Source organism: Diceros bicornis, chromosome 14 (genome assembly GCF_020826845.1).
Source record: "Diceros bicornis minor isolate mBicDic1 chromosome 14, mDicBic1.mat.cur, whole genome shotgun sequence".
NCBI classification, from domain to species: domain Eukaryota; kingdom Metazoa; phylum Chordata; class Mammalia; order Perissodactyla; family Rhinocerotidae; genus Diceros; species Diceros bicornis.
Window position 1 is genome coordinate 59949366 of NC_080753.1, and position 288358 is coordinate 60237723.

The 288358-nt window shown below is 40.5% G+C and overlaps 1 protein-coding gene across 1 annotated transcript; it reads left to right on the forward strand.

The window, feature by feature from the left end:
• Positions 1-39438: 39438 nt before the first annotated feature.
• On the forward strand, positions 39439-198898 carry F13A1 (coagulation factor XIII A chain). The gene is made up of 15 exons (XM_058554041.1): positions 39439-39496; positions 41475-41623; positions 52976-53164; positions 90636-90887; positions 110694-110812; positions 113256-113363; positions 132715-132889; positions 135443-135581; positions 154620-154723; positions 156089-156177; positions 165012-165165; positions 171973-172260; positions 178317-178477; positions 191586-191722; positions 197113-198898. Exons 2-15 carry the CDS (start codon positions 41494-41496, stop codon positions 197264-197266), a joined length of 2199 nt encoding a protein of 732 aa, XP_058410024.1. The 5' UTR covers positions 39439-39496; positions 41475-41493; the 3' UTR covers positions 197267-198898.
• Positions 198899-288358: the final 89460 nt, after the last annotated feature.

The following is a 288358-nucleotide window of genomic DNA, read 5'->3' on the forward strand; positions in this document are numbered from 1 at the left end:
TGATCTCCATTTTGGCATTTTTTTTCCAAGTGAAAAGTAATCTGAATTATCTTCCAGTTTGCAGCCTGTCTAAATTACCATATGAGAGATCACAATCATTTCTCACCCTGACTATTCTTCCAGGAGAACCTCACTGTCCCCCTATCTGAGAGTCCAGGAGAACATGTGGCATTGCTTCTTCTCTCCTGAGCTGCGTATAATTAGACCAGGGGTGGACAATTGTCCTAAAGCTCGTCTATGCATATCCTGGTCAACTGGTCAACTTTAGTCCTTTCACGAAAGTATGAGTGGGGCCAATCAGATGTGAATTGAGTTATAAGGAGCACTGAAGCTGATAGTAAAAGCAGAACCTGCCATATGATACAGGCTTGGAAATTGGGGATGTCATTTGGATTCATATGTGGGGCAGATAGGAGAGGAAACTGGTGAAAGCCAGACAAAGGAAAGAGTGGAGGAGATCGTGTGGCCCCTGAGAGAACACCATAGTGAGGAGGCCCAGTAAAGGGAATGTTTCCATTCCAGTCAGTACGAGACCAGAGTGTAGTTTCATTTCCATCCATGAGATCACTCGTTATAGCCTTAAAATGAGTCTTCCTCTTATGTGACCTTGTCTTTTTACAATCAACTTTCCCAAGGACACGTTCTTCATGACTAAGACCACTAGTTTTATTGTAGTATCTAATCCCTCCCTCTTCTTGTATAGTAGAAGCTTGATTCTTAATCAGCCCACTGATACTTGACATATAGACTGAATTTTCCATTTTCCCTTGTAGCTAGGAGTGGTCAGGTAATACTGCACTGGTAAAACAAAGACATTCTTTTATAAAACCACAATACAAATACTAAAATCAGGAAATTAACATTGATACAATTTTGTCATCTAATCTATAGACCTTATTCTGATTTTGCCAATTGTCCTGATAATATGCTTTACAACAAAAGAAAATCCTGAATCTTGTGTTGCATTCAGCTGTCTGTCTTTTTAATTTCCTTTAATCTGGAACAGTTGTTTCTCAGTCTTTGCTTGACTTTTACGACCTTGACATTTTTGAAGAATGGGCCTGATATTTTGTAGAACGTCCTTCAATTTGAGTTCATTTGATGTTTCCTCACAATGAGATTCAGGTTGTACATTTTTGACAGCAATTCCTCAAAACCGATGTTGTGTTCTCAGTGCTTCATATCAGGAGGCATAGAATGTTGATTTGTTCCATTACTTTGATCCCTTGATTAAGGAGGTGTCTGCCAGATTTCTCCACTATAAAGTTACTATTTTTCCACTTTTATCATTTAGAACTGCTGCTGTTGGGGGCTTGTCTGTGCAGCTGTTTCTTGTCTGATGACCAATAGATAATAAAAAAAGGAACATGCAAGGATGCTTTGCTCTGTGAGGCTCTGTTAGATCATTTTGATGAGCTGGTTGAGCAATCATTTAAAGACCTTGACTACTATATTAAAAAGCCCTTTTTAATGCTGTGCTGAAGGTAATAAAACAAGCAAGGGGCCAACAGACCCTCACTAAATAGCTCTTTATTTTTTACAAAAACCACTCTGAACTAACTGTATACTAAGTGAATGCAACATAAATGTGTAGAAATAGAAGAGAAGCAATTAGGAGAGCATGCTCCAATAATCCAAAGAATCAAAATTACTAATATGGACTGCACCCACTTCTTTAGCTTACTAGGTGTTTTAACTATCAAGGAGGTTCTTGATGGGAGTTTTCCTGGAGTTCAAGCGAGTATAGAAACACCTGAGGTCAGTACTATGTCCAGGAATGATTTATTGCTTTTAAAATTCTGTGTCTGTCAGCTCTGAATTTTTTAAGACACAAACCCCATGAGGGTGAAAGAACCCACATTAATCCAGCTCTTGATTCCTAAAAAAATGAGTAACTTTTGTGATTAAAGTGGGCAGAGCCCATACGGAAAGCGGTTCCCAGAAGGTATTTTTGTTTTTAAAGTCTTCCTCTAAGTCAGGGTAGACATAAAAGCATATGAGAACTATTACTCCATTTATAACCCAGCAGGTCTGACTCCTGCGGTAGAGCATGAGGTGAAAAGATGAAATATATCCAAAAGTCTATTTAGCAGACCTCCTCCAGCATTGCACTGCACAGAGCCTTTAGCAGTCTGAAGCGATTTTTAGCCTAGCCAGTTATTTGAAGATGATGAGAAGTGTAAAATTTCAGTAAATACAAAATTGACAAATTTCACAATCCTAACTGATGCAAATGCAAAGAATGCGTTGTCAGAAACTACACGTGGTGTAATCCATGTGCAGCAATAACTGGACGAGAATAGTGATTGTTAAAGCACACTCTGTGTTAGAAAGAGATCAGTTTTAAGCCATTTGGGGGACATATGACCTACCACAACAAGAAAATGTATTTCCCTGCAATGATCTTGCAAAATCAATATAGACTCTTGATCAGTATCTTTGAAAAGATGTGCTAAGTTGCCCAATGTGTACTTTATATCTTTATAGTCTTTTTAACATCAGAAACATTTTTTAAATGATCAGATGCATTTCTTACAATTACTAGAAGCAAAATGTAGCCTAAGGATTAATTAGACAGATACTCTTGTACAATGCTGATCAAAGACTTGCTACAAGTGTTTTTAGATGACAATTTAGTAACATGAAAAAACAGTCTTTAAAATTTTCATGTCTATTGATGCTGTATTTCTGCTTTTTGAACTCTATTCTAATAAGAAAAGGATTCTCACCATTATTGTTACTATTCAACATTGTTCTGGAAGTTCTGGACAATGCAATAAAATAAGAAAAATATGAGTTTTAAATATTGGAAAAAAGATGTACAATTTTGGTGTTTTTTTTTTTTTGCAATTGGTAAGCCAGTGTATTTTGAAAATCTAAAAATATAACAAAACCAACTGAAAAATGATTTTAACTAATGAGAGAATTAGCAAAGTGGTCCTTACAAGAGCAATATAAAAAATCAGCATATTTTTACATCTAATAACCAACTGACCATATAAGGAGAAAGGGTAATTTATTGTAAGAATAAAAACTATGAAATCCTAAGAAATAAACCTAATAAGAAATCTTTATCAAAAATGTATAAAGCTTAGTGAAGTAAATAAAAAGAAAATCTGAACAAATGGAAGCATAGATCATGTTTGTTTAGGGAAGACTCAATATTTCAAAGACAGTCATTCCAAAATCAATATACAATAATACAGTTTCAATTAACATAACAAAAGAATATTTCATGCAAAGTGGTGAGATGATTTATTTTTTTGATATAGAAAATTTATTGACAATATTCAATTTTACAGCCTCTATTTGATGAAAGACTGCATACCTGTGTGCATTCAAGTCACATTATAATAATAAAACTTATTTTTTTAAATTGAAGCATAATTTACATACAATATTATGTTAGTTTCAAGTGTACAACATAATGATTCGACATTTATATACATTACAAAGTTATCACCATGATAAGTCTAGTAACCCTCTGTCACCATACGAAGTTATTACAATATTATTGACTGTATTTCCTAGGCTGTACATTACATCTTTGTGACTTATTTATTTTATAACTGAAAGTTTGTACCACTTAATCCCCTTCACCTATTTCACCCAACCCCCTAAGTTCCTCCCCTCTGGCAACCATCAGTTTGTTCTTTGTAGCTATGAGTCTGTTTCTGTTTTGTTTCATTAGTTCGTTTGTTTTGTGTTTTAGATTCCACATATAAGTGAAATCATATGGTATTCGTCTTTCTCAGTCAGACTTATTTCATTTAACATATTACCCTCTAGGTCCATCCATGTTGTTGCAAATGGCAAGATTTCATTCTTTTTTATGGCTAAGTAGTATTCCATTGTATATATATACTACATCTTCTTTATCCATTCATCTATCAATGGACACTTAGGTTGCTTCCATGTCTTGACTATTGTAAATAATGCTGCAATGAACATAGGAGTGCATATATCTTTTCAAATTGGTGTTTTTGTTTTCTTTGGGTAAATTCCCAGACGTGGATTTGCTGGATCATGTGGTAATTCTACATTTAATTTTTTGAGGAAACTCTATACTGTTTTCCATAGCAGCTGCACCAATTTACATTTTCACCCAACAGTGCATGAGGGTTTCCTTTTCTTGACATCCTTACCAACATTTGTTATTTGTTGTCTTTTTGATAATAGCCATTCTGACAGATATGAGGTGATCTCTCATTGTGGTTTTGATTTGCATTTCCCTGATGATTAGTGATGTTGATCATCTTTTCATGTGCCTGTTGGTCATCTGTATGTCTTCTCTGGAAAAATGTCTATTCAAGTCCTCTGCCCATTTTTTTAATTGAATTGTTTGTTCTTTTTTGATATTGAGTTCTATGAATTATTTATATATTTTTAATACTAACCCCTTATCAGATATATCATTTGCAAATATCTTGTCCCATTTGGTAGATTGCCTTTTCATTTTGTTGATGGTTTCCTTCACTGTGCAAAAGCTTTTCAATTTGATGTAGTCCTGTTTGTTTATTTTTGCTTTTGTTGCCCTTGCCTGAGGAGACAGATCCAAAGAAATCTTGCTAAGACCAATGTCAAAGAGTTTACTGCCTACGATTTCCTCTAGAATTTTTATGGTTTCAGGTCTCACATTTAAGCCTTTAATCCATTTTGAGTTTATTTTTGTATATAGTATAAGAAAGTGGCCCGGTTTCATTCTTTTGCACATAGCTGTCCAGTTTTCTCAACACCATTTATTGAAGAGACTGTCTTTTCCCCATTGTATATTCTTGCCTCCTTTGTTGTAGATTAATTGAACATATAAGTGTGAGTGTATTTCTGGGCTGTCTATTTTGTTCCTGGGCAATTTTGTGCCAGTACCATACAGTTTTGATTACTATAGCTCTATAGTATAGTTTGAAATCAGGGAACGTGATACCTCCAGCTTTATTCTTCTTTCTTGAGATTTCTTTGAGTATTCGGGGTCTTTTGTGGCTCCATACAAATTTTAGGATTATTTGTTCTAAGTCTGTGAAAAACGTCATTGGTGTTTTCATAGGGATTACATTGAATCTGTAGATTGCCCTGGGTAGTATGGACATTTTAACAATATTAATTATTCCAATTCATGAACACGGTATATCTTTCCATTTATTTGTGTCATCTTCAATTTCTTTTGTCAGTGTCTTATAGTTTTCAGAGTACAGGTCTTTTACCTCCTTGGTTAAATTTATTCCTAGGTATTTTATTCTTTTTGATGCAACTGTAACTGGGATTATTTTCTTAATTTCTCTTTCTGATAGATTGTTATTAGTGTAAAGAAACACAACAGATTTCTGTATATTGATTTCATATCCTATAACTTTATTGAATTCATTTATTAGTTCTAATAGTGTTTCGTGGAGTCTTCAGAGTTTTCTGTATATAGTATTATGTAACTTGCAAACAGTGACAGTTTTACTTCATTGTTTCTAATTTGGATGGCTTTTATTTCTTTTTCTTGTCTGATTGCTGGGGCTAGGACTTCCAATACTATATTGAATAAAAGTGGTGACAGTGAGCATTCTTGTCTTGTTCCTGATCTTAGAGGAAATGTTTTCAGCTTTTCACCATTGAGTATGATGTTAGCCTTGGTTATGTAGTATATGACCTTTACTGTGTTGAGGCATATTCCCTCTATACCCACTTTGCTGAGAGTTTTTATCATAAATGGATGTTGAATTTTGTCAAAAGCTTTTTCTGAGGGCTGGCCTGGTGGTGTAGTGGTGAAGTTTGCATGCTCTGCTTCAGCGGCCTGGAGTTCACAAGTTCAGATCCCAGGCATGGACCAACACATTGCTTATCAAGCCATGCTGTGGCAGCATCCCACATAAAGTAGAGGAAGATGGGCACTGATGTTAGTCCAGGGCCAGTCTTCCTCAACAAAAAAGAGGAGGATTGACAACAGATGTTAGCTCAGGGCTAGTCTTCCTCAAAAAAAAAGCTTTTTCTGCATTTATTAAGTTGACCATATAATTATTATTCTTCATTTTGTTAATATGGTGTATCACATTGATTGATCTGCAGGTATTGAACCATCTTTGCATCCCTGGGACAAATCCCATTTGATCATGGTCATGATCCTTTTAATGTATTGTTGAATTTGGTTTACTAATGTTTTGCTGAGGGTTTTTCCATCTATGTTATTCAGCAATATTGGCCTGTAATTTTCTTTTTTTGTAGTGTCTTTGTCTGGTTTTGGTATGAGAGTAATGCTGGCTTCATAGAATGAGTTTGGCAGCATTCCTTCTTCAATTTTTTTGGAATAGTTTGAGAAGGATAGTATTAACTCTTCTTTAAATGTTTGGTAGAATTCACCTGTGAAGCCATCTGGCCCCAAACTTTCGTTTGTTGGGAATTTTTTTGATTACTGATTCAATTTTATTATTAGTAATCAGTCTGTTCAGATTTTATATTTCTTTCTGATTCAGTCCTGGAAGATTGTATTTTTCTAGAAATTTATCCATTTCTTTTGGTTTTCCAATTTGTTGGCATATAATTGTTCATAGTAATCTCTTATGATCCTTTGTATTTCTGTGGTGTCAGTTATAACTTCTCCTCTTTCATTTCTGATTTTATTTATGTGGGCTCTCTCTCTTTTTTTCTGGATGAATCTGGCTAAAAGTTGATCAATTTTGCTTATCTTTTCAAAGAACTAGCTCTTAATTTCATTAATCCTTTTTATTGTTTTTTTAGTGTCTATTTTATTTATTTCTGCTCTGATTTTTATTATTTCCTTCTTCTACTAACTTTGGGTTTTGCTTGTTCTCCTTTTTGTGATTCCTTTAGGTGTAAAGTTAGATTATTTATTTGAGATTTTTCTTGTTTCCTGAGGTAGGCCTGTAATACTATAAACTTCCCTCTTAGAACTGTTTTTACTGCATCCCACAGATTTTGAAATGTGTTTCCCTTTTCATTTGTTCCAAGGTATTTTTTGATTTCTTCGATGACCCATTGGTTGTTTAGTATCATGTTGTTTAGACTGCATGTGTTTGTGTTTTTTCCAGTTGTCTGGAAGTAGTTGATTTCTAGTCTCATAACATTGTGATCAGAAATGATGCTTGATATGATTCTTCTTAAATTTATTGAGACTTTTGGGGACCTAATATGTGATCTATCCTGGAGAATGTTTCGAAAGCTCTTGAAAAGAATGTGTATTCTGCTGTTTTGGCATGGAATGTTCTGTATATATCTATTAGTCCACATGGTCTAATGTGTCATTTAAGGGCAATGTTTTTTTAATCAATGTTCTGTCTGGATGACCTATCCGTTGATGTAAGTGGAGTGTTAAAGTCCCTAGTATTATTGTATTACTGTCAATTTCTCCCTTTATGTTTGTTAATATTTGCTTTTGTATTTAGGTGCTCCTATGTTGGGTGCATATATATTTAGAAGTGTTATATATCCTCTTGTTGGATTGATCTCTTTATCATTATGTAATGTCCTTCTTTGTCTCTTGTTACAGTCTTTGTTTTAAAGTCTATTTTGTCTGATATAAGTATTGCTACCCCACCTTTCTTTTTGTTTCCATTTATATGGAATATTTTTTTCCCATCCCCTCACTTTCAGTCTGTGTGTGTCTTTAGATCTGAAATGAGTCTCTTGTAGGCAGCATATATAGGGGTCTTGTTTTTATCCATTCAACCACCGTATGTCATTTGATTGGAGCATTTAGTCCATTTACTTTTAAAGTAATTATTGATAGGTATATACTAGTTGCCATTTTGTTAATTGTTTTCTGGTTTTTGTAGTTTTTCTCTCTTTTTTTTTTTTTCTCATTTTCTTCCCTGTGACTTGGTGACTTTCTTTAGTGTTATGTTTGTATTCCTTTCTCTTTATTTTTTGTGTAACTATTATTGGTTTTTGGTTTGTGGTTACCATGAGGTTCTTATATAAAAACTTATGTGTACAGCAGTCTATTTTAAGTTGATGGTTGCTTAAGTTTGAGCATGTTCTAAAAGCACTACGTTTTTACTCCCCCTCCCCACATTTTATGTTTTTGATGTCATATTTTTATTTTGTATACCCTTAACTACTGATTGCAGATATAGATGATTTTACTACTTTTGTCTTTTAACATTTTACTAGATATATAGGTAGTTGATCCACTACTTTACTATGTTTGGCTTTACCAGTACTATTTTTTCTTTCATAATTTTTGTGTTTCCAGTTATGCTTTTTCTTTTCTGTTTAAAGAAGTCCCTTTAACGTTTATTGTGAGGTCAGTTTGGTGGTGATGAACTCCTTTAGCTTTTGCTTATCTAGGAAATTCTTTCTCTCTCCTTCAATTCTGAGTAATAACTTACTGTGTAGAGTATTCTTGGTTGTAAGTTTTTTCCTTTCAACATTTTGAATATGTCATGCCACTCCCTTCTGGCCTGTAAAGTGTCTGCTGAAAAGACAGCTCATAGTCTTATGGGAGCTCCTTTGTACATAGCTAGTTGTTTTTCTCTTGCTGCTTTTAAGATTCTCTTATCTTTAACTTTTGACATTTTTATTATACTGTGTCTTATTGTGGGTCTCTTTGAGTTCATCTTACTTAGGACTCCCTGTGCTTCCTGAACTTGGATGTCTGTTTCCTTTGCCAAGTTACAGAAGTTTTCAGTCATTATTTCTTCAAATAGATTTTCTGCCCCTTTCTCTCTCTTCTCCTTCTTGTACCTCTGTAATACAAATGTTGGTACAGTTGATGCTGTCCCAGAGGTGCCTTAAACTATCCTCATTTTTATTTATTCTTTTTTCTTTTTGCTGTTCTTATTGGGTGATTTCCACTACTCTGTCTTGCAGATTGCTTGTCCACTCTTCTGCATCTAATCTGCTATTGATTCTCTCTAGTGTATTTTTCATTTCAGTTATTGTATTCTTCAGCTCTGAGTGGTTCTTTTTTATATTTTCTATCTCTTTGTTGAAGTTCTCACTGTGTTCCTCCATTCTTCTCCCAAGTTCAGTGAGTATCTTCATGATCAGTACTTCAAACTCTTTGTTTGGTAGATTGATTATGTCTATTTCATTTAGTTCTTTTTCTAAGGTTTTGCCTTGTTTTTTCATTTGGAACATATTCCTTTGTCTCCTCATTTTGCCTAATGCTCTGTGTTTGTTTCTATGTATTAGGTGGATCAGGTACATCTCCTGGTCTTGAAGGAGTGGTCTTATGTAGAATGTGTCCTCTGGGGCCCAGTAGCCCAGGCCCCTTGGTTGGCAGATCCAGGTGCCCCAGGGATGTCCCCTATGTGGGCTGCATGAACTCTCCTATTGTGACTGGGTTGTGATAGCTGAGGGATCACAGGTGTGTAGGGCTTGCCCCTGGTGCAGCTGGCTGCAAGGCCCAGCCATGACAGTTGTGGGCACCCTGGTGGGTAGGGCAAGCCTCTGGTGCTGTTGGCTGTGAAACGTGGCTGTGACTGTTGCAGGTGCTTTATTGTGTAAAGCTGGCCTCCCAGGGCAGGAGCTGATTTGGAGGGACACAGTCCCACCTGAGGCTGCCCACTGGCTGTGGTGTGGCAGGAGTCACTTTGGAGGGGCTCTCAAGCCAGCCAATGCCACCAGCCAGGGTGATGAGCTAATTTTAAAAAGTCATCTGGGAAAGTAAATGGGTAAGAATAGCTATGATAATTTTAAAAGAGAACAAGATGAACTAAATATATAGTTGCACATATATATTTTTTAAAAATATGTATATATATTTTATGCTTGGGGCTGGCCTGGTGGTGTGGCAGTTAAGTTTGCACACTCCATTTTGGCAGCCCGGAGTTTGTGGGTTTGGATCCTGAGCGTGGACCTACACATCGCTCATCAAGTCATACTGTGGCAGCATCCCACATACAAAGTAGAGGAAGATTGGCACAGATGTTAGCTCAGGGACCATTTTCCTCAAGTAAAAAGAGGAAGATTGGCAACAAATGTTAGCTCAGGGCCAATCTTCCTCACCAAAAAAAGAAAAAATATATACATATATATTTTACTCTAGTGATTGAACATAGATGGCCTCATGAAACTATGTTAATAGATCGATGGAAAAGAACATCAGATAGGGGCACAGCCACATGTCTATATGGAAATTTGGTATATGAGGACAGTGGCACTTCAAATCAGCAGATAAAGAAGAAATATTCAACAAATTATGTTGGGACATTTGGCTATAAATTTGAGGAAAAAAAGACGAAATTTACCATACTTAGGTAAATTTCAGATGTAAAGTCCTAAGTGTAAAACACAAAATTATAAATCATTAACGGATTTTTTTGGAATTGAGGTGGGGAAGGTCTTTAAAACAAAAAACAAAAGATTTATAGATATAAACTCATAAAAACTAATATCTCTTCTGTTAAAAAAGAGCTTTAAAAAGTTAAATGACAAATTATAATTAGAAGAAAATATTTTCAACACATGTGACAGTTAAGGAATTAATAACTATAATAAACAAAGAGTTACACTAATTAATAAGTCAAATACAAGCAACCAATAATACAGGGACAAAAAATATGAATGTATAATTCACAGAAGAAATCCAATTGTTTAATTAAACACATTAAAATTTGCTCAGCTTCAATAGTGTTAAGAGAAATTAAAACAATGAGATTTAATTTTTATAAAAATTGAATATGATTAAAAATCAATTTAAGCTTGATAATATATCCTGATAAACTATGGGGAAACGTGTATTCTCATACAACGCTGGTTGGAACATAAGTCAGTGTGGCTATTTTCATGGGCTTTTTGGTAATATCTATTAAAATGAGAAATATGCATTCTCCATGACCTGCACTTTTTCTTTTCAGTATCTATTCCAGAAAAGTTTGTTTTATGAGGTAATTTTAAACACATAGCAGAGCACCCAGCAGGGAATGGGCACTCAACAAGTATTGATTATGTAAGAGGATTCATTTTACTTTTAGAAACATGAGTGTTCAAAAATGAAAGATCTTTTTCTCTGTTATTGAGCTCATAAGCCCTAAATTTCTATGAATGGAGGAAAACAACGCTGTCAATTCAAATTGAGCTGGAGGGCTCCAGATTAAACTCAGTCTGTCTTGGGTGAACACTTGGTGGATTTACAGTTTTGCCCTCTCCCTTCATCTTCCTTTCTCCCCATGGATGAGGCTTATTCACCATCTGGGCATCAGAGAATTACCTGATCCATAATCATGAGCATATGGCACAGGCCTCCCTGAGATGTATGATCCCTACAGGTCTTTGGTCATTGGTCATTTGGTCACATAGGACACTATTTCTGGACAATAATGATGGTATCTCTTCATGGCTCTTCTCTTCTTCCTTTCCCCCTGTGATTGATATGATCCCACCATCCTGAGTGGGTCTTTATCTTAAGAAATGCCTTTACACTTGGAAACCAAATTGAAGTGGGACCTGGGTAAAGGGAAAATGGTGTGGGAGGTTAGGCCAGCTGATCTCTACCCTTGGGAGGAAGGGTGTGTTTTCCATCACTGGTTTGTCTTTTTGCACCCTGCTTTTTCTCACAGCAGGAAAGATAAGATCCAGAGGCCAAGCCCAGGGTGTAGTTTCAAGGAGAGAGGACAAGGAGCAGGCTGTGGGATTGGCTTTGAGTCTGTGCGTCGGATGATGGGGTAAACGCAGGTTTTGAGGCTTACCTATTATTTGACTTGGTTCCCTAGGATAGAAAATAGGGATTTGGGACCCAAGTCTCAGCTATGCAGTGTGCGTGTGTGTGTGTTTTCATGGATTAAAAGCAATCTATGAATGATGACTAAGTATGACTAAGTATGATGACTAAGACCCTGGAAATTTTCATCCTATCTCCGTACAGGGATATGAAAGACAACAAGACAACAGGCTCCATGCTATGGTTTGAGGACTCCTTGTTAGTTAGATGTTGAAGCATTTATCTGCTTTGGACCTCAGTTTCCAGGTCTAGAAATAACAAGGACTTGACTCCAGGATCTATAAAGTCTTCTTCAGTTCTAAATACTGCACATCCAGCTTTTATGTGAAATGGTGTAATGGTTAAATGAGAACACTATATGTAATCTGACAAGTTCAGTGGTTTAAATCTTGTCAATTTCTGGAGTAGTGATTCCTAGAGGTATAAATTCCTTTCCATTGCGATTCTGCATTCTTCCTTGCATTGATGAGTAGAAACTTCTTTATAAAGAAGCTAAAATTACTTAATGTCCAGCAAAATTGAGCGTAGGTTAATGACAATTCTTGAAGACTCTTTGCCAGCCAAAATAGATTTTATAAAGTGACTTGTGAGCAGCTATTGTCTAATGTAACATTATTGCTTGTTGAAAACTGCAAGTGAAACCAGGAGATAACCTGGTCATACCTTCTAGTTGTGGTCACCTATTTCTGAGGACAGCTGTATTCCTCTGTCTTGAGCATCTTACTCTGACTCTTAAAATATGTTACTCCAGACTTTTCAGTATTATGAATAATAAAAACTTCAAAACCCTGTCTCAAGATGGTCCTTTCTCTTGCAAAATCACTTTATCCTGAAATCTTTTAGCAGAGTACCAGTGAAATCACCTGAAGCACGGGCAGAAGCTGATCATGTCAAAACTGGTCTGCAGCTAACCCAGAACATGTATTTCTTTTTTTCTGCTAAACTGTCTCATGATAGCCTTCTACCCTGGGTTATGGAGACCAATTTTATTAAAAGCTTTCTGAGATGTGTAATAATAATAAATAATGTAGTTTCATTAACTGGAGACTTTTCTTGAAACTCAAATTTGATTCAGCCAAGAAGTGCAAGTCACCTAAGTGCAATGTCATCTAGGAAATCCACCAAATGTTGATCTGATTTATAGGACTCAAATATCTACCCAATGACTGACAGAATTGTGGAGACATATGCTTTCATGATCTAATGAATTTATCAACTCTCTCAGATTTGGAAAACAGAAAAGCTATGAAAGATATTTATTATTATTATTATTGTTATCATTATTATTATTATTATTATTTTGGCAGAGAGAGGTCTCTACAAACTGAGGATCCTTGTAAACTTCTATTCAGGACCTCTATTTAGTTTGCTTTAGAACGTAATAATATCCTTTCAGCATACGAATTCCAAAGAAGTGACTGATTAATATCAGGTTCTTCACATGCTTCAAAGAAGCAACTTAAAATAAGAGATTTTGTTATTTCGCTTCTTGTAATGGAGGAGGAGCTTATGTAGATCAATTCATCCTCAGAGAACAATAACAAACTATAAAATAGGAACAATCTGAAGTCCCTGGAGAGTGACTAAAAGCAGAAACTGGAAGAGAGTCCATGCTGGGAAAAAGTAAACTGCAGGAGGTGAGTTTCCTGTTTTTCTCAGCTAAGGTCAGGCCCCAGTCAGTGACCCGCAAGGTTGCTGGAACTCAGATAGGAACTAGCCATCTTATCACTGAAGAATCAGAACACAGAGTTTGGTTTTACCAAAGCAACTGGAAAGTGAGGGGAGAAATCTTGGAAAGGAGAGAGCCATAGAGGAAAGCTCCAAATTCTGCAAATAAAATCTGCCCAAATCTGTGGCTGACTCTTGAAGCATGCATGTGTGGAGTAGACTCCAAGCAGCTTATTTAAAACTAAAATAATGGAATAGAGATTTCAGCCACTGCTTACCACAGAGAAGACAGAATTTTGGCTTTGAGTTCAGTCGAGTTAACTGACTACTAAGACAAAAAACAAACAAATCAACACTATTTGGAGGAACATAATACAATTCATGGTCTCTACAATATATTATTCATAGGGTCCAGGATGCAGTCCAGGATTACTACACATAGAAAGAAACAGGCAAACATGATCCATATTCAAAAGAACAGAAATTAATGGATACTAACTTTGAAATGACTCAGATACTGAAAATACCAGACAAGTATTTTAAAGTAGTTATTAAAACCATGCTCAAAAATATAAAAGAAAGTATAGTCATAATGAATGAACATACAGGAAATTTTATTGGGAACGTACAGAAAATCTCAATTGAGAAAAGAAACTATAAAGAAGAACCTAATGGAAATTTTTAAAAAATAAATAAGTGAAGTTTCTGAAATAATAAATTCACTGATGGGTTAGCAGTGGATTGGAGATGATATAAGAAAGAGATCAACAGAAACAGATTAATAGAGATTATCCAATTTGAAGAGCAAAGAGAAAAAAGATTGAGGGGTAAAACGAACAAAGTATTAATGGAATAATTTCCAAAGTCCTAACATGAATGTAATTAAAATCCTCAAAGGAAAGAGAAAATGAGGTAGAAATAAATCTTTGAAGAAAAAGAGACCACAAATTTCCTAAATTTGGTAAAAACCATAAAGTGTTTAATTTTGCTCCATACCGGAGACTATATTCAGTTGCTTCCTAAGATAACTAAAAAGTGGATTGAAACTCTGATTTGTCAGTCTAGACTTCTTTGAAAAAAGGTGTTATTCTTATTGCCAGATGATGTTTTATTTGAGTATCAGAAAAAGAGACAAGACACGCGTAGTCTTTCAAAATACATGATTTAGGGCCGGCCCCGTGGCTTGGTGGTTGGGTGCGCACGCTCCGCTGCTGGTGGCCCGGGTTCGGATCCCGGGCGAGCGCTGACGCGCCGCTTCTTCGGCCATGCTGGGGCCGCGTCCCACATGCAGCAGCTGGAAGGATGTGCAACTGTGACGTACAACTATCTGCTGGGGCTTTGGGGGGAAAATAAATAAATAAATAAAAATTACAAAATACATGATTTGGTACAATAAATAAAATTTAAAGCAAGTATCAAAAACAGAGAAACCTAAAACCAAAAAGAATAACAATAACAATAACAATGACAGCAACAACAAACTAATACAGTAAAACCATAGTGGTCTTTAGGATATATCACAATTTGCTAGCTTATATTTTAAATTATCCTCAGAGACCCACATCACAGGAGAATGAGGTCAACTGGGAGAGTTTGGTTTGTTACCGAACTTCTATAATATCTAGACTTGACTCAGAATTTGAGATACAGAAGGGACTTTTAAAGGTCTTGCAGTCGGTGAAGTCAGTGAGAATGTTGAGGCCAGTGAGGGTTCTGGAACCAAATATCCCAATTCTATAGTTATGTAACCTTGGGAAAGTTTCCAGATGTCATCTACAGAACCACTTTACATGCACTATTTCCTTTGTCTTTCCCGAATCTTTCCAGATTCCAGATTCGGGAAACAGGTTTTTAAGAGCAGTGTATGATGAATTTTGGCACTTACTAGTATTTGGCCTAATTGTCCCTCCCTAGTGATTTGAGCCCAAGGCCACATGGCTAGTTAGGTGTGGATCCACTCCTATCTGGTCTTGGACTCTACCATTCAGTGCTCTTACTCTCCACATTCCCCACTCTTAAAAGTTTCCTTCATTTGTTTGTCCTTGGGATCTAGGAACATACTGTATCCAGAGAATTCAAATCAGACACCACTTCTTTTTCTTTGGAATCCAGAAGTGGCTCCCTCAACAAACTACTACCCAACCTGCAACTACATCATAATTATAATGTTGATCTAATTATGATACTCATCATAGTATCTCCCCTAATTATCTGAAAAGATGATTGTCAGATCATCAGGAGGTGTTAAATGAGAGTTACATCAAGGTTTGGTGAAAAGAGCAATACAGAATTTCTAATGTTATCCCTTACTAGCTACGTGACCCAGTCAGGTCCTTTCACCTTTTTGAGCTTAGGTTTTCTCATCTGAAAAATGTGGATATGAGTCCCCGGTCTACAGAATTCCTATAGAATTCTTGTGAAAGACAAAGGAAATAGTGCATGTAAAGTGGTTCTGTAGATGACAAAATTCTATTTAAATGTGATTTCATATCATCCATCTAGGTAAGTTCTTTGAAAAGTTAGCACAAATCAAACAGTGATTATTATTGAAACCAAATTTGTTTGCAATGTGCTTCTTTCATGTGGGCACTCTCAGCATCTTTGGTTTTTGTAATGATAAATCATAAATGTGGTGCCAGATGTTCCTTGGTCCCTGTGTTCTGAGAAGCACGCCAGAAAATGTCAGGGGTGACCACTGAGAGGCATTCAGAGTGACCTAGTAAATCTCTTGCTATCTAAGACTCACAGCAAAGAAGCCAGATGATTTTAACTCTTTAGTGCTTAATATATAAGTTGTTTGACGTTTAATCCAATGTATTTATTTGCAAAGTCTCTATTAAGATACAAGACTTTCTAAATGAATATAAAAATCCTTAAATGATAATTATCTAAACTCACATCTACAAAAATAACACGCAATTTTTTCATTCAATTAAGATTTGTTATATACTGTCCCCTTTCTCTCTTGAAAAGTATGGTTGAATGTAGAACAAGCTAATTTTTTTGTTTGCAAAATATGGATGAGGATCTGGTCTACTATATTTTCACAAGTGATTTAATTTCCAAAGGACAAGAAAATAAAGATTGAAGTCTAACAACAGAAGTGACATTGTGTCCATCGTTACTGAAACGTTGAAAGAGATTCTTTTGGTTTGTAAAAACAACTTATCTTGTGCAGAACTCCAAGTTGTCTTATGGCAGAAAGAGCTAAATTCCAAACTGACATTTATTACCTCCCAAGATTTATTTTGTTTTAAGTTATATTCCCTCTTCATTTAGCCATCTTCAAATGAAATTTAAATCTGCCACCTTCTTTTACTGACCCACATAAAATAAGACATGTATTACTTTTTCCTCCCATTGGGGGTGAAAGGTTTGCTATGAGGTCCCGTAGCTCATGCTCAGCACTCTCTGTCTTTGTGAGATGGTTGGAAAAGGCAAGAGCACAGTCTGAAGCCATGGCATAGAATTTCACGGTTACACTAACCAGTTTGTTTATTAACTTGTCTTATTTTCATGAAAATGGCATTAAATATATATGCCTTCATATCCCCATAAGTGGAAGGAGAACAAAGTGCTGACCACATCGTTGACCACTCTCTCTGCACTGGGCAAACAGGTCAGGAAAGTGTCATCACCCTGTGTGGAGTCACAGACTCTCTCTCCAGAATTGCACAAATAAACAAAATGTTTCATTCCATTTATGGATCTACAATTAACAATTGTAGACAACAATTGACCTCCAAGTAAGAAACCCTAAAGAGTGAGGAAGGCAACATCTTCTCTTAATTTTTTTAAAAGGTGCCTTTATGCTCTCCTGGTACCCTGTCCGTGCAGTGCATGCAAGATCAATTTTGCATTAGTGTCTGACAGATGGGTGCTTGTCCAAGACCAGTGGGTCCCAAAAGCCATTCAAGAAGAACATCATTTTCCATGGTCCTCAACATGTTAAGGAAAAATGAGCACAATCGGAGGGTGTATGTATGCTAGGGTAGGGTTTTTATTCCCTCATATCCCTTTCCTTTTCTTCCTTTGGAGAAGAATAGTGCTTTATTAACCGAATAATACTGGAGGCTACTCCATAAGAAGTAGCAAATATTAGCAAAAAGGGATGGTTTTAATGTGTTTTGTTTGTTTGTTTGTTCTGTGATGCTCCACTCTGAGAAAACTAAAGGACCTCAGGCCTCCTCCCTCAAAGCACAGTAAGGACCTGCCTGTACAAGTCTTGGCTGGAGCCAGAAGCAACATTCTAAACCTTGGGGACCTGGCGAGGCTGACCTAGGATGGAGCTGGGACCCTGGGAATGAACAGGGGAGGGGTGTGTGGGGAGGTGGAAAGAGGACTGAAGACAAAGCAACACCACAGAGAGGAGGACACGCTAAGTGAGTTCTTTACAGGCTGAATAGTAACTTGACAGGAATAGCAATAAAAAAAGTTTTGCATCATTATATGAACTGTCTATATATGTGAGCATCGTAGAGTAAGCGAGTTTCCTTTCAGGGAATGAGTGAACTAGCATACCACTAGTTTAAACATTGCACTGTTGGTGAAAGGTTGGGAACCCATTTCTTGAGGAACAATGGCCTTTTTTCAGATGGAATGTATGCTTCCTTCATTGGGAAAGTCTTGCTATGAAAAAAATGTCAGCTGAACAAAATGGTGCAAACTGTTGACAAACCTGTAGCTGGTCCCTGGACCACATTTTGAGTAGCCCTGAGCTAGAAAATGTCTATGGTAGTTGAAATTAAAAATAGAGAACTTTGGCTCTGAAATCAGGCAAGTCTAGGCTGGAATCCTGTGAGAGCTCCTAGGCCAGTTACCTAATTTCTCACTTTATTTGATCAGTGGGAATAACCATGGTGGTATCTGATGGGGTAGAGAACATTTAAAAGGAATAATTCCTATAGTGTGTTTTGGCAAGTAGTAAGCATTCAATAAATGTTAGCTGCCAATATTATTTTTTCTTATTTACTCATTACACATTTATTAAGTGCCTACTCCCTACCAGGGCTTTCCTAAGTACTAGGGATACAAAGATGAATGAAATGCAGTTTCTCTACATACAAACCTCATAGCTTAGGTTCTTTCCACTACTGAGATTCTAGACCAAGTGGACACATTGTGGGTGAATCACTCTTATTACTTCCTCCATAGCAAGCTGAGTGAGTACAGAGCAAAGATTAGCATGAATGACTATTTCAAATACAATGAGATGAAAATTTCAAATTCTTCTGCAAGAAGCTGAAAACTCCACCTGGCTGAAGCAATAGGAAATGTGTTGGCTCATGTAACTGGAAGTCCAGAGTAGGGTCAGCTTCAGTGCTGACTTAACCTTGTGGTGCTGGATCCAGTTTTCCTGGCAGTCTTTTGGCTCAGCCTTTCTCAAAACATTGGTTTCACCTCTGAAGTGGTAGAGAGATAGTGATAACATTTCAGATTTTACATTATGCACCCAATCAGGCCCAGAGAAAGGGAGCAGAAGTTTTCTCAGGAAAAAAAAAAGAACTTTCCCAGAACCCTTGATTTCAGTGTTCCCAACTTGAGTCATATGCCCATTTCCAAACTAATCACCAGCAAAGGAAACTGATGACTCCTGTACCTCAGGCTCTCATAGATCCTGAAGGAGAAAGCAATAGTGTTCCCAATAGGTGTTATGACAAGAAAACCTTCCAAGAAATCCCAGAGGAAAAGAATAGCTGCACATAACAGTACTAAAAGTCAGATCCTGAAAAGCATTTGGAGATAGTCTATTCAAATTCCTTAGTCTATAGAAAAAGTCTATAGATTAAGTGACTTGCCCTAGGTTGGTTGCACAGCCAAGGCGGCCCCGCTCTGACTCTCACTTAGGCATTATTATTTCAAATCTCTCGTGCTTTCAACATGAGCCTATTCTTTTTTTTCATTGTAAGTAATAAAAACAAAGCACATAATTCTGATTGTTTTTCCATTGCTTGGGGATTCCAGCACTGGTGGGTACCATAATGTGTACTGAGGAGAAAGATAAGTGCAGTTTACGTGATATAACTTGCTCACAATACCCTGTAGTTTCTTTTGGGGGATATAGATTACCTTTCAACATCCTGGTCTTGTGTGGTTATTTTGTCCCTTATCAATAAAATTTTAAAAGGGCATCCAGTGTTCTGAAAAAGAACTGTAGTACTTGGGGAGCAAGCTGTCTTAATTTGTGATGACCGTTGTTTTGTATCATAACCTTCTGTATCTTATTGAACCAAGTTTTATTGTAGATGGATTCTTTGGGTTTCGTTGTCTAGTTGTGAAGAATTTTAAAATTATTATGAAGAAGTTCTTTATTTGGAGGTTTTTCTTACTGCATTATGTCATTGTATTTGGAGTGAATCCTAGGATAACTCTTTTTCTAGTGATCAGTTTCACAGATTGTAGGCCTTATATTTAATTATTCTAAAAATAACCACATACAGTCTAGAGGACTTTTTTTTGTCCATGTCTCTGCAGCAATTTTTGGGGAGGAAGAGATTTGTCTGAGAAGCCTCACTAGTTTTCTGTTTCAGGCCAGCAACTGAATCTTTAATGTAAATCTTTAATGTCAAATCCTTAATGTAAAAAATCAGTCACTGGGCCAGCAGACCAAGCATTTTCATCTGGCCTGTGACACTCAGGCTCTTCCGTTATGTAACATGTTTAAGTAGGATTTTAGTGTGACCGTATAAAGACATATGTAAAACTGGTAATACTTTTGGATACACAGTCCCATTGACTCTATTTCTCAAACCCCACTATGAGGTTCTTGTTTTCAGGAAAAAATCATTCTGATGTTTTAATAAAGTGTCTAGCTTGTACATATTTAAATCATAGAACCGAAATATTCCCTACTTATCCTCTCAGTTTTATCCAATGAATACTGTACCATTTCTAAATATTTGGTGAAGGCAATAAAGTGGATTAGCCCTCCACTCCTCAGTGACTTGTGGATTTACTCCCAGCTGGAAGCATTTCTGTCCTAGAAATATCAAAATCAGTGACCTTTTGGTTGTCAATTTGTTTCTCCATCTGTCCCACAATGTAGATGTGAGAAATTGGGTTGATACTCTAACCTCCTTTTAGGAGTCGATATGTTGATTCCTATATATTGAGTTTCTTTGGCAATTCTTCACAAATGCCATCTCCCTTCACTTGAGTGAAGACAGCTCACAGTGAAGAGTGTAGGGATAAAGCCTAAGACTTGTAATTCATTCCCAGCTCCTCTTTTTAGGATATGGTTTTCATAGTATCTCCTAGTATTCTAGTCCCTTCACTATCCCAAAGGAAACTATCTATTGTTTTTTTCTAGCAAGGTAATGGTAATTCAGATACAATGCTATGAATGGAAAAAAGAGTAGTGTTATAAGAAAATGTGTTTTAATTTTCTGAATTGTTAATTTTGTCATATGGGGAGTTGGACCCGTGTAGACTGTCTTAACAACAGTCTATGAAATAATGTTTTACACTTGTCAGTAATCAAATCAGAGATTGAAGGCAACAGAAGTATTCCTAATAATTTCCAAGATCATATCACCTATTTAAATTAAAGAGTATTTAAAACAAGTAGGTCGTTAACTCAAGACTTTGTTATAAATCCTGATTTTATGTAATTATTTTTGAGTGTTGTATTTCTGAGTGAGGAGATGGGAAGAATGATTATCAGCCTATCAGTCCATATTGTCTGCATTTTATCCTTCCTGAACTTAACCCTGATTTTGATATATAACACACAAGGCATTAGCTTTATTTTGTTTCATTTCTAAAAAATTTAAATTCTACTAAAATTTTAAAGACGGATGGCTTATCCCTATACACCATAAGCTTACACAATGTTATATGTCAATTATATCTCAATAAAGCTGGAAAGGAAAAATAAAGAGACTTACGGCTTACTGTTTGGATTTGAGAGACCAGTTCTGCACATTAGGCATCTCTTGGCTCCAGCCCTGGCTGTGCATTTCTTTCCTCTGTCTGTCTAGTACTTGGGTTTTGGTTTCTGATCCGGGTCACTCCCTTAGCCTCCACACCTCATGCTGAGCTCAAAGATAACCTTCCCAGATTATAACTTCTGTCCCAGTGAGGCATTTCAGGCTCTAGAAGTCATCCTACAGACAGAAATTGTGTTGACCCATCTTGCCTTCTTCCCCTTGACTATAAACTCCTTGAAGCCTGAGATCACGTCTTGCCCCAAGAATGGAATCTACTGTCACCCAACGCAAGTGTTAATCAAAATTTTCCAGGGGCGCACACTGGTGGCCCAGGTCACAGATGTGTTTTGTTTGACCAGAAGCATGTTTTAGAAAAACCTGAGTGCATTCAGGCGGGGTGTGGACTCTCAGGCTTTGAGTATGAGTTCTTGCCACTCCAGGATATAAATCACACCACATTTACATTATCTGCTTTCTCTGAAGGTACTTGAGATCGAGGTTGTGAAGCCTGCCTTTTACCATCCAATTATTTTATGTTAACCCTGGTTTTTTGGTTGTTTGTTTTTTTTTTCTTTAAAGAAAACTCATCCTTTCATCATTTCTAACCCAAAGCTTTCCTGGTTCTATGATATCATCACTACTTACATACTTGACATGACATTATTTTATTCTTGGTGATAACACAAAGGCAAACATCTGTATCATCTTGTGTGTATGAGCAGCCTTAATACACTAAAGCCTGTGATCATGATGAGTTACTATTTGCTTCTCCAATGAATATGCTTCTGGGTTGATTTAGAGTGACAAAGGCGAGAGCAGTCCTATGTGATATAAATACTCTTCCCATCCTTCTAAGAACAGTGCAAAATTTATTCCTTAACCTTTGGTTATTTTGGTGTATGCATTAGTTAGAATTAGGTTTGGTTGTCAGTGATTAACAAAACAAAAATAACAGTGCCTTCAACTGGACACCTGTTTATTTCACTCTCACTTAATGCTCTGAGCGGGTGGTCCAGGGCTGGAATAGGCCCACGTCCATAGCCATCAGGAGCTCAGATTCTTCCTAATCTGTGGCTCCACTCATCTCCCTTAAGGCTTCCTCCTTTTGATCCACATGGCTGCTTTAGTTCCAGCCATCATATTCACATTCCAGTCAGCAGGAAGGAAACTAGAGCAAGAAAGGTCATGCCTCATCTTTAAGGACTCATACCGGAAATTTTACACACATTGCCATTTAAGTCTCATTGTCCAGAGTTCAGTCAGCTGGCCATAACCAGCTACAAGAGAAGTTGGGACATAGAATTTAGCTGAGACAAGTGCTCAGCTAGAAATTGGAGGTTCAATTACTATAGAAGAAAGAGAAAATGGATATTAAGGGATAGCTAGGAATCTCTATTTCAATATATACAACAGAATCATTATTTTGATAACTTAATTTTTCATCTCTTGTGCAACAAACACAAAGATATTTGTTTTTTTCCCTAGAAAAAATACACAGACCCAGACATACTCAACATGTCTGAAGCCAAAGCTGAAAAAGTCCTAGTTTCCAGATGTATTATTTACTTTAATAATACCTATGTTTATTGTAAATGATAAATCTTTGCTATGGATTTTTTAAATGCTAAAATATTTTACATTGAGCGCCTATGGCCATTTTACTTTACTGGATTAATCTAATATGTGATGGATGTACCTGTTGAATTTTTCCATGAGAAATGAATTTAAGTGCAGCAAATAAGCAATTCAGAGAAAAAGAGAAAGAATGGCCCAACACATGAGCTTCACTTAGAGAATTTAATTAGGAGCTCCATGCTCACTAGACATCCTGAGAGCCACATCAAGAGGAGTTTCAGAGAGCAAAAGATAATGAGATAAATAAACAGGGTTGAGCCACCTGCAGAAGGAGGGATGTGGCTAAAAGGTTATATACCATCAGAAAAGGGCTAGCCAAGAAACCTGAAGGAAGGACATCTCTGCTGGAAGATCGGCAGCCCAGCTCCACTGCCACAGCAGCTGCAGCCAGATGGTGAAAGCAGAGGGTATTCCTGCAAAGCCTCAGTGTGGTGTCCAGGGAGTGCTGCTATAGAGCCTTTTTAAGTGTGTGTCAGGAAAAGAGGTGACCTCGCTCGGTTGTTTGGAGCCTGTGGGCCTGTAGGCTGTTAGCTTTGGCAACAGAGGACGCCTCTGTGGAGTTTCTGTTTCCCTCCATCAGCAGAAGTATCAGGGCTTGCAGCCACATCCACCCAACAGGAATCTACAGGACTCCCCTCTACTTGGAGACTTGGGAGCTTCTGCAGGAGCATTCAGTTGTTGTTTCACATGAGGTCAAGGGGAGAATCGTGCCCCTTAGTCCTTGCCATCTCCCAAGCAGCCCTGGCATCTCTGCAGGGATACAAGCCATAGCTTTCACCCTGTGAGTAGTAATGCAGACAAAAATTGGCTTTACTCAGGGGCACCCAGCCAAGATCTTCCGGAAGTTTACTCGTCATCAATCTGAGAGATTATAGAATAAACCAAAATGTAGAAGGGGCTCCTGAATGCTCAGAAAAAAAGGAAAGGGGCACCCAAAAGGCACCAGGTAAGTGGACTTAGGCTACAAGCCCACAATTCCCAAAAAATGAATAGAAAAAAATATGAAGAGATAGATGACATCAGGACAAACCTACAAAACCCTGCAGTATCCAGCTCTCTCTAAAACAAATGAGAGTCTGAATATACAGACAGACAAGGGCCAGGCCATACATAAAAATAGAGCTCTGACCCACAGCCTGCAGCAACCAGCCCAGGAAACTAAGCCCTTATCTACAGTAACCAGCCTAGGAAGCCAGCCTGCTCTATATCAGACTTGCAGGAAGCCAGCTTGCTATCTCGAGTAACAATCCAGAAGGCCAAACCATGACTTCTGTAACAACCGACCCCAAATGGTCAGGACTTAATTAATGACAGCTTCTCTAATTTTTATCCTGACTTCCAGCTTAGGACCAAGCAGAGAATGCAACATATGCACCCCTACCCAATCACACGGGATGCTCCGCTTCTAGTTAGCCCACCTCCAGCTTCCTCATGCCAACAGCCTCCAATCAGGACACACCTGAAGTCTTCCCTTTACTCCACTGTGAAGCTTTCCTGCTCCTCTGCCTGCCTATGAGTCTCTGCCAAACACAAGAGATGGTGTCTAACTCCTTTGCTATAGCAAGGTCAGAATAAATGGCCTTTCCTGTTCTCGTTTGGTTGGTCTTCATTTATTTCCACAGAAACTACGTACCCTGCAAAACTGATCTCGTTAACTCTCAGGGAAAATTCCTCATTAAATAATCACCTTTACTATCATTAAATATCACATTTATTCTCCTCTCCCGGAAAGCCTTCCCCTCTCTTTTCCACCCACCCATATCATGCCCTTTCTTTGAAACCCTGCCAAACCCACAACCCCACCCCAGGCTAGTCTGATGCTTTTGCTCCACATTATTCTCATCACCTCCTGAAGACCCTTGGCATTTGCTACCTCTCGTGTGCATTTGGGGACTGGGATTATTTGGTCCTGTATTATTGGTTGTGTTATTCTCTAGTTCAAAGGTGTTTGAATGTCTTCCCATGAAACTGTGCACATTCATTAAAGGGTCTCTCACAGCAGTGCTACTCAGAGTAGGGTCCACAGACAGCTTCAGCATCCACTTGGAACTTTGTAGAAATGCAAATGAATTGGACCCTGCCCCAGGCCTATCTAATCAGCAGCTCTCCAGGTGATTCTCACACTAGTTAGACAGGCACTGCCCTACAGCCTCTGGCACTGTTCTTAGGTCACAGAAAGTGTTCAATGAATACTTGCAGATTGAATTGATTGCTTCCCTTTGAATGAACCAAAGCTTCAAGTAGAAGCACTGTCTTCCACCTTCAAGGACTGAACCAATGCATCTGAAAAATGCCTTTTTGCCCTGAGAACTCAGGATAAAACACACATTAAAAGGCAGCTCCTCCCCACACATCCAGCCTTCACTCACTTGAAAGACTTCAAGGAGCAGAGATTTTTATGGTCTGTGATGAGAGTAAAATGCTAGCAAATTCGGACTTCACAATAGTGCTGAAGCTGCCTGCTAGACGGAAAGTCTTTCAGAAGAAAGGAGGCTAATGACTGCAAGAGAGGGGCTATTGCCCACACAAATCCAAGGTCACTCGCCACAAGAAGCAGTCAGGAAACCAGGAATAGTCCCATCAGGGCAAAATTACCAAAAATGAAGTCTTCTTTCTCCCCAAACATAGCTACTTATGCAAAATCTGGACTCTGTAAACAGTTGAAACCAATTGGAGAAGTCAAGGATATGAAATTATACTTAGGGTAATCTTGCATGCAGTCTGCACAGAGTGCGTAGCTACCATCACAATTGGAAGAAAATCAGCTGTAGTAGGCAGATCCTGGATACCTCTGTTAGCTTCGCTTTGAGGAAGGAAGGCCAGATGACCAGCTGTTTCTTTTTTTTTTTTTTTTAGGAAGCATATGAAGTTGGCAAGAAAAAGACAAGTGAAATTAGAGAAAACGATCGTAGCACTGGCCTTGCGTGTAGACCCCTGGCAACCAGCAACCCTCCAGAGCCTCTCTTCTTTATATCACAGTGTTTTCTAAATAGGACATGGGTTCCTTGGTAATGGGGCTGCAAGGGGAGTCCAGGGACAGGCTGTGAGAGCCACTAGCTGGCTGCACCAAAGGACCCAGAGACAGTCTGACAAAATCAGGGCTGCTCCTGCTAAGGGGTGGGGAATGCCCCTTGGACCCAACAGGCCTCATTTCACACCTAACCACACAAGCATGTTTCATATGAAGAGCTGGCTTCATTTTAAACAGGCCTTGCCTCTGCTGCACAGATTTCATACTTTTCTGAGGAATCAAACTGAAATTAGAAAACAGAGTCTGAGGTTTGTTGTTGGCAATGCTCCATGTGCTATGCCACTGATGTGAAAAACTGATAATAAGAAGCAAGTATATAAATAGCCCAATAATTCTTCCATCTCCCCTCCAAAGGGAAAACTTGATTAAAATTCCACGCAAAGATGTGAGCCATCCTGCAGACGGGAAGGCTGGTAAATACATTAAAGCCGCCTTAAAAAGTGAGCCTTATCATGGAACCATCTCAGCAATTAGACAAGACAGTGCAGAATAAAGAACTAAAAGCCAATTACGGGTCCCCTGGGCCCTAGAGAGAGTTCATAAAAAATTAATGCGGGGTAGAATAGAAACCATCTGAACTGCAGCTGGCGAACACGTGCAATGCACTTTGATCGCCAAGGCCCAGCAACAAAGAGCATTTTCCATTATCGTTTGTTAGACTGGAAAGTTCTTCTGTCATACTTCCTGCCTGTGCTGAAAGGCATTTTTAGATTAAAGAAGAAGTGGTGGGAAGTGAGGGTTGGAGTGAGGATGGTAGTTAGCTGGTGTATTCAGAATAACTGGGTGGTTCTAATCTCTTCTGGGTAACCAAGGTGGTCCAGAATACAATGAGCAAAATTCTGTAAGGCCAGGGCGTCGGAAAGAGAGACGGCAGTATCAGAGCTGCAGGTCCAGGGTGGATGACAAATTTACTCTTTCCCTTCACTGTAAGCCCTTGATGGAAAAGACAATCTCTCTCTTGTCCCCGCTGAATCCCCTGCAGCACCCAGTAGAATCCCTGGTCCATACAGAGGTCCCATAAAAACTACTCTATAGACTGGCAAGGCTGGGTAGAGGCAGGCCACCCACAGGGATGGCCTCCACTAGGTATGGAATAGCCACCTCCCTTTATCGTCTTCCACTTACTACACTTAAAAAGCCCTGGGCAGGTGCCTATTTGCCTATGCCTTCACTCAGAGGGTTTGGGTAGATGCAATCAGTGTCTTCCGGGAGCAGTATGAGTCCAACTCTACAGGCACCTTGGAACATGTAGGTTTGAAGGGAAAATTTGAACAAGAGAGAGATGGTGGCTTGGTGAAAGTGTATTTTATCTGATACACTGGATTTGATTTTTTAAAAATTTTAGATCAAGTCCCAAGTGTGTAACTTACCAGCTGATTATGAGCAAGCTCCTTTGCCTCTTCCAGACTCAATTTCCTTATTTGTGTACAGAGATATTGCGGAGGGTGGTTTAGGGAATTAAATAGCAGGCATGAAATTGCTCTGTATGGTATAAGTTACCAGGCAACTACAGGGTATTAATATCGCACAATAAATCCCAAATGTGTTTTCTATAATCTATCCCAATTTAAGGAGTGATAGAAGATACTATTGCCTTTTTAGATGAAAGAATTTTGAAGGCAAATGTTAAAAATTAAAATAAAATATTTCTGATTTCTGTCTCTTTCTCTAGGCTGTTCAACTCTATGACACTCATCATACATATATTTAAATACATATATACACTTTGTGTATATCATCTATTCGATAAGGGATTAGTATGCAAAATATATAAAGAACTCATAGAACTCAACAATGAAAAAACAAACAACCCAATCAAATTGGGTGGAGGATCTGAACAGACATTTCTCTAAAGGAAATATACAGATGGCCAACATGCACATGAAAAGATGCTCAACATCACTAATTATTAGGGAAATGCAAATCAAAACTACATTGACATATCACCTCACAACCGTCAGAATGGCTATAATTAAAAAGACAAGAAGTAACAATTGTTGAAGAGGATGTGGAGAAAAGGGAACACTCATACACTGCCGGTGGAAATGCAAATTGGTGCAGCCACTATGGAAAACAATATGCAGATTCCTCAAAAAATTAAAAATAGAAATACCATACGATCCAGCTATACCACTTCTGGGTATTTATCCAAAGAACACAAAAACACTAATTCAAAAAGATACATGCACCTCTATGTTCATTGCAGCATTATTCACAATAGCCAGGACCTTGAAGCAACATAAGTGCCCATTAATGGATGAATGGATAAAGATGATGTGGTATATGTATATAATGGAATACTAATCAGCCATAAAAAAGACAAAATATTGCCATTTGCAACAACATGGATGGCCCTTGAGGGCATTATGCTAAGGAAAATAAGTCAGAGAAGGACAATTACGATATGATTTCACTCATATGTGGAAGATAAACAAAAAAACACCTGGATACAGAGAACAGATTGGTGGTTACCAGAGGGGAAGGGGGTGGGGGCAGGCTGAAAGAGGTAAAAGGGCACATGTGTATGGTGATGGATGACAACTAGATTTTTGGTGGTGACACGATGCAGTCTATACAGAAGTCAAAATATAATAATGTACACAAGAAATTTATAAATGTTATAAACCAATGTTACTTTAATAAAAAAATTAAAAATAAATAAATAAAATGTATACTTTATATGTATATAAGTATCCATACATATATATCATAGAATTCCTACATAATAAAAAGATTATATCCATATGAAAATTAAAATATATGCTCTAATAATAAATTACATAAATATATATAGAGAGAGAGAGAACTTAGTACTATTAGGAAAATTATGGAAATTAGCACTCTCATGGGGCTAGAGACAGAAAGAAATCATGCCATATTAGTCTTGAGTTGATTTAATCGACATGATTGTGTTCCTCTATGACATACTTTGTTTTTCTTTTCCTGTAGCACTAACTCCCCCTCAAAATGAGATCTTGCCTGAAGTTTCCAAGTTTATATGGCTGAAAGCAATGCAAGTGGGGAGAGAAGAGGAGGTGGAAGTGGCTCAGGGTCTTCAGTAGATTTACCACCATTCTTGGATACCGAGTTTCTGTGCCAATATTTCCAAGCTCAGCCTCTAGACGATATGTGCTACTCTCTATATAAGACCTCAGATCAGGGAAGGGCAGTTGCTAGCAAGGTTTGCTTAATGGTTCCCAGGTCTCATGGCATAGGACTCCCCTGTGCTTCCCTCTGTACTCTCTCTGTGATTAAAACAAGTTTGATTTGATGGGCGTAAAAGTCATGGGATACGTGGCCAAAGAAAGTGTGGAGGAAGGAGAAACCCCGTGAATTACAATGTAAATGGGTAACTGCTTACTGCTTGTGGGGGCGGAGACTGGGCACATATGACTTAAATAAGGATTACTATGTATGAATAAAGCATTTTAGAAAGCATGAATCACTACTTACCTTTGTCACTATTTGATGCTCCCCTTTTTATGGCTTTCAGATTTGGAAACCAAAGTGTAAAGTGAGTGGCTGACTGTTTAAGGCAAGAAACAAAACAAAACCGGCTCTCCATACGTAATTCACCAAAAGCCTTTACTTCCTATTTTTTGTCAACAACTCATATTGCTTTCATTGATCAGAGATATTCTACTGACTTTAATTCATTAATTAATCAAGACATATTTTGAACATATATTACATGCCAGATTAGGTCCATATGAAAGATATTTGTCATGGGGGAAAAAAGAAAACATATTGAAGTCTATGAAATCATTGAAACAGATTAGTCAATTAAATTACAAAAACTAGCTTTTAATATAGTTTCCCCCTCTGGACTGTATGCCTTAAAGATAGGTACCATTTTTTATTCATTGCACAGTCCACTAGTAGTATTAGATAAAATTTGTTGGTTAATGTGTCTCAGTTATTTATTGCTGTGTAACAAACTATCTAAAAGCTTAGTAGACTAAAATAACAGCCACTTTATTTAATTTCTCAAAATTTTATGATTTTGGCAGGGCTCAGCAGAGCCTCTGCTCCATGTGGCATCAGATGGAATGTCTTGATGGGGGCCAGAGGATCCATTTCCAAAATGGCTCATTCACATTTGTGAAGTTAGCAGGGACAGGTGAAGGCTGGGCTCAGTTAGGACAATGGGGCAGCTGGGCTCCTCTTTCTGTCCTTGTAGTCTCAGGGCCTCTACCTCTCCACATGTCCTCTCCACGTGGTCCGTCCTCATGGTAGCTGGACTCCATGAACATAGCTAGATTTTTTATTGCTGGTTTAGGGTCCTAAAACCATGCAGTGGAAGCCCTTAGGACCTCCTACGGCTTAGGCTGAGAACAGCCACAGTGTCATTTCCACTGCACTCCATTGGTTAAGGCCCAGATTCACTGTGGAAGGGCACTACACAGGGCGTGAAGGCTGGCAGGCATGGATAATTGAGGCTACCTTTGGAACTAGCTAATTCAGAATGAATGAATGAATGAATGAGCACAACCAGTAAAGAACCCTTCAGGTTTGAGAGAGGATGTTTTAGGATAAGTGGAAGAAAGTAGAACATAAAGCCATATATATATAAAACCAGCTATATACGTATAATGGTACCTTAGAAGGTTGCATACAAAATGAAAATATAGTAGAGAAATGCATGGACACACTTTAGATCGAGTCAAATTCTGTAAAGCATAGTGCTTCATAATATCACACAATTAAGCTCATAAAAACGTATTGGTTCTGTTCCCCTCCCAAAAAAAGTTTTAATGAGATTTATGATCAAGAAGGAATTTGAATAATCAAGGATAATGAACTATAATAAGTTATGGCCGTTAGAGGACTTCTTTTTGGAGTTGATGCTAGAATATTACCACACATAGAATACGGAGGAAGGGTAGACCAATCAAGATCCCTAATATTCTACATAAGTTACAATATCTAAATTTATTGAAAATGAATATATACTGTTTTTATATAGGTTAAAAATGAGTTGTGAGAAATATTTTTGGTGGATCGTGATGCATCCTTAAGGTACAGCTAATATTTCAAATGCTGCTCTAACAACTTATTGTTATCATCATGACAGGAGAAATGCATTAACAAGAAACACGTTCACAGGCAGGACTCTGGCACAGTTATCTGCAAACCACACTGCAGAAATTGCTGAGTGAGCATGAAAGAAAAGAGAACTTGCCCCTTTCTTTAGTTGTGTCTTAGCGCCCACACATATGATTATGCAATGGCCTTAGCTTTGGAAATTCATAGATCGTTATCCAGAAGTTCTGCTGCTGGGAAAACCCTGCAGAACATCACGTCCTTTGCATTTCCGGCCTGGCCTCCCTAGAAGGTCCTCTTCCAGTTTCCCAGTTTCAGTGTTTGTCTCTGCTTTTGCTCCCTTCAGAATAGTCCTACAGGCCTGGTTCTAGTGCTTCACCTTATCAGCAAGAAGGTGTCGTCGAGCAACTACCTCGGGCAAACGACTGCCATAAACTGGGGCCCCCCTGACAGCTGGCGTCCATGGGCCTCTCTAGAAGAGATGCCCAGGCAGGTCTGCTCTTCGACTGACCTGGATGGGGGCTTCCAAAGAGAGCTGGGGACCATGCAGAAACTGGTCCATTCACTTGGCATGCCTCTTCTAAAATCCTTCTTTGACTCACTCCCTGGACAGCTTCCTTGAGTTGGAAGGTTTTTCATTCACTTCAGTTAGAAACAGACCCATATATATCCTCACATACTCAATTGCAACCAGCCATTATAAATCTAATTCCCCATCGACAAGTGTGAATTGCAGATGAAACTCCTGAAGAGCTTCGGGACTGAAGACTACTACGGTAAATGCTGATTATGACACCTCCCCCAAATATCTGAAATTATTAGCAAGTTAAATATTCACTTCCCTGATAATGAGAAAGTACAGATAATATCAATTATTAGAAAAAGTTAAATATTCACCATGGATGAGTTGAGGTTGCTCAGTTCACACCTGCCACTATTGGTAACATTTAGTGATGTTCAGTTCACACCTGCCACTATTGGTAATGTTTAGTGATGCTCAGTTCACACCTGCCACTATTGGTAATGTTTAGTGGTAGCTTCGTGCCAGGGGCTGCACACAGTGTTTTATACGTATCCTCTTTTGATCTTCATAACCCATGAGTTTATAACCTTCATAACTATTATGATCACCACACTACAGGTGAGGGAACTGAGGTGCGGAGACATTAAGTAATTTTCCCCAAGTCACAGCTAGCAAGTGAGGAGGCCTAGATTCTAACTCCAGCTGCCATATTACCCTTACGCTGCAAAGCTCCTACTGAACTTGAGCCCGCACATGCACACATATGTGTGCACACAAAAGTACACACACACACACACACAGGCAGTTGGCATTCTGGCAATTTTAATTAAACAAATATTTTTTGTAGTACATCCCCATTATCTGGTGTTGGTTGTGGTTTTCAATGGCTACCATTCTTTCAATTAATACATTTGTAATACATTTGTGGAATTATTGTTAAGTTTCACTTCTGTTGATCATTTTGTCCGTATGCATTGCTATGTTACCATCACAATTGCTTTTTATTCATAATTCTTTGTTATCACTTGTAAAGTATCACTTTGTAATGCTTTTTCTCCTGAAAAGTGAGATGGGGGGGTAGGTAGATGGGAGGTCTCTTGCTTTGCTTCAGTGGTCAATAGAGTCTGGGCACCACCAGAGTCAGGGATGGAATCAGATGAACCAAGCAGGCCTTGCCATGTGTCCGTGCCATATGCTGGCGAGGCTGGTTATGGCTTCATAAGGGCCTCTCTCCTCACTCTGAATGTTTTTAATTAATCAACATTTTACAAGAAGATCTCCTCTCTTCAAACTTGAAAGCCTTCATCTGTAAGAGATCCAGTTCTAGTTGACTTTTGTCTTATTTCATAAAGTCTTTTAAACTTTAAAAAACTCTTGGAGTCTCTTTAAACAAGCCCAGCCAGAACGCTGGAGGTGCTAGGAAGCCAGTGGAGAGTGTTTTCTGGAGCTCAACCTGCCTGCAAGAGAGTCTGCATGGTTGAAACATCTTCTTGGTAGTTCTTCAGTCTTCCCCTTACCCCTGCACAAACACTCCCTCACTTCACACGTTCTCACACAGACACACACAGACAGGTACACACTCACCAATGCAGTCAGACATACACACTCACATAGACAATGCACTCTCATACAGGCACACACACTCAGAAATACCCTCACACACACACTCAGACACACACACACTCACACAGACATACACACTCATATACAGTTGTTTAATGAGTAGAGAGTTTCCGTTTTGCAAGAGAAAGAAATTCTGAATATTGGTTGCACAACATTGTGATGATACTTAACACTACTGAACTGTACACTTTAAAATGGTTAAGATGGTAAATTTTATGTTGTGTGCATTTTACCAGAATTAAAAATAACAATAATAATAAAGACAGAGATATTCACTGTAAGCACACAAGTGCATGAGTTAAATCTTTCATTCCTAAGAAGAAAACAGGTTTCCTCCATTTGTCCTCCTGGAGTGCCCTGCCATTAGGAGAGACAGCCCAGCAATCCACGGCTCCTCTGGAAGGAAGATTAGGGGTGATGTCAGAGAACTGCAAGAGAGGGCCATGCTTAGGGAAGTTGAAGCAACCAGAAGCATCTGCCATCTGGAGCTGTTGGGTGTGGATGTACATCTCTCCCAAAAGAAGAAGAGGGAAAAAAGCTGTTTGAGGAACAGTCCTCCCTTGGAACCCAAGCCCTGTGCAGTGGTGGCTGTGATGGCACTTTATAAATCCCTTCTTGGGGCTTTAAATGTCACTGTCAGACTTTGCAAAGACAACCTTGAGGCTTCTATAAAGATATGAGTGGATGCAGAGGACCACTCTCCTTCCCCAACTGCTCACTACTGCAGCTGGAATGTGATGATAAACTTTTCGCCCAGCCTCCCTCCCATCCTCTCACCAACCACACCTCCTTCTGCAGTGGAAAGTTTACCCCAACTCCTAAAGCTATAAGGTACTGGAGGAGAAAGGCTCCCCCAAGAGATGGGCTTTGATCACGCATGTCAGAGGGCTGGCCTCTTTGTAGGAGGCCATTGTTATTTATATCCACTCACCTCCATCTGTAACTACATCTAAAATCAGCAAAATTCAGATCCTTGTTCAGCTGGAAAAAACCAGCAGAGTCCAGACATTACTCAGTTTTTGTTTGTTTGTTTTTTTATTTGGGATGGGAAGTTTTGCATGTAAATCAAATAGAGTTTGCTGGAAAACTCACCCCCTGAGCAAATACAGTCTGCTTCCTGGGAATTGCAAGTAGGAGAAAGATGGTACTTTATCTGGAGAGAATAGTGTCCATACCATAGAAGTGAAAACTCAGAATTGAAGAGTCAAAGTAAGCAAAATTGGAATCCTCCCCCCGCGTATCTTCTGTTTACCTACAGCTCCCAAAGGTTGCTACATAATCTGACAGGAGCCAGGATCCCTAACTGATGGCTTCAGGCATTCTTGCCCTGTCCCTTGAGTAGGCAATGAGGCATAAATTGCAGCTTTATTCGAGTTTCATTCAACAGGACGTTGGGATCATGGCCCCTTCAGTTGCAGAAAAGCCAGCAGATGTCTCGGGGCTTATGCACTCAGAGAGAATGCACGTCTCCTCAGAGGTCCCATCCTGGCCAGAGAAAGTAGGGGGGACAATGGCATTACCCTGGTCAGCAACCTTCCCCCTGGAGTGTCCTCTTGCTCCAGGCCGTTGTTGTGGCCCCAGTAGCAACATCTGGAAGGGAGAGTGAGGGACCAGCTGTCCTGAAAGGTCCACTGCTTGATGTGCTAGTCCTGGAACCGTTTGCCCTGAGATCCACTCCTCACCTTTTCTCCGCTTTTCTCTGTCTTGGGTGGGGGTGGGAGATGGTGTGCAGAAAGGAGCCAACACAGCAGACATGAGACTGTGCTCCTTAGAAAAGCCTCCTTGCACGACTGGCCCTGGCTGGCGTCTGGGAACTTGGATTTCAGGAGCGGTCCCACCGTTCCCTAACTGACACGCATGGCTCGCTGTGCCTACACTGTTTGTGCAGAGGGTGCGCTTTACACCGAGCACCTGCTTTCCTTCTGAGAGTCTGGAACTTGGTATGTGCCAGGTAGAGGGTGCCTGCGTGACCAGCCTCCAATAAAAACCCTGGCCGCTGAGTCTCTAATGAGCTCCCTGGTAGACAACATTTCACACGTGTTGTCACAGCTCATTGCTGGGGGGTTAAGCATGTCCTGTGGGACTCCCCTGGGAGGGGGCTCTTGGAAGCTTGTGCCTGATTTCCTTTGGCCTTGGCCCCGTGCACTTTTTCCCTTTGCTGATTTTGATTAGTATGTTTTTTGTGAAATTCAAGTATAATTGACATGTAATATATTAGTTTCAGGTGCACAGCATAGTGATTTGATATTTTTATACATTACAAAATGATCATCATGATAAGTCTAGTAACCATCTGTCAGCATACAAAGTTATTACAATATTACTGACTACATTTCCTATGCTGTATATAATATCCCCGTGATTTATTTATTTTATAATTGGACGTTTGTACTTCTTAATCCCCATCGCCTATGCCCCCACCTCCCACCCCTCTGGTGACCACCAGTTTGTTCTCTGTATCCATGAGTCTGTTTCTGTTTTGTTTTGTTAGTTCATCTGTTTTGTTTTTTAGATTCCACATATAAGAGAAATCATGTGGTATTTGTCTTTCTCTGTCTGACTTATTTCACTTAGCATAATACCTTCTAGGTTCATCCATGCTGTTGCATATGGCAAGATTTCATTATTTTTTTATGACTGAGTGGTATTCCATTGCATGTATATACCACATTTTATTTATCCATTCCTTCATCAATAGACACTTAGGTTGCTTCCATACCTTGGCTATTGTAAATAATGACTTGCATCTTTTCAGTGTAAAAATCATAGCTGTGAGGATGACAGTCTGGTGGGTCCACCTTGTGAATCATTGAACCCAGGGGTGTTTTTGGGACCACCCCCCCAACACAGGTGTGGTGGTGCCAAATTTATTGGCTGTGTTTCCTTTGTCCACTGATTTTAGCTGAGTTCAGCAAATGTGAGACAATGGAGGGAGAGTGGAAAAGGAAGAAAGAGATAAGCTGGGTAGTTCTTCCCTCCCTCTTGACCTCAGACTGTTGCTGGTGATGACGAATCTCAGATGGTTCCAGTCCCCGTCACGTAAGCCCAGCCCTTGTGCTGTGATGACACCACTCCTCCTTGCTGTTCTTCATTGCTGAGTTGACTTGCCTTCCCCTCTTTGGCTTCTTGTCTCTTCTGTCACCTGCATAACCAATCCCTTGTGTTAAATTCTCTCTTTTAAAAATACCTACAGTGGTTTTTGTTTTCCCAGCAGGACCCCACCTGCAACATTCCTTAAATACCTACGCTGTGCCACCTCCATACCAAGCAAGGGACATTCAGAGATAAAAGACGTCGTAGACCTCGGAGTCTGGGCACCCAGTTGTTTCTGCAGAAGTCACATTTTCTGGCATAGCTCAAGGTTCATCGTATGGCCAGAAAATTTTGTTCTGACTTCTAAACCACAAGACTGTGAGGAAAGGCTCAGTGACTTGGATGGGCTTCAACCACATGCTAGGGCTTGGTGCCCTCAGACAATTTCTTATTGGCACTATTTGTTAGGCACAAGGAAAGCCATTGCATTTGTAATGCTCCTGGGTTGGTCGTTTGGGAGAGTTAGAAAGCTGACCTACATGTACATGTTCACACAATAATCAGTGAATCTCAGGACAAAAGTGGCACTGGGGTGGTGGTTGTGAGGGTGACAAGCCTGTTCTGAATACACAACACAGCCAAGAATCTCAGGGGGACCTGGCAGCTGTGTAAACCTAATCTGGAGGGTGCAAGCCTGACCATTCTTTCCCGGATCCCACATGGGCAAAAGTATATAGGAATCTTGGACACCCACGCTTGACGTTTGCCAGGAGACCTACCAGAGTATGATGACACATTCTCTGAGGTCTTTCTCCAGCACTCAGCAAAGACTTTTGAAAGGATGGGCTTTGGGTAATTGAATGGTCAGCAGCCTCTCTTTGGGGAACTCTGGTTGGATTCTCTACCCCCCTGTAGTCTAGTAGAGGTACAACCAAGGAAACAGAAAACAGCCATACAGTGCCAGGAGCACCACAATAAGGCAAGCTCCTTGCAGGGCACCTGTGCAATTTAGGCTGAGATCTGGAGGGTGAATAAGAAATAGTCTCGTGGCAAGAAGATGAGAAAGGAGAGGAGTGTATTTCTGGCAGAGGGTACAAAATAAGAAGATCATATGGCCGGAGCACAGAATGCGGTGAGCAGGGTGCAGGTGGGATGAGGGAGTAGCACAGTGTGCCAGAGAGAGAGAAAGAGATGGGCTGGAGAGTGAAACAGGACCTGGATTGTATAGGGCCTGTCAGCTGATGTTTGGAATTTATCCTAAGAGCAAGGGGAAGTAGTGATAGAAGAGCTTTGTGCAAAGAATTCAATTTTAGATTTAGCCCCACAAAGCTCCATCTGACTGCAGTGTGGAGAATGGATTGGAGGGGCCAAGGTCAGAAGTGGTAGGTAGTTCTGGTGATTTTGACAAGAGATGATGAAACAGTAGTCTGAACCTCCACAGTGGGAGTGGGAGTAAATGGGTAGATTCAAGAGATGTTTAAGAGGTAGTATAGAAAGTATTTGTTGAAGATTGGATTTAGGGGTTGATGAGGGAAAAGAAAGAAGTGTAAAGAACAATGCTACATGTCTGACTTGGCAACTGAATGCAGGGTAATGGCATTCATTGAGATAGAGAAGTCCTGAGATGGACCAGGTTTTCAGGGAAAATTACATATCTCATTGTAGACATGATGAGGGTCAGTTATACTGGGACATGCCAAGTGAAGATGGCTGATAGGCAGTTAGATAGGGGAGTCTGAAGTTCTGGGAAAGATCATCGCTAAAGACCTAGATTTGGGACAGTATCCTATATTGTCAGGATATAGATGGAAATTGAAAACGATGGGAGTGCTGAGATTATCAAGGGACCTTGATATCAAGGGAGCACTGGAGGAAACCCCGGAGATTGCCATGTCTCAGAAGCCAGGGAAAAGACTTTCAAAGCAAGAGTGGGCAAGAGAGCTCAATGTTTCCAAAGGTTAAATAAATGAGCACTGAATCTTGTCCTTTGGGTCTAGCACAGGCCATTGGTGACCTGGAACTACAGTTTCAGTAGAAAGATGGAGGCAGAAGCCAGACGGCGGAAGCTTGCAATGAAGAGAGGGAGAGAGAGGAGCAATAGCTGGGGGATGTGGGTTGAGGGAGGGTTTTAAAAAATATTGAAGAGACTTGACTTGAAGTTGTGTAAATGCTGATGGGAAGCAGCTGCTAGAGAGCGAGAGCTTGAAGATACAGAAGGAGAAATGGATAAGCACCACAGCAAAGCCCTGGAGAGGAAGGTGACACGGAACACAGGCAAAGTAGGGGACACAGCACAGTTGGCCATGGACAAGGGTGTGGGTGGGAACCGGTCCCACTTTAGTAACAGGAAGAAAGAGGGAAAAGATGGGTAAGTTTGCAGGTAAATTCATAGATTTGGTAGCAGAAAATTGAGAGAATTCCTAACCAATGACATCTTTTTTTTTCCCCTCTATGACATTAGATCAAGTGGCAGGGTCAGAAATTTGAAGACAGTAAAGAAGGGAGAAATAACCATGACTGAAAATAAGAGGATTTAGAGATACAAAGACTCAGAAAAAAAATATGGAAAATTTTAGAAGGAAAATTTTCTTTTCTTTTTCTCCAATTATTTGAAGATAAACCAAAATGGTTTTCAGAAAAAAACAAAGTGTTATTTTCTAATTTTTGTGGCACTCAAAGATATTTACTCATCTTTCCTGGGGCTGGGCATCGCCTCCTGCAGGAAGTCTTGTGGTTAGGTGGTGGCTGAGGCTCCCATGTATGGTTCAAGAGTATAGACCATGCCCCTCAGCCTTATTTACACAAGAAGACTCAATGCTCTTGCTTTATGCATGGTCACAACTGTCTGTGACCTGTCTGTGGGAGGGCAGACCCTCCTTTTGGCCTAGTGGCACCAGCCAACCTTGGAATCCTGGATGGCCAAAACGTTCCTTTGTGAAGGAAGACCCTTCCAGCCCTCCTGACCAAAGGGAAGGGGGTGGGGTCTTCCTGGCACTGCAGAGCCATTGGCCGGTACTTCCAGCCACCAAGTGAGGAGGGGGCAGCAGAACTGGAGGTGGGGATGGTGAGAAGAAGCAGGTCTGGGAAATTGGGAGTAAGGGGGTCTTGTGGGGGAGGGGGTGCAGGCCAGAATAACAGAGCAGGGTGGCAGAAGTAAATAGAAAGTCCTCCAAGCTGCTCACTTGCTCCAGCTGTCAAGAAGAGGGAGGAGAAAACTCTGTGGGATGGGCTGTTTGGAAGTTATTTAAGAGCCAACTTGCTGGCTGTTTTTCCTGCATCTTTCTGAGGAAGTACCAGAGACGCACAGAGCCAGCCTGCCCTAGGGCACCTCAGGAGGGAACCTGCAGGTAAGCAGCCGTCCGCCTTGCCCAGCCTTGCCATAGCCCTGTACCCAGAAGCTGAGGGGCCCGCTGCATCCACCCCCCCGCATCTGGGTTTCCCCCGCGATCCCTCAGGTACCTGCTCTGGTTGCGGGGGGCAGGGGTCAGAGGCAGCCCCACTTGTCCAATTCTCATTCTTTGCCCCTAACTCTGCACCCACCCAGCCCCTCTTCTGAGCAGGAACTTCTCTCAGGCACTCCATGAAGCTTTGCTGAAGTGCTGTTTGCTAAGAAGGCTGCAAAATGGGAATGAGGGACTTGGGGGTGCTCCCCCAAGGGACAGGCCTCCTTTCCTCTGGGGAGCAGACTCAGGGAGATAGAGAGAGGTAGGGCCAGGTAAGAACAACTGCTTGGCTTGAACCACGATCCTCTGGGCTTGGCCCTCCATCTCTGTGCATCCCCTTCCCCATCCCAATGCAGGAGCTGAACTTGAGCACTCCCTCAAAAGACCTGGCGAGAAGAGGGTGCTTCTGCCCACCTGCACCCACCCAGCCAGGCCTGCACAGGCTCCTCCTGATCTGACAAGCACCGGGGTCTCCTTGTTCTCACTTTGCAGCTTCTCTCTCCCAGCAGGCTACAGGGCTGCTCTGCACTGCTCTCCCCAAATCCTCCCCTCTCCTAGTGAGCCTACAGCCACTGTCGCTATTTCCCACAAGAGGACTGCCTTTTCTGGCCTTCTCTCCATCGTTAACCCTTTCTCTTTCCTCCCTCCTTCCTTTCCCCCCTCAGTTCACTAGAGACTGTCTGTAAATATGTCTGTAGATATTTATGGATGCCTATTCAGACTTTGTACTTCCAAACACTCCTCCCTCCTCCCAAGACCAAATACCTTAGGAAGTGGTTCTCCTGTCTCCAGCTGTGTTGCCTTTGCTCAACATATTTCTGGAACAGTCTACTTTAGTTGCCTCTATAATGGTGGCTCTTCATCTTTTGAGGGTGTGCCTGGTTTTTGAAAAGAGCCAAATAACCAGGAGTCATGACTGGGGAATTCAGGTGATCGAGGGGAAAAAGCTTCATTTGGGCCAGAAACAAGGTTGCCCTTCATTTGGTCAGTTTGTCAACAAGTCCTGATTGGGCCCTGACAGTAAGGTGTGCGGCGTTTACACTGGCTCTTTGCCTGCACAAACTCCAAAGGGGGGAGAAGCAGACTTGGAGCAAAGTCGGTGTTAACACCACTGACCAAGTAAGTTTCAAGAACTGGCTATTTATAGCCCTATCTAAAATTGCAACGCACCTCACTCTCACTTACCTGAACTCTCCATCTCCCTTACCCTGCTCCCTGCGGTCCTGGCTCCAAAGCAGTTGCCACCTATTCGCACTCAACTGAGTTTACTTCTGACTCTTGGGGCTCCACCCTAACCCCCACTAGACTGGAAGCTCTCGAGGGCAAGAGTCCTTCAGGTTTGATCTCCGATGTATCCAAAGTGTCCAGATCTCAGCCTGGCACATAGTAGACCCTCAGTAACTACTGGTTGAATTAAATTGCAAACGAGAATGCTCTGGAGGACACCACTTATCCTAACATGGTGGTATGAGATTAGTCTTAGAAGTGACTTAGGCCTCACGAACCCGTATGAAACGGACATACGTGCATGCATACGACAGGAAACATCTTACAAAGATATTGCCTTTACGGGTAATGAGAAAAAAGCAAAACCCTGCTCTCCAAAATCTTTTATATTTTTTATTTCTTCAAATAAGCCCCCTTTCTTCTGCTTTCCATATGTTTTGACAAACACAAAATCTCCCTGAGATCATTGGGGAAACCGGACTCCATCGTTAGACTAATCATTACTGCCACTTCTCAGCTTTTATTTACGTGAAACTCAAAATGTGTTGCTCCAGTGCTATCACACACAGATATGTCTGTTTCTTTATTTTTGAATCCTTGTCTCGTGTAACTCGCTTTACATTCCTTTTGCGTGTCTCCTTTTTCTCCCTCCAAGGAGCTTTGTGACACTGAGAATGTCGGAGACCTCCAGGACCACCTTTGGAGGCAGGAGAGCCGTCCCCCCCAACAACTCCAATGCGGCAGAGAACGACCCCCCCACTGTGGAGCTGCAGGGCCCAGTGCCCCGGGGCGTCAACCTGCAAGGTACAGGCCCCACTGCCCAGGCATGGCCGGCCCTGGCCGCTCCTCCTTGCGGCACTAGGTCAGCACTAGCTGCCTCCACTGACCTCCCACCAAAGGGGGCCCCCCTGCCCGTCTCTGGTTTTAAAAAATCCCTCTTCTGTGTGATAAAGCACCGACGACCAGGATTCTTGCCCTGATTCTGCCACTCAAAGTCTTTGTAATCTCAGGGAAGTCACCTTCTCGAAACAAGGGCATTGGCTTAATTGACGCCTCTTCCAGCCCTACTGTTCTGTTTTTAAGACTGTTCTCTAGCTGGAAGTTTCCACTTCCAAAATATTGTGGCTGTTTTGATTGTCTGGCTTGCACCTCTTTTCTCCTCCCTCCTCCATCCATTGCTGTGAATTTCAGAGCTGGTGAGCGATGCCAGACTCTGACAGTAATGGAGATGGAAGCCCTCTATTTCTCTCCAGAGCAGCCTGGGGAGCAGGAGCGGCAAGCTGCTTCCCCTGCTCTTGCCTCCACGGATCCCGGGTGACCTGCTCTGGGAGCAGCAGCCAGCCGCTGACCTCCACTCAGCCCTGTCAGCTGTGACAGGGCCCAGGTGCCCAGTGGTGGCTTGGTGACACAGACACTGTTCCCTTGAGCCACAGCAGGGATGTCCAGACTCATGTCCCTGCATGGCATCTTGCAGGGAGCACTTTTTGTCAGTGGCACACGTGCACCAAACCCGACTTGGGCTCCTGAGGATGCTCTGTGCCAGGTTTCACCGGGGGGGGGGAAACACCCCCTTGCTAGGGTAGGTGTCGGTGATGGCCCTGTGGTTGTGTGGTTAATCCCGCATCAGAGAGAGACCAGAGGTTGAAAGGAAAGAGAAAGGACAATGCTGATTACTAACAAATCCAGCAAGTCAGAGAACTGCCCAGATGTTGTGGGCAGGTTTGAGTGTACTACTACCGTGTCTAGACAATTTGATACCCAATTGCGAAAACAGAGAGATATCCAGTACCATCCATGCCATCCGAATTTGGAGGAGGGGGCTCACAGAACGGAAGGGCATCTTCAGCTGAGTAAAGGAGCCGAGACAAATTTGTAAACTTGTCGTTCTGAGTTCTCTCTCCCAGCTAGGTGCTGCCCTCTCTAAAACTCCACCGTTAGAGCCACAAAACCGAGGTTAAAGGGACTTGCCAATCAACTCATCTAAGTCCCCACGTTGCAGGTTAGGAAACCGAAGCCAAAGCAAGCAGGTGACGTTCACGCCTTCACTGCCCAGTCTAGGAGTCTTTCTTTCTTTTAAAGAATGCAAATAAAATTAGAAAGTGCACAGATGTTAAATTATCAAACAGGTTACCTTAGTGTATTCAGTTTTCTAGCAAAATTCCCTTCTGGCAGAGAAGACCCCAGGAAAGGGGGCCAGGGTGCTGGAAGAAGTGGGCAGGATGAACAGGAAGAAAAGGGCACAGGATGGGTGAGGAGAAATGTGAACCTTCCCAAAGGCAGTGAGGTGTAGCAAAGAGCCCCCCGGTCCAGGGCTCAGAAGAGCCGGGTTCCTGTACCACATCTGCCACGTGCTCACCCTGGGACCCGGGGCAAGTCATGTAAGCGCCCAAGCCTCAGTTTCCCCATCAGAAAAATGCAGTCAATACCTACTTCACAGTTATCATAAGGATCAAACGACTAGATCCCCTGAGAGGACCTGACCCACAGTACATGACAATAGGTGCTTATTGATTCCGAATGTGCAGATGATCATGCCCCGTGAGCTCAGGCACCCACTCCAGTGAACGCTTGTTTATAGGGGGCACGTGGACAGCCTGCAGCCCCTGTGTATCTGAAATCGGAACACAGTGTTGCCAATGAGAAATCAAAACTGCCAGAGAACTTGAGCAGGTAGGTCAATTAAAAAACACCTGGGATTACTGGTTTTTGTTTATTTATTTTTGGAGGCAGGGGTGGGGAATTTTATTTGGAAGAATCAGTCATTATTTGCTTAGCAGTCGCATGCGCCCACAACCCAGGTGACAGTCTGGGATGCTTATTTCAGGCCCTGGCACAGGAGCGTGAGTGCCCAGAGACTATTCGTAGAATGAATGCACAGTCAGTCACTTGAGAATCGAATGACTCATCAGCCCCAGAGTCGTTAGAATCCTATTATTAATAACAGGTTCCAGATCTCATAAGCAGGCGTCCATGTACTGTTTCTCACACAGATGAGCCAAGTGCCACGTGCTGTGAGGACAGGGTCCCGGACGAGTGGGACAGAAAAATATACCAGCACACAAACTGTCTGATCAAGGAGGCCTGTCTCCTAGTTATTCTTCACATTTCAAATGCCTGTTTATTGTGCTAAAGGCACTAAGTATATCAAGCTCTCTGCAAGTTATCCCTGCTAAGGCATAGTCACGCGTGTTTAAATGCCATCTTCTTGCAGTTTTCTCAGTGGCCACTAGTCGCCTCCAAGAGGACTTGTATCCCTCTGATCTCTGTGTGACGAGGACTTTGGCTCTGGGAACATGAAGCCCTAAATCAACCTCTCCCCTCATTTGTTTCAACGGAAGCTTTTTCACAAGCATCCCTTTAGCAAACTGTTCTTGTGAGAAGGGAGGAGAGGCGAGAGGAGGAAAAGGGGGGAAATGCCAGGTTTTTCATTTTGAATAGTCCTGTGGCAGTCAGTGTACGTAATGTGTACCGAGTGCGTATAATGCCCTTAATTCACAGCTTTAGTGAATATTTGATTAAAAATTATTTTAGTCTATATTTCAAAATGTATAAACTTACATAAGATTCCTCCCATACAGCAACATGATATTCAAGAAAAATTGAAATATTTGAGGTGACAATGGAACCCCAGAGATGGGACAGCCAGTCAGTGGTGCTGGTTGATATCCTCGTGTGTTTTTAGAGACCCTTAATGTCTTGCTTTGAAAATCTCCTCAGACTGTTCAGATTTCCATCATTTCTAAGAGATTTTCTGCATGCTCAGCTGGTGTTTCCGAAAATCTCTCTACAGTCTTCCTGGTCTCAAAGGTTATTGTAGCAGGAGATGTAATGTTCTGGAAGATAACCTTATATTCTTGGCCTGATTTGTCTCTGCGTTATTAGTGATCATTTGCAACAGTAATTATGATACTTATTTGACAGGTCTAACACAATGAATTCAAACTGGAAAGCAAGTCTGGATCTGTAAAAACTCAAATGCAGGCGAGATCTAGTATTTTTCAGGCTAATGGAGTCTTGTGCCTTTCTGAGCATCTCCTCCCCTCCCACCATTCCATGTCAGAACTAAATCAACTAATTAACTGGTTAATTATTAATCCCCCCTTTGTGCAAAGTAAACCTCTCTGGATTCAAGGTTGTTGAAAGAATAAGAAAGGTATTCAATATATGATTAAGAAATAATGTTGTATAGAACCAGTTCATCCTTTTATTCAATTTGTGGGAAAACATTTAATGATTGCTTCCTATGTGTCAGGAACTATGCCAAGCTCTCTCTGGGGATACAATGATAAGTAAGTCAACTCTTGGCCTCAAGCAACTCTCCATCTAATAGATGAAACAAACAAATAAAAGATAATTGCTATTCAGTGAGACAAATACCGTTACAGAGATTTATGCGAACTGCAGTGAAATTATAGAGGAAAGAATGACTAGTGGTGTGGGTGAAGTAGAAAAGACGGCTACATGAGAAAGGCTTCATGACGAAAGGACATTTGAGCTGGGTCTCAGAGAGTGAATAGGGGTGTTTTCCAGGCAGACAAGTGCATGGAAGGGCATTTCTAGCAGAGGGAACAGTATATATATCAAGTAGTGAGGAAAAGAGAGGAGAGATGAGCCTGGGAAAAGTAGGCAGGTCTTGAAGAACTTACCTTTCCTCTTGCAGATAATGGGGGACTTGTAAAGGATCCTGAATAGCAGAATGATATACTCAGAATTATGTTTTATAAAGGTAATTCTATGAGGGGAAAATGGACAGAAGGAAATACGTTTAGAGGCTCTTGAGATATTTCAGGTTACGGGAAAAGTAGTCCAGAAGGATTTTAGTCCCTGGAGGAGGTGCTAGCCTCGTTTCTCTTGTTCTAGCTTCTTCTGAGAAGCTGAGCATTTCTAGCTTCTTCTGAGAAGCTGAGCATTTCTTATACATTTTAGGATACAGGACATTTTAATAGCAACCTTTAAAAACCAATAAGCTGTTTAAGAAAATATTTTTAGTCATTCTAATTAATGATACTTTAAAATTGGGGTAGCCAAAAGAAATATGAGAAAAGACCCTTTATCCTGTTGTTTTCACAATAAAGAGACCTACTTCCTCACGGACAGTATTTATGCCTATAGTTTGGTAATAATATTACCAAAGATTGCATGGAGAATTCAGTTCACTAGGGAATTCCTAGGATATGAACCTAAATATTTAACTTATTTCAAGATTCCATCTGTGACAGGTATAATCATTCTCTGAAGAATATTTTTACAACCTAAGGAGAAAATAATCCACTTTTTCATGTGAGGGAAATGGGTAGGAGGACAGGGAGGCAGCTGGCTCAGGAGGAGAGAGTTTTTTTTAACAGTCCATTTTCTTATATGTTTGGAATCAGCCTAAATTGTGTTAGGTAGATTTTTTGAAAGCTGTCACTTTAAAAGAGTGAGCTGCCAAGTTTCCAGCTACAATATCTTTCTAAAAAAGTAGTTTAGCAAAGAGCTGCTCCATTTTGCCAGGATCTGGGCCTGGACAGGGAGAAGCATTCACTTCCTGGTCATGGCAAATGGAGCCTGGTGATGAGAAGGCTCTCTCCATCTAAACTATATCTCGTTAAGCCAATAAACAAAGCAAAAATCAATATGCCAGCTTAGTAAATGTTTACTGAGTACTTACTACACGAGAAGGGGCAATGCTAAGCAAAATGGACAACAGAAAGAACTATGATATTTTTATATCTATGCTCACATTATATGAGTCCTTGTTACTATCAGGTGTAATGAGAACCAAATACTTGATTTGATCTGTGGGTGACTTTCCATGGGCAATGAAAGAAATGTTGTTTAATCAGTGATACTGGGGACCCCACCTCATTCTCAAATACCTGGGGCAGCCCCTGGTAAATCCACAGACCTGTTAGGAGATTACACTGGAGAGAGGGCAGTCTGGCTGTCATTTTCTTCTCCATCTAAAGGATAAACCACCCTGCCTGTAACTCTTCCACGTGTCTTATACATTTGACTACAGTCTAGAACATTCTTTCTTTAAACTCTCAACCTCTCAGTGAAGTTTTAATCTTCTATGTCTTAGTCAAGTTTTATTTTTTTAATGAAATGTTTTTCTTAGTTTAAATGATTTGGATATGGACTTCCATTTTAAGAGATTATACAGGGAAATTTTACCTCTCATTGCCTTAGTTGTTCCCCACTTAATACCACTGTGATTTCCTATGTTTGTTTTTCTTTCTTCCTGAAGGCATTGACTTGTTAGAGTCATATTGCAACAGAGAATGAAAAGATCACTTAGAAAAAACGAACATTTAAAAAAATTCCATGTTTTGAATTAAATGTCAATATAGACTACATTATTTTAAAACTCTTCATATATATTAATACATATATATTTATTATATACACTTTATTTTCACTATGAAAAAACTGCAAACCATGAGATTTATTTTTTGACTTAAGTTTCATATAGTCCAAGACATTTATTAGCACTCTTGCTTGCCCTTTGTTCTAAGCAGTATAAGGCAGCTACAAAGACATGGCATTTTTGTTCCAATCTGAGACAAAATGACTGGTCTAGAGGCCTCATGTTATAAATCTCCACACTACCATCTTCAATAGTATATATACCCAGTCCTGAAACTAGCATGTTTTAAGAATGAAATTGTCTGATAAATGACATTTAAAGGACTCCTAAGATTAATCCTATGATGAATGGAATAATCCATTTTAAAATGAATAACCAAATCCAACCTCCAAGTTTTCAGGTATTAGATTTGTTTGAAGTGAAAAGTGGCGTATTTGCTATGGCATTTTTGCACATTGCCCTAGGCACAGTGACAAGGTGATTAAGACATGATCTGGTCCTCAAGGGGCTTGCAGTGCCATAGATAAAATCACCTATATTAAGATGATATAAAGTGGTTAATGATAATAGGTTAAAAAAAGAAGACAAATATATTTTGGGAATCAAAAGGAGAAAATTATTCCACCCACCTGTAGAAATTCAGGAAAAGAAAAGCAAGTCCATCTGCTCAGAAGACAGAGAATGTAACATTTTCTCATTGAATCCCCACGTCACCACCACTTTGCAGATGAGGAAACTGAGGCACAGGAAGTTTATGTAACTTATCTAAAGTCACAAAGAAAGTGCCAGGGGTGGGTCCAGGCAGTCTGGCTTCAATATCCATGCTTTTATCCACTATACTGTTCTCTCTTTCTTAATAACAAAAATAATAATATAGTAATAATAATTTTCAAGAATTTACTAGGTGCTAGACACTATGCTAAAGCATTTTACATATATTTTTTCATTTAATCCTTACACTAACCCTAGGAGGTAAGAATTTCATTGCCTTTTTAAAGATAAGAAAACTGAGACTGAGAGAGATTAAATAACTTTTCTGAGGTTGCACAATTAGTAAATAGTGAAGTGTCTCCCCAAACATATTCTGCAAAACACTGATCTCCACACAGAATAGCTTCCATTGTTATTTAAGTTTGGAAAACATGGCACCTGTAGATGTGCAACGCACATCAGCATATTCAAGTCTCCCATAAATCCTGCAAGAGTCCTGATTACTTTGGGTTAAGCCAGCATTTCCCAAACTGCTTTAACCATGAAACTCTTATTTTTTCCAATACCTATCAATATCCCACAGAACTAGCACTGCACCACCTTACTTCAGGGAGAGACTGACTTGAACCAGACTCACTAGACATTACCCAGGTTCTCTAGACAGGGTTATAGACCTGGAAAGACAGAGCTTTCATTTGCAATGAGAACTGGAACCAATGAGAACAGATACTAAAGAAATACTTGAATTTCTCTCTCGAGCTTTATTTCTCCCTGTAGGCAGAGCTGCTTGGGAGGCCAAGGCATAAAACTAATATACTCATTTCCAGGGGCACATCATCATGGGAGCGGGGTGGGACGGGGTGAGGCAATCCCGGCGGTGCTCCAGGACCAGTGCGTTCCTTCCCCACAGGCCAACTAGACTCACCCCATCCCTCACCTGGAGCGCGGCGACAGCCTCCTAGCTGACCTTCCTGCCTCCTGCGCTGCCGCCATCCATTCCTTTTTCCGCTCCCTCACCAGAACCAGTTTAAATTTATACATATAAATCTAATCATGTCACTTTGCCATTTCAGATTCTTCACTGGATCCCCAGTTCAGTTCAAGTCCAAACTCTTTAACACGATCTACAAGGCTGGAATGAGCAGCTCCCGCCTACTCTTCCGTGGTGGTCTCATTACTGTACTCCAGCCAACCAATCATCTTGCAGTTTCTTAAACAAACCATGCACTCTCTTGCCGCAGTCTTCACGCATCCACATCTCCCCCTGAGACATTCTTCCTCACCCCACTTTCTACCTGGATAACTTGCTCATCTTTCTGAACACTGCTTATACCTCACTTTCTCCAGAAAGTTTCCTTTATCCCCCCTAATCTGGGTTAGCCAGTCCCTATACCTCCCAGATACCCTCCCCCACCCAGGACCCTATACTTCTTTATCGGAGTATTTATCACACTATATCCTAATCATCTGTTCACTTGTTAGTATCTATCACGGTGTGTTTACCTAGCTTGTATTTATTAGGCAGTGACCTAATCAACATTTATATTCATGTATTGAATGGCGACATAAAATAGCACACTTGCAAAATTCCTAGAGGACAGGAAGTTAGAGAGGATATTAAATATATTGAATATATGCTTAGAGTCTAAAATAATCTTAAGAGCTTGAAACAATTAACCAAATTCAATAAGATGAAATTTAATATGAATACATGTAAGGCCTTAAAATTGAGCTAAAAAGAAGAAAACAATTGCGTAAATAGATATGGCTAAATAGCAACACGAGTGAGTGACTTGAGGGAGGTGGATTGAATTTTAACCCACCACTGGTAGAAACGACATCAGCACGTATTTTTAAGGATTTTACTTCACTAGATGCTTAATATAAATCAACAATAAGATAAGAGTATTCAAAACACTAATGATATCTTGGGCTGAAATAATAGAAATATACCATTTATTTTGAAATATGCAGTGGTTTCATTGTTTTTCATTGGAAAAACCATAACCAGAGTAATGTACTTAATTCTAGGAAAAACACTACGAGAGAAATTTACAAAATGGACTATATTCCAGAACAGAGTAATGGGTAACAGTTCTGGAAATAATGTCTTAAAGAACAGTTGAAGAAATGGAGGCTGTTATACTCAGAGGAACTCTAACAGCAGTCTTTATATACCTAAAGAGTGCCAGGTGAAATGAATAGAACATATTCTATATTTATCCAGAAGGCAGAACCAGGATCTGTGGTTAGAAAAATTATAAGGAAGCTGATTTCAGTTCATCTTAAGAGGATTTTTCAAATAATTAGAGTTGTGTAAAAATGGACTTTTTGCCTTGTGAGATGGTGTTTTCCCTCTTCAGATGGAGGCTAGAAGCTTAAGTATTTGGGCTTTTTTCGAGACATTTCATGTAGCAGGTGTACCAGACGGTCTAGAAACGTCCTCTGCCCTCTGAGAGTCTATGAGGCTGTAATACCAGTATATTACTTCCATGGGTGCTGATGAATGGAGAGCTGATTAATCCCATTTCTGAGGATTAGGTTTTTTAGACATTTAAAGAAAACATTAAAAGGCACAGTGCTAAGAAAGTGGGCCAGGTGAGTTGATTACTAAGGTCCTTTTCAACTGGAACATTTATGATTCCCCAGCTCTTTCTGAAGCTGGTTTAACACTGGGGATTGTGATCTTAATAAGGCAAGAGAACTTAGGGGAAAGGCTGCTTGGAAGAGAGAGGTCTGGAGAATTAAACATCTTCAGCCCACAGCATAATGGAAGGAAAGTGTCCTTCGGGGGACCATGTACTACAGCAGGGTTCCGAGATGTGGTAAAAATAAAACTGCATCCTGCCCTCCCTTTCTGTTTGCTGTAATGGTGCAGTCAGAATAGCCCACTGAGCACCAGGTCCTGTAAAATATAAAATGGCTCCATCAGAGTACATAGTCAGGAAGTCAATAGTGCCAGATCCCTTGCATCGTTACATCATTGAATCTTTGTAGCAATGCTCAAAGTATTAGTATCTTCATTTTTTTTTTTTTTTTTTTGTGAGGAGGACAGCCCTGAGCTAACATCTGCCAATCCTCCTCTTTTTTTTTGCTGAGGAAGACGGCCCTGGGCTAACATCGGTGCCCATCTTCCTCCACTTTATATGGGACGCCACCACAGCATGGCTTACCAAGCAGTGCGTCGGTGCACGCCCGGGATCCGAACCAGCGAACCCCGGGCCGCCGCAGCGGAGCGCGCGCACCTAACCGCTTACGCCACCGGGCCGGCCCCCTTAGTATCTTCATTTTAAAGGTGAGAAAACTCAGCTTCTGAGAGGCAATGTCCCTTACCTAAGTAATTATGAGACCTGAGATTCAAACTCAGGATTACCTGGACTTTGAATCAATCAAGAGTATTTCAGGGACCCCTAGACTGTGGAACTGGAGATTATCTTAATGAGCCCAACTTCTTGGTTTTGCCTTTGAGAAAAAAATGAGGCCAGAGGGGACCAGGCATCCTCCACAAGATTGCTGTGTAAAAGCAATAAAAGTCATTGGAGTCTTGCAGGGTGATGCTTCACACAAGAACAATATCAGTGGCTGTGCTCTCCGTGCACACTGTGTTCACAGCCTGAGGGCAATCCACGCAGCAGGCAGGGTCAGGGAAAGAGAGGGAAGGCAAGAGGCCAGTGCACCCCCCACCCAGCTTTCTCTCCCCAGTGCCCCTTTAGAACTCCAAATGCACACACAGAAGTCAGTCTCTAGACTAGATCTTCTAAACTATGGTGTAGATGGGTAGTTAGAGTTACCTTCACATTCAGTGATCATATTCAGAGGGAATAGGAAAAAGGCAGGAGGTGATCTAATCTTTACCCAGTGCTATCATGTCTCAAATAAATGCATAACTGACATTTACACACCCGATCGCAAAAATCAGAGGAAACATCTGTAGATTTTGGTGTTTGACTACCAGATTTGTCATTTCGTAGCTAGGGGAATGTGAGGCTTGTTTCTGCATGTGCAGAGTGGAAACAATCATACCTGTCTCAATGAAGTGTTAGTATCCTTTCTCCACACCTCTTCCCTCCCTTTCCTGACTTTGAGGGACCAGATCTACATTTAGAGTTACAGAAGGAGGGGTCTTTGACTCTTCCTGGAGTAAGAGGAGAATTTGAGATTAATGGTCAACTTTGTTCTTAGAACATTCCTTTGAGGCTTTGTCAGATTTGATTCCCCCTTGTTTAAAGATAAGAAAACCGAAGTGTTTATTCCCTGCTTATCCTTATAGTTAGTGACACAGAGAGGCAGTAGTCATGATGGGAAGCACCTGACATAATGAAAACCAGCATGAGACTGGGAACTTGAAGACTTGAATTCCAGTCCCAGTCTCTCTGTACCTAGACCTACGTGGTAGGTGTCCATCCCAACTGAGTGCCAAGTGGTCTGAAATGAGACCAGAGGGGGAAAAGGCTTTTTAAAAATTCTCTTTGGGGGCCGGCCCGGTGGTGTAGTGGTTAAGTTCACGTGTTCCATTTTGGCGGCCTGGAGTTCCCGGGTTCGGATCCCAGCTGTGGATCTATGCACTGTTCATCAAGCCATGCTGTGGCAGTGTCCCACATACAAAATAGAGGAAGATTAGCACAGATGTTAGCTCACGGCCAATCTTCCTCACCAAAAAATCTTCTCTTTGAAAACAAGGATGTGACAAGGGACTGATTCTCCAATCTACCAGCCCCCTGTATAGGGTTTATCCAATAGACCTTGCTACCTTGCTTCTTCAAGAAAAACAATCTTGGGGCCGGCCCAATGATGTAGCGGTTAAGCGTGTGCGCTCTGCTGCTGGCAGCCTGGGTTCGGATGCCGGGCGTGCACTGAGGCACCACTTATCAGGCCATGCTGTGGTGGCGTTCCACATAAAGTGGAGGAAGATGGGCACAGATGTTAGCCCAGGGCCGGTCTTCCTCAGCAAAAAGAGGAGGATTAGCATGGCTGTTAGCTCAGGGCTGATCTTCCTCACACACACAAACAAAAAGAAAGAAAAATAATCTTGTTTGAGTTTGTGGTCAAACCAAAGTTACTCAATCATTTCCCTCAATTGTTTTCTTTGTGTATAGACTACCTTAATGTCACAAATGTTCACCTGTTCAAGGAGAGATGGGACACCAACAAAGTGGATCACCACACTGACAAGTATGCCAGCAACAAGTTGATTGTACGTAGAGGACAGTCTTTCTACATCCAGATTGACTTCAATCGTCCATACGACCCCACAAGGGATCTCTTCAGAGTGGAATATGTCATTGGTGAGTGCCATATGCAAACCATGTCATGATAGCCCATCCACATCATCATGCCATGATAGTCATAATACTATGAGTTGCAGAGTAGAGGCGAGTAGGTACAGGTGCTGTTGTGTTATTTCCTGGATTTATACTTTAACAATTGGCTGGAACTGGGACTACGTACAGCCCCTGGACCACCCTGTGCTCTAACATGGGTCTGTATAAAAGCAAACATCAATAATTTGGGCCTACCCAGGCAAAAATCTGGTATAAATAAAAGTGAGTACAATTGGCACAAAATGTTAGTTAATTAAGTTATTTTTCCCCAAATGGTTTTGGCATCCTAGAGTTGTGACTTTTAGTTTATCACCTCTACTCTCATGATTTAATTGGTCTCATGTGCTGAAAGTATTTGCAAATCTTAGTATGATCTCCATATATGCATTTCCCAAAGATTGTTCTGCTCCAATCTAGTCCCATGGGATGGTCAATGAAATGGAAGGTCAAATAAAGTTCACTAAACACTTTGTACTCTAATCTCCTTTTGTAGGTTGACAATGCACATTAGCTTTAAAGGTAATGGGAAGTACCATTTAACTTTGTTTGGTTCAGTGCTTCTCAAATGAATTTGGTCATGGAACCCTTTATTAAGTTATAGCTATTAACATTGGTCACATTTTGGTAAATATTTCTCTAGGAATTTACAAGAGTAGCAACTAAACGCATGCACACAAAAGCTAGGACGGCTCAATATCAGCAGATATGTCTATATAATCCTATACATAACTAAAGTAAAGGAAAAAAATCAGGCAATCAAATCAATAGTCACTAAAAGAAACGATTAAATTCGGCAGCTGTTTAGAAAAAGACTTTAAATAAAACAGAAGTAGAAGAAATCTCATCAATTATGCTAAACATTATTTACCCCAAACCAACAACTTTTGATATCTTAAGTGGTAGAAAGTTAGTAAGTTTCCTTATAATCAGAAATTAGACCGAGATGCCTTCTATCATCATTCTTTTTTTTTAAGCATTGTTTTAGCAAATGAACAGTATAAGTGAAATGTCTACTGTAAACGTTGGAAAATAAGACACAAAAATTATGTATTTTGCTAATGCTATGATTGTATATGTAGAAAACCCAATAGATTCAAGGAAAAAAGCAGAGTATTAATAAAACTTTGTAAAAGGGCTAGATAAAAGATAAAATACATAAAAGTCAATAGTTTTTCTCTTCTCTAGCACTAAGAACCTAGAAATAGAAATTAAAAAAAAAGATATTCCACATATAAAAGTAACTAAAACTATGAAATGTAGGGATAAATTTTGTAAAGCAAGATGCACAACCTATATAAAGTAGGCATTAAATCTTAATAAAAGACATAAGAAACGATGAAAAGGCAAATATGTTCTTGGATGTGGTCTCAATATATTAAAAAAAAAGTCCCCCAAAATTAGTAAGTAAATTTAATCCATTTCCAATTAGAATCCCAATGGAGGTTTTTGTTTTCTTTTTTTTGGACTGTATAAAATAACAGAATTCATTTGAGAGAATAATTACCTGACGATAACAAAGAAAACTATACAAAGAAATAATAAGTAATAGAGCATTTTCTTTTAGAAGCAGCTATCAGAACATGCAATAAAAATTATTTAGTACCGCAGAATAGAGAATCCAGTAATAGATCTTAGTATATAAAATTACTTAATGTAGTTGTTCATTTCATGGAGTAAGAAAAGTATGTGGGTTTTTGGTTTTTCGTCTGTTTGTTGTTTTTGTTGTTTTAATGAATTAAATGATACTGAAACAACTAGTATTTTGTATTTTGGTATTGAAGTATATGTGTGTATATATATATTTGGTATATATATTATGTATGTTACATATAATATATATGTATATATAGTTGGCATATACTTACATATTTGATATATATATTTATGTAAATATATATATAATTACATATATGTCTATATATTTGGTATATACATACCATAATATCACAAATGACCATATATATGACCAAGTGAATAAAATATAAATATATGACAAAAAATACCACAAATAAAGTCAATGGACAAAAGATAGATCTGGAAAAATATTCAAAACATAGAGATAAAAGGTTAACATAGAAAGCAAAAACGCTCTTAAAATTGGCAATATAAAGACAAGCAATGGAAAAATATGTAAAGTATATGAAGAGACAGTTCACAAAAAAGAAAATCCAAATGGCCTGCAATCATATGACATTCCCAAATTCACTAGTAGATGGGGAAAGCAAATCAAAGTAACACCTATCAGACCGGCAAGAATTTAGAAAAGACTGTAATATGTGGGGTATATCTGCTGGCATGTATGTAGAGAAAGCATATATTGCTGATATAAATGTGCAATTTTATAACCTTTTTAGAAAGCAGTTTGGCATATCTATTAATATTAAAAAGACGTATTCCATTTGACCCAGCAATCTCATTCTTAGGCATCTATACCAAAGATATTTAAAATCCAGTTTACAAAGGTGGGCGTTATTTACTGTAGCATTGTTTATAGTGACAAAAAAAACTAAAAATAAACATCTGTTAGTAGTGGAATCGTTGAAAATATTGTGATATATTCACATGATGGATTATTATTTTAAAAAAGAATGAATTAGACCTATGCCAGAAGACCTCATGAGAGGTAGCGAGGGAGAAAACAAAATATAGAAGCATGCACGTAAGACCTTCTCTGTATGTGTGCACAGGTCTGCGTAGTAGTATGAGTGCAGAGAAGAATATGAGGCACACCCAGCAGTGTTGACATGGGTTCTTGGTGGGAGGGTAGCCAAAATAAAGGAAGGAGAAGCAAAAGGAAGGGGAACCAAGCAAGAAAGGGGGAGAAAAAGCAGCATGATATGATTTGGTGGAGGTATCCATATAAAATTATCCGTTTATGTGGGAATACATATAAAGAAGTTAAAAGCAATAAAATTAAAACTGAAAATAAACACTTCCCGGAAAAACATCTGTGACCCCTGACTACTTGAGAAATATAATCTTTGCGTTTATAGGGCAAATTCCTACATAAATGTGGGAAAATTGCTTGACATCAGAGTGGAAGTAGTGGAGGAGAAGAGGCCCCTGAGTCAGACTAAGCAACCTCAGTGCGATGCTTATGTTCCACGTAGAATTGTTTGTTATCCCAGTCGTGGGGTAAAACTAAATTCCGTGTGTGCTGGGCAAAATGAAACAACCACCATTAAATTACATTTAGTACACATAGCAGACTATTATTGTCAATATTTCTTAATAATGGGTACTTCAGATGAGAAAGAAATCCACAGCTAATATTTTTAATAATATTTAAAAATACTATGAAAATTCATTTTTATTTTTTTCCTCAAGTTCATTTCTCTCTCTCTCTCTCTCTCTCTCTCTCTCTCTCTCATGTGTGTGTGTGTGTGTGTGTGTGTGTGTGTGTGTGTGTGTGCTGGTTTGGACTAGATTTGGTTAAAATGCCCTTGACACATTTACAATGGAATGATCACTCCACGCGTGTCAACAAATACCCATTTGAAACCCTGTCCACAGTTTTCTTCCAACTTCACGGGAATTTTTATTTCCACCTTTACAGCCAAATGTTTAGGGCAGTGGAAAGATGATAGGGAAGCTTTGTCCTTGAATTAGACTTGTCTGAGGTCTGACGTCTTCTCCCACAGACCATTCAGAGAATAATTATAATAACGGAAGTCTTGGGGAGAATGGTGAGATGAGTGTCTTAGATTGGTTTCCCAGGAAACAAACTCTGAGAAGGTGATTTGTGTGGGAAAGTTTACAGGGGAGTGCTCTCAGGATCAACATCCGTGAGAGAGGGACAGAATCAGCCTGGGGCAGAGGGAGGAGCTGAACTATGATCAACAAAGGCCTCAGTGGATCCCACCATGAGCTCTGGAGCTGGATTGGATCTTTTGAGTTGTCCAGCCTTGAGGCAAAGCCGTGGGCCTTTTATACCCTAGCATTGACTGGTCATTGGCTACAAGCAACCCCCAGGGAGAGGGTCATTAGTGTAGTTGGCTCTCTATAGCTGAGGGCAAACCCGTGAGAGTAACTCAGTGAGAGCCGTCAGTCACCATCACTCTCAGCATCAGGGCAATGGTGCCTCCATCCCTTCCTGAGCAGAAGGGCCTGGGCCGAATACCACAGCATCCACTACAGCTAGTAAAGTCCTCTTCTCTTTTTCACAAAAGACACAGTATTACGTTTGTTCCTTCAATAAAAAGATGGGAGAGGGGAGCATAGCAAATTTGCCTTTGCGATAAAAACCTATATATTTTAAAAACCAATGTGTATTTTATACCCTTGTTAGAGCCCATAAGGTGTGCTTTTAGAGTTAGGCTGTTTTCCAATACGTATGGCCTATCATAGACATTATTACACTTGAGGATTTCCTATTTCCAAATTTATTGTAGAAACAAGAAAAAGAAAATGACAAAATTTCACATTCTACTGTGTAGTGTATGAGAAATCAAGCACATTTCTAAAGGGCCTTACAGGACCAATTATAGAGGATTTACCCCAATCAGTGTCCTTTCCGTGTCTCATGTCATTCAGGGGTGCCACGACAACCTCGGGCTTCCCCACCTCTCTAGTGCTCAGACTGAAAAAAAGAACATTGTTGGACACTCACTGGGGCTCAGAAATAATTCTCTTAAAATTCAGTACTTGTTTCAATAGGATTGAATAAAGCCATGGAAATTAGATTTTAAAAGTAATTGCTGTAATGGGAAGAGACAAATATCAAATGTGAACTGGAAATGAAATTAAGTGCAAAGGTTTGTATATGCAGATGTCCCTCAATTTCAGGAAACCAAAACGTGAAAATAGTAATTTAAAAACAGGAAAGAGAATACTTTGTAAAAAATAAGGGACATCTCTTCAAATATTTCTTTTAGAGTCTTTATAACATGATTAGAGTTATCAACAAAGATCAATTTAGGCACTACTTTGAGGAATGTAACTATTTCATAGAGCAATCTATTATTATATTAAAAATACAGAAAAAATAACTTTACACTTAATTGCTTCCAGTTTGCATTCAGTTCTTTGTTATTGCTCCTTTCTCTTTCCTTGTGACTTTGTATAAGACGACCTGGGATGTGTTCATGCACTGGAGTTTCCTTCTGTGGCTGTCCTCAGAACACAGGTCATGGGATTTATTTATAAGTGATTTTGCCTTCAAATCAAGTTTCTTTCTTTCTTTCTTTCTTTTTAAATATTTAAGTAAATAGCTTCTCTCAGATGGTCCCAGATTAACCCACTGTGTGGTGGGTTCTCCCAGTAGAGCAGGTGGACGGGGGAGCTAGTGCATTTCCTCGGCCGGGGCTTTCTGAGCATGTGCCACGGATGGTCTCAGTGCTCTGATCACTGCACTCAGTAGTTGCTGGCAGAGCACAGCTGTCTCTGCGAGTTAGGTGGAAGGTGTTCATGAATTTGAGGAGGTGAGTATGGCTGAAAAATGTGCCTGGTGGTCTGTGGGGCCTTTTCTCTCTTTCCACCTCTGAGTTGCAGCCACGGCAAATCATGAAAGGCAAGGAGCAGAGCATTAATTATAGATTTTGCTAACCTGCACCTGGAGCTGTGAAAACTTAGGAACGGCTTGTGGTGTTAATTTGCTGTTGCTTTGACATGGGCCTCCTACTTCTTTGATACTCCAGTTGAGGGAGAATCATTCTAAGGAAAGAATCCTCAGCTGTACTCCTTTCCAGCTCTCTCCTCTCAAAACAATAGACATTACCCTACCTGGTGAGCCCTCCAAAGTAACGACAGAGTCCCTGAGCAAGTTTGTCTCTCCCTGGAGTCCAATCACAGGAGTCCAAGGGTGTCAAGGCCAGCGCCTGGCAGATTCTCTTGACTCACAGCTCTAGGCTTCGTATTTCTGGTTACTGCAGAAAGAAGAAGGGAAGGATGGCACCTGCAAACCTGCTCCTCTTATCAGGAGAACAAAAGCTTTCCCAGAAGCTCCTAGCAAGCTATTCATGTCTGTTGGCTACTCTTATCTGTAAGGGAAGCTGTGAAACCATTTTACTTTTACAGTGTCTTCAGAGGAGAGGGACAGGGAGAGCTAAGCACGGATGCTGGTAGACACCCAGTGGTGTGTGCTGGATGTCCCTTCCAGCTTGGCCATCCGGTGAGTCTAAAAGGGCAGCCTTTACTGATGGCACATTGAGGTAGGTCGTTCATGGATGCAGTCATCATTTGCCAGAGCATTTACAGGACTGTATCAACTGCACATGTTCTGCATTGTTAGCCCCATAAAACATGGAAATATCCTCAAAACTTCAATATTTTTATTTCACTCATTTCTTGAGTAGTGTTTACCGAAAGTTGGCTAGGGAGTCAGACTTGATGTGTTTTAAGGATGCAAGTGACATGAATCATTCTCAGTCATGAAGTTCAAGCCTGGAGAGGAAGTGCTCAAAGGAGATAGGGTGAGAGCCTGGCTTAGGGCAGTGGTGGTAGAGGTGGAGAGGAGAGGTGAAATTTGAGAAATATTTAGGAGGCAAAATCTATAGGACCTGTATTGGTAGTCTGCGTGGAATGAGAGCAAGGAAAGAGTCAGGTACAGCTCCCAGGTTGCTGGCTTGTGTGACTGTGATGATAGATGTCAGCACTTCCAAATGAGATAAGAGTGTTGGGAATTTGGTAGAAAAATACTGAGTGTGGGAAATGATGATGGTAGTGGCTTCCATTGATGACTCACTCACTGGTACTGTGCAGAGGTGCTGCGCACTCGTTTAATTCTTCAAGCATCCCCTTGGGCATTGGACTATGGTCATCTCCATTTTTCAGATGAGATGAGGGTTGAAGAGATTAAGTAACATACCCAAGGTCAACGCCTAGAAATTTCTGGGTCTGCAAATCAAACCCAGGCATTCTCTCCTAATCACAATGCATACTCCCTCTGCTAATGAAATGGTAGGGCTATAAACATGATTCTATTTGAGCCTGCTGAATATAAAGTACTTGAGGGACTTCCAGATAAGCATGTCCAATAGGTGGTTGCGTATATGAGTCTGAAGCTTAGGAAAGAGGTTTGGGTTGGATATATAGAAATGTGGATATCATATACGCATAGATAGGTGAGATCATTCAAAAAAAGTAGATCAAGTAAGAAGCAGACTGAGGCTCAAATCGAGGGGGGAAACCACTTTTAAGGGGTCAGTCTAGGAGCTGGAGCCCCGGGAGGAGACAAAGACCATGTGATCAGATAAATAAGAGGGAAATCAGGGGAGCGCAGCATCACTAAATCCATCAGAGTTGGGTGTTTAAAGAGGAAAGTGTGACCAGCTTTATCAAATGCAAGGAGGCACAGTGAGGTAAGAAGTTTCCACCGAACTCGACAGTTAGGGGGACACTGGCTACTTGGGGAGAAACCACATTTCAATGTTCTGAAAGTAAATGAGATGTGAGGAAGTGGACGTAGCAAGTGTCGATTAATCTTTTTGGAGGAGCAGAAAAGAAAATTTGGATAGTAACTTGAGAAGAATGTGAGTTAGAGGAGGGGTGTTTTGGTTTGAGCATTTGTTTTAGGATTGGAGATACCTGAATGGGGACAAAGGCAGAGGAAGGAGCCAGTAAAGGAAGAGTCCTGAAGCTTCAGGAAGAACACTGGGTGACTGAAGGAGAATGCTGGAGGGAGCAGAAGCACAAAGGGAAGTGCCACGGATGAGGGGTTGACTAGGAAGAAGAAGCCTTTGTCCTTGGCCGGTGTTGGGAAAGAGGCAAGGGAGAGGGTGCATGTATTGGGTAGAGAAGAAACTGATCTCCATGCCTGATGACCTCCAGTTTCTCAAATACGTGGAAGGTGAGCAGGTGCTGCAGGAGCTTAGGAGGGCAAAGGACCATTTCTTATATCTGAGAGCATCACCCAAAGTCTTTAAGTCTATGTGTCCCCATGGAATTTTGGTTCAGAAAGCCAGATATAATCACCATCTGTGTTTTTCACAGACATAGCACAGTGTCTCTGCTGAAAATTTTCTTGCGCAAAATCATGCAGCTGGTAAGATGTGGAGAAATATTTCTTAGCTTACACTCTTTCCACTATTTTCTACTGCGTTTTGATGAAGATAGGCTGCCTATTTCATCATTTGAAGCAATATCTATATAGGATGTCATTTCAGATTTTTGATTCTGTGTATTTCTGCATCGATGATCAGTGTGTTCATTTTTAAGCGCCTCTGTGAAGTGACTAATAATGGCATCTGAGAAACTAGGACAGTGTTTCCCAGAGCGTGTTCTCTATGAACACCTGTCATGTGAAATGCTCCTTAAAAAAAAAGTTCCATGGTCAAAAACATTTGGGTCATGCTATATTTCCTGCCTCTTCTCGGACAGTCCCAACACACATTAGCGTATTAAAGGCTCTGAGGAGGCACAAAGTAAAAAAAAAAAACAAAGAATCTTCTTTAGCTTAATGTTTCCCAAAATTGTTTTCCTACAAACAGTACTCTACCATATTTTTATAATACCCTTTAGTAAAACGCAGAACCCACTCTAGGAGATGCCTAACTACAGTTGCAAATTACCTTTATCCTGTAGAATACCAAGGAGGGTGGATGACAGAAGGTGAGTGGATGTGTAATCTATGTTTGATGGTAATTTAATATAATATCCATTTTTTTGACACTTAAGATTTTGTGCCAACATTAAAATAACTGTCCGTTTGGCATTCAGATCCAGTAACTTTTCTTTTCAGAAATGATTAGTTTCCTTTTTTATATTTATATATTTATTTGCCAGATTTTTATTTGGCTTCTTTAATCATAGAGCCAATTTGCTTTCCTTTTGAATGTGTTTGTTAGACTCTTATTGAGCACCTTTCATGTGCAAAGCACTGTATTGGGATTAGAGTAGTAGTATATGTTCATCCTCTGCCCTCAGAGAGTCTGGAGGGGACAGCCTGAACAGCAGGGTTGAGTTCAATGCCAGCTTTGTGGGCAAAATGCTTGGAAAGCACCTTGGAGAGAGAGACTGACTGTGTGGCTAGCTGGAGGAGCCCCCGGGAAGTGTTATTTGAGCTGGGTCTCAAAGGATGAGTAGGACTTGACCTAGTAGAATGGAAAAAGTATATATTCTAGGGAGAAAAAAAAGGGAAGTTCAGCAGAGAAAGAAAACTTGGAAACATATTGATGGTCTTGTACACCTAGATAAGAAGTTTAGATGTTATTCTACAAACAGCTAGAAGCCTCTAGGGAAGAGTTTTCAGCAGAGTATGAAATAGATCTAAGTTTTTACTTTTTAGATTACTGTGACAGAGGATGGAAGATAAATTGGAGGGCTGAGATTGTTGTCAGGGACAACAGTAAAAGACTTGGAGAAAAATCTTACCAATAGATGACACGGTAAATGTGTAATACATCACTCTATATGATTTTTCCTCTTCTTAAAAAATTTACTTTTTTACAAGAGGTAGTAAAGTTGTTTTTTTTTTTCTTTGCATAGTCACATAAGACTCACCTGTAGTCAAGTACTGCACTGTGCTCTGAGGAATAGCAGTGTGCCACAGTGACTGGCCCTTGCCATTGGTGAAGGCATTTCAGGGGTGACGGCTCATTTGAGAAAAGGCCCAGGAAGCAGGCACAGTGGAGGAGGAGGGTTTGGAGTCAAGCAGACCCCAGTCAGCATCCTAGTTCCACCACTTCCAGCAACAATAGAATCACCTGACCCCTGGAGTTAACTGTTTCCTCACCTGAAAATAGGGATTATAATACTTACTTCAAACAGCTATTTATGGATTAAAGGATATCATGTATATGAAGGCTCCTTTTTCTTCTCACAATAAAACTGGGAAGCAGGGAGGATAGGAATAAACCTCATTAAAAATCTGGACACCAAAGCTTACAGTGATGGAGTGATTTACCCAGGACTGTGCAGTGGAGGGGAGGTCCCCTGTCCCCAATTTCCCCTCGGACCATCAGAATCTTAGCCCAGTCCACTTTGGCCCTCTAAAAGAGGACAGACATTTTGTCAACTGCCAAGCTTACAATAAAAGAGTAAAATTAGTCCTAGTTAGTGGTGTTTGGTGGAATAATTCCTTCGTTCTGCTCTATTCTCCCTGACTGTCTACATGTAAATGGAGACTTTTGCTGAGGCACCAGCCTAGCCCGACTCTAGATACTGGTGGCTCTGCCAGCAGGGTTCTGTGGGACTGGCTTCTCCACTATTCAGTATCCCCTCTGTAGCGCCCCACCCCACCCTGGGTCTGACCAGACGGCGGGAGAGAGAAGGCGCCCAAGAGGCCCAGAGGAGGCCATCGCTCTCTGTGTTCTCTCCTGATAGCAAAGCAGAGATAAACATCACTGAACCTCCAAACAAAAGTATCCAGCATCTACCACACCCATGCTGACAGCTTAATTAGTCATACAGGAACCCTGACAACCACAGGCCTGGTTCTGCCCAGAATTACTTGCCCACAGTTCTAGCTGAGGTGACAGAGGCTGTTCAGGCTCAAAGTCTGAGGGGTTGCCATCCATCTTCTAGCGCCAGGACCCACAGGGATCCCCGTGGCCCTGCCTTGTGGCCCACATCCCATCCTGCAGAGCTCGAGCTTCTGAGCAAAGCTTAGGGTCCTTAGGGTAACAGAGCAGCCTGCGTGTTTCACGACATGGAGTGTGCGGCGCTCAGCGATACTGCAGGGAGGATTGTCACATGGATGCCCGACTGCCCCCTCTCCTCCCCCTCTCATTTATTCCCCTAATTTGCTTTCACCCTCACTCCTCCCTCTGATTCTCTCTGTCTTCATACCTGTGTCTTACATTGACCTCTTTCACTTAGGAGAATTCATAACTTTGGCTAATTATCACCCAGCTAATCGAAACTGTACTCTACAGAAACACGTGATCTGAGCTCTGGGATTCTACAGCGAAGGCATTCACTGCCTTTTCCACATAAATTCTAAGAAATCTTACAGTATGTGAACTTAGGGGTGAAAAAGGCGAGGGAAAAACATTTAATGAAAACTGATGTGCCCACGGTTATACCTTGCTCTCAGTCTCCAATCTCTGAAAAGAGAGACAGTGTTCAAGTGGAATTAAAACTCACCGAAGAAAGGAGAAAAGTGGACTAATTGTTCATAATCTGTCCCCTCTCAAACTCCATGAGTATGCTGTAAGGATTGATGAGGGACTGACTGGAAAGCTCTTAGAACTCCTTACTGAACGCTGCTTGCTTATAAGACGACCCAATTACCAGCCTTATTTTGAATATTGCAACTGCATAGGAAAGCTAGATCCTTATAGTGTTCCTTAAGGAAGTGTAACCTCCATGAAGCACTGCTATAACAGCTGCCAGGGCCGGACAGGTATTAGAGGACCACGAGATAAGCTAGGAACAGCTGCACTTCTCTTTTGCTATCCTTCTCACTTGTTCTTTCTTCTCAGTGTCTGAGCCCTTCTGATCTTTTCTACCCTTTCTTGTAATTTCTCTTACTCTCCATCTCTGTCTCTCTGTCTATCTCCAGCTCTCACTCTCTCTCTTGTTCTCTCTCATACACACATGTACACTGTCCTGTGGAGGAATGTTTTGGTAATTACCCATTATTTAGGGAAATAACAGGAGTCACCCTCAGGAGGTAGGTATAGCCAGGTTTGTGTCTGTTCACAAGTGTTTCTTCAGCCTTCAGAAAGCCAGGGGTGGATGCTCTAAGCGCACTGTCCTGTCTTGTGCTGAAGCCCAGCTTAGCCGTTTGGAGGTTCCTTTGCTGCACTGTTGGAGGTTCTTCAGGGAGTCTTGATGTGTCTTCTTCGGTTTCCCTGTCTACTTCCTTTCCATTTCTAAGTGTCTTTATCATATCACATCTCATGTCGGGTTCAGTGAATTTCTGATGCAGGAACCTCAGCTGTGTCTGACACTGTGAGATGCTGTAAGGGATTTAAGACACCATCCCTGTCTTTTAAGAGCTTACTCTTAAGAGCTTAGGGTGAGAAAGATTCCACAAACAATTAATGAACACAACCATCTAGCATATAATCAGGTGCTAAAATGATAAAATCCTCTACAAGAAATGTGTGACAGAGGGAGGCAGGCATCACTCTGGGTGGCCAGGAGGGACCTAGGCCACAGTTGAAGGGTAAGTTCTCGGGACAAGGCAAGCAGATCTTGAGATGGATCTTGAGGAATTGGGAGTATTACAAGAGAGATAGGAAATATATATCCTCCATGCTGGGAGGAAGATATTCTTGGAGGTCCAAGGGCTTATTGTTCTGCTGATGTACGTATGTTTCTAATGAGAAAGTTATCAAGTTTCACAGCTGCATTTGGGATTTGGGCTCTTGCTCTCGAGGCTCCTGGAGTTGTGTGGAGCTTGCAGGGACACGGGAGAACCATTCTGGCAAGCCCATAAGAGACGTGCTCACCTTATGGAATCCGACTCCAATTACCGTTTGCTTAGTGAATCTTTGCACTTTGGGGTAGTAGAGTTCTGAGCTCAGGTTTTCTGTTTGTGTAGCGGAGGACTGTGGCACCTGGATTCTACACACAGCGGAATCATTATCCTTCCTAAGCAATCCATTTCATAACATCAGATTAAAACAAGAGCCCTGAAAACTATCTTTTATCAAATATCAGAATCTCATTAACATGATCAAATGCAATTAAGTCACCATTAGTTTTCAAGAACAGTTTAAAAGGGGCTCAAGAAATGGTGGCGGTCTCTGTGCACGTGGGAGCTCTAGAAAGATTTGAATGATATCCACCGCCCTTTACTGATTCACCAAATACGCCTGCGAGGAGAGGAGAGAGAGGAGATATCTGTAATCCATGCTTTCCTGCTAATCTAGATGATCAGATTCTCATATTTTGAACTGCAAAACCAAATATCTTGAAAAATAAAGGCTTCTGGGGAGGAATGTGTAGAATGATCATAAGATAGGTTATAATAAAAATTGATTTTGAATCTCATTCATTCTTTCACTCATTCACACATTATGTTCACCAATCTTATGTTGATGAACATATGATTGACACCTGTCAAATCTATAGCCAGGTAGAGAGGCAGCTATCTGTATGATGAGACATGAAAGGTGTTCCAGCAACAGCATGTTGAATTCTTCCATTGTAGTTACTCCTTTGAAGTAACACATAACATCTGAAGCTTCCCTAACAAAATGAAAATGCTCCATGAGGATAGATAATACTATTCATGACTCCTCTTCATAAATTTGCACAAATTGGCTTTGTGGAATAACTAGCTGATATTCTGCAGATAGCAGTGTCCTAAGGAAACAAGACATTCCAAGAGCAAGTTTTAAGAGAAAAGAAGAAGAGCATGGGGAGTCAGGCATGGACACATGTAGAAGGGTACGGTACCATGAGTTGAAAGTGGGTGGAATGAAGATACTGAGGGTTGAGCTTGTATCCACAGCAGGAACAGGGAACTGAAGGAGGAGGAGACGTGCCCAGGAGTAACTGCCCACTGAGCAGTTAGGACTGGCGGCTCCAAAAAGCATGCCTCGCTAAACGTTTTACTGTATGCGTTTACTCATTGTTAAAGGTGAAGCAATCCAAAGCATGGTGAGTTTCATAGAATCACAGAATCATAAATGTTAGAGCTGGAAGGAATCATAACCATCACTTTGCCCAACCCACTTGGTTTACAGGTCTGGAAACTGTCCACACCCAGTAAAGTGTTCAAATAAATTCCTGTACAAGGTCAGCCTGGGGTCTGATGGAGTGCACAGCTAGGGTGACCCCATAATTCATCCTCCAAACCAGGACACTTTTGAGAGGGAAGGAAAGGAAGGGCTAAATAGATGGGATGCTGGAAAAACAGGCATAAGCTGGGGCTGTCCTTAGCAAATCTTGGATATGTGATTGCCAAATCAAAGCTGAAGCAACAGAAACCTACTATAAAGCTAGAGGAATGTAGAGGAGGAAAGGGAGAAATCTCCTGGTGTTAACAATGGGAATGAGTGTCCAAACAGGCACAGAAAATTCCCTCCAGCAAGGGAAGACATTAGAAGCCAAGAGCATTGGATTCGGTGGGATGTAGTGTTGATCTGGCTTTGGAAGTGCAAACTGGGGATGGTGAGTTCATCCAGCCTAGGTGAGGTCAAGCAGTGACATCCATTGAAGATGAGGCAAGGCAAGAGGTAGAAGACCCAGCCACAGGAAATGAGCAAACAGACAGAGAGCTGGAAGCTGGCCCCAGTGCACCTTCTCAGGCACAGTTGGGGTCCTCTGCATCTCCTCACTGCAGGAGCAAAGAAACCTGAGGGGCTGAGCGAGAAGGCAGCCTCCTTTGCCTTCCAGCAGACAAGAGCTAAGCCTCTCTCCCGATCTCTCTTTTGGGGCTGTGCGGGGTATTGCTATAGTACTCTGTAACCCTCAGGGTTCTGGGTGAGGTGGCAGCCTTGAATTAGCTGGATGTTCAATCAGATCACCTGGGAGAGGACTAGGACTCAACAGGGCAGGCACTGACAGAAACTTGGAACAAATTGGGGGAACAAATGGGCCAAAGTCACATGAGTGTGACCCAGCCAGTGTGGAAACCCAGGTCCACGATCATTCTCTGTGTGTGCAGTCTAGCTATAGGAGGTATTTACAATTATAATCTACCTTTTGCATATGAGGAAACTGAGGCAGTGGTCTTCCAAATGTATCAAGAATATTGCACTGCCCACTTGCCTGCTCGGAAATCCCTATGCTGAGACTTCCTCTGAACTGCCTTCCCAGACAGCACCTGGTCACCAAATATCCCCACACCACACCCCACAAAAATGGCCTTTGGCAACTCATTCTAACGGAACTGGTCTCAGCTAACAGCTAATGGCAAGATTCTAGTAAATCCATTAGTGCTAAAATTTTAATATCCGATAAGAGTAATTATACTTCCATTCACCTCTATATTTACTCTTCAAGTAAACAATTCCCTAACATTTTAAATGAATAAACTGCCTTAGGTGAATTCCATTCATCACGTAAAATTTGAAGAGGTAGATGGGTTCCTGTCATCAGTTCTTCTAAGACCTTGCCAGATCCCAGGTCCAGCATCACGTCAGGAATAATAGGACCAGCCAGTAGTCAGGATCTGAATTCCACTGATTCCTCCTTGAGGGAAGAGGCTAGATGTGAGGAGCTTGGTTAAGGTATAGTCTGGGCATGACAACCCGAAGGCTTTGAGTAAGGGGAAGGGGATGGGGAGGAGGGATGAGACATTGTTCAATGTGATGGTATTTGGAGGTGGGTCCTTTGGGAGGTAATTAGGTTTAGATGTAGTCACGAGGGTAGGGCCTCATGGTGGGATATGTATCCTTCTAAGAAGAGGAAGAGAGACTAGAGCTCTCTCTCTCCACCATGTGAGAACACAGCAAGAAGGTGGCCGCCTGCAAGCCAGGAAGACGGCTCTCATCAGGAACCAAATGTGCCAACCCCTTGATCTTGGACTTCCCAGCCTCCAGAAATGTGCGGAATTAATTGTTGTTTAAGCCACCGAATCTATGGTATTTTGTTATAGCAGCCCCAGAAAACTAAGACAGACGTTATGGAATGAGAATCTTTGGGGCCTAATACTTCCTGTAGTCCAGTAGCTAAATGAAGTGTGTAACACTTCACACTGTACGCATGTGCAGGATTTTGTTTGGAAAGCAGTTGTCAGCACAATGCTATCAACTCTTCCAATACAGACATCATGCTTTCCATTTGGACTGCTATCATAAGAACTGATACTATTTCAAGTCCTGTTTCCTTGACTAGGAAAATACAAAGACAAAATATCATTCCCTCTCAAACCCATAATGGGCTCCCAAAGAAGCCACATTTGATGTCCAACATCTCAAAATTAAGTTGACATATATGCTACCAGTTCCCCAGAAAATTGGTGTACAGGGTAGACAAGAGCCTTTAGTATTCTGAAGCAATTAATTTCACAAAAAGAGACAAAAACAATGTTTCTCTGACTAAAATGATGGAAATGAAGTGGTGGAGACAGCAGGGTGGCATTTTCCATCAAACAACTTTTTTATTTGTGCAACATATTTCTAAGTGATAGAAAATGGCACACTCTCTCCACCACTTCATTTCCATCATTTCAATCTTTTCTAGCTTTCATATTTGTGAAACAAATTGCTTTAAACATGTCAAAGACACTTGAGTGGAGTGTTAGCCAAATTTTAAAAATAAAGATGATTCACAAAGACGACACTTGTGTTTATAACCATCAAGATAAGATCGCAAGAAAAAAATCACAGCCCTGATTATTTAGGGCACAAGTATAAGGGAATCATCTTCAGAAGTTAGAAAGAAATCTCTTCTTGCTCTCTGCCTCCTTTCCCCTAGATTCATATGGCACAGTAAACCTGGTCTCGTGGGTGCTCCATCAGCCCCGTTTCAGTGAGTTACCAAGTAACCGCCGCACATTGATTTCTTCAGCCTTGGGTTCCGTTTGCATTATTATGCAACGGGTTGAGCCCCTCATTGTTCATGTTGAAAAGTTTAAATTTTGAAACAAACTCCACTTTACAGGAAATTTACAAGAACAGTACAAAGAACTTCTGCTTTTTTTCCAGAACCATTAGAGAGTTGTCAACCTGATGTCCCATCATCCCTGAATACTTCAATCCACGTTTCCTGCAAGCAAAGACATTCTTCTATATAACCATCAAAATCAGGAAATTAACATTGATACGTTATGGTCATCTAATCTTCTGACCCCATTTAAGTTTTGCCAATTGTTCCAATAATGTCCTTGATAATAAGAGGATACAGTCCAGAATCACATGTTGCATTTTCTTGTTGTGTCTCGTCTCTTTAGTTTACTTCAATTTGGAACAGTTTTGTGGTCTTTCTTTGGCTTTCATTACTTGACACTTTTGAAGATTATAAGGCAGTAATTTCATAGGATGCCCCTGTTTGGGTTTGTCTGACGTTTCCTCATGATTAAAATCTGGTTATGTATCTTTGGCAATAATATCATAGAAGTGATGCTGTGATCTTCTCAGTGAACTCTAGCTGATTGCACATAATTTTTGGCAGGTTCCATTACTGATGATGTTACCTTTGATCACTTGGTTAAGGCAGTTTTATAGGTTGATGTCTTAGTCTGTTTGGGTTGTTATAACAGAATACCGTAGATAAGGCAGCTGATAAAGAAAAAACATTTATTTCTCACAGTTCTGGAGGCTGAGAAGTCCAAAATCAAGGTGCTGACAGATTTGGTGTGTGGTGAGAGCCTACTTACTGGTTGATAGATGGCTGTCCTCTTGCTGTGTACTCACATGGCAGAAGAGGTAAGGGATCTTTCTTGAGTCCCTTTTATAAGGGCACTAATCTCATTTCTGAGGGCTCCACCCTTATGGCTTACTCACCTCCCAAAGGCCCCACCTCCAAATACCATCACATTGCAGGTTAGGTTTCAGCTTATGAATTTGGGGGGACACAAACATTCAATCTACAGCTGTTGGGTTCCCCAGGAAGTAGACTTTGAAATTAGCATGCAAGAAATTGATTAGAGAGTGCTCTTGGGATCAACCTCTGTGGACGAAAACAGAGTTGGCAGAGGGAGAAGTTGACCTGCAAAGACCCAACAAAGACCACAGCTGACCCCACGAGGAGCTATGAGCTGGGACAACTCTTGAGAGTTCTCTTGATAAGGGGGAAAGGGGGCTGGGCTTTTGTACCTTCATGTTGATCATCCATTGGATGTGAGCTGCCCCTGAAATGAGATGTGACCTTGGATGAGGCAGTTTCTTCAACTAAGGCAGTTCCCAACGAGGGTTGACCCACTGAGGACCATTTTCTGGCATCAATCCCAGCAGCTGCAGATAAGTTTGTCATTCTTGAAGGGGGCTCTGGGCAGCACATCACAGAATCCAACACAGTGGTGTCTGTCAGGATTCTCCACTGCAGAACTACTCTTTGTTCCCTTTATAGTTGATAAATGCTTTATAAGAACGTACCTTGAGACTATAAAATTAACCTATTCATCATCACAATTTTTATTGATAGAATGATTGATTGGTATCAGTATGAATTCATGATTTCCTCTTTTAATTAAATGTTACTTAAATCTGTTACTATCATCAATTAATTTGATGTTCAAATTGCCCTAGATTTTGCCAGTTGGAAACTCTTCCAGCTGGATTCAGTATCCTTACTTTCTTATTTCTGGCACAACAAGACGTTTCAGGCTCATCTTATATTTTCCCTCCCTCAGCCCTGGAAATGATTTCTCTAAGGAGCTCTGCTTCCCTTTAGTAGAAAGTGCTATTTAGAAATCAAGATCTGGGCCCGATGTGTGTTCATTGCTATTTTACCTCCTTTCAGTGTTTCCCAATCTAACCTAGGTTTATCTCACTTACCATTACCATTTTTGCCTCCATGTTATGCCTATGGTGACCCCTGACTCATGACCCGTGAACTTTATAACATTTCTGATCCTTGAAGTTTCTTCTAATTCATCCTGAGGAGACTCAAGTGAGTATGAGTGCAGGGCCAATAATAGCTTCACTCATAAAATGACATTTAGTGAATCTTCACAACATGCCAACAGTATGTTTTGTGTTTGTGTTTGTTTTCTATTGCTTATGTAAGAAATTATCACAATCTTAGTAGCTTAAAGCAACAAAAATTTATTATTTTGACATTAGGCATAATGATAATAACTTATAAAGCTATAATGATACCTTAACCCAGCTCTTCATACTTAATCTCTTCCCTCAAAGAAGAATCAGTGGAATTCAGATTCTGATTATTGGATGGTTCCAGTATTCCTGGCCTGATGCCAGGCCTGAGATCTGGAAAGGTCTTAGAAGGATACAGGGTCCACTGAACGGGAGGTGAAGAGACAGGAACCCATTCTCCTTTCCAAATTGTATGCAATGAATGGAATTCAACTATGGCAATTATTCATTTAAGATGTTAAGGAATTATTTCCTATAAAGGGTAAATATGGAGGTGAGAGGAAGTACAGTTAGTCTTATCAGAGAATAAAATTTTAGCAAGAATGGATTTATCAGACTCTTGACATTAGCTCTTAGCTGAGACCAGTTCCCTTAGAATGAGTTGCCAAATGGCTGTTTTATGGGGTGTAGTGTGGAGACCTTTGGTGGCCAGGAGCTGCCAGAGAACGCAGCCCAGAGGAGGTCTCAAAGTGAGGACTCTTTGGCCATTCAGCAGACAATGTGAAACTTCAGGGTACGTGCTCTAAGTCTGGAGTTAAACTCTGGAGTTTAAGAGTAGTGACAGATATTTTAGACAAAATTCCCTCATTGTGCCATCTTCCAAAGGATTGGACTTGGGTGTCATTCCTGGAAAGCCAAATTGTGCCCTTTCAGTCCACAAATAAAAAGGTACTTAGCAATGACCTCTATTTTAAAAGATTTTAGGCAAATCAGTGGATAACAAGTTACTGGAGGAAATGAGGGAAGATTGGAATATATCTCAAGGCCTTGCAAAGATGTCAAGAATAATTGACTTCTCCCACAAGGTGTCCCTGGGCAGGGCTCCAGTGGTCCAATTTAGGACATAATCCCTTTACATCCTTGTGTTTAAACAAGGTCTTCATGGTCACTTGTGAAGTTGATTTATGTCACTTGTGAAAAACAGGCTTGAGTACAGTTCTTTTTATGATGATTTTAAATGTAAGCAACGACCAGCTCATGAAGCAACTATGAATGTCTATAGTAAGCAAATAAACATCCAATCACAAACATACGCATAAACTAATAAAATGCAATGTGCATGGCATTCTTTCTGCCCATCCTTGAAGTTCTGTTTTTGTTATGTATTTGATAAAGTCATTCTTGACTTCACCAGCAATCCACTGCTCCTGGTCTGTTACTCTCATGTGGCCTTAGTCTTCTGACTTGAATTACAGTCTAAACTTGGATGTTTGATTATAAACTCACTGAGCACAGGAAGTATAATGCATATATCTCATATACCCACCCTGTTGCCTCCAGGTTAAGTGATGTTACTTTGCTCATAGTAAGAACTAGTAAATATCTGTTTAAATAAATGTTTATTGAGCATATATTGTCAATACCCACCTAAGGACTAATACTAGATGGACTACATCTTACAGCCTAGAATATTTTCATGTTGGTTTGTGCTCTACCAACAACTGGTTTAATCTCTGGCAATGCAAACTCATTCAACACTTGCTGTTATATATTGCATTTGTGTATATTTATTTCCAAAGACAGACAAATATTTTGTTAGAATTATCAATGATTTGTCCTTATTACCCTTAGTGTTGCCATTAAATTATTAACGAGAATTGACTGTTACACTGAAAATTTCATCAGAGGTCTGTTTTGTTTGAAAGACATTCAACTAAACTTTTGATCTTATACTTGTGGCTAATGACACCGTTTTTTAAGTCAATTGCCATGATTTTAACTAAATGAGTCTTTCTTATAAAACCCACAAGCCTCAGTCTGCTTACATGATAAATAAAATACAAACAAATGGGGCTTTGGCTCCATCGTATTGCCATTTGCTGGGGAAATTCAGCTCTTGTGAGAGAGAATTCCTGTTGCTTGCTTTCTGAAGCTGATTGAGAACATGAAAGAGGTAGGCACCAAAGCTGCTAGCTGTCATGCATCTGGTCAGTGCTCGCTACTTTCAGTCCAAAGTGTGTTTCCCACGCCCTCCAACCCAGCCTTGGGTTTCCAGAGCCCAGCTTGAGGGTGGCAGAACCCCAAGAAATGTGGAAACATCCTTTGTCAGTTGAAGGTGTTGCATAACAGTTGGAGTGAGGGAGGACAAAAAGCTGGTGTGCAGTTTGGTTTGTAATTATGAAATCCATCAAAGTACAATACACTAGATATTGTGACACCAACATCCTATCGCTCTCCCCCACGTCTCTAGATCCTAGTGGATTTCAGCCTCAATGGATTTATAGAAGAACCGAGCCTCATTTAAACTTATGCCAGGGAAGGGCCAGAGATTGCCCTAAAAACAATTGTGAGGTAGATGAACTTTATACTTCAAGTGGCCACATTTTTATACCATCTCCCATGAGCAAGTTTCTCTATTTCCAATGTCCAGTTCTGACCAGCTTTTAGGAAAGTATGGTAACCAGGTTTCATGTCATAGAGTAACAAATTTAAGCAAGTGTTTTACTTTAAGCAAAGGCAAAAGCCTTTCCCAGGGATAAAAGCATTTCAGCAGTATCTCTAATTTTTCCTCTATTGGAAGGATTTTCATGATCAACAAGAAAAACGGGAATATTATGGGAAGTCAAGAGACCTTCTTAGCAATCTTCATTGCTATCCTAAAGTCTTCACACAGCAACCAAAGTGATTTTTTAAAATAACTTGAGGCAGACCATGTCTCTTTACTAGTGACTTCTTTTCTCAATCAGAATAAATGCCAAAGTCCTGACAACAACCTACAAGGCCCTACTTGCACTCCTGGCTTTCTCTGACCCCATCTCCTACGGCTCTCCCTACTGTTCCCTCTGTTTCAGGTATGTTGACCTCCTTGAGCATGCAAAGTATCGCCTTTGCACTTACTGCAATGCTCTTCTTCTGATGTTTGCACGGTTCATTTCCTCACTTCTCATAGTCAAATGTCGCCTTACCAGAGTGTCCTGCTCTGGCCACTCTTTCCAAATTAGCACACTCACCCCTATTACTCTGTTCTTTTAAGCTACTTTATTTATTTTTCTATAGCACTTATCTCCATTTGACGTAGTATATATTTATTTGTTTATTGTTTGTTTATCCCGACTAGACTGTACACTCCATGAACCTATACAGTGTTGATATCACTGTATTCTCAGCACCCAGAGAGTGCCTAGAAGTTATATGGTGCTCAGTAATTGCTTGTTGAATAAATCCCTGAACCATGCCACATCAGCAGCTACCTTCTTCACCACCCATGTGGTCATGCTCAGAAATAAAAATAAAATAGGTTTAGTGAGTTTTCTTTGCTGTTGTGACCATCAGACACCAGATTATAATGAAAATAATGATAATTTGTTCAGCTCATGACATGCCCTTCACATATATTATTGTTTAATCCTCACCTTCTCGTACGTTATTATTTAATCCTCACCTTTTATAATTGCCATCTTACAGATGGAAAATAGACTCACAGAGGTCCACTAGCTTCCCCAATCATGAGCACTGGACCAAACAGACTTGGGTTCAAATCGTTGTTCTGAAACTTGATAGCTTTGTAACCTAGAGCTAGTTATTTAAGTCCTCTGAACCTCAGTTTCCCCAGATATAAAATGGATGTAACTCTTAAAGCCAATATAGAGTATTAGCACAATATGACACATTGCAGGGTCAAGGTCCAGAGCACAGAATAAAAATGTCTCTAGTTTTATAATAAACAGAAGTTTAATCAAAGGAATTGGCTACACTGGTGAGAGAACAACTAAGAAGCCAAACAGTTGACACAATGAGGCAACCCAGGAATTAGTAACAGAAGAAAACTGCCACCACACCGGGAGCTGGAGGCGCAGGGAGGAGAAGGTCTCACCGGAACCCAGAAGCCATCCCTGAGAGCTGGAGCCTTGGCAGGGGCTGCCCAGCTGCCGGTGAGGGCTGGAGCCACAGAGGACACATCCTTTCAAGAAGCAGCAAGAGAAGGGGAGAAACACCCCAGCATCTCTCCCATCTGCCTCCAAAGCCTCTCATTAGCCAAACCGACCTAGAAGCCAGGGGGCAAAGGACTCTGGGAATGGGGTTTTCTGTGGAACCAAGAAGAGGGTTCTGGAGGTGCAGGCGTTAGGTCTGAGAGCAACCAGGCAGCCGACTGGCACGGTAGATAAGCGCAAACAGTAGTTATCATCCCCAAGTGGACAGCCTGGAACTCAAACGCAAATTGTCTGACTCCTGTTCCTCCTGCTCCTTAAGAATTGGATCAGCATTATGAACAAATCTACAGTGTAGTGTTATGTTCTATAACCAACTCTGTCTAAATAGTAGAGATTTTACGTTGATTTTTCCCTTAAACACTAAAAATATTCTGTCCTCTCTCAAATGAGGCAACACACACGTGGTTAAGGGAATTTCTAGAAAATCAGCTTCATTGAGTAATTCTGCATGGCGGTTAACCACACTAGGTCCTAATTTTTGGAGCATGCTCTTCACAAAGCAGCATGCTCATCAAGGCTTGCAGCTTAGTCAGGACTCTTGGGGTTACAGGGGACGACTTTTTCTTGTGGCTGTGTGCCCAACACTGTAGGCACTCAGAAACTCTTTGGTGAAGGATGAACAAAACCTGGGGTCACCTTTGAAAGCTCTGCCCCTCTCACTCAGAACCAGCATCTCATACTTGACCAGGCCTCTCTCGTTTCTCAGTCCTGCTTCCACCCTTCGTTCCTCCACTTATCTTCCCTCCAGAGCCAGTCATCACTCTGGGGACACCATCATGTTTCACCCAAGTTCTTCTGACTGGTTTCCCTGGCTCCACTCTGGTCCCCTCCAAGCCCTTTTCCATCCCGCAGCCAGAGTGATCTTCCTGAAGTGTAAATCTCATCAGCCCACTTAAAGCTTCTCAATGGCTCCTGCCCCATTTCCTGCCCCTCCTGGGATTCAGCCTAAATGCCTTTGGACAGCATCAAAGGTCCCTTTGATTCTTACCCTGCTCAGTTCAGCTGCTTCTCCTGCCACAGGCATCCTGAATGTCTAGTTGCTGCCCTTATGCCCCATGCTTTCATTATTCCCTCCCCTGGGAAGACTCCTCCCCACCTGTCCACCTTTAAGATTATATCCCAAAGCCACCTTCTCTGAGGAGTCCTCTCTGACTCCATAGCACCAGTAGCCGCTTCCTTCTCTGGGTTTCTGCTGCACCCAACAGTTGTGATGATTTATGTTTCAGAAGCCCCTGCCACACCTGTTGCTCATGGCTAGTAATCCCTGCCAAGGCCCAGCATACTGTAGACACATCTAAAATATGTGTCACATTTGTTAAAGGAGCTGTACAGTCTTATGTCACAGATGAAGAAATTCTCCTATCTCAGTGCTGTCGATGTTTCCTTTGAATTTTATCTCATGCCATTTTCTTGCTCTCTATGCCATTGGAAGCACCCTGGGTCAGGCCTTCATCAGATTATTCCCTTGGTCAGCCATCGAAGGCATGTACTTTTTTTTTTCCCAATTATTTTATTGAGGTCATAATGGTTTATAACATTGTGTAATTTCAGGTGTACATTATTATTTATCAGTTTCTGTATAGGCTGCATTGTGCTCACCACAAATAGTCTAATTTTTATCCTTCACCATACTAATGTGCCCCTCTACCCCTTTTGTACACCCACTAACCCCCTTCCACTAATCTGTTCTCTTTATCCACGTGTTTGTTTATCTTCCACATACGAGTGAAATCATGCAGTGTTTGTCTTTCTCAGGTTATTTCACTTAACATCATACCCTCAAGGTCCATCCACATTGTTGCAAATGGGACAATTTTGTCTTTTTTATTGTTGAGTAGTATTCCATTGTATATATATATACATCACATATTTTTTATCCATTCATCAGTTGATGGGCACTTGGGTTGCTTCCACATCTTGGCTATTGTGAATAATGCTGCAATGAACATAGGGGTGCATAAATCTCTTTGAATTGTTGATTTCATGTTCTTTGGATAAATACCCAGTAGTAGGATAGCTGCATGATATGCATCATATGGTATTTCCATTTTTAATTTTTTGAGAAATCTCCATACTGTTTTCAATAGTGGCTGCACCAGTTTGCATTCCCACCAGCAGTGTATGAGGGTTCACTTTTCTCCACATCCTCTCCAACATTTGTTATTTTTTGTCTTGTTACTTATAGCCATTCTGACAGGTGTAAGGTGATATCTCATTGTAGTTTTGATTTTCATTTCCCTGATAATTAGTGTTGTTGAACATCTTTTCCTATGCCTGTTGGCCATCTGTATACCTTCTTTGGGAAAATGTCTGTTCATATCCTCTTCTTATTTTTTGATTGAGTTGTTTGGTTTTTTGTTGTTGAGTTGTATGAGTTCTTTATATATTTTGGAGATTAACTCCCTGTTGGATATATGATTTGCAAATATTTTCTCCCAGTTGATGGGTTGTCTTTTCATTTTGTTCATGGCTTCCTTTCCTTTGCAGAAGCTTTTTAGTCCGACGTAGTCCCATTTGTTTATTTTTTCTTTTGTTTCCCGTGCCTGAGAAGACATGGCATTCAAAAAGATGCTACTAAGACCAACATCAAAGAGTGTACTGCCTATATTTTCTTCTAGGAGTTTTATAGTTTCAGGTCTTATATTCAAGTCGTTAATCCATTTTGAGTTAACTTTTGTGTATGGTGTAAGATAATGGTCTACTTTCATTCTTTCACATATAGCTGTCCAGTTTTCCCAACATCATTTATTGAAGAGATTTTCCTTTCTCCTTTGTATGTTCTTGGCTCCTTTGTCGAAGATTAGCAGTCAAAAGATGTGTGGTTTTATTTCTGAGCTTTGAGTTCCAGTCCATTGATCTGTGTGTTTGTTTTTGTGCCAGTACCATGCTGTTTTGATTACTATAGCTTTGTAGTATGTTTTGAAGTCAAGGACTGTGATTTCTCCAGCTTTGTTCTTTTTTCTCGGGATTGCTTTGGCTATTTGGGGTCTTTTGTTGCTCCATATAAATTTTAGGATTCTTTGCTCTGTTTTGGTGAAAAATATCATTGGGATTATGACTGAGATTGCGTTGAATCTGTAGATTGCTTTAGGTAATATGGGCATTTTAACTATGTTTATTCTTCCAAACCATGAGCATGGAATATCTTTCCATTTCTTTATGTCTTCTTCAATTTCTTTCAATGTCTTATAGTTTTCCATGTATAGGTCTTTCACCTCCTTGGTTAAATTTATTCCTAGATATTTTATTCTTTTTGTTGCAATTTTAAATGTGACTGTATTCTTGACTACTCTTTCTGCTAGTTCATTATTAGTGTATAGAAATGCAACCGATTTTTGTAAGTTGATCTTGTACCCTGCAATTTTGCTGTAGTTGATTATTTCTAATAGTTTTCTGGTGGATTCTTTAGGGTTTTCTATGTATAGAATCATGTCATCTACAAACAGCAAGAGTTTCACTTCTTCCTTTCCAATTTGGACACCTTTTATTTCATTTTCTTGCCTTATTGCTCTGGCCAAAACTTTCAGTACTATACTGAATAGCAGTGGTGAGAGTGGGCACCCTTGTCTTATTCCTGTTCTCAGAAGGATGGCTTTCAGTTTTTCACCATTGAATAGATGTTGCCTGAGGGTTTGTCATATATGGCCTTTATTATGTTCAGGTATTTTCCTTCTATACTTATTTTATTGAGAGTTTTTATCATAAATGGATGTTGGATCTTGCCGAATGCTTTCTCTGCATCTACTGAGATGATCATGTGATTTTTATTCCTCATTTTGTTAATGTGGTGTATCACATTGATTTGCGGATGTTGAACCATCCCTGTGTCCCTGGTATAAATCCCACTTGATCATGGTGTATGATCCTTTTAATGTATTGCTGTACTCAGTTTGCCAATATTTTGTTGAGGATTTTTGCATCTATGTTCATCAGCAATATTGGCCTATAATTTTCCTTCTTTGTGTTGTCTGTGTTTGGTTTTCATATCAGGGCAATATTGGCTTCATAGAATGAGTTAGGAAGCGTTCCATCTTCTTCAATTTTTTGGAATAGTTTGAGAAGGGTAGGTATTAAATATTCTTTGAATGTTTGGTAGAATTCTCCAGAGAAACCATCTGGTCCTGAACTTTTGTTTTTTGGGAGGTTTTTTGTTACTGTTTCAACCTCTTTGCTTCTGATTGGTCTATTCAGATTCTCTATTTCTTCTTGATTCAGTTTTGGGAGGTTGTATGAGTCTAAGAATTAGTCCATTTCTTCTAGGTTATCCAATTTGTTGGCATATAGATTTTAATAGTATTCTCTTATAATCCTTTGTATTTCTGTGGTATCCATTGTAATTTCTCCTCTTTCATTTCTAATTTTATTTATTTGAGCCTTCTCTCTTTTTTTCTTAGTGAGTCTGGCTAAGAGTTTGTCAATTTTGTGTATCTTCTCAAAGAATCAGCTCTTAGTTTCATTGATCCTTTCTACTGTTTTTTTTAGTCTCGATTTCATTTATTTATGCTCTAATTTTTATTATTTCCCTCCTTCTGCTGACTTTGAGCTTTGTTTTTTCTTCTTTTTCTAATTCTGTTAGGTGTATTTTAAGATTACCTATTTGAGATTTTTCTAGTTTGTTGAGGTGGGCCTGTATTGCTATAAATTTCCCCCTTAGACTGCTTTTGCTGCATCCCATAAGAGTTGGTGTGATGTATTTTCATTTTCATTTGTCTCCAGGTATTTTTTGATTTCTCCTTTGATTTCTTCATTGATAAAATGGTTGTTCAGTAGCATGTTGTTTAGTCTCCACATATTTGTGACTTTCCCAGCCTTTTTCTTGTGGTTGATTTCTAGTTTCATAGCATTGTGGTTGGAAAAGATGCTAGAGATGATTTCAATTTTCTTAAATTTATTGAGACTTATTTGTGTCCCAACATATGGTCAATTTTTGAGAATGTTCCATGTGCACTTGAGAAGAATGTGTATTCTGCTGTTTTTGGATGGAGTGTTCTATATATATCTATTATGTCCGTCTGGTCTAGGTTTTTGTTTAATTCCACTATTTCCTTGTTGACTCTGTCTAGATGATCTATCCATTGATGTAAGTGGGTTGTTAAGGTCCTCTACTATTATTGTGTTGCTGTTAATTTCTCCTTTTAGGTCTGTTCGTAGCTACTTTATGTACTTTGGTGCGTCTGTGTTAGGTGCATATATATTTATAAGTGTTATGTCCTCTTGGTGAAGTGTCCCTTTTATCATTATATACTGCCCCACTTTGTCTCTCATTGCCTTTTTTTATTGAAGTCTACTTTGTCTGATATAAGTATGGCACCACCTGCTTTCTTTTGTTTGCTGTTAGCTTGGAGTATCATCTTCCATCCATTCACTCTGAACCTATGTTTGTCTTTAGAGCTGAGATGTGTTTCCTGGAGGCAGCATATTGTTGGGTCTCATTCGTTAATCCATCCAGCCACTCTGTGTCTTTTGATTGGAGAATTCAATCTATTTACACTTAGAGTGATTATTGATACATGAGGGCTTAATACAGCCATTTTATCACTTGTTTTCCACTTGTTCTATATTTCCCTTGTTTCTCGTCCTGTGTATTTCTGCCAATTCAGTTTGGTGATTCTCTATGATGGTTTTCTCAGCTTTCTCTTTATTTATCATTTGTATCTTTCTTCTGATTTTTTGTTTAGTGGTTACTGTGAGGTTTATATAAAAGATCTCATAGACAAGATAGTCCATTTTCTGACAGCCTCTTATTTTGTTAGTCTAAGCAGGTTCCATCCCTTTCCTCTTCCCTGTCTAAGTAATTGTTGTCACAACTTATTCCATATTGTGTTGTGAGTTTGTGATTAAAATGAAGTGATTATAGTCATTTTTGGTGCCTTTCTTCCCTTTATCTTTAACGTTATAATTAAGTGTTTGCTAACCTGTTCTGATAGAGAGCTACAATTTTCTGATTTTGTATACCTATTTCTCTCCTTGCTCAAGCCTTTGTAACTGCTTTTTTTTTCAGGTATGAGGGCTTTCTTGAGCATTTCTTGTAGGGGGCGTCTTTTGGCAATGAATTCCCTTAGCTTTTGTTTATCTGGGAAAGTTTTTATTTCTCCATCATATCTGAAGGATATTTTCACTGGCTAGAGCATTCTTGGCTGAAAGTTTTTGTCTTTCAGAATTTTGAATATAGCATTCCACTCTCTCCTAACCTGTAAGATTTCTGCTGAGAAATCCACTGAAAGCCTAATATGGGTTCCTTTGTAGATTATTTCCTTCTACCTTGCTGCCCTTACTATTTTTTTTTTCATCATTGACTTTTGCCAGTTTTACTATTATATGCTTTGGAGAATGTCTTTTTGCATTGATGTAATTAGGAATTCTATTGGCTTCATGTACTTGTGAGTACAATTTCTTCCCCAGGTTTGGAATGTCCTCAGCTATTATTTATTTGAACCAGCTCTCTGCTCCTTTCTCTCTCTCTTCTCCTTTTGGAATATCTATAATCTTTATGTTGCTTTTCCTAATTGAGTTGGATATTTCTCAAAGAATTCCTTCATTTTTTAAAAATCTTAGTTCTCTCTCCTCCTCCACCTGAAGCATTTCCATATTTCTATCCTCTAAATCACTAATTCTGCCCTCCATAACATCAGCTCTATTTTTTAAAGATTCTAGATAATTTTTTATCTCATTAATTGTGTTCTTCATATCCAGAATTTCTGTTTGTTTTTTTTTTTTTTTTTTGTAGTTTCAATCTTTTTGGTGAAGTATTTTTTCTTCTCATTAATTTTATTCCTGACCTCGTTGAACTGTCTTTCTGAGTTTTCTTGTAACTCACTGAGTTTCTTTATGACAGCTATTTTGAATTTTTTTTGTTGTTATTTACACTGTAAATTTCTGTGACTTTAGGTTTGGTTTCTGGAGACTTGTCATTTTCCTTCTGCTCTGAAGTGTTACTGTAGTTTTTCATGGTGGTTGATGAACCAATCCTTTGCTGGCACATTTATGGTAGTATCAGGTCAAAGATTCCACCTCTACTGCTTGGGGAAGCAGGAGCTGTGTTTCTGATCCCACCCCATATTCTGGAAGCTGTGCGGGTACGGTGGGCATTCCTGCAGGCTGGGATGGCATTTGCACACATGCTGGGATGCCACTGCCTCTGCTTACAGTCACCTGGCCACTGTGCTTTGTAGGCGGGTCTTCTTTGTGGGGTCCAAGCTGAGGCTACTCGTTGGGGCCTTGGCAGCACGGTGGGTACTCTCACAGGCTGGGATAGTGTTCACGTGCATGCACAGGTCTGCTGCCACCTCCTCTTACAGTTGCACCAGGGCGCATTCCTGCTAGCGGGGCCGTGGTGGCATGGTGGGTGCTCCCACAGGCTGGGATGACATTCACGTGCAGTCTTGGCTGTCCCCCCTTCCTCTTAGAGTAGCACCAGCCACTTTGTGAGGATCCACAACCTGGCTCGCTGCTGCCAGGGAGGGGTAGGGGAGTGCTCACCTATCTTCACTGCTTCCTGGGGATCCAGCCCATCCACCTTCAGATGTATAGCTGCGTGGGTCTCTCAGGCATCCTGTTGTGCTGTGTGGGAATCCTCCATTGGTCAATGAATGTCCAATTTAGTTGTAATTCAGAGGGGGAGAGACAAAGGGAATAGCTCACTCCATCATGTTGCTGACATCACTCAGTCATGCACTTCTTAATGCTGATGATCAGCATTAGGCAGTAGCCTTATTATTTTTTCTGAATCATTCAAAGAGCCTAGCACAGTGCTGGTTTCATACATATTTCACAAAATTACACCTTACTCCAAAAAAGTGAAATAAAATTAAAGTAGACAAGACACCTTCAAGAGAATCTATCTTTAATTTACCAAATATTTATGGGCACCTACCATGTTTCAAGCATCATATGAGCCACTGGATATACAGAGTTAAACAAAACTCAGTCCCTGTCCTCCAGACGCTTTCCTTTCGCTCCCCAGTTTGCTGGAGCCACAGAATAAACAGTGCCAGGAAGCTTTCTTCCTTTGGGAAACATCCAAACATATACATATATGTAATGAGTCTCCACTGGTAAGGTGTGAAATAGGAAGGGCTGGTTCCTGAAGTCCATAATGAAATGATTTGCTTTTGAACGTCAGTGTTTCTCTCCTCTGAGTTGCTATTGTCCAAGATTTCTGTGCCTTTCTTGATTGTTTCTTTTTTGGTGGTGTTGTTTTGTTTTTGTAGTTGGTAACCTGATGTTTCTAAAAGTTATTCAGGAATTTAGTCCCTGTGTACCCCCATTCCATCCTAAGACTGTTTGTTAAAACAAGGTTTGCATCCCTTTGCAAGGCAACAGTATTCATACTTCAGCTCTGTGGCATGCATCATGTTGTCACAGTAATACTTCCACGGCCCATTTGGCAATAGATTGATTACTTTGAACACGAAAGGTGCGTCTTGGGAAAAACAAATGAATCAAATGGAAAAACGAATTAACGTCGTGAAATTTACCTTCCCAGCTGGAGATGTGATATATTCATGAGTTCCTTAGAGATGATCTTCTTACAAGAATTCACGATTAAAGAAAGTCTGCAGTCAGGTGGAGTCAGAGCTCAGCTTAAAACATATCTATATGTGAATGGAAAACACCCTCTGAGGGAAAAAGTTTAGAACTAGAAATCTGTATTTCATGTGAAGGACACTTGGAATTGACAACTGGCTTGCTGCAGGCATCTCTTTCAAGGGCTTCTAAGTCTCTGTGATATTCTTAATGGGATGCGACATCTGCTAAAACTCAATTCAGTCCCCTTGGCATTTATTGGGCACACACTCGGTGCAAGGCATTGTGACATTCTATGGGGCTAGAAAGACAAATAAGACAATATCTTTAGTTCAATTTAATAAGAAAAATAGATTTCTAAGTGAATAAGGAGGAAAAGTTTTGTTTGGGGTTTTCTAGCAGTTAATTAAGTCTCTCACGACCAGAAGTGTTATTATTGCTAAGTATAGCACAGGTGGAGCACAGACCATGGCCACTGGACTTACAGATGACATGCCCAAGATATAAGAGAAATGGGGGTGTCCTGCTGTACAAGCTTCTTGGTTTCAGAGCACCATGGGAAACAGTGACAGATGACCTGTCTTCTTCAGTTACAGACACCCACTTCTCCTCCATGCTGGGAATGTTCTTCCAGGTTCTGGGTACAAGCAGGGAGAAGTCAGAATAATTCTATTAGCAGCAATATTCAACCATATTGATCATACTGTATGCTAATTAGAGGCCTTCCTAGACTACCTGGGAACCTAATCACCACATATGACGTTGTGTTTTTTATGTAAAAATATTCCAAAGCCATCAACTGACTAAAAAGTTAATTTTTAAAATGCAACACATTCCTTTGTGGGGTAATACCTATGTAGGACTTTGCATGCAGTGGGTTCTCAGGTCTGTGAAATGAGTGGTTGAGAGTAAATTTTCCCCAAGGTCACGTAGGGCTGAGTCTGAGCTGGAAGCAGATTTCTCTTGCCTACCTTGTAAATGACACTAATATGAAGAGGCCATGCAAAAACTCAGGCCCATTGAGCCAAGGTTGGAAAAGAACAAAATCTTAAAGGAGTTAAATATTTTCGCCCTCTTCCTCCTGGTTCTAGGCTGGCGGGGTTACAAGAGGTGCATCTCTCTGTATTAACACATGTTATGTGTAAGGAGACAGGGAGGTTAAAGAAGGCACAGGGCTTACAATATAGACGTATGGTCCAAGCAAATTTTGCCTTAGAAATAGTATTTCTGTGTCCTCAAAAATAATTTTCAGATAAAGCAAGCGTTTAAACTAAGAGCACGTGTTAATTTCTAGATCACTTGGGAAGATGGAACCAATTTTAGACGTGTGAAAGAATGCAATTGGTAATTATATTTTTTTAATGTTTAGTAGTCCAATTTCAAAGACTACATTATTAAAAACAAAATGAGATATTACATTTCCTGCTTCTATTTTTCTTGGTCAGATTTTTTTAACACAAAAGTCACACAATTTGGGGTGAAAAAAACCATCTACCCCGGCATTACACACCTTCAGCAAATATATGCATGGTGATCACCCGTGCTGGGCTGTGTTTCACATCCAGATTTGGCCAAGGATGGCTGATGGGCAGTCACAGATGTTGATGGATAGGTGTTCCAGAGTGTAGCCTGATTGTGGTCTCTTACATGCTACCTCCTGGGGGAGAGAAGGGCTATTTAGCGAAATGAAATACTACTCTGTCACAACTTCCTCACTCACAATTCGATCATGGAAAATTCTTCCTCAGCGCTGTCAGTGGAATGTAACTGTCGTTACATTCAGGATTAACCACAGTGTAATAGCGCAGCCGACAATACCCCGAAGTCCTATTGACATGTCAGGTCTCACATTAATAATCAGCTTTTCCATACAGCAAATATGAAAAAGACTGCAAATCTGGGTTCATTTTCTCCCTTTGGAATGAATGTAATCACTCTCTATGCTTGATTTGCTTCCATAAGCTGGTCTGGCACCACATGGCCTGACCATGTCAGCAGTGTGGCTCTCCCTTCTCCCTTTTTCCTTCAGTCACTCAGCCACTTTAAAAACTTTCCTAACTCAAATCCATTGTAGCCGTGTAGCCCTGAGACCCTCTTTGCAGGTTCCTCTCCGCCAGGTCTTCTTTCTCACCACCAGTTACTAAGCCCTTGGATTCGTACTTTTCTGCCTTACACATCCACTCCCACCACGTCGTGTCCGCTGGCTGTCCTCTTCCCTCATATCCCTTCTGATTTTCCAGCTTTAGTCTTCTCTTGGCTTCCTTCATCTTTGTAATCTCTCCATCACCCTCATAATGCAGAGGAAGGAGAACTTTCTTCACAGTGCAAAGACCTTGGTCCAAGCCCTGTCTCTACCTCTGCCTAGTTATATGATGCCCTGCCTGTGACAACCTCATGGAGCTTCAGTTTCCCATCTGTAAAAATTCCCTCACAGAGTTGTTGTAAGGACGCCAGGAAACATTCCTGCCACTTTATTTCCATCTCTATCTCTGTGAATTGCCTTGGCAGCTCTAAACAATGTTCACAGTAATAAAATTGAACATTCTAGCCATGTATAATGAAACAACAAAAAGTTACAGCCACCTTCCTGTGTCTTCACCAGCCTCTGAGACTGTGAGGAATTTAACTAGGAGGCTTTAAGGAAACTAAATGTAGACTAATAGTAGTGCAGATGTTGTTATTGGTTTAATAACATATTTCTCTTCAGAAGGAAAAACTAGGTGATGGTATTTTTTTCTCAGGCCCAAATCTTAAATGCTGAGTGTCTATAATAAATCACTCCTTAAATAAATAAAATATAAAATTTTCTAAGGCAGAGGTTGGCAAACCTTTACTGTAAGGTCCAGATAGTAAATATTTTAGGCATTGCAGACCATATGGTCTCTGTCACTGCTATTTAACTCTGCTGGTGTAGCACAATAACATACAAATGAATGAGTTGGACTGTGTTCCAATAAAACTTTATTTACACAAATAGATGGGAAACTACATTTGGTCCACGGACCCTGGTTTGCTGACTCCTGCTCTAAGGCTTGAGTGGAGATTACAGTGACCATAAATGACTCAGAAATTATGAGTAGGGGACAGGTTTCAGGTGATTCTTCATGATGATTCTGGAATTATTAAGGCTTTTGGTTAATGAATGCCATTACTTTTGTGTATGTGTGTGTGTGTGTGTGTGTGTGTGTGTGGTGAGGGGTGGTCTTCCTGTTCTCCTGACAGAAAAATCAGGCAGCTCAAGATTTCTGAATCTGGAATAAACCAGACTTTGAAAGTAGATTTGGGTGCGGTAGGTTTGGCTATCAGTGAACCCATCTTGGCTTCCCACTCCTGGAGCAGAGAAAGGACCACTTAGAGGAATCAGAAAGCTGAGAAAGTGGGGAAATAACAATAACAATAATTCCCATTTATTGAGCAGCCCTCCCTATCACAAACCATGACCACTATTTTCCCCATTGTGCAGAATAAATGAAGTTTTAGTTGAGAGAGGATACGGACTTTGCCACAATCACACAGTAAGTGTCAGAGCCAGCCAAATTGCTTTCCCCTGGGCCACAATAGCTCCCTCAACAAAATTAACTGGCCTCCCTGGGACACCCTCTTTTCTTCAGGTTAGAACCAGAGGGGGAAATCAGCAATTCTTCCTTCAATCTTTACTTTCTGGTTGCTGTTTAAAACACACACAATAAATGCTGTGTGCCAGACATAAAGCTTTCATTATATTATAAAATCTATTTTCTTTCCGTTTCCAGAACAAAACTACAAAGAGAAAAGCAAATGGAAGTTCAGACAATTAAGGAATTTGCCCAAAGTTGAACCAATAGCTAATCATGGAGTCAGAATTTGAACACAGTTCTCACCAACATCAAAGCATTTTCTACATATACACCTGCCGTAGAACTTAGTGGTTAAACTCCCAGGCTGACTGTGTTCAAATCCCAACCCCACTACTTACTAGTTGCATCACCCTGGCATCAAACTGATTGATGAATTTGTGTCTTAGATTCTTGATTGTCAAATTAGGATGATGATAATGGTTTCACTCTCACGGTTTTTTATAACGCCTAGCACATAGTAGGCGATATTGCTGGGTGAATGAAAAATGTTTAAACAAATTAGTCTTTAGATTAAGTTGTGACTGGGTTCAAAGCCAGCATGAATGAACATGGCTCTCTTTTTTCTTTACTTTTTTTTGTAACATGAATTTGATAGGTAAAAATTAATATGAGTCTGAAATCAGAGTTTGAAGTGTCATAATGGGAACTAGTGATTGTCGTAGTTACTTCAGTGTTCCTAACAGAAGTGGGCGTTAGTGCAAAGGGAAGTTGAGGCTCGTAGCACACAGCGCACGGCTTCTCATGCACTCTCCTAGTTCTTTGCTCTTCCTAAAGGCGCATGCTTATGTAATTCATTTTAAAATCCCTTTCATCCCTTTTTCTCCAATCTAAGCCTGTCATTATTGCATAGATTTAATCTCTAAAAGTTTATTTTTACTAAACTGGTGTCATATTTGATACAGTGTATTCTAAATCCAAGCCAGTATTTAGTGGTAACAGTTGCCAGGAGCCATTGTAATAAATGAATTATGGTCCCATTTAGCTAGCAAGAGTGCTTTTGATGTCTACACTTCAACAGTGATGGGGGCTCCGGAGAGCAACAATGCCTCCAGAGAAAAGGGCCACCTCATCCCTCAGTTTGAACTTGCACAAGGAGGAGCATACACAGGAAATATGGGGACAGAGGTGCCTCTGGAACAATCAGCTCTTGCAGGTGGATTTGTGTGCAGGCTTTTTGGAGGTTGAACCCCATGTGTTCCCAAGAACACCACATCCACACTGTTGCACCTTGGCAGAAAACCATTTGTAAGGCTTTGTTGGATTTATAATGATATTCATTCTGAGTGATGATTAACTGATACCCGCAACACATAGCAAAGCACTGGGGTTCTAATCTTTCTCCTTGTCCTGCACTGTGTAAATTATTATTGTTATTAAGATTAAGCATCTCACAGAATTACACAGAAGTAACTTATGCACTCACCTCCTTAGAATGCTTTATCTTCAGCAATATGCCTACCAAAGAATCCTTTAAAGACTTCAGTAATTGGAGAGGCCAAAATGAAGCATCGCTTTTGTTTGTTTTAATGTAGAATCCTCTACTTGTTTTATATAAAACAATTGAAGTGAATAAGTTTTGCTCTTAAAGTTTCTTCTGCTTACAATCAAAATAATTTGCAGACTTATTAGTCTGATTTGTATTTTTCTTCAAGTCAAGAAGAATCAAATGTCTACTACATTTTAGAAAAGTATGTAAATGAAAGATTTGCTCCAGATTAAAATATCTGTGCACTTGATTATCTTGTAAACTAAACTGTAAACTAAAGAGTTAAAGAATGCTGGGAGATTGACTGTCTGTATACAGTGAAGACTTTGATTTTTCAGGAACTCATTGGTAACATTTAGTTTTGAGGTTAACACCATGAAATAAGAATTTGGTCCCAACTGGCAGCACTAAAGAGAAGACTTGCCCTGAGGTGGCTTGTACATAAGTATTATGAACCTGGAAATGTGGTAAAATGCCCTGATGTTTAATCTTCTATTGAAATAGCAGCTAAAACTTTGTTATGCATGAGAAATTATGTGCAAAACATCTTACATGTTTTATTTTATTTCATCCTTAACTACTATTATTATCTTCATTTACTGATGAAGAAAAAGAGAAGGATATAGGGATTTATAAAGGTCAAGTAGTTTGTCAGAAGTTGCAAGGATAAGGAAGTAGCAGAGCAAAGATTCAAACCTAGATTATTTGCCTCTGGGGCCTGAATTCTTGCCCATGACATAAGCCTGAATCACTAATGAGATTGTCAATAAACACGTTTCAATTGAATATGAAAATGGTTACATTGGACAACCTATAGATATAATCCTACTAGAAGTTCTATAACAAATAATAAAATTGTATTCAGAATAAACAAAAAACATTTGCTTTTTGTCCCTAAAAAAGCAATTCTAACTTTTTAGTGGTCAGAATTTCAGGGAATGATAACTTCACAGTATACTCTAAGCTCTGTTTCTGTTTTTGCATCCCAGATTAGTATTTCTACATCTTATTTGAATTCACTGATTAATCAACCAATAAAAATTCCTGTAAGTATTGTTATTTTTTTAATCTAGACATTACAAATCTGAGCTTCAAAGAAGTTAAGAATATTGACTACCATCATGCCACTACTGGGTAGCAGAAATAAAATTCAAACCCAAGTCTTATGATTTCAAGTTTAATGAATCACTTTCCACCTTCAGGCGTAAGAGGACAGAGTAAGAACAAAAATGGTTTGTGAGATCTACTCAATACTGTATTTCTTCTTTCTTCTTATAGGTCTCTACCCTCAGGAGAACAAGGGAACGTACATCCCGGTTCCTGTCGTATCGGAGCTTCAAAGTGGCAAGTGGGGGGCCAAAGTTGTCATGAGAGAGGACAGGTCTGTCCGACTGTCCATCCAGTCCTCTCCGGAGTGCATTGTGGGGAAATTCCGCATGTACGTTGCTGTCTGGACCCCCTATGGAATAATCCGCACCAGCCGAAACCCAGAAACAGACACGTACATTCTCTTCAATCCTTGGTGTGAAGGTAAGGGGCAGGCACTTATTTTTCTCAAAAAACAAAATAGTTCATACATTTCCAATGCATCTCATTTTGGAGGGATAGCAGACTTGTTCTAGAAGACATGTCTCTTTCCTACATACGTGGTTTTCTACGATTAAAAGAGAGAAAGATATGAAATTCGTCCTAAATGTGTATGAGGACAAAACTTGTATTATGAAGGTAATGCTGCTATCCATTTGTTTCAGGAAATAACTGGAGATTGCCTACGGTTGCACAGTTAGTTAATTGTGGAGATATATGTTGATAGTATTGCCTCTGTGTGTACTATTGCTCTGTAAACAAACAGGCTTACTAAACTTGACTTCAAAACTATTAGGAGCCATAATCTGGCTTCAGAAAAATAGAATAAAGTTGAACCTGTGCAGAGTGGAGCTGTCTCTCTAATTCAAGAACAGAAAGCCTCCATGTCTAAAGGATCCTATACATTTGTTTATGTGTATAGCGGGTGCAAACTTCATAAACCATAACTCTGCATGTGAAAATATGTAAATAATACAACTCAATCTCTACTGCTGTTTTGAGTCTTCCTTTTTGTCTGCTGCAGAAGCTTAATCTAGTTATATCCAAATAAACCCAGTGAAGTCCAAAGATTTCTCCAACAATTCAATTTAAAAATTCAGGCACACACAGTGTTTTCTCCCCATCCCCATCTCTTGCCCTTCCGTATCTGCCCCCTGCTTCCATACTTGGTGTGGGACTCATTTTAAGTTTCAGAGGCAAATGCAAATGTTGCAGCAGCATTGATGGGAGAGGGTCTATTTTTAGATCTTAAGAAGGTAATGAAACATAAAAGCTGACATGGCACAGGAGACGTCTCACATCATCTTACTCCCTATACATTGCTCTCCAATGTTTTCCCAAGTGAGTCTATAGTATTGCTGATTTTGAATGACTCTTGTTTGTGAGAGTTGTGATTGAATCAGTGTTGATCTGAACTTACATATAGATAATAAGTGAACAACAATGTTTTCTACTCATATATAACATAAACCTGGATCCTACTAACCTTTTCTTTGAATTATCTGTCCAATGGTGTTGGCAGATGGTACTGAGCTAATCCTATACTCCCCACCTACCACCCCCATCATCTTGTACTCAGTAATCCTATGGATGAAACAGAAGTTCAAGGTAGATGGTAGCAGGAGGTGTTAACTGGGCCATGTGCAGTTCAAAGGTGCAGTCCTGTTTATAGAAATCCTGTCAACCAGATAGAAGGCACTCTGCAACTGAGTGGATGGGGTGCTATTTACAGAGATGGAAAAGACTGAGGGGAGCAAAGATGTAGAGACAAACTAAGATTTTGAAAATGTTAAATTGGAGATAACTGTAGACACCCATGCAGAAATGACAAGTAGGTATCCTGATATGTGAATCTAGAGATAAGAATCAGAGTTGTAAACTTGGGAGTTATCTGCATGTAGGGAGAAAATACAGACAAAGAAGGAAAGAAGATGTAGTATCAAGCCCTGAAGAACACCACCATTTAGGGGTCTGGTAGAGAAGAACTCAGCAAAGGAGACTGAGATGGAGGAGTATGTAAGAGGTGGCCTATTGTAAGAAAATTGTATTTTAAAAATTCATACGTATAAATAAACCGTGAGTTTGTTATTGACTCTTTGCATTACAAAAAGAAAATCACACAACTTCATATAACTATCCAGCATCCCAAGGTATTTAAAGAATGATATAATTTACTCAAACTTTGATTTGTTTGCAGCTTTTCTGGATTACATCATCTGTGTAAAATGATGTACGTCTACATGCATTTCAACCTATGTGGCTACTCTTGTAGAGGTGAAGAGGGTTAGTCATGTTGCCTGACACACTGACTTAACAGGAAGGCCATTCAGGACTGACAACGCTTAACTAGCTGATCAGTGCCTTGGTCTGCAGTTGCATCCATGATGAACAGCTTCCAGGCACCTCTGTTCAGAAAGAGTCATAGATCTAGAGATAATATGGCCCCGGGGCTAGATGCTGCATTACAGAAAAGGCACAGACGGACCTACCCTACGTGTCACTGATTGCAGGAAGGTGAGAATAAAACCAGAGAGATCAGTTTGGAAGCTATGGCCAGGGACAAAGATGATGATGGACTGGACTATGGTGATAGCAGTGGAGATGAGGAGGTAGGGATGGGTTGGAGATCTACTTTGGATTTAGAACAGAAATCGCAAGGAGATTGAACATGGGAAGTGAAGAAGAGGGACGAGCCAAGAATAACTCGAAGTGTCTGGTTTGACCAACGGGGTTCATGGTGATGCCATTTTCAGAGCTGGGAAGCCTGGGGGAAGTGGAGGGGAAGATCTAGGGGTGAAATTAAGAGTTAGATTTAGAACTGTTAATTTGATGATATCTGTGAAATATCCAAGTGAAAATGTCAAGTAGGCACTTGAATAAGTGAATATAGAGCCCAAAGGAGATGGCTGAGCTAGAGATGTAAATATGGGCACCATCAGTTACTCAAGGAGAAATTTAAAGAAAGAACAAAACTGGATTCAGTATCATCAACAATTAGAGTCTAGACAAGGGAGAAGGAGACCGAGAAGGAGGAGCCAGTGGGGTAAAAGGAAATCAGAAGAACATGGTGTTACAGAGCCAGATAATGAATTGATTCAAGAGGACAGCAATTAGCTCTTCTGGAATGCAGCTGATGAGTTGAATAGGCTAAGGAAAGAAAGTGGTCACACGTTGTGGAAATATGGAAATCACTGGGGAACTTGGAAAGATTGTTTACTACAGTGATGCTGACAGAAGCCAGAGAGATGGGCACACGCTACAGTGTAACAGGAGGTGAGAAAGTGGAAATAGCAGGTATCGCCATCTCCTTCAAGAAGACTTTCTGCAAAACTGAGATGGTGATATGAAGCTCAAAGGAGAATTTTTTAAAAACAGGATAGAGTGGGACAGGATAGAGTGGGCACAATTTTATGGTGATGGAGATGCACCAGGAAAAAGGGAGTTGACTCCCCAGAGAAAGGGTGGTTGTTCACAATCATGGCTGTGCAGTGGAATCACCTGGGGAGCTTAACTGCTGAGCCATCGTCTTCCCACCCAGACATTCTGACTGGTCTGCAGTGCAGCCTGGGCTTCAGGGTTTTTTATTTTTATTATTTTTTGTGTGTGTGTGAGGAAGATCAGCCCTGAGCTAACATCCATGCTAATCCTCCTCTTTTTGCTGAGGAAGACCGGCCCTGAGCTAACATCTATTGCCAATCCTCCTCCTTTTCTTTTATTTCCCCCAAAGCCCCAGTAGATAGTTGTACGTCATAGTTGCACATCCTTCTAGTTGCTGTATGTGGGACGCGGCCTCAGCATGGCCGGACAAGCGGTGCGTCGGTGTGCGCCCGGGATCCGAACCCAGGCCGCCAGTAGTGGAGCGCGCGCACTTAACCGCTAAGCCACGGGGCCGGCCCGGCTTTAGGGTTTTTAAAAAGCTCTGCAGGTGATTCTTTAAGCCAAGGTTGAGAAGCACCAACGTAGGGAGTGAAATCCTTGAGAGGGTGGGATCCAGGGAAGAGGCGAAGGGCCCTTGATAGGTGGGGTTATCCATCCTCCACTGTGACAGGAGCGAAGCAGAACATGGGTGAAAGTGCAGGTTTTCTAGATTCAGTGGAGGGAGGATAAGGTTGTTCCCATTTTGTGATTCTCTTTTACTAAGTGAAGTATGAAGCAAAGTCATCTGTTGAGAACAAGAAGCAAGGAGGGAGTATTGGAGGGTTGATGGAGAAGGCACGAGAGGTGGGAAGCAGGAAGCGGGCTTATTACAGGAACGTGGCAGATGGGTCCACCCCACTCCCCAGAACACAGGGGAAACTGCCACGATCCCCCTAATTCCGTGGGCTGTGGAAGACCAAACATTTCTGCAAATTTCTTGGGGATATCCTTACAGTCACCTCTGCCTCTAGGAATCCTATTTCTCCCAGTGCTGACACCTGTGCTGCCTTGGAAACATTAGAAACAGTCACACAAAACATTTGTGAGTGTCCAGCCATTAATTGCAATTTGGTGTGGAGGGTGAGGGGGGAAAGAGTTACTCTGGTTCTCAAACTTGGAACACATCAGAATCACTTGGAGGGCTTGTTAAAACAGATTTCTGTGTAGCACCCTGAGGTCAAGTAGGTCTGCGTGGGGCCTGAGAATTTGCATTTCCAACCAGTTCCCAGGGGCTGCTGGTGTTGCTGGTCCGGGACCACACTTAGGGCACCACTGGTTTGTATAATAATTACAAAACATAGGAGAGTATATTTACTCTTCTTAAAATTTCACCTCCTCCTCTCTAAACCGAATCCCAGCCTCTCTCCACCACACTGCCTCTTCTCTTCCTTTTGTTCTTCCTTGTTTTCCAAACTCTTCTCTCCCATCCTCTCTTAAGGAACAAATTCTCTTTATTCTCTCATGCAGAGCAGTTCAGTAAGCTTTTTTATTTTATTTGAAAGGCTCCTCCAGGGGCTGACCCCATGGCTTAGCGGTTAAGTGCGCGCGCTCCGCTACTGGTGGCCCGGGTTCGGATCCCGGGCGCGCACTGACGCACCGCTTCTCTGGCCACACTGAGGCCGCGTCCCACATACAGCAACTAGAAGGATGTGCAACTATGAAGTACAGCTATCTGCTGGGGCTTTGGGGGGGGTGGGGAAGGAGGAGGATTGGCAATAGATGTTAGCTCAGAGCTGGTCTTCCTCAGCAAACAGGAGGATTGGCATGGATGTTAGCTCAGGGCTGATCTTCCTCAGGAAAAAAAAAAAAAGCCTCCTCCAACAATCAGACTTTTGGGAACTACACACTTTTCCAAGACCATTCCCTCCAGAAAAATTCTAGTGTGAGCTTTTAAGATAATACCTTTTCACATTCTTGTAGTAATACTCACTGAGATCTTCCAGGGGATGTTTATAAAATGGGAGAAAGAGGTCATCTCTTCATTTCATTCATTGTGTGATTTTCCCAGCCTAGAAGCCCAGGATTTAACCCCAAAAGGGGATCTGTATCGTGAACCCCACATGCAGCCAAATACACGGTAGCCTGACAATCACCCAGCTTTGTGCTTGCATGTGCTGATTCACAACAAGGAACTCAGAGAGACGGTCTGACAGTTGGAAAGTAGATAAAAAGAGAGGAATGGAGCCATTGGAAAAGAACCAGAAGTGGAAATCAGAAATTGTCAAAAGAGAGTAAGTGTGCAAGATGCTGAATCACTGCACACTGGATGTGGAAGTGATGTCCAAGGTGGCTTAGGACCCTGGGTTGAAATAACACAGCACGTACAGCATTTATTGATAAAGAATGTTCAGCTGTGTTCCCGGGGGCCCTTCAGCTTGCTTTGCATTCATACGCAATTTATCCTCCTTAATCACTAAGTCATTAACGAGGATCAGTAACAATACCACATCGGTAAGGGCAGAAGTGGACACAGGGAGAATTATTGGTTAGTTTTTTACTTTAAGAGCATTAACTGGGCTTCAGATCCATTCGGGGGTGGACCCTTCTCCAGGGGGTTGGAGAAAGAACTGTACCCACAAAGGTAGCAGGAGTGAATTGGACATTTATTGTGAATTCATTGTGTTTTTCTGACCACTCAGGCACTCTGGATTCTTGAATGCATTTCAGTATTTAAATTCAGAATGTTCCAGATTGGTAGTTTAGCCTCAGAGCCAGATAGTATGTTCTGAAAGATTTAGATGTCCCATTCCTGTGCTTCGTACCCCATCCAGGGCAATATATGCTTGTTATGTTTGGTTGAGTGTCAGTCATTCCCAAGGGGTCTCTCTTCTCTTGATAACTTGTTTCCCCCTCATCCCCATCACTGATTTTCCCTGACCTTCTACCCTAGCACCTAGTATAGTGCCTGGTACACACTTAATGTTTAATAGATGTTTGCTGCATTGATTTAATAATTCAAGTAGGGCCTGCCCCGTGGCTTAGCAGTTAAGTGCGTGCGCTCCGCTGCTGGTGGCCCGGGTTCGGATCCCGGGCGCGCACCAACGCACCGCTTGTCCGGCCAAGCTGAGGTGGCGTCCCACATACAGCAACTAGAAGGATGTGCAACTGTGCCATACAACTATCTACTGGGGCTTTGGGGGAGAAAAAAAAAGGAGGAGGATTGGCAATAGATGTTAGCTCAGGGCCGGTCTTCCTCAGCAAAAAGAGGAGGATCGGCATGGATGTAGGCTCAGGGCTGATCTTTCTCACAAAAAAAAAAAAAAAATCAAGTAAATGCGTTTTAGGCTCAGTGCACCTATCATCATAGATCAGTTGTAAATGTAATCTCACACCTTACCATCTTGAAAAAAGTTAAAAAACATACATGCTGTGTGTGGGAATGTGTTTGTGGGTACGTGTGTGTGTAGATATTTCTCGCTTTCTTAGCATCTGACACCAAATTAGCATCTGGTATTTCTAACATTTTATTCAATGTGATTTTCACATTTTCCTTTAAACAAAAAAAAATCAATTAAATTTAATGTAAAGAAATCAATACATTTCCTATATCTGAAAGCTTTTAACAGACAGTAAATAAATATGACTAGCTTATATTTTCTTATGAAACTCATCCTTATACTATTTGCTTTGTAATTATACACGGTCTTTTACACCCTCCAGTACAGAATGGAGTAATGCACCAGGCCTGGTGTTGCCAGGGTAACAATGACCAACACCCCTTTCTCCTGGAGATCCTTGCACTCAGAGCAGAATTTACACTCTCAGGCTAGAGCCATTCATCCATCAATCCACAAATATTGATAGTATGTCTCCCCCCATGCCCATGACAACATAATTACCCCTGGTAGTAAAACAATATTATTTATTCATTCACAAATATTGAGTCATTGCTGAATTAGGCACTGGGAATATGGCAGTGGAAAAGACAGATAATCTTTCCCCTTATAGAGCTTCTAGCAAAGGTTTCACAAATGAGCCACTAATAAACACAAATTACAACTGTAAAAAGTACTAAAATAAGTCCTGGCACAACAAGAACATATACTAGGGACACCTGGCCTAGTTGGGGAGTGGGGAGAGACAGGAGTGGCTTATCTTTGTACCTTCTCCAGCCCCTAGAATAGTGCTTGCATACAACAGCAATCACATAGTTGGTTAATTGAATTTTTATGGATTTTTAATAAGGCTTGTGTGAAAATTTTAAGCCCTTATTTATTCAAACTTTGAATACATCACTCTCGAAACTGTCTGAATCATTAGAGGCTCATTCATCCTTTTTCTACCAAGTGAGTATTACTCGGTGTAGCATTGTGATCAGAAGGGAGCCCAGAGAGCTCACAGTCAATATTCTTGTCAATGGCGTAAATTACCCCAGAATCAAGGTCCAAAGCTCTTTTATGAGATGTTTCTAGAAGGAGCAGTGTTGGAAGAGTCTAATCCAGAATCACATTCATCTGCCAATTCGCATGGTTTATAGCTTCTTATGTATGCAAGTGTTTTATATTCTTCAAAGAACGCCCAACACCGGTACCTCCCCGCATGGTGTGTTTTGGAAAGCAGGATCCTTCTCCCATTCAGCCTAGTATGGGGCCAGGCACAGAGTAAATGCCTGATGAACATTTGCTGAATTGAATTGGTAACCACCACTCGGAGAGGCAGGGGGAGCATTAGTAGCCTCATATTTCAAGAGAGAAAACAGATTCTGTGGTGTTACATAAATTTCTTAAGGTCATATAGAAAATTAGGAAACAAGCTGGGGCTAAAACTCGGATATCCTTATTCGGTCAGGGTAAGCTCTTTTACTTTTAAAACCAGAGCCGTTGGTATCCTGTCTTGTATAATAAGAGAAACAAGAAGTAGATGCCAGCCAGGAAGCTTCTCTGATGTTCTAATAAACAGTGGAAAGTCCTGCCGTTAAAAATAAATAAGTAAATAAAAATAAAACCAGGTTGATAGCTATAAGATCAAACGAAAGTATTCTTTGCAAAACAAGAAAAAAAAAAATTAAGCATGCCAACAAGGGCACAGCCTCCCTTTGAGGATACGTGCTAAGTAAAGAATCTCTGACATTTTCTTTGTGGAATTGCTTTATGAATAATAGTCTGTCTTCTGAAGCTATTTGAGCACACTAAAAAGTCCTTAACCAGCAAAACTGGCAAATAGCACAAATCAAATAAACTTCCCAAGCTGGTCTGAGCTAAAATGCATTGCAACATGTTTGCAAGGAACATAAATGGACCCAATTGTTGAGGGACCACTTGCCTGTGTTTCCTGGATTCATTCTATTCCAGAGCTAATAGGTACAAAGTCAGGCCTCTGGAGTGGCTGTATTAAACCCTTTTAGGAACATAGTGGCTTTGGATCCTTCCAGAAAAAAAAGCACAGACTCTAGAAATGCCATTACTTAATATGCTCCAATGTTTCCCAACTCCCATAGATGGGACGTTATTCCCGATATGCCTATAGCACACACAGCCTGCTGGAGTTCACTGTCCCTTGTGATTTACTTTGAGATGGAAAAACATATCATGATGACACCCATCTGGAGTCACACTCGCTCTGCAGATGAAGCCACTCCCTGGAAGAGTGATTGCACTCACCCAGCATACGTCTTCCCTTCGTCTTTAGTGATGCTCAGCTATTATATAAAGGGGACGCAAGGAAAAGTTATTCCGAATACCGTCACTCACATTCCTCCCTTCACTAAAAAGGTGACACATTTTGCCTTTTTGAAGGGTCAGAACAAGACCAAACCCTGATAATCTGTTAGGCAGTCTCTTTGAAGTTAACTTGTATGATGGCATTCCTGGTACTGTGGTGTTCTTTGATCCCTGAGTTCACTTCGCTGGGTTTGACTTTAATGACTTTGGACAGGGGACTTGCTTAAACTTTAAAATAGCATGTAAATAAGCAAAAGGAAATTTTCAGCCCAGGTGGTGATGAATCGCCTTCCTTCTCCCAAAGAGGTTATACAGATACTAAAATCAATAGGCTTAGCATTCATTTTTACATGCTTGTTATAAATTCTTACTTTCTTTGGGTGGGGAGGCAAGTGGTAATTTCCGAGGCCTGAAATCAGCCCTATCAGTGAGTCCCAAAATTTCTCAGTCCACAGTTTTCTTTTTTACCTACCCCGCTGTTCCCACCAGAGGAATAGTAAAATAAATGAGATCATTCTTCTTTACTACTTGCCTCATGTTAGTCGCCCTTGGAAGGGTGGCACGCTGAAGGTCTATTCTGGTGGCAGAGCTGCTGGGTAAAGGGGATGGAAGTATCCTGCCACATTCACCAATGATGCCAAGTGAAATCTGTTTTCCTCCTGAGTTTTATTTTTTAATTAATTAATTAATTTTTTGAGGAAGATTGGCCCTGAGCTAACATCTGTTGCCAATCTTCCTCTTTTTTCCTTTTTCCCAGTACATAGTTGTGTATCCTAGTCGTAGGTCATCCTCCTGAGTTTCATTGTGGTGGTGGTTGTTTGCCAGAGGTCACTTAGGATCTAGGAGTTGTCAATAGGTCCTCGGTGCTGCCACTCCCACTCTGAGCAATCTAGACCTTGCTTCTCCCATCAGCTCTCACATATCTGAGAAGCACAGCTCCCAGTCTCCACACTTATACACAAGCACACACACACGCACACACAACCTCCTTCTAACAGTTCAGATTGCTGGGTTTCTAGAGCAGTAAGTTATTTGTCAGTTTGCTTTTCCTTTCAGTAGTATCTTCCATTTTACTAAGTGGAGAACCAATTTTTTCCCCTTAGATCTAGTAAAACCTCATTATGACTCTGAAACTAACCAAAAATTTAAAAACAAACAGAACAACACCAAAAAACCAACAACAAAAATCTCCAGAGGCAAATGATTAAGTTTTCCTATTTTTGTTAGCCTATCAAACATAGGGAGTTTTTTGGAGTTTCCATGGTGATGTAAATTTTTTTTTTTCTATCCTGGCTTTGGACAACTATATTTTAAAGTGACAGATCTGAATAAAAACGGGAAAGAAAGCACTGCTTTCCACACTCAATCTTCCTTTAAAATCATAAATAAATTTAAAATTAAAATCACGGTTTTCCATTTGACTTCTTTGCCTTGTTGTGGATTCATGGTTATTCCCCCTCCACCCCCCCATTCTGAGGTAAGATTTAATTCAGCTGCTGGAAGGAAAAGGGTGGCCTAGTCCTGAGCTATAGAACTCTTCTCTGTTCATAGTTTGCCATCTAAATTTATAACTTCCCATCAATAATAACCCAAAGCCCAAAAGTAAATCCTTCCTTTTCCAGGACTTCTCTCTGGCTCTCCAAGCCCCAGACGTGCATCCCCATCTCTCCTTCTTGCAGTGGGCATTTACGGTGCCATGGCCCCAGGCACGCTGTGTGGCTCCTGGGACACAGTGACCGGGTCCCTTGGACTCAAGAGTCACCGTCTACCTGGGACACAGCTTGGTATTCAAATCTTGGCTTCACCTCTTACTAGCACTACAGCCTTTGGAAAGTTACTTCTCTCTTTCTCAGTTTCTTCATCTATAAAATGGGGATTATATAACATCTTCCTCTTAGGGAAGTTATGAGTTTTAATGAGTTCATTTGCTTTTGTACCGCACTTAGAAAGCTCCTGGCACATAGTAATACTAATCACATGCTTGTTTGATATATAATTAAATCACAGCAAAATCTTCATATAGCGGGACGAATGTTACTGCAGCATCCATAGGACACTATGGGAACAAGGCTTAGTCCAGCCTGTGCTGGGAAGAAAAGGGTACAGGGAGCCTTAAAGAAGGAGAAAAAGTTATGATTACATTTAAAAAGGACATTGATAGTTTTAAAAAGCACAACCATATTGCTCTTGAAGAAAAATTAAAACATAAAAGGTGAACTTGTTAACCTCTTACTTAAATAAGCAGTTTCACTTAAATGCAACTGTATTTTAAAAATAACTTTTTTCTGATGATGAAAGTCTCATTATAGAAATAAAAATAATGAAAGCATACAAAGAACTCAGATCTACAAATCAAAGAATTAACACTTTGCTGTATTTCCATCATTTAATGTATTTTTGAATAGTTTTAATTTTTAATTGACAATTAATTGAATACATTGTCCTTTTCAAATACACACGGATGTACTCATTAAAAAAAGGTCATGCTGTGTGCTTCCCAGGGCATTCATCCCATCAGGAGATACACAATGTCTGGTTGTCCCTCTTTTTGATGTTTAGATTTATTAATAGGATCAGGTTATATCAGTTTCATCCGTCCATTATGAAATCCCCCGTTAGCCTTTTAACAAATGATTTTAGCCTAGATCCATTATTTCATTAGGGATTACAAAATGGTGATATTCTAACCTACCATTCATTCTGCATTTATTAGCATCAATTATTTTGTTGCCTTGAGGAAGTATTCATATAAGAAAGTCTACACACAAGTCTCTTTCCTTATTTCTAAATTTTCAGAATAATGAGTTGGTTCCTAGCACCCTGCAAAGGTGACTAATGAATTTTTTAAATCACTATGAATTTATGATTATTGAAATATTTCATGTGTTCTAATCCCTGGCAGTGACTATTATTTTTGATATTTGAATTGTCCCATTCTTGGCCAGTGAGAGCCCATTCAAATTGGTTTCTGATTCCTTTATCATGATTCCTAGAATCTTTAAGAGACTCTTTATTTTCCAGTAGGAAGAAGTATTTCAGGCTGGTCTTATACATTTCCTGACCCAGATCTGTAATGAGTCATTTCTCTTAAGGCGCCCAGGTACCTTTTAGTGGGGAGGGGACGGGGAAGGAATGGTATTTAAGGACCGTAATCCAGGCCCAAAAGTACTCTTCGCTACTACATTGGTTGTTTTTTCTAGTTCTTTTCTAGTTCTCTTTTTTAAAGAGAAGATGCATCATGAATTATTACTGATATTTTCTATTTAAATTTATTTTTTTCTAAAATTCTTTTGTTTTATATTTTTATTATAATTGAATTGAGTTTATGAGTATTACAGTATACTCTGATTGAAACATTTAACAGCATTGCAAGGTCTGGTAGAAATAGGAAAATCTCTTAAGCAAACCTCCAAAAATCCATTTGTAGGTTATAAAAGCGTAAGCACAACTAGATGAGAGGAGATAGCCAGTCTCTCCCTTCATATATATTCTTTTTTTTTCTTGTTATACCTTCCCAAAACAGAGACATTCAACAGTAGTTAGAATGGCCATCTCCCAACACTTAAGATAATCATACCCCCAGTGGTGGACAAAGTAGAGAAGTAACCTAGCATTCAGCTGAGTAAGCCACTTTGGAGCCTTACATGGGGAGTAAGTTTCAGAATGATGTGTCTTCAACACGTATCATTTTAGTGGAAAAACATAATTTAATTTTGGTGAAATCAGATGCATGTCCCAACAGAATTAGTAACTGCATTCGCTGAAGTTCACGTTCTTCTTTTGTGAACTGTGAAGGAAATGAACGGTAGCTAGAAGATCAACGGGATTCCAGCTCCAGCTACAGATGGAATGATAGACAAAAACAAAGCTATATTTCAATTTACAAAGTTAGCAGCAGTTTTAAATCTTCAACTTAATTACAGATCACAACTTAATTACACCACAAGCTTTTCAAATGGCAAAAATACAAAAAAGTTAAGTTTTACAAAGATAATTCAGAAAAAGTTCATTGTCTAATAATATAAAAGCAGTGAAAAATACCTTGCTAGAGGGAGATCAGCTTGCAAAAGTTATTACCAAAGCTAAACATTTTTATTTTACATAAACTATCTCAAAAATAGCTTTATGAGACTGATTTCTGCCTAAAAATCAAAGATTTTATTAGTCCAGAAACAAATACCTTAACTGACATGAGTGGATAGAAAAGAAAGAAGCTGCCTACCCCAAAAGTCTGTACTCATTAAGATTTCTGCAGTATACCTGTGCTAATATAGATCCCTTAATGGCAGAATGTGGTAATCCTGGAATTAATTATTGTAGTTGTTTTCAAATGAAAAAAAAGAAAACAAAACAAATCAAACCTGACACAATCCGACCAAACACATGTCAACTTACAGTTTCAAGATTATTTTACAAAATACCTACATTTGCACAATAGGCTCCAGGCAGCATTTTCAGACAAAAGTTGTTTTAATTTATCCTGACATGCTATAAGTGAATAAATTACAGTATTTAAAGAATTACTTAATAGGTTTTATTTATTAAACTTATTTATTTATTCAATAATTTTTCCTTTGAGTCAGAAAGAAAAAGAGCGCCCTCATAGGATTGAGAGGAAGCGCATGCGCATAGAAAACTTACAGACACCGGTGGGGCTTGGGAGGGTGGGTAATCAGCTGAACCTCACAGAGTGATGCTCTCCAAGGATAAGAGTCAATCTTCTTATAGCCATTTAACAAAGATTTTAAAGAAAAACTTCATTTTGCAGTCAAACCCTTTATCGCTTTCATTCTTATTGAAAATCAGACCAGCTGTCCGTCTGTGGCAGCAGGAGTTCCAATACCAAGTTCTGGCAGCTGCAGGGTTAAGTATCATATCATGCCTGAAAGTCATTAAAAGATGAAGGAGGGCCGGCCGTGGCTTAGCGGTTAAGTGCGCGCGCTCCGCTGCTGGCGGTCTGGGCCCGGATCCCAGGCGCGCACCAACGCACTGCTTCTCCGCCATGCTGAGGCTGCGTCTCACGTGCAGCAACTAGAAGGATGTGCAGCTATGACATACAACTACCTACTGGGGCTTTGGGGGAAAAATAAGTAAATAAAAATTTAAAATTAAAAAAAAATAAGATGAAGGAATACCCTTTCAGATAAAAATAAAGTTTTAATAAAAAATTTAGGAAAAAGAACACTAAATCTAAAATGATTTGCAAAGGAATATTATGTAAGAAATGGCTTCAAGTTAGAATACAAGGTGTAAATTTTTATTTTTTTAATTTTGTTTATGCATTTTTTCTGTTATCTGCAAATCTTGGTTTCTAATGTCATTAATATGATTGCTTATGCTATATTAGTTTCAAAAGAGCAATATCAATATTATTACTAACAATTTGGTTACTAAAATAGTTTACTTTTTTTGTTTATTTTGTAGTTTTCTTGTCCTTATGTTATATTCTACTGGGGATGTACAGTGAAATTACTCTGTTTTAAAGTAACTTGAAACGATTCTCTGTGGTTAAGCCACTAACCTATTATGCAGTCATGTTCATTTGTTTTATGTTGGTTTTATTTATTTAGAAATTGCTTTTCTTTCATTTTTATTTAGTTTTATTTTATAATTTTACATGATTCCAAAGTCAAATTTACCAAAGAAAGACACCACAGAGAGAAAGTCTAACTTCCAACCCTGCCTACACCTCAGATAATAACTTTGGTAATTTTTGGCTTATCTCTACATTTTGAAATAGAAGCAAATATGTGTATATTTATAAATGTGTACCTACTTCTTTACTTTCCTTTTTTCTAAGATAAAAGGTAGTGAACTATACACATTTTTGTGCACCTTGCTCTTTTCATCTAATAGTGGATCCTGGATAGCCTTCCACAGCAGCATGTAGGGATCTTCCAGTGCTTTTGTACAGCTGCGTGCTGCTCCATTGTATGCTGACCGTCCTTCGTTCAGCCAGCTGCCTGTAGACAGATGTTTGAGCTGTTGCCAGTGTTTTGCTGTCACACATACTGCTACAGAGAATAGCCTTGTGTGTATGGCATTTTAGGATTTTAGGTGCTTGGGACAGATCCCTGGAAGTGATTTTTCTAAGCCTAAGTATAAATGTAAATGCAATTTTGCTAGATATTGCCAATTTCCCCTCTGCTGCTGTATAACATTTTGCATTACTACAAGCCATATATAAAGGTATCTTTTTTATCCCACAGTGTTCCATTAGAGTATGCGGTCAAACTTTTGCATTTCTGCCAATCTAAAAAATGAGAAATAGTACTTCAGTTGTAGCTTTATTTTTTTCTCCTTTTATTTCAGCAAATTTAAGAATATCTTCATGTGTTAAGAAAAACTTTAAATTTTAAATCACATATTTAATCTTATTTTTTTCTGTCAATGCATAAAGATAATTAATATATGTGATCTCCTTCAAGATATGACCAGAACATTCACTTAACTTTTTCCACCCAAACCCTACCACTTCCTGTGTTGAAATCATCTGGAATTTTGTTTGTATGTTGTTAATAATGTTTTACATCATTCCTCAATACTTTTTTATAGATAATTTTAATGCTTTTGCATTTGCATCTTTCTCATTTAGCACACCTCTGAATAACTTTTATAGAGAAGATGTGCAAGTAATCACATTTCTGAGTCCTTTCAGGTCCAAAAAGTACCTTTTTGTTGGCTTTCATTTGAATGACAATTTCAATAGGATTCCAGGATCAAAACCCCTTATCCCTTTGGATGTCTGTGATATTACTTCTTTGCCTTTTAGCATCCAATAATACCTATTAAAATCTACTATCAAAAAAGAAAGTTTTATCTATGAAAATATGATTCCAATCTATTTTCATTCTTTTACACATAATATTTTTTAACAACTTTTAAAGTATTTACTTTTTCTTTGAAGTTTTGACATTTAGACAGCTCACATTGGGTGTGGGCTGTTTTTTCATTTATCATGTTTGATATACTATGATCCTTTTCAGTTTGACAATATAAGTCTTTCTTTATCTCTGGGTTTTTCTCATATCTTTGACTATTTTCTTCCTTTTATTTTTCTGTGTTATCTTACAATAAAATGCCTTTTAGGCAGATGTTGGACTTTCTGGATGTCTTCCATGCCTGTTGTCATACTTCTTGTCTTATATATATATATTTTTATTTGAGGAATTCCTCAATTCTTCTGGAGATGCTGGTGGCATTCTTCCTTGCTCCCCATCCCTAATATTATGAATTTAATATAATTCATAATATAATTTAATATAGTTTTCAGTCATTGCAAGGAATCTACAGTAATAATGGAAGTAGATGAATGCATCAGTTATTTTTATCAAATTATCTCCAGATTTTTTAATTAATTTTTGTATAACTATACATATTTTATACATGATTTTGTGTTCCACATTTCAATTTTCACTTGCTACCTGTGCAGTTCCAGTATCATTAAATATTTTTTCCAAAGTATATTTTAATGGCTATATACTGTTCCATTTTGTGGACAAATAATTTATTTGGGCATTTCAGATTTTTTTTCCCAGTTTTTTCCTATGGGATAATGAACTCTGCTATGATGAACAAACTCTATACATACATTTTTGATGCATCTCTGCATTATTTCCATGAGATAGATTGATGCATTACTTTGGATCAAAGACCATGAATATTTTCAAGGCTAATGATACAGTTGCCAAGTTGCTTTTTAAAATATTGTAGCAATTACAATCCCATCAGTAGATTGGCAATTCATCACATATTAGCTGATAATGAGTATTATAAATTTAAGTACATAAATAAATGAATATATATAATATATATTATATATACATATATTTTCCCTCTTTTAAACTTTTGCAGTTCTTGCACTACTTAGTAAAAATTGCTTCTATATATTTATTTTCTGTTCACATTTCCTCTTCTGTGAACTAGCTTTCCTTTGGCTGACTTTCTTGTATATGCTTTATGATTTTCTTATCAATTTATTGGAATTCTTTACATATAAAAAAATTACTAACATTTTCCATTGTTGCAAATATTTTTCTAGTTTGTTGTATACTTTAAAATGTATTATATCTTAAATTCAAGCTTTATATTTATATCAAGTATAATATATTGATCATTTCCTTTTTGATTTTTTTTTGTTATTTTTGTTTAGGTAGAACTTTCTCATCTAGTGACCAAATATTCACTTTTATTTTATTCTAGATCTCCTATGCTTTCTGTTTTTAAATTCAGATTTTAAATTAATTTTCAGTTTATTTTGGCATACAGAAAATTTATTTTTCCCAAACAGCCAATATTCTCAGCTAAATTTAATGAACACTCCCCTTGATTTACGATATTTCTTTTATTGCATATTAATTTCATAGATATATGCATATAGTAACGTCTATTTCTAAGCTATCTATTTTGACCCATTAATCTATTTTTACACCAATTGTTTAAATTATAGTAGCTTTATAATACAATCTAATATCTTATAGGACAAGTCCATAAACATCTCATACTATTTTAAAAAACATGTAAAAACATTTCTAGGGGCCAACCCCGTGGCGTAGCGGTTAAGTCCGCATACTCGGCTGCAGCGGCCCGGGGGTTCGCAGGTTCAGATCCCAGGCGTGGACAAATGCACCGCTTGTCAAGCCATGCTGTGGCAGCCTCCCATATAAAGTAGAGGAAGATGGGCACGGATGTTAGCCCAGGGCTAATGTTCCTCAGCAAAAAGAGGAGGATTGGCAACAGATGTTAGCTCAGGGCTGATCTTCGGAAGGAAGGAAGGAAGGAAGGAAGGAAGGAAGGAAGGAAGGAAGGAAGGAAGGAAGGAAGGAAGGAAGGAAGGAAGGAAAACATTTCTAAATGGCACTTGTAGACTTCTGTGGCCTGAAGAGATTTCTATCTCAACAACAGGCACTTAAAACCCACTTGGCTAAGATGTTTATTATTACAATAGTCACAACAGTTAAACCACTGTTATAAAAGAATAAAAACGAAAGCAGCCTTTCACTCCCAGGATGTTTTGAGGAGATTCTGGTGGAGGGCTGTCTGCATGTAAATGATCAGTGTCCTTTCATACTTACTCTCACATTATTTTCTTTTAAAATAAAAGTATTCTTTCATGCTTTTACTCAGAAATATGGACCTCAGACTCAGTTGTCACTTCTTTATGTGTTATCTCTGGTTTGTCCCATTTGGAAATGCAGCTGTCATTTCAGTTGAGAGGGCATAGGCCTGTGTAGAGACTGCTGGTAAAACCATGGCATTTTGCCTCCAGAACCCAGCAAGGGCAGCAGTTTCAAGGCTCACACTTGCAAGGGCTGAGGGAAGACTGCATGCGGCACACTTGTCATGTAGCTCTGGATTCTTCAGTAAGATAAAATGGCTTTGGGATGAATAGCTATTGATACACACAATAACATGGATGAATCTCAAAATAATTGCCTGAGTGAAAGAAGCTAGACCTCCCAAAAAGTACATACTGTATGATTCTTTTTATATAAAATTCTAGAAAATGCAAACAAATTTATAGTGACAGAAAACAGATTAATGGTTCCTGGCAGGGGTGGGAGGTCGGAGAGAGGATCGGGAAAGAGGAATTACAAAGGGGCACAGGGAAACTTTTTGGGGTGATGGATATGTTATTTTCATTGTGAAATTGTACACTTTAAATGTGTGCAGTTTATCGGACATTAGCATGTATGTAAATATATGTGTGTGGGTCGGTGCATATGTGTTTACAGTGTCATGAAACCAGGCAAATGGTAGACAAGAGCCAGAGAACAGAAAGAGAAATAAGGTATTGGAGAGCCAACAAGACCAAGGGATCTCCAAAGGACTCAATCAAAGCTCTAATACAGCCCAGTCTGGGGATCTAAGCCGGTTGAACTGAGCAGTACTTGGCACACCTTAATGTGTACATAAATCCTCTGGGATCTTGTTAACAGATTCTGAGTTAGTAGGTCTGAGATGGAGCCTGAGATTCTGCATTTCTCACAGCCTCCCAAGTGGTGCTAACGCTGCTGCTCTTTCAACCGCTCTTTGAGCAGCAAGGGGCTAGAGCATTTGTTCTCAACTTTGGTTGCATATTAGAATTGCTGGAGACCTTAAAATAAAGAAATAAAATTAATTAATTAAAAAAAAAAAACCCTGATGCCTGGATCTCACCTCCACCCCAGAGATTCTGATTCAATCGATCTAGAGTTCAGCCCAGGAATCAGGAATTTTTAAACCTACCCAGATGATTCTAATGTGCAGCCAAGATTGACAACTACTACTCCAGGGAGAGTGATGAAAGCCTTATCAGGGAATGAGGAGGAAAGAACTCCAAAAAGGTGATAGGGATGGCAGGTATGACCTGGGCCAGAGACAGGTGATGAACCATGTCCCCAATCAGAACCAAAATTGACTCTGTTCCAAACATGCAAATTTACCTGAGTGTAATTTATACCTGAATGGTCCTCCCTGTGTTAAAGATGCTTTTGCGGCTTTCACACCAGGCCTGGGAATAAGCACCAGATTGATTACTAAGTAGACAGATGGGGAGTGTGGCCTTCCTGAGATTATAGCCACAGGGAAGTAAAGTCCTTGCAATGGCTGAGGCTGAGCAGGGACGTTGGTTGGGCACACACTCACCAACACATCCACAAGGATTGTCCATTGAAAGGAGCCAACCCCAGCCCCCCTCCTCCTGTCTGTGATGGTCCACAAACCTGGCATGACAGACGATGCCGTGGTCTTCTAATATGCCCCAGACTTGTTCTAAAAATCATTTTAAATTTGGCTAGTTTTCTGTTAACGTTAATAGGGTGGAAATTATTTTTTGATCTGTGTTACAGATTTGTATCTGCATCATAGAATTCTGATTCTGAAACTACCAGTGCACCAGAATCCTGAAATGTGTAATGAGACATGTCAATTTAATTGTGCTGTTTGGAACTTAAAGAACCAGAGTTTGTCAGCATTTTGCTGACAAATGTCATCATTACAGACCGATCTTGGCTACTGATTAGTTTCACCATTGCAAAAATTACATATTGGGAAATGAGCTATCTTTAGTGAAACAAAGGACTTTTTTTCTTACATTTATTTGATTAAATTGCAGTTTAGACCAAAACAAACTTGCAAGTGTGTGAAACTAGTCTGGTTTGGTAATGGTGATTATGCTTAAATTCTGATGCAGAGGATGCTGTGTACCTGGATAATGCTAAAGAAAGAGAAGAGTATGTCCTGAATGACATCGGAGTTATTTTTTATGGAGACTTCAGTGACATCAAGAGTAGAAGCTGGAGCTATGGTCAGGTGAGCCATTTAAAATCTGTCATTGTCAAGGACATTCTTACTTAATATCTTTGTCACATGTATCACTGCAGGGTGCCATACGTCGATATTAGACAAGCACAATTTCCTGCTTTTCAGGATCTGAGACTCCAAGACAGAGATCCTAGGAGTAGAGACTTAGAAAGGCAACTGCATAATTTATCAGCTGAGATCACATATCTCAGGTTCTTACAATATTACAGAGATCAGAGATTCTGTGGATAACATGGCATTCTATGAGAAATGCTTTGGCATCTTAGCACAGTGAAATCTCGTTAGCTCAGACATTGCTCTTCAACCCAGAATGGACTGAAGTTTTCTTTTTTATAAGGAAATGTGTTTTGTTAATGACGCAAAGGATACTGCAAGGTATGCGCCCAAGTCAAAGAAATAACTCTTTTGTGTGTCTTAGCATAAAATACTGATAATTAAAGAAGAATATTATCATTTTGTCAAAGGAGGGTCCACTGGGCTTTTACCTTGAGACATTCTATCAGCTGCAACCTCAAGTTGCTGTCTGGATACAAAGTAGCAAATGGTATTTCATTTAAGATATTCAATAATTCTAACTATTCAGTCTGGTATTGTAACCAATGAAGCAAATGAATGATATTTTACCCTATTTTTATAAATGAATGTCCTGTGATTCAGAAATGACTTTTCATTAGCAACAGGAGAGGAGGTGAATGTGTCATTTCTCAGAGTTTTGGCTGAGATGATTGAGATTGTGCACCATTGTTCTGGGTATCCAGTGGGGCGACTTCACGGAACCTGGCCTCACCAGGTCCCATAAATCTTTCTTGGCTTCTGATGCCTCATTTTGACTTCCATACGGGCTGTCTCGGTATCCCTCCCCTCTGCTCCAGCCTGACACCTGGGACCTGTGTCATCACTAGCACTTACGTTGTCCACCTGGCTTTGTGACCCGCTCCTTCACCCGGACTCCTAAGAATCACATGCCCAGTGCTCAGGCTTGCTCACCTGCGTTTCTGACGTCCTGCCAAGCTAACGATCTATGTGCTCTTCCCCTGTTTCTGGATCCCTGCCTGGCTCCCTGGGTACAAGCCCTCCCCTTCCTGAGTGACATGCCACCTTTGACTATTGCCTATTGTCTGGTGCCCTTGCCTTGGGGCCCTAATTCCTAGCCTGTAGGTGTGATTCTATTTATGTCCCCAGTATAATTAATAAGGAAAAAAGTCACCCAGGCGGGTAGCAAGAAGGACTGGGAAAGGGTCCCAAGCACAATGAGGGTACTCCTCAGCCAGCATGCCTTCGGTAGACACCCTTGAGCACAGCCACTGTCTGTCTCTACTGCATTCAGAGTCCATTAATTTGGGTCCTTCAGTCCAAATAACCAGCCAAGCCGCTAGTCTGCGGTGATGCAGGGAAACAACTGGTTCTGTGACTGTTTTTACCTCTCCAGTTCACTGCCGTCACGTCCCACAGACACAGCTGAGAGATGCTGCTTAATAAGAACCAGCATAATGAGTTCTTTCTACACCTGAAGAACTAGTGCAATTACCCATTGCTGCATCCATCACATCAGGGTACATTCAGAGTTGTTTTAGGGTACATTCAGAGTTGGTATTTTAATTGTATTTAATAAAGAATTACCTGGTAATTAGCCATTAACATTGTGGTTTCGGTCACAAGTACTTGGCTGGATACTATGCAAGGTTTCTGTATTTGGGAAAATCTCCTGCACAGTGAGGTCCAGTATAGGTGAAATCTTTCCATTTTGCTATTTTATTACTCTTTTGTCGTTATCCCTTTTTTAGAAAATGCCGGTGTTGCGGGTGGCTAGCAGTTCTTTCTCAAGAAATTGAACTGACTACCAGGCTGGTTTTTGATAATATAGTCTGCTTTCTCCTGCCCTCTCTCTGACCCTGGAGTCCACCTTGTCTCAGAAGAGGGAAAACCTTAGACAGACATTCACTACACGAGGTCTCTTACTATTTCTCGTGCAAGCTCTATATGAAGTGACTTCTATAATATACCTGAGAGCTATTTTCGAAACACATAAGGACTCATGTTACTTTTGAGGTCTCAAGACTCTGGCCTGACTTTGGTAAATCGTTCATCCCTTTTCCTTGGGCACTGGAGCCGATATGTTGGAGAGATTCTTTAAATTAACTTCTACAATTTTCTGAAGCACTTCAAGTCAGTTCATGATCCTTGAATACATCTGTTCTCTAGTAGTTCTGTTTATATTTCTAGGTTGCTTTTAAGTTCTTATTCATTTTACTGAAAAATAAAAGAGATGTCTCCTTTCCACTTTAATATTTCATACTAAAGATGGGAGATTACTATATATGCAATACACATTTTCTAAACATTAGGTTGTGGTTTCATTTTATTTTTCAGCAGAGAATATCTTGCTTGCAGAGTGGACGTTAAGTAGTTTCTCATTTTTTTTCCCAAATAGTTTGAGGATGGCATCCTTGACGCTTGCCTGTATGTGATGGACAGAGCAAAAATGGACCTCTCTGGCAGAGGGAATCCCATCAAAGTCAGCCGCGTTGGGTCTGCAATGGTGAGCAATAACTACTGATTACTAAAATCAATTACACATGTCATTTGTCTCAGTATAGATGCCAGTTCATTAAGAGCTGTTGAAATGGTGACTTACACTTAGCAAACTTTTATTTGTAAGATTCTGAAATTCCCTGAATGTGCTATAAAACAAAATTCTTATCTCACTACTGCATGTTTCTTTGCCTTCAAATGGTAATAGATAACATGATACTATAGACACTTATTCTTAAGAATCTCTTACCTAGGGACTGAGGAGTGACCACAACAAAATGTCAGTGACTATAATCGATCCATCAATCAATCTGTCAATCAAATGTCAAGGAGCACACAAAAAATGTGCAAGATACAGCATTTCTCCATTTTCACACCCATAGTGAGAATTAAGAAAGAAGTGACTCTATCTAATCCTAGCTTCTATAAGTACAACGATGCCTCACTATAGGGCTTTATAGTTTATGAAGTAGGTATTGATTCTTCACAGTAATCACATGAGATAAGTAAGGTGGGCATTATGCATGCCATTTTACAAGTTAGGAAACAGTGTGATGACAGTTTGTCAGTGACAAAACCTCAGCTAGAATCCGGGTCTGCTGACTCCAGATCTCAACATTTTCTACCTTCTGTGCTGCTCTCTGTTGGAGATCCTGAAACATCTTCGAGAATGCAGAGATCCTGCAATGGAACACTTCCTGAGAGACGAGATAGAATTCCTATGAGTGGGAAGGCTGGGGGTCAGGTGTGGGAGGTGGATTAAATGCGGTACCCAGGTCCTCTGCAGTCCTGTACTGATACACACAGCACATAGATAGACCCAGCTCTTGGTGCATAAAAATCTATCAAATCTGCTTCATGAGCAGAATGTTCCTGAAGAAACATTAAGCTAGATGCTATTTCACTCAATCAAAGACTGAGCAAAAAAAAATCCTTATCTTAGCAATTTCCGTAAGTTTTCTAAAAAATTATCTCTTTGGAAGAATTTTGTCTTTGAGTTTGGTTTGAGTTAAATAAAATCAATATTGTTCATCTAAAAACATTAGACTGGGAATGATAAGAAATGTAATTTCTGGTTAACTCTTAAGAAGAAGAGTTATTTTTATTTTACTAAGCTACACATAAATTTAAGAAATAGTGGAACTTAAAAACAGAAGGTAAAAACTAACATCTAAAGGCAATTTTGTTTTCTGTTGTTAATGTTGCATAATGAAAAGACAATGAATTCTAAAGAATTTAGGAATTTCTTTATAATAACTATTTATAACAACATACATTAGACCTGCAGTCGATCAGTATTTTTCCTGTTTCAGAGAAAAGATTTCCCTTTTTCTTCTCCTTTGAAGTTACCATGACAGGTTTGTGGTGAAGAAGGAAAGCAACAGCTTGCAGTGGTTGAATATAATTAATTCCTTCTTAAGCATCCTAAGATGGCATGCTCATCAGCCTAAACTTACACATTGTGTGTATTTTTACTAATCTAGAAATCACTGCTTAACACAAGCCAATGCCAGAGGGAAGCAAACATGAGGCGGCTCACCCAATACTTTCTGTAGGGGCATCTGGCCAAGTGGAAGCTGTTAAGTCTTGAATTGAGTGCGTAATCCTAATGCAAATTGCCTTGAAATTTTATTAATTATAAAAAGCCTATGAAGTTCTAATTTCGAAAATCTATAATCCAATTATGAAATTTAGAACTAGACAGATCTATTTGGGGAGTGGTTTGGTTGGTTTGGTTTTATTTTTGGAAGGGGAGGCCTCAGGTGTTAGGGGCAGAGGCCCCATCCTAGCCCATTTGGGGCATTATCTGTATTTCCACCACCATCATTGTTTACATACACAAAATACATGTTTGATAGTTTTCAAAACCCTTTCACATCTATCATCTCCTTTAATCCTTAGAAGAGCTCTGTGAATGTTTCCAAAATCTATTCATTTTATAATGATTTTATAAACTAAAATATTGAGCCTCCAGACATGAATAAAAAAGATGGCAGTTTCAAAAAACAAAAATCAGCTGTGTTCTGGTCATTCAGGCGGTTCTCCTGTTCACAAATCCTGTAAATCTATCATGAAATTGCTGAGTGAAGGTAAGCAAAGGCTGAAAGAAAAAAACAAACCGAACAAAAAACACTCAAAATTCTCAATTAAGAATTTACCTTAAAATATAAGAAGATATATTTAGGGAGCCCAGAAAGAAAGTGCTCGAAAGTTGGGCGAGTCTAGCCAGAATGCTGATTCCAAGGCAGATGCTCCTGTGCGCGTTTTCTCAGGGTCTAGCCCAGTCCATTGGAAGAATAGAGGCTGCTGCCTGCTGTCTTAGGAATTCCTCTCAAACATCTCCCCAGCCTGGTCACTGGGCTGGAAATTCCTTTCACAAGATACAAGTAGTAGAACAGAGACACACCATGATATGCAAATTCTCTGGGAGGGGTAATGCATTGACTTCAATTCATGCCCAGATGAAAGTGATGGCAGGCAGAAATTTCCTGAGATCAGTGCTGCCAGGAAGGAGTGGAGAAGAGCAGCCTGGCCCTGGATGGGTACCTGGAGGGGGTAGGACAGGGACAAGAGGCTAGAGCAGATGACTGGGGCCCCAGAGACAAATGTGCTGACTGTGTTCACGGCAAAGTCTAGCACTGACGATTGGCAAGCAATTTGCAGGGAGTGGGTGGATGCATGATGCCAACTGAGCACAGATAATAACTCAGATTGTGCCAACTTTCTAATAATAATAATAATAAAAATCTGGAGTTTAAGTGCACAATTCCCAGATGAAATTCTTTATTGTCCAGTGTCTATGCCCTTGGATAGTTCTTTGTTGTGGGGGCTGTCCTGTGCACAGGAGGATCTTTAGCAGCATCCCTGGCTTCTATCTGGGAGATGCCAGTAGCACCTTTCCCTCACCAGTTGTGACAACCGACAATGTCTTCAGATATTGCCAAATATCCCCTAAGGATCAAAAGCACCCCCAGTGAGGACCACAGCACTAAACCCCTCTGTGGCTCAGTTTCTCTGCTTATGCAATGGACGTAACCATCTCTTATTGCCTGCATAGAGGATCCATCTTAACTCATTCAAAAGCTGCTGGGTTTTATCCCTCTACTGAAGAGAAAGTGGAGGCAGCAATTATGGGAAGGACCTTGGCTCATGTCAGGCCAGATCTCTGGTGACCTAGAGGACAGCACAGAGGACAACTTACTATGTAACCCAGGGCAAATCACTCAGCTTCTCCAGGCCTCACTTCATCTTTAAAATGAAATTTTGTCTCTGTACTCAAATCACATTTTTTATTCTAGGTGGCAGTAAAAATGTCCTTTTGTTCTTCAAAATGATTCTCTCCTTTCTTCTATTTTTTTCTTTATAAATTCAGTATCTTATTTAGTTCTTATCTTGAGTCACTGTTACTTCACTTTGATGTGAAAATTGGAAAAGTTTATGACAATCTGGACAGCCTTGGGCTATTGGATTTTCCCAGGAGAAAGAAAGTCTAAAAATCCTGTAATCTCATTGTCTGGGGATTGGACCTGTGATATTAGAAATTTACATAAGCTAACTTTTATTTAGGTTCTTCTAAATACTGGGTGGTTCATTTTACCAAAGCTACACTGCGGATTGATTTAATAGAGAACATTTTTTAAAATAGGAAACTAGAAAAAAAGAAGAAACTTCCCCAAACTTATACCTCCTCCTTTAAATTACATTGCTTGATTGCTGTTTTCTTTCCACTTCATATCTAATGTGACAGTCGCCACCAGGAAAATTGCCAGGAAATGTGCCAGGAAAATTTTAGAAGACGCTTTGTGCCATCTGAAAACTTACTTTGCTCTCAGGGCATTAATAAAGCATTACATCGCTGGCCCTAAATTACTGTGAAGAGCCCCGGTCAGACTATCAAAACAGTTGTGCTATGCCATGTTGTGACAAGAACAGCATGGTCCTAGGGAAAGGGGAAGATGGTGACAATAGCCTGGCATTACTGCTGGGTGGTCACCTGTCCAAGCCTGTTTCTGCCCCGTGACTGATTGGATCTGGCAGCAACTATGGGCAGAGGACTTCCCCAGGAAGGCGCACGGCTGCTCCAACGGCCACGGTTACCGCAGATACTGCCTGCTCGTTCACTGCGAAATTCCTGACGGTCTCATCTCAGTGCAGGGTCGCTTCTTTGGGTTAAGACTTTATCAATAGAAGCTCTGTGTTGAAATGCACACAGAACCAGTACATGAGATCTGGAAGACTCTCCAGGGGTCTTCTAGAAAAAGAAGCAGAGGCTCTTGGAAGTGATGTCGCTCAAGGTCACACAGTAAATAAGTGGCTGAGCTGGAACTAGATATTGTCCTTGCTCTCAGATCATATTACCCTAGAGGGCCACTACCAACACATTATTACCAATAACACAATCACTATGGCAAATCAAGCAGCTGTCTCTTAGAAAACAAGGCCCCAAGGGAATGGGATTCAGAACAGGTGAATTTTTAAATTGGGCAATAAGTGAAAAAAGGTATAAATCAGAGGATTCTAAATAGCCAGAGGCACTGGGTCCCTGGGGAAAGAGTTCCCAAAAGAGGATTAGGTACCAAACGTAGTTTGATGGTGGTATTGGTGGTTGTGGACGTGGTGGCGGTGATGGTGGTGATGATGGTGATGGTGATGGAGGTACTGATGGCAGTAGTGGTGGTGATAGTGGTAGCGATGATGATAATGGTGATGATGGTGGTGGGGGTGGGGGTGGTGATGGTGGTGGTGATGCTGTAATGATGCTGATGGTAGTAAAATACTCAGTATTAATTCATTCATTTAACAAGTATTTATTGAAAATCTACTAGTCTAGGTACTGGGGTACAATTGTAAACAAAACAGTTTCTGCTGTCACAGAGCTTAAAGTCTAATAGAGAAGGCAGACCAGTAAGTAGAAAATTTCAACACAGTATGGCAAATTCTCTGATGAAGTAAGCGTAGGGTTGTATGGGAAAGCAGATCCCTCAAGCTTTGCCCAGAGTTTTCCCAGGATTAAACACTGGCCTAAAATGTGTTGGACTATTGGATCAAGGGGTAGAAGAAGAATGGCTGACAAGGGCCCATAGCAATAATAAACCATGCTGCTATTCATATAAACCCTTTTTCCATGGTGGAAACTATACCCAAATAGCCAGTCCCCAAAAGCACTGCAGGAAAATGTAGTCAGGGATAATTTACTCCTCTAGGGGCTTATTTGATTCAATTGTAATTAAAAAAAAAAATCAAGGTAACATTATCAGGAAATTTTGGAAGGAAGGAGAGGACAAAAATGTCAATATAGTTACATATTTTTAAATTCCAGTCTTTATACTGTTGCCAGCCTGGACTTTCCTGCTTCCCTTGAGGTGTGCACACATTTATTTTTAACCCTGATCTTTGCTAATATCGAACCTCTGATGCCATCATTAATCCCCATTAATACCCTGTTCTGACTGTGCCTTTTGGGAACTAACTCAAGATTGAACTTTTTTTAACCAGTCGATGTTCGACGTACTCTTTAGTGTTATGAAAAAAATGTTTGAACTTCAGCTAGTAAATCAAACTGACCACAACTGGAGGTAAGCCTGCAGTTTCCTAGAGCCCAACACAAGATGAATGACTGTAGACCTTTGAGACAAAATGGACTTGGGGGCTTCTGATCCCCAAGCATATGTGATCTCTGACACACTGAAAATCAAGCTGTTTTTCACCTTATCCACCTTCCTTCTCCTCTCCTTGTCCCAGTATTTAGAAAGGTTTTTTTCTCTCCATACGTATAAAAGTCAGTAATAACATCACTCCGATATTTTGCCAACCAGCTCCACGGGGGGCTCACTACAAAGCCACGGTTTTTACTTTCCTCCAGGTGTTTACTCGGGCATCTTGTGGGAATCTTCACATTCAGCACATCTCTTCATGCGACAAACTACTACGACTATTCAGATTACATTTAAAAATTCACTTGGGTTAAAAATTCCACCCCTCAGTCATCCCAAATGAACTTGAAAGACAGAAATAAATACATGACGCCTATTCCCAGATTATACAGACCAACCATAGCACAGCTCCCTAACAGTTTTATCTAAAAAAATAAAATAAAATTTTAAGAAGCATTCTCCACCTGCTCCTTTGGTTTACAAGCAGCTAAAACCCCTTTTTTGGAGTGAACTGTCCTGGAGAAACATGAGGAACCAAGTGCTCAATGGCCATTGTCCCCATGTCACCACTGAGGAGCTTTTCACATTTCCCTGTATGGATATTATTTTTGGAAAAATTTCATCCATCAAAAAGGGATGATTATGTAATAATTTGTTTCCTCATTCTTATGTCAAAGACTTATGTAACTGCCAATCAGAACTTCTAATGGTGATCGCCACCACCAGATAATGAGTGAGAGCACACTGAATATGATTCAGCGCCACCTTTGTAAAGATAAAGATACAACTTACATTTGGCATTTTGAAAGAGTGGCAATGATTCACACACTTGCACTATTAACTTTGCAGATGCCTAGGAGTTAAAATTCCCAGGCTGGTGACCATTACCAGAGGTAGGCTCCGTGATGGATTTAAGTGCTCATCCAGAGTTTCTGGGTCTCCAACCCTATCGGCTTTCTTATTTTAAATTGTTTTTTTCTCTCCATGATTCATGCCCAGGAATGTCAGAAATGACATTCCTCACTTTGGGATAGCAGAAAAAACTAGAGGTCTCTGATGCTCTTTATAACCTTTCCATTGGTGACACATCTCAGTCAGTAGGAGTCCCAGTGGTGGCAACTTCCGGGAATCTACTGGCTAGGATTAATGAAAAACGTTATTATAGTCCAACAGGGTAAAATACTAAAATACCAATTCTAGAAAGATTTTTTAAAAACTCTTAAAGTTGGAGCCAATATATCCATAAGCACAGGAGGCATTTCTACGGTTCAGGAATGACAAAGGGAATCCAATGATGAATGGGAGGTACAGAGTCAGGACAATCTCTAGTATGTTTCAAACTAAATACCATAAGGTCACCTTATTCACCAGGGATTTTCATTTCTGTTTGTTGAAGAATTTTGACAATTGACAAATATATTGGAAGCCAGTGGGAAAATAGAATTTACTTAACAGAAATTGTTTTCATAGCCAATTTTGACAAATTGTATCCATTCCATAAATAACCAATGTGCAACTGAAGAGACTGAGGTATCAGGAAGTCAAATGACTTATCCAAGGTCGCTGGTAGACCTGGAAATGGATCTCAGGTTGCCTGACCTCACTGTTCCATACACGACGCTGTATTTCCCTGGATTTGCCCTCTGCCTGTCCTCTCTCCATATCACATGAGCTCCTGGGTATAAATATAATGCCTTCTACAAGCCCTGTCTGATTCATCCTCCTCTTTCAGGTGGGGGTGGGGGGTGAATGAATTGTTCACACATCATTTTTTTCTCTTATGGTAAAAGCCAGCAGTGTAATGAAGTTTCCATTTGTGGTCAAACAGCTTCGTTTCTCAATTATTAAGGTTACATTTCTTATGCCTGTTCTCATATTTTTGGAGAAAAACAGACATTTATTATGAGCCATCTCTTGAATGTGATAATCATAGTCAATCTAAATGTCTGCTTTCCCTGAATTGCTTCCTGGAATGAGGTTTCAATGCTGCATCTATTTTGTAATCACATAGGCTATTTCTGAAACATGAGGATGCTCTTCAGCACTCCCTCCAAACTGTGCAGTCAGGGCTGCTCTGGTCTCCTGGGGGCAGACATCCCCAGGATACAGGGATAGAAATGCAGCAAAGCCAGCACAGCCCTTTCAGATATGCCCTCTCAGCTTCAAGCACTTTGGGTTCCCTTCTCGCCCTCTTTCCTTCCCCTCTCTTCTCCCTTGACATCCTTCTCCTTTCCTCTTCTTGCTCTGCTTTTTTTTTTCCCCTTTATCTATCCATCCATTCCTTTCATTCAAATATTTTTGAATGCAGCATGCAGCACTGGTAAAGCAATGAAAAAAGCAGACATTTGAAGAGCTTAAAATCTCACTCTCTCTCTCTCTCTCTCAGCCCACGTTTGGTTATTTCTTTCATGATTGTCAATTAGTAAAATATGTTTTGGCCGAATCAGAATCCTCAGTTACTAAGGGAGACAAGGTTAATAATCTCTAGTAGTAATGATCTGCATGAAAAATGAATCTAATTATCCACCCCCGTCAGAGCCTGTGTCAAGTATATACACAAAAGGACATTTGCGTAACTGTGGTTATATGCTTCATAATATAGATTAGGGTTAGTTCATGTTTTTTTTAATTGAAATAAAATTTACATACAATGAAATGAATGGATATTAAATGCAAATTCAATGAGTTTTGATTGGGGTAATCACCACCCCAACTAAAATATAGACATTACCAGCAGCCCAGAAATTTCCTTTGTGTTCCCTTCTAGTCAATCCACACCCCCATCAGCAACTACTACTCTGATTTTTTTTTAAAGAGTATTTCTTACCTTTTTTAAACTTATTTATTTATTTATTTATTTATTTTGAGAAAGATTGGCCCTGAGCTAACATCTGTTGCCAATCTTCCTCCTTTTTTCCTTTTTTCTCCCCAAAGCCCCGGTAGATAGTTGTATGTCATAGTTGTACATCCTTCTAGTTGCTCTATGTGGGACACTGCCTCAGCATGGCTTAATGAGCAGTGGGTAGGTCTACGCCCAGGATCCGAACTGGCGAACCCCAGGCCGCCAAAGCAGAGAGCACGAACTTAGCTGCTAGGCCACCAGGCCGGACCCCTGATTTCTTGCAATAGATTTCTCTGTTCTTAAATTTCACAAACTGTATTCGTACAGTCTGTACTATTTGGGGCTGGCTTCTTTTACTCAATCAGTTTTCTCACCTCTTTAATTTGTTCCTCTTTACTGCTGAGCAGTTTTCATTATATTCTATATCACAATTTGTCTATCCATTCACCTGTTGATGGACATTTGAGATGTTTCCAATTCGAGGCTGTTATGAACAAAGCTACTATGAATATTCTTGTACAGGTCTTTTTTGTGTACATATGTTTTCATATCCGGGGTAAGTAGCTAAAGGGGGCATATCTGAATCATAGCGTATGTATATGTTTAACTTTATAAGACTTACCAGTTTTCCAAAGTAATTGCACCATTTTACATTCCTGACAGCAATACATGAGTGTTCCAGTTTTACCACAGCTTCACCTGTTCTTGGTGTTTTCAGCCCTCTTAATTTTAACCATTCTAGTGGGTGTATAGTGATATCTCACTGGGGTTTTAATTTTCGTTTCTCTGATGACCAATGATATTGAGGACCTTTTTATACATTTATTGGCCATTCATATACTTTTTGTGTGTGGTATCTTTCAAGTATTTGCCCATTTTCTTATTGGATTATTTGTCTTTTTATTATTGAGTTGTAGTTGCTCTCCGTGTATTCTGAATACATGTTCTTTGTCAGATATGTATAGAAGATATCTTTCCCCAGAATATGGCTTGCGATTACACTTTCTTAATGGTATATTTTAAGGAACAATGGGTTTTAAATTTTATGAAATTCTATTTTTAAATTTTTTAAGAATCCTTCCTAGGAAATATGTTATTTCCATAAGGTCATGAAGATATTCTCCTACATTTTTTTGAAGTTTCATAATTTTAGCTTTTACATTTAGGTGTTTGATCCATCTTGAGTTATCATTCTGTGTGGTCTGAGGTAGGGGTCAAGATTTGTTGCAAAGCCTTTCATCTGTTGAAAAGACTGTCATTTCCCCCATTGAACTGCTTTGGTGACTTTGTTGAAAATCAAATGTCTATAAGTGTGGATCTATTTCTAAACTCTCTACTCTGTTCCATTGGTCTATTTGTCTATCCTTATATACCATACTGTCTCAATTAATGTAATGTTACAGTAAATCTTCAAATCAGGTAGTCCTCCAACTTTGTTCTTCTGTTTCAATATTGTTTTGGTTATTCTAGATCCTTTGTATTTCTATATAAATTTTAGAAACAACTTGTCAATATCAATGAAATGTCTGTTGGCATTCTGATTAACCCATTTGTCTTGATCTAGGAAAGAAATATCATAAGGTTACCTATACCCACCTTCCACTGATACCATATCCATTCATTCAGCAGAACTTATTGAGTGCCCACTCTATGCTAACACTGTGAATAAAAAGTCAAAACAGCATGGTGCCTTCCTCCCTTCTGGGAATGTATAGTCTGGAAATGAGAAAAAAGACAATCAACCAATGAAACAATGCAACGTGATAAATAAGACACAGAGAAAGGACATCCAAATTAAAGTGAGAGATGAAGATTTCCAGAACAAAACCAGCTGAGTTTTAAAGAATCTATAGGCATGCACCAGGTAAAGAAAGAGTTTGAGTATGGAAGGGCATTCCAGGAAGAGAGAATAACATTTCCAATAGCACTGAGGCAGAAAACACCTTGTTGTTAAGCCCACCACTATGAAAAATCAAGGAGATGATCGGTGACTTTCTTTTTCTTTGGATCAAGCCCCTAGCTATTATAAGTGTTATGAAGGCCCAAAAGCAATCAAAGAGGAAGAGCCAGGCAAGGGAGGAAATAGAATTCTTACTATCCTATTTCTTTCTCTAGTGTGTATTTGCTGGAAGGTCCACCCATGCAATAACTTGCCTAAGGGTACTTCTTCAGCTCATCTCTCTTTTCTACCCTCATCATATAACTTAACAAACAGCAGAGCCAGATAAAAGAAACAGATCTCTATATTCCCAGACCAATGGGTTTTCAAGTTTTACTTTTTGGAACTATTTTCTTTTTCCTTTGGTGAGGAAGACTGGCCCTGAGCTAGCATCTGTGCCAATCTTCCTCTATTTTGTATGTGGGATGCTGCCACAGCATAGCTTGATGAGCAGTGTGTAGGTCCATGCCCAGGATCCAAACCCACAAACCCCAGGCCGCTGAAGCAGAGCGTGCAAACTTTACTATGCCGCAGGGCCGGCCCCAGGAACTATTTTATTCAAGCAAATATCAACTGAACCCAAATACATAAAAGACAAAAGCAAAGCTGTTGTTATTGAAGAGGGATGGTGATGAAGCCCCCACCACTCAGTCATCTCCTTCCCTACCCCCAAACACAGTGACTACTGAGGTTCTTTTGCAGAACCCTAGACTGTCATGAGCACAATTTGACACCCACTACACGACTTCCACTTACAATTAGGATTGATCATCACCAGAATGCAGCTGGAGGCTTGTGGTTCACAAAAACTGGGAAGAATCTTATTCAAGGAATAATTCTTCTCCTTCCCAAATTTAACTCTCCATTTTTGAAGCTAGTTCATGTTACCCAAAATTTATATCCAAAGGTCTTTGAGAAACTATTATAGACAGGATTGGGTATAAAACTGTTCTACAAGAGTTATAGAAACTCTAGCCTTTATGAGAACATAACTTTTAACAATGAAATTTAACAGAATATAATAGGTTTATAACAGAGAAAAGTCATTTCGTCATAGCCTTATAAAATGTGCACATAGGATAAGAAAAGTACCTTTACATATTTAAAAAGAAGCAGAAAAAATAGTAATTATACAAAGTGTAAAGGTTTGTGCTACAGGAAATTGGAGAATCAAGAAATGTCACATTTATTTATTTTTCAGTATCAGTTAAAATCTGCTCAATGCCCCGTGACCAGAATTGGAGGGAAGTCTAGTATTGGTCACGCTGCAAGGCTCTCCCTGTGCTTTGAACTGTGTGGGAACCCAGGGCTTGTTCTGACCCTGGGGTGGAGGTCTACCCAGTGTGACTCCAATGCCAGGCCCTAATGGCAGAGTAGCCGCTCTGCTGGCCGCTTCACTTCAGAACCAAGCCCAATCCAGTCCTCCTGCAGCCATCCCACTTAAAGGGCCTCCCACCCTGAAACCACTGCACTTCCTGACCGGATTTCCCATGGTTCCCCAGTTCCTGGTGGTTCACCTCCTGAACGGTCGGCCTCCCTTTCAGCCCTCAAAGAGATTTGCCTCTGCCCATTTTCGTATTTGAACACACCCGGTTTAATCCCACCCCACTCAAGGCTTGAGTTCAGAGATGCAGCCAACCCCACTGGGCACAAAAAAAATTTTAACTAATCTCTCCCCTGTAGTAAATATTTGGGGAAACTTTAAATATTTTAAAAAGCATAAGGAAGAAAATAATAATTATATATATTCTCACAGCAAGAATTGAACACAGCATCTTGGCAGATCTGCTTCCAGCTTTTTTTATGAAAAATCTTTTATATTTTTTGGTAAAAAAAAAAAATGATAATGGTCTCTAAAAAGAATTTGGGCAATCCAGAAAAATTTAAAGATGAAAGTTAAAAAAGCTTCCCTCAAAAAATCACCCCAAATTTCACCACCAAGAAATAACCACTACTAATATTTGATATATAGCATTCCAACTAGATATATAGATATTTAAATAGATAGATATAATGTTAAAATCATAAATAGTATTATACTATAGATGCTAGTTTAATTGAAAAGGATTACACTTTTTATACCTTTATTGAGATATAGTTGACATACAAAATGTACATATTTAAAGTGCATAATTTGATAATTTTGATGCACCCATTAAACCATCACCAAAATGAAAATAATGAATATATCCATCACTGTCTAGAAGTTTCCTTTGTAATTTCTCCCTTTGATGCCTCCCTGCTTTGTCTACTATCCCCAGGCAATCACTGCTCTGCTTTCTGTCATTACACATTGATTTACATTTTCTATAATTTTATATAAATGGAATCACGCAGTATGTACTCTTTTTTGTATGATTTCTTTCATGCTTTTTTATCTCATTTTGAGACTCATCCATGCTACTGCATCAGTAGTTCAGTCCTTTTCATTGCTGAGTAGTGTTCCATTGTATAGATGAACTGCAATTTGTTTATCCGTTTACCTATTGATGGACATTTGGACTGTTTCCAGTTTTTGCCTCTTACAAATAAAGCTAGGAATATTCATATAAAAGTCTTTGTATAGACATAGCTTTTATTTCTCTTAGATAAATACCTAGAAATGGGATGGCTGTGTCATATAGTAGGTGTATGTTTAATTTTTAATAAACATGCCAAAGTGGTTGTACCATTTTACATTCCCACCAGCAGTGAATAAGAGTCCCAGGTGTTCACATCTTCCACAACACCTGATATGATCAGTCTTTTTAATTTAAGACTTTCTAATAGTTGTATAGTGTTATCTCATTGTGGCTTTAACTTGCATTCCCATATGGCTAATGATGCTGAGCATCTTTTGTTGTGCTTATTTGCCACCTGTGTATCTTCTTTCTTGTAGGATCTGTTCAAATATTTTGCCCCTGTTTTTAAATTTTGTTCATTTTCTTATTATTGAGTTTCAAGCATGCCTTACATATTCAAGTCCTTTATCACATATGTGATTTACAAATATTTTCTCCCACTCTAGATTTACCTTTTCGTTCTCTCAATGATGTCTTTCAAAGAGCAAAAGTTCTTAATTTGATGAACTCCAATTTGGAAATATATTCTCTATGGATCTTTCTTTTGGTATTATATCTAAGGAATCTTTGCCTAACTGAAGGGTGCAAAAACTTTTTCCTGTGTTTTCTTCTAGAAGTTTTATAGCTTTAGGTTTTAAATTTAGGTCTAGGAACCATTTTGAGAGAATTTTTGTGTATGGTGTAGGGTATGAATCAAAGTTCATTTTTGCATGTGAATATCCAATTATTCCAGCACCATTTGTTGAAAAAATTATCCTTTATCCATGGACTTGCCTTTGCAACTTTGTCAAAAATTAGTTAACTATATGTGTTCTCTGTTGTGTTCCACTGGTCTGTTTGTTTGTATTTATGCCAAATGGTGTCATGCTATCTAATTTAAAAGTATTACATTTAATTGCACTCAAATTCTGTTTAATTTTAAGTTTTATTTAATTGTATTAAATTTTACTTACACAGAAGATAAAACTGAATCACCACAGAAGAAATTATTAAACTTCAAATAAATGTTTCTTCACTACAATAAGTGTTATTTCCTAACAGATCCCTCTAAGGGGATTAAAAATTTATGAAAACCATTTAAAAAATGAAGAAATTATATATTTTTAAATGAAGTTTTAATTTTAGATGGTGTCAATTAACTAAGAGAGATCAACATGTTAAAACATTAGCACTTCCATTTTTCCTCTCTTTCCTCCCTCAAGTCTAATTTTTTCTTAGGACTACTATCGTTTTTCTGTTACCAAGTTTTAAAATTCATATTCATTCTGTTACTATAATTCCCAAAGACTTTCAATCTTATATGGATTTTTCTCACCACTAAATCTGTGTTACCACAGTGTATCTGTTCCTGGGTTCTTTGTTTGATCCAGCCCTTAATTATCTTGATATCACTTTTCAAGTACTTTGCTTATGATGGGTACTATGTTCCCTGAGATCCTTCATGTTTGAAAATGTGTGCTGGTTGCCTTTATAATTGCAGAACATCTTAGCTGTGCATAATGTTCTTGGGTCAACCTTTCTTTCTTTCAGGACTATGTAAATATTGATTGACTATGTTTTGCCATTGAAAGGTGCTGTAGAGAAGTCTGAAGGCAGCCTAATCTCCTCCCTTGTTGCTAATTTGCGTTTTCTGTCTATATGACTGAACATTTATCCTTAAGTTCAAATAGCTTAATTAATTAAAATTCCTAGGCATTGAGCATTCTGCATCAAATTACCCTGAAGCACAGATTGTTCTCTCAATGTATAGATTCAATTTTCCTCAATTAAGTAAAATTTTCTTATATTATGCCATGAATATATCTTCTGTTTCATTTGTTGGGTTCTGTATTTTAGGAATACTAATTATCCTTATGTTGTATCATCTTTGTCTTCCATAACCATTAGCTTCTCTCTAAATAACTTCGTTTCTTTATCTTTTTCATTAGTATTTTCTTTATCTCAAGCTTTTCTTCTACGTCATCAATTTTATTTTTAGCAGTATCAATTCTGTTTCTTACAGGTTAGAATTTATTTTTAGTTCCATGATGTGATTTGTTCCTCAATTTGTTCCTTTAGGTCTGTGATCTCCTAAGAGATTTAGGGAAAATTCTTTATGTCCCTTAATTTTGTTTTATTCTTTGTATTATTTTTCATATTCTCTCTCTCTTTCCTCACTTCTTCTTTCCTTTTAGTTCATGCTTATACTTGCATACCTCTTCTCCAAGTGTTCTATTTGCCCTAATATACTGTAGATGAAATCTTGACTCTTCTCAATCTAAGACTAGTTTGATTTCTCCTCCAAACTACAGTTTGAGGCCAATGTGTTTCATTCTATCTACTCTTTAGTACCCTAAGAAAGATTGAAGTGGGGAAGGGAGTTTAGCTGAAGAGATGGCAATTTCTGTTAAAACACCTGGGCTTTGCTCTTTCTTTTAAGATTCTGTTAAATTTCTCATTCCAGGATCCCCTCCACCTGGTTGGAAGTATATCTCATTCTTATGAGGGGATAATTCTCAGGCTTTGTATCATTTCTCCATTGCAGTCCCAGAGTCTCTACCTTTTTGAGTTGTAGACCCTTTTTCACCTATTTTGCCACATCAGTTGTTTCTACTATTCTGGTCAGAACAAGAACAAGAAAACATTGTTTGTTTCTTTCCAGATTTTGAAATACAAATGAGAAATCTCAGGATTTTGTTGACTTGACAGTAGTGCTTCTGAAGAACTGATGGTTAGAGTTAGGAGCTGAGCCGTGTTGCCCCCCTACTCTACTCCATAGTTCTCATCTTTTCTTGGAACCAGGTTTTGAAGTTTACTGAATTATGCTATGCCACTGAGGTTGCCGATAGTGACTTTTGTGGGATTGGTTTTCATTTTTCCAATATTGTAGGTATTATAGGAACCAAGTTTTGAAGTTTACTGAATTATGCTATGCCACTGAGGTTGCTGATAGTGACTTTTGTGGGACTGGTTTTCATTTTTCCAATATTGTAGGTATTATAGGAACCAAGTTTTGAAGTTTACTGAATTATGCTATGCCACTGAAGTTGCTGATAGTGACTTTTGTGGGACTGGTTTTCATTTTTCCAATATTGTAGGTAGTATAGGAGGACAATTTAGTGCAGCCTTAATGAAGTTGAATAATGCTCCCTGTCCAAAGTCTTGGGCTCATATTGTCTCCTTGACCACCAGTGATGCAAGACCAAGACATTTCATTCTGTCACTGGTCAAACTCTGAGTTCACAGTAAGGGGTTAAAACAGTCAATTGTGGCATTAAAAAGGACCAGCATGCCCTTGAAGTGTCCTCCAAACATATCTTGTCTAGGGAGGGAGTTATTACCTAAACTCTTACGTCTGTCACTAAAGACTTATCTCTTTCACTGTCTGGACTCCCCAGAAATCAATGTTCTAATTAGAAAACAGTAGCTAATCTGGCCAAATGCTAATAAATGAGGGTTGTGATCTATCTAGCAACAGGGGAACAGCTCAGCATTAACAATTAAAAGGTCTGTAGGGGAGAGAACATTTTTTTCCTTACTCTTCCCTTTAGCTGATTGGGTTCAGCTATATGCTATAAATAGCCCTTCTAATTAATGGCTGTCTGTTTGAAAATCAGTCACCAGAACCATGGTTTAGGAACTTTTACCTCTGAGAGTCATAGGCCCTATTCTATTTCTCAATAATAAGGATAAGGAAATGGTAATGTGAGTTAAAGCTGAATCTACCTATCCACAAAGACCAAACTCCACTATAGCCCACCAAGGCACTCTACTCTGCAGGCTTCATTATAATAGGATGCAGATTTTTAAATAATCAATTCAACTGCAAGGAAAAGTATTGACTATGAATAGAGCCAAAATGGTTGGCTAATCTTTGCTGCACCCCAGTCATTTCATGGAGTTACAGGATAAAGTCAAAGTTTACATCAAAGTCATGAGTTTGCAATTAGCTGAACAAGGTCCTTCAGAAATCTCCAAAGAATTACTTTTTTTCTACATTAAACAACTTAACTTGGTAGTCACCTTCACTTTAAGCTGACTGGACAGAGTCAAAGGGGAAAAATAGTATGTGTAAATCAAATTGATTGGTGATCTTCTAGTGAACACTCCCCAGAAGGACCTTCTTTGGAAAATGCCACTCAGTGTTGGAGTAAATCGAATATTTTAGTGGAGGGTTAGTCATTCACAGTAGAAGGTACCTGCACATCTTAAGTGTTTTCTTCTAGTATTTTCTATTTCATCCAATATTGCCTACTTACATGATAGCCGTGCAGAGCTCCTAGCAGATCCCTGAAACTGCCATATTGTTTCATGACACCAAGCATTTATTCAAACTGTTTCCACTATGCAGATGGCCTTTTCTGGCCCTCAGCCCCTCAAGACCTAGTTTTCATGTCATTTCCTCTACTCAGCCTACCACCATTACCACCACCCCCACCCTCTAACCTGATAAAACTGATTTCTCCCTCCTTTGGGCCTCCACTCTACCCATACATCTTTCTGTTTTAATACCAGTAATCTTTGCTTCCACTTGATTGGTTTCTTGTTACTCTCTCCCCAGGGAGAAGGTCTTACTTTTATTCAAATATACAATGCCTATATGTTTGTGATTATTCAACAACTGTCAAGCACCCGCTCTTTGCTAATACTTGCTAAAAGTCAAAAAGTCATAGATTCTTATTTCTGTTCTCAATGAACTCATGACCCAATGGGGAAGATAGACTCCTATACAACTAAATTCAGCAAGCCTAAGAGAGGGATCTAGGCAAGTGCTGAGACTGAGCTGTTATTTGGCAAGGCAGTGAACACATAAAAAGTCACCAATTTTAATATCTCTTCTAGGGTTTTTATAATCCAAACACAACTGCTTCAATCATGTTTCGCATTGCTTACTGATGTCTTCTCAGCACACTCTAAACCTATGCTTCTCAAACTAAAATGCACATAAATCACCTGGGGATTTTGTTAAAATGCAAACTCTGATTCAGTAGGTCTGAGGAGGAGCCTGAGATTCTGCATTTCTAATAAGGTCTTAGGGGATGCCATTGCCTCTAGTCCACAGACCACACTTTGAGGAGCAAGGCTGTGAACCATTGTCATGTCAACATATAAACATTGTTGAAACAGCACCAGTTTTTGGAAAAACTCCCACTGCTCCCCACCTAGACATTCTTCTGACTATAATTAAACATGTGAAAATTACACCAAGACAGATAAGATTCAGCAGTGTCCCCCAAAAAGCTGACAGGATGCCTTGAAACTGTTACTTCCCAGCCTTTGTTTTATTGTCTAAACACAAAAGGTCTTAGTTCCTCCTTAGACCCAGACAACTGGGGTCCAAATGTGTAGCAAGGTTTTCCCAAATATTTAAGATTGTCATTCTTTGCTTAAGTCTCCCCCATATTTAAACTATAATACCACAGACCCTTTATGTAAACAGAAATATCTTTTAACAAAACTATAAAACTTTAATTACCTTAAACAATCAGAAATAATTTTTTTTTTGAGGAAGATTAGCCCTGTGCTAACATATGTTGCCAATCTTCCTCTTTTCCTTTCTTTTCCCCAAAGCCCCAGCACATAGTTGTGTATCACAGTTGTAGAGTTGTAGCTCTTCTATATGGGACGCCGCCTCAGCATGGCTTGATGAACGGTGATCAGGTCCGCGCCCAGGATCTGAACCGGTGAATCCTGGCTGCTGAAGCAGAATGCACAAATTTAACTGCTATGCCACCAGGCCAGCCCCAAGAAAATATTTCTTTAATGCAACTTTTTTTTTCAACAAACTCTGTAAGGTACTCACGGGAATCTAATTCCTTATCAATTCTTAATGGATCCTATGACAACATCTGTTTACTTTTTCAGTTCATTAGAGTCTGCTACTCATCATCAAAGTCAAAAGTTATTAGACCATGAGATTTTGGGCCCCAACTCTAACTATCCATCTTTTGTTATTTGTCAATTTTGAATTCTCCTTCCACCAAGACAAGATCCCTACTTGAGCTGTCTTCTTTTGTAGGTCTTCCTCTCTTCTTCACGTCATTTTCCAGCACTATTCTAATCAGACCAAGTGCCCTATGTGTGTCTTCTCCTAAGCATGTAGAGAAGACATTACAACTCTTCCTCTCTGCTATTCAACACCACCTTAGTGCAATAATACACTGTTCAAGAGACAGTCTTGGTTATTTGGTTTCCCCTGGCACGCTTAGTCATTGCATCACTTTCCCTGACAACATAACAGAGAATTGAACAGTAGTGGAACTGTTTTCATTGTGCAGGACATGTGGAAGGCACTGGAAGCCTTAGCTTGCCTAATGTTAGAATCTGGAAAGGACTCTTCTAAATGATCTTTCTTCTTTCTCACCACTCATGGTCTCATTTAGGTTAACGCCAGAGATGATGAAGGTGTCCTCATTGGATCCTGGGACAACGTCTATGCCTATGGCGTCCCCCCATCAGCCTGGACCGGAAGCGTTGACATTCTATTAGAATACCACAGTTCTGAAAATCCAGTCCGGTATGGTCAGTGCTGGGTTTTTGCTGGTGTTTTTAACACATGTAAGTATCCAACTGAGTAATGTTTTTTTAATGTAAAGGAAATTTCACTTCAGGACATTTTGTCTATAACCTAGCAAAGAGACTTAGAACCCCTGTTGGCTCTATAGAATTTATGGGTGGCTATTCTGGGTTATACATAATTATGGTCAATACATAATTAAATTGTACTGGGCCATATATGCTCATGGTTTCTCTTTGAGTGCAGAATCTTTATAGAAAGAAGGATGGACTATTTCCTAGACAGTCCATCATTCAATACCCAAAGAAATGGAGGGTCCCAGGGGCCAAGTAAGAATATGCGGGAAAGGATATGCCATTCTCTTTTCAGTAACCCCTATATTTTAAAAAGGTTAAAAGCAAACTTTAATAAATAATAAGAAAAGATATATACTGCTTATTTGTTATTGAGAAGTTTTAGAAATATGCTTATTTGCTTACTGTTTAACACTGAGAAGTTTGGTAAATACATCCACTCAATTTTTACCCTAGCTATGGAAGGGACTGTGGCAGGTGGTCTCATCTCCATTTTGACATGTGAGTCTCAATGCCCATGAGCAATTAGAGATCAGAACTTAATGAACAATCTTTACTCTCCAGTTTCCCTTCTGGTTTTTAATCCACCCAACATTCAATCCGTAGAGGAAAACATATGGGAACAAAATATTCTCTTCAGCATCATGCATCATTTTTCTAAATGGCATTTGCCTGTCTAGGCCCAGACAATGTTAATTCAGTGAATATTTTAAAAAATACATTTATTTCAGTATGTCTTCATCATTGATAATGATTTTCATTCACATGCCATTTCTATAGCCTTGGAGAAGACTTGAAGCTCAAATCAGAGTGTCCTTTCCACTTGCTTGTTAACAAACAATGTTTTACCTAGTTAGCATTTTTTTTAATCAGAAAAATCAAGGAGGGGCAGGAGGCTGGAAGCTGGGATGAGCTCCTTTTTCATAAATAATTATGAAGCCTATCAGTGTCAGCGCAAAGTTGCAACAGCCTAAGAATTAGTCAGTGATCCAAGTGGGAAGAAATAGTGAGTTTCGTATTTGTGTTTTATTTCTCCATGGCCTCACTAAATAAGATTATTTTCTTAGCCATTTGAGTATACCGAAGGGCTAAAGGAATCTATATTTCCTGGGAGCAATAAAGGCCAATGTGTCAGACTCCTAGAAGTGCTGGTCTCTGAAGTTCTAGATAGAAGCCTGACCTTCACAATGGGCTAATGGTTGGAGGTAGTCCCTCTCCCTCTTGGTTCCCAAACCAAGACTACATAGAGGGTGCCTGATGGAGGCAGCCGCTCTTATGAAATGACTCCAGGAAAAGAGAAAGGACCCTCTGCCTCCCCAGACCCCCCTACTGCCTACAATTTTACTATCCGAGTGTAATCCCTTTGGGCTTAAAACCACATAAAATAGTGAACACCTTCCATCCTTTTATGCCTTTTGTATAAAAGGGTCATCAGATCTATTCCTGAAAACAGGCTTTGATGGTAAGGTAGGAAAAGGCAGAAGTACAATGTGTGGAAGTCACGATGAGAATAGGGAAGAGGGAAGTTGGAGGGAAGGAGGTACTGGTGTGCCGGTGTCAACCGTCACCTATCTTAAGAGTTTGACACACTCTGGAACCACTCTCAGGCTATGATATGTGAGTTAGTGTTAAGGGAGAAATAGAAGTAGAGTGCCAGTTGTTTTATTGGTAAAACTGTGGCATGAATAGGGGCTGTAAATCAATAAAGGAAGATGAAAGTGAGAGGCAGGTGGTGGTTGCCATCATTGCTGTTGAGGGTGTTACAATTAAGTCATTTCATAAGAACAGTTGCATCTCTGCCAGGCTCAAGTCTGGACTTCCAAGGTTGTTCTATTGAAGGAGGTGGATAGCCTTTGGTTAAAAATGCTAAACTATTCTGAGAAAAAAAAAAGGCAAGCCAAGTCATTAATCTTAAAATTGTCAACTGAATTATTTTCAATGAGCCCTGATGTCTGGTGTCCTGGGAGCCAGGGAGGGCATTTGGATTAAGTTTAATCAATAGGTACATATGGTAAGAGATGCATCCAGGTAATTAATTTTCTAACAATTAAAATGAATCTGTGTTGTCACCCTCCACCAAGTGTCACAAGAGCAAATTCCAGCCAGGAGAGCAAACCCCACTGAGGACCTACTTTGTAAATTCCTAACTTCCTATTAGCTGGGCTTTTTACACTTTCTTTTCAGGAACATAGTCCCATTAGCAGGACTAAAATAATACCTCTTTGATAATCGTATGATTAGCAACTAAACAGTTGGAACCCTGTTGTTGGGATCCTCTTCCAGTTGGCTTCATGTGGCCCCAACTGGGGTTCTGAATGATCACACAGCAAGGTGTCTCTCCGCAGCCCCGAGGCCTGGCAATATCCCCATTGTTCAGGATGGACCACGTGAGGACAACATGTGCAAAGGGGTCTTTCACGTTGGTAAAGAAGAAAGTCTCTTATGAGAAGGGATTGTTCACTATATACATATTACATTTTGGTGACGTGTTTAGTTGTGGTCCGTCCTCCTTTCCTACAGTTTTGCGATGCCTTGGGATACCAGCAAGAATCGTTACCAATTATTTCTCAGCCCATGATAACAATGCCAATTTGCAAACGGACATCTTCCTGGAAGAAGATGGGAACGTGAACTCCAAACTCACCAAGGATTCAGTGTGGTGAGTTTGATTTACAAGGACATTTGCTGATATAAAATTAAAGTAACATTACACATTTACCACAAGGCAGACTCGGTCTAATGTTTCTTTCTCTTCTATTTTGAAGACTGTTCAATACCACAGGCAGGAACATCTGATTGTCAGAGACTGTTGTTAGCTAATGAATGAGAAATGTTACTGCACAGGCAGTTTGGGTTCCTAGTAATAAAGATTGATCATCCCATTAAGACAGCAACCACTGAAAAAGGCCATAGTTTTAGCAGCTAACGCCCATACTAGTTCCTCTTTACCTTAGTACACAAATATTACAGTGAATGGCAGAGGTATGGGAGCCATACATTCTCTACATCAATACTCTACGAGTAGTATAGCTGACATTTATTAAGCACTTACTGTGTACCAGTCTGTGTGTGTGCATGATCTGATCTAATTCTTCTAACAGTTTTATCAGGTGGGTGCTTAATATCTCCATTTACAAATGAGGAAACTGAGGCCCAGAGAGGTTAAAGTAATTTGCTCAAGATCATACACCTGGTAAGCCGAGAATAAAACCCAAGTGCACCTGACCCTAACCACAACTGTTTTTCGCCTTTGCAACACAGAATCGCTCCTTGAATATAAAGATGTGGCTCTCCTTGATTTGTGACCTCATCTTTCATTCAGAGATAGAAACGGGACTGAAGTTGAAATCGTTACCAAACACCAACCACATGGTTCTTTCACTGCCCCGAACAGCTGCGTCAAAGCTGGCTACAGGGAGTTTAAGACCCCAAAGAAATTTCCTTGTCCATGGGACCCACTTAGTCCAAAACAGTACTCTAAAAAAGAGGGAAAAATCCTGAAAGTCTAAATTTAAAGGAGATTTACAAAGGTCTGTATGGGGGGAAATTGCCAGGCGTCGAACTAGGTGGAATTTCCAAGCCAAAAATGTGTCCCCTACAGTTGTTCTTTATAAGTAATAAAGCTACAACATTGTCAGTTGTAAAAGCATCAAAATGGGGGTGGAGGAAGTTATGTGCTCGTCTTCAGAGAAATTAAAAGTTAGAAGTGCCTTGACTCCGTCGTGTTACAGGAATGGATCACAGTCATCGGGGTGCTATTAACTCGCTGCTACCTGTAAACACTCATTTGAGAATGTTGAAAGAAGGAAATCACTGAACTAGTAGCAAAGTGCTACTATGAATAAAAAATAGTGCAGTTCATCTGAAGGGAATGAGCTGAGCAATCGTGAGCGAGAGAGTACAGGCAAGACAGAACCTCACCTCGGTAAACTGAACAGCAACTTACAGCACCATTTAAGCCCTTGGAATTACAGCATAGCAGCCCTGCATGTATATGGAATGACAAAAACAAACCAAAACAGCTGCCCCCAAAGCCTGTTGTGACAGTCAAAAACGGCAAAATGAGAATTATTTGGGATTCTGCACTGCGTACCTGCTACACACACGGGCACGTGAACACAGACACACACACACACTCAATGCCTTTGTAGCCAACTGCAGTTCAAAATTATTCCTCCTTATTCCTTGATCCAAATGCCTCCCGCCATAAGTCCCCACAGGGCACCCCAACAAATAACTCCATGAAGCCCTAAACAAAACTGATGGAACATTATGAAGCTGATAGATCTCGCTCTTGGTGACCCTTTCCACTTTCAGCTTCCTGCTCAGAATTCCTTTCCTTGTCCTGGTCACCCTTTACTCCTTCACTGCCTTCCCCAAATATCCCATCACCCTGGCACTAGGTTCCTGCTCTGGGACCTCACCCATCCTCCACAGTCAGACCACTGCCCTAGGCTCCTCTTCCATCGCCTTGCTTGGAGCATAATAGGTTTTCAATATACGATGACTGACCTTCTGACTAACTGAATTGCTGATGTTAATCCAACTCGGGACTCACCGGACCGTGGAGCACAAGGACTAGAGGGCTCAGTCACGTCTGGGTCCAAGGCTTGGCTCTGCTACTGACCAGATATGTGACCTTGGGCAAGGCACAACCTCTCTGTGCCTCTTTTCCTCTAAAGTGGAGACGATAAAATTTCCTCCTTCACTCAGCACAGGGCTGAGCATAACAGGTGCCTAATGAATGTTAGCTGTTATTATTGCCTTCATTATTAGTTACACAGCTGGAATTTCTTGGAGGCAATATGTTGCCATCAACCTAAGCACAACGAAGCAGTCAGAAAAAGAGGGGTGCCCAGTGTCCTAAGATGACTGTGCTATTTCTGTCACGGGGTATTTTTAAAACAAAAGCAGAAACTTGTGCCTCTCTAGTGCAAATACGAATGGACCCTAGAAGATATAGATGTTCCTGAAAACCAAAAGTATTTCTAAGACCTTCCCTGATTGAGGAGGCCAGTGGGGGCTGTTGCTGGACACATCCACCAGTACATGGTCACCACAGCCACGTGCCCATGCCAAGCTCTGGTTTGGGCAGTTACTTGCTGTGTGACCTTGAGAAAATGGCTTCACCTCTCTGAGCTTCTTTTGTCATCAGTAGAATGACGGTAGTCTTAGTAGTTAGTTTCCTGATGGGGTAGCTGAGACAGTTAAATGAGGTAATCCAGGTAAAGCACTTACCATAGTGCTAGGCCCAGAGAGAGTGCTCAATAAGTGTCTGCTAATTAGATTAGTAATGGCCGCTGGTAAGAAGTGGGGCTGCTGGAGCAGCAGGCTTGGTGAGTAAGGGAGGGGGCGGGGGCCAGAAGGCTGACAGAGGCTGAGATGAGGGCAGGGAGGATCTGGGGGGCATCGGCTGACCACTGGGAGGCCAGGGCAGCGGGGCTGGTAACAGTGGTCTAAGGAATTTCCTAGCGAGGGTCTCAGGAGAATTGGCCTCCCCGAAGCGCCCAGACGCACTTCCCTCCACAGGCTCCAGCCACACAAACTCGCCCCAACTCCCTCCGGGCTTATACACAGCTCCTGTCCTCCTTGCCCTGCCCCTCTCCGCTCTCTCTAAGGGAAGCCCTGAGAATGATCTCCTGGTTTCTCTCTCTTGTGCCTGCACCGTCTCTTCAACACTGAGGTCCTGGTGCTACACCGTCTGTGGTGAATTAATTTGTCCACTTGGGTCTCAATGACCCAGGGCATCCTCTTCATGGCTCAACCAGGCCCCACGTGCCCAAAGCGGAAATGAGCCCGTAGGGAGGGTCCAGATGGAGAGCACGCGGGTGCACCAGGGGGTGTGTGATGCTCAGTGCACTCCACAGCCAGGAGAGGCGAGGTCTGGACTTGACCCACGCCCTGCATCTTCTCCCTGTACCACCATGGACATCAGGCATTGATGCTTCCCAGTTGCCACCGTGGGTCCCTGCACGGTGGATTTCCCTTCTGAGAGCGCCTCTCCTCACCAGGGGCAGCAATTTTGCACAGAGTGGACATACTGTTGATGCCGACAGAGGGAAGAATCGGCTTCTTAGTGGTTCAGGAAAGGGAGGGGCTGAGGAAGAACGTAGAAGGGCACAGCTGAGCAGAGTAATTGGACCTCAGGGTAGCAAATGAAATTCCGAGTGGACCAACACAAGGTAACATAGCCTGGAAGGAGCAATTTAAGCCGCCTGTCCGCAGTGTGCTGATGGGTTTTGAATTATGTGTAACCTCTGGGGAGGGCATCTATGAATCACTGTGGGCAGTTTAATGAAGACGCTCGCGCGGTGTTTTGCTGCAGTCCAGACAGTGAATAGGGACCTGATGGCTCACTGTGGAGCGAGAGTGCGGGCTCACTCCGACGGGCAGGCGTAAAGTGGAGTTGTGGCCTCACCTTGAAAGAGTTCAGTTTGGTCACCTCATTATATGACAATCACAGTGGCAATAGAAACAATTTTAAAAGAAATAAATGGTGGCACTTATTATGGTCATGAAAGGTATTTCAGCGAAAGACTTCTCTCCTAAATGAAAGTGCTATCCGGTATCCTCTGGGTGGAGGGGATGTAGACTTGATGATTCTGGGTGAAAGAACTGTGCCCACCTCCTGACTTGCTCCCACCAGACTGCAACCCCCATGGGAGGAGCAATGTCTGATCTATTTTATTTTTGTTTTGCCAGCATGTAACGGGGTGCAGGGCATAGAGCAAGGACTTAATAAATGGAATTGATTGGAAAAATTTATAAATGTTCATTTAACTGAATAAACATCATTTAACTCATTCAACACTATCGTGCACTGATATGTCCAAATACCAGATGCTAAGGATTCAGAGAGAAATTAATTAGGGTCACTGCCCTTGAGGAGTGCCATCCAGTGTTTGGGGGTGAGACAACCATGTATAAGGTGGGCCGTAATGTGAGCCAGGAGTCGTGGAGACAAGGGAAAGGGGCTTTCATCCTAACCCCAGGGAAGCAAGGAGAAGGGCTGTTCACCTGGGAAGTGGCCATGGACTCAAAGTCATTATCCCCTGCAATCTTCTGTCTGTGCTATTCAAAGACATAGTACCCAGGAAATGACCTTGGCCCACAGATGAAACCTAGCGGTATGTCTGTAAAAGTCTAAGGGGCTGGGATGAGACAACCAGAGATCAATCTGCTTTGAGGACCAGGCAGGAAGGAACGGAATTTCATGCAGAGTTATCCTATATTATTATGACTACAGTTGTTGAATATTAAAACTCACTCTAACTCGCATGATCCAGCCCCTGGCCACTCCTTTCTGTACAACATCAGGAACACCTGGCTCTTTGCCTGCCTTCCTAAAGGGGCTAATGCCCCCAGGCTGTGCATTCACAAGGAGCAGGTGGAGTTAATACTGTTTGAGGTGAGGACAGGCTGCTACTACCCATCTATCACCATCCTTCCTATTTCTCTACCCTCTAGGTGCTATCCAATCCCAGGTCCTGCCTCCTTTAAGACAAACCCAACTCTCACTAGCTTAGTTTTAGAGGATCCAACAGCCAACAGTGTCCCAAATTCCCTCTTGGAGCCAACAGCTTCCTGGACCCTGTGACTCCTTTTCGTCCAGCTTCTAAGCCCCTCCCTCGTGCACACCTTTCCATCCTGCTCACGCTCCCAGAGGAAGTCGTTCATCTCCAGACAGTGGAGTTCCAAGCGGGGTGCTGTTCACGCCCTGGGGATATGAAGAGAAGGGGCTGAGCACATGTTTGGACACCAAGGCCCATAAGCTGACCCATCTGCTTCTCCAAGTCCAGCTGATTGGCCAACTGGCAGATGTAGAAAATAGCCTAACTCAGAGTTTTAAGCACCTTATCTGATATTAAAGATAATTGTAAAAACAGTGAGTGCTGAAACAATTAGCAAGAGTATTTATTTCCTTTATTGCCTTTTCATTTGAAATTAAATAGGTTTGATTAAACTGGCTTTTTCAATTTAATTTTTTAAAATAATTGTGAACTAGCAAATTTTTATTTATCAGTTTCAGCTCAAAGTTGCGACGATCTGAGAATTAGTGATCCAAGCGGAAAGAGATCACAGTTTTATTTTGTTTTTCTCAGGGCATCAAGGAAAAACACCAAATCAAGTCAAACTTCCTATAATTTTTTCCCTCCCTCTCTCTCTCCACGGTGCAAGGCAATGTGATTAGATCTGCCACTAATTAGCTGGGTGACTTTGGGCAAGTTGCTTGATTTTGCTGAGCCTTAAGTTTCTCGTATGTAAATGTATGAATTTGACCTTAATGAGCTATAGGGTCATTTCCAGCTCCAAAATTATTTTTTTAAATAAATTTCACTGTTCTTCCAGCCAGGTCTTTGCTCCCATATTCAGCAGGTTCTGCCGCTTGCTCTGTATGGAAACCTTCTCACCTGCACAGGGCCAGGCTGTGATCTGCTCACTCACATATAGGTGCTGCTTTGCAAGTTGGCTTCTCATCAGCTCCCCAGGAAGAAAAGAAACAGAAATCAAACACGCCACAGAAAATCTCTGTAATTGTTTGGCAGGCTTCAGTGCATCTGAGTCTTAAAAAAAAAAAAAAAAATCCCAGCTGCCTTCAATACTTTTTGGAAAGGGTAGAGTTGTTATTGTTTTGTTTTGTTTTTTTCACTCTAAATGCAAAAAATCTCTGTGCTGCAATGGATAGTATTGAATCTATAAACAAAGCTCTTTCAAAGCAAGTTTTAGAGCAGAAATTAAGCAGATTCCACACCTGGGAGTTAGCCCTGAGTGTACAGAGCCACCGATCCTAACTCTCATCACAGTCTCTGCACTTCACATGGAGGTTTGCACATTGTAGGTGAAGTTTTAAAGTTTAGACTAACCCACCTTGTACAATGTTTTGGATGCTCAGAGTGTTCCAAATAGTTGGACTTTCATATGGTTCTATTATTCTAAATTTTAATCACTGCATGTGAAAAAAAGAATTATCCAAAAGTGAATTCCAAGTAAAAAAGTAGAAGAAAATTTCTGAATATAGATCAAATTGCTTAAAGATGCTTAAGGGTTTGTAAAATTATCCTGTGATGCATCCAAATTACCAATTCTGAACAGCTACCAAAGATATTTATTTTCAAATAGATTATCTTGTTAACCAAATTACTGTCAGCAAAATTGTTTTTGAGCAAATCACCTGGAGCTAGATCATGAGAGCTGTCTTTAGAGAACTAAGAATATACACCATGAATCTACACTAGAGTCTGGAAGAAGGATTGAGATAGCTATTTGCCACCTTCAAAGAATCAAAATAGCTCATGCTTATGGAATAGTTGCTTTGTGCCAGCTCCTGACCTAAGTGGATGACATAGACTATTTACTCCTTTAAACAACCTGTTAAGGTAATTACTATTATTGTCCTCATTTATAGATGAAGAAACTGAGGCCCGGTAACTGAACCAGTCACCAGCGAGTAAGTGGCAGAGCCTGGATTACAAACCCAAGGGGGCTGACCCTAGGGCCCACTCTTTTTTAATAACAGATTTATTGAAATATAATTCACATACCAGTAATTATAAAATTGTGTTGATGGACTTACAATGTAGAAAGATGTAATCTGTTTACAATAACAGCACCAAGAGCAGGGAAAATGGAGCAAAATTTTTGTATGCTATTGAAATTAAGTTGGTATTAATCTGAACTAGATTGTTTTAAGTTATGATGTTGATTGTAATCCCCAGGGAAACCACTAAGGAAAAAACTGAAAAATATATAGTAAAAAGAAACAGAAAAAGAATTAAAATGGTATACTAGAAAATATCTATTTACACAAAATAAGGAAGTAAAGGAGGAATTGAGGAAGAAAAGAGAAGTAATACACATAGAAAGGAAATAGCAAAATGGCAGATGTAAATCTACTTATCAGTAATTGCTTTGAATGTTAATGGATCAAACATTAAGATTTGTTTTATGGCCTAACATATGGTCTATTCTAAAGAGTGTTCCATTTGCACTTGAAAATAGTGTGTATTTTGCTGTCATTGGGTGAGGTGTTCTATAGATTTCCATTAGGTCTAGTTGGTTTATTATGTTATTCTAATCTTCTGTTTCCTTGTGAATCTTCTACTTGTTTGCTCTATCCATTTTGAAGTCTCCAACTTCTATTTGTTGAACTATTTTTGTTTTGTTTGTTTTTATTGAGGTATAATTGACATATTAGTTTCAGGTGTACAACATAATGATTCAATAATTGTGTATATTGCAAAATGATCATCACAGTAAGTCTAGTTAACGTCTGTCACTACACATAGTTACAAAATTTGTGTAGTGTGTGATGAGGACTTTTAAGATAAACTTTCTTAGCAACTTTCAAATATGCAATATAGTATTACTAACCATAGTCATCATGTTGTATATTACATCCCTATGACTTATTTATTTTATAATTGGAATTTTGTACCTTTTGATCCATTTCACCCATTTCTTTCTCCCCCCATCCCCTGCCTCTGGTTGAATTGTTAAATTGTCTATTTCTTCCTTCAATTCTGTCAGATTTGCCTTCATGTATTTTGAGGTTCTGTTATTAGATCAGATATGTTAATGATTACTATGTCTTCTGACAGAATTACCCTCTTATCATTATAAAATGTTCTTCTTTGTCTCCAGTAACAATATTGGTCATAATGTCTATTTTGTCTGATATAAATATAGCCACTCCAGCTATCTTTTGGTTGCTATTTGCATGGTATATGTTTTTACTTTCAACCTATTTGTGTTTTTGAATATAAACCATGTCTCTTGTATACAGCATTTAGTTGAATCATGTTGTTATCCATCTTGCCTTTTGATTGGAGTGTTTAGTCTATTCATGTTTAATGTAGTTACTCATAAGTAGGATTTACATTTGCTATTTTGCTGTTCCTTTCTATGTGTATTATGTCTTTTTTCTTCCTCTATTCCTCCTTTTCTTCATTATTTTGTGTGAAATAGGTTTTTCTAGTATACCATTTTAATTCTTTTCCTGTTTCTTTTTACTATATATTTTTCAGTTTTTTCATTAGTGGTTTCCCTGGGGATTACAATTAACATCATAACTTAAAAGAGTCTAGTTCAGATTAATACCAACTTAATTTCAATAGCATACAAAAACTTTGTTCCATTCCCCCTGCATTTTGTGCTGTTATTGTAATATAGTTTACATCTTTCTACATTATAAGCCCATCAACATAATTTTATAATTAATGCCTTATGAAGTTGTCTTTAAAATCAGAGGAGAGAAGAATTATGAATAAATATACATTTATACTGTCTTTCCTATTTCTCTGTATAGTTATCTTTACCTTCTTTTTTGAAGGACAGTTTTGCTAGATATATAATTCTTGGTTAACAATTTTTCTTTCAGCAATTTGAATACATCGTCATACTGGCTTTTAGCTTCTGTGGTTTCTGATGAGAAGTCAGTTTTAATCCTATTGATGAGCCTTGTACATGATGAATCACTTTTCTCCTGCTATTTTCAAGATTTTTTTCTTTGTCTTCAGCTTTTCACAGTTTGTCTATGAGGCATTTAGGTGTACATCTCTTTGAGTTTATCCTATTTGGAGTTTTTTTAACTTCTCATATGTGTATATTAATGTCTGTCACCAAATTTGAAAATTTTTCAGCTATTAATTCTTCAAATATTCTTTCTATCCTTTTCTCTCTTTTCGTTCCTTCAGGGAGTCCCATTACGAGTATGTTGGTGCACTTTATGGTATCCCACATGTCTCTGGGACTCTGTTCATTTTTCTTCATATTTTTTCTTCTGTTATTCAGACTGGATCATTTCAACTGAAATCTCCAAATTCACTGATTCTTTCTTCTCTCTGCCTGCTCCAATATGCTTTTGAAACTCGCTAGTGAATTTTTGAAATTTTTATCCAGTTATTGTACTTTTCAGCTCCAGAATTTCTGCTTGATTCCTTTTCATAATTTCTGTGTTTTCACTGACATTCTCTATTTGGTTAGAGATCACTCTTATGGTTTCCTTTAGTTCTTTGAACATGTTTATAATACCTGATTTAAAATCTTGGTCTAGTAAGCCCAATGTCTTGGCTTCCTTAGTGACAGTTTCTCTTGACTGCTTTTTTTTCTGTGTATGGGCCATACTTTTCTGTTTCTTTGTATGTCTTGTAATTTTTGTTAAAAACTGAACATGTTAAATAATATAACATGGTAACTCTGTAAATCAGATTTCCTGCTCCTTAGAGTCTGTTGTTGGTATTTGGTGGTGTTGTAGCTGCTGTTTGTTTGTTTAGTGACTTTCTTGGACTAATTCTATAAAGTCTGTATTCTTTATTATGTGTGGCCACTGAAGTCTCTGCTGGTTAGCTTAGTGGTCAGCTAAGAATTGGACAGAGATTTCCTTAAATACCTTGAATGAGCAAATCCTCAGCCTTACCAAGGAGCTCTGTGTGTGTATTGAGGCTATGTCCTCAATGCTCCTGCAGGAAGTTTACAATTCTGCTGTAACCTTCACTTTCTGTTTTCACAGAGCCTCAAGGTCAACCAGAAGTAAGAGATTAGGACCTTCTTGGGGCTTTCCTGGGCATGCTTACAGCCCTGCACATGTGTGTGGCCATCTAAACTCTCAGGAGTATGTAAGACTTGTTCAAAGCCTGCTCTGGACATCTCAGGCCCTAGGTTTTCCTTTTAAGTTTTTTGGGGCAGCCTTTTATTATCTTCAACACGTATCACCCCTCAGGCAGCTGTGATGTTAAACAGGTGCTTCTAATTGTATTTGAAAAACATCCTATGGATAGGGCTATTGGCACGGATTGAGCTCTGAATCAGATCAAATAAAAATAAGCCCCAAGAATGGAGCTTTTCAGAGAGCTGCCAGACAGGTTAAATAGTGATAATTCTTTGGAAATGTCGCTTTTAGAGAGTTCTACACATGTTTTCTCCCCTTCCTTGTTTGCTAGGCTGCAAGTTTTTATAGTTGTGAGGCTATTGGCTTTCAAGACTACCATGGAGCTATGGAGAGGGAGTGTGGGAATAAGGCAAATTAAAATGCCACAAAGCTCATCATTCTTACTGAGATGCATTTGTTCTTGTTGAATAAATCCTCCTCAGATTGTTGCAAGTCTTTGGTTCATTTCCAGAGTTATGGAAAAGTTGGCTTTGATCACGTTTGCTAGTATTCTCACTGTTTATACGGAGGAACAGGTTTTTAGAGGTAGTTATCTTGCTATTCTGGAAGTGTTTCCCCAGAACACACTCTTAACCATTGTTCCATGGTGATACGTGTTCCACGGTTCCAAATTGGGGGTCTACCACATCCCTTGAGGGTTTTACATTTTGTAGAAATATTTTGGTATCTAGTATTATCTTCCTGACATATATCTGTTGAAATACATATTATTTTAGGTACATCCTTTTATTTCTCCATTTCTTCTATACATGATAGGACATTATATTGATCTTTTAGAAATTATGTGTGTAGAAAGCTATCTATGGATTTCATTTCAGTATAATAAAGGGCTGTTACAAAATATTTGTTTTAAAACTAGGAAGGGGCGTTGTTTTTTGAAGGTTGAAAATCACTGCACTAGACTCTCCTCCCATTCCTATCATACACATACCCTAGTCCTGAGGCTAGAATATCTCCAAAGAGTGCTTTCAGTCCTATTCTACTTTAGTCCCACTTGAGAGTGAACAAAGAAGGAGTTTGGGAGGTAGAAAAATCAGAGGTCATTACAAATACCTCTCAGGAAGTTAGCATGGAAAAGAAAGTGGGAGCCATCTGATAAGCCACATAGAAAACACTAAGGTATTTTTCATAGTAAGAAAAATGTCATGTTTTAACTAATCGTAAATGCTACCTGAGAGTCATCATATATACCATTCAAAGGTTCCAGTTTTCAAATAATTAGAAGCTAATAAAATTACACCACCTAAGCTATACTGAATATAATTTAATTTATTTGATAATTAATAACACATCTAGAAAAACTTTATATAAATAAGAACTATCAACCTAGAATATGATACTCATAAACAGCTTTATAATGCAAAACAGTAACTTTGGTACCTACTGAAACTGTTGGTTGTAGTTTTTAAAAAACTCTCTTCAATAATTATGGATGAACCTGGCCAGAATTTATTATAGAAAGTTTTTTATACATTAGAATTATCCAAAGAGATATTTTCAAAATCCAATCTTTTCTTCATTTTCAGGCAGGATATCAATTCCTAATTTGCTGTCCCAGAGATAGAGTGGTAAAGGGGGATGGGGTCTTAGTTTCAAAATGAATCCAGCAGAGAGAACCCAGCAGAGTTACACAGGGCCTTGTGCTAAGTAGTAATGGCAAATATAGCTCTTGTGGGTGGGTGGCATCTACTTCCTGAGCATTTTAGGGGTTGTTTGCTTGTTTGTTTGTTTGTTTTGTTTTTTCCAAATTTAGTTTCATTCTCTCTTTCTTCCATTTTCTGGTGCTACAATGAAAAAATAAAACAGATAATCAAGAGAGGGGAACTATCAAAAGAGGAGAAAAACGAAATCTATATGATCATTCCTTAATTTTCTAAAAATAGTTGTTAATAAAGCTGCTGTAAAATTCTCTTAATAAATATTTAAGAAATCAGTAGCCAGAAGCTTAAGAAGAGAGTGGAAAGGCTGTATTCTCAGGACAAAGGAAAGACAAACTCCCAGAAAACTTTGTAAATGGAAAAAAACTCGTTAAGTACTATTGTACTGTATATGTATTTGAATACATCTGGGCAGGCATTTATCCAGTATGCCTGGGTAGAAACATACCGGCATTTAGAGCAAGTGTCTTTTCTGATTGGTCGCAGCTTCCAATTGATTCATGTCTGTATCTGAGCAGTTATTAATTATTTTGATTATCATTCCTACTATAAATATACCTCATAGTTTTATTTTGGGAGTTACAGCACAACCTAAAGCCCACCCCTCCCCCCATCTTCAACCCCCCCAGTTGGGGTCTCTCTGGCTACAGCAGGCTGTGCTTAAACCGTGACTTCTCAAAGAACATCATAAGACTCCTTCCCTGCACAGAACAAGCAAATACAAACACCTTCATTACTTCTCTTTTTTCTTGGTGGGTAATTGGTTCCTACAGGGGTGCTGACCTGGTCTCTATCTGATTGGTCTTCTGGCCTTTGATTGACATGACCCCAGAGAGACTCTAAATGCCCCTTCCTGGTTTCAGCACTTCCACAGCCCTGATGAAGTAGTGTGGTGCTCCCAGCTCCCAACTTCATAAAAGATTCCGCCGGCATGCCTCCCTTCCTCTGAATAATTCCTTTTTGTCATCTTACTTCATTACCTTTCCTAATTGACAAGTTTTTTCTGTCCAAGCTTTCATTTCCACTTTGGAATGTCTTGTTAGACAAGCCTCAGAATCCACTAACTTGTGCCCACTTCTTTCCGACAACTCCCACCCCACCTCATCCCTCCGCCGTTGGAATGGCCAGAGCTTAACAATTCCAGGGTGTGCTGTCATTTTTGTCACCAATGTCCTTGCCTTTATTAGAAATATAGCAGCAGAGCCAGAGAGGTGGGGTGAACCAATCTGCTACAAATACACAAACAATTTGCAGGATAGACAAATGTCTTTCTTCCACCCTCTGCCATTTTTAAAATAAAAGAATTCAGACAGTTGGTTTACACTTGAAGTTGGTCCAAAACATCTCCTCCAGGATTTTCTCTTGATCTTATTTGTGCTCTCCCTTGAGCCCCAATAAAGCTTCAGAAACAAAGTGATAAGCCCTGTACCTCTTTCTTCCCTTTCAGGGACTCTTTTTCTCTGAACCGTTTCTGGACAGATTGTAAATGAGATGACCCTGTGGAGTGCTTAAGCAGTTAGCCAAGTTAAGGGAGTAAAGGACTCCTGGCTTAAATTATCTGCTTTATTTTCTTTGGACATACAGCACACAGAGCCCTGAAGCCCATCATGGTCTCAGCCGTGTTCTCTATCCTCTTCTCCCCCATCCCACGGGCTCTTGCAACTCTGGATGTGACCTGAGCCAGCTGTTAGAACCAGGGCATATTTTGAACCATGCTCTACCTTCTTTTAACAAAAAAATAGTCCTCTTAATGTTTTGGGTGGGGAGACTAGTACATGTTTATAACAAAAATTTCAAACATTGCAGAAAGTACAAAAGTAAGAGTCATCCACTTTCTAACTACTCAGAACACATTCAGCATTTTCTTAAACATTCTTTAATATGTCTCTTTGCATATTGTATTCATTTTTTATTGCTGCATAGCAAATTACCAAAACCTTAGCAGGTTAAAACAACACAAATTTATCATCAAAGAGTTTCTGTGGGTCAGGGGCTTGGGCACAGGTTAACCGGGTCCTCTGCTCGGAGTCTCAAATGATGGCCATCAAAGTGTTAGCTGGAACTGTCGTCCCATCTGATGCTCAGGGTTTGCTTCCAAGCTCATTCAGAATCTTGGAAGATTTCAGTTCCTTGCAGCTGTAGAAGTCATAGAAGCTTCCATCTTCTTTAAGGCCAGCAGGAAAACGTCTCTGCTGCTTTGAATCTCCAGCTTGCTCTGTCCCTGACCTCAGACCCAGACCCAGATTTAAAGGGGTCAGCTGATTAGCACAGGCCCACTCTGATAATCTCTCTTTTAATTAACCCAAACTCAACAGATTAATTACATTAATTACAACTGTAAAATCTTCTTTTCCATGTAAAGTAACATAATCACAAGAGTGAGATTTCATCCTATTTATAGATTTCACCCACATTCAAGGGGAGGGAATTATACAAGGGTGAGGGTCATTTAAAATTCTGCTCCATACATGTATACATACACAATGAACCCAAACACTGTATATGGTGTTCTGTAGTGTGACTTTAAAAAATTATTATGCCATAGACATCTTTCCTGCCTAATAAATATAGATCTGCATTTTTATGGCTGAATAGTATTCTATTTTGTGTTTCAAAATAATTACTCATATATTGGACAGTTAGGCTGTTTCAGATTTTTCCTTCTTATAAATTATGCAAGGATGAACATTCTTATGTACTGTCTTTGCATTTGTGTGATTATTTCCTGTGCACAAATGCCAGGGAAATGGGTTTACTGAATCAAAGGATAAACTAAACCAATGCTGTGACGTCCCTTCTAGGGTGCCCCAGTCATGCATGGTGCTGTTTTTCTAGTGAGGCTCTGCCTTTGGTGAAGGTTCTCTGGGTCCTTTGTACTGATACTGCTGAATTATTAGCATCCTTGCAAGGAGTCTTAGAAATCAGTAGCTGTCACTGCAGGAAACACACAGGAAGTAACATAAAGCAAAGATGTGTTCTTCATTTGTCATCTCCATCATTATCCCCCCGTAAAAGTTATTTTCAACATGATTAAATAATTCTCAATGACGGGGGGCTTTATTTTAACTTCTACACTGCTTCTTTAGAAAGAGGCAACAAGGAAACTAGATCACTTTGGATATTTATAATTTTTTTAACTTTAAAGGCACACTGTACATTTTGATGGTATAGTCAGAAGTCAGGATTCAAATGAAGACTGAGAAAAAATAAAATCCTTGTGAATCTAAAAACAAACAAACGAAGGTTTAATTACACCTGCCTGGCTAGGAGATGTCCTCGCCTTTCACTCAACCAGTACTTCATGAGCTCCTCTTAAGGGCCAGCTCTAGAGCTGGGAATGAAATGGTAAACAAGACAGACAGAGCCCCAAGAGTGAACCCACGCACTCTACAAATGCCTGATGAAACTGCAAGACGAAAACAGAAAGACTATGAGGATCTAGATAAAGAAGTTTTAAAACAAGAAATAACCTTTCAGGAAGCATATATGTTTCCCAACATGGAAAGTAGGTAAATGGAATTCAGAAATGTCTGTAAATATTAGCCCCTTTCAAGGGGGAACTTGAGATCTAAAAGACCAGCATGTGTACCTGGAAATATTTAACATCTGGCCTAAAGGAACCCTCGTGGCATGAGTGGCCCAGGACACATTTTCCCTGGTCATTCCTGAGCAGAGAGAATGAAAAAAAACCCCATGGCTTTGGAGGTAGCCCCCTCTCCCTCTGTTCATGGCCAGTCTGGGAGCCCAGCCTTTGGCTTTCCACCTGTTGACTAAGGCCCAGCCCCACTGCAACTTGCAGGCAGTGGGTGAGGTGGATGGTCCATAGTGACTTCTCTCCACCTCACCCACTGCCTGCAAGTTCCTAACCCTCTTATTAAACTCTTTCACCCCAAATTCACAGATAACGTCTCAGTCACAGGGGAAAGTGAAGGGATCATGTGTGACCTGATTGGATATCACAGTGAGAGAAAAGAAACATTTCCCCATCTCCTGGTCATTTGAAAAGAAATACTATCCTCAAAGAGAAGTCTTTACCTGAGCTCTGAAATGCAAACTTGTTTATCTTGTTCGAGGCTAGCCTTGCCCAAGATGTTTGAATTTAGGTAAGGAGGTTCTGGGACCTATTAATCTAGGGTGGCGGTGCAGCAGTGAAAGCCAGGGTTGCTAAACACCACAGGTCATGTAGGAAGCAGGGCTGTGTCCGTTTGGAATTGCATTTGTTTCATTGCTGTTTTTTCTGTATCTCTCTGCCTGATGATGTAACCTTCACAGTTCTGAAGGGAGGCTAGCAGTCATTTGTTTTGTTTAAGTCATGGAATTTAAGTCATTGAGGCATTGAGTATTGTTTAATATTCACAGAGACCTTCCTTCCAGCTTCAGAGAAAAGACAGAAGCTCTCAAGTGGGAACCAACCTCATGTTCCTGCCCCAACACCTGCACCCCTCGACCCTGGTCTACCTCTGCACCCCCATCCCCCTGCAGACCATCCCCCTGCAGACGATGCCTCGCTCCCCACACCTGTCTGTGGTGCTGCTCTTGACCTCATCCTCCTGCATCCTTGGCATTTGAGCCTCCTTTCATTCCATCTGTCTCTTTATTCCCACTCCCTCTCCACTGGTTCTTCCGCCATAAGCATGACAGTCTCTCCTAACATAAAAATAATCAAAACAATCTTCCCTGCATTGCATTGTGTTACTTTCTAGCTGCTGCCCTGTCTTCTCTCCTTTCCTTCACAGCCTAGATCATTCTTAGGGGAGAAATCTATACTGCATCTCTCCCCTGCCCATTCGCTCCTCATCTGGCTTCGCCTCCACTCTCCATCATCACCAAAGACTCCAATGAGTTCCTCCTTGTCAAATCTTGAGTGTCGCATGTGTATATATATCTTGGGTTTCATCTCCTGGATTTCCCACAGGAGCTCAAGTTCATCATGTGCAAAATGAACTTGTCACCCACCCAACATCCCTCCCCAATACAAACTTTCTCTTTTTTCTTCACTCAGTCTTGGTAAATGGAACCATCATACTCCCGGGAATCATGAACGTCTTCCTCAACTCATCCAGTTCCCTCACATCTCCATATGCCTGTTGTGTACCTCCTGATGGCTCCTCTTCCTCCCCACCCTGAGGAAGGGTAACTTAGCTCAAGCTCCCATCTTGCCTCCCCACCCATCTTCCACAAATACAGATTTGCAAATTTACCTTGCCCAAGAATAAAGCCTAAATATTTAATTTGGGATAAAAGGATCTCACAATGTCATCCTCACCTATAGCATAGCTCAGTGGTTAAGAGAATGCACCTTGGAGCTTTATCGCTAACTGGCTGTGTGACCTCAGGCAAGATTGTTAACTTCTCTGTGCTTGAATTTCCTCCCTTGTAAACTGGGGATAATAATAATAGCAGCTTTCTGATAGGGTGCTGGGAACATCAGCTGCGTTAAGGTACATAAAGCTTTTAGAACAGTACCTGGCACGTAGTAGGTGCTATGTGTGTTTGTCAGTTTTGTGATGTACTGCCCACCCTCACCTGCTATCCCTCTTCTTCTCCCATGTACACAAATATGAAAACATGCTACCATCCAGCCACAACGAACAGTGCACGGTTCCCCAAACACACCATGTTGGCTATTTCATGCCTCCACAACTCTGTTCTTACTCCTTTTGGTGACCTGCTAAACTCCAATGTATTTTTCAGGACTCTGTTCAGATATCACTCCCGCTATGAAGCCTTCCCTCATGTCCTGACTTTCCCCGCTGAGACCCCATTGCACCCCAAATGGATTTCCACTGTAGCATGCATCACTTAAATTAATTACTTTTGAAAATCTGAAAGTTATCATTTTTGAGCACTTAACATGTGCCAGCACCTGTTCTAAGTGCTCTACATATATTATCTTGTTTAAGCCTCACAGCAAACCTGTGAAATGTTTCAACGATTGGTTTACCTGTTTGTCATTCCTCCTAGATTGTGAGGCTCTTTATGGGCAAGAATCTATGTCTTGATCATTGTTGAGTCTCTAGCACCTAGCATGGTGTCTGGGGCAGAATGGGTACATAGCTAAATTAATACCTCTGAGTTGGACCAATCAAAGGTGAGTTGATCTCGGAGAGAGATGGGAACATGCAGGAATTACTGACATTGAAGGACATTGAGGAAAAGGATGGATGGTAGCTGAATCTGAAATTCATCAGGGCTATAAACAAAGATTGCTGTAACTACCTTATCCCACCGTTAAATTGTTATTACTGTATGAATATTTTCTATAGTGCGGACGGGTTGATGTGTTCTCTTTTGTTTCTGTACTGTCATATAATTTCGGGTCTTTCCAAGGACATAATAATACAATTCATGATGACATTTTATTCCAGGCTCTTGCCTCAAGGGTCATATGAAAAGTTTTGCATGACCCTCAGCTCATGGGTTGCCTACCTTTGCTAAAGGGTATAGAGACACTCACTCTGACAACCTTTTCTTTTTGTTGAACAGCAAATGGAAATTTGCCACAAATTATAGACAATTATAGTCAGAAATTAATGTTACAGTTTCTTTTTCTTTTTTTTTTTTTTTGGTGAGGAAGATCAGCCCTGAGCTAACATCCATGCTAATTCTCCTCTTTTTGCTAAGGAAGACCGGCTCTGAGCTAACATCTATTGCCAATCCTCCTCCTTTTTTTTTAATCCCTTTTTCTCCCCAAAGCCCCAGTAGATAGTTGATGTCATAGTTGCACATCCTTCTAGTTGCTGTATGTGGGACGTGGCCTCAGCATGGCTGGACAAGCGGTGCGTCAGTGCGCGCCTGGGATCCGAACCTGGGCTGCCAGTGGCGGAGCGCGTGCACTTAACCGCTAAGCCATGGGGCCAGCCCAATGTTATGGTTTCTATGGCAACGATCTAAGCCCATAAATACAAGTATTTTATTGCTTGATTGTTACAAAGGGATATGCTTTTTATAAATCTAATATATATAAATATAAAAGAAATTCAAAGACGTGTATTTCAGTTTCAATTAAGTATTTTTCCCACCACTTTAGCATGTAGTAAGTTCTGTTTCATTAGGCAGCACAGAATAGTTAAGATCAAAACTGTTTAATATGCTAATTGGGATATTTCTGGGTGGCCTTAAAGCTGATAATAGTGGGGAAAAAGCAATGCCCAGTCATGTGAGTGCCTCACAGTGGTGCCAATGGGAATGGATCTGCCCAGCAAACTCAAGTCTGGAGCCCCAGGAGTCCTCTCTGGGAGTGCTCAATTTAGCTTAATCCATTCCAAAAATTTGTGGATAACATAAACACAGGATTTGGGGTCACTTTTTGATTTCTTGGAGCATTGAATGTGATGGGAAGTTTAATCTCTTTGGGGTCGTGTTTTCTAAGGAACTACCACTGCTGGAATGAAGCCTGGATGACAAGGCCTGATCTTCCCGTTGGATTTGGAGGTTGGCAAGTCGTGGATAGCACCCCCCAGGAAAACAGCGATGGTAAAACTGCTTCCTCCCTCAGGGAAATTGTTTCACTGCCCATCTTTATTTTGCTTTTATGATTGCATTTGATGTGGGAAACACTCCCAGTGGGAACCAACATCAGAAGTGTGCTTTCTGGGCACATGTATAGTATTAACTACCTGCCAATCAGGTTTCATTTCATCTCAATCGTCAGCTTTACCCTGATTATTTTATAACTTTTAGAAAAAGATCATAAAAATCAGCATATATAATTCGTCTACTCTTGCTTTGATAAGCAGTTTTGAAGACAAGAGGAAAAAATATCTGTGTAAGCACTTTTACTAGGCTATAAAATACACTTTAGTCCTCCCTGATACACGGCGATAAGATATAAGGCAATAGAGAAAACAAAGAACTCAAAAAATAGTTACAGATCATCCTTTAAATTGTTGTTTTCCTAGAACCTTATTTATTTTTATATTGTGCGATTTCTTTCAAAACTTGAGTATGTGGGTATTTGTCGTCTAACTTGCAAACTATGCTAAACAGTGAGTGGCAGCTATGACTTCTCTCAGACTTTTACAAAATCACATCATAAGCCTCCATTTCTCTTTAATATGGTGATGAAAATCAGTGGCCTGGTGACATTTCATTTATCTCCTCAGGTATTGATATGAGATACTGATGTGTGTATGTATACATATATACATAAACATTCATTACGCATTCATAAGCCAATCTTAGTGTAATACTGGCTTATAAGGGAGACAGTTAGCGCTTTCTGGTGTTCTGGGTTATATATCGTGAGCAGACTTCATAATTGACTAATGGCAGTCAATCTCTTATGAACTGGAGAGAGCTGGTTAAAATTTAAAGAACTTTATAAAGGTAAACATGAGCCTAGTGACTTCCTGAATGCACGTTGGGCATTGGTTGACATGTGTGGCTAACATCCAAATTCTCAAGTTAAACTTGGCATATGTTCTTAATGTCCAAAAACAAAAATCAAAACAAACAAAAAACAATACAACCACTGAGGACACATCACCATTTCCAACATTCTGGACCCCCATTGTAAAAGGATAAATGCTGTGTTAGCTAACAGTTTGGCACATACACCTGAGATGTGTTTGTAGGTAGAAGCATAGACGCAGGAATAGTGATGCCCTGTATTTATTTCACGGCTTCAAATTTTGGTTTAAGGAGGCATTTTCATCAAAACCTTCTTGAATAAACACATTGGTCATCTGCCCTCTCTGGTCATGGAAAGCATTTAAGCTAAATCAGTGATGAAGTCGAGGAACACGTGTCTCTGCAGAGCCCTCGGTGCTATGAGCTGTCCTGTATCTGGACAGAATTGAAGACAACAAACTCATGCTCTCCTTCCTCTGTGTGACGCAGGGATGTATCGGTGTGGCCCGGCCTCTGTTCAAGCCATTAAGCACGGTCATATTTGCTTCCAGTTTGATGCACCCTTTGTGTTTGCAGAGGTAAGTGGAAAGTTGGGAGAAAATGCTGCTTCCCTCCACAATCTCTTAACATGTCAAAGAATTAGATACTGAGTTGTTTCTTCTAAATTTCCCAGGTACATGACGTATGCTTTGTGTTTGCAAAGTTAGCTAAACATCATTCCAACCTCGGGGCTCTTAATTCTAAATGCAGTTCTACCTTAACATTTTTCTTTCCTTGATGTTTGAGATTTTTTTTTCCCCTCAAAAGCAATTGCTTTACTAACCTTAACTTAGTTCTCTGCACCCATGAAGTAGGTATCAACTGCTCCCCAGAAATTAAGTGACCAAATGAATCACTCAATTAAAAATTGGTGGAGACAGCCTTGAATTGAAATTTCAGAGTGTACTGCTTCACTGAGAGACTAGCCCAGCAATTCACGCAAAACACAATGCAAACACACCCCAACCATGGTCTTAGTCTGGGGACTGCAATCCGTTTCCTGCCGTTCCAGGTCATCCTCCATCACTGAGGAGGGAGCAGAGAGCTGCTAGAATAGGGAGGGGAGAGGAAGGGAGCTGGAATGCAGCACACTTAATGAGCCAATGGGGATACTTTGTTAAAGAGTCTGAAATTCTGGAAGAACTGGACAGGGGCTGGAAGCGCAGGAGGCAGTTCAAGGATACTCCAAGGAGAGCTCTGAAAAGCTGGGAGGCTGCTGAGGGCACGAGGGTCGTACAGAAATATGTGAACAGCTGAGACACAGCACTTAGAGTATAGTTTTTCCAATAAACACACTGAAATAATGTCTATCGTGTATGGAGTTCTTCCTCTGTAATCACTTTGCCTACCATTTGATGCTCTTAGCTACACTTTAAAGTGGGTATTATAATTCTTCCCATTTTACAGAAAAGAAAATTGAGGCAGAGTGGTTAAATAACTTTTCCACAATCACATGACTAATAAATAGTAGTGCTAAGATTTAAAGCCAGGCGGGCACCTGAGCTCACAATACTACCTACCACACTCTACCGCCACTCTAGAATGAGGAAATATCCATTGTTAATATGCGTCAGGCACTGTGCTGCGGGGAATTCAGAAGCCTATGTCCTTAAGAAGCTTGATTCTTGATGGCAGGTGGCAGTATATAAACATCAAAAGTTAAATAACAATAATACAAGAGATGCTATGGAGTAATTGTCAGATGAGCAATGCAGGCAATAAATGATCTGCATTTATACATAAAGATTTGCTAATTGAGAAATATGGGCCAGGAACTGAAATAGGACAGCAAAGGCCATAAGACTCTGTCTGGGGAGGGAGGGTGACGTGGGAACAGACAATGAGGACACCTGCGTGACAGAGGGATTTGTGCCTAAACTGAGTCTGAGGGATGATTAGTAGTTATCAGGCAAAGAGGGTAAGAAAGAAACCAGAGGAGGGAAAGAATTTGAGGCAGAAAGGACAAGTTGAGCATCCAAACAGTATGTGGGGGCAATTAAAAGCTATGCAGGCTCATGAAAAGTGATGCGTCAGGGTGTCAAAAGATGACAGCTGAAGGAACTGGACATGGGGACCTTATGTCCTGAGAGATACGCACTTCATCCTGTAAAGGAGAGAATTACCACAGGGGAGGCACGTGAGCCTTGTGGAGCACAGACTTGATGGGAAGGCCGCTGAGGTGGGGAGACCAGCGAGAAGGCTGTGCCATTGCTCCAGGCCAGAGGGGGTAAGGACCTGAACTAGACAAATGGCACTAGCAGGGGGAGGAGGAGGCAGGGTGGAGATGTTAGGAAGTAAAAGGAGCATAAAGGTGTAGACAGCAAAACCAGAAATTGGAAGTACACAAAAGGGACAGTGTTTCTTCCACTGTACCAACCATTACAGTTTCTAGAAGCCTTGGGAGAGCAGCCGTATTGTAAATGGAATTTTATCCCCTCAATTTCACTTTGGGATTTGAAGATTTATCCAAACCTCCCCAGCTGCCATCTGATAGTTTATGATGCTGTGAGAACCTCTTAATGGGAAATCACTCTGAAATTCACAAAGCCTTGTTTTTATTTTTTTCTTACGCTTCATTGCTGCAAAGAAGGAGAGAGGAAGAGCTTCCCTCCAAGAGCAAGCTGCCTAATAGCTGTTAATGCAAACGCTTTCGCTATTATTAAATATAGATCAGGGTGTTATGAATGCCATCAGGATTTGCAGATTATAATTACTCCTCTCTCATCCGCTGCAGACTTGTCTGACAGAGCGTACGATTTGTTGCTTTGCACAGGCTGAGCTCCAGGGCTGAGCCATTTATAAGAGATGTTGGAGTTGGAGCCATTGAAAAGTACATGAGGAATCTTTTCTCAGGGGTGCCTAAGTAGGACCCCCTGGGGGGCATCATATTTAGCTTTAATGAGAGTCGACATGACTCGGGTCTTAGGCTGTGTCCTCTCTTCCTTTTCCCAGCTCCCTGCGGCATAAGCTGCCTCTCACTACCCGAGGTTCCGAGGTTCGTCAGCAGGAGTCTGCCTTTTCTTGCCTCTCAGCGTGCTGCCTTTCTTGGTCATTCCTTACTTATTTCCGTACTGAATCAAGCATCAGATTCATTGACTTTTTTTGGTCTTCTCAGGGCCTTGGTCTCCTTTAGTGAAAGCAGAACCCAAAAAGTTTGCATGGAAAGCATCCAAATTCTGTTCCTTTTTCCCTCCTCCTCCATTTTGGAAATTTACCCTGTGCATTTCTAGATTTCTTCCAGAGCTTGAAGCTTCTTTCTCTACTCTCCTCCCTTCTTGTGCCCTCAGTGCTGTGGTGAGTTTCTCAGTTCTGGAGGCCCATCTGCCTTTCTCTCCACAACTTGAGGTGCGCTAGGGCTTCTAAAGAGGTGAGAAGGGCGCAGAATGGCTCCAAGTGTCTGGAGTCGTCTTCTGAATTCCCGTGTTCACTAAGCACTCAGGAGTTGCTGCTTCTCTTCTATTTTAGCTTCTTCTAATTGGCTCTGTTGTCCCCTTCACACCATTCCACCCCCAATTCTCTCTTTCTCTCTCTCTCTCGCTCACACACACTCATACACACTCCTGCCTTCCCTCCCTGGCCCTGAGCTGATTTCTGCAGTGGCAATGACTGCCTCCTCAGGGCCAGTCTGGAAGCTACACCTTCCCTAGCTCTGGGCCAGCAGTTCTCTGCATACAAACTGTGCAGATGCTTCTCTGCAGATTCTTTGTTCTCAATTCAAAGTTGTTTATTCTGCTACCACTTGTTAGATGCAACTCATTTGTTAGTGTCTCCTATTCTGATCTAAAATTATCCATCCGTTCATTCAAATAACATATAAAACTTTGACATCATCTTGGCTTCTCTTCTTAACCTTCCTCATGCATCTTGTCAGAAATACCTTCAAAAACTATCATTCATCCAACCACATCTATGATCTCCACCATTACCCGCTCTGAGCTCTATACAGCACTGAGCTCTGTGAAGTTGCCTCCTAACTCATCTCGCTCTTCCTCTCTTACCCCTTTCCTGCCTATTCTCCACAAATCAGCCAGAATTATCCTTTAAAAATGCAAATAAAAACATGTCACTCCCCCGCTCCCAACCTTCTAATGGATTCCCACCACATTTACAATAAAACTGAGCATAAATCTCTACAAGATTCTATGTGATCTGGCCCCGGCTTTCCTTCCACCCCCATCCCTTGCTCATTTCCCTCCAGCCATACTGACCTTCTTGCTCTTCTGGAAACATCCAAACATGCTCTTGTCTCAGAGTCTCTATATATACTGTTCCTGTTGCTAGAAAAGCTCTGCCCTACCCTCCACCCAACTTTGCGTGTCTGTTCCCTCGCTGCATCCAGGTCTCTACTCAGGTCACCTAGTCAAAGAGGCCTTCATTCACCCCACCCCCCACTTAAAATAGCACTTCTTGCCCTATTTTTTTTTAATCCTTTTACCTTGCCTTAGTGTTATTATTTCTCTCCCTTCTAGAATATAAGTTTCATGAAAGTAGATCTGCTGAATCCTCATTGCCGAAAGCAAGTTCTGGTACATAGTAGTCATGAATAAATACTTGCTGAATGAATTAATGAAGGAATGAAGGAATGAATGGATCAGGCAAACAAAAGCTAGTGCAGTGTACACTGCTAAGAACAATATCTCACAGAGATGGGGGCCAGATGGCACCATCGAGAGCTGACAGTCCTGGTGGGAGATGAGGCACACATATGAAGTAGCAGAGAGCACACACAGGGGCCTGGCAGCCTAGCCAGCCCCTACAGGCTGAAGGAATGGCAACATGGGGTGGCCATATGGTGATTGTTCCAGGAAAGCTTGTGGACCAGGCAGCCTCCACTGCCCCTACACATCCTCAGAGGAGCACCTCTTCTCTGCACAGCCTGTGATGTTGTTAACTCTACTTGGGAACAAACGAACAAAGAAACTCTGTCCTAGGTCCTGAAAAAGAGTCTCCATCCTTACTGGTGAAGAGCATAGCTTCTGTCAGCAGTGGACATGTGTTTACATGCCACAAGCACCAGCAAGAGTTTGCAAAAAGGCTCCTCTAGCCTGCCGCCCCAGCCCACCTTTGCTGAGCCCCTGGGACCCTGAATCTCGGCAGAGGCTTCATAGGAAGTGCCTGTGTCTGACCAAGAGGCAAAGGTGTGGTGTGCCCAAAATAGCACCAGATTTCGTGCTGGGAGGCCCAGGTTCTGCATGACCATAGCTCCTTCAAATGTAGGGGGAGGACTAGATGATCACTAAGACTCCTTTCTATTCAAAAGAAATTAGCCTTAAACACTGAGCTGTTACAAGTAGTACTGATCTACCTACTAACCCTGCAAGGAAGGTATTATTAAACCCAGGCACAGAGACATGCAGTAACTTGCCCAAAATCACACAGCGTAGGTCCAATATTTCTTTCAGCCTCTCCTGCACTTACAACTGTTGTGACATAGGGTTCCAACTGGTCTTGGGTGAGGGCCTATCACTGGGACGTTTTGAAACCACCCTCAGTGACTCTAACGTGCGGCCAGGATGGAGAACCACTACACTAGTGGTTGAAACTGAAAAGAAAGCTTGCTGATGTCACTTGGAAAGAATAGTTTTCCTCCATCCTCCACCTCCAACATGCATATGCAAAAGCCGTTTCATATGTGTTCTCCTTTCCCTCCCCACGAGTGTTGGTGTGATTGAGCTGGCCTGAGATTTTAGCCTACACACATTTCCTAAGCTGGGCTCAAGAGAAGACAGGATTTAGCCACTTTCATATTTATCCTTGTCACCCTGGAAAACCATAAGCTGTTGTAAGGGGTATTATTAAGAGGATATTTATCATCATTGTTGCTATAATTTGCAAGTGGAGGAGGGAGCTGTTTGTGCTTGCATGGCCTCCTCCAGAGGAAAAGCCGAAATTCTCAGGAAGCTCAGTTAAAGTTCCCTTCACTTTTTTTTTCTAAACTGACAAATATTCCTTAGGTGTCTGCCCTGCCATCCCCTGTCCTGATTCTTGATTTCACATTTCAGGCCCTCACGTCAAATGGCTAGTACCACCAAGCTCTGGTTGCTTTGCTGAGGAGTAGGGCCACCCTTTATCACCCCTCAGGAATCTGAGACCCAAGTGTGGAACTACCTGAGCCCCAAGCATGGAACCATTTCACTACCGCACAGTGGTGCTCAATGTCCTACAAGGAGTTTGGGAGAGGCAATGTGCTGTGCAGGTCAAGAGACCTGCCATGGGCCAGCCCAGAGTGAGGGTCAGGGAAAGGCCTATGGGCCAGCCCAGAGTGAGAGTCAGGGAAAGGGCTATGGGCCAGCCCAGAGTGAGGGTCAGGCAAAGGGCTATGGGGCCTGCTCAGGACGAGCGCCAGAGAAAGGTCTATGGGCCAGCCCAGAGTGAGGGTCAAAGAAAGAGCTGTGGGTCAGCCCAGGGCGAGAGTCAGGAAAAAAGCTACATGACAGCCCAGGGTAAGGGGTCGGGGAATAGGCTATGGGGCAGCCCAGGGTGATGGTCAGGGAAAGAGCTCTGTGACCACCAGGGTGAGGGTCAGGGAAAGAGCTATGGGCCAGCCCAGGGTGAGGGTCAGATAATTTGGTATGAGCCAGCCTAGGGTTTGCACTTATTCTCCACCAGCTCCCAGCCATGTGACCGCAATCGCTTTGCTGACCTTGTGAGCTTTGGTGCTGTCGTCCACAATATGGGATAATAACACATACCTCACAGGGTCGTTGTTGCAAGGTTTACATTAACTAATTTGAAGATGTTCCTGAAACATTGTGGGTATTCAGTAAATGTTGACTACTTACTTTCTCCTTAGTAGAATCAGACTGCATGTAGATTTAGAGCATTTCGTGAGAAAGCATAGACTTTAACCCTCTTTAATCTCAACTTTAAATGTTAGGGATCTATCGCCAAGTCTCCCCATTGCTTACTAATGAGCATTACATTTTCACTCAGTTTTGAAATTTATAGTCGTGCGCACATAGATCCTATCTCACTTAGTCCTAAAATGTTCTCATGAAATTGACAGAACAAGTATAATTATTTTCATTTTATAGAAACAGGAATGAAGTTCAGAGAGGATAAGGTAACTTTCTAAAAGTATGCCTCCAAGATCAGAATCCACGTGTCTTGCGGCAAATCCAGTGAGTCTCTCAAATACCTTCTTCAGAACGGTTACACCTGCCAGTCCCTGTGCCTATCACAGCCTGCCTTCTCTCCACTAATTTTTTTGCTTTAATTTATTTTAGCTTTATTGGGGGTATAATTGATAGTCTTAAATTGCACACATTTAATGTATACATCTTGATGAGTTTGGACATATGCATATACCTGTGATACCATCGCCACAACTAAGGTACTACACATATGCATCACCTCCAAAACTTTTCTTGTGTTTTTTGTGAGTTTCATTTTTGCTTGTTGGTTGGTTGGTAAGAACACTTAACATGAGTTCCTTTAGTTCACTAACTCCTATGCATCTTTCAGTTTTCAACTTGGCTGTTACTTCCTAGCCAACCCCCAGTCCCTCCACCCCACTGCCCCAGGTGCTCCCCTGGTATCTGGATGTTCCCCCACAAGGTACTTATGGTACCATATTGCAGGGGTTCTCAGGCCTGAGTGTGCAATAGAGTTATCTGATACCGTTTTTAAAAAAATAATAGATTTAGGGTCCCACCCAAGACCTCGATCAATTGATCAGACATCTATTTTTTTTTATGTTCCTCCAGGTGATTCTGATGCACAGAATCTCCCTTACTAGAGTGTGTAAACCCTATAAAGGCAGTGACTTAATCTCTTTTGTCCATCATTAGGACTCCAGCACCTTGAACAATATCTGGCAATACTATTAAATAATTTATTATTATTATTATTGATAATATGTATTGAGTATTTGCTCTATGTCAAGTACTATGATAAGTAATTTGCGTGCATTTATTTCAGTTAATTCTGCCAACCACCCTGAAGAAGGAGCTATTATTCTCCTATTTAAAAGAGGAGGGAACTGAGGCTTGGAGAGGGGCTTGGAAAACATTTGGTAAATACATCAGTGACTATTTTCAGCTGGAGCCCCTGAGACAGCAGTTCAATTCCTGTTTCCTGCCTGCTTCCATGCTAATAAATGGAACCCCCAAGAAAGTGACTGTAAAGAATATAATAAGGGACTCGGGGGGAATCTGCCTTCAGGCACAGATTTAGACATTGTTTCTAGAAAGTAGAGTGATAAGGCAGAACCTTGAAGAGCTTGAGGGACAGCCAGCATGGTCCCAAGATGCTATTTCCAAGTCCGACAAGTAGCATGATTTAGTTACTGAATCACCAGAAAATCACTGGAATTCCTCCTGGATAGTCTACTATTATTTTTCAATTAAAATGCTTTTGGCTGCAAGTAACAATAAAAAATGACTTAAACAGGGCCGGCCCCGTGGCTTAGCAGTTAAGTGCACGCGCTCTGCTACTGGCAGCCCGGGTTCAGATCCCGGGCGCGCACCAATACACCGCTTGTCCAGCCATGCTGAGGCTGCATCCCACATACAGCAACTAGAAGGATGTGCAACTATGACATACAACTATCTACTGGGGCTTTGGGGAAAAAAAGGAGAAGGATTGGCAATAGATGTGAGCTCAGAGCTGGTCTTCCTCAGCAAAAAGAGGAGGATTAGCACGGATGTTAGCTCAGGGCTGATCTTCGTGACAAAAAAAAAAAAAAAAAATGACTTAAACAATAGAAGTCTAAGTTTAATTTTTCTAATGTAAGAAATCCTGAAGTAGTTGGTCCCAAAGTTGGCTTAGCCGTTTAACAGCATCATCAAGCCCTCAAATGCTTCTGATCTTTCTACTCTGCCATCTTTGTATTGCTGGCAATGTTTCTCTTCACTGTCCCAGGACAGCTGTTAGAAGGTCCAGGCATCACTTCACTTCTCATGAAAACATCCAAAAGCAAAAAGGAAAAGGCAAACTCTCCCATGTACTGCTCTCCTTTTATAAAGGGGAAAAATCTTTCACGGAAGCCACCCAGCAGACTTCCTCTGCTTCCCGGAAGTAGGCCACACAGCCACTGCTAGCTTAAAGGACGCCTGGGAAAGCGAGTAATGGACATGGTGCTTTCAGCTCTCTCTTAGGAGGTGGAGTTTATCAGAAAAAAAAAACGGGAGAAAGAAATGGTTGATGCTTAAACAACCAATAGTCCCAGCCCCAAATATTCTTAGTTTAAAATACCTGATGATTAATCTAAACTAGATTCCCCTTCAGAATAGTTTTAAAACGAGTTTAACCCTATGAATCCAATGTTGCAGAAGAAAGGAACGTGTCATCTCTAGATGACTACACCATTGAGAGGTAGAGATTTTGGTAACAAGGACACTTGATGATGGCTAATGTTCTCTCCTGTTTTTAGGTCAACAGCGATCTTGTTTACATTACAGCTAAGAAAGATGGCACTCATGTGGTTGAAACTGTTGACTCAACCCACATTGGGAAATTAATTGTGACCAAACAAGTTGGAGGAGATGGCATAGAGGATATTACTGACACTTACAAATTCCAAGAAGGTAATTGACTACAATGGAATGAAGATTTCTTTGCCCAAGTCCGTTTAGTACTTACCCACTGCCACTATGAAATGTATTCCAGAGGATGCACTGGCATTTGCAGTATTCGGTAGTTAGGGCAGAAATATGAACTCTCGTGAGTAAAAGACACATCACACCCACAATTTTTCATTGTAGTTTGTTTGTTTACTTTGAGCAGAATTCCCCTTCACGTGGCTTATGAAATGATTTGATTTAAAGTCATGTCTATTTTAACAGAGTATAGAATATGTTTTTGCTCATAAAATATAAAAGCACCTTAATTTTTAAAATCCTCTTAGAAAATATTATATAACTAATGTAATTTTAGTTCAATAATAGAAATTTAAATAACTATTCACATTTGTTTAGTACTTTACATACTATTTTCACATATATTGGTCCATTGAATTATCATGGAAATCCCTTGAGGCAGATGATGAAATATTAATAGGATAGTGCAATCTCACTAATTCAAGCCGATTAGGTTGAAGGCTCGTTTCAATTATAAAATAATGTTAAGACGGTTTTGTTAACTTTTATTGTGTAGAATATTTCAAATGAAGCTGCTGAGTTCAGTCCCATCTCAGTCAGCCCTGAATGCCTACTCTTTGCCTGGAGTTGTGTTCGGTGCTAGGGATCCCCGCAGTGAGCAGGACCTGATTGCTTTTCCTGGCCAAGTGATAGGATCATTATGCAGAGGGTGCTTTGAGAACAAGAAAGAGGGACACTCAGTCCAACCAGGAGATTCAGAAAAAGCAAAGCTGGGTAAGAGAAGTTACAAACCCTAGTTAAAGAAAGCTGGACAGGAGTTTCCCAGGGAGTGGGAACACGACCTAAGGCACAGAGGCGTGACGCAGCTGGTGTGCTTAGGGTCCTGTGGTTAGGGTGAGGCATTACCGAAGCATCAAGCCCAGAGTGACAGGTGGCTGGAGACAAAGCTGCCCATGTTCAGTAGCAGACAGGAGGTATAGGACCTTGGGTCTCTTGATGGAGAACATGGAGTATATTTTACAAATGATTCACCAACAGAAGTTCTGAGGAGTGGCATTTATTTTAGTGAATGGATAAAAATGACAAATAATTAGCATATAACTAATATTCATCATTACTCTCGAAGTGCTAAGGAGTGCAGAATTTGTTTTAAATTTTTTAGATGGTCTTTCTGCTCTTATTTACAAAGCAATTTGCACTATAAAGAGAAAGTTTGCTGAATTGAGAGCTCTTGTGCATAGTATTAGAAATTCAGGATTTTTTTAATATGAACTAGTGAATTTTTGCTGTATTTCTGAAACGGTTCATCCTTCTCTTCTGTTGGTTATTACCCATTGCACAACATAGATACAAAACACATTTTTTTCTTTTTCGCTTTTTCCTAAAAAGAAGGGAGGAAAAGTAATGAATGTGAAGACATAGCAATAAAAACAATCAAAAAAAAAAAAACGTTTTTGTGCTAACAAAAATAAGCACAATAAAACAAAACAAACAAGCAAGGCACTCTTGTTATAGAGTTATAGGCAAATAGGATTGGAAGGGAAAAAGAAAAGTCCGTAGAAAAAGTTAAAGAAACTAGCTGCAGCATTCACTCATTTATTCATTCATCTGTTCAACAGCTTGCTATTGTTCCCAATACTGTGGAGGGACAGAGACATGCACAGCCCTGCCTTCCCATCTAGGTGGAGGACAGGCAGGAAGCAAGCCCTCACCAGGGGGTGCCTTGAACAGGGGGGGACAGATGCTTAGAGGGCACAGAGAAGGGCCTCCCAAGCCAGACTCCGGGATCCTAGAGGACGTTAGTGATGGGCTCACTGAGACAGAAGGATGAACAGGCTTGACCAGGCAAAGCATGGGGGAAGAGTTCTCCAGGGAAAGGCAGCAGGGCAGGGATTGTGGATAAAGTGTCCCGGAGTGGAAGAAGCACTGACCAGACAAGAGAACAAGAGATAAGCCTCCAGGGAGCCGTTCAGCGGCCAGCTGTCTTGTTTAAACCATACGGCAGAATGCCATTAGCTGTCAGCCACAGAGGTGGCAGTGAAAGCCAAATCAGCGTCAGAGGTCAAGAGACAAAGGACCCAAAAGCAGTCTAGAAAAGAGGAGTCAGGGGCTTGGCCAGGGGTGGACACCAGAATAAAACAAATAAAGTGTGCTGACTTGGAATGAGGAAGTCATCTGAAGCACAGGCCTCCAGAGTTCAACAAGAAGGCAAGGCTCAGAGAGGTGGCCACTGTGGGGTCTGGTTTAAGCAGAACCCCTAAATCTGCATGGGTAGTTGTAAGAGACACCCCATCCTGCTTCTAGTCTGGGCTTTGATCCAGATAGATAATTAGCCTCTTCATCAAGGACGGCATATGCATTTCAAATTCTGACTTTGGGAATGACCAAGTGAGTGCTATTCAGAGAAGGATGCTGAGACGGCACCGGAATATGCTGGCAAAGAGTGAGCGAGTGCTGCTGTCTGCCACGGGCAGCTAGGAAAGGGCTGCCAGCATCCACAGCAGTGTATCTGCCACCCCAATTCTTACTATTGAATCTCTCAAATAATTTCTCTTGAATCTCTCAAATAATTTCTCTATCTGCACATGCTGTGTGTGGCCACTAAAATGTGGCGATGAGTAAAAACATAGAAAAGAAATTATTACCAGATTTAGGAATTTACTATTTTAATTAACTAAATTGTGGAAATATCATTTTTCACTTTGACAAACTAAAGCTTAATATTAATTTTATACCGTTTTTAAGAATATAAGATGAAGAAACTATAAAATTTTGAAAAATAGAATTCTTAAAACTTCTCCTGTACCAATATATCCTCTTTTATGATGGTGTCTGGATTCCATTTCCTCTCTGCTCCATCAATTATTCCCTCTGTCACTTGTATTTTCATCTCTTCTTCTCTATTAGCTCCTTGTCATTAGCATTTAAGCAGGCTCGAGTGTCACTTGTGTTTAAAAGAATTTACAAAACTCTTTTCCAACAACATGTTCTCCAGCCAACATGCCCCGTTCTTTCTCCCTCTTTTCCTACACAGCCTGGCGTCTAACGAGAGCTGCCTGCACCTGGCAGCCAGCCATGTTCCTCTGCCTTCCATTCCTCACCTACCGTTCCCTGAGTTCTGCTACCAGCATATCCTGAAGCTCTTCTTCTCAAGGTTCCCAAGGCCACCTGACGGCCACATGGAATAAACACTTTGCAGATCTCTGCTGGCCTGACCCTCCTACACTTTTTTTTGATGTTATTGCTCATTCCCAATTCCTAAAATCTCTCTCTTCTGTTCTTATGATACGACTTTCTCCTGGTTCCATCCCAACCTTCCTAACTCTTTTTTCTCTCTTCTTCTGTGACTCAAATCTCCTCTTTCTTCACCCCTTCTGAATGTTATTTCATTCTAGCCTTCATTCCTACACACATTATGTTCTTTCTATGTAGCTGTTGTCAACATTCACATTTGTACTGACCACTCCCAAGTCTTTGTCTCCAGCCTAGACTTCACTTTAAGCTCCACACTCACCTAAATGTCCCATAGGAACCTGAAACTGGACCTTCCCACATGCCACCTCCTCTCCCTCCCTCCCCCACCCCAGATCTCTTTCTCCCCCACTCCCTACCACCGTGAAGAGAGCCATGACCCACCCAAATTTAGCAAATTGACTATCAGCCAAGCCGCAAATCCTCTACATGTCCCCTCTGAAATAGTTCAGATTCATCCCCCTCGCTTTAGCTCCATGACCACTCTCTGACAATAAAGTGGTGTCGGGTGTGGAAAGCCCATAGCACAGTGCCTGAATCATAGTAAGTGTCCAATAAAAGTTAGTTTGCACTACTGCTAGTAATTCTATGATTACTACCATACTACTACTATTAGCTTCAGCTATGATTATTTTTCTCCTGGTTACCTGCTGTAGCTGCCTGATTCCACCTTTCCTCCTCATCCTCTCTTTCCCTTAGTCTAACCCCTGCATTGCTTCCAAGTACTGGGAAAAGGAAAGAAAATCAGGTAATGTGCTAGTGAGAGATGAGAGGACTAGGGTTGGGACACATTATACAGGGTAGTGGAAGGAGGGGCACTCTGAGAAGGTGACGTTTGAGATAAGACTCAAAAGTGAGAAGAGGCTTCATCAAACACAGAAGGCACTCTCCTTACATCCCAATTAAGGGAAAGGTGTTTGACCTTGCTCCTGGGGGCCACAGAGGAATCTCAGAAAATATAAATGGCTTTAGATCATCTCTCACAGCATCATCTCACAGCACTAAATTCACAGCCCTGAATTATGTAAGACGTCAGAGCACAACACACAACCGCAGAGAGACAGGAATTCTACAGGCTCGGGGGAGACCCTGCAGTTCCTGCCTCCTCTCTGGGCCTATGCTTCCTGCAACAACCCCAGCCTGCCTCTGCCTGGCAGTTCCTGCCCACAGGGCCAGGCCAGGCCCCAGAAGGAAGTGAAAGGTTCCTCCATCCACCGCACGCTATAAAGTCTCTCGTAGCTCGCCAGGAGCCTTCCACTGCCCCTTCCTCTCATCTCGGCCAGCTCAGTCTCCTTCCCCACAGGTGGCACCTCTCTGACCATCCTCCTGCTACTCATGCTGGCCTCCTGCATTTTGCCTAAATGCATATTTGGTGCCCATCCAAAGCGACAATCATTAATTCTCTCTTTTTCATGTAGCTATTTGCCAGACGCTTTCTGCTAAAATAGTTCACTGGACTTTCCTTGTCATAGCCCCTCCTTCCCTTTATTATTATCTCCTTCCTATTGATCTGTAAACATGTGCTCTAGCCAGTGCTCGTCCGAGACCAATTGTTTCTGGCACATTCTTGCAGTCTTGACAATTAGAGAAATTGTTAATACACACACATACATACACTCAAATACACATCCACGTTTGTTTGCAGCACGTGCTGGCATTTTCTCTGTCTTTGCAAAGTACTAGTAGCTGCCAATTCTTATGCATGTTCTACCTCTAATCCACCTCACAGCCCTATGATGTGGGCGCCCTTATTTTACAAACAAGGAAACTGATGGTTTCCTTGTAGCGCCTGCCTTGTAGAGTCGTTCCAAGGATTAAATGAGCTAATGCACAATACGCCCTAACCACAACACCCATCATGTAGTTAGCTCTCAGTGATAGTTATTATTATTAACTGGCCTCTTCATGTCCATTGCATTTCATTATTAACCAAGTAAAGTGGAAGACAATATCTTAAAATTAACATAACTATAGGGGCCGCCCTGTGGCCCAGTGGTTCAAGTTCCGCGCACTCCGCTTCACCTTTGCAGGTTCAGATCCTGGGCGTGGACCTACACCACTCGTCAGCCATGCTGTGGTGGTGACCCACATACAAAATAGAGGAAGATCGGCATGGATGTTAACTCCAGACTAATCTTCCTCAAGCAAAAAAAAGAGGAAGATTGGAAATAGATTAGTTCAGGGCAAATCTTCCTTAGCAAAATAAAATAAAATAAAAATTAACCTACCTATAAAAGCCAGCATTTTTATTTCAAAGTGATTTTATTTTTGCTAGCCATTCCCATGACTAGTTTTTACAAGGCAAAGAGTTTGCCTCTGTATCTTCCACAATGCACTAAGCTATACCCAAAGCTATCAGGATGGTAACAAGAACAGCGGCCATCCCCCCACAGTGCCTCAAGCCCTGTCCCCAAGGCCAGCATTTATCCGGCGCTCTCTTAGGGATGTTAGTCCAGCTTGGAGCAGCAAGCTCTGAGGCCCAACTTGTCCCTGTATTTCTCACCTCCTCGCCTGCACAAAGCTATCTTTTCTTCTTCCAGAGCCCACCCCTTCTCCTCCTCTCCCTACCTTCATCTCCACCACCACCACCCTGGAAACCCTCCATAAGACATTTTCTTAAAAACAACACACACATCTCAAACTGCACCACCAGATGCCCGTACGCATCCCTCAAACAAAGTCTGTTCAGGGTCAGATGAGTTTGGGACATCTTGTGTTAAAGTCAACGAGCGTCCTCACTGTAGGCCCATCTCAGAACCTTTGATGGGCTGATGATGTCGGGAACATCCAGGAAGCACAGGAAAACCCAGCGCTCCGAGGGAACTTGGCCTTGGAGCCCCATGCAGGCAAGGCCTGTCAACAGTGTGCCACATCTGATCGTGTGGGGCGATGCACTGTTTGGGAAAAGTGGTCTCTGCCCTCTGCTGGGGGCAGATGGCAACAGAGGAAGGAGTGGAGGGCAGGACGGGAGCTGCCCTAAGGTCGGCTCAGCAGGAGCAAGTGAGACAAGGCTCAAGAGGAAAGAGAGATGAGGAAGACAGGTCTTGTTGGGGAGACCCATGAAGAGGAGAAAACTCATATTGCAGAAGGCGGAGTGGCAAGATGCAACTATTGCCAAAATCTTTGCTTAGAGATCCTCGAATTCTAGCTACGTGGCTGGGACCTGAGGAGGAAAGAAAATCGGTACCACAGTTTGGGAAGAGTTAGATTTTGCCAATTCAACCCGCTGAAGCCTGAAAAAGTGGCAGTGGAGAAACAAGCTCAGAGCAAGCCCCTCTGCCACCCCCTTTCGGCTCTGGTGATGCCGCCTGCCTCAGCAACCTAGGCAGGTCGTGACTCTCCGGGAACTTGATTTTTGTGCACTTCGTAACAGGAATAATGATGACCCCAACCCCACAGGGAAGTTGTGTGGCTTATAGAGGCAATCCAACAAGCACAGCGCACAGCGCCCAGCGCCCAGAGCACAGTGTGTTTATCAATGTGACTTTCTCTTTGATGGATTGCATTTGTTTTTTCCTGTCATTATCTCTGCATCTTTCCTAGGTAAAGAAGAAGAGAGATTGGCCCTAGAAACTGCCCTGATGTATGGGGCTAAGAAGCCCCTCAAAACAGAAGGCGTCATCAAATTGAGGTCTGACGTTGACATGGACTTTGAAGTGGAGAATGCTGTGCTGGGAAACGACTTCAAGCTCACCATCACCTTCCGGAACAAAAGCCCCACCCGTTACACCATCTCAGCCTATCTCTCGGGCAACATCACCTTCTACACGGGGGTCTCCGCGGCAGAATTCAAGAACGAAACATTCAACGTGACGCTGGAGCCCTTGTCCTGTAAGCTAATGAGGGGGACTGCTCTCTCCAGGACTTGTTATCTGCCTCCCTGTCTGGCTCAGTGCTCTCAGCCCCATAACTTTCTGTCAAAGTTACAGTTCTGCCCCAGAGCTCAGGAGCAGGGACCTCACAGGAGACCCACTTCCTTTAGAGAGGCCTCAACTTTCGTCTTCACGTATCATGTGTAGAAGGGAACACTGAAATTTTCAAAGCCTAGAGCCCCATGAGTCATGAAAATTAAATGTAACTTAAGTTCTTGCTATTCAAAGTGTGGGCCGAGGACCTGAAGCATCAGCATCCCCTGGGAGCTGGTTAGAAATGCAGACTCTCAGGTGCCGCTCCAGACCTCTTGAATCAGGGTCTGCATTTTCACAAGATCTCAAGGGGACTCGAGTGCCCAGGGAAGTCTGTGAAGCACGTGTCTCAGAAAGCAGGTCCCCTGCTGGTGCCTCTCTCCCAAGTTAGGAAAGGCTTTTGGGGGCTGCCAAGCAGGAATGGTGTATTTTGCTTTACCGTTTAGAAGGCAGGGAGATTTAAGCTTTGCATAGAGGCTGTTTCTGAAAAATGATCTGTTTAATGTATGGGGTGAGGAGAGAGCCCCTGCTTGGGAGAGGAGACTAGAGACTCAGGATGGGCTGTCCAGGAGCCTCTGACGGGCTTTGCTCTCTCTGCCATCTCTCAGGGGCCTCTTTCCCATCCTTGATCCCTTCCAGCAACCTTGCCCTTCCAAAGCATCTTCTTCACTATAAAAATTCAGAATATTTTAAGCAGGATTGGGATCAACATGCTGCAGCTTCTGCTGGGAATTGCAATTTCGACCAGTTTCATTTCCTGGGGTACTAGCATTAAGTGGGCACAATAGTCGGTCGCACAACTGACAAAATGAGTCAACCAGAAGAAACTGGTCTCCAGGCAGAGCGTGTTGAGTTAGACAGAACAGGTCAGAAAGGACCTGAACACATCGGGGCACCAGATTTTCGGTGACCTGACATGTGGCACTGAAAAAGAAAGGAAAAAAGGTATATGAATAATAATTTCTACAAAGCAGAGACTAATATGTCCCTTTGAGATGACCAAAGCACACATCTCAATTGTTTTCAAGCCTCCTGGATTCGCTGTCTGTCCCAAGCCACAGTAAGTGCCCTTGTGAGGCTTCGGAAAGATATTCCCAGAAAACTGGGAAACTATTCCTAAAACTCCTAATTCCAAGAAACCTGACCAAACTTGAAGGAAGCAAATCCCCCCAGCTTCAGTAACATAGCTAATGACTAGGAAATCACCATGGTATTTTCTTTGGAAACCAGAAGATCTAGCACTGTGCCTGTCCCTGGAGGTAGGAAAGGTAATTCTTGTAGAAAAGAGTAGTCAGAAAAGGACTCAGGAGGAGAACAGTCATCGCAATTGTTCAGCTGACACGGTGGGTTTAGAGACCCTGAGACTTGGAACTAGACAAATCCAGATACAAGGTATGACTATGTCACCCACTAGCTGTGTGTCCCTGGACAAGTTACTTAAGTAATCTGAGCTCACTCTCCTCATCTGTACTTGGAAACAATACTACCCACACCACAGGGTTGTTGATTCACTCCCCAAACATTTACTTCGTGCTTACAATTCCAGGTACTGTTTTGTGCTGGAGACACAGCAATGAACAAAACAGAAGTGCCAGCCCTTGTGCAGTTTCTAGTCCCCTGGCGGGCTCGACAGTAGACAATCAAACTGTGAAGAGGAATAGGAAATGCATGTAATAGGGAAATATAAAGCAGGGTGAGGGGGATGGAGGTGCTGGTGGGGTGGGGTGGTTGGGAAAACCTCTCTGATAGGGTGACATTTAATAGAAACCTGACAGAAGGGAAGGAGTGAGCTTTCCAGCAGGGAGAAACAGTAAGTGCAAAGGCCCTGAGGCCAGAGCATGTCTGATGTGTTCAGTGAGCAGCAAGGAGACCAGAGTAGGGAGCAAAAGCAGCAAGAGGAGAGTGGTGGGGGCAGACCATGTAAAGAATTGTAAGGACTTGGGCTTTGATTCCGAGCAAGCTGAGGAGCCGTGAGAGGGTTTTGAGCAGAAGTGGGGCGTGATCTAACTTAGGTTTTGAAAGATCACCCTGGCCGCTGTGCTGAGAAGAGACTATAGGGGAAGCAGAGCTGAAGCTACGAACCTAGGTAGGATGGTATTGCAATAGCTCAGGGAGAGACGGCGGTGTGGTGAGGGAGGGAGGCAGGGAGGACCTGTCTAATCTGGGTCTGTTCTGAAGGTAGAGCCCAGATTCGACAGTGTGAGAAAAGAGAGTGTGGAGGAAACTAAATGAGGTAATATGTGTGAAATGCTTCACACGTGCTATTCCCCCAATAAATGTTAACTTCCAACATGTTTACATTTGGGGAGACTGAGACTAGCAAGATGAGTTGATGTGTTCAAGGCCACACACAGCAATTAGAGGCAAAGCAGATCAGAGAATCCAGGTCCCATTCAGGCAATGACAGTGAGCCAGGCAAGTGTAGCCCCGGGCCCTACGTGGGCCAGTTCTCCCACACGTGCCCCTGTTACCTGCAGTTGAGCTGCCCCTCACTCACCTGGACAGGGAACAATACAGCACCCTTTTCCCACCACACAAGAGTCCCCTCTCTCAATCTCCTTCCCCTTCTCTCCCTAATCCAATAAGAGAATGGGCTCACATGAGTTCTCAGGCTGGGATGGCGTGATATATTAGCCCTCTCAGTCATCCGTCTAGGAAGAGATGACCAAACCTAAGCCTGACTCAGTATTAACACAGGTCCCACCCACTTGGCCAACCCCAAGGCTTGTCCTGAATATCTTGAGGGAAGTTGGAGACTGTTTCTTGCTTTACGCTTTAGGTAGGTGGCATCAACTACGTGCAGTAAACTGCATATTGCAATCTAAAATAAATTGCAGAAAGCCTCATGATTCTAGATCTTGCTCAAGCAGGTCAGAGTATATTCCTAGGAGGCTCTATTGCAAAGAAAGTTTTCCTAGTCAAATGGGAGGAATACTTTCCAGATCGATGATTAAAGGAAATGTGTGGGCTAGGATGAGCTTGGAAGATTTGAATAACTTAAACCTTCCAGTACCTTCAAAGGTGCTATCATTTCCACTTGGCTATATTTAGTTTTCTTTGCTTTTTGGAAAAGAGATGAGGCAGCCCCGGTCTGTGTCTGCCTCGGCTTGCCCAAGACACTGTAAATGGTGTCGGCAGGGTCCTGGCTCCACCACTCATAGAATGGAAATCTATTCTTCTTTCTCTTGCCACGTTTAATAAACTTTATCTAGAACAATTTCTTGTGCGGTGGCAAAACACGGCACTTACATAACGTACTATTTCAGGAGCACTGTTCTCTTGGGCTCGGAAGCACAGCCCAGTTTCTTCAGTGCTATGATTTAGAGAATGTTCTACCTCAGAGCATAAAGGGGTCCTGATGCCGACAATATAAAGGTAGCAAAAGCCTCTGTAAAGATTGGTAGAAAGAAGTCCAGCATATCTCACCAGCCTAAAGGAACTCAGTGGTCAAACACAGCCCTCCAGAAACAGACGAAGTTTATCTTTTATTATTACTGGAGGCAGCTAGAGGCAAAATGCATGTTCTTCAAGGCCTGTCATTTTGCCACTCCATCTGTCCAGATCTGGGGAAGTGAAACACAGGCCGCATGTGCTCATCTGAGGTCGTAACCAGTTGAGGGACAGAGTCTTATTCGTCTGGACAATTCATTGCTAGAGGAGCCGTGGAGAAGCAGAGTCCAGGCTCAGGCCCAAAGAAGGCAATATGAGTGGGTCATTCAAAAAGGCAGAATTTGAGGGCCAAGGTCAAGGCAAAGTCATAGATTCAAAAGGCTGAATCTCAAGGAACAGGACTGCCCTGGGAATCAAGCCAAGTTGTTTAGTAGGTGTCTAGGATGGACCAATATTTTCTAATAACTCTGCATAGCCTAGGACAGGGTTTCTCAGCTGAGGCACCACTGACAATTCAGGCTGGATAATTGTTGCAGGCTGTCCTGTGCATTGTACCATATTTAGCTGCATCCTTGGCCTCTACCCACTAGATGCCAGTAGCAACCTCAGTTGTGACAACCAAAAATGTCTTCAGACGTTGCCAAACATCCCCTGCAGGGGCAAAATAGCCCTCAATTGACAACCCCTGGTCTAGGATGACCACCCTGTCCAGTTTGCCAGGAGTTGGTGGGTTCTGAGGTGCAGGACTTTCAGTTTTAAAACTGAGACCATCCTAAATCCACCCTAACCCTGACCTAACCCCACCACTTCTACTGCTAGAACCTCCTATCTCTGGGAGCTTCTCCAAGTTGAATATGCATCATCCGGGCATCTTACTCAAATGCAGATCCTGATTCAGTAGGCTGGGGTGGGGTCAGAGAACCTGCATCTCTAACCAGCTCCCAGGTGATGGCAGTGCTACTGATCTGTAGACCACACTTGGAGCAGCAAGGGCCTGGGATGGAAGGGCCATGCCTTCACTTGAACCAAGGCTTTTATGGGGCTGATTCTGTGGGGCTCTCCCTGGTTGTTGGCACCGTGCTTCTCCACCCTGGCTTCACGGTAGAGTCAGCTGCAGAACTTTTAAAGCAATACCTGGGCCCCAACTTGCAAGATTCTGATACAATTGGTCTGGGGTGGGATCTAGCAGGGAGGTTTTTAAATGTCCCAGGTGAGTGTGATGTGGAGCCAAGACTGAGAACTCTTCAGTCAGCGGGCTGGTGGCGGTCACGGCACCTACTCTCTGTGAAGAGACCTTGACGCAGATGATGAGCATGGTCTGATGCCCTGGCCTGTGAGCCAGGAAGTCAGCAGGCCTTCCTTGAGCCCTGGTACTCATTCCCACGTGGCCTTCCATCCTCAATACGGGACTGCTGCTCATTATGAGCAGCTAAAATGAACTACCTTCTGCACTTTAAATTATTGACCATGGGAATTATTTCCTTCAATAACTTCTGCAGGAAGGAGGAATCTTTGGCAAAAGGCAGACATTGGGCAGGGAAGGAGCAGTGGAGACATTCAATTCTGTGAACATTTACAAAGCCTGTGTTCCGTGCCTGGGGATGGAGGCATGAGTCACCCATCTCCCTGCTGAACTTGCCGGCAGATGACAAAGCACTAGCACCTGGCTCTGCCCAGGTAGCAGCAGGTGCTGCATCGTGGCCCAGGCTCAGCCTGCAGAACTGCCCTTTGCTCTCTGGAGTCCTGGGCTGTGGGAAATGGGAATGATAGAGAAAGTGGGTAATGCAGCCAAATAGAACCTCACTGCTGTGGCCAGAGCCACAAGATAGAACCCCATCCTCAGCCCAAATGGTGAACAGAGGGAGCTGGGACCACTCCCCATCCTCCAAATGTCATCCTCATTGGCCTGTCCCCAACACCTAAAAACTAACATCAGTAACTTAAGGAAATAAGCATTTGGCACAGAGGTCTTTTAAGTTGCAAACAGGAGAGGGGTGGGAGAGAGTTAAATGCCTATGGTGAAAACTGGTTTCAACAGCTTTTTTCTCTTAAATAGAAAAATCATGTCAAATTAGTACAGACAAAACTAGAAAGAAAATATGAAGCACTACAAGGAAAAGGTTTAAGTAGTTGACAGTTTTGCTCAAGTTTTGCCCATGGCCTGTGTGAGACGTTTCTTATCACATGAGGGGGCAGCACATCAAATGGTGGTCTTGGACTTCACCGCTCCACATCCGCCATCTTGAGATTGTCCCTGCCCTGATCAAAGCCCAAGTTAAAACCCCTTAGTCCTTGATTTTAAACATCTTTGTCATGACATGGCAGTTTACAACAGCAAAGGCATTGTTTGGAAAATTTGACACATTTTCTCTCGTAAGACTTGACTGAACATTAAATTTCCAGCACATTCTTTCTTTGCCCAGGAAGCAGGAGAGCTTGTTCCTGATTGACTCTGTTCCATTTGCCCCTCACCTCTGCTGTGTTCCTGGTGGACGCTGTGCTAATGTGGAAAAGGTAGGGGCACTTGGAGAACAGTAAAGCAGATCCTATCTCAGATCTTGATGCCTCGCCTGTTTGTTTTCCTCCTGCCAGTCAAGAAAAAGGAGGTGCTGATCAGAGCGGGCGAATACATGGGCCAGCTGCTGGAACAAGCGTCCCTGCACTTCTTCGTCACAGCTCGTGTCAATGAGACCAGGGATGTTCTGGCCAAGCAGAAGTCCACTGTGCTGACGATCCCCAAGGTCATCATCAAGGTCAGTTTTAGCACCTCAGACAAGAGAAAAAGGCAAGGTTGTTGATTAGGCACCCAGGCTTAGTGTGTTTGTGTGTGTGTGTGCGCGCACACACGTGTGAGTGTGTGTCTTGCTCCAAAAAAAATGGAGCTAGGATCCTCCTGTTCTTTGAAAGAAGTAAACTAGCCTATATATAGACACACACATATAACACTTTTCTCTCCTCTCCAGATTTAAATATGTAGATGTGGCTGCAGATATAAATATAACCTGTGGGTATAAACACACTTGTGGAGGAAGTTAAAGATGTGTAATGGATACAGATACTTAGAACTCTCAGTGTCTCCAGAATAAAGTGGGTCAGGCCTGGCATAAAATGGAAACTGCCTGAATCATCTCCCACCTGCATTTTGGACAGTACTGTTGTTCATTGAGACATAATTATATACAGCAGAATGCACAAACTGAAAGGGCAGCTTGACGACAATGACTTTTCATATATGTACACATCTTGTAGCCACCGGCCAGATGAAGATATAGAGGATTTCCAACACCCTAGAAAGTTCCCTCTTGCCTTTTTCAGTCAATAAGCCCTTCCCCCATCACCAAGATAACCACTTTTCTGACATCTGTCACCATAGAGGTTTTTTGCATGTTTGGCTGGTAGTTTTACTGTTTTCTCTCCATTTACCACCTGAAATCTCTGCCCAAATGGCTCAAAGGAACTTGGCTGAGGATGGGCAGGAATGGAAGACCAATATGGTAGCTTGTTTTCTCCCACTTCTCAGGAGCACTCGCAGCATCTGTGGCCACATCCCTGAAACACCTTCCTGCCCTGTGAGCAGAAGCCCAGGCCTCCTTAGAGTGTGACATCTTAGGCCAGCCTATCCAGGGCTTAGAGACCTTCCCAAGTCTCTGGAGAACACTTTTCTTGAAGTGATTAAAAGTGACTAGCACAGGGCCAGCCCGGTGGCATAGTGGTTGGATTCATGCTCTCCACTTCGGCAGCCCAGGGTTCGCGGGTTCAGATCCCAGGTGTGGACCTGTGCACTGCTCATCAAGGCGTGCTGTGTTGGCATCCTATATACAAAATAAAGGAAGATGGGATGTTAGCTCAGGGCCAATCTTCCTCAGCAAAAAAGAGGCAGATTGGCAACAGATGTTAGCCCGTGGCCAATCTCCCTCACCAAAAAAAACAAAAGTGATCAGCACAGGCCCTAAGCCTCATTCCTCTAAAGTGATAGATAAATCAAAGTTTTACAAAGGCGCTCGTATTTTAAATGCCCCTAGTGGTAGTGAGGGTTGTTGACAATGGGTGGGGAGGGGGAGGTCGGCCTTGTGTCTTTTGAATCATTTGCTGTGAATCATTCGTAAAGCTAAGAACTGCTGTGTAGCATTCAAAATGGCAGCTTTTATTGGGTCTAATGCCGTGTGGGTAGCCCTCAAGGACTCTCATACAATGAGGCACCCTAGAACAAGGCTCAACCGAACGCAGACAGGTAGTGCCCATCGAGGAAGAGAACCGCAGACCCTTCAGTTCTAGAAAGGCTTAACTCATCACATCTCTTTGGTTCTTTCACCCCAGTCACCTCCCATAGGCCCATCACAGCACCGTCTACACAAGAGGCCTGAAGAGACAGAATAAAAATGAGGGTGTGCAGGGTCTGCAGGCAGAATAAGAAACAAAAGCAAAACAGAGAAGTGGTATTGGGGTCCCTCCAGGGGTGCCATCAATCCCATGAGAATGGGAATTCAATAGCATAAGGTGCTGGGCACCATAACCAGGGCGGGCCTGCCCACCACCCCCAGAAGGGCAGGCAGCCATCACGGTGGCTCTCCCTAGAGACATGCGGTGGTCCCTCCCTGCAAGCCTCTCCCAGCTGCACGTGGAGGCATCCTTTCCCACTCTCGTTCATGAACTCAGCCTTGGAGGACTTCCCACCAGAGGCAAGACCTACATGCTCTACCTAATTATGAACCGATGGCTTGTCCCTGTGAAGTGCTCAGGAGAGAGCCCTTACAAGCTGTGAAGTGCTCAAACTACAGCATAAAATAGAATTTAATTGCCCCACTGATAATAAACTGCATGTATACAGGAAACTAATAACTTTCATCTTTTAGACATTATTAATCTGAAGGATTATTTGTTAGTTATCTTCTGGGTTTACTTAAAGAGCAGTTTAATTCTCCAGGGGCAGAATTGAAATACCCTCTCCCACAAGTTGAGTGACAGGCACAGGGAGTTTAAAGAGAGTTGTGTTTTTGTTTTTTATTTCCATAAAGGTATGGGGGATGCTGTTCCTGGAGGAAACTTACTCAGTGGTAGGGCCATTTGACTGGGACTCAAGCATGAGAGAGATGGAAATTCTGGCTTCTGTCCGGGGCCAAGTTTGTTCAGGAAAGGAGACGAGAGGCATTGTCACATAAACTGGCCCTTAACCACTGGCCCCTTTAACCCTATTAACATCAAGGACAAACTAAATCCGAGCAGGGGAATAGGTGTTCCTGGGTATAGCACCTCCTAACCTAAGACACCCAGGTGTCCCTGAGCTGTGAGAGGCCCTGATGCCAGAATCTCTGGCCAATGGACTGGGGACCTGGGATGCTGCTTAGCCCACTGGAGTTTGAAATACAGAGCCATGGCAGTTCTCGTCCTGAAAGTGGCTGAGGGAGGGAAAGAGGACACAGAGAAAAGGAGGGGAGGGGAGAAGAGGGGAAGGCAGGGGAAAGGAGAATAAAGGAGAGGAAGGGAAGGGGAAGGGAGGGGAGGGGGAGGGGAAGAAGAGGAGAAGAGGAGAGAAGAGGAGAGGAGGAGAGAGAAGGGAAGGGGAGGAAGAAGGGAGGAGAAGAGAAGAGGAGAAAGGGGAAAGGAGAGGAGAGAAGGGGAGGGGAGACGAGAGAAGGGGAGAGGAGACGAGAGGAGGGGAGAGGAAAGGAGAGAAGAGGAGGGGAGGAGAGAAGAGGGGAGGAGAGAAGAGGAGAGGAGGGGAGGGGAGGAGAAAGAAATCATTACATTGAAATGTTACACGGGAGAGGAGTCAAATCATGTAACACAGGAGTTGGAGAGGGAGATAAATTCAGTGAAGTACGAAGACCCAGTGTCTCAGAGGTCCAGAATTACCTAGGACACTTGTCCCCAAATTCTAGGAAAATGCTAGAACCCTTTGTCAGTCTCTTTGATCTTAGGACAGGCCCACAGCTGACAGAATCTCTCAAGGTCACTGCGATGAATGTGCTGGGCACAGGGTGAGCTGGTGTGAGAGACAAAGGGTTGGGAGGACACGGCCCTCCCTCCCATCCTCAGCTTAGGGCAGGAGGCGGGAGCTTGGCACGCGGTGATGGCAATGACAGTAGCTATGGATTATTGAGCTCTATCTTATACTTCTCTTGCGTTACCTTATTTAATCCTCATTACCATCCTGCCAGGTGGGTATTATTGGAATCCCCATTCTACAGATGAGAAAACTGCGAGGCCCGGAGAGGGAGCGCCCTATAGCTTATTGGCCAAGACACAGGTTCTGGGAACAACTGTCTGAGCTCAGTCCTGTTTTCTCAACATAATAACTGTGTGACCCTGGCCACATCACTTAATCTCTCTTTGCTTCTGTTTTCTCATCTGTAAAAGAGAGATAATAGCAATACTTATTTTGTAGGGTTGTTGTGAGTATATATGAGTAAACGGATTCCTAATGCCCAACTCACAGGAAACACCAAGTATATGTTGGTGGTTCGTGTGATTGTCATTATTACTGTTCATGGGCAGCTTGCCCCTGACCACGCACGTGGTAAGGGGAGGAGTGACGCTCCTACCCCAGGTCTTTCTGAATCAGAAGTCTGTGCAGGTAACCACATGGGAACTTTCACAGATGGTGGAGGATCGTGACTGCCTTAACAGAGGGTCTGTGTGTTTCAAGGGAGGAGAGGTCACCTGAGGTTGAGTGGAGTGGGGTATCAGAAATTAAGGCTGCGGAACAGTAGATGATCCTCAATGAATGGACAACATTTCAAGCAGTAGAGATGGATGAAGATGCCACTCCAGACCCTAGGAAAAAACATAAGCAAGAGCAGAGAGAGAGGGAGATGGCAAGTGAGGGGAGCAGCTACAAGCCTGCTGTGGCTGGAATGGAGGCTGGAGCAGGGACAAGAAAGGCAGCTATTTTGAGGGGCCGTTTTAAGGTGAGCCTAAAATTTTTGGATCAGAGCTTTATAACAGACTCTGTGAACAAAGAGGCTTCAGTGAAGACTCTAGAGCATGACTGTAACATTAATGCCAACTCTGCCCTCTCAAGAGTCAGAACCTCCTTTCTTTCTCCTTTCTCTTCAAAACTTTTGCCTAAGGCACTGTCTTCTTCTGGGAGTCCCAGGCCAGCCTTGGGACTGGAGTTAGCTGGCAGCTAGTTTGCAACTGTTCTTACCTAGCTCCCTTTTTAGGGCAAATATAGGCCAACCTGGAACAATATTGGGCCTACCTGTCTGAATCCACATCATTGTCAACCAAAGCAGTTAGGCCAGTGGACAGGTACTTACATCCTGATGGACCCAGTCTTGGATTGCATCTGTCTCTGTGACAATGAAGATTGGGACTGGGTTAAATTGTGCCCAAGTTAACTATGCGTGAGTCATAGTGTGTGGTCCTCATATGGAAGATGGCAGGGAGAGACATTCATTAAACTTTAATGAGCACACATCTCTTTTCTCACGCTATCAAAATATTTTGATGAGAAAAGTATATTATATTAAAATCAGACGTGGAATTTTCTCTGCCTTCCCATGTGTTGATTGTTGTAAGATGCTTTAAGTCAGGAAAAGACTCTTCAGCATTTTGATTTTTAGAGAACAGCTATTTTTTGGAGAGGATGGGGGCAATGGGGGGAATTCAGCTGGTCTCTGGGCTACAGACTGGTTTGTCTGGCATCTGTGGTGTGTAACCTGGGAACAGCGTTCTGGTAGTTTCTCCCATTCTCAGTTAGCAATGACAGTTTCCCTGTTTTCGTGTCCTCACCCAAGTCAACCAAAGGGATAACACCAGGAGGGACACCTGCAGCCCCTTTTGTAAAGAGGCAGAATAGCATGGTGGATTAGAGACGGCTGGAGGCAAACCACCTGGGTTCTTATCCTATCTAGGCTGCTTTGGGCTAATTACTCAACCGCCTCTTATGTGAAATGGGTCCAATAATAGTACCGACCTCACTGAGTTTCTGGGAAGGATAATTAAAATAATCCACATCAAGAACTTAGCGTGGTGCCTTGATCATAGTAAGTACTATTCATTACACTCATATGTGAAACACAAATTTATTAAGAATTAACATCTGTCATGTTTGTGAGAAGGTTTAGGAGTTGCTGATCGCTGTCCCCTCCCTCCCTGCCTAGTCCCATCTATGCCTGGGAATCCAGCAGTCACACCTGAGAATTGCTGAGGGCAGCAGGTGGCCCTCTGGCCTAAAGTGAATGTAGCCCTCACCTGGCAGCCTTGAATGTGACTGCTGTGTGCTGAGCATGTGCATTGGTCCCTGGGGAGCCTTCATGCAAGGGAGGCTGGTCTTGAAGAACCTGGCGTGAGGCTGGGGGAGAGAGAAGAGGTGGTCACACTCCTCAGGTGACCTCCATTCAGTGTCTGGGGAAAAACTCTTCCAAGTGACACTCAGAAATAGCTCAGGTGCCAACACCTCTGTAGTGTTATCCTGGGGAACAAGTGCTGCAGCCTTTGTAGAACATCATGAAACCCAAGAGAACTTATTTTCTCATCTGAACTAGGAAAAATTTTGCTAGGAGAAAATATAACCACTTTCTACGTGTGTGATTTTAAAATCACAACCATTAACAAACAGGTGCCCCCAAATATAAAAATGTATGTATCTTTTAAACATTTAAAATGAGAACAGTTGACTGTTTCCAGGATTTTTTACCCTGCGTTTTAACGTGCTGCACTGCCTTCCTCAACCCCAGGCTGGGCACAGTCTGCACAGGCGTAGGTGTTGGCCGAGAGTGGCGTTAACAAGATTTTAACATGCATTTGCTCCTTACTTATTTGTTCTGTTGACTAAAAGAAATTTTCAGTATTTATTCTTCCCTTTGCTGAGTCACTCACTCATTTGTTTGTTCATCTATTCAATCCACTCAACACACAGTTATTTGGTGACCACTCTGTAGCTAAGTTGTAGCAAATGCTTTTAAAAAATTATCAGAGAAAAACTCAACATTGAGAACATTTTTATTGACTTTTTCTCTGAAATGGAGAAAGATGCTGGTATTTCCTTTCAGCAGTGGCCGCCGTTGAAGCCCCAGGAGCGCGGCTGCTCTGTGTGCGCACGGGTTGCCCACTGCTACCACACAGCCTGGGGTACTCTTCCTGTATGACAGTGTATACAGGAATCTGCACGACTGGCACTGACCCACAGGGCCTTGGTACTGACCGTCGGGGCCTGGGCACTCTGGACTTGCAGCCGTGAGGATGACACATGTCACATAGGAAATGTCCCTGCCGATGCCATGGGGTGGGTGCCGGGACCTACCCGTGGGCGGGCTCCACTCCAGGCCAACACCTACACTTGTGCAGACTGTGCCCAGCCTGGAGGTGGGGGTGGGTGCAGTGAGGGGACCAAATCCAGCCCACTAGCCACACGCCAAGCCATGCAGGGAGCTGCATCCACCCCGAGAAAGGGGTGCCCTCCCCTAACTTGCACAGCTGCACCCTGGCGCTGGCTGGCTCCACATCCGGATCTCTCTGACTCAAGACACTATCTTGGTTTTTCTCAACATCTGCTCCAATGTTGTGTTCTAACTGGAGCCCACACTCTCACTGAGATTAATGTAAAATCTTCTTCCCTCCCCTTCTGCTCATGCCCCCGAAGCCCCAATTATAACCAGAGTAGAGCGAGGCCGGAGGGTTGCTGTGGCGGGTGCTGGGCCCTGCTCCTCCGACATCCCAATTCACGTACTTTTATCCCTCAGGAAAGGTTAAAATTGGGGAAACCACTTGAGGAATCATGAGTACCGCTAAAATGCTTGACAACCACTGGGTAAATCATGAGAATTAAGTAGGGTTTCATTTTGTTCTGTGAGAGCCTAAATATCTGAAACTTTCCATCAAGGCAAAAAATGAAAACAAAGGCTGTGTGCTCTAACTGTGCCCTGAACCCCGAACCATCTTCCCCTCCCGTGTCTCCAACCAAGCACTTTTCTCCCTTCCAACCTCCCTGTGTTCTTCATGCCTCTGTCACATGTCCCAGTCACCAGGACGCACCCCTGCCATGCCTGTCCCCACATCCCTTCAGTGGGATGCTGGGGAAGGGGTGCAGGGAGGTGGGCTTCTCCACTTCTCTCAAAAAGTGTTGATGGAGACTTCCAGCTTCTCTCCTTTGTGGTTCTCTTCTCCAGGACCTGAGAAATCGAATCCACATCATTCCTCATAAGGGAACTTATGGATGAGGAGGTTTTCATGGTCACCCTGGCAACATTTTCTCCCTTTAAACCTCAACAGCATTTAGATTCGATAAATGCTATGTTTCAGATGCTCTGCCAGATCATATCACATGTAATATCACATTGAATCCTCCCAGTAACCACATAAGAAACCAAGGCCCAGAGAGTTCAAGCAACGTGTCCCAAGGACACACAGCAGCAGCCCCTGGTCTTCAGACCCTGAGTCCAGCACACTTTCCCCTCCGCTTCCCCCAAGTATGATCATGTCCGCATCCCAGCCACAGCAAGTGCGCCCCTTGGCACTGTGCTAAGTTGTCTGTGGAGGAAATCAAAGACATCTGTCTGTGAGATCCCGTCGTGAGGGGCTCTGAGCAGGTGAAACCTACATGTCCCAAGAGGGTCCCAGGTCGGGACCACCAGCCACGGCTTCATGTGCTCAGGTAGCCAACTCTCCACCATTCACGTCAGTTGGTCACAGAGGAGCAGACAGTGGACATACTCTGTCAGCCAGGAAAGCACGTCCTAGACCACGTCTCTGAGTGAGCCTTGCCACTATAAAGTGTGTGTTTCCATCTCCCCACTCAGCACAACTACAGCAAGACCTGTATTTGAGAATTTCATTCTGTATTTGAGAATGAAAATGAGAAATCACTGGTAACTGGGGTACCTGAAACATAATTTTTTCATGCATTTCCTGTTCTCTATTTTTGTAATCTTAAAAAGAAACACACAAAGTAAAACACCAAGAATAACAAATCTCGTCTACCTTGTCATATGATCCCACTATGTTTGCGCTACTGGTTATTTTTTAAAATGATATCTCTATCTTTACCCTAAATAGAAAATCCTATTAGCATCAAGTAATACAATATATCAAGGCCCCAAGCCTACCTTGTCACATTTTACTCTGGCATAGGAATCCAATTCTTTCCCCATAAAGTTGAAAAGAAAGAGTTGGGTTGTGTATATATTTTCAAATTTAGTCCAGGGTCAAGTTATAATCATTGTGCTCAACTGGTAGTTTAATGATAACATAAGGTGATACTGCAAATGATTCTTCAGTGGATTTCAGAAAATAAGGAAGCTATTTCCAGCAAAAAAAGTTACTATTTTTGCCTCTCTGCTGTCAGAGATCATAGTGTATGTAGCATTAAAGATGAATGTTTTGGAGTCAGAAAGACCTAGATTTATATCTGGGTTCTACCAATTTACTAGCTCTGTAACTTGGACATTTTGTTTATCTCCTAAGTTCCAGTTTCACATCAATAGAACAGGGATAATGCTCACGTCTACCCCAGGACCATAGGGCTGTAGGGAGGATTAAACAAGATAATACAAAGAAAATGATGAGCAGAATGCCTACCTCACTAAGTAAATACTAAAAAAATATGTAAGTTACTATTATTATTATTAATCAAGAGTCACTGTAGGCATGTGGTGTAGCAATGACTCTGGCACCAAACTGTCTGCATTTGAGTCTCACTTCCTCTACTTACTGTCTGTGTGAACTTGGACAAGTTACTTAACTTCTCTGTGCCTCAGTTTCCTAATCTGTAAGATGAAGACACATGGCATCTACCTCATAGGGTTGTGAGGATTAAATGAGTTAATGTAAGTAAATCACTTAACAGCATTGTCAATAGAGCTTTCTATGGTTATGAGAATATTTTAAATCTGCACTGTCCAATACGATAGCCACTAGGCAAACGTGGTTACTGAGTACTTGAAATGATGCTAGTACAACTAAGGAACTGAATTTTCAATTTAATTTAATTTTAATTAACTTAAATGTAAGTAGCCACATGTGGCTAGTGGCTACCATATTGGACAGTACAGACTTATAACATGGCCTGACTATGGTACAACCATTAGCTTTATTTAGTAAACGCTAACCTAAGTGTGTTAGCTAGAAGCAGTGGTGGTGCTGGTGCTGGTGAGCAGAGTTTACAAACAAGCGACTGCGTATTACCAGCAGAGACCATAGGCTGGGGAGGAGAAAAAAGTCATTTTCCAGTAATTCATGTAACACGTGACTGACGGCACTTGCAGTAAGGGCTGTGCAGTAATCAATCCTGTGAATTATACTGGCAACTAAATTCATTCTTTCTCAAACTTTTGCTTCATTTCAGTTTCAATTTTGGATATAGTTATGCATGTTGTGGAGCGTATACTCCATGGGAGAGATCTTGTGATTGCCTAAAAAGTAATTTCTTCCAGGAAGTTTACATGTATGTGTGTGTGTTAGCAACTTCCTTGTTATGAAATTGCATAAAAGACAAGAACTCAGTCTGTCAGTATTGTGAATGGTGTTGAACTTGGAAAAGCATCATACTTTATGTCAATTTTAAAAAACAGAGATATTTTAAATGGAATATAGAAAAAAATCAGGGCCATCCAACATGTGGAAAAGAATTTGATGTTACCAAGTATGGCATACGCTTTATCCTTTCCTCTGGTCTGAGTAATGGCAGCTCTTCTCTAAAGTGAATACGCATAACACTCTCTTCTTGATCTAACCTTCTCTGAATTACTAAAGGCTCCCTTTATTTAAGGTTTTATGAGAGCAAGAAAATCAGAAATGTAACTACGTTGATATGGAATAATTTTTACAGCATTAAAGAAAAGGGAGCAGTGCAGATTCCTTAAAGAACTAGATTGGAACAGACCTTTGTGCCCACAGCGGTCGCCATCTCCGATTCTCACAGATATCACAGCATGGCACGTCACTTAAACCAACACGTATATGAAAATACTATGTGTACGCTCCATTTTCCTCAAAAGGAGGGGCAGAAATATCTCCACTTAAATTCCCTACACAGAAAACAGTGATGTTAAGTGCTGGGCAGACTTTTCTATTTGGTTTGGTATGAGTCTCTAAGATTCATTATCATTTCAGTAATCAAGCGAAGGAAGTTTAAATTCTGGGTGCAGGAGACAAATGTCAGAAAAAGGACACGGAGTTTTGTTAATTGCAAAAGAAACACTCTCCAACCTGAGAAGAGCCCTCTCTTTTCATCTCGCCACCCCTCCCGGCCTTCTCCCCACTCCAGGATCAGGGAGGCTGGGCAGTACTTACACGCCCAGGCCAGCAGCTGTAACAGAGGTCATATCTGGAAGCAAACACGACGCTGAAATTATCTGAGAAGGTTTATTCTCCTAATCATATTCGGATCTAAAGCCTCTCCAGGAAGGCCCGAACACATGGGCCAGGCTTTCAGGGACTAACTTTCCCCTACCACGCCCTCACTGACCTGGAAGTGTGCACCTTACCTTCCACAGCACAGGAATCTTCCTGTAGAGCTAGCCAACCTGTGGGGAAACAATTCTTAACCCAAAGCCCCTGGCCCAGGAAGGGCCATGAATAGACTTCACCGGTCTGTCCTGAATCCCCTCAAACTCCATGTGAGCAGTGTGTCCATCTCGTACTTGTCACTGTGTGTGTCTACGCAGAGGAAGGGTCCATAGCTCTTAGATTTTTGTAAGGACCTTGTGCCCACACGTGTGAAAACATGCCCTGAAGAAGGCAGAGGGCTCCAAAATATTTTCCCCCAAAATTAAAGGGATCATAGCAAACACTTTCACCAATAGTGTCTCTGAAGCAGCCCCACTTTCTCCAATTTAGACAGTTTTTGTGAACCTTATCTTTATCATGTATTTTTAAAAATCTGAAAGTGTTCTGAAATATTTTTCCAACTTAGCAAAAATAGGTTGAATGCACTTAAGAATTAAACCAAGAGTACCATGGAAAGTATTCTAATAATGCACTCCATGCCTCCAACAACTATGTTGATAGAGTCTGGACATTTGGGAAGAAAGTGAAAATTTCAATCGGTCTTCCAAATGTTTTGTCTGCATAAGTGGTTTTCGACCGGGCAGTTTTCTAAGTTGGTCCTTAGAAATCAACAGGAGTGCTTAAAATAAATGTATTACAGGCTCCACTGCCTGAGATTCTAATTTAATTGTTTGGAGTGGCCCTAGATCTCTGTAGTTTTAAAGTTCCCCAGGTGATTCTGTCGTGTGTGCCAAGTTGGGGACCACTGGCTAAAGTGCTGAACACACTGCCTGGCATACAGCCCATGCTCTAGAGGTGACACCCTCTGTGGTCACCATCAAGATCATCGTTTGCTCCACCCTGATCCCTCTGAACCCAGCTCTCCACCCATCCCACCCTGGGAGAGGGGGATTTGAGTCTAATAAACATGGGGGAATTGGCTGCAATTTTCATTTTTCTTATAGCTTTTTAAAATCCCATAGACATAAATTTAGCCACAAACCGTGTCTTAAACAGCAAAGCCATAAAGATTTATTATTCTTGACTGTAGTGTCAGTAAACAAGAGTCTTCTTCTCTGGACAACATCCTTCCTCTTTGCTTCTATTCATAAGAAAGGCTCATTTCCACATGATTTTTCCTATGTTATATGCTGCTTAAAGAAATGTGGTATAATAATGGCTGGGTTGTTACATAGAAAACTCAACCAACCAATAAATTTCATTTTTAAGCAGTCAACCTAATTTAACAAATATTTACTGGGCACTGGCTAGATATTGGGGTTGAAAGTGGGCTAAAATATAAGATGAATAAAGCAAACTCCCCCAAGCATTGCTACTCCGAAAAAGTATGAGCTCTGATGTGCGGAGCCTCTGCCACGTGCCATGCTGTGTGCGAGCTGCTTTATATACATTATCTCATTCTACCCCTTCTTAGGAGGGAAGAACTGTTATTATCATCTTGTTCCCAGGTTACTTAGAGCTTATACAGATCCACCCATTTGGCACACATATCCCCTAAACAAACAAATCCTATAGCCACCTGGCCATTGTCCAGCTCATTGCATTCGTGTTGGGAAAGCAGCTACTTCCAAGGGTGGCACGGTGCCTGGCCCATAATAAACAGTGGAGGAGCTAATAATAACAGTAGCATTCCCATAGATTACCCCATAGGAATGTTGGTCCAGCTTTAGAGACAGGAAAATTGAGTCTCAGAAAGGTTGAGTTATTCACCCAAGGCCCCACTGCTAGTAAGTGTTGAAGCTGGCATTGACCTGTGGCCGTCTCACATGACACTTTGCCAAAGACCTGATACTTCTGCGAGTTCTTATGGATAAACTCACCAACAAATAGCCTTCCACTCTCCTGGACTCAGATGTAGCCGCAGATGAAAAAGTCTTTTTTGCCTATTTTAGTGCCCAGGTTCCTCTTCTTCAGGTTCAGCAGTGAGGACTCCCTCCTTGGACATATTTCCTTCTGATGCGCCTAAAAGCCAGAAGGCACAGGCCCCCTGGAGCATTTTCTTCCTTTTGAACTCAGGAATCCCCCACATCCTGGCAGGAACTTGAGCTCTATCCAGAAGCAGAGTCCACCTGGCCGCTCTCACTACAGAAATCTGTTGCTATACCAAATGCACTTCTGCCTCCTGCTGTCAAAGAGCAGCTGGTGGTCACGGCTATTAACCTGAGCTCTAATTAGGGTGATTTTTATAATGAGGAGAAGATTAGTAATTTTCTAATTAGTAATTTTCCATCTTTTTCTCAATAGGTATCCCCCAGTCAAAGTAATAAGCTATCCTCATTATGCTGGTTCCATTGCTGAAAAATAACCATACCGTGAAACAGAAGCAAAAGTGAGGAAGGTTAAGGACACAGGAGAGCAAAGAGGTTTTATGGGCTGCTAATGAGCTGCATTCTCTCTCAACTCGTTTCTTAGGTTCGTGGGGCTAAAGTGGTTGGTTCCGACATGATTGTGACGGTTGAGTTCACCAATCCTTTAAAAGAAACTCTGCAAAATGTTTGGATACGCCTGGAGGGTCCTGGAGTGATAAAACCCAAGAGGAAGATGTTCCCGTAAGTGCTGGGGGGAAGCGGGAATGTCATGTGGGGCTGTGGGAAGCTTTCTCTCTCTGTCTTTTCCAAACTTACATCTAATCCCCAATGAACATGTCCGAGAAGCTGCTGCCTCCTTATTTGGCCATTTCTATGGAGCATGAGCTAAAAATAGGGTTGGTTTGACTGGCATTTCCATCATTTAATCTTTAAAACCACTCAAATGAGTTGGGTACTGTTATTATCTCCCTTCAGGTAGCAGAGGAATTTGAGGCTTTGAGAGGTCATCTGGTTTTCCCAGAGTTGCACAGCTTATAAGAAAAGTGCCAAGATCCAAACCTAGGGTGACAGTTTCCAGAACCCAAGGTTCAAACATTTTGCCATACTACCTCCTCATGCATCAATTCTACTAATGTTTATTGAATACCTACTATGTGTCAGGTATTTATGCGGAAAGACGTCCCTTTTCATGAGTCCTTTCTTTCCAACCCCACCTCCCAGATTTCACCAACCCAAGCACCCTCTAGAACTGTTGCTTTCAGTAGAATAAAGGTGAGCCTGAAGAGTTCTAGATTTGGTTCCCTATTCAGGAGACCAACGACTACCCCACGCTTTGTAATAATATGAATGAAACTCTGCTTCTTCCACACCTACCACCATCAGATAGTGCCCTACAGTTCCCAGCTTCCATGACTTCTACTGACAGAGTGTCACCCAACAGGACAACCCATTCCATAGTCAGGTGACTCTAGTTGTTAGAAAACAGTTCTACCTTTTGATCCTACCAATGATCCTAAGTCTGCCAGCTGGGCTGACACAGAATAAGGCCCATCTCTCTTCCATCTGATGGCTTCAAATGTTTGCAAACAACTGCCACATCTTCTTGAGTCTTCTCTACGCTTACTCTGACTTCTTTCCTCTCACACCTAACGTGCTTTCAGCTCCCTCCGCCTCCCACACACTCCAATTTGTCAGTGCTCCTCTTACAGCGTGACACCCAGAATGGACCCCAATCTTTGAGGTTTATTACTTTCATTTCTACCACAAGTTAGTCCCTGTCAGCATCAATCAATCTAGCATATTTCCTGTGGGGTGACCTTCTAAGACACAGAAAAGGAGGTGGAGAGCTTTGGAACCTGCCTGATGACCAGATGTGTTAAGAATTTCCCCAATGCCCTTTATGGAAGCTACTCCTCTCTGAACCTGTGGGACAAGTGCAAGGCCTTCTTCACCCCTCTGGGGCACCTTTAAAGAACAATTTGCCCACTAAGGGCTCTCTGCACATCTTTCAAATTACAGTGCTCGCAGGTTCTGTACCCCATCGCTTAAGCGACGCCTGATATCGGTGAACACAATCAACAACAGAGAAAGTAATTTGAGTGCTTTTAAAAAATTCAAGCACAAAACATAACAATCTTCCTGTGCTAATAGGAAAGTTTCAGGAAAAAAGAATTAAATTAGAAATCAACCTCGCTAGAGCAAGAGGTCAGCAGCGATAGCCCTGCTTTCGTCAGAAACGACAGTCTCACTCACCCATTCTCGCACCTTCCCACTCAAATCAGTTGCAAGAATCGCTCAGGCAAAGTGAAACACATTTCTTTTTCTAAACAGCTCTTTTCTGTATCCAATTTTTCGTTCTCAACCAGTAACCCCACAAGCTTCATCTGAGGGTACTGGAACCTCCTGCTCCCTTTACACCTTGGCTATGCCAAGAGTCCCGCCTTGATTGCAAGCTGATTCATGAAAAGAGACAATCTGTGTGTTAGAGGAATGATTAATGCTCCCGCAGTGTGATGACCCACCATTTAGGAGTTATAGGGCTCAGAATAGGTTGAGTGTCCAGGTGCATTGGTTACTGTTAATATCTGACTTTGGGGTAGGGCAAAGGGGAGTGAGGATGGAAAGGATGGAAAATGCCAGTCCCTACATGGACACAGGCAAATGTCCTGCCCACACTCTATCTTAAGGTACTATTAGTAGTTACTTCCGTTGGTCTATGGCAGACAGGTAACAGACAGAAAGCCAGGTCCTCAATCTCATGGGAATCTAGATCCAGGGGATGGATCTCTCCAAAGCAAAGGAAGCTTTATTTCTCAGAGACTCAAAAATTAGAAAGAACTTGACATAGAAAATATTTATTATCGAGGGTGGGCTTGGAACTTTGGGGAGAGCACTACTTTTTCTGTTTCCTCCTGACTCCAGTACACACCTTCACAACCAAGATTTGAGCCAGCCAGCACCCACATCCATATTGCTGGATAATTAGAAACACTCCAGCGAACACTATGCTGCCAAGATCTGATCTAAGAGGGGCAGATCCTTGGAACAGCATAGACCCTTAAAAAGGCAATTCTGTAGAACAAGAATCCTTCACAAGACTGTCTGCCTTTCTAGGATACACATCTTGAGTAGTCAAGGGAATCACCACCCCATCTGTAAACTGACACCCCTGCCAGGGCCTAGAAGGCAGGGCATCTCGAGCTCAAAGCAGAGGGCCTGGAAGGAGGGAGCTGGCGAGCAGGAAATTGAACTAGGAGCAAGGAAGGTGGTGCCGTGTCTCATTCCTCACTCAGGGCAGGAGCCCACTCTCCTCCAAGATGGCTTACCTTCCTGCTCTTCCCGCTGCCTCCCACCTGTCTCAGATGCTCAGAGGTGCTGCTCCCGCAGACTTGCAGCTCTCACATTTCTGCACTTGATACTTCCAGAACATCAAATAATTCATCTTTCAGATTCATTTTTCTCTTTAAAAAATGGCCAGGTTCAGTAAGTTATTTCAAGAGAAAAGTTCCCTGAATTTGTGGTTTTTCTTTAAATTTTGAGTTTCTCAAGTAGGACAGAAACTGAGAGCTAGACCACGGAGGACAGACCATAGATAGTTGTAGTTGATTGTAATAATCATCCCACTTGCCTGCGTGCGCTCAAGATGATGAATGGCTGGCATGTCTTGATGGCTCAGCACTTTACTGAGAATCATTTATCGCCACATCTATCTCCAGGCAAACAGGATTATTCCAGTTTTACTCCACTTACCAAGAAGGGGCAATGATTTTTTCTCTTTCTGTACATATTTTTCTGTAGGTAATGCATACTTAGACATTCCTGTGTATCTTCATGCATGAGTGTCTGTGTGATACTCACATATGATGAGTGCACCTGACTACATTCATGGGATGCATGTATGAATATCATTACGTGGATGAGTTTGTGAGTAAGAGCAAACAATGCAGTACCGCTCAAGGCTTATATTTTCCGTTTGAGGCAGTTACCTGCAGTACACAGCCCCAGGCAAGATCCTGTAGCACGATGACTATTTCGCAAAGTGTTTCTGATTGATCACTTGGGGAAACCAAGGAAGAGAGAATGAATGGATCAGGGTAAATATAGCACAAGCTATTGAGAAATGAATGTCTCAAAACCTACATTCGTATTGAATTGATCACTGTAAATTAAGGATAAAGAACAGTTTCTCTGCATATAGGCAGGAGGAACTTACTTTCCTCAATTATTTTTCAGAGCCTTCAGGCAGAGCAAACAACAGCCACAAAGGTGATGATGATAATAATAATAACAACAACATATATTTGGCACTTACTGTGTCTGCCATAGTTCTCGGTGCAGCACAAATGCTAATTCACCCCACCGTCTCCATATTCCACAGTGTCCACATTTTATAGGTGAGGAAACCCATGGTGAGGTCAGTGTTTTTCAAACTTTCAATCATAAAATCAATTTACTGAGTTTGAAAAATACATATACAGTTTATGTGTGTATACTTTTCACATAATTTGGCTTTTATATAACTGACTAAAATAATTTATACAGCCACATTTATAAAGAACAAAAATTAAGAAAAGAATTAGCAAATACCAAATTAATTGAGGTATTTAGACTATCAGCATCAAAGTCAACGCCTGGAGAGTCCCCAAGAGAGAGGTCCCCAAGGCCTTACATGCCTTTCCCAAATCACAGGCCACAGATATAAGAGAGAAAGGGATTTCTTATTTAGTGTCTAGATTTCTAAGATTTGGGGCCTATTCCCTTTTTATCCCAGAGGATATACACCCACAACCAGCTAAAATACCTATTGTTTTAGTGATATTTGAGGAAATCTTGGGGTTCTAACTTTACATAGAATAGGTCAAGCACAGGGATGTGCCCCCATATTTCTCCCTTCACTTTGGCCCAGGATTTCACGCAGAGCCACCCAGTACGTACCCTCCCTGAGGGTCAGAGAGCAGAGACCAGAAATACTCCACGAACAACACTTGCAGAAAGCTCTTAGTCTTGTATCTGTCTTGCTTGAGAAAACAAACATGTGAAAAAGCAAGCACAGTGGTCAGAAGAGGGATCTTCTTGGAGGATCTAGTGTGAAATACAGTGCACAGTAGTAGAAACAGCATGGATTGGGGAATCAGATATACCTGGGTTCAAATCTCATCTCTGTCCAACAGAGCTGTGTGATCTTGGAAAAGTTGCTTCATTTATTTAACCCTCCATTTTTCTTAACCATGAAATGTGTTGAGTAGTATCTACCTCGAAGGACTCTCATACATATAAACCCTGCATATAATCTACTCCTGAGGCTTACATGGAGTGATCTATGTGAAGCACCCCAGAGAAGCCTAGATCCCCCAACCCTGGTTGACCTTATTCATCCACTGGAGTGGGCTTGGCCATAAATCTTAGGAAGACCTCTGAGCGTGGGCTGCAGAGGAAGAGAGGAACACCAAGACCGTTAAAGACTAGCCCAGTTATCAGAATGGTTTAGGGCATCAGCAACAAATGAGTAGCAGAAAGGTGTGTGGGCGGAGGGACCCAATATGATGGTTGAAGCAGGATTACGAAGGACAGAGCATGCAGATACTCCAAGTCAGTTGGCAGCAGGCAGGTCTTGGGCCTGGAAACAAGGTCTATCTCAAGGGGGTTGGCAGGAACTGATTAGAGTGTCGGGACCTCAGCAAAGGCAGCTAGGGATTCAGATAGGAGTCTAGTCCCCAGAGGGAAATAGAGTGCCAAAAAATGAGCTGAGGCAGATCAGTCACATCGACAAGGCTACTGTGGAGACTTGGGGATGAGCTGAAGCTCAGCTGACTCGTGGCTGGGAGCTAACCAAGCTCTACCACACACTGGACAGACCACATCTGGGGGCAGGCCAGCTGATGCATCCATGTAGAAGGAAGCATGACCCAAGGGAGGCCTCTGGCAGGCTCTGGCAAAGGCTCATCCGGGGGCCTTATCTGGGTTGTGCTGGTCTAATCAGCCAACCACGCCCTTCAGACTTCTAACCACCATCAACTGAGAGAAAGAGCGTGTGATTCTGGCAGGAGTTTTCACTGCTTCCTGATCAAGGTGGGAAACTGGATCAGCCTCTCCAGAGAGTAAAACCTTTCCTCTCTTTTCCATCCTTTCAGTGAAATCCGGCCCAACTCCACTGTGCAATGGGAAGAAGTGTGTCGCCCTTGGGTGTCTGGCCCTCGGAAGCTGATAGCCAGCATGACCAGTGACTCCCTGAGACATGTGTATGGAGAGCTGGATTTGCAGATTCAAAGACGACCTTCTGTGTAAAGGCACAGGGGGCTGAAATGGACCCAGACACTTGACCTCTTATAGTCTTGGCTAAGAGAATTCTAATGCAAAAATAGTCAGCTCTTGCTTTAACTTAGGTATGAAGACCCAAATAGGACTGAATAGAGCCCCAGAGTGGGGATGCCATGTATTTCAAAGACACACTTTTCCAAACCTGGGCTGTTCAGTGTGGAAGTTAGTTTTTAATCACTCTACCCTCCAAAGGATTCTGAGCATTAGCTTTAATTAAGCTCTAATTAAGCTCTCAGAGCTCCTAAGAGTAAAAGTCATCATTTATCATCACATACGGCTGCAGCTTCAAATATCAGAGGACTTCCCTTAGCAAAAGGGTTTGCTCAATACCTGGCCTTACGTAAAACAAGACTTCTGATCCCCACTCAGCCTTTTGGGGGTAACATACTCCCTAAAAGGAAGGGAAGCACGTGATTTGGGCCCTAGAACTGTATTCCCCTTACTTGAAATCAGATTCTACTCTCTATGTCAGAATATGTTTCCCAGGAATTGAGTACAACATCATTTTTCTTCTTGGCAAAGCTGGGGAAAGGTCTTTCATCTTGCACCTGTGGTAAAGTGACTGCCTGCCAAATTTCACAGATTTACCTTGTGAGAAAATGTGGCCCCATATTAACAAATTGCATTTGTGGGAAACTTAATCACCTAAGAGGAGATAAGAAAGCAGGTGCAATACTCAAATCTATTAAATAATATGTAATTTTATGGTGCATTTTATAGGAGGTATCGCACTGACACCACTGACCAGGTGGCCTGATCAGCAGGAACGAATATCCCTTGCATTCCTGGGCTGCAGTACTAGAAAGTCATGAGGCTGAGTTTGGGACAGGAGGCATGAGGAATTAGTCTCTCTAATTAGTGATAATTAGAGAGACCACCTAGCTCTCTGGGATCCTCTACTTCACACAATGACGCAAGCCCAGGTACATTTTTAGAGGTAGAATAAGCCCAACAGTTTGGAGAAGCTGACACAGTAGTGACCAGACACGTAGAACAATGGGCAGCCACTAATTTTCTGTTGTCCTTCACACAGTTCATGCTGAAACCTCAGCTCAGCACTCAGGTGCTGAAAGGCTATATGGACCCCACCTTGCAAATAGCCAGTGCTCCTGAAAACCCAATGACAGAGGACGCTGACATCGTTTGCATTGTACTCCAAGGTTCCAACAGACAAAGCTACCTAATATTTATTTGCAAGGCTGATATATGGTCAGAATTACCCATTGATATGTCTAGGGTGTGATTTAGGTCAGTAAATTGTGATTCTTAGCAAACAAACAAAAAAGATCAGTGGGAAGGAAGCTGAGGGAAAAGCCAGAATTGAATTCTCTCATCTATGTAACCACATTTCTATGCCTTTGAGACTGTTCCTGAGCCTTCAGCACCGGGAATCCGTGAGGGTTGGCTGGTCCCTCTGTAGGTACATCATACCTAACTCTATTAAGTAATCTCCCAGCATTTGCCAAGCCTTCCAATACTCAATTTTAAAATAAGATGCATTTTGCTAGACTGTTAAACTGGCTTAATGTAGTATATTCCTATCAACTAGAATGTAATCAAAGCTTAAAATAAAGTTAATCTGATTGTATTTTCATCTGCACAGAACTGAACACTTTTGATTTTCGATACAACATACTACTAACCACCGCTGCCTAAGAAACCACCCTTTTTTAGTGGTAGATAACCCACCTTGGATAGGAAAACAAGCATTTTCCCTTTAAAGAAAATGACTATAATAGGTACTGATGTCCCAGTTAGCCTTCCTCACTGCTCTTTCTACATTTTATTAGCCACAGTCACCAAAGGAGGAAGTCTACATATTTAGTTCAAAAACCAGCTTCCAGAAACTGCAAAATTTCTGTAGATAATTTTTCATGAATGATCTCATGAATCATGATAGTGAATCAGTGGACAAACCAGCATAAATACCTATCATAATGAGCACTTTTTGTGGTCTTAGAACAGAGATGGAAAATATATGGCAAATATGTACAGGAGATCCTATACTCATGGCAGACATCACTGAACAATTGCAGCTCAGGTAGGGCCTCAGAATCCTTCTCAACACAGTACTCCGGACAGCTACTACCAACTGACGGAGTTGACAAAATAAAACCTATTCATCATGCTTACCTTAGAACCAGACCATCCCCTTTGCTAGCTAGGATTCTACACTGTGCAGTAATGTTGTGGCTCTGAAAATGATATTTTAGCAAAGGTGACAAGCCATATATATCAAATAGCAGCAGAAACTCTGACTTCTGGTTTCTGCCTGCGCTAGTCCTCTATGCTTCTGAACAAATCCTTATTTGTGTTTATAGCTTCAATGACTAAAGAGGGGGAACAATATTTACATTTCCGCAAGATTATGCTGGGGGATTTATCAAGCAAACTTTAACAGCAACACATGCAAAACTGTAGATAGATAGATAGATAGATAGACAGACAGACAGACAGACAGACAGACAGACAGATAGATAGATAGATAGATAGATAGAGATAGACAGGAGAGAGATTGTGTGAATGTATATATATGTATACAATCATCCATCACCTAATGATGGGGATATGTTCTGAGAAATGCATAGTTAGGTAATTTCGCTGTGCACACATCATCACATGTACTTACACAAACCTAGATGGTATAGCCTACTACACACCTAGTCTATACGGTACTAATTTTATGCAACCACTATCGTATATGTGGTCCATTGCTGACCAAAACATTGATATGCAGTGCATGACTGTATATGTTTTACAAATAATTTCACTTCATCAACCTTATAAAAGAAGTAAATATAATTATTTCCAATCTATTGATGAAGAACCTAAAAAGGCCTAGGAAGACAGACATAGCAGCAAATCAAGCTGGCAAATCAACCTCTGATTTACCACACACTCTTTAAATCTCTTGCTGTCTTCCAAAGTTTTAAGAATGCTGAATTAAAACCAACTTCAAGACCCTTTAAAGAGCTACAGTATAACAACAAATAAAAATATGTATAAAACAAATTTATAGTAGGAATATGGGAGGAAATGGAGTTTGTGCTAGACTCACTGGCAATCAAAAATCACAAAATTCCAGGCGTAAGGTCACCGTTTATGAACATCCTTCTAATATTATTATAAAATTAAGTCAACCAACCCAACCATCCATTCATTTATCTTTTCTACTATCCAGTCAGCCAACCAACCTTGCAACCACCTATCAATCCTTTACTCCAACCATCCATTTCACTATCCATCCATTCATTAATTAATCTATGCAAACATGAATTCAGCAAGTATTTATTGATCATTAGGCATCATACTAGAGCCTGGGGATTCAAAGATGAAAAGTCCTTGATTTCTACCCAGAAAGAGTTCACAAGCCAGAGGGGGAGCCAGATATATAAATAGATAAAGTACATGAGGTCAGTATATTAATAGCGGTATCTCCAGAGTACCACGGGAATAAAGAGAAAAAGATGCCTGCAAATGCTCCCCCTGATATCTCCAAGAATAATGAAGAAAAGATTTAAATCGAATCTTGAAAAAAAGAATAGGAGATAAGTTGGAGATCACTTGACAGAGAAGAGCTCATGTAACAGTCTAGAGGAGGGAAAGGCCATTGCCCTTCTGGGGAGCTGCAATTGGCTTGGCATGGTGAGATGGTGAGTATCCAGCAAGGAGAGGCAGAGCTCTCCATATTCACCATCATGACTCACAAGATCATTCATGAGAAGATATCCACAGAGATTTTAGCCACAGAAATGCAGGTATGGGTCAGAGTTGGAGCACTTCCAGGAACGAGAATTCATTCTTTCTGGGTTGTGTGGGAGAAAGGCTAATAGAGGCTGCTAATAAAAAACTGGATACAAAGCTAAAAACTATGGGGTGGGTCAAGGAAAGACAAGGCCAAGAGAGTATGGGGTGGAATGCCTAACTCAGGTCAGTGAGGAAGGTATAAGATTGGGAGTATGGCTACATTTACCTTCAAGGATGGGAAATGAGATGTACCAGGGCCCAAATGGATAGAATGGGAGAGGTAGCATGTTGAGAAGAGCTGTCCATTTCAAAAACTGATACAAGTGTGTGACAGACATGTTCCTAGAAGCTAAAATTTTGGCAGCCAAGTAATTACCATGAGCAGGGACTGCTGAAGACCCCAGATCTTGTTCCTAGGGCCATTCTCACTTCTGTCTTAAAGGAAAAGCTCTCCAACTCAGTACCAAGAGAGCCAATTGCTTCTAAAGATACTCATTCCCACCTTAGGACAAGTTTTTCCTTCTCTTCTCAGCACCTCAACTCATTTAGACTCAGTTTTACCTTTATAAGTCACTATAGAAGAATGAACACAAGACAATAACAATGTCTTTTGAGTGTGTCTGTCAGAAATCACTCTATAAAAACAAACACATAAATAAATGAGAAGAAAAAAAGCACCTCAATTGTGGCAAGAAAAGTAACTAGGAAATTGTGTTCACCTCAGTTGCCAGGAATTACAATGAGTGGTTTCTAGCTCCAAAGACAATGGACATTTTAAAAAGATGCTTGGTAAGCTTGCTACTGATACAATTCATGAACTCTCATTAATTTTCACACTAATCATTGTTCTAGGACTTAAGTAATTATCTAAGCAATGTTTCACCAGCCCTGAAACTAATTCAAACATAAGGGTCCTAATGAGTATTTCCTATTAGTAAGAGCAAGTGCCTATAACACAAAGAGAGTTTTTTCTCTTTCTGATTTGAGCAAGTTTAGACAGTGGGAAAGTATAACATGAAAAAAATTACAATCAGACTTAGAATTTATTATCTTAAGGTCATAGATTATAAATAACCATAAAATCATTGTCTCTGCTCCCATTGAGAGCTTCCCTCCCCTCCCCTTGATTCTAGGCAGGCTCTATGAATTCTTTGACCAATAGAATGTGGTAGAAACAATGCTACTAGTTCTCAGGCTCAAGCTTTGGGAGACTGGCAGCTTTCACTTCTTGTCTCTTGAAATCCTCTTCATGGAGGTCCTGAGCTTCCATGTAAAAGTTCAACTACTTTGAGACTGCCATACTGGAGAAGCTATGTGAGATGCTCTGGTCAACCATCCCAGCTGAGCTCAGCCTTCCAACTATCTCCACCAAGGCACCAGACATGATAATGAAGCCATCTTAGGCCCTCCAGACCAGCCCATCCACCAGCTGAGTACCACTAAGTGATCTCAGTCAATGCCACTTAGAGCAGGAGAATCACTCTGCCAAGCCTTGGCCAAATTCCTGACCCACCAAATCATGAGATATGACAAAATGGTTATTGTTTTAAGCCCCTAGGTTTGAGGTCATCTGTAATGCAGTAAAACATAACCAAAGCACTTAGCCCAACAATCTCAGAAAGGAGAGAAATTTACTGATTAGTGCTCTACTGGCTTTAAGGCAATGCTCAGTGTTTTTGAACTTCATCTTTTCTTTCTGAAATATATATAATAATGAATGGTTTTTTATTACCCAACAGCTTCCATATATTTGAAGAGACCTAACACGTACTCCCAAGTCTAAGAGTTTAAATATCGCCAATTCCTTTAACTCTTCCTCTTATATGGTTTTCTGGGCCCTTCATCACCTTCATCTCCATCAAGATTTGGTTAGATGCCATTAGGGATAACTTGCAGATGAGAGAGAGGGCACAGTGGTGAAGGATGACATTGCTCCCTCACAAAGACTTAGGAAATAGAGCCATTCCATTGAGACGCTCAAGGAGATGTCAGATCCTCTACCACCCCCACGAACCCAGCTTCCCCATGAGTTCAAGTACTAGGGAATAGCCAAACAGTCTGGTCATGGACCTACATGCCATTTTTTCTCCCTGGACATTAAAAAAATGCCTTCATTTGCACACAGGTCTACACTGATTTAGCTCTAACTACATGGAACAAAACAGAATGAAGTAATTTATTTTTATGTTAGTTAGACCTAAACCCAAAATTTGCAGCCACTGTTACAGGTAAACCTGATAGCGGCCTGAAACCTAGACTTAAAGATGAGCCAGAAACTAGCCAACTGGCGGCAGTGACCCTAGAAGAGTCTTGTCCTCTAGAAACGTGTCCTCAGCACTCACCAGTGGTCATAAGGAGCAGCCCTCTTCCTGCTCAGCCTCTCCGCTACAAAGGCTTTTATGCCACAGCTGGCCTCATGTTCTGGTGCAGAGCCTTTCATCAAAGCACCACCCAAAACCCACAGAAGGCTCACATCCAGGTGACTCGTGAAGTCCCTGACAGAATGCACTGGGAGTTGTCTCTCTGGTGACCCTCAGTGCTCCTGCCCGTGCTCGTCAGCACTGCACAGCTCTCAGAGAGTGGAACAGCATCTGATGTGCCATTCTATGCCCTTTCCTCAGAAAAGAGACTCCTAAACTTAGTACAGCGAGGCATTATGAACCGTGGCATTTAACAGGATTTTGGATGTCTTCCTACCATAATGACATCTTTATTCTCCTACGTTTAATGATATTTTATCATTCACTTATCCTTTACTGTTTCTGGGGCTAGTTTCTTATGGCTAATATTACCCCTATTTCAAATTTGGACATCTATATCTTCCAAGGACTTTCAAGTGACAAGTTCACACCCCCACCAAGCATTCCCCTACTCAAACCAGGCCTGTCCAGGCTGAGGTACCCATGGTATTGGTCTGCTGCTGCCAAACTTGCTTTTTCGTGCATTGCTTTTCTTCCAGACACAAGACTGAGCTCATGAGTATTATTCTTTTGTCTTGGCTATAACCATGAATTCAAAAAATATGACTCTAATAAAGGAATCTGCCTTTTATGCTGATCATTAAAAGAAATGCTAGGTATCTTCAATAATATCCCAATTAGCTTTATCGAGTAAACAATGCTAAAAACCCATATAGATCAACAAAATGTATTACTGACATAAAATTGAAAAATAGGTATAAATACAATAAAACCTTTCTCTATGATGAAAAACAGTAGGCTTCAGTGATATCTTCACTAGCAATGTTAAGCAGAAAATGAAGGTCATTATCCGGGAAATTTAAGCTTAAAAAATGCCTGAGCTCACCTAAATAACCTAAATGTTGAAAACAATATACAAGTGTTCTACTTCAACCATTTCTTTTCTTTAATCCTGGTTATCTCCTAAAAAATCGAATTTAAGGACAGCCATGGTATCCATGTATTCTAACTAGTGCTTAATGTTTTTTTCCATTAGAGCTCAATACACGTAAAATAACAGCACATAATGAAGTACTGGCTCTACATCGCTTTTCGAAAATTAATACATTAGAGAATTCGGTATCAAAAAAATTGCCTACAATATTATTCTTCTTATTAGTATTATTTCTAACAAAATATGCCGTTAAAATCCTATGGCATACTTGGTCCCATGCTGAATTGAGAAGCAGCAAAGAGTCCTGCCGAAATAGTGAGATAAGAGATTGGTCTTGGGCACTGCTGATAAGAGTGTAAATTGGTGCAACTCCTTTGGAAAACTATTTAGCCATATCTACTAAATCTGAATGCATGCTGTGACCCAGTAATTCCCCTCCTAAGTATATTTCCAACAGAAATATGTACATATACTCACCAAAAGGTAAGAGTGTTCAAGAATATTCATAGCGTTCAAAATAACCAAAAAATATTCAGGATTCCAGGCATGACATAGCTGGGTACTCTGGCTCAAGATTTCTCACAAGGCTACAATCAAGGTTAGCAGGGCTATGTTGGTCTCATCTGAAGACTCAACTGGGAAGAGCTGTGCTTTCAAGCTCATTCATGGGTTCCTCACAGACTTGTAGACTAAGGGCCTCAGTTCCTTGCTGACTGTCAGCTGGAGGCCTCTCTCACTCAGTTCCTTGTCATGCTGGCCTCTCCATAGGGCAGCTCACAACTTGACATCTGGCCTCCATCACAATGAGAAAGCAAAAGAGCAAGACAGAAGCCAAAGATTTTGTAGCCTACCCTCAGAAGTGACACTCCATCACTTTTGTCATATTCTGCTAAAAGTGAGTCACTGGGTCCAGCCCACTGTCAAAGGGAGAGAATTACACAGGGCATGAATATTAGGAGGCAGGGACCACTGGGGGCTATCTTACTTATTCCTCAATAAAATTTATGTTAAAAAATTATTCTTAGAATTACCGAGATGAAGCCACAGGGTCTGGCTATACAAGATTTTTTGTTTCATATTGTCCTTCTTCCTTGGCTTAAGAAGCTGCCCATGAATACTTACTGAGTTCTAGTTCAGTTTTTGGGGGCTTTTTCCTCCTTAACAGAAGAGTTCAAGCTTCAGGGTTTACTTCTTGACAGACCACCACCTGACCAGACCCAAATAAGCCTCTTTGACCTGCTAGTCTACTTCTTTAGCTAAGAAGGCAACATCTGGTAGCCAAGGAGGGAGGATTGCTGTTTTCTCTTCAGTGTCACGTTATAGATACAGCTTAGAAAAGAACCTGGAAAACCAATGCCCTTTACCATTAATATTGGGCCACCTCACTTGGAGTTGACTTCACTGCATATAAAAATCAGTAAATACAGGAGAGATTGTATGGCAGACCATATGTTAACAGAGGGGAAAATAATACCCTTTAAGCATAAAGTTGATTATCTCTTTCCATCTCTGTTGTGCCTTGGCATGGCTTCCCTGACAACTTCTACCAAATGTTGAAAGAAGTTGTAGTATCTGGCTGACCCATCACGATGATTTCCTTTGCCAAAAATGACTAACAATTTCAGATGATTAAAATAGATCCTGTTTAGGCAAGCATCCACTTTTCAACTTATAAAAGGAGCTCTGCGGTTCTGGTGCATACATCACCATATACCTAGTGCAGAATAATCTGTCAATAAGCATTAGTGAATGAATGAATTGTCATAATGACCACCTATAATGGAGGAGAGGAGTGTTTCTCTCCCTGGTACTCACGGTTCGGGCTGCTCCTGTCATCTTGGTTACTCCTATTCAAGCATTTCCGTGCCACTAAAATCCCAAAGCACTTTGTCTCCAGGCAGGTTGTTTCCTTTCTATCATTCCACCTTCTAGAGTTGACCTAAGCATTAAAGGCTAAATAATATCAAAGGGAACAGGGGTCAAGATGAAATAAGAATAAGAACTCCGCCATTGAACACAACAAATTTGAACATAGTCCATTGTCTATCTGCTCCTCCCTGGAAATGAAACATCCTGAAGCACAATAACCTGAATTATCTTAAGCAAGTTTTCCCAGAAACATAGCTAGCATTTTCCCATGCACAAGCACCCCCAAGACAATAATCAGAGAGTCAGAGAGAGCCCTTTTCTTTCCTCTTACTACTGACTCAGTGAGTTTAAATAACTCTGCAGAAAACATCAGTTACTCTAAGCTCCTTCTGTTGCTGAGACTGGGATTCAGGATGAAGCTGGGTTCAGGGAATTTAGAGATGAAAATCACAGATGGGAGAGAGGTTGAGCTTTCATTTTCTATCTCAAAACTAGGCACTATGTGCTGACCTTCCCACAAACACAATTTCCCACCATAGATAAACCAACCACTCAAGGTAGTGAGTGCCCAGCCTGGAGATGGCCAAGCAGAGGCTGGGCACCCAGCCCATTTGTTGGGAATGGTTTGGTGAGAGTTGCTGAACTAAGCAAGAGAATGGATAACATGATTTCTAAAGTCACTTCCAAGTCTAAGAACCTATTAGTATAAGATTCTGTTTTTGATATAGCACCTAACATTTCCCCATCGACACTGTGAGCTGAAACACTCACTGTGTCATTCAGTATTTCCTGTGACCAAGATGGCTATCATGGATTGTGTTTGCAGTGTGTGTCCATAAATAATAATTTTTTTACGTCGCCCTTAACCCTTAACTTGAGCCTCATTGGTATGCCCTGCTAGCCAACCGTTTTTATCAGATAAAGACAATATTCTCTTGGAATGCCAAAAGTGAAAGACAGTAGAAATAACAAAAAGAGAGAGAGTCCTCAATTTATTAGCTGGATTTCCAGTCTTTTTCCACAGCACCTAAGGCCCAATTTTTAAAGACAATTGCCTTCCAACTAACAACCATAGGATGTTGGTAAAAGCATGGAAAATAAAGGTCTGGAAGCAAAGAGATATTAAGGTCTGGGCAACTAATAATAACCCAGGCTCCAAAATGACTGTTAATTATATTAGCATATTAGAGGTGGTTGAATTTTCAAGAAACACTGCTTGTATATTAGAGACATAAATTCTTTGGAAAACACATGGTATTCTGTGTTGCATAGACTCATTCCTAGCTAACCACCATCCAGAATATAGATAAGCTTTGAGATAGCCAGGATGAGAAGATAGGTCCATGAGGAAATGCTGTCAGGAACAAGACAGCTGAATGGTGTATGAGATGCAAGTTCACCCTCCATCAAAGTTAGCTGGGAGAGGGACTGCTCCTTTAACACGGGAAGTGTTGGGAACCCCTGGGGAGGAAGAGTAGGCCGAGGTGGTAGACCACAGTAAATACAATGAAGGACCTGGGCCCAACAGAGGACACTATAAAATAGGGAGACAGGGCATTTGAATAAGGGAGGCAACAAATTGTCCCCTAATATTGCTCCACCTTATTTCCTCCTCTGGAAGAATTAATCAGTTTGCTGGTTCTTTGGCCTTGGTCCTGGGGGACCATGTTTCTCTTACTTTATCCACCAGGGGGCTGTAAGAGTCTTCTCTGGTGCAGAGCTGAGCTGGACTGTTACTCTGAAGGTTCAGCCCCTACAGTCTATAACCCTGCTATACAGGTCATAGAAAATTGAGATTGTTCTGTAAATCATTAAGGGCTGATGATATAATTAACACTTTCTGTACCCTTCATCTTAACATAGCACAGGAAACCAGCCCTGAACAGAAAGAGTGATGTACGAACTCCATTCTTGTGTCTGTCCCTTTGCCTCTCCTGAAGTAATTTTCTGGGAAAGAGAAAGCCTATAATTCCAGATATACAGATGTCTCATTTAGAATGAAATACAGATGTCTATTATTTCCAAATGCCTACGGTTCTAAATGTATGAGAACTATGCTCTCAGGGAAATCTGAATTAAAAGAAATGATGCTATGAAAAAGAGGAAATTTCTTGTGTCTCAAAAGACCAGTGCTGACAGCGTATTTCCTGGTAATGACTGCGTTGGCACTAAGTCCTAAGAAAGGGTGGGAGGGGCTGAGGAGACTGGGAACTGACACACAGTGACTCAATGCACCTCTTTGCATAAACCTCGTCTCAGATTCACAGTAGCTCTCTCCCCTTGACTTCTCCTGGCCCTCGGGGAGGGTGCTTAGTATCTTTGCCTCCCCCGCGCATCCCCTCTCTGCTTTGGCTCATTTGCGTGTGCATGTGAAAACATTAGATTTTGAAATTCTAGGAAATGGTGATGAAAGTAGATGCATGGCCTCACCGTGGCTGATCCTTAAATGGACCCAAATTAAAATGTGTGCAGTGGTGAGCACAAAAGCCATCTCAACTGTAGAGCTCACAGCCTCATTCTAGATTTGGACGTTAAGGAAGCTTAAGATAAAGACAATAGCCTTTCTCTCTAAAGATTCAGTCACTCTTAGCAGGACCTAATTTCATTGACTTTTATGATAACTTCCCTTTAATTCTATTATGTTTAATTCTGTCTCTTATATATGAAGAGAAAGGAAAGACTTGAAAAAGATGAGTGAAAAGCTATTTCAAAGTTAAATGATAAAGATATGCTTCTTGAGGATCTCTTGATGGTCTAGGTAGTCTACAAACCAACAGTAATGATTTCATTGCGCGTTAGTTGTTGGAATTCAGTATCATTTAGTCTTAAAAGGTTGATTCATTATCCACTCTTTGGCAAGTATTCATCTCAAGGAGATAGTCACTAGATACTAAGGCTTATAAGTGCCGAGTTACACTTCCTGATTTGCAAAAGAAATTACAGGCGTACCTCGTTTTATTGCTCTTTGCTTTATTGCACTTCGCAGATATTGCATTTTTTTTACAAATTGAAGGTTTGGGGCAATTCTGTATCAGCATGTCTTTCAGTGCCATTTTGCCAACAGCATTCGCTCGCTTCGTGCCTCTGTCACGTTTTGGTAATTCTTACAATATTTCGAACTTTTTCATTATTATTATATTTGTTATGGCGATCTGTGGTCAGTGATCTTTGATGTTACTATTGTAATTGTTTTGGGGCACCAAGAACCATGCCCATATAAGACAACAAACTTAACTGATAAATGTTGTGTGTGTTCTGACTGCTCCACCGACTAGCAGTTCCCCCATCTCTCTCCTTTTCCTTGGGCCTCCCTATTCCCTGTGACATAAAAATGTTGAAATTAGGCCAGTTAATAACCCTACAATGGCCTCTAAGTGTTCAAGTGAGAGGAAGAGTCATATGTCTCTCACTTTAAATCAAAAGCTAGAAATGATTAAGCTTAGTGAGGAAGGCATATCAAAAGCCGAGATATGCTGAAAGCTAGGCCTTTTGCACCAAGCAGTTAGCCAAGTTGTGAATGCAAAGAAAAAGTTCTTGAAGGAAATTAAAAGTGCTACTCCAGTGAACACATAAATGATAAGAGAGCAAAACAGTCTTGTTGCTGATATGAACAAAGTTTTAGTGGTCTAAATAGAAGATCAAATCAGCCACAACATTTCCTTAAGCCAAAGCCTAATCCAGAGCAAGGCCCTAACTCTCTTTAATTCTATGAAAGCTGAGAGAGGTGAGGAAGTTGCAGGAGAAACGTCTGAAGCTAGCAGAGGTTGATTCATGAGGTTTAAAGAAAGAAGCTGTCTCTATAACATAAAAGTGCAAGGTGAAGCAGGAAGTGCTGATGTAGAAGCTGCAGCACGTTATCCAGAAGATCTAGCTAGGGTAATTAATGAAGGCGGCTACACTAAACAACAGATTTTGAATGTAGACAAGACAGCCTTATATTGAAAGAAGGTGCCATCTAGGACTTTCATAGCTAGAGAGGTGAAGTCAATGCCTGGCTTCAAAGCTTCAAAGGACAGGCTGACTCTCTTGTTAGGGGCTAATGCAGCTGACAACTTTAAGTGGAAGCCAACGTTCATTTACCATTCTGAAAATCTTAGGGCCCTTAAGAATTATGCTATGTCTACTCTGCCTGTGCTCTGTAAATGGAACAACAAAGCCTAGATGACCGCACATCTGTTTGCAACATGTTTTACTGAATATTTTGATCCCACTGTTGAGACCTACCACTCAGAGAAAAAGATTCCTTTCAAAATATTACTGCTCATTGACAATGCACCTGGTCACCCAAGACCTCTGACGGAGATTAATGTTTTCATGCCTGCTAACACAACATCCATTCTGCAGCCCATGGATCAAGGAGTAAATTGAACTTTCAAGTCTTATTATTTAAGAAATGCATTTCATAAAGCTATAGCTGCCATAGATAGTAATTCCTCTGATGGATCTGGGCAAAGTAAATTGAAATCTTCTGGAAAGGATTCACCATTCCAGATGCCATTAAGAACATTCATGATTCATGAGAAGAGGTCTAAATATCAACATTAACAGGATTTTGGAAGAAGTTGATTCCAACCCTCATGGAAGACTTTGAGGGATTCAAGACTTCAGTGGAGGAAGTAACTGAAGATGTGGTGGAAGCAGCAAAAGAACTAGAATTAGAAGTGGAGCCTGAAGACGTGACTGAATTGCTGCAATCTCATGATAAAACTTTAATGGATGAGGAGTTGCTTCTTATGGATGAGCAAAGAAAGTGGTTCCTTGAGACAGAATCTACTCCTGGTGAAGATGCTGTGAAGAGTGTTGAAATGACAACAAAGGATTTAAAATACTACATAAACTTAGTTGATTAAGTAGTGGCAGGGTTTGAGAGGACTGACTCCAATTTTGAAAGCAGTTCTACTGTGGGTAAAAGATTATCAAACAGCATCACATGTTGCAGAGAAATTGTTCATGAAAGGAAGAGTCAATTGATGCAGCAAACCTCATTATTGTATTATTTTAAGAAATCACCACAGCCACCCCAACCTTCAGCAACCACCACTCTGATCAGTCAGCAGCCGTCAACATCGAGGCAAGACCCTCCACCAGCAAAAGCTTATGACTTGCTAAAGGCTCAGATGATGCTTAGCATTTTTTAGCAATAAAGTATTTTTTAATTAAGCTATGTACATTGTTTTTTTAGACATAATGCTATTGCACACTTAACAGACTACAGTATAGTGTAAACATAACTTTTATATACACTGGTAAACCAAAAAATTGATGTGACTCACTTTATTGTGATATTCACTTTATTGCAGTGGTCTGGAACCAAACCCACAATATCTCTGAGGTATGCCTGTATCTTTCTTATTCAATTACCTATGCCAGGCTTAATTAACCATTTTGTAAAGCCATCTAGATAAGATTAGCTAATTCATATGATTTGTCTCATTTCCGTGTTTTCCACATCATCTACATAATGCTTTACGTGTAGTAAGTTCTCAATTAAATGTAAGTTTAATTTAATTTCATCTTTATTTATTGGAGACGTTCATAATCCACATGGAAAAGACCACTTAAACTCTCCTCCTTTGCTCCAAACTAAAAAACATGCCTTTTTAGTTCTATTTTTCTGTATTCCTCCCAAATGCCATGGACCTACTGAGAATAAAAACTATTGAAGGTCAGATTCTCGTGGTGTCACAAAATGACAGGGTCCAGGAAATATAAGATGAAAGTTGAAGGCAGTCCAAAGTTCCAATGTTGTGTGCAGAACAGAGACCCCACTGCAGCCCCTGCCCAAGCAGATTAACCAGGAAGCTAACAAAGCTTATGCTTCAGGGCCCCACACTGGTACAGTGCCCTTGCAAAGCCCTGGAGGGATCCTGGCATTGTTTTCACATGGTCATAAATATTTGTAAAATTTTCAAAAGGAAGATATTTTAACCATAATCAGTTAAGTTAGCAATTTTCCCTCTGCCACGCTTCCCTTTGTGTCAGATAGCATTAGACTATCCGCAGGCATTTGGGGGATCCAGATAAGGGAATGATGAACTGAGAATAGATTCACTTTGTATTTACTTGGATACACTTATGTGGCTTATTGTCCCCTTTGTGTGTAGTGAAGTTATTGATAGTTGTCTCAACATGAGAGTGACTTCCAGGAATACTGCCATCTCTTGCTCACAGAGGTGCCGGGAACAGAAATCTACCATGGCATGAATGTGACTTCAGGGGCTCCTCACTGGAAGTATGTGGGATAAACAAGGTTTAAAATGTAGAGAGCTGGCAGCTGGTCTGTGTCAACCCATAAACTAAAGATTCAGTTCTTATCAATATCAAGCGAAAACAAAAGAACTCTTCTGTCAAGTGTATACTAAATAACACAGCATATATAATTTTAAACAAACCATATGTTTGTTTTTTATGGGAATAATGTAAAATAGAATTGTGGAAATTCTTGAATTTATAGCACACAAGCAATTACATCAGCATATGGACTTACATGTTTTATGCATCCCAAAGTATCAGATCACATCTTAGCAGATTTGATGCACCTAATCCTAATAAAGTCAGGTAGTTCCAGATGAAATATCATGAAAATTCCCACTAATACAGTGAAACAGGCAGAAGAAACAAATGTTCCAACGACGAACTCCTACACACATTCACCAATAAGTCAAAGGTATGTCTTAATAGTAATTTGACTACACAAGTATGCAACTAGGTATAACATAAGAGAAATTTTAAAATTCATTCAAATTGCTCTCGTTCATGCTTTACTACCAGATAAATTTTGAGATATTTTCAGAATTCTAGATCATGCTAAAATTCAAATGTAACCAGAAGGAAGAATCCTAGTAGGAGCCAAAATATAAACTAAGAGAAAGAAGACTTGTGGGAGTTTCAAAATGTAAAAACCTCCTTCAAGTATTTCTTCCTGCCTTGCTATTTGCCTTGCTTCTTCATACCATCTTTTCTTCTGGAATAATTCAGGAAAAATACCATTAAGCAGGGCCAAGTGGCGGGGGGGGATCAGGAGGAGAGACAGCAACCAAGCATGGGGTGTTGGAGCCCAGGCATGATGAAGACAGGACCCATCTGAGGGACAGTAGCAACACAACATAGGCTGTCAGAGCCTTACAGGAGGAGGAACGGGTTCCCATGGGGTGGGATGTTGGCAGCATCCTGGAAAAGGGTATCAGAGCCCAAGCAGGATGAGGAGGGGTCTTTACAGGTGGGTGGTATCAGCTCAGCACAGACTGTTGGAGCCAGTCCAACAGAGGGTATCCATGTGATGGGAGGGTGGTGATATCAGCCTGGCACAGGCCAGTGGAACCCAGTTAAGTGGAATGGTGGCATGATGCTGGGGCATGTCAAAGCCCCAGGTCAAGTAAGGAAGGTATCCCCATTGGAGAGGGTGGGAGTGGTAGCCCAGAGCAGGGTATGAGAACCCAAGCTAGATGAGGAAAATGTCTTTGTGGGGGCGGGGGGAGGATGGATGGGGGCCAGCACTGGTGACAGGAGACTGGTAAGTAAATGTATTGCAAATAGTTACAAATATGAAAAGGGGAAAAACTAGAATGACCTCTGTGGTGTTGAATTGGAATTGGAAGTATTGGTATGAACTCACAGTTTTCCATATATATATATAGATAAATATATAAATAAATATAAATATGTGAATTATGTATATGTATACATACCCATATTACCTCATTCTATCCACTGTTATTCACACCTGGATTATTTTGTGGCAGAAAGGGGGGAAGTGCTCAAAGAAAGGTAGGGATATGTAAATAGGACACAAAAGTCAGCTGGAGCAGATAACCACTGACTAACGCTGGCATAATTTTATCATCAAAATAAATAATATGAATAGATTATAACCCATCAAATAAGCAAGAAGTCCTTGCTAATATAAAAAAATTAAAAAACAAACAGAAATGTTTACCTTACACCAACTAATGAATGTAGAAAGCATTGAATTAGAAAATAACCATTTAGCAACCGTCATAGTTAATTTAGTCAAGAAACATCAATGCATACTAAAACTAGTGAATGAAAGTTTGATAACAAGTGGGATATTTAAATAGTCTCCAAAAATTTCCCCACAAAACATATGTCAAATACAAAAGGAAAAAAACAATTTGACAGTGGAGAAACCTAGCAGACATCACCTTAAGCAAGTGATCGATGCTAAGTAATGAGACAAAACAGCATCACTCCTGCCACAGAAGTGTAACCTGAATATAATCATGCAGAAATATCAGAAAAACCTAAATTAAGAACACTTTACAAAATAACAGGCTTGTAATCTTCAAAAATGTCAAGGTCGTGAAAGACAAGAGGAGACTGAGGAACTGCTCCAAGTTGAAGGACTCTAAAGACATGATACTTTTGCTATAAAGGACATTATTGGGACCACTGTTGAAATGTGAATGGGATCTTAAAATTAGATAATGATATATCAATATTAATTTTCCGATATTGATGTTTCTGTTGTAGTTATATAGATGAATGCGTTGTTTGAAGGAAATGCACTCTAAAGTGTTCAGGCAGTGATGGGGTATCATGTCAGCAACTTACACTGAAATGGTTGAAGGGGAAATTTCTTGCATTGTACTTTCAACTTTTCTTTAAGTTGGAAATTATGCCAAAATAAAGCTATCAAAAAAAAAACCTTTCCTATGCTATTATGGTGGAAACTAAAACCTATAATAGTCAATATCAGGAATATAAGGAAAAGAATCAAGATAGTCAAGAAAATATAGATAATAAAAATGATGACAGAAGAAATAAAGAATATTATGAGAACCAGCACACTCCCAACCAGGAAACAAAAATTTTAAAATAAAGATAAATAAAATTAAGAAAGAAGATGATAGTAACAGTTAATAATACACAATTTTACAGTCAGCAGAGCATGTATGAAAGCTAGTGGAAGCTTCATTTAATGAATTTGTTTATTTCAATTTGTACCGTGATCTTTCCAAATGGCCTGTTATAATGAGAAATAATTTCATTAGACATTCTTTAGTAAAAGACCACTTGATTTTTAAAATCATGGATTCCAAAAATGTTAACAGAGAATAAATCAGAACACACAATGAATTTTAAAAGATTTTTCTTAAAAAGACATTTTGGTAACGAAAGTTAAATTTCCAGCTTATTCTGAGATCTGAGGTAGCCTATTACAAAACTAAAAGTTTTGTTATTGTTTTGTCATTGTTTTATTTACTTTGTTGGTGAATTGTTATCAGCAAGACAAACATTACTTAAATCAGATGGATTTTCAGGCTAGGTGAATATATTAAAATCTCTCAAAAGTCATAAAGATTCCACAAAGTACAACAAGGATCCACTTGCTTGGATTACATTTAAACAAAATTAAAATGTATAGAACCGATATATTAAAAGACAGATCAGAAAGAACATATTTTGAGGTGCTGTAAAAGTAGTTGTAGTTACCACGTTTTTTACATGAAAGAGGTTTGCTCTTACACAGGTCATGCTGAAAAATAGCATTCTTCAAATAATAGATATATGATTGGAATTAACAAGCTAATTGCTAAATTTTATCCACTTTTCATGACCACTAGGAAAGAAGTGAATAAGAAAAACAAAATGACTAATTTATCCAAAATATTTTACAAAGAATTAATTGAAATAATGGAGATATGTGTACAAAATTAAGCCATAAATTCAAACTACTCTGTTATCATAGAGTCTGCAATATATGTGGAAAATGCTGATTATCTGTGGATTATCCTATATGCATATTCTAATATAACATGCTCTGAATGATCTCTAATATCTTTGCTAACTGCAAATCATCTGTCTATGAATTTAATAAGTAAACTGAAACAAGATCTGGAAGATTATAATTTGCCACTGAACAATGTTTGTGATCTGTCAACAACAAAGCTATTGTGAATAGTGAGAACAAACGACTCTGAGTTCTTTTTTAAAACATTAGTTAACGGACTTCACCTTCTGATTATGATGGAAGGGTGACACCAGACGAGCTCTTCCTCTAGAGAAAATTTAGGAAACAAATGTTTCAAGATGTTGAATGTCAGGCCATGCAGAACTGTGATCCTTGAAAGAAGGGAATCAACAAAATGAGCCTATTAACTCTCCAGCTTTCTGTCTGGAAGCCTTTTTCAGGTTTTAGTGCAGGAAGGGTGAGCCCTAACAAAACACAACAGTTCTGCTGAGCTGAGGTACAAAGATTGAAATTCAAGGCTACTGAGGTGTCAAAATTTGGAACACGGTATCAGATTGAAGAGAGCTGTGACGTGATGAGGCTGCAGAAATCAACAAATGGGTCTTCATAAGTCCTTGACTAAAGAGTAAGCTGTGAATGCACAGGATGAGACTCAAGGTCAAGCAAAGACAACAACCAGGAAAAGAACAACTAGTGAGACCTGTAAACTCATCAGTTAACAGAGCTCTCCCAGGGCTAAGAGATAGCCAAAAACTGACAGACTTCAGGAGAGATCCCGGAAAAGCAATGCCTTAGACCTAGGGCTAATTTAGTCCCCAAGTAAAGGCTACTCTTGACTCACCCTAACAAAACTTAAAAACTAGGCTTGAAAGAATCAAACTGATGCTCAAGGAAATTAACTGCTTGTAAGAACAACTATTAATACTCTATTAACAAAGACAACAAAATACAGACACTTAAAAATACAACATCTATAAAAATGTAGGAACCAGCAGACAATTAAAATTTAGTAGACATGCAAGGAAGCAGGAAAATGTGACCCACAACCAAGAGAAAAATCAGTCAATATAAACAGACCCAGAAATGACAGATATCAATATAACAGTCAACAAACAAACAATGAAAAGACCATTATAACAGTTAATATAAATATGAGCAAGATTTCTAGGAAAGCATATAAATAATAAAAGAGCAAATAGGGAATCTTAGTGGAGAATTAGAAAATACTGAAAATAACAAAACAGAAATTCTAGAACAAAAAAACTATAATTAAAACAGAAACAAAATTCACTGGATTTGTTTGACAGTAGGTTAAACAGCTGAAGATAGGGCAATAGAAACTATTCAAACAAAAGTACACAAAGAAAAAAGGACTGAAAAATGAACAGAGCTCAATGACATATGGAACAATATCAAATGGTCTAAAAGATACACAATTTGAGTATCAGAAAAAAATCAGGAAGTAGAGAGAGAGAGAGGACAGAAAATATATTTGAAGTAATAACGGTTTAAAATTTTCAATATTTGATTAAAAAGAAAAACCCCTAGTCCCTATGGGCTTATTCAAGCTGCTCAACAATTCTCAAGCAGGATAAACAAAGAAACACACCACGGCACATTATTTGACTATAGTCAAACAGCAGATAACCAGTGACAAACAGAAAAAATGTTAAAAGCAGCCAAAGAGAAAAAACACATCATATAAAAGGATTTTTTTAAAACTCAGCAAAGTAGCAATGGAAGGAACGTCCCCCAACCTGATAAAACTCACACTAAACATAACACTTTATGGTGAAAAACTGAACTCTCCCCTGTTATGATTAGGAACAAGGTAAGTATATTCTCTCTCACTACTTTTATTCAACATTGAAAATGGAGGTCCTAATCAGGGAAGTAAGAAAAAAAATAGGGCCGGCCCCGTGGCTTAGCGGTTAAGTGCGCGCGCTCTACTGCTGGCGACCCGGGTTCGGATCCCGGGCATGCACCGAGGCACCACTTCTCCAGCCATGCTGAGGCCATGTCCCACATACAGCAACTAGAAGGATGTGCAGCTATGACATACAACTGTCTACTGGGGCTTTGGGGAAAAAATAAATAAAATTAAATTTATAAAAAAAAAGAAAAAAATAATAATAAAAGGCTTAAAGATTAGAAAAAAGAAATAAAATGTCTTTATTCACAGATGACTTGATTTCTACCTACAAAATTCCAAGAAATCTGTGTAAAATAAAATAAAATAAAATATTGAAGAACTCTACAGTGAAAACTACAAAACATTACTGAGAAAAAGTGTAAAAACCTAAATAAAGGAGAGATATACAGTGTTCATGTTTTAGCTCTCTCAATATTGTCGAATATCAGTTCTCCTCAAATTGATCTATGGATACAATCCAATTCCAATAAAAATACCAGCAGGCATCATTGTAGAAACTGACAAGCTGATTCTAAAATTTATATGGCAGAGCATAAGACCTAAAATACCCAAAACAGTCTTAAAAGAGAAGAATAAAGTTGGAATATACATTTATATAACCAGATTTTAAGGCTTACTATATGACTATAGTAAGCAAGATATTGATGTAAAGATAGTTATATGGGTGAATGGAGTGAAATCAGAGAATCCAGAAATAGACCCACATTTACATGGTAAATTGATTTTTGACTAAGGCACCAAAGCAATTCAATGAAGAAAAAAATCTTTTCAACAAATGGTCCTGGAACCAGTGGATACCCATGCAGGGGGAAAAAAATGAACCTGGACTCATACCTCACAACATAAACAAAATTATTTTGCAATGGATCATAGACCTAAATGCAAAAGCTAAAACAGTAAAGCTTCTAGGAAAAGAAAAAATAGAAAAACATCTGGAAGTTTCATAGTCCTCAGCAATAAAAAGGAACAAACTACATATATATGCAATAATATGGATGAATCTCAAAATTATTTTGCTGAGCAAAAGAAGCAAGACACACTATAGAATTCCATTTAAATGAAATTTAAGAATAGGCAAAACTATGTAGATAGAAATCAGAAAAATTGTTGCCTCTTGTGGATACAGGTGTGGTCAAGGATCAACTTTGAAGGAACTTGAAGTATTTTCTGGAATGAGGAGACATTCTGCATCTTGATAGGGGTGGAGTTTACACAGGTATATGATTCTTTCTCTGACCTCAGGTAGTTTGCTCACAGGCATGCACAAATCAATTATCTGCTGAACACTCAAGAACAAGATTCTTGAGCAGGACAAGGTTGCACAGCTGGCTTGAATATTTTCTGAGTTAACCTATCAAAAACAAACAAATAAGCCAAAAAAAAGTATGTTTATATATTCTATATGAGTTGGAAGGAGAAAATGAAAAGGATTATACAATATTTAATATGAGTAGCAGGTCTAGTACCATCCAGTATTTTCTCCTTATTCAAATGTGATGGTGGATGAAAGAATCTAAGATTAAAATCGAGCTTCATTTCTTAGCAGGCCATGATCATGGACCAGATGGGAATATTTAATATATGCCCAGGGGGGTGATGTCACCAAGATGGCAGAGTAGGAGACCCCCACCTCCATCCCCTCACAAAAATCAACAATTAGATAGCTATCCACAAACGAAATGGTTCAAGGAGAGCTCAGGAGCCCACTTAAGAAGCTTCAACAACGTAGTGGAACAAAAAACCTGATAATAACTGCACAAAAAGGGTAGGAAGAATAGCTTCATTTTGCCTGCATCTTCTCATCCGGCAGCTGGCACTGCTCAATGCCAGAGGGAACACCTCAGCTTGAAAGAGTTCCCCCCACCAGGAAAGAATGAACAGGGTGAGCAACCAGCTTCCTCAGCCTTTCAGGGGACTATGTGAAAGACATGCTTCTGTTTTACCCCACCCAGAGATCAGCAAAGCTGTGACATCTAGAAATGGCTAGGAACAAGGAAGAAGGGCAGGAGCTACCAGTATTGGCCACACAGTGGGAGTGACTGAAGTTCCTAGTGGCCTGCTGTGCAGAGGACCCCAGCAGCTTTTGCTGCTGAAGAAACCAACAGGTAGGACAGCCACTACAGACCTTCTTGCAGATTTGCCACTGAGGTTTTCTCCCCACAGGTTTTCACATTCACAGATGTCAGCCACCTGAATCCCTCTCTGCTCCCTGTCCCCACCTCCTGCCAGAGCCTGAGATCTACAACAGCAGCCAGCCCCAACCTCTCTGGATGTGTGCATGCAAGATGCCAGGCTCAGCTCCTGCAACCGACCCCACTACTGTGCAAGAGCTCATGGCTAGCCCCTATAGCTGTGCACCCATACACTGCCAGCCTAAATCCTGTCACTGGCCTCCACTGCCATGTGCACATTTCTGGCAAGACCTTGTAGCCACAGGAGTGCATGCCAACAACCAGGGTCCCCACAGTTGCTAGTGTGCCCATAGTTGGCCCCAGTCCTCCCTGCTAGCCCTTGACACTACCTGTGTGTCTGCAGTTGGCCCCTGACACTACACCAGCACCTGCAAATTGTCCCTACAGGTGAGCATTTGCATACCACTGCCACTGCATCCCTGGTCCCTAGCCACTAGACATGGAGGCACTACTGAGGAACCCAACAGCCCTTGTAGCCACTGTGGACCTCCTGCAGCTATCACCCAGGATCACACAATTGTCAATGTCCTGGACCGCAGCTGCCTGAGCCAACAGGACGTTATGTCCCTTGCATGTGAAACCAGAGCTACCACATGCCTCCACACTTGGCACTCTGCACCACTAGACCCAGGGTCACAGCACACTCCACCATGCCCCCACCTGCAGGTAAAGATCTTTCCTTACCAAAGTAGGTCCATAAACTGTGGAAGAGGTGAGTGCTTCTTCAAATGTACAGACACCTATGCAAGGCCACAGGGATCAAGAAGGATCAGGGAAACATGACACCACCAAAGCAACACAGTAAACTTTCAGTCTCACTGATCAAAAAATATAGAAGTACATGAGTTGCCTGGCAAAGAATTCAAAATAATTGTTTTAAAGATACTCAGAAAGCTACAAGAGAACACAGATGAACAATTTAATGAAAACAGGAAAACAATGCAAGAACAAAATGAGAAGTTTGACAAATATGCAGAAAACACAAAAGAACCAAACAGAAATTTTGAAAGTAGAAAATACAACGACTGAACTAAAGAATTCAATAGAGATCTTTAACAACAAACTGGACTAAGCAAAATTAAAAATCGATGAACTTGAATACAGATCATTTGAAAGTGTTTAGACAGAGGAGCGAAAAGAATGAAAGAGTGAAGAAAGCCTACATGAACTATGGGATATCATCAAGAGAAACAATCTATGTGTTATTGGAGTCCCAGAGAGAGAATGAGGGAGAAAAGAGAAGAAAGCTTATTTAAAGAAATAATGGCTGAGAAATTCCCAAACCTGGGAAGATATTTGGACATCCAAGCTCAGGAACCTCATAGATCCCCAAATAAATTCAGTGTAAAGAGTTCTTCTTCAAGACATGTTATAATAAAACTGTCAAAAATCAAAGACAAAGAGAATATTAAACATCAAGAGAAAAGAAGTTTTTCACTTCATAGGGAACTCTCATAAGGCTATCAGAGGATTTCTTAGCAGAAACCCTAAAGGCAGGGAGAGAATAAGATGATGTATTTCAAGGGCTGAAAGAAAATAACTGCCAACCAAGAATACTTTATCTGGCAAAATTGTCCTTCAAGAATGAAGGAGAGATAAAGACTTTCCCAGACAAACAAAAGCTAAGGGAATTCATCACCACCAGACCTACCTTACAAGAAGGTAGCTTAAAGTAGCTCTTTAAGCTAAAATGAAAGGACATTGATTAATAACATGAAAACATATGAAAATATAAAACACACACTGGTAAAGGTAAGTATAAAGTCAATGTCATGTGGTGATGTGTTAATCACTTAACTCTAGTACAAAGACTAAATGACAGAAGTTTTAAAAATAGCTATAGCTACAATAATTTCTTAATGGATACACAATATAAAAAGATGTAAATTGTGACAACAAAAACATAAAATTTGAGGGACAGTAAAAGGATAGAGTTTTTGTACGGAATTGAAATTAAGTTGTTATCAGCTTAAAATAGACTATTATGTCTATAAGATGTTTTATGTAAGCCTCAGGGTAACCACAAAACCAAAAACTATAGCAGACATATACAAGGTAAAGAAAAGGAAATCAAAGTATAATGCTACAGAAAATCATCAGTTCTCAAAGGAAGACAGCAAGAGAGGAAGAAAGAAACTATAAAATAGCCAGAAAACAATTAATAAGATGGCATTAGTAAGTCCTTACCTATCAAGAGTTACTTTAAATGTAAATGGAATAGATTACCTAATCAAAGGCATAGAATGGCTGAATGAATTAAAAAAAACAAGACATCTATATGCTGCCTACAAAAGACTCACTTCAGCATTAAGGACACACATAGAATCAAAGTGAAGGTATGGAAAAAGATATTCCATGCAAACGGAAATCAAAAGAGAACAGGGGTATCTATACTTATATCAGACAAAATAGACTTTAAGTCAAAAACCGTAACAAAAGACAAAGATGGTCTTTATATAATGATAAAGTGGTCCATTCATTAAGAGGATACAACAATTGTAAATATATATGCACCCAACATCAGACCACCTAAATATGGTAAGCAAATACTAAGAGATCTAAAGGGAGAAACAGACAATACAGTAATATTAGAGGACTTCAATAACCAACTTTCAACAATGGACAGATCATCCAGATAGAAAATCAATAAGGAAACATTGGACTTGAACTAAACTTTAGACCAAATGGACCTAACAGACCTATATAGAACATTCCACCCAACAGCAGCAGAGTATACATTCTTCTCAAGTGCACATGGAACATTATCCAGGATAGATTATATGTTAGGTCACAAAACAAGTCTTAGCAAATTTTAGAAGACTGAAATCATACCAAGTATCTTTTCCAACCACAATGGTTTGAAACTAGAAATCAATAACAGGAGGAAAACTGGAAAATTCACAAATATGTGCAAATTAAACAAAACACTCTTGAACAACCAATGAGTCAAAGAAGAAATCAAAAGGGAAATGAAAAAATATCTTGAAACAAGTGAAAATGGAAATACAACATACCAAAACCAATAGGATGCAGCAAAAGCAGTTCTAAGAAGGAAGTTTACAGCTATATATGCCTACATTGAGAAAAAAGAAAGATTTCAAATAAACAATCTGACTTTACACCTCAAGTAACTAGAAAAAAAAGAACAAACTAAGCCCAAAGTTATCAAAAGGAAGAAGATAACAAAAATCAGAGCAGAAATAAATGAAATAGGGAATAGAAAAACAATAGAAAAGATCAACAAAACTAAGAGTTGGTGTTGGAGGAGGTCATTGAGAATACGTGACTGCTGGTTGACCCATTAGCTGGACCCGGGCAATTGGAGGCCCCTACCCCCGCCCCGTCCTTGTAATGTGTATTCCATTTGCCTTCTTCATTGCCAAAAGCTGCCCCAAAGATACAGCCTTGTATAGAAATGATAGAATAGGTATTGAGACTATCTGGATGACATTAGTGAACTCAGTTAAGGCCTCTATATAAAATCTTAAGATGTGGCAGATGGGTGCAAAAAACAACTCATTTTCAGGCCACCCAAGACAAGCCTCATACATAACTTCCTTTGCTCATTAAAACTGCCACCTACCAAGGGGCTGGCCCAGTGGCATAGTGGTTAAGTTCATGCAATCTGCTTCAGCCACCCGGGGTTCACAGTTTCAGAACACAGCTGCAGACCTACACACCACTCATCAAGTTATGCTGTGGCGATGTCCTACATACAAAAAATGGAGGAGGATTGGCATAGATGTTAGCTCAGTGACAATTTTCCTCAAGCAAAAAGAGGAAGATTGGCAACAGATGTTAGCTCAGGGCCAATCTTCCTCAAAAAAAAAAAGAAAAAGACCACCTACCAATCTGGAGTGGTCAGCCTATTTCTTTGGTCTCTCTCTACCCTCTGTGTGAGTATAGGGGCCAGTTTCCAATTACACCCAGGAAGCTCCTGAGGATGTTGTGAACCAAGAGTAGTTTTGTTGAGAAGATAAACAAAATTGACAAACCTTTACTAAGAAAAAAAGAGAGAGGACCCAAGTAAATAAAATTATAAATGAAAGAGGAGACATTACAACTGATACTACGGAAATACAAAGGATTGTAATACACTTCTATGAACATTTATATGCCAACAAATTGGAAAACTTAGAAGAAATGGATAAATTCCTAGAAATGTACAACCTACCAAGACTGAGTTAAGAAGTAATAGGAAATCTGAACAGATCAGTAACCAGTAAGGAGATTGATTCACTAACCAAAAACTTCACAACAAAGAAAAGTTCAGGACCAGATGGCTTCACTGGTGAATTCTACAAAACACTTAAAGAAGAATTAACACCAGATCTTCCCAAACTCTTCCAAAAAACTGAAGAGGAGGGAGCATTCTCAAACTCATTAGACAAGGCTAGCATTAACCTGATACCAAAGTCAGATAAGGACACTACAAGAAAAGAAAACCTCAGGCCAATATCCCTGATGAATGTAGATGCAAAAATTTTCAAGAAAATACTAGCAAAACTAATTCAGCAGCACATTAAAAGGGTTACATACCATGACCAAGTGAGATTTATCCCTGGGATGCAAGGATAGTTCACCATGTGCAAATCAATAAATGCAATATGTCACATTAATAGAATGAAAGATAAAAATCACATGATCGTCTCAGATGCAAAAAAAGCATTTGACAAAATTCAACATTATTTCGTGATAAAAACTCTCAACAAAGTGGGTGTAGAAGGAACATACCTCAATAATAAAGGCCATATATGACAAGCCTGCAGCTAATATCATACTCAATGATGAAAGGTAGAAAGCTTTCCCTCTAAGATCAGAAATAAGACAAATGTGCCTGCCACTATCACCACTCCTATTCAACATAGTACTGGAAGTCCTAGCCAGAACAACTAGGCAAGAAAAAGAAATAAAAGACATCCAAATTGAAAAGGAAGAAGTAAAATTGTCTCTGTTTGCAGATGACATGATCTTGCATATAGAAAATCTTAAAGACTCCATGAAAAGAAAAACTATTAGAACAATAAACAATTAGCTAAAGTTGCAGGATACAAAATCAACATACAAAAATCAGCTGAGTTTCTATACACTAACAACCATCTGAAAAGAAAGGAAGAAAATAATCCCATTTACAATAGCATCAAAAACAATAAAATACTTAGGAATAAATTTAACCAAGGAAGTGAAAGATTTAGACACTGAAAACGATAAGACCTTGATGAAAGAAATTGAAGACAACACAAATAAATAGAAAGACATCCCATGTTCATGGATCAGAAGAGTTAATATTGTTAAAATGTCCATACTACCCCAATCAATCTATAAATTCAATGCAAACTATATCAAAATTCCAATGGTATTTCTCACAGAAATAGAAAAAGCAATCCCCAAATTCATATGGAACCAAAAAAGACCCCAAACAGCCAAAGCAATTTTGAGAAAGAACAAAGCTGGAGGCATCACACTTCCTGATTTCAAGCTATATTGCAAAGCTATAGTAATCAAAACAGTATGATGTTGGAATAAAAGCAGACAAATAGGCCAATGAAACAGAATAGAGAGCCCAGAAATAAACCTATGCATATGCAGTCAACTAATAATTTACAAGTAAGAAAGCAAGAATACTCAATGAGGAAAGGATAGTCTCTCCAATAATATGTGTTGGGAAAACCAGTTATTCACATGCAAAAAAATGAAATTGGACCCCTATCTTACACAATCACAAAAATAAACTTGAAATGGATTAAGTCCTTAAAAGTAAGAACTGAAATCATAAAACTCCTGGAAGAAAATATAGGAAAAAACCTCCTTGATATTGGCTTGGCAATGATTTTTTTTGGATATGACACCAAAAGCACAACCAACAAAAGCAAAAATCAACAAGTGGGACTACATTAAACTAAAAAGCTTACACACAGCAAAAGAAAAAATCAACAAAATGCAAAGGCAGTCTATGGAATGGCAGAAAATATTTGCAAACCACACATCTGATAAAGGGTTAATATTCAAAATATATAAGGAACTCACACAACTCAATAGCAAAAAAACAAATAATCCAGTTAAAAAATTGGCAAAGAACCTGAATAAATATTTTTCCAGAGAAAATATACAAATAGCCAATAAGTACAAGAAAAGGTGTTCAATATCACTAATCTTCAGAGAAATGCAAATCAAAACCACAATGAGATATCAGCTCAGAGGGTAGAATCTGTTAGAATGCCTATTATCAAAAGACAAGATTTAAGAAATGCTGGTGAGGATGTGGAGAAAAGGGAATGCTGGTGCACTGTTGTTGGGAATGTAAGTTGTAGGGCATTATGGAAGACAGTACAGAGGCTCCTCAAAAAATTAAAAACATGAGCATCATGGCAGAGTGAGCTCTTCCCCTAGATTCTCCCCCCTAAGATACAACAAAAAGGACCTTCATATACCAACAGAGGACATTCACACAACACAAAAGACATCTGAGAGACCCACACAGACATACATCTGAAGGTGGAGGTGCTGGACTCCCTGGAGGAAGTGGAAGGAGGCAAGGAGATCTCCTCTCCCTCCCCAAATGGCAGTGACCCAGGGCTTGGGACCATGCAGCTCTGAGAAGAGGGGAGGGGCAGCACTCTGCAGCAACACCTTTGCTCTCCAAGTTCCCTTGCAGCTGGTGGGAAAGCCCCACACAGGGGTGACTAAGCTACTGCAGGGTGTCTTCATTAAGCTAGCACCCCAGGAAAAGAGATACCAAGGGCACAGTGAGAATGCACCCAGGATCACTCAGGTGAAAGAAAGTGCCAGTCCCCTTCCCAGTGCTCCAGCTCAGCCAGTTGGCCAGAGTGCCCACTATTATGATGGAAAAGCAGCAGCTGTGAGCAAGCGAGCAGGGGTCATGGCTGGCTCAGAATACACGGCTCTTGCCCCCCACCCAGTGGTCGCAGGTGGAATCTGTGACCAGATACTATCACTATGCAGAAGCACAAATCCTCACCATCAAACAGTATGAAAAAATGTATTAATACTCCAGACCAGAAGGGAAATGAAAAGCACCCAGAAATCAATCCTGAAGGCATAGCAATTTATAATTTAAATGACAGAGAATTTAAAATAGCTATAATAAAAGAACTCAGTGAGTTACAAGAAAATATAGATAGACAGTTTAATGAAATCAGGAACTTCTTCACAAAAGAGATTGAAACTATAAAGAAAAACTAATCAGAAATCTTGGAAATGAAAAACACAGTGGATGAGATAAAGCAAAATCTGGACTCCCTGAATAACAGAGCTGATATGGAGGAGAGAATCAGCAGTCTGGAGGGCAGAAATACAGAAATGCTTCAGATGGGGGAGGAGAGAGAACTAAGACTAAAAAGAAATGAAGAAATTCTCTGAGAACTATCTGACTCAATTAGGAAATGCAGCATAAGGATTATAGGTATTCCAGAGGGAGAAGAAAGGAGAATGGAGCAGAGAGCTTGTTCAAAGAAATACTAGCTGAGAATTTCCCAAACCTGGGGAAGGAGCTGGAAATACAAGTGAAAGAAGCTAATAAAACTCCCAACTATATTAATGTAAAAAGACCTTATCCAAGGCATATACTAGAAAGCTGGCAAAAGTCAATGATGAAGAAAAAATATTAAAGGCAGCAAGGCAGAAGAAAATAACATACAAAGGAACCCGTATCAGGCTCTCAGTGGATTTCTCAGCGGAAACCTTACAGGCAAGGAGAGAGTGGAATGATATATTCAAAATTCTGAAAGACAAAAACTTTCAGCCAAGAATACTCTATCCAGTGAAAATATCCTTCAGATATGATGGAGAAATAAAAACTTTCCCAGGTAAACAAAAGCTAAGGGAGTTCATTGGCACTAGACCCTCCTACAAGAAATGCTCAAGAAAGCCCTCCTACCTGAAAAAAAAAAAGTAAATGTTTTACAAAGCCTTGTGTAAAGAGAAAAATAGGTATAAAAAATCAGAAAATTGCAGCTCTCTATCAGAACAGATTAGAAAATATTTAATTATAACATTAAAGATAAAGGGAAGGAAAACATGAAATATAAATATAATCACGTCATTTTAACCACAAACTCACAACACAAGATGGAATAAGTTGTCACAATAATAGCTTAGAAGGGGAAGTGGAAAAGGATATAATTGGCTTAGTCTAAGGAAATAAGAGGTTATCAGAAAATGGACTATCTCATCTATGAGATTTTTTTATACAAACATTATGGTAACCACTAACCAAATAATCAAAACAGAGACAAAAATGATAAATAAAGAGAAAACTAAGAAAACCATCATGGAAAACTACCAAACTGAATGGGTAGTCAGAAATACACAGGAGGAGAAACAAAGGAAATACAGAAGAACCAGAAAACGAGGAATAAAGTGGCAGCATTAAGCCCTCATATGTCAATATAATCACTCTAAATGTAAATGGATTGAATTCTCCAATCAAAAGACACAGAGTGGTGGTATGGATTAAAAAACAAGACTCAACAATATGCTGCCTCCAGGAAACACATCTCAGCTCTAAAGACAAACACAGGCTCAGAGTGAAGGGATGGAAGATGATACTCCAAGCTAACGGCAAAAAAAGAAAGTAGGTGTTGCCATACTTATACTGAACAACGTAGACTTCAAGACAAAACATTTAATGAGAGAAAAAGAGGGGAAGTATATAATGATAAAAGGGACACTCCACCAAGAAGACATATATGCACTCAACACAGGAGCACCAAAGTACATAAAATAACTATTAACTAACCTAAAAGGAGATATCAACAACAACACAATAATAGTAGAGGACCTTAACACCTCACTTACATCAATGGATAGTTCATCCAGACACAAGGTCAACAAGGAAATAGTGGATTTAAACTAAAAACTAGACCAGGTGGACTTAACAGACATATATAGAACTCCATCCAAAAACAACAGTATACACATTCTTCTCAAGTGCACATGGAACATTGTCAAGGATAGACCCATAACAAGGCAAGCCTCAATAAATTTAAGAAGACTGAAATCATATCAAGCACTTTCCCAACCATAATGCTATGAAACTAGAAATCAACGACAAGAAAAAGCTGGGAAAGTGACGAATATGTGGAAACTAAACAACATGCTACTGAACAACCAATGGATCATTGAAGAAAATTAAAGGAGAAATAAAAAAATATCTGAAGAAAAATGAGAATGAAAATACACCATACCAACTCATACGGAATGCAGCAAAAGCAGTCCTAAGAGGGCAATTCATAGCAATCCAGGCCCACCTTAACAAACAAGAAAAATCCCAAATAAGCAATCTTAAACTACGTCTAACAGAATTAGAAAAAGAAAATAAACAAAGCCCAAAGTCAGTAGAAGGAGGGAAATTATAAAAATTAGAACAGAAATAAATGAAATTGAAACAAACAAAAAAAAACAGTAGAAAGGATCAATGAAACAAAGAGCTGGTTCTTTGAGAAGATAAACAAAATCAACAAACCCTTAGCCAGACTCACTAAGAAAAAAAGAGAGATGGCTCAAATAAATAAAATTAGAAATGAAAGAGGAGAAATTACAACAGATACCACACAAATACAAAGGATTATAAGAGAATACTATGAAAAACTATATGCCAACAAATTGGACAATCGAAAAGAAATGGATAAATTCTTAGACTCATACAACCTCCCAAAACTGAATCAAGAAGAAATAGGCAATCTGAATCGACCAATCACAAGTAAAGAGATGGAAACAGTAATAAAAAAACTCTCCAAAAATAAAAATCCAGGACCAGATGGCTTCTCTGGAGAATTCTACCAAACATTCAAAGAAGATTTAATACCTATCCTTCTCAAACTATTCCAAAAAATTGAGGAAGATGGAACATTTCCTAACACATTCTATGAGGCCAACATCACCTTGATACCAAACCCAGACAAGGACAACACAAAGAAGGGAAATTACAGACCCATATCACTGATGAACATAGACACAAAAATCCTCAACAAAATATTGGCAAACCGAATACAGCAATACATTAAAAAGATCATACACCACGATCAAGCAGGATTTACACTAGGGACACAGGGATGGATCAACATCTGCAAATCCATCAATGTGATACACACCATTAACAAAATGAGGAATAAAAACCACATGATCATCTCAGTAGATGCAGAGAAAGCATTTCACAAGATCCAACATCCATTTATGATAAAAAATCTCAACAAAAGGAGTAAAGAAGGAAAGTACCTCAACATAATAAAGGCCATATATGACAAACCCACAGTCAACATCATACTCAACGGGGAAAAACTGAAAGCTATCCCTCCGAGAACAGGAACAAGACACTCTTATTCAACATAGTACTGGAGATTTTGGCCGGAGCAAATAGGTGAGAAAAAGAAACAAAAGGGGTCCAGATAAGCAATGAAGAAGTGAAACTCTCGCTGTTTGCAGATGACATGATTTTATATATATAAAACCCTAAAGAATCCATTGGAAAACTACTAGAAATAATCAACAACTACAGCAAAGTTGCAGGGTACAAAATCAACTTACAAAAATCAGTTGCATTTCTATACTCTAATAACAAACTAACAGAAAGAGGAACTCAAGAATACAATCCCATTTACTGTCACAACAAAAAGAATAAAATAGCTAGGAATAAATTTAACCAAGGAGGTGAAAGACCTATACATCGAAAACTGTAAGAAATTATTGAAAGAAATCGATGATGACATAACGAAGTGAAAGATATTCCATGTACATGGATTGGAAGAATAAATACAATTAAAATGTCCATACTACCTAAAGCAATCTACAAATTCAATGCAATCCCAATCAGAATCCCAATGACATTCTTCACCAAAATAGAGAAAAGAATCCTAAAATTTATATGGAGCAACAAAAGAACCCAAATAGCCAAAGCAATCCTGAGAAAAAAGAACAAAGCTGGAGGTATCACACTCCCTGATTTCAAAACATACAACAAAGCTATAGTAATCAAAACAGCATAGTATCGGTACAAAAACAGACACACAGATCAGTGGAACAGAATCGAAAGCCCAGAAATAAAACCACACATCTATGACAAAGGAGCTAAGAACATACAATGGAGAAAGGAAAGTCTCTTCAGTAAATGGTGTTGGGAAAACTGGACAGCTACATGCAAGAGAATGAAAGTAGACCATTATCTTTCGCCATACACAAAAATTAACTCAAAATGGATCAAAGACTTGAAGGTAAGACCTGAAACCATAAAACTCCTAGAAGAAAATATCAGCAGTGCACTCTTTGACAGCGGTCTTCGAAGGATCTTTTCAAATACCATGTCTACTCAGACAAGTGAAACGAAAAAATAAATGAGTGAGACTTCATCAGACTAAAGAGCTTTTGCAAGGCAGAGGAAACCAGGAACAAAACAAACAAAGAACCCACCAACTGAGAGAAAATATTTGCAGATCATATATCTGACAATGGGTTAATCTCCAAAATATATAAAGAATTCACCCAACTGAACAATAAAAAAACAACCAACCTAATCAAAAAATGGGCAGAGGATATGAACATTTTTCCAAAGAAGGTATACAGATGGCCAATAGGCATATGAAAAGATGTTCAACATCACTAATCATTAGGGAAAAGCAAATCAAAACTACAATGAGATACCACCTTACACCTGTCAGAATGACTATAATTAACAAGACAAAGAATAACAAATGTTGGAGAGGATGTGGAGAAAAGGGAACCCTCATACACTGCTGGTGGGAATGTAAACTGGTGCAGCCACTGTGGGAAACAGTATGGAGATTTCTCAAAAAATTAAAAATAGAAATACCATATGATCCAGCTATCCCACTACTGGATATTTATCCAAAGAACTTGAAATCAACAATTCAAAGAGACTTATGCACCCCTATGATCACTACAGCATTATTCACTATAGCCAAGAAGTGGAAGCAACACAAGTGTCCATAGACTGATGCTTAGATAAAGAAAATGTGGTCTATATATACAATGGAATACTACTCATCCATAAAAAAGACAAAATCATCCCATTCACAACAATATGGATGCACCTTGAGGGTATTATGTTAAGGAAAATAAACCAGGCAGAGAAAGACAAACGCCATATGATTTCATTCATATGTGGAAGAGAAACCAACACACAGACAAAGAGAGCAGTTTAGTGGTTACCAGAGGGGAAGGGGGTTGGGGGGTGGGCACAAGGGCTGAAGGGGCACATTTATATGGTGACTGACAAATAAATGTACCACTGAAGTTTCACAATCTTATAAAGTATTATGACCTTAATAAAAAAAATTAAAAATAGAACTACCATATGATCCTGCAATCCCATTCTAGGTACTTATCCAAAGGAAATGAAATCACTACCTCATAGAGATAGCTGTCCCTTCATGTTCATTGCAGTATTATTCACAGTAGCCAAGACATGGAAACAACCTAACTGTCCATCAATGGATAAATGGATAAAGAAAATGGGGGATATATATATAATGGAATATTATTCAGCCATAAAAATGAAGGAAATCCTGCCATTTGTGACAACATGGATGAAACTTGAGGGCATGCTGCTTGGTGAAATAAGTCAGACAAAGACAAATACTGCATGATTTCACTTGTATGTGGAACCTGAAAAAGCCAAACTCATAGAAGCAGAGAGTAGAATGGTGGTTGCCAGGGGCTGGGGGTGGGGGAAATGCAGAGATGTTGGTGAAAGGGTACAATTTTCCTGTTATAAGAGGAAATGTTCTGGGGATCTAATGTACAGCATGGTGACTATAGTTAGTAACACTGTATTGTATACTTGAAATTTGCTAAGAAAGTAGATCTTAAATTTTGTCACTATAACAACAACAACAACAAAATGGTCATTATGTGAGGTATAGGTGTGTTACCTGGTCTTATTTTGGTAAACATTCCCAATATATACATGTATCAAGTCATCACATTGTACACCTTAAATTACACAATGTTATATGTCAATTATGTCCCAATAAAGCTGGAAAAAGCACACCCAAAAAGACAACTTCTCAATGACAGTGTATTTTAGCACAGGGAGTGTGATGCTGACATTCTTATTCTCTATTTCCTGTGACTGATGAGCTACTTTGACATTATTTCTGGTTAGTGATGGTTATTAAGATGCTTTGATTTTCTTTCTCACTCTGTGGTCCATTTTACTCACTGGTGACTTTCAATCTATTAATGACAAATCAATTCTATTCACAAACTATCAAGGTCGACTTTCACAAATGCTGTAGTCATAGCCACAAAGCATTTGTCAAAGCAGAGCACAGTTTCGGAAGAAATTCATTTATTCTTATCTAGTGGCTTGATTGCCCCTTCCCAATGGGGTTGCATGATTCATCCACTTATTCAACATATTGAACGAGCACCTCCTATATACCAGGCCCTGTTCTAGGTGCTGGGCACACAGCAGTGATCAAAACAGACAAAATCTCTGCCCTCATGGAGCATACATTCTGGTTGAGAGAGACAGATAATAAACAATTCAATTAGATAAAATATATATCGTGTTGGAGGTAAATGCTAAGGGGAAAGATAAAGCAGAGAAGGGAGAAAGGGAAGGTCAGAGCCCGGTGGTGGGGTTGGTTGGTATTGCAATTTTAGGTGGCATAGCCAAGGAAGGCCTCAATGAAGAAGTGACATTTGAGTAAATAGATGAAGACGAAGAGTGTGTGAGCGAAACAGACCTCTTGGGTAAATGCTTTCCAAGCCACAGGAACAGTAAGAGCAAAGTTTTGAGGCGGGAGGGTATCTGGCACAAAGAACAGCAAGAAAATCAGGTGGCAGGATCAGAGTAAGTGGGAGAATCTAGAAGCTGAGGTCAGAAAGGTGACTTGGCATCTGATCCAGAGGGCCTTAAAGCCATTCCAGGGACTTTGCTTTTGCTCTGAGTTAGGAAGTCTGTCAGTGAATTCTGGCTGCTATAACAAAATACCATAGACCGGGTAGCTTATAAACAACAGAAATTTATTTCTCACAGTTCTGGAGGCTGGAAGTCCAAGACTAGGAGGCAGCATGGTCAGGTGACGGCTCTCTTCCTGGTTGCAGACTTCTTATTGTGTTCTCACATGGTGGAACGGGTGAGGGAGATCTCTAGGGCCTCTCTTATAAGGGCACTAACCCAAACATGAGGGCTCCAGGCTCATGACCTAATCACTCCCAAAGGCCTCACCTCCTAAAACCATCACATTGGGCATTAAGATTTCAACATGTGAATTTGGGGTGGGACACAAACATTCAGCCACTGGAGAGTTTTGCATAAAGTCACATGGCCTGAATTCAATTTTAACATAATCACTCCTGCTGCCCTGTTGACAGTGACTGAGGGAGGTCAAGGGCAGAAGCAGGAAGACCAGTGAAGTCCACATCAAATGCAGTGAGGTAGCATGGTTTTCCTGGAGGTTTCTTTGCCCCAGCCTCTAGCCCTTAAGTTTATACATGTAAATTAAGAAATTGTCAGAGGAAGGGAAAAACTAAAGAAAATCAAAGTAAGTCTATTTTGTTTCTTGGCAATAAGTCATGCAAAAGTTTGAAGGAGAAGCAGAGAAAGAAAATGTTAAGAATTATTTCCAAAGGAGGAAGTCAAGATGGCCGTGTAGGCAGACTCTGAACTCACCTCCTCCCATGACACAGCCAATTTACAAATACTCGTGGAAAAATTACCCCTGAGACAGAACTGAAAACTGGATAAGAGGAACTCCTGCAACAACGGACAATCCTAACTGAGGGAGAAGAGGCAGAAACTCCCTTCGGGAGAGGAAAAACACCGCCTTCACAAGCCGCAGTGCCTCACGGCCGCCCAGGAGCACCCCAAAGGTACGCAGCCCTCCCTGGAGGCGTAGGGCGCTGAGTCGGGGAGCGCCCCCTCTGTGGGCATTTTGTGGACCCAGCACAATCTAGACGAGTGGCAGAATATCTGACTTTGCCTGCTATTAAAGCATTGGGTAGTAACCCCAGAGAAGCTGGTTCACAAAGAAATTAAAACCAGCTCTTAAAGGGCCCACACGCAAACTCACCCGCTTCAGAAAGCAACCTAAAATCACCAGAAAGAAAGGTGCACAGTGCTTTGGTGAAAAGAGACTCACGTGATGGGCCCTGAGTGAAACTCAGTGAGAGGTGAGACCTTTCCAGGGACTGGGACATTGGCGATGGCCATTGTTGTGTCCTGGTGTGGGCATGCTGACACAGACGCCATTGGAGTTCTCCCTGGGGCCTGCTAGCCTAGGGTCTGCCCCACCCACTAGAGCACCAATTTAATCCAGCTCAGCCAAGGCAGGCAGCCCACCCTGGAGACTGGCCCCACCCAACAACAAGCCCTCAGGCAACTTGTGAGCCTGCATAGATTGATGACTGGATTCTCTGCAGCCTGGCAACTGAGCCGACTTCAGTGGGGCAGGGCATGCACAAGGAGCGGGTGGAGAGTGTGGGGCGGTGGTGGAGTGTATGGGGCTCCTGCCGTGGAGAGACTGGGTCCTCTTCGGGAGGTCGGGGCATGCACACAGGGCAGGACTGTGTTGACTGTGTGTGTGGACCTGTGGGCGGCAGGGCTTCTCAGCTGCAGAAGACTTGTGTATCTCAAAGACCCACATAGGGGGTTTGCCCCACCTTCAAAAGCCTGAAACAATTGGGTGCTCCCATGCCTGAGATCAGCCCCACCCAGCTGCAATCCTCAGAGAGCTGACAAGAGACCTAAAGGCTGGAGGCTTATAGCAATTGTAAGTCCCTGAGCCTAACAACCTGCCACGCTGGGGGCCTACTCACTTAAAAGAAATACTACAACACAAATGTGGTATTAGAACTTACAGCCAACTGTGCTGGGGCACCCCACACCTGATAAAGAGACTGAAGGGCCCACAACAACTACAAGCAGCTGAGCATTACAACAGCTGGCCAGGAGCATAACTTGTCCTCCCTGGACGCCTATAGGGAGAGCAAACAGGCCACAACAGAAGGACACATGTAGCCCACATAGGGGTCACCCCTGGAACATTGAGAACTGAGGGAAGCACACGGCAGGACTCCTAAGCCATCACTTACATAAGGTCACCTATCCAAGAGCAGGAGACGTAGTTGACCTACCTAATACGTAGACACAAGCACAGGGAAAGAGGCAAAATGAGGAGGCAAAGGAATACATTCCAAGTAAGGAAACAGGACAAAACGCCAGAAAAGGAGCTAAGTGAAACAAAAATGAGCAACCTACCCGACAGAGAGTTCAAACAAAGAGTGTTAAGGATGCTCACTGATCTGGGGAGAAGAATAGATAAACTCAGTGAGAATGTCAACAAAGAAATGGAAGATATAAAAAAGAACCAATCAGAAATGACACATATAATACTGGAAATGAAAAATTCACTAGAGGGACTCAAAAGCAGAGTAGAGGCTACAGAACGGATCTGTGAGCTGAACGAAAGACTAGAAGAAATTACCCAAGGTGAACAGGTAAAAGAGAAAAGAATTAAAAAGAGTGAGGACAGTCTAAGGGACCTCTGGGACAACATCAAGAGCACTAACAACCGTGTTATAGGTGTCCCGGAAGGAGAAGAGCGAGACAAAGGGGCAGAGAATCTATTTCAAGAAATAATAGGTGAAAACTTCCCTAACCTAAGGAAGGAAACAGACATCCAGGTACAGGAGGCACAGAGAGCCCCAAACAAGATAAACCCAAAGAGGCCTACACCAAGACACATCATAATCAAAATGTCCAGAAGTAAAGATAAAGAGAGAATCCTAAAAGCCACAAGAGAAAGTCAAGTTACGTACAAAGGAAACCCCATAAGGCTATCAGCTGACTTCTCAGCAGAAACCTTACAGGCTAGAAGAGAATGGCATGATATATTTAAAGTGCTAAAAGGAAAAAACTTACAGCCAAGAATACTCTACACAGCAAGGTTATCATTCAAAATGGAAGGAGAGATCAAAAATTTCCCAGACAAGCAAAAATTAAAGGAGTTTGTCACCAAGAAACCAGTGTTACAAGAAATGTTAAAGGGACTGATTTAAGGGGAAAAGAGAAGACCACAAATAGGAAAAATTATCTATTTCCATGATAAGAGGGTAATGGATACAAATGCACAAAAAAGAGGTTAGATATGATATCAAAATCACAAAAGGAGGGAGGAGGGGAGTTAAAGAGTAGAGCTTTCAGACAGAGGTCAAACTAAAGAGACCATCAATTCTGTATAGAAGGAGAAAGGAACAGAGAAGGACTACTAAAACACTGAGAAAAAAAAAGTTAAAAAATGGCAGTAATATCAATATTATCAATAGCTACTTTAAACGTCAATGGACTAAATGCTCCAAGTAAAAGGCATAGAGTGGTTGATTGGATAAAAAAACAAGCCCCATATATGTTGCATACAAGAGACACACTTCAGACCTAAAGACACTCACAAACTGAAAGTGAAGGGATGGAAAAAGATACTCCATGCAAATGGCAATGAAAAGGAAGCTGGGGTAGCAGTACTCATATCAGACAAAATAGACTTTAAAACAAAAACTGTAAAAAGAGACAAAGAAGGGCATTACATAATGATCAAGGGAACAATCCAACAAGAGGATATAACACTTGTAAATATCTACGCACCCAATGTAGGTGCACCTAAATATATAAAGTAATTATTAACAGACAAAAAACAGAAATAGACAGTAACACAATAATAGTAGGGGACTTTAACACTCCACTTACACCAACGGATAGATCATCCAAACAGAAGATCAATAAGGAAACATTGGCCTTAAGTGATACACTAGAATAGATGGACCTAGTAGATATATACAGAGCATTCCATCCAAAAGCCGAAGAATACACGTTCTTTTCAAAGGCACATGGAACATTCTCCAGGATTGATCACATATTAGGCCACAAAACAAGTCTCCATAAATTTAAGAAGATTGAAATAATACCAAGCATCTTTTCTGACCACAACGGTATGAAACTAGAAATCAACTATAGGAAGAAAATCAGAAAAGCCACAAATACGTGGAGATTAAACAAAATGCTACTGAACAACGACTGGGTCAACATAGGAATCAAAGAAGAAATGAAAAAATACCTGGAGACAAATGAAAATGAAAATACGACACGCCAGAATTTATGGGATACGGCAAAAGCGGTTCTAAGAGGGAAGTTTATAGCGATACAGGCCTATCTCAACAAACAAGAAAAATCTCAAATAAACAATCTAACAATGCACCTAAAGGAACTGGAAAAAGAAGAACAAACCAAGCCCAAAATCAGTAGAAGAAGGGAAATAATAAAAATCAGAGCAGAAATTAATGAAATAGAGACCAAAAAAACAATAGAAAAAATTAATAAAACCAAGAGCTGGTTCTTTGAAAAGATAAACAAAATTGACAAACCTTTAGCTAGACTCACCAAGAAAAAAAGAGAGAAGGCACAAATAAGGAAAATCAGAAACGAAAGACGAGAAATTACAATAGACACCTCAGAAATACAAAAGATTATAAGAGAATACTATGAAAAGCTATATGCCAACCAATTCGACAATCTGGAAGAAATGGATAAATTCTTAGAATCATACAACCTTCCAAAACTGGATCAAGAAGAAGTAGAGAATTTGAATAGACCAATCAACAGTAAGGAGATCAAAACAGTAATCACAAACCTCCCCAAAAATAAAAGTCCAGGACCAGACGGCTTCCCCGGTGAATTTTACCAATCATTCAAAGAAGACTTATTCCTATCCTTCTCAGACTCTTCCAAAAAATTGAGGACGGGGGGAAGCTCCCTAACTCATTCTATGAAGACATTACCCTGATACCAAAACCAGACAAGGACAACACAAAAAAAGAAAACTACAGGCCAATATCACTGATGAACATTGAGGCAAAAATTCTCAACAAAATACTAGCAAATCGCATACAACAATATGTTAAAATGATTATACACCGTGATCAAGTGGGATTTATTCCAAGTATGCAGGGATGGTTTAACATTCACAAATCAATCAACATGATACACCACATTAATAAAATGAAGAATAAAAATCACATGATCATCTCAATAGATGCAGAGAAAGCATTTGACAAGATACAGCATCCATTTATGATAAAAACTCTGAATAAAATGGGTATAGAAGGAAAGTACCTCAACATAATAAAGACCATATATGACAAACCCACAGCTAATATCATCCTCAATGGTGAAAAACTGAAAGCTATCCCTCTAAGAACAGGAACCAGACAAGGATGCCCACTCTCACCACTCCTGTTTAACATAGTATTGGAAGTCCTAGCCAGAGCAATCTGGCAAGAGAAAGAAATAAAAGGGATCCAAATTGGAAAGGAAGAAGTGAAGCTGTCACTATTTGCAGATGACATGATTTTATATATAGAAAACACTAAAGAATCCACCAGAAAACTTTTAGAAGTAATAAACGAATACGGTAATGTTTCAGGATACAAAATCAACATACAAAAATCAGTTGCATTTCTATACACTAACAACGAAGTAGCAGAAAGAGAAATTAAGAATACCATCCCATTTACAATTGCAACAAAAAGAATAAAATACCTAGGAATAAACTTAACCAAAGAGGTGAAAGAGCTGTACACGGAAAACTATAAAACATTGCTGAAAGAAATCGAAGAAGACACAAAGAAATGGAAAGATATTCCGTGCCCTTGGATTGGAAGAATTAACATAGTTAAGATGTCCATACTTCCTAAAGCCATCTATAGATTCAATGCAATCCCTATCAAAGTTCCAATAACATTTTTCACAGAAATAGAACAAAGAATCCTAAAATTCATATGGAACAACAAAAGACCCCGAATAGCTAAAGGAATCCTGAGAAAAAAGAACAAAGCTGGAGGTATCACACTCCCTGATTTCAAAATATACTACAAAGCCATAGTAACCAAAACAGGATGGTACTGGCACAAAAACAGACACACAGATCAATTGAACAGAATCAAAAGGCCAGAAATAAACCCACACATCTATGGACAGCTAATCTTTGACAAAGGAGCCAAGAACATACAATGGAGAAAAGAAAGTCTCTTCAACAAATGGTGTTGGGAAAACTGGACAGCCACATGCAAAAACATGAAAGTAGACCCTTACCTTACACCATACACAAAAGTTAACTCCAAATGGATTAAAGACTTGAATGCAAGACCTGAAACTATGAAACTTCTAGAAGAAAACATAGGCAGTACGCTCTTCGACATTGGTCTTAGCAACATATTTTCAAGCCCCATATCTGACTGGGCAAGAGAAACAATAGAAAAAATAAACAAATGGGACTACATCAAACTAAAAAGTTTCTACACAGCAAAGGAAACCATCAACAAAACAAAAAGACAACCTAACAATTGGGAGAAGATATTTGCAAACCATACATCTGATAAGGGCTTAATCTCCAAAATATATAAAGAACTCATGCATCTCAACAGCAAAAAACTACCAACCCAATTAAAAAATGGGCAAAAGACCTGAACAGACATTTCTCCAAAGAAGATATACAGATGGCCAACAGACACATGAAAAGATGTTCAAAATCACTAACTATCAGGGAAATGAAAATCAAAACTACAATGAGATATCACCTCACGCCCGTCAGAATGGCTATAATTAACAAGACAGGAAACAACATGTGTTGGAGAGGATGTGGAGAGAAGGATGTGAGAACTCTCATACACTGCTGGTGGGAGTGCAAACTGGTGCAGCCACTATGGAAAATAGTATGGAGAGTCCTCAAAAAATCAAGCATAAAACTACCATATGATCCAGCTATTCCACTGCTGGGTATTTATCCAAAGAACTTGAAAACACCAGTTTGTAAAGGTACATGCACCCCTGTGTTCATTGCAGCGTTATTCACAATAGCCAAGACTTGGAAGCAACCTAAGTGCCCATCAAGGGACGAATGGATAAAGAAGATGTGGTATATATACACAATGGAATACTACTCAGCCATAAGAAATGATGAAATCCAGCCATTTGTGACAACATGGATGGACATTGAGGGTATTATGCAAAGTGAAATAAGTCAGAGGGAGAAGATCAAATACCATATGATTTCCTTCATTAAGTAGTAGATAATAACAACAATAAACAAACACATAGAGACAGAGATTGGATTGGTGGTTACCAGAGGGGAAGCAGCAAGTGAGGAGGGCGAAAGGGATAATTCGGCACATGTGTGTGGTGATGGGTTGTAATTAGTATTTGGGTGGTGAACATGATGTAATCTATGCAGAAATAGAAGTATAATGATGTACACCTGAAATTTATACAATGTTATAAACCAATGTTACTGCAATAAACAAAAAATTTTAAAAATAAAATAAAAAATAAAAAAAGAATTATTTCCCTTCACCTTTCTTTCTCTCTCTTTTTAGCCAAGCGTGACACATTTACTTAAGTTGGTGTCACTTTAGACATGATAATGTTTGATGTGAAGGAATGATTCAGTTATTTGGTGGGATTCCTGCTGGCCTTCTATGGACCTATGAATTCAAAATGAAAGAAAAGTTTCCTAAAAAGGACCAATGAGAGTTGGGAAGGTGAGTTACAAAATCCGAGATATATTCCCAGACGGGTGTAGAAAGGTGAAAGGAAATCCTATGATTTATCCATTAGGAGCTGACCCTAGAAAGGCTTTCTGTGAAGCATTGATCCATTAGCTACAAGGAAGAAAAAATATAAGAATGCTGGAAGGTATTCAACCTCCACATTATGACTGTGAAGGTCCCTTCATGATTGGGTGGCATCTTGAAGCTTAGGGAATTAAAGCACAGAGGATACCCTTGTAGTTCCGTCACTGCGATCTTACAGGAAATGAACAAGGAGAAATGCAGGCAGAAGTCTCCAGGAGAGAAACAGTTAATTTATGGCAGGTAACTTTACCCACACAGGAGAAAGTGTCTTTACAGCTGTAAGATCATCACAATATTTCCTGCAACCAGTGTGGCAACTGCTCATTAAAAGAGCTTCTAAGAAGATAGTCCCAATAACCTTCTTGCCTCTATTACCCATGGAGTACACGTCTGTCACTGCTGGTACTTGAGGCAGGACATCTACACCAACAACAGTTCAGAAATCTGTTGTAAGTGGATGATAGGGGTTGGCCAGAAATATAGGGTAGCATTAAGTGTGTTAGATATCGGCATGAGGCTGTGAAGAAGATGCAGAAAACAGTCTCATCCCACTTCATGGTTTCACACAGCATGATCGGGTTTGAGAGGGAAAACACTCTAATTGGAAGTAAAGAGGTTTCTCTCTTCCTAGATTCCACCCAACTTTGGGTGGTAGTGGTCATTTAAGTGTTTCCCAAGGCTGAACCTTGCAAAGTCAGTGCCCATCATCCAAGCTCCTCACATACAGTGGGGTGGTCATTTCACCCACGAACATTACACATTGTTGGGAATTGTTCTAGGCATTTTTCAGTCATGGAACAAAAGTCCTTTGACTCACAAAATGGCTCCAAATGTTATCTGACACTCCAAATATTGCCTATACTTCAAATCTAGAATCATTAATACTAATTTTGAAAGTTAAATGTTTATTACAATCTCTGCAATAGTCTAGGTTTGTGACTTTGGAATAAACTATTATTTCATGGCAAAAGAAAAAGACAGCTATATATATATATATATATATATATATATATATTGGTGAGGAAGATTAGCCCTTAGCTAACCTCTGTCAATCTTCTTTTTGCTGAGGAAGATTGGCCCAGAGCTAACATCCGTGCCCACGTTCCTCTATTTTACATGTGGGACGCCTGCCACAGCATGGCTTAATGAGAGGTGCATAGGCCGTGCCCGGGATCCAAACCTGAGAACTCCAGGCCACCAAAGAGGAACACGTGAACTAACCACTATACCACCAGGCCAGCCCCCAAGGAAAAGACAGCTATATTTTGAGGCTCTTTGCCCCAATGTGTCAACTTCTCTCTATATTCTCTCGAAGTATGCATCAGTGTCCTTGAGGGTAAGAAGTGACCCAGTCACCCTAACACAGAAAGGATAGGCTGTTTCTATCCTGTCGTGGCCCCTCAAGAAGTCTCTACACAGCCCCTCTTGCCTTTCTCTTGCCAAGAAAGAGTTCTAATGAATTAGCTCTTGATTTAACTCCTATTGTCTCCGCTCCAGACACTGGAGGTTGACTTTTCCTCTTATAGATTTGCTAAAAGAAAGAGGAATCATCTTAATCACCTAAACATGAAATTTGTTATTTGTAAACAAAAAGACACTTGTTACAAAAAGCAAACTCATCACTCAAGGCCCTGCCTGTGATGGTTTTGGTGGGATGACAGATCTAGGTCACACTACCTTCTTGCCGCACTTGCACTGTTGTGGAGGACCTCAAGAGAATCATGTTCCGATGGTGAATGGACATACTAATCCATGTTCACTTCTCTCAAAAAGTCTAACAATTTATTTGATTGGGCCAGTTTTACAGTCTCTACAAACTTGGAAAGCTGTCACTCAATCTTTTTTTTTTTTTTAATTTTTTGTTTATTGCAGTAAGATTGGTTTATAACATTGTAAAAATTTCAGGTGTACATCATTGTACTTCTATTTCTGCATGGACTACATCATGTTCACCACCAAAATACTAATTACAACCCATCACCACACACATGTACCGAATTATCCCTTTCACCCTCCTCCCTCCCCCCTTCCCCTCTGGTAACCACCAATCCAATCTCTGTCCCTATGTTTGTTTATTGTTGTTATTATCTACTACTTAATGAAGGAAAACATACGGTATTTGACCTTCTCCCTCTGACTTATTTCACTTTGCATAATACCCTCAATGTCCATCCATGTTGTCACAAATGGCTGGATTTCGTCGTTTCTTATGGCTGAGTAGTATTCCATTGTGTATATATACCACAGCTTCTTTATCCATTCGTCCCTTGATGGGCACTTAGGTTGCTTCCAAGTCTTGGCTATCGTGAATAAGGCTGCAATGAACACAGGGGTGCACGTACCTTTGCAAATTGGTGTTTTCAAGTTCTTTGGATAAATACCCAACAGTAGAATAGCTGGATCATATGGTAGTTCTATCGTTGATTTTTTGAGGAATCTCCATACTGTCTTCCATAGCGGCTGCACCAGTTTGCACTCCCACCAGCAGTGTATGAGAGTATCCTTCTCTCCACATCCTCTCCAACACATGTTGTTTCCTGTCTTGTTAATCATAGCCATTCTGACGGGCGTGAGGTGATATCTCATTGTAGTTTTGATTTTCATTTCCCTGATAGTTAGTGATTTTGAACATCTTTTCATGTGACTGTTGGCCATCTGTATATCTTCTTTGGAGAAATGTCTGTTCAGGTCTTTTGCCCAATTTTTAATTGGGTTGGTAGTTTTTTTGTTGTTGAGATGCATGAGTTCTTTATATATTTTGGAGATTAAGCCCTTATCAGAAGTATGGTTTGCAAATATCTTCTCCCAATTGTTAGGTTGTCTTTTCGTTTTGTTGATGGTTTCCTTTGCTGTGCAGAAGCTTTTTAGTTTGATGTAGTCCCATTTGTTTATTTTTTCTATTGTTTCTCTTGCCCGGTCAGATGTGGTGTTTGAAAAGATGTTGCTAAGACCGATGTCAAAGAGCGTACCGCCTATGTTTTCTTCTAGAAGTTTCACAGTTTCAGGTCTTACATTCAAGTCTATAATCCATTTGGAGTTAATTTTTGTGTATGGTGTAAGGTAAGGATCTACTTTCATTTTTTTGCATATGGCTGTCAGGTTTTCCCAACACCATTTGTTGAAGAGACTTTCTTTTCTCCATTGTATGTTCTTGGCTCCTTTGTCAAAGATTAGCTGTCCATAGATGTGTGGGTTTATTTCTGGGCTTTCGATTCTATTCCATTGATCTGTGTGTCTGTTTTTGTGCCAGTACCATGCTGTTTTGGTTACTATAGCTTTGTAGTATATTTTGAAATCAGGGAGTGTGATACCTCCAGCTTTGTTCTTTTTTCTCAGGATTCCTTTAGCTATTCGGGGTCTTTTGTTGTTCCATATAAATTTTAGGATTCTTTGTTCTATTTCTGTGAAAAATGTTGTTGGAACTTTGATAGGGATTGCATTGAATCTATAGATGGCTTTAGGAAGTATGGACATCTTAACTATGTTAATTCTTCCAATCCAAGAGCACGGAATATCTTTCCATTTCTTTGTGTCTTCTTCAATTTCTTTCAGAAATGTTTTATAGTTTTCGGTGTACAGATCTTTCACCTCTTTGGTTAAGTTTATTCCTAGGTATTTTATTCTTTTTGTTGCAATTGTAAATGGGATGATATTCTTAATTTCTCTTTCTGCTACTTCGTTGTTAGTGTACAGAAATGCAACTGATTTTTGTATGTTGATTTTGTATCCTGCAACTTTACCATATTCGTTTATTACTTCTAAAAGTTTTCTGGTGGATTCTTTAGTGTTTTCTATATATAAAATCATGTCAGCTGCAAATAGTGACAGTTTCACTTCTTCCTTTCCAATTTGGATCCCTTTTATTTCTTTCTCTTGCCTGATTGCTCTGGCTAGGACTTCCAATACTATGTTAAATAGGAGTGGTGAGAGTGGGCATCCTTGTCTGGTTCCTGTTCTTAGAGGGATAGCTTTCAGTTTTTCACCATTGAGGATGATATTAGCTGTGGGTTTCTCATATATGGTCTTTATTATGTTGGGGTACTTTCCTTCTATACCCATTTTATTCAGAGTTTTTATCATAAATGGATGCTGGATCTTGTCAAATGCTTTCTCTGCATCTATTGAGATGATCATGTGATTTTTGTTCTTCATTTTATTAATGTGGTGTATTACGTTGATTGATTTGCGAATGTTAAACCATCCCTGCATCCCTGGAATAAATCCCACTTGATCATGGTGTATAATCTTTTTAATGTATTGTTGTATGCGATTTGCTAGTATTTTGTTGAGGATTTTTGCATCGATGTTCATCAGTGATATTGGCCTGTAATTTTCTTTTTTTGTGTTGTCCTTGTCTGGTTTTGGTATCAGGGTAATGTCAGCTTCGTAGAATGAGTTAGGGAGCTTCCCCCACTCCTCAATTTTTTGGAAGAGTTTGAGAAGGATAGGTATTAAGTCTTCTTTGAATGTTTGGTAGAATTCACCAGGGAAGCCATCTGGTCCTGGACTTTTATTTTTGGGGAGGTTTGTGATTACTGTTTCAATCTCCTTACTGGTGATTGGTCTATTCAAATTCTCTACTTCTTCTTGATCCAGTTTTGGAAGGTTGTATGATTCTAAGAATTTATCCATTTCTTCCAGATTGTCGAATTGGTTGGCATATAGCTTTTCATAGTATTCTCTTATAATCTTTTGTATTTCTGAGGTGTCTGTTGTAACCTCTCCTCTTTCATTTCTGATTTTCCTTATTTGTGCCTTCTCTCTTTTTTTCTTGGTGAGTCTAGCTAAAGGTTTGTCAATTTTGTTTATCTTTTCAAAGAACCAGCTCTTGGTTTTATTAATTTTTTCTATTGTTTTTTTGGTCTCTATTTCATTAATTTCTGCTCTGATTTTTATTATTTCCCTTCTTCTACTGATTTTGGGCTTGGTTTGTTCTTCTTTTTCCAGTTCCTTTAGGTGCATTGTTAGATTGTTTATTTGAGATTTTTCTTGTTTGTTGAGATAGGCCTGTATCGCTATAAACTTCCCTCTTAGAACCGCTTTTGCCGTATCCCATAAATTCTGGCGTGTCGTATTTTCATTTTCATTTGTCTCCAGGTATTTTTTCATTTCTTCTTTGATTCCTATGTTGACCCAGTCGTTGTTCAGTAGCATTTTGTTTAATCTCCACGTATTTGTGGCTTTTCTGATTTTCTTCCTATAGTTGATTTCTAGTTTCATACCGTTGTGGTCAGAAAAGATGCTTGGTATTATTTCAATCTTCTTAAATTTATGGAGACTTGTTTTGTGGCCTAATATGTGATCAATCCTGGAGAATGTTCCATGTGCCTTTGAAAAGAACGTGTATTCTTCGGCTTTTGGATGGAATGCTCTGTATATATCTACTAGGTCCATGTGTTCTATTGTGTCGTTTAAGGCCAATGTTTCCTTATTGATCTTCTGTTTGGATGATCTATCCGTTGGTGTAAGTGGAGTGTTAAAGTCCCCTACTATTATTGTGTTACTGTCTATTTCTGTTTTTATGTCTGTTAATAATTGCTTTATATATTTAGGTGCACCTACATTGGGTGCGTAGATATTTACAAGTGTTATATCCTCTTGTTGGATTGTTCCCTTGATCATTATGTAATGCCCTTCTTTGTCTCTTTTTACAGTTTTTGTTTGAAAGTCTATTTTGTCTGATATGAGTACTGCTACCCCAGCTTTCTTTTCATTGCCATTTGCGTGGAGTATCTTTTTCCATCCCTTCACTTTCAGTTTGTGAGTGTCTTTAGGTCTGAAGTGTGTCTCTTGTATTCAGCATATATATGGGTCTTGTTTTTTTATCCAGTCAACCACCCTATGCCTTTTAATTGGAGCATTTAGTCCATTGACGTTTAAAGTAGCTATTGATAAGTATGTACTTACTGCCATTTTTTAACTTTTTTTTTTTTCCCTCAGTGTTTTAGTAGTCCTTCTCTGTTCCTTACTTCTTCTATACAGAATTGATGGTCACTTTAGTTTGACCTCTGTCTGAAAGCTGTGCTCTTTAACTCCCCTCCTCCCTCCTTTTGTGATTTTGATATCATATCTAACCTCTTTTTTGTGCATTTGTATCCATTACGTTCTAATCGTGGAAATAGATAATTTTTCCTATTTGTGGTCTTCTCTTTTCCCCTTAAATCAGTCCCTTTAACATTTCTTGTAACACTGGTTTCTTGGTGACAAACTCCTTTAATTTTTGCTTATCTGGGAAAATTTTGATCTCTCCTTCCATTTTGAACGATAACCTTGCTGTGTAGAGTATTCTTGGCTGTAAGTTTTTTCCTTTTAGCACTTTAAATATATCGTGCCATTCTCTTCTAGCCTGTAAGGTTTCTGCTGAGAAGTCAGCTGATAGCCTTATGGGGTTTCCTTTGTATGTAACTTGACATTCTCTTGTGGCTTTTAGGATTCTCTCTTTATCTTTACTTCTGGACATTTTGATTATGATGTGTCTTGGTGTAGGCCTCTTTGGGTTTATCTTGTTTGGGGCTCTCTGTGCCTCCTGTACCTGGATGTCTGTTTCCTTCCTTAGGTTAGGGAAGTTTTCATCTATTATTTCTTGAAATAGATTCTCTGCCCCCTTGTCTCGCTCTTCTCCTTCCGGGACACCTATAACACGGATGTTAGTGCGCTTGATGTTGTCCCAGAGGTCCCTTAGACTGTCCTCACTCTTTTTAATTCTTTTCTCTTTTACCTGTTCACCTTGGGTAATTCCTTCTAGTGTTTCTTCCAGCTCACAGATCCGTTCTTCTGTATCCTCTACTCTGCTTTTGAGTCCCTCTAATGAATTTTTCATTTCCAGTATTGTATTCTTCATTTCTGATTGGTTCTTTTTTATATCTTCCATTTCTTTGTTGACATTCTCACTGAGTTCATCTATTCTTCTCCCCAGATCAGTGAGCATCCTTAACACTCTTAGTTTGAACTCTCTGTCGGGTAGGTTGCTCATTTCTGTTTCACTTAGTTCCTTTTCTGGGGTTTTGTCCTGTTCCCTTACTTGGAATGTATTCTTTTGCCTCCTCATTTTGACTCTTTCCCTGTACTTGTGTCTACGTATTAGGTAGGTCAGCTACGTCTCCTGCTCTTGGATAGGTGACCTTATGTAAGTGATGCCTTAGGAGGCTTCCAATGTGCTTCCCTCAGTTCTCAATGTTCCAGGGGTGGCCCCTATGTGGGCTACGTGTGTCCTTCTGTTGTGGCCTGTTAGCTCTCCCTATAGGCTCCCAGGGAGGCTGAGTTATGCTCCTGGACAGCTGTTGTAATGCTCAGCTGCTTGTAGTTGTTGTGGGCCCTTCAGTCTCTTTATCAGGTGTGGGGAGCCCCAACACAGTTGGCTGTAAGTTCTAATACCACATTTGTGTTGCAGTATTTCTTTTAAGTGAGTAGGCCCCCAGTGTGGCAGGTTGTTAGGCTCAGGGCCTTACAATTGCTGTAAACCTCTAGCCCATTAGGTCTCTTGTCAGCTCTCTGAGGATTGCAGCTGGGTGGGGCTGCCCTCTGGCACAGGAGCACCCAATTGTTTCAGGCTTTTGAAGGTGGGGCAAACCTCCTATGTGGGTCTTTGAGAAGCACAAGTCTTCTGCAGCTGACAAGCCCTGTTGCCCACAGGTCCACACACACAGTCAACACAGTCCTGCCCGTGTGAGCGCCCCGACCTCCCCAAGCGGACCCAGTCTCTCCACGGCGGGAGCCCCACACACTCTGCCACCACCCCACACTCTCCACCCACTCCTTGTGCACACCCTGCCCCGCTCAAGTCAGCTCATTTGCCAGGCTGCAGAGAATCCAGTCACCAATCTATGCAGGCCCACACGTTGCCTGAGGGCTTGTTGTTGGGTGGGGCCAGTCTCTAGGGTAGGCTGCCTGCCCTGGCTGAGCTGGATTAAATCGGTGCTCTAGCGGGTGGAGCAGACCCTGGGCTAGCAGGTCTCAGGGAGAACTCCAATGGCGTCTTTGTCAGCATGCTCACACCAGGCCACAACAATGGCCGCCACCAATGTCCCAGTCCTTAGAGAGGTCTCACCCCTCACCGAGATGCACTCAGGGCCTATTAGGTGAGTCTCTTGTCACCGAAGCACTGTGCACCTTTCTTTCTGGTGATTTTAGGATGCTTTCTGGAACGGGTGAGTTTGTGCGCGGGCCCTTTAAGAGCCAGTTTTAGTTTCTTTGTGAACCGGGTTTTCTGGGGGTGCTACCCAATGCTTTAGTAGCAGGCACAGTCAGATATTATGCCACTGGTGTCGATTGTGCTGGGTCCACAAAATGCCCACAGCAGGGGCGCTCCCCTGCTCAGGGCCCCGCGCCTCCAGGGAGGGTGCGTACCTGTGAGCTGCTCCCGGTGGCCGTGAAGCTGGCGGCTTGTGAAGACGGCGTTTTTCCTCTCCGGAAGGGAGTCTCTGCCTCTTCTACCCCAGTTAGGATTGTCCTTTGTTGCAGGAGTTCCTCTTATCCAGTTTTCAGTTCTGTCTCAGGGGTAATTTTTCCACGAGTAGTTGTAAATTGGCTGTGTCCACGGGAGGAGGTGAGTTCAGAGTCTGCCTACGCCGCCATCTTGACTCTGCCTCCCGGAAAGCTGTCACTCAAAATGACCTCTAGCCATTTATTCATTGGATAGTCCAGGCATGAGACACAATTTCTCCTCCTATTACCAACAAACTAGAAGGGGCTGAGAATATAAACTATTTTCAGTTAGCTCAGAAATCCCCATAGAGGTCATTGCTCTTCCTATGTTGACTAGTGTCACATCTACTAGAAGTAGATAGAATAAGTCACATTGCCATATCACCCAAAGGTTGAGAGGCTCTAGAGCAGCACTGTCCAATAGAAATGTAATGCAAACCACACATGTGATTGTAAATTTTCGAGTAGCCGCATTAAAAACAAGTAAAAAGTAACAGGCGAAAATAATTTTATTAATATATCTTACTCAACCCAATCCAAAATATTCCTGTTTCAATATGTAAGTCAACAGATTAGTTTCTAATGCAGCTATAAAAAATCACCACAAATTTAGTGGATTAAAACAAGACAGATTTATTATCTGGAGGTCAGATGTCTGAAATGGGTCTCACTGTGCTAAAATCGAGGTGTTGATAAGGCTGTGTTTCTTTCTGGATGCTCTAGGGGAGAATTCGTTTCCTTGCCTTTTCTAGCATCTAGAGGCTGCCCACATTCCTTGACTTGTGGCCTCTCTTCATTTTCAAAGCCAGCAGTGGCCAGCCAAATCTTTCTCACATCAAATCACTCTGACATTGACTCTTCTGCCTTCCTCTTCCACATTTAAAGACCCTTGTGATTACATGGGCTCACCTAGATAATCCAGGTAATCTCTTTATTTAAGGTCAGCTCATTAGCAACAGTAATTCCATCTGCAACCTTAATCCTCTTGCCATGTAACATAACATATTCTTAGGTTCTGAGGATTAGGATGTGGACTTCTTGGGGGGGGGGTTCATTATTTTGCCTGCCATAGTCAATATAGAAATTATTAATGAGACATTATTTTACAGCCTTCTTTTCACAGTATTTTCAAAATGTTCAAAATTTGCTGTGTATTTCACACTTAGAGCACATCTCAATTCCGACTAGCCACGTATCAAGTTTTCAACAGCCACCTATGGCTAGTGGCTACCAAACTGGACAGCAGAGGTCTGAAGCAATGGTTCTCAACTTGGGCTGCACATTAGAGTCATCTAGGGAGCTCTTTAAAATTCTGATTCTCCACCCATACCCCATTCCAAAGAAGTCAGAACCTAGGCATCAGTATTGTTTAAAGCTCCTGAGATGATTTCAATGTGTGGCCAAGATGGAGAACCTCTAGTGTGGGCATCAGTGAACTTCCTTCTTTCTATGTTGTTGAGGGATGTCCCCAATCTCTCTCTCTTGAGAACCAGAGCTATTTTCCTGGTGTCAAGGGCTTGGTGGTTGTTCCATCCTAGGCATTTAAAATGACAGACACCAAATGAGCATGCGTGTGTGTCTCTGTGCATGCAAATGCATATGAACTTAGCTTTCAGCATTTGAAACATAATACTCAATTTAACTTCTGAATCCTCTGATTGGCTCTGAGATCCATTCATACACGTTTATTTGTTCACTAAATATTTACTGAATACCTGCTGTGTACCAGGAAGTATGCCAGTACATTCTGGCACCTTCTACCTACAGTTAGTGGGACAAGCTGCTATGGAAGAACTATAAGGTAAAAATTTCCATCCCACGGTGCCTGTTGGCTCTTCTGGGACCACAGAAGGCACACGTGTGCACACACACACAAATAAATGCATGGTTTTGATAACACATCATTGGCATTGCTGGAGTTAGGTCTCGGCAAATCCATTCTATTCCTGGAAAAACAGCTCAAGATGAACTCATCCTCAAAGAGAAACTATGAAACCTTGACAGTGAGTCCACCACCAAGTCCAGATGATGAAATCGTCCCTGACCCTGAGACACCAAACTTCCTTGAAGCCTCCTGAAAATCTTCGCTCTCAACCTGTTTGCCTCCCTTTCTGCTGCTCCTTTCTCTCCATTTCTGTATATTTCTGGGTCTGCCCTCTTTCTTAGGAAGATAGTTCTACACAATCTGGCCTTCCTGCCTTCTACTCTCCTGCTTTCTTGGGTAACTAAACTATGTCTGTTAGTTTCTAATTCCTCTTCAATAGTCCTCTCCGACCATTTGGTACAAATCTCACCAAATGCTACCTGAATGCTATCCTCAAACAAAAAACTGTCCCCTCTCTCTTTATTCTTTCCACACTTACTACATACAGAAAAAAGAAATCTAAATTCTTAATGTCCTCCACAATTTGTCTCAATTACATTTGGACCTTCATCTCCCACTGCCCCCTTCATGTCCAGTCCTTCAGGCAACTAGGCTCTGCCATTCCCTGAAGAGATTCCCCACTTTGCTCAGGTTGAGCTCTTTGCTGGAGATCCTCCCCCTGGTCACATTATGGGTGGCCCTTCTACCCACACTTCATGGCCCTTCCCAACAAGTCCCGTATAACCCCCGCTACACTATACGTCCAATGGTGCAATCTACTTGGTATGTTTGTACAAATCTGTCTTGACCTCTGTATTAGTCAGGATTCTCCAGAGAAAAAGAACCAATGGGATATATATATATATATAAATATATAGATAGATTTATTTTAAAGAATTGGCTCACATGATTATGGGGGCTGGCAAGTCCAAAATCTGCAGGGCAGGCCAGCATGCTGCAGACCCAGGGAAAAGCCGATGCTGCAGTTCAAGTCTTAAAGCCATCTGCTGGCAGAATTCTTTCTTGCTCGGGGAGGTCAGTCTTTTGTTCTATTCAGGCCTTCAACTGATTGGATGAGGCCCATTGACATTATGGAGGATAATCTGCTTTACTCAAAGTCCACAATTTAAATGTTAATCTCATACAAAAAATACCTTCACAGAAATATCAAAAATAATGTTTGACTACATATCTGGGCACCATGGCCCAGGCAAGTTGACACATAAAATTAATCACCACAACCTCTCTGGGCACCTAGAGGGCAAAGACTGTGACTTTTTCATCACTGAATCCCCATCTCGCTGCCCCACCCACGGCATGCCATGATGGCTCACCCATGGTGGGCCCTCAGTAAACACGGCTGAATTAAGTTCATCCACAGCACACATGAAGGCTCTGACTGTGTAGAGTGCTGTGTTGGCATCTGAAAAGCAAGCACTCTGTCACCCAGACTAGACTCGGGAGGCGCTGTCCTTCTGCACAACTTCTCTTGCCTTTGATGCTTTCTCCTCTCCCCTCACTACACTTGCTTGTAAGTTGTAAAAAATGGGAAATAAAAAAACTTCAAATAAAAGTAGTTACCTTTATTTAAAATCCCCTTGATACTAATGAAAATATCAAAACCACAATTTGGGAGCAGTGGAATGACAAAATATGCCCCTGGCCAAGTAAACCTAAGGATACTAAACAAAGAGAGAGCCGCTAAAATGAGGGCTGATTTGCTAACCTGGGAATTTCTACAGGGCTCTGTAGCCCTCTTGACTATCCAATGCAACAGGCCAAGGCCCAGGAAGGTACACAAATGTGTATGCACAGAGTCACAGGATGGAGATCTCATTAGCAAAGAGTGGGATAAGGAAATAGAGGACCCTCGCCGCCACCACATTCTGACATTCTTGGTCTGCAGCGCAGAGCTGAATAAGCAGTTGGCCTGCCAGCTAGAAAGCTCTGGAGGATTGTAGCCAATGAGAGGTGGAAAAGCAAACACTGTCAGACTTCCCCATCCTTGGAACGCCTTACTGGAAGAGATGGAGCTCTGAGAGGCTCATTTCCTTTTTTTCTCTTCCACTAAGACCCGTATGGTTTTATAATGGCATTTTAAGCTAGCTGTTAATGTGGGTAATGCAGTTTGGGAAAAAGCAAAAGGTCCAATTATAAGAATCAATATATTGTGTGAAGGGAGAACAAAAGTCTCTATTAAATATGAAGCAAGGCTTCAATTCCAACCAGAACTAGGCCAAATAAGGAAACCGAAACCATCATGTGGATTGATGTGAGGGCAAGAGGGGAGTGTTTCTCTGAGCTCAGCTTGCTCATCCTCCTGCCTGGTGGAAAAGCTGCAGCTTCACTGGGCAAATTAGACAGATGAGTAGTCCCAGGCCCAAGCAGCACCTGCACAGAGCACACTATAGGCCCGGAGTGAATATCTGTTGAGTTAATTCATGAACAAATGAATGAATAAATTCACCAACGAGTAGCCCTGCCCTCCCTTATCTATTTCATAGGTCGGTTCTTTAAAGTGTGGTCCCCCGACCAGCAGCATCAGCGTCACCTGGGAACTTGCCCATAAGAAGAAGCTCCCTCCCTAAAACCTCAACAGACCTACAGGATCAGCAGCTCCAGGCCCGGGGCCCAGCGGCCTGTGTTTTATCAAGCCTTGCGGGCAGTTCTGATGTGAAGGCTATCCATTTGAGAACCTCTGCTTTAGGCAAAGCTCCAGGTTTCAACAGGGAAATCTACCACTCAAGAGCTACACATTCTGAGCACTATGGGGATAAAAAGGTGAATCTGACATATTCCCTGCCCTCAAGGAGTCTTTTGCAACCATTTCTTTGAACTAGTGGCACTTACAGGGTTCAATCAAAAACTTCATTCTTCCCTCCCACTATCCCTTTGAAGATGGCTCAAATCCAACTGTGTGCTGGTGAGTTCCCAGCCCCCGGATGAAATCTCCTGCAGGACCCATCACTTCTCCCGTCCCTTCCAGATAACAAAAAGATGTTGGTCCATTTTTAGTTATAGGAACAGTCTCATTTTAGGAATTCAAATATCTAGTTCAGTGTCAAAATCACACAGCACCTACTCTACTCTCTCCTTCCCTCTAGTTCTGTTGTGCTTCAAAGAGAAAGCGGTAGACATAGTCACTTTCCCCTTTATGTGCCAGCCAGGTTCTTCTGTCCCTTCTCCCTCAATCATCAAGCTGTCTCCGGCTTCTCCAGGGCAGGGAGGATGGGAGGGATAGGCAATGAGGAGAGGGAAGGAGTAAGAGAGGTCTTACCTGACTGGGATAGAAGTAACCAGGCACCCCCACCCTCCTCCAACTTCAACCTCCTGTGTATAAGCACTGCCTGGCAACTTGTGATTTTTCACCCAGCCTCTGGTATCTGCTAGCACCCCTGCAGGCAATTCTCTAGGGTGGAATTGCAGAACTACTCCTAGACTGGCACCATCCACTATTAGTCCCCAGGCAAAGCATGTGCCTTTGGCCCACCATCTCTGGGAGTGATGTTCACGTCCATACTAGTCATCTTTCTTCATTCCCTAGCCAGGCAGGCGGAGTCCAGCACAGCCTTTCACTTTCCAGAGGTAGGAACAGTCATCATTCTCCGGATACTACACACTCCAGAAGACAAAGGTCAGCTCCTCCTTGTTCCTCTTGAAGCCCCTCTCGCATAGCTTGAGGGAAGGGAAATGCCACAATATTCCAGCAACTCTCTCTGAAGGAACCCACTTGCTAATTTCTAACCTCTTTCCCTAAATTCTTAGCTTTCAGTTATATAGCCTGGAAGGTGAGTGATGGGCGAACAGCCACAAAACTCATTTTCAGAAATCTCCTTGGCCAAACCCACATAGATTTTCTCATGCCTCACTTCTAAATGTGTGTTAGTTGCCATCTAGGCCTGCAGGATCTCAGAAATTGAGACTGGTCTATTTTGACATCCTTTTATACTACACACATAAATAAATAATATTTATATGGGGCTTCCCGGTTAATAAAGTGCCCCCTGATGTGATAAGACATGTAATGGCTTTAATGCAAACTCATAAGATCCATATGAAACAGAGATGGGATTAGAGTTTAGAATTCTAAGAGAGAAAGATTACTCTCACCTGGGGAGGATCAGGTAGCCATTAACAGCTATTGATAATAATACAGGACTGGCTCAAATTCATCAGGAAAGGCTCACTTCCCAAAACTTCAACAAATAAGCCTTCAAGACAGCTCAATCACCCAGACAGGTCACCGCTGTTACACAGCCTCCCAGCCCCGCCCTTCGCCTCTCCCAACCTCTCTGGAAACTCTGCTCCCACGACTTCACTTCCCCGTTTGAGGCCCTCTTAAAACAGACGCCAACTGCCAAACCGTCCATTTGGGGGATCTGTACTGAGAGCTAAGCAGTAGTGTCTTTTGACTACGTTTTGATGCTGCTACAGTCTGAGTTTTTACTGCAGAGATTGGGGGAACTTGTCAGCAATGAAGTCACATCATGGTTCCCAGCTGGGAGCTGACTACACCTGGCCCGAGGGCACTCTGCCACACTCTGGCCTTCATGCCCTGACCAAACCTCAGAGCCAGCCAGATCCTACACTCCTGGGGAACAAAACCCCTGGGGATTTAAGTCGGTTCCCAAGACCTCACTCTCTTTCTGGCCCTTCCCAGAGAGCACAGCTAATTGCCTCGTATTGACTAAGTTCAAATGAAATTTCTGACTCAACCAGAATTCAAGAGAACTCATCTCTTGACCCGGCTCTGTGGATCCTGAAGAAGTCATCTGCCCATCTGCACTCCAGGTGTCCCACCTGTAAACCCATTTCTAACATGCCATGATTGTGATCTGTCATGCAGATGTCAGCAGAAACTAATGCAGAACTTCCACACTTAACTAGAGATTTCAAATATTGATAAAGCTTGCCCCTCACTGCCCAGGCCCTGGCCAAAAAACATTAAGTATTCAGGAAAATGCATAAAGCTAATTGCTAAACAGCACTCTAGAGCTGGGCTCTCCATAAGAGGCCAGTAATGGAGCATGTGAATAATTTTACAGCACAAATAACATTGCCTGCAATGGTATAGTGTATATTCTCTATAGTGCTTATAAATGGGTTGGCCACACCTCCTGCCTTCCTTCTTCACCACCCACCCACTACTTCTCTGTAACTGTTTTGAATGCCTGGGATGGCCATTGCTGACCTCCTCATAATTCCCAAGATTTTGATATTTTCCCGGGGCTTATGACCCTGTCCCACACTTGCCCCACTCCACTCCACAGAAGCTCTCTCCTCTCTTGCTGACTCTTCTCTAACTTGTCTGATGCCCCTTCTTTCACTCCCTCAGCCACCTAAATACCATTTTCTCCAAATCTCAGTTCTCAGCCATCTTCTCTCCCCATCAGGCTCTAGACCCTCTTTTTGGGGAACATCCATTTCCAGAGCTATATCACAGACCCCAGCTTCTCCCCTGAGCTCCAGTCTAAGCTTTCTAAACCCCTGATAGGGACTTGTACTTGAATGTTTTTTTGGCTGTCTGGTATATGACTCCCTTTCCTGTTTGGGGAGACTTCCAAGACCTAATGAGCTTCAGTGGGGGACAGAGGCTGCACCCCACTATAAAGCTGAAAAAGCCAGACACTGATTTTCCCAGCTGCCCTTGCAGCTAGGCTTGGCCGTCTGGCCTGCGCCACTTGGTGGCACCTGCCCTTTGAATCAAGAGCTAGTGATGTAAGGAAGCAAGGGCCTTACTTCCTTAGTGACTGGTGGCTGAAGCAGTGGCCGAGAGGCTAAGGGAAGCGGAATCCAGCATCAGCTGGCCTGCAGTGGTGGCTGCAGTGTCCAGGGCTCAGAGGCAGTGCTGGGGTGACCTCGTAGTTTGGGCACTGTTCCAGGGAGGGTAGCTCCAAGCCTGGTTCTGTAGATCTCCAGAAGACTGCAAACTACCCAAGCTCCCTTTGAGAAGTTCCTTTGCCACTTAAATGAGAGTTGGTTTTGGCTGCTTCCAACTAAGAACCCTAACTAATTAGTTTCTTATCCATCATCTAAAATTCAACTCGTCTAAAATTGAATTCTGGGTGTTTTTTACCCTAAAACCTGTTACTTATTGTCACTTTCCTTTTCTTTCCAGTGACATCATTCTCCACGGCACCCAGACTGTAACTTCAGTTCCTTTGCCTTTCCCCACTCTCTTCCTCCAAACATCCCATCAGTCATCAGGTGCTGGTGACTGTCCTGTGATAATGCCTTTCTCATTCATCTCTTCCTGTTTTGTGTATGGCCACACCCTATGTTCTGATTTAATCTAACTTAAGTGTTAGACCAATGCAGCAAGCGGGATTCTAACCGGTTTCCCTGCTTTCGAGTTTTCCACCTTTCATTTCCCATGCATACCACTTGAAATGCCCATAATACCATTTCTGTTATATTAGCCCCCGCTCAAAAACTGACGTAGGGCTCCCTGATGGCAGAGTAAGCTCCGAACCATTCAGTGCAACCCAGAGGCCAACTGGCCCTTTGTCCTGGGGTTCTTCCTCCAGCACATGCTGTCTCTATTTTTTGCCCCATATCAAACTAAATTTAAGAGCTTAGCCCTTCTTTGGGTTTCCCCAAATAAACCAAACATTCCTACGTGCTGGTGAGCACTTCAGACTTGAAGATCCCACAGGAGATGCGAGACAGGAGTTCACACTGCACAGCCGTGGACAAACATGTTAGACATCTGGACCAGACCTCTCTGTTTCTTAAGTCCTTTCTTGACCATGGACACAAAGACCCCGTTGCTTATCTCTTGGTGCTCTGTTTATCTCTCTGTGTCTGCTCCTCATCTGCAAGATGAGAGTAATAACAGAACCCACCTCAGCAGGGTCGTTGTGAGGATTAAATGGGTGGATGGATGATCCCTTAGACTAGTGCCTGGCACTGCACACATGTAAACATTATTATTATATCATTATGATTATGGCCCATGAATGTGAGTTATGTGAGCCAAACTTTGCTGTTATGTGAGCCAAACTTTGCTGAAGCAAATTTGAGTTGGGTTCCTGTCCCCTGGCCATAAAAAAAAACTGACCATAAAGATCATAAAAGATACAATCATATAAAGTAGGTTTCATTTTCCTCATTTTTATAGGGAGTTAGTGAAGCCAAGTAATGTTCTTCAGTCTAATATATTCGTTTTAAGCCTTCAGTGCCATTTTAATCAGGGGAAATTGGAAAATGCCTATTTTATGGTTAACATAAACATTTCACATCTTAAATTTTCTGAAACTCCCCCCAAAATAGTAAAATTCCCCAAACATCGGGTTTACTTCTTTCTTAAGTAATTTTTAACTAGGAAATATTTTAAGCATATAGAAAAGTGCTAAAAATAACAGACATCTTGGTTTCTTTCTAAAATGCAAGCAGTGTGTTTCTCATGATATGTCTCTAACCCACCAGGAACTTGGTTTTCTGTATAGTTAGGGGCAGGGATCTAATCGCATCTTTTTCCATATAAATAATCCATTGTAGCTCTATCATTTACTAAAGAACCCGCCCTTCCCCCAATAATTTGTGATACCATCTTTGTCTTGTAAGTTTCTAGACACCTGTGCGCCAGTTTCTAGATTCCTTATTCTGGCACATCGTCCGTGCTATGCGGCTGTCTGACGTTACCGTCCGTTTTGACGATTAGAGCTACGTAATGTCCTTCTATCGCTTGTTCCTCCCATTTCCTTTTTCAGCTTCGGTTGTTTCTGCCTGCACTTTTACTGCTGATGCTACTGCTTTTCAACAATTTTTTACTGTTCTTGGCCCTTTACTGTTTCATATGAATTTTAGGATAAGCATATTGAGTTCCATGAAAAATTTTGTGAGAATTTTATTGTTGAAGAGTGAGATTTTTATTGGAATTGCATTGAGTTTATAAATGGTTTGGGGAGAATTAAAACCATTGCGACATTGTCTTCTCATCCAGGAATGTGGTAGGTTTTGATATTTATTTACATCTCCCTTTATGTCTTACAGTAAAGGTTTTTCATTTTCTCCATGAAGGTGTCATATTTTTTGTAGCTATATTCCTGATAAGCTTACAGTTTGGGATAATATTGTAAATGTTATCTTTTTTAAAATTATATTGTCAATCATTCAGTACTGCTGTTTAAGAACGCTATTGATTTCTGTATATTGATCTATATTTGACAACTTTGCCAAATATTCTTAGTATTTCCCACAGTTTACCTGTAGAGTCTCTTGAATTTTCCATATAGATATTCATGTTATCTCCAAAAAAATAGCAATTTGCTTCTTCCTTTCCAACCCTTGTATGTTGCACTCAGCATCTGGCCTTATTGCTCTGGTAAGGACCTTCTGCCAATTTTCAGTGGACACAGTGAGAGCAGACATCCATATCTTGTCACCAGCCGATTCTAATGCACCCTCTGAAGGAAGTTGCCTTCTATTCCTAGTATATTAAAAGTTTTTATCTTGGATGGCTGTTGAATTTTAACAAATGTTTTTCTACCTCTTTTGATTATATAGTTTCTTCTTTAATCTATTCATGTGGTCAATTACATTAATAGAGTTATTACTTTAGATCATAAATGTTAGAGCATTTGTCCATTCCTTGATTTAAAGTGCTAATATTTTATTTAGGATTTTTTCTTTTATGTTGATGATTGAGAATTGTATATACTTTTCCTTGTTAATAATGCTCTTGACCAATTTTTGCAACAAGATTATATCAGCCACATGAAAGGAATTGAAGAGCTTGCCTTCTTTTTGATTTTTTGGAACACAATATATAAGACAAGAATTATTAGTTCCTTAATATTTGATAGAAATAACTAATGAAATAGTTTGGGCTGGTGTTTTTAGGGGAATATATTTTTATTATCCATCCAGTTTTTTAAAAGTCATAGGACTACTTAGATTTTCTATGTTTCCTCAAGTAGGTTTTGGAGAATTATTTTTTTCTAGGAAATTGTCTATTCCTACTAAGTTTTCTATTTATTGGTATAGATCATCTTAGAATATTTTAAAGTCTTTATAGTCACTATAGTTAAAGCTCCTTTTTTTATTTCTAATGTCATTTTTGTGCCTTCACTAATCTTAAAGCTTTGTCTATTCTGTTAAGAGATTTTTTCCTTCAAAGAAATAATTTTTGGTAGACTTGGTCTTCACTATGGTAAATTTCTTCTCTATGGTCTTCTCTATGGTAAAATACTTTAATTTCTGCTCTTATCTTCATTATTTCATTCTTTGGATTTACTCTGTTCTTATTTTTCTAACTCCTTGAGTTATATGCTTACCTCGTGAATTTTTCTATTCTTCCCCTTTTAAATTATGTGCATTTAAGGATATGATTTTTTTCTCTAAATGTTACTTTATCTATAACCTCAAAGTTTTCATATGTAGAGATTATGTTGTCATTCATTTCTAAATATTTTTAAATTTCCATTGTGACTTCTATTTGACCAAAATCATTTAGAAGTGTGGCTATTATCTTCTAAATGCATAGAGTGGTATCTTTCTTTTACCAATTCTAATTTTATTGCACTGAGATGACAGAATATCGTTATCATTAGATATCTGTATGATATCAATTTATTACATTTTTGAGACTTCTTTTATAGTTTATTCAATATCCAATCTTATTGTAAATGTTTCACATGTGCTTAAAAATAATATAAATTCTCTAAATGTTGGATTCACGTTCTGTGTATGCAATTCAGATCTTTCATATATTTATTCACCATGTGTGTACTTGATCTGCCAATTTCTAAAAGACATTAGAATCTTCTACACATGTGGATTTGTTTATATCTTCCTATAATTATATCATGTTTGCTTTCTATATTTCAGTGGTATTTTGTTAGCTGCATACAAGTTCAGGATTATTCTGCTTTCTGGTGAATTATTCCTTTTGTCTTTGAATAATGGCTATTTTTATCTCAAATAATGCTTTTTGCCTGAAAGTACATTTTGTCTGATAATACTGCTGAAGTAGCTTTGTTTTGGTCAGCATTTGTCTGAGATATTTTTCCATCCTTTATTCTTTAACATTTTTTTATTATTAAGTTTTATGTGTCTATGTCTTGTATTCAGTATATAACTGGATTTGATGGGATTTTCTTAATCTAATCTAAGAATATATAGTTTTAATAGACACATTTTATCTTTTAGTTCCACATTTTTGTAATAATTATTTAATTTTAACTTAATTCTATTATCTTATTTTGTTTTCTATGTAAACATGCTTTTTCTGGCTTGTTTTTCTATTCTTCCTTTTCATTCTAAATTACATTTTTTAATTCCCTACTTTCTCCTTCTGCTGAATTGAAAGTTACGTGTTCTATTTTTAATATTTTAGTGGTTTCATTGTAAATGTGTAATTGTTCAAAAAAAGGGACATTAGAGTTAATATCTCTATCTTCCACATGAACAATGCACAGACTTTAGACCATTTTAACTCTGATTATGATTATCCCCTTCCGTCTTCCCTACTATTGTGGTTTATATTTTTAATTTCACCTTATTTTTATTCCCCTAAATAGTCATGCTATTATTGTTATTGCTTTTATTATATTGGTGGTGGAGATGGTTTATATTTAACCCCACGTTTTCCAACTTCTTTGCTCATCGTTGCTCTTAAATACCACTCCTAACTTTTGGGTTCCACTTCTTTTCCCTGGATTAGTTCATTTTGTGAGGGTCCATGAGTTGTAAATCTCTCAGTTTTAGTCAGAAAAATATTTTCATTTTACTCACACACTTCAGTGGTTGTTTCTCTGGGTGTACAATTTTAGGTTAACCCTTATTTTCCCTTGGCCCTTTGAACTTATTATTCCCTTGACTTCAGGGTTCTGTTGTTCCTCTTGAAAAGTCTGCTGACAGTCTGCTACTGCTCTTTCGTAGGTAACTTTCTCTAGTGGCTTTAAGATTTTCTGTTTGATTTTAGTACTATGCAAGTTCAGTACAATGTTTCTATATGTGAATTTATATTTATTTAGCCTGCATGAGACTCTTAATTTCTTTAATCTGAGGCTTTTTGTTCCTCATACCCAGTAAAATTTCTGCCATTATTATATTATATGCCCCATTCTAGTTATTCTTTTCTTCTAGAATTCCTATTAGACACACCACACCTTCTTGTTTTATTTTCCATGCCTATTAACTTTTCCTTCATGTCTTCCATATTTTTATCTTTCTGTTGCATTCTGAATAATTTTTTAAAATATGCATTTCATTAATTCTCTCGTCATAATTGTTATTTAACATATACAAAGAGTTTTATATTAAATGCTTTCAATTCTAAAACTTGAATCGGTATCTTTTCAAATCTGTCTGTTCTTTTTTCAGACTCTGGTTCTTTTTTTAGGGTGCCAATTGCTTTTTCATGTCTTTTATTATTTTAGACATACTTAATTTGTGTTTTCTCTCAGGCGATCTATTCTCTTAAGTCCTTGAGAGTTCTAAATCTTCTGTCTATGTCTGCTGACTCTTGCCTATGGTGAATTATTTCGTCATCAGTTTTGTAATTTTTATGCGGACTCATTTAAACTTAAACTTTTTTTCCCTGGAACGCCTTGTGGTCTGGACTGTGGATGCTCCCTCCAGAGTGATTTTGGGTTCGGCTCTGACACAACCTTAGGGGAAAGCATCCCAGGATGAAATTCGCATTAATATTTCTTGGTTTGGCCCGAGGTTCTGCCCACAGGAGTAGTGAAATTGGAATCCCAAACATGTGTGATGTTCAAGCTTGGGTTTTAGAATTCTCAGCTGAGATCTATTTTTTCCCACTCAGAACCCATTAGATGCAAACAAGCTTTATTTTTCTGTTCTGATTCACCCTTTAACTGAGGGTGCAGCCTTTCAAAAGTTCTAGAATTATACTGGGGCTCCTCAGCTGCAAATGTCTGCCTCACACAGACCCAAGACTTCATCTTTTGTATCTATATGGGCAATGACAACCAATCACTTAGGTTAACAAAACCAGTACACACTCCCCACTCCACCCCCAGGACATCGCAGCATCTGTTCATACCATATCACTCCGAGTTTTTGGTTCCCTCTCTTTTACGGCACTGGGTCTTTCTTTTTTCTTTTTGAGATATTTAAAAGCCTGTTTGTTTGTTATATTTTTATCCACTTCTTCTGGATGTTTATAGCAGAGAGGATTCAGGTTGCCTCAGTTCATCATAGTGCCAGAAACATGAGTCCCTCAAACATATATCTTCTTAGTTTCAACCATCTCCAAAAACCTAGCATGGGAAAATTGAGATTAACCCTGAGATAAGCTGTGCTAACAAACTTTTTCACTCACAGTGCCCTACAAAGCCTTGCTTATTCTTAATAAAATCACATAGGCTTTTGTTAGGAAGCAACAGGTACATTCCACATTGATGCCAAATTGATAAAGAGCCTTTAGGTTCTCTATCATTTGAGGCAAACTTCCAAAACAAAGTTCCCAAGGAAGAAGTAAAACATACAAAAATATCTTTGAGAAAAATAATTTTCTCAACACCAGTAGTGAATTAGCGGTACAGTAAACATCTGGGAGTCTGTTGCAGTAATTTCAGTAACTGAAAGATACAGAGATGAGAAAGCACAGCATGCACCATGATGGGAGCTATCAGAGACGACTCCTGGTGATTTGGACAGATAAATTCTTGACTTCTGATGTTAAACTGCATTCAGTGGAACCACATCTTTCTTTGAAATTCCCTGGGCATACATCAAAATAGCAAATTTTTCATGAGAAAAATGAAACAAGCAGAAAGAATATTTTATTCCACCCTGTCAGACCATCTAAACTTGACTTCAACGCTCAGAAAGCCTCAAGGTGCTGAGGGGCCCCTTAGGTCCGACCTGCAGAAAGCCTCTAAACAGCATTGTCAACAGCAATATAATCTGAGCTGCACAGGAAAGTTTGAATTTTCCAGTACCCACATTAAAATAAACAGGTGAAATTAATTTTAATAATAATCTTATTTAATCCAATGTATCCAAAATATTAGCATTTCAACATCTAATCAACTTAAAAATTATTAATGAGATATTTTACATTTCTTTTCTGTCCTACGTCCTTGAACTACAGTCTGTATTTTATACTAACAGCATATCTCAATTCAGACTAGCCACATTTCAAGTGCTCAATAGTCTCATATGACGAATGGCTACCATATTGAGCAGCGCAGCTCTAAACATCCATTTATAGACATGCATTTTCCTACTCATATATTTTTGTGAAAGTGCTCTATTATTTTATTAGAATAAATTTTTAGATGTGAAATTTCTGCACAAGGAGTATACAAATATTACATTTTAACTTATTGCCAAATTGGCCTCCAAAAATTTGTGTTAATTTAAACTTCTACCGCAATGACTAATGGTGCCACTTCTCCATGATGGTGCCCTGTAACTGGGAGACAGAACAATATGCAACTGAAGTTACCTGTGGAAAACAAAGCTTGATAGCCATGATATATTACTTATATTTAAAAATTACATTTTCCCTAATTAAGGAATTAATTCATTCACAGTGCATTGATAACATTAATAAAGAAGAAATCATTTAGAATCCAGCAACCGAGGGATACCTGCTATTAATATTTAGGTTTCTGTCTTTCTAGATTTATGTCTTATCTTTTACTTATATTTAAATAAAAATGTTATCATAATGTTAAAAAACATGAAATTATAAACAAGTAAACACAAAACAGGTAGGAAAGAAATTTTTAAAGTATAATAGAAGACAATGTACAGTTCTATGCTTAAAAGATTAAGGGGCCCGCCCGGTAGCATAGTGGTTAGGTTTGCGCACTCTGTCAGCCCGGGGTTTGCAGGTTAGGATCCCAGGCGCAGACCTATGCACCACTTATTGGAGCCATGCTGTGGCAGCATCCCATATATAAAGTAGAGGAAGATGGGCATGGATGTTAGCCCAAGGCCAATCTCCCTCAGCAAAAAGAGAAGGATTGACAACGGATGTTAGCTCAGGGCAAATCTTCCTCACCAAAAAAAATTAAAATCATAGAAAAATAAATCAATTTATGCAAAGATAAAAGCTTCCAAAATGACTCGTGAAGAAGTTGAAACTAGCATAGATTAATAATTTTGGAAATATATGGGAAAAAGAAATATCTCCCCAAAAGGCTCCAGGTTTAGAATATTTTACAAATAAGTTTCTCAAACTTTTAAGAAACAGAACTCCTAACCTATATAAGCAGTTTTTCAGAGCCTAGGAAAGGAAGGAGGGGAGAATCCAAATGATTTCAAAAGCAAGAGACTCAAGAAGCTATAGAAAAGTAAACGTGGACTGTATCAGAAGTATGTGCTCCTGACATATGTGCTGTTATTCTATTATTCTATAAAAATTACTTATAAAAAGTCACAGATTTATTATCTCATAATCCTATTTTACCTATTAGGTGGGGAGCTTCTTAACTCTTTCTAAAAGCCTGGCTCTCACTCTTGAGGATTGAGCACTACTCAGACAGAAGCTTCGCGTTCAACAGATTCTCCTCTTTGCTGGTTAGTAGTGTGTCACAGGGCACACTGAAGAAGGAAATCATTCAAGTATGGCTTTTGTTGAAGCATAAATTGGTTCAAATTTATACTCATTCCAAAAAATTTCTACAGCGTCTCTCCCATAATAGTAGAAATCCAGTGAGTTTTTCTTTCTTTCTTTCTTATTTTCAAAAGTTCTGGGTATCTAGTTTAAATATTCAGTTTAATCTATTCAAAGATGATTAATCAAGATTATTGAGTGTTTTTCCATTTCTTTCTCTTTTTTAATTGTTTCATAAAATTTCCTATGTACTATGTGATGATTTACTTTAGTTATTTGGCAATTGCCTAGAAAACAGAGATTGTTTGTCTTCTTCCACAGTGTCATTTGTCTAACTCACACACCACTTACACCTAGTAGGTAAAACATGGCATCAGGACTTCACTATACTAATAATTTTAAAATGTCTAGCAGAAGAAATCATTCTATTCTACTGATTTAAAAGTTATTCATGGTGCTAGACAAAATTAAAGCCTTTTGTAAAAGATACATTGTCTCTGCATATTATAAAGGAAAATATTATAATGGATGAAATTATCTACCCCTCCAAAAGATTAGATTGCTTTTACTTCAAAAAGCCCTTTATAAAGTTAATGTCCTATTTTGAATTTTAAAATAATCTTATCTTTTATACATATATTAAATGTTTAGTCTATTAATGCTTCAATGTTATGATAATATATGCTCTTTGAAATCTAGAGATGAAAGGCATTCAGCAGAGCAAATTATTATGTTTTATTATTTTTTGGCATGTAATGCTGCTATTATCACTTCTGCTAAGAATGTTTGAGACACCAAAAATAAAATTTGAAAATAATAAAGTGCATAGAAGAGCTAAGAAGCTCTTTTTTCTTTGCTTTTTTCCACCTAACTATAAATCTTGGCAATCATCCTATGCCACTACATTCAGGTCAACTCACTCTTTTTAATGATTACTCAGCATTACTCCATGGCATGGAGTATTAATGAATACTTCTAGTTTTTCACTATTACAAATAATGCTTCAGTGAACAAAAGGATATGCATACATTTTTGCAGAAACATGTACGTGTTTCTGCCAAAGAAGTTTCTAGAAGTAGACTTGCTCGTTCATAGGACATATAAATTTTTTTTGATAGATACTGCCAAATGGTTTATAATAAGGCCATATAAAGGTAAATAATATGAAAGCTCAATAAAATATAAAAAACATCTTATTAAATTCATTGCTGACCTAGCCAAAAAATAAAAAAGCAAAGAATATACCAAGGAAAAAAGTCAATGTGAAAGTGAGAATCTTAGATTAAAAGAGTATCCAAACTGGCTTTTACCCTGAGGTTGACCTTCAAACTCTAGTGATCTTGTGCCTCCATTGTGAGAGCTGCATGGATTATGAGAAATAAACCATAAAACCCAGGGTCCAACAAAAAGAGAATCAAATAGAAATTACCTACATAAAGCTGGGACCCCCAAGCGTCTAGAGCTTCTCTGTAAAGGTGAAGAAGAAGTAAACCTTCAGTTGGAAACTTTCTTCTCTTGATTATTCTACTAAATAGAAGGTAAAATAAATTGCCCAGGAATTTGTAACAACAAGTTGATCCTCATGTAGGTTTGAGGACCAAGGTTACACTACCTATGCGATCAAAAAAAGTCTCAAATGGGTAATTTAATTTACTAAGTAGTCTAAGATAATTAGTGCTCTAGGGAATTAGCAGAAATAAATGCAAATCCTCTATGAAGGAATGTAACTTCGATGTAGGCCTCAAAGAATTTCCAGAGATAAAATTCCAAGGAAATGAATTCATAGCTCAAAGTCACTCACCAAAAATATACATGGAGGGGCCAGCCTGGTTGCATAGTGGCTAAGTTTGCACACTCCGCTTCGGTGGCCCAGGGCTCATGGGTTCAGATCCTGGGCACGGACCTGCACACCACTCGTGAAGCCATGCTGTGGTGGCATCCCATATACAAAATAGAGGAAGAGTAGCACAGATGTTAGCTCAGGGCCAATCTTCCTCACCAAAATATATATATATATACTCACACACACAGAGATAAGCACGATGAGTGAGAGCCAGCAGAAAAAAAATAGACGGCAAACTCAGAACCACTAATACTTCCAAATACAAAATTAGTATGTAACAAAAAAAAAAAAATTGAGGCTCAAAACTATGAGCAAAGAATAGAAGACCTTAAAACAACCAAAAGACTTGAAAAATAATGCAATAGAACCATTTGAAATACAAAACTCAAAGATGACTTAAACAAAAGTACAGACATGGTTGAAAATAGAACCACTGAACTGGAGAGATCCAAAGAACCACTTCCAGAATGTACTCTAGGGAGACTAAGAGATGAAAAATACAATATAGAGATTAGGAAACATGGAGGATAAAATGATAAGGTCTATTTTCTATCCAATTGAAATTCCAGAAGAGATAATAGAGTACTGTCACAGATCTATTCACAGATATTATGACTGAGAATTTTCCAGAACTGTTGAAAGACTCCAAGCCTCAGATCTAGAATAATTAAATCATATCAAGCAGGATAAATAAAAGGTAATGGACACCTAAGCACATTATCATAAAACTACTGAACACCAAAGACAAAGAGATCTTAAAAGCAGCCAGAGAGAAAATCAGTTTACCTAGAAAGAAAGATAGACTAATGGATGATAGAACACAGTGGAATAATATTTTCCGTGAGCCAACCTAAAATTCAGAGTGTAAACTTGGAAGTGTATACCCAGTGAAACTTCATTCAAGTCTGAGAGTGCTAGAAAGATATTTTTCAAATAAACAAAACAGAGAGTTTACCACCAAGAGACCCTCACTAAAGGAAATCATAATATTTTCAAGAAAAACTCCATATTTTTTAAAAAAGAACTTATTGTCTAAAGTACTGCATAAAACTAGTGTTTTGAATTACTATATAGAATGGATTATTCCAGGAAGAGCACAAGATAATTTTACAAGTGATTTAAGAATATTCAGACTTTAATCCACAAACTGAAATATTTCAGAAATATGTTTGTGATTTGGTTCATTTAAAGCTAGAGTGGAATCTCAATTTTAAATTTAAATTTATAATTTAGTCAAAATTTGCTCAATGTGAAAGAACTTTATTTGATTGTATATGATCTACATTAAGTTTATGCATTATTTTCAACCTTTTACAAATATTGACTGCCCCATTTGACAACGGAGGGAAATTATCAGACTGGGAAATTAAAATACCTGATTGATATGCCAAGGGCTCTAATGGAAAAATGGACACAGACAAGAACAGATGACTTGACTTTACATTAGTACAAGGTAACGCAGAACGGTAAATGGTAAATGACAATGCATAGAGATGGAAACTCTAAAAAGAAATCAAAAGGAAATGCTAGAAACAAAAAAACTCTGTAACAGAAATGAAGAATGCCTTTGATAGGCTCGTCTGTAGACTGGACTCAACCAAGAAAAGAATCAGTGAGCTTGAAAATACGTTGATAGAAACTTCCCAAACTGAAATGCAAAGAGGAAAAAGAAGACAGAACAGAATATCCAAGAACTGTGGACAATTACAAAAGACATAACATAGACATAATGGAAATACCAGAAGGAAAAAAGAGAGAGAAAGGGACAGAAGAAATATTTGAAGTAATAATACCTGAGAATTTTCTAAAATTAATGTGATACACCAAACTACAGATCCAGGAAGATCAGAGGGGCACCAAGCTGGATAAATATGAAAGAAAATCTACACCTACGCATATGATATTCAAACTGCAGACAACCAAAGACAAAGAGAAAATCTTGACAGAAGCCAGAGGAAAAAAACCTCACCTATAGAAAAACAGGCATAAGAATTAAATCAAATTTTTCTTCAGAAACCAGGCAAACAAGAAGAAAATGAAGTGAAACATTTAATGTGCTGAAAGAATAAAGCCCACCAACTAGAATTCTGTATCTAGTGAAATTATCCTTCAAAAGTGGAGGAAAAATAAAGACTCTCTCAGATAAACAAACCCACTGGCCTCACCTACTTCCCTGCCTCTGCCTTCTCTGAGTTTTGCCATGCCGCCAGCTTCAACTGCCCCCATGAGTCTTTTCCACGTTTTCTCCACTGACAGTCTAAGTCTTATTGGTGCTACAACTCCATAGTCTCTTGTGAAATACACCAGAAAACATTCTCTCCTTCTGGGCTTAATTGGGAGACAGAGAGAGAGGGTAAAAGAGAGTATCCCATATCAGATTTGGCTAAGTTCCAAATTGTCACAGAGTAAGCAAGCAAGCTTGCTACATCACACAGGCAGACTCTTTTATCCCCATGGTGCGCGTGCGCGCGCGCACACACACGACCAGTCTCTCTCAGTGGCTTCATCATCCTTCCCTTCAATCTCATTTCCATTGCCTTCCACCCACCTTATTTAGCTGAGAAGTCTGTATGTATCTGGCCCCCAAACAAAAATACCGTTAAAACCTCCATCTTCTAAAAACTAAATATAATGGATGGACCTTGTTTGGATCCTAATCTCTCCCTCCCAAATAATTAATTTTTTGTTTGTGAGCTGAATATTAAATGGTACTATGAAAATATTAATTTTGATAGGGGTGATGGTGGCATTATGAATACAGGCATACCTTGTTTTATTGCACTTCACTTTATCGTGCTTTGCAGATACTGTGTTTTTTACAAGACCCTCCACCAGCAAAAACATGATGACCTGCTGAAGGCTCAGAGATGGCTAGCATTTTTTAGCATTAAAGTATTTTTTAATTAAGTTATGTACGTTGTTCTATAGAGATAGTGCTATTGCATACTTAATAGACTACAATATAGTGTAAACAAAACTTCTATATGCACTGGGAAACCAAAAAATTTGTAAGACTTGCTTTATTGTGATATTAGCTTTATTGCAGTGGTCTAAGGACTGAACCTGCAGTATCTCTAAGGTACGCCTGTACAAGAAAGTTAATATTTTTTAGAGATGCATACTGAAGTATTAGGGATGAAATGGCATCATAAAAGGGATTTACTTGAAGATATTTCAGCAAAGAAAACAAAGGGATAAAAGCAAATGTTGCAAAATTTTGATACTTGATAATGTGGGTTATAGGTATATGGAAGTTTATTCTATTAGTCTATTTTTGTGTGTGTTTGAAATTTTTCATAATAATTTTCTTTAATTCCATCCCCACTGCTTCTTCAGAAAACATCTCAGTTTCCACTGACTCAGACGTTAAATAGATGCCAGGACTGGGCTTGCTCACCTCGTTCATGCTCCATCCCTTTCCTGTCTAAATGTAGCCCAGCAGAGACCCACCCCAACAGCAACATTTCAGTCAACTCACGGGTATCTAGGTCTTTATCATATGTCTTATCACCATCAGTTTATTGAAGGGTAATTCCCAGGTCATACTGATTGTTTCTCAGAAAGGTAAGACCAGGTCCATTCTGTCCACTAGTGGACAGGGTGCCCTTTCATCACACGTTTGCCAACACTAGGTTGTTATTTAAAAAAAAAAAAAAAAAATCTTTTTTAAGTGCAGAGCAGAAAGAAAAATAGGATTTAACTTTGCCCAGTCAAAGGGGAAGGACATTCAAGGCAGCAGTAACAGCCTCAGCAAAGGCACAGAGGGAAGAAATGACCTGATCTTTTTATTACTGTGTTACCAGAATTCACTCATTTAGTAAATATTTATTTGTCCAGAGCCTCTGTATTTAAATGGATATTAATAATAGGAGCTAACTGAAGCTTTATTCCGGATAAAGCAAGAAGAAATGAAAGAGAATCACTTCTTTTAAAAAAGTTAGCCGTTTTCAGAGGTGTGGAAATTATCCTTCTGCAGACTTTCTGGAATATCTAGAATCTTGTGGAGGCCAGACTGCATTTTTCCTCTTTCTTCCAGGCCTTCTCCACTGCACTCTGGTCACTAAAATTTTAGAAATGATGTATTTCTAAATATATTATCAAGACCAATGACATCCAACATTTTCCTTTATCTTGGTACACTTTCAGAAAATGTCACCATTTAAAGCCCTTTTTGCAGCAGCAGATTCTCTAACAGGAATTAGTAAACTCTTCCAGAAGAATTAAAAAGCAAGTTCTCCTTTAATAAAGACAGAGAAAAACACATTCCCTTTCCAGCCGGGCTGAAGTTCAGAAGACTTCAATAATTAAATCCTCCTCTCTAGAATCATCATGTTTGCCATGAGGAAGCGACGCCTGTTCGGGGTAATTGGAGAGAAAGGATGCTTCCCTCCGGTGGTCAGCGCAGCTCAATGACCCCCGCCCTGCAAAGCCTCACTGCTCCGTCTTCCACTTAAAAGCCCAAGTTCTCAGCTCTAACGAACTGCTTCGTTGTGTCTAACACCGTGGTGGCTCCAACTTGCTCCTCAGCTGGCGCATCTAAACAGGAACGATTGGAAACGGGGAACAGTGAGCAAGAATTACCAAGACAATGAGCGTGAGCAAGGGCAGGAAGTGTTCTTCCCTCCACAAGGTCTTATGATGATGGTTTCCAGGGGGCGATCTGAAATACCGGAATACGTGGGCAAACTGCAGCTGGTTCTCTGCGCGTGGGTTTGGCCACACTGCGCACAGACGGGCGCGCGGGGACGAGCGCCACAGCCTCGCGTCGCCGGGAACCTCGCAGTCTTGCGCCACAAGCTGACCTTCCTGGTTGACTTGAGTTCGGTGCTTTTCGGTCAGGCACAACTGAAAAAAACTTAAAATCAGCATTCTTTACTCTGGTATTTTAGCTATCAAAGTCCTTTTCAAGAAATTAGCATTCTTCTCCCTGGAGAAAAAAACAATGCAGCCGTCCCTTCCCTTGAGAGCCAGAATCATAAAGAACAATGTTGCGTTAAAAAAAAAAAAAAGGAAAAGAAAAACCCCTGTTTTTCTTACTCCACGAGTACATTGATATGGATGGGTAGTTATACAACAATACCGTACTTTACATTTAAATGCTTCATCATATACGTTTCACCTAAAAGCCATGTGTTCGTATATATAAGCAATCTCTCATTCTTTAAGGAGGAGAAAAGATAAATTCTTAAAAGAATATTAAATATACACATATGCTCTATATTGTCTTATAATAGTATATTTTGTTGTAATATAGGGCATATTTAATAGAATATAATATACACATAAATATATACATAAGGACAGAGATGTAGCGCCCTCTACTGGATCAAATTCAACTTGATTAACCTCTCCCTTGAAATAGTTAATTTAACTTTCCTTCGAGCGGCTAGCAATGCCAGAATATAAACCTCAAGGTTAGATGATTCTTCCTGTCAGGCGATTCCTCTCTGGCTCATACTAGCAACAAGCAAACGCCCTTGCACACGCTATTTGTCTTCATGATGCTTGTTCACTACGCCTTGTGTTCCAATCCTACGTGTTCAAAAGGATTATTCAAATTTACTCTACAAGCGCCCTTGTGTTACTATCCATGCTATTTGGAAGATAGTGCACAACACAAAGCAAAGGGAAATTTGACTGATATATTTATTCAAATTGTCTAAGCAAGTAATCCAGACTCTGTAATTCCAAAACCAAAAATAAACTTTCTTTATTGTGTGCTATTTGAACTAATCAGATGTAATTTTAAAAACCAGACAGATATTGGTTCAAGCACAGGATACGTGTTCAAAAAGCTTGACAATTCAAGACATTAGACAAATTGACAAGTATTGGTTTAAAAACAACATTATATAGACAACTTAAGTAATACAGATATCATCATTCTGAATAATTTGTTCTTGAATAAATTATGCAAATAATTTAATAATTCCTATGGAAAAGACACATCTGTTCCCAAACAAGCTAGTAATGAAATCTCTTATGTAGAGTCTTGAAAATTGGGAATAATAATAGGTTTAGGGATTCATGGGAAATGATTAAAAATAATGGAAAAGGTTATTTTTAAATAAGAATAGTTTCTAAAGCTCCACACACTACAACGTGTATGTGACATTGAGGAACAAGTGGCAGGCAGAGGAATTCTTAAAATACTGGAGCTACCATGGCACTGTAAGAGTCTTCTCCACCGTGGCACTGAAAATGTCAACATTTCCTTTTCCTGGGGAGACCCCGTCTTTCCCTTGTCCTAACCTGGATCTCGTCTCCTGGCTACCAAGTGCAAAGACCCACAAAGTTAACCTTCCACAGGTTTTCAGAAGCTAGACAGAGCTTGTTGTGGAAGTTCACAACCTAGTCAAAATAAGCCAGCTGGGAAATCGGATGCTTGTCTCCTTGATGCAGGAAATTTAAAGAGAAGATGTCAGGCTGATTGCAATTCCAACCCAACCTCTGCTGCAAAGAAATGGGAGAGGAATTTTCTAGAGCCTCTCAGCTCTCCCTGTTAGTAACATAGAGGAGATCCTTGTAGACTGGTCCCAAAAGAAGAACCATGGCTGGAGGTGAGGTTTGCCACCTGCCCAGGTTTCCCAGGTGGGCTCAGGAGGCCATATGGGAATTTTAGCTCTGCAATTCAACCATCACATGAACATATTGATTCTTCTAAGGAGCTCGCTCCTGTCCAAGGTCAAAGATGATGAGAAGAGGCCACAAACTCCTCCCTAGACAGTGTTTTTACCCTATAGTGAATATAGGGACCCCCTGGTGGGCCTGTGAAAATTCTGTAGTTCACAGCTGCTCCGAGAGACTCTGGTTCAGTGGGTCTGGAGAAAGGCCCAAGAGTCTGCATTTTAGCCAGCAGCCCAGGTGACACTTGGACCATATGTTAGAAACACTGCCTGAGGAAGTGAAGAAACATGTATTTCACCAAATGCACTGACATCTTCAGACCTTCTCTTTATGCATATTCATTTTTTAATGAGATCCTCATGGAATAAGAACTCCCTTGTACTCATTTTTGTCCTTACGTAAATAGTATTCTAATAAACGTAGCTATTACTTTGAGGTTCAACCATTTGACAGGAGACATGACAGTGTAGACACCCCTGAGACACTCCTTAGTCCCAGACCAGCCCCCTGCCATGCTTTTTATTTTATGCTCCAAATGCAGGAATTGGGTTTTCTCTCCTTTCTTAAACTTTTCTTCACCTATTCTTTCTGCCCAGCGCCTTCTCCCTGCAGCACGGCAGAAGAAGCAATCTCATTGCTCTTCCCCATCTGTCCTATCTCTTAAAAAGTGCACAAGACATTTCAGGTTTTCCTTGAAGGTTTATTACAAGCAACCATGAGGCAAAGACAAGAGGAAAATAAATATGGACATAGAACTCAAGAGAAATCTCATAGCCTCATATCAAAGTTACTCCCAAAATTCGGTTTTTCTTTTTAGCAGCTATTGACTCTACAATGGCAATACCTGTGTTATTCCTTCCCTCCTTGTTTCTTTCCTGCCTTCCCTCCTTCATTCACTCTTGTGTTCCTTTCTTCTTCCTCCTCCCTCCCTCTCTCCCTGCACAACCTTGTATTGCATGCCCACCGTGTGCTGGGCACTCTGGGCTTGAAGGCACAATCCAGACATCCTCAACAAGTGCACCAAAGTGCTATGAATGCACCAAAGAATGGAGGTTTCTAACTGGGGCTTCACCAAGGGCTAGTATGAGAAGAGCCTGGAAGAAAGGAGAATTGACAGAGCAGATTAGGGGGAAAATAAATTCCCTTCAGCGGAGAGAACAGCCCCATACAAAGCCACCAAGCAATGAAATATGTCATCTTCTGAGAAGCCAGGAGTTCAGTAGAGCGGGGACCAGGCGGCAGGCTGGAAACTGGAGAGTTGGAAATGGGACTGGAAAGGCAGACAGGATCGACTCGTGAAGGGCCACATGGATCACAGTGGTGAGTGGGAGTTTATCATAGAAACCGTGGATAAATGACCATATAATGACTTTTATAACCCACAAAGTTGCCATGTTATACATCTAATAATTTAAGGTCCAAACCAAGGTGGGGGAAGGAAGAAGCAGGCCTAGTAATTATTGCACCAAGATAGCAGGCATAACCCTGGGCTGCCCGGGGCAACCCAGATGACCACTCTAACCACAAGGTGTCCTGGCTCCGGTGATAAAGTCCCTTGACTCACGTCTTCCTCCCCTTGGTGAGAAAGTCTTCATCTTAAGGGCTTCACCCACTTTAGCATCTAAACACTATTGGTAGAAATATTTGGGGACAGATGTACCGCTGTCTTTAAGTTCTTTTCTCTTCACAAAGAAAAGCTCTCCCAGGCATTTCCTTGATTTAAAAAATAGTAGCTTCTTGAAAGGAAGGATGGAATCTTTCAATATATTGTTGATGATACTGACCACAATGTGACTTAATCAATCCTTTTTTTCAATTCTTCAATAATATACAATAAGAAGGGCTGAGTTCTTACATGATCTTAAAGATACAAGATACATGATTTCTTAAGTACAAAGAATTCCTTGTACGCTTTTGAAAAGGTTCTGCACTTTATAATAAATCCCAGGTTCTACAATATACCGTCTTGGGGCTCTAACAGTACTCACCTAATATTATCAATATCATCATGAGAACCAATGAGAGTCAGTTCCTAGATCTGCTGGCTAGGCTGCAGGGGCTGTGAGTCATTCTTGGGCTGGAATAGTGCAGGGGACCTTCCAGCTGCCACATAGGCTCAGTAATTTTTCTGCTCATGAACAAAAAAATCACAAATTAAACAAGTATTTGGTATTGCTCCAGGATTTAGAATAACATGTCTTTATCCGAGTACTAAAGAGTCTCAGTAGCAGACATATTGTGATGCTGTTTCCCTTTTGAAGCTCTTAATCCTTTTTACCAGTAAGGCCATATGTATACTAAATGAACCACATTAGCCAGATCCCACTCAGGGCCACGTCAAGGAGGAGTTCAGCTCTGATAATGAAGAAATACGACCTCCTCTGGATTTCTCTACAAAGGTCACTTGGTCCTGCCCTGACAAATAATTTTTGTGCAGCCAATTATAAGAGGTGTTCTAGAACAGTGATTTACAAACTGGGGATCTTGTTAATTTGCATTCACTAGGTCTGGGGTAGGACCTGAGAGTCTATATTTCTAACACGCTTCTGAGAGATGCCTGTGCTGCAGGTCCACAGACCACACTTTGAGTACCAAGGGTCTAGAACACATTCAGAAACTAAAACAGCAGTGTTTCTGAGATATTTCAGTGATGACAGAGACATCAAGCCAGAAAAATTAAGATGTTGAATCATTCTGGAATATCTGAGATGTGGGTTCCGTTTCTTTGCGCCCGGCATCTCTTAGAGCCACGTGCGGGTTACAACTCATCACAATTTCTTACGCAGCTGTTCAGGTGATTCTTACTTTGTATCCTCACCAAGGCTATGCAGAAGAAAACTGATAAGAAAGGGGGGTTATTTTTAGCGTTGTACTTGCTCATGTTCTGTATGCTTTTCCCATTTCATGGTGCCCATTCTCCTTCCACTTCACCGTCCCTTCTTCCCAACCCCGCCTCCCACCTTCATCTGAATTAAGTACTTCTCATTCCTGTTCCCCAACCCCCTCCCCCTAAAAACATTCTTTCAGGAGGAAGATCTGAAGTTAAAAGGATGACCTTCTAGTGGTAGGATTCCAAACACCATCCAGAGGTGAGAAAACAGCATTTGGGAGCATTAAGGCCTTTCTAGCAGTGATCTGGGGCTGACCTGAAAGTCCATCCCAGCATGCCTGAGTCTACGTCTAGACCCTCCTGTGGCCTAGGATTCCTCACACCTACCCCAGAAGAAGCTTCTGTCCCCAAAGCAGTCCTAGAAGTGGCCTTGGGCCACCACAGTCCGAGCGGGCCCCTGGCCAACCCCTCAGGATTGCTTTTGTGAAGGCATCTGATGCCCTGTTGGGTATTATATTCCTGTTCTTTAACTCAAATTATCTAAATGGGAATTCTTAATCTCATATTTATTTACTTATGTTTACAGAGGCAATAGGCAGAGTTAGAAAACCCCTCTAAGTGAAAACCCCTCTAACTGTTCTAGAACATCAGATTTTGCTATGGCTAAATGCAGGATAGCTCTCTATGTATTACCCATCTTTAGGTGCATTATTTTTGTCAAATGTCTGCAAATTGAGGGAAGCAGGAACAAATAGCAGACCTCGGTTTCCTCAGCTCCCTTCTCTCCATGTCCTAAAGAGCACTCTTCCATCCTAACTCAATGGAAAAGTACAATGATTCTTGCATCACGTGGGCTGGATTTCTAGGGTTAAATTCCTGGGGCTGAGTCACTGGGGCCAAACTAAAAATGCTTGTTGCCATGAGTTGCCCAATCTGTCCACTATGGGGTCATTTATGAGGTAAAGAAAATACTGAATGAGGATACAAGAGGACTATGAATCCAGATGTCCAACCGCTGGAAAGATCGGTAGTGAGAAAACAGAGTTGACCTCTTTCAGCAAAGCTAGGAAATGGCAGGGGAATGTGAGAAGCAGCTGCTCACTTTTGGCAGCTGCAGTGAAGGGCAATGTTATGGAATGTCATAAAAAGGCATATTTCAGTGCAGTTTCTCCACTGGCCTTTAGTGATTCAGGAGCAGAGCCATCTCTAACGACACTTGGCATGCTGTCTGGTTTAAAGGCAAATAAATGTGCTCATTTCATCAGCCTTTCCAGAGAAAGAGAATTTGAAGAACTGGAGAGAAAGAGATAATGGTCAAAATGTGTCCTTCTCATGTACCACTTGAATATCAGTTACCGAGGAGGACCGCAGGCACACCCCTGCATCTTTGCCTGTGGAATAATTTCCTACTTTGTTTTGAGAACATCTACTAGGATATTTTTAGATCCCATTTCTACCATGGTATCTAACTACTTTAAATAATGTGCACCATAATTTGAGGATATAATACCAAGTTAAAGCTAAGAGACTTTTAACCGCCAGCAGCCCTCACCAGGGCTTTCCTAATTCAATAGTAAACAAACTTGTTATCATCAATTGTAACATATTCACTTAAAATGACTTCTATTCTTAAAAGTGTCCTCACCCCAAAAGTCATTAAATGAGGTATATGAAGATGTTTTCTCAAAATTCGGCTTTGTGTACATAGTATGAATAAAGAGGAAGATCTACTGATTATCATATTTGATCAAACTCAAAGTAAACCAAGAATGAATTTTGTTAAATAAGTCAGTTATAAGTTACACAACTTATAACTTTTACTTTATGTTGATTAGACCCAAGTTCAACAGAAGAATCTCAAAAGTTCTTTAATTGATGGCATTTATGTCATTGTGACACAACATATAACATGTGTTATGTGAAGTGCATTGTGATATACGAAGTTATTGATTTTCCCTCAAGATGCTGTGATTTTGAGACACCTGGCTTGGCAATATCAATTCTGAGGTGTATCACAAATAATTTGTTACATTTAATTATTAAAGTAATTGGGTTTTTAAATAATTTGCCTTTTATATTGGCCACATTTATAAGTTGCAGTGTGTGTCTATGTGTGTTTTAGAGCAGAATCAAGTTTATCCTTAATATGCCAGTACTCCCGTTTATACTCTTTCTGAATTGTTTGAAAGAAAGAGGGAAAGAAAAAGGTGATATTGGAGAAATACCTACTGAGTCAAAACTGAGCATAACCAATGGTAAGCAACCGTTGTAAATGCCTTCAATAATTACGTTTAAATGGGCTTCTCTAATCACCCACTTCATTCACGAGGGGATCTTCCACCAGTCTGTTCCCGGCTGGTACATCCCAAAGAAAAGCCAGCTGCAGAGCTTCTCTGACAGCCCACAACATCTGAGGAAGAGTCAGACCGTGGGCTCCAGAAGCTACCCACCACTGCTGAGCAGGTGGAAGGGAAAGGCGCCCACCAGGAAGTCAGACAGTCATCCACATAATTATTGATAGAGACCACGCTATCTTCCAAAACTCATCAACCTAGATTTTAATTTTAAAAATACAAGCATGCAATATCTGAGTCATCGAAATAATTGGCTCCCACCAAAACTGAATTAAAGCAGAAAAGGACAGAACTTCTAAAATATTCCAGATTGAATCCTCAGTGAGATTTGAGAAATTTGGAAAGACAAAACAAGATCAGCAGAGGAACAATATGAGAACAAGAAAGAACTCTTGGGAATATAAAATAAAAAACAGATGGTATGATTTTTCCACCTAGAAAAACCCATAAGGGCTGGCTGAAAAAACTTTTAAAGCCATACATTTTGTTAAGTTGCTAAGAGATAATTACAGAGTTTTTAATCTCCATGAATCCCCCCATAAAAAACAGATAATAGGATCACCGAACCAAAAAGCCACAGATAGCATCTAGAACAAAACTAGAAGATATGATATCTAGAAGCTCAAACAGGAGCAGGTGGAGACAAACACAAAGAGCCAACAAGATCCATGTGGCATTAGCAACTGTGCAGTAGGATGCAGAGGGACGTAACACGGTGTTTGTTCGTCTCAGAACAGCAGAACCCCACAATCGCCCAGAATTTTACATCAAACAAACTGACCTTCAAACATCAAGTCTGCAGAGAAGCTGTTGTGGGTATGCAAGAATTCAGGGAATGTGTCCCTCAAGCCCTGGCTGGAAATCCACAGGAAAATGAGCTACAATCAATCAAAACAACTCGAGAGACCTTGATGATAGGATTGGAAGGAATACAGGCAGCAGAGGAACATGGTAAATGACACCATTGGATTCAAACAGAAAAAATCAGAATGTGGGGAACTTGACAGAAAAATGACTTGCATTCTTCAACAACAACAAACAAAAGGGATGGGGAGGTGAACCTATAGATTAAAAGACACTCATGTGACACATGAAATAATTACAATGTGTTGGAACTTTATATCCTGATACAAAGAAACTTTGAAAATGATTTAAAGACAATGGGGAAATGTAAACACTGGATATTTAATGATATTAAGGGATTGTAAATATTATTTAGATGTGATAATGATATTGTAGTTATACTTTTCTTTAAAAAGAGTCTATATCTTTTAGAAATGTATAATGAAATGTGATATCTGGTAATTGCTTCAGAATGACGTGGAGTTGGTGGGGATCATGCACGTGACAGATGAAACGGAACTAGCTATGGGATGATGGCTGTTGGGTCTGGGTTGTAGGAGCAGAAGGATTTATTGTATGTTGCCTTTAGTTTTGTGTATGTTTGGAATTTTCCATAATAAAATCTAAAACAAACAAAAATAGATCAATTTATAACAATTAGTGGCAAACTCTAATCCACAAATAACCAGTTAGGTAATATAATGAGAGAGGGAGGCGCTCTTCTTAATAGCAACAAGCAATACATAAACTATAAAGAAATAAACTTAAGAAATATAAAAGACCAATAGAGGAAAAAAAGAAATTACAAAACTTGACTGAAAGACATAGAAGATAGATTTATTTAATCAATAGAGTTTTATGCTCCAAATGGAAAGCCAACATTTAAATATGCCATTTTTCCACAAATTTATCTATAAATTTAATGCAACTCCAATCAATCTTTTAACAAGATTTTTTGAACTTGACTAATTAGTTATAAAGGCGACCCATAAAATAAAAGATAAGAAAATAATGAGGAAAGTTTTGAAAAGAATTAAGAGGAGAGGATCTTTGCTTTGCCAGTTAACAAAATATTGCAATCCTGGAAAAATTAAAACAGTGCAGTGCTGTTCTGGCCCAGACAAATCAGTCAGTGAAACAGAATAGGGAGTTTGGAAACAGACACGGGCATTTATAGGAATTTATTGTAGGGTAATATGGCATTTCAAATCAGTGGGAAAAGGACGGATTATTCAATACACAGCGCTGAGGAGTTAACTAGCTGTCCTTTTGAAAAACAAATAACCTTAACCTCAAACCTCAAGAAAATAATTTCCAGACATTAAATATATAAATGTAAAAACTAAAACTATCAAATGTAAGAAATATGAGAAATCATTTTTATATTTTCAAAAGATGAAAAGACTTTCTTATCTTTAGGAGAGTGAGCAAGCTCCCTACGTCCTGACATGGAAAGAACTCCAAAATGTACTGTTAAATTTTAAAAAACCAGAGTACAGAATGGAATGGGGTGCATAATCTTCTACCTTTTGTGTATGAAAGGAGGAAGCATAGACATCTATATCTTGTATTTGTTTCTATACACAAAAATAAACTCTGGAAAAATACATACGACACTAATAATAATAGTACCTGTCAGTTGGGGGGATGGGAACTGAATGGAGGGACACAGGAGTGAGAAAAAGATTTTCCACTCTACAACTTTGTCTTATTTATTTTTAATTTTTGAATTACGTGAATGTATTACTCATTTCAAAAGTTAGAGAAATAAATATAATGAAAAATTATATTAACAGATATTATAAACAAATTGAATAGAAAAATGACAGGAGAAAATGTCATGTAGATGACAAAGACTTAAACTCTTTAACATACTAAAGCTTTTTAAACTAAAGAAGGGAAAAAATAAACACCTGAATAGAAAAAAACATGCAAAACATATAAATAAATAATTTACTCCCCCAAAAAGCAACCCAAAAAATGCTCAAAGCCTTAGAGAAATTCAAAGTCAAAAAACAGGTATTTTTGCCTTTCAAATCAGCAAGATTGGTAACACCCAACATTGGTGAGGATGTGAGTTAGACAATACTTCACCCAGCTGTTGGGGATGAGCTAAATTGGCAAAACCACTCGGACCTGTCTGTACCCGCTTCTCTCTACCCAAGCTGCTCCTGCTCAAGTATTTTTGACTCCCACGTCACTAAATTCAGGACCAGTTTTCAGTATGTGTCCTTATTGCCACACCTTTCCAGCTTTGTCTTACGTGACACCATGGTCCCATTCATTTATTCATTAAAAACATTTATATTTTCCAGGAATTGTGCTGAGCCCTGGAGATAAAACTGAGCAAAAAGAAACCTGGCCCCTAGCCTCCTTCCTCTGCCTCCAGCCAGCCTTTAAGTCCTAGAGTTCCTCAGGCCCAAGGCTTCCCCTCTCACTGAGTATCTCTGCCAGGGGTGTCTACTTCCTTAACCTCAGCACCAATTAAACCGAATGTTCAAACCACTTCTCTGTCCTCCAGATTGGTCAGTGTTCACTCGGATGTCCCACAGGCGCTGCCAAGTCAACAGTCAGCATGAACTCATGATCTTACCGCCTCCCCCAGCGTGATCCTTCAATGTTCCCTCGCTCAGCAAACAGCACTCCCTTTAGCCAACTGTGCCTGCTAGAAACCGCTGGGAAAGTCTCCACACCTGTCTCCTCCTCAAACTCGCGGCCAACGAATAGCCAGGTTGTTTCTACTCCACCTTCTACATAGGTCTTGAATCCAGCGGCTGCTCTCCACCTCCACTACCACCGCCATGGTCTAAGGCACCATCATCTCCCTATGGAAAGGGCAGTAGCTCCTTACATTCCCCAAATTCGTTCTTGTCCCCTTTCCATCTGTTCTTCACGCTGCAACCACAACGGTCTTTTGAATGCAAATTTGATCACATCACTCCTCTGATTAAAGTCCTCCAATGGCTTCTCATTGCTCTTGGGATGAAATCCAGACTTATTACCAGGCTCTGCCCTAGCTGGCCCCTGCCTGCCTCAGTGGCCTCCTCTCTACTTGGCAGGGATTAAAAGAATGCGGTAGCTCTGCTTATACCGACTCGGAGACTTATCCATGCTGTGTTGTTATATTTCAAAAGTAGGTTATAGGGTCCGGCCGGTGGCATAGTGGTTAAGTTCAACACGCTCACTGCGGTGGCCCGATTCGCAAGCCCAGATCCTGGGCATGGACCTACACCACACATCATCCATGCTGAGGCAGTGACCTACATACAAAATGGAGGAAGACTGGCACAGAAGTTAGCTCAAAGCTAATCTCCCTCAGGCAAGAAAAAAGAGGAAGATTGGCAACAGATGTTAGCTCAGGGTGACTCTTCCTCACCAAAAAAAAGAAAAAAAGTAGGTTATAGGGTGATCTCATTTAAAAAAAGATTTTAATATATATATCGTGTTTATGTATATACTGTTAATAGTATTTTATTTGTAGAGTGTGCTTATGTAGGGTAGAAGTTAACTTTGTTCACTATATACTTTGTCTTTATGCAATACACATGTATTACTTTTTACTAAAAAACCGTAAAACATTTAATTTCATTTAATAATTTATTTGGTAACTATGCATTTTTGTAGTGCTTCTGAATTGTGATTTTATAGTTGATTCTGTTTGATTTTTCTGTTGACATAAGGAAGAAAGCAACAATAAGTAAAGAAACATCATCGATAGGTACATCCATATCTTCAGGCAACATGAGTGAGAAGGATGCTATGAACATGCTGGTTAGTCACATGTCAACTGTTATTTCAACCTCAAAGGTAGACAAAATGAGAACAGTCATCCGCCTCATAATGACATTTTAGTCAACGACAGATGGAGCGCATGTACAACGGTGATCCACTAGGATTAGTCCCACAGAGCCTAGGTGTGCAGTAGGCTATACCATCTAGGTTTGTGTAAGTATACTCTGTGATGTCCGCGCAACGACAGAATCGCCTAATGACGCATTTCTCAGAACATATCCTCGTCGTTAAGTGGCACATGACTGTATACAGATGAAATTAACAATAATATTATTCGTAGTAATAAGAGCATGTTGAAAATTGATAAATCTGCATGCTGTGATTTTTGCATGAAATAAGTTTTGTTTTTATTCTTTAACAGCACATACTTTCTAGCTTGTTAATATTAGTTACAGAGTGACAATCGAGAAGCAATGAACCTCTTGTTAGAAGTTCAATCATTTTTTTTCAAAATTAGATAAGCCCTATTTTCTTTGTAAAAGAACAAGTTTTGAGATCTGTAAAAGGCGGATTCATTACTCCCATGCTTATACCACATATTTTATGAATGCTATAAAAATTATGATGTTATTTGCTTTACTTCTCTGCAACATTTTGTGGGGATTCATCAAAATCCAAAAATATGCGTGGCAATGTGTGTACACATCACGTGTACACAAGCTAGAGAGGGAGAGAGGTTTAGAGCTGCTGCTGGTCTAACAAACAGAGGTCAGAGCTAGACATCTGGCATCTCGGCCTTAGTACCCATTCCGTTGCCGACTTCTGGAAAGCCAAAATCCTATAGCTCCTTTCCCTCCGTCAAAATATGGTTATAATGCCAACATTGCTACGTCAAAGCATCTACTTCAAAGATCCTCAAAAAGAAGGCACGTCAGATAATTACCTACAGAGAGATAGGAGGGTCGTGCCCAGAAAGGGGCCCTTGATCTGACCTTAGTTAGGAACCTGGTGTTGGAGCAGCTCCCTAAAGATGTTGTGGAAAAGGCACTACGGATGTCTCAGGCTCCAGATTCTGCTACCACTTGGCCCCCTGTCCACAGTGATGACAACGATTGTCCTGATTGCTAATTATCATAAATCTTAAGTAATGTGACTTCAGAGCCTAGGAAGGACACAGAGTCATTTTTTAAAATCTCTGCCTGCTAGTATTAAAAATAAGTTTACGAAATAAACATAAAACATTAAGCATTGTGTTTTCTCAGAGCTGCCTGTATCATTTCTCAGCTAATATTCCATCCCTTCTGAAAATGTCATGGGCAATTGTTTTGTTACCAACACAATTATTTTCCATCTCCTCCAGCTGCTTATAACTCCTGAGAGAGAATGGCACAAGGAGAATATATTTTGTTTCGTTTTTTACTTCCGTGTTTGTTGTGTTTAAAAATGAGGCCATTTCAAGCGGTGATGGTGGGGGATTTAGTTTGTTTGCTTGGGGGTTATTTATTTGCTGGTTACTCTTTTGCCCTTTCTCTTGGCTCCCCTTCAACACACGTGTTGCTTGTATGAATAGTTAGCCCTCTGTACCTATCTCAGATCTACTGATATATGGATTCCAATCAGCAGCACCCTGATGGCAAAGGCAAATGAGGGATCCCCAAATCTAGGATTCAGTTTATAAACAGAACCAAACTAGACTTCGTTTCTATCTTCCTCAGTCTTTACCACCTTGCCTGGCTCAGCTCTCTTTAATGATCTCTGAATGCTCCAAAATATTTTGGTCATGGATGTGGGCTGGGCAGCAGATCTGAAGCAGCATCTTATGGTCTATTGTGCTGTGCAGCAATGCTCCAGCCTCCGTTCTCTGCTCGGGGTCCACCCACGGGGTCCTGTGAGTCCCAACCAGTTTCAGTCCCCATGTGTTCAAGGCATTTTGGCCCAGTCCAAAGGTTTAGCCCAGTCCAAGGTTCAAGACAGCAAGGCAGTTTCTCTGGAAAGTTTCTCTGACTCTATTTTAAAATGGCTCCACTATAGTCATTTGTGACAATACCAAGACCCCAAGTGTATGATCAGTGGCCATTCCAAGTCACCCTCACCTCTGTCAACTGGGAGCCTCGCTCTTACAAGTGGAAAAGTTCTTCATCAAAGCGCATTCTACAGAGCAGCAAGTCTGCCAGCATCTCACAGAGAGGCTGTCGTGATGCAGGTGGATAGAGTAAGCAAAGAGCTTGAGCAGCCGGCAGCAGAGCCAGAGCTGCTACTCAGGAACTGTTAGTTGGCCCCTCTCATTAGGAGAGTAATGTCATGGGCTAGGGCCCAATCCACAGCTGAGCAACGGAGCAGCATCAACTAGTCCAGTCTCAGCACCGTAAAGAGGTTGGCTGCTCTGGAGGTGGAACTGCGATAAAGGCACACACGGTCGAAACCGTCTCACAGACTCAGAGGAGAAGTACACACTGTGAGAGGCCCTGGCCTCCCTCCCACTCTTTCTCATTCTCCATGGGTCCTTCTGTAAAATACAGCTGTCTCAGATCAGCTCAGGCCAGGAAAGCCATTGGATCATCATCTCCCGAGGGGAAGGCTCTTTTTGCTTTCTTGAAATGTGGACCAACCATCTCACACATCTCATACATCCCTCTATACTCAGTAGGCACTATATAAAGACTTTTCGAATGGCTAAAATATGTATATATATATATATATATATATATATATATATATATATCTCCAGTCTCTTTGCACATGAACACTTAAAAATCCAAATTCTGAAACTCTTCCACATTTCCTTATCTCTGAAATACACTAGGCCTCCCTGAGACTGAAAAGAGGGGAAAATCTAAAATCGACACATCCTCCCAGAAGTGTTCATGACAAAACCTGAAACACAAATATCTCCCTCTCCTTCAGGCTACTTTCAGCTTTGTATGGGCCATATGGACTACTATCAGCCTGGGAGTTGCCACCCATGATGCTAGAATATCTAGAACCAGCCCAAAAGACAAGGATGCAGGAGTGGAAGCCACTCAGCCAGTGCATCAAGTCACAGCTCACTTCCCCGTCATCTCTTTGGCCATGGCAATACAGAACGAGTTGCCCTCTTAAACTGCAGAGGATGGAAGAAAACATCCCCTCCACACCCCTCCTGCATGTGCCATCTGCTCTGGCTCATTCATATCCGGACCAGTGCAAGACAACTCAGCAAGAGCCACTTGGAGCCTTTCCATCTCAAGGCCACAGCGAGAGGAACTATTACATGTTTAAAAAAATGTATAGTTTTGGACCCCATTTCCCAGTCCTCAGTTTCTTCATCTGCAAAATAAAATAGGTGAATCGGAATAAACGGTCTTTAATATCATTTCCATCACCAATCACACTGAAAGTTTCTGGGTGGAGATACTGTGTGTGGTGACAGGACCACTTCTGGAAACCTACCGGCCATCCTGCAAACTGATCAAGTCAGCTCAGTTTATGCATTGATGCCAAGCTCTCTATTACAACACTTTGAATAAATGAACAATCTCTATTATTAGATTCTT

What these genes read in the sequence shown, in the direction of transcription:
- F13A1 (XM_058554041.1), top strand. Translation starts at nt 41,494, where the DNA reads ATGTCGGAGACCTCCAGGACCACCTTTGGAGGCAGGAGAGCCGTCCCC. An exon ending in GCCGCGTTGGGTCTGCAATG is followed by an intron (nt 113,364 to 132,714) that starts GTGAGCAATAAC and finishes GGTCTCATTTAG; the next exon opens with GTTAACGCCAGAGATGATGA. An exon ending in CCCCCAGGAAAACAGCGATG is followed by an intron (nt 154,724 to 156,088) that starts GTAAAACTGCTT and finishes TGTGTGACGCAG; the next exon opens with GGATGTATCGGTGTGGCCCG.